This window comes from Prinia subflava, chromosome 1 (assembly GCF_021018805.1).
Source record: "Prinia subflava isolate CZ2003 ecotype Zambia chromosome 1, Cam_Psub_1.2, whole genome shotgun sequence".
NCBI lineage: Eukaryota > Metazoa > Chordata > Aves > Passeriformes > Cisticolidae > Prinia > Prinia subflava.
This window is the reverse complement of record NC_086247.1, coordinates 44,611,034-44,864,238: the sequence shown is the minus strand read 5'-3', so window position 1 is coordinate 44,864,238 and position 253,205 is coordinate 44,611,034. Positions and strand designations below refer to the sequence as shown.

Genomic DNA, 253,205 nt, shown 5'->3' with positions numbered 1-253,205 from the left:
TTTGGTGCTAAATTTGGAATAAATTGTTTTGCAGCATCTCAGACCTGTTTTAAACTGGTGCTAAGTGAATCACTATCTGATGGAGAGATACTGCACTAAGGCTATAAGAATTTCAAATGCATCCTTAAGCATGTTACAAACTTGTTATAATATTTGAAATTCAAAATATTACTTTCTAAATTTAGAGTCATTCTGTCTAAGAGCCAAGGGAGTTGTTTTGTTTATAATAAGCCATAGCAACTCTTTTAGAGTAATTGCATTGAATGTTGTAAATGTACATAAGGAACATTAGGCTTTATGCAGCATAGTAAAAATCCTTATAAATGTTGAGAGAAATTACCACAGGAGATTAGTGGATATTGCAAACTAATCACTTCACATTTAGGTTTTAAAAAAATTAAATCTGCCTTTGAACTATACTCTTATAAAAAGCCACTTCAAGTATGAAAATATTCTGGTATTTTTTTAAGTTAAGTTTTAATACATCTGAAATACTCCAAATTAAAGGCCTTATTCTTAGCAGCAGTAAGGCCACTTTTAAGTTTTCTGGCATCAATTACAGTTATGTGCATTTCAAAGTCCTTATGCACTTGTGAAGAGGTTTAAAGAGGACTTAATGTAAATGAGAATTCAGTCATAATCTTTTGGGAAGAATTGAACTGTTCACTTATAAGCCAGAATAATTAACAGAAACACACCTTTGCCTTATTCATGTCAATCCTTTCATTATAAAATATGGATCAGCTCCTGTTAATTTTACTTATTTAAATAAGTATTTCCATGTGAGTATCCCCTTCAAATTTGGATTTTTGTGTAATTATTTTCTGAAGTGATAAGGAGTAATTTCCATTTTGCCATTTAATTCTATCAACAATTTGTGAGCAGAATGATGTCTCTGTTTTCAGTGAGCACTTGTCTTTGAAATCCAAAAGAAAAAAGAGCTCCTCTGCAGTCAGAACTACAATGTTTGCCTAAAGCCTTTCAAGCAGTTTGGAACTCCTCCAGAAATTCTCAAGGCCTTCCTAGACTACCACTTGGGTATGAGGAAACAGTTTTCTTTTCACTTCTTGCACTGAATTTGATTAAATAATTTTCACTGATTTTAAGGAGAGAAAGTATTTTAAGTCCTGTGCCAGTCTTCTTTTCCTCAGGTTGCTTTACAGTCAATGCAGAAAGACAGGTAAGGTGACTCTTATTTCAAAGGACTTTATTTTGCAAGTGCATTTCTGTGTTCATTGATTATTGAACCCTTTAAATACAAGAGAACCATCACTTCCTCCGATATCTGAGCCTTCTTCTGAATGCCAGCGTCAAACATCTGTAATTATTCATCAAAGTATATTCAAGGTAAAAAGTCATCTGAAATACAAGTACGTTCTTAATATGTTAATTAAAAAGTAGTGACATACATAAATTAGGTGGCAAATAGAAAAAAATATAGCTCATATTAGTATGGCTAAAGAGTCAACAGAATGGAAAATTGGCATTAGAGATTGAAATATTAGTTATGTCATACCATAAAATATACTTTTTCCTATTAAGGGATGACCATGAAGTAGAAAATATTTTATTGTTATGGGTATACTAGGTGTCCAGTGAACAAGATTGGAAATACCCTAATGAAGCAGCCCTATCAGAAGTTTAGTAGAATAGGGACAGTCTTAAAAAGAGAAAAAACAAGTCCTGTGAGAAGACTGAATTTTGACAAATTTTGACTCAGAAGCAAACTCTTTGTGGCACAAGCTATTGTAAGACTCTTACTATCATTCAAACAACTATATTATCATGAAGGCCTGGTAAAAAAAAGCAACAGCCAGAGTCATAAAGCTGGTGAAGTTAAAGAGGTTGGGTGGATATCTTATGTATATTCTATCTCTCCCAAATGGATTGTCAGATACCGTGAAAACAACAACAACAGCAACACCAAAACAAAACAACAAACCCACACAACTTTATACAGTCTTCTTAACCAATGCTTTGTCATAATAATTTTTGGAGAAAACAAGGATAAAAGGCTTTTTTTTTTTTTTTTTTTTTTTTTTTTTTTTTTTTTTTTTTTGTATGACCCTCTGTCTGGTATAATCTGATTATAGTAGACTGGAATTTGCTAAATCAAATAGCTCCATTGCTCAAAAGAAACTCAGCAGGATATATGTATTCAAGTAAACAAAATGGCATAGCTCTAGCAAAAAAAAAAAAAAAAAATTAAAAGGCAGAATTAGTGAAAATTCATGTCATGCCACTTCTGAAGCCAGTATTGGTTGATTCTATTTTTCTTGGAATGCAGAGAAGAACTAATATATCTGTAAATGTCATGTTTTATATCTCCAGTATAAGCCTTTGTAAAACTTCAGTTGGGTGGACTTTTCCCCCAAAGGCAATGCACGAGACTTCTGCACGTACATCAATCAATTTTTTTTCTTTCTGTTACTAAACATAAAAAATTCACAGAATACTTAATTACCATGCACAGAACTCAGTGTAATGCCTCCAAGATGGGTAGGATGTGAAACATTAGTCATGGGAGGAGAAACTGAAGAACTGGGGCTTGTTCAGCAGGGTGTCTTTAAGTGTGCCCTTACAGCAGCCTTCCCAGTACCTGTGAGGAGGAGACAGTCTCTTCACAGAGCTACATTGTTGGAAGACAAAAAGGAAAAGCTCATAAACTGTAAGAAGAGAGTTTCAGATCTGGTACCAGGAGCAACTTTTCCCCAATGAACAGTAATGTGTCACAGGAAGCCCAGAGATGCTGTGGAATCTCCATCTTTGGAGATTTTCACATTGTGCAAAGCCCTGGTTTCAACCCCAGATTAGCCTCACTTGATGCTATCCTGACCCTGTTTTGAAACAGGAGTAGAGATCCTGGTGTCTCTTCCAAGTTGAATTATCATATAAAACAGAAGCAAGCTGCATGTATTATAAATCAACATTAAAATCTATGATAGAACCTAACTGTAGAACACTGAACAGTAAAATCCTTCATCCCCGTACAGCATATAGCATTTGTATTTCATGGAATATAGCATTACCAACTTAACAAAATATTATCTCACTATCTTTCTACTGTATAAACTTAGAGCTTTGTTTCTACTGTTCATGTGTCTACTGTGCCAGCAGAAGAAATTTGGAGGTTTGTGTTCTGATCTACCTTTACTAATTGACATGAACTCTACCACCTGTACCTCATGAAGGGCTTTGCAATGCCCAGTTGCAGTATGAATGCTTGCCTGTGTTTACTGACACTGAAAAAAATTACATTCTGATGGAAACCTGGCTCAGACAATTCTTCAAACTACTGAAGAATGAATAGCTACAGTGAACAAAGCATTGGTCCCATTGGTCCTTTTACGTTTTTTGCCCTTTTTTTATGTTCAAGCCACCAACTGTGTCTTTAAGAAAAATTTCAGACAGTGAATTCATTTGGAACTCAAAATAGCTCCAGAGAAAACTGTAATATTTATCTGGAAATTACCAACTAAACTCAAATATTTGTGTACATATAAGACTTAATGTGTAATCATATACAAATATTTGTGTACATATAAGACTTAATGTGTAATCATATACCTAATACTTAGTGCTTGTATACATAGATATCTGTTAAACAGAAAGTTCCTATTATTGCCACATTAAATAGTTTGACACATGATTTTTGACAATGTATCCTCATTTCCTTGAAACAGAAAGCAGAACTTCTGTACTTTTACTATTTATTAATGTTCAGTTAAATCTGTGAGAAAATCTGTCATTTGTAATTCCAGCATTCAACTTCACCAAAACTAAATCCTTCTTCAGAATCATTACAGTTTACCATATAAGTAGTGATATTATCAAAAGGTAAAATTGATTCATGAGGCCAAAATTAAGCTATCTATATCTTGGTTTTCATAACTTCTCCTTTATGCAGCTCAACAATTTGTTTATTTCAAAGGCAATATCTTCAAGCAAACTATGATAGTTGTTATATTTAAAACAGGAAATCTCCCAAATATTTGTTTTTCTCTTCTCTAAAATAGGAAAAATCCCATCTCATTAATGTGTCTGCAACTGACCAAGTGGAAACTATTTAGTTCTAAATCTAACTTTAGATCTAACAAGTACTTTAAACTAGTAAACTTTAAAGATCCCAAGAATCCCTGCTGTGCTTGGGAAGATTTATGCATTTCAGAAATTGAGTTTCATTGCTCATTTGTTATCTCTTTTGTATCTCATGAAGATGGACTTTAGGACTATGACATAATTAAGAACAGAAAAATATGTTTTCTTTTTCTGAGTTTTGTGCAGGGGTCTCAAGTTTACTAAAATTCCTGGCTTTACAAATAGATGTAAATTGAAGAAAACTGTCAATTGAAAAAAAATGAAAAACTCTATCTAGAATTTCTATTTTTTTTTTTTTTTGTATTATAGGTTGTATATTTAGACACATAATGATGCTTTGCAATTGCAAACTTCTCTTGCCACTTCCTTAATGACCTGCATAAGTAATTTGAAGCTTTCCTACTCAAGAACAAAACAATATTCCTGGTTTACCATTTTAGAAATTTCCTCTGAAATTAGGTAGACTTCTTTGATATTTAGTTTGGGCACACTACGGTGTTAGAAATATCAGATCATTCAATACTTTTGCTGTCTGCAAGTGTAACTCTAGGATTTCTTTGGAGTCATTTTTGATTGACAGCAGGATGGAATAGACAACCATGTCCAGATGCAGTTTCTGAGGTTGAAACACGTCATTTTTTCATAGGCTGCATCCAGAGAGAAATTTAAGGGTGAGTGAATGTCATAGCTTCAAAACAAATACTGTAAATACTGTGATTACAGTCCCTGAATGTGTCATTTTGGAATTCCTTTTTCATTCTACAAAAAACTGTTAACAACCAACATTTAAATCAATTAAAATGGAAGGTTATATCATGAAAATACTTTCATGACAGTGGAGTTAGTATGCACAGCCATGAAAAAAAAAAAGTGTTTACTCTGATGTTATGAAGAATATTCCTGCTCTTCCCCTGCTCCACTATAAAAAAGAACAAACAACAACTTGAAAAAAGAAGGCAGAGTATAAAAATTTAGGTGAATAACAATCAAGAAACAGTTTGGATTGCATCTTAGAAACTTTTGCCTCTGCTGTCTTACCTATGCATGCTGAAAGAGCAAGCTGCTGAAGTCTGCTGCAGAACCCTTATCATCTGTTCATTTTATTTCCATTACCAATTATCCTTAATTATTGGAAATTTTTTCCAATGTATAATGACTGCTGAAATGCATGCTAATTAAATTGACTCTAGCTCAAGAAATAGACTCTGATAAGCTATGTTATGTAACATTATATTATAGACCTGATTTTCAAATACTCCATTTTCAGTTAACTTCAACTCCATCCTTGCACAACATTTTCCAAGTTCTATTTATGAATTTATTTAGTTTTACAGGAGAAAGAAACAAAAGGCTAGATTTCTTTGTTGAAAACTGGCGTAATTTGTATAAAAAGACAGCTGTGATGTGAATTTCTACTAAGAAATAAATATGGGCAAACATTGTTTCTGAGGGATGGGTGATGTCACTTGAGCAAAGGCAATAAAAGGTTGTAATTCACTTTGGATCCCATGGAAAAAAAAATGAAAGAAATTTCCCAGAATCTGCTCATTTATAAGACTCATTACAGTCCACTGTACATCGTGGTTGTTATTCCAGGGACACTTTTGAAACTTGTTTGCAAAAGCTGTAGAAAGAATGAGGACACACGTTTTCTTTTGGTCATATCCACAGGGTACAATCTTGCCTGGTTCCTGATTTCATATTTCCACTGCTGCACATTCTAAAAAAAAAAAACCAAAAAAACCCCCCAAAACAAACAAACAAACAAACCCTAGGGAAATTTTGTCTCAGAGTGTATTCATTTTAGGCACAGAAAAGCCTTTAAAAATTAGGGAGCTTGAATGAATTCCAGAAAAAAAGAAAGCCTGTGTAAAGAAACAGGGAGTGGGGTACTTCTTTGTGTTATTTCATGTGGGTCACCCTGCTGACACCACTATCAGGCCCAGGAATGTGCTTTTTTCCCCTTACCTTGCTGACTTCTTCCTAAAGGCCCCTCATCCTGCCTTCCACATCAGAAATGCCTCTTACTGCCCTGTGTTTGCCCTGGCCTTCCTTTCTTGGCTTCCCTCTTGTCTTCTGACAACACACGATTGCTTCTGATGACAGAATGTTTTACAAAAAAATTAAATTAAAATAAAAGCAAATAACTGTCAGTTAACAGTGCATGTCAAGGGTCTTAAGCAGATAGCTCTTTTTCTTTCCCTATGAATCTCTTCTTTGTCATATTTTCTTTTTCATAAGATCATAGAAAGAAAAAATAACCTGGTTGGGTTTTGTTGTTGTTGTTGATGTTGTTGTTGGGGTTTTTGTTGTTTTTGTTGCTTTTGTTGTTTTTTGCTTGTTTGTTTGTTTACTTTTTATTTTGCATGTAACTTCTTTCAAACAATCTCTTTGCACTTACTGCACACAAACACACATATATAATATCATAAAATCAAGATCAAATGTTAAGGTGACAAATCTAATTTCTTTTAGATACTGTAGCTGTGTTGTCAGCTCTTTATTTCCTTCTTACACATTACAAGTCTCATGGCCAATACAGGTTTGAAGTGCATTCTGATCTTTAAGGTTGATTTTTAAGGTACTCTTCCTGTTCCAGACATTCTGTTGCACTATCTAGTAGCAACATAAAAAAGCAAGAAGTACAAATTTCAAAATGAGACAGAGAAACTAACTGCCTATATAATTTATTGTTCTTAATTTTTGATCTGGATTGAAATCTTTGTTGATAAAATTGCGTCAATACTATTTTTTCTTGTCACGCCTTAATGAAGGGTATATGTGTAAATGCTTTGATGTTTAACACATTCAGACAAACTTGCTCAAAGTGTTTTTTGTTTTGGGTTTTTTTTTTTTTTAATTTTTTTGTTTTGTTTTGTTTTCAGCAACATGTAAGATACCAGCTTAGAGATAAGTTGTCATCCTAGTGCTATTTCCACAGAGCAGTGTTGGTAGAAGAAATTCAGTTACTGCTTTAGTACTGAACACCCAGAAAACCACCTTTACGGATTAGAAGGATGAGATAGAGGTAAAAGACTTTTTATAAAGTAAAAAAAAAAAAAAAAATCTAATGAGGACTGCAAGGATGCCCTTCTAGTTATCCCACAGAATTGCTACTTCTTTTTAGTAGGGAAGACTTACAGAGAGATGTTATTAGGTCCTTTTGCATTAGCACCCCCACCCTTCCCATGAACTGAGTATGTTCCTTCTGCTTCTGAGGAATCTTTCTATGGCTTTTCTAAGGGTTGTACTTGTATTAAAGTTTACATGAAGTTCATTCTTCATTAATAAGTATACATGTTTTAATATGTAGCCCATGCTTGTGAACCTTGTCAAATCTTCGTTAAAAATAACACTGACAGTAGAGTCAGAATGATAAAAGTAGGCTCTGATATCTGACTCTGATAAAGGTAATTTTCACAGTGTTTCCAAATGACCTGCAGCATGAAGTGCTAGTGAACTTGCAATGTATCTGGGAGCGCAGTGCTCCTAAGAGCACCAGCTCAGTTTTACTGAAACATGGGATTTGGAAAAGGTTCAGAGAACCTTTTGAACTTTTGGGGCCTCATCCAGAATAAACTAATCTGCCTGTCCACTTAGCTGTGCACAACAGTAATCATCACTAGCAGTAAAATCTCTGGAATCAAAATCTGGCTGACAATTTTGTTGACAATATGCAAGGCAAAGTGCAATTCAGTTTGCTCTTCAACAGTTACATTGGCTGTGCTGAACTGACAGTAATAACAACTTGGTTTCTGTCAGTAAACCAAGCAGATAGAATTAGGATTTTTATAGAAATGCACAGGTTTTTTAGCTATGCTTTTGTCATTAAAGTCAATAGAAACTGAGCAGCTGAAACCCTGGGTAACTCTTCAACAATTTCTACCACAGGGAGAAGATAAGTGAAGTAATAAAATGCTATGTTTTCCTTTGAAATTTAGCTCTAAGTAAAGTGGTTAGACTGGCAGCTTTGCAAAACAGAAGTCCTTTGCTGTATTTATCCACGCAACAGGTACAGCATAAGTGGCAGCCATACGGTTTTCTTTCTCTTGCTTTACTAATGTATTGCATATTTTTTCCAATGGTAGTCAGTATTACCACCATGATCTGGGGTACTATTTGTAAAGTCTATGAGTTCAGTCTTCCTTCCTGCTCCTCAGCAGCACTCATTCCTATACCTAGGTCTCCTAGCAATAAACAGGGTTTCTGCTTTTATAGGCAGTCATGTCAGCCCTTGTGCAAACCATTGATCTGTTATCATATAAATTGACTCACTAAAGCATCAGTTGTTTATTTTCATGGTGTGAATATGTTTCTTTCTCATGATACACTAGATGTTCCTTGCTCTGCATAACTGAGGATGCAAAGGGCTAAAGAAAATATTAAGCTCTTCTTCTAGCAAGAGTCATCTCCAGGTTATGTCTTTTCCTATCCTTTTCCTTAGAGTTCCTTATAATTCCTCTTCAAATACACAACAAAGCAGAAGACATAAGCCTGGCTTTTAAGAAAAATAAAGAACGTGTTTTGTACATTGAATTTCCTTTGTCTTTAACATAACATTTTTCCACCCAACAACATTCCTCTGTCTGTTTGTCCATCTGCAAGGATTGTTAGCTTACATTTTAAGTGGTACTTTTCCAAATTTAAAACTCATTTGTAGCTTTAAAGTGAGCTCTGAGCCGGGAGAAAGTCTTGATTAGAAAAAAATATGTCCCAGACCTTCTGAACTGGAGTTTTGTTCAGATTGTTTAGTCTCGTGTAATGTTAGAAGAAAGTAGCTTAATACATCAATTACCTAGAAAATTGCAAAAGACCTCCACAGGAAACAGCCTTCCCTGTATTCTAATTAAGGTAGGTCATCATCTAGAGATTCATAGGATTAAAAGCTGGAGAGATGTTGCTGCTCCTACAACAATGTTTAGCTTAATGAAATAGTTAGATATCAACTTTAGATTTTCAGCCTGGAAAATTTGTAACAGTGAAAATGGGGAAATAAAGGAAAATAAAATGTATCCACATATAAGGTATTACCTATTTAAAAGACTTTAAAATGTACATTTTACATTTACAAAAGATTAAATTTCAGCAATTCTCATCTGTGTTTGGACCACCTCTTTGATGCATAATTGAGCTTGAACATCCTGAAAAAACCTCAAGGCCTGTGGTTGACCCAGTCACTGGGATCATCATAGTTTGCCCCTTTGTTGCAGGGTGAGAGTCACCAAGAATCGCCCAAGTTGCAGAGAGGTTATGGAGGCTTCCTCCTTGAAGACATTCTTAAGCCATCTAGATGTGATCCTGAGCAATTGTCTGGAGCTGACTCTGCTTAGGCAGGAGGGTTGGGCCACATGATCTCAAGAGGTCCCTTCTGGCCTCAGCCACTCTGAGTCTATGAGACTAAAACTAATTCTCTCAAAGGGTTTGCAAGTACTGATGCTTGGTGGGAAAAGAAGGATCCAGAACATATAACACTGGTTTGTGAAACCTCCATTTGCCATTCTAGTGATGTGTTTTTTACATCACTCGTCCTATTGCACTGTGGAGACATTGTAAGGGCCGCTAAGAATTCATCTTCTATTTTATCAGGTGTTGATGTTGATCTTAAACTTCTTCTTTCCATTTGACCAGAAACATTTCTCAAAGTTGAGGGGTTGTCAATTAAATTAAAAAGTTGTTCGTTATCTGTGTCAATGTAAATGACATAGAGGTAAAATAATTATTACTTTGTTATTTAGGATGCTTTCTCTGCCTCTCATTTCTCACTGAATTTGCCAATTCCATATGTCATAGGAATGTTTTCCTTAACCTAAGAATATAACTTGAAAATTTCAATTAGCAGTCCCAATGCAGGTAGAATTTGGCTCTTATGAAATAGAGATATGTGCACATATATTTATACAAATACACAACTAAACCATATTTTCCATAATTATTTCCAAAATCTCTACGTTTCATCACTGAGATGGAGTGAAATGCAGGAAACTCCTTACAAAACTCAGTTACTCAAAATATGCCAGAGCATTAAATAGAAGCCTATGTCCATTCTGAAGGTATCTGATTTTTAACAGCTACCTATGTAGTAAGATAACACAGAAAGACGATGTAAATAGCAAGGACATTTAATGAGAAATTTTGTTTCTGTACAGCAGATGGATATGGGGTATACAGATAGATGGATATGGGGTAGAACAATGTTTTTTAAGTGTGAAATATAAAATGAGTTATTAATAGTCTTAATTGGGATAGGACGAAGAGGGAGACAAAGCTCCTCAAGGTTCCTTTGTGTTACCATGATGATGCCAAGGAATATACATGGTATTTTTTAGTCTCTGGAGGAAATTTTGGTCATGCAGAAGTTTTCACTAGTTCCCAACCTCCTCCCAAGTGCCACACTTTCAAAATCTTGGAAATACATTTTGCGATGCTGGAAATACATCTTGCTTGGACTGCAAGAATACTGAGCTTTAGTCTGAAAGGTCATTATCTCCATTGAGAGGGCACTAACATCTCTGCTCAAACATTTGCTCGGGGTTTGTTAAAGTCTATTCAAATTCAAGTAATCCCCTTCAGTGCTACTTCTTTGCCATGAAAGTATGAGGAAATAGTGCTGATATTTTGACAATCCTCAGCTCTTTGGAGACATGTTAAGCACATTCAGATATTTCATATGCCTGGTGAAATAATTGACAAATCGGTAGACCAGTGAGAAAACTTTCTGCTCCTGAGGCACCACACAAGGATGAGTAGGATACTCTTACACATGCTGAAAAACAAGGATATTAATAATCTTGGGTATTGAACTCAACCATGAATATATTATTTATTAATATATTAATATATATGACTCATCACTAAGATCATTCAGAAAAGTACACCAAACATAGTGTAACAAGAAGATATTTTAGATTGGTTGATCCTGCTCATATCTCTGAAAATGACAAGAAATTGATATAAAATGTATCAAGTTAAAGAAAAGGAAAAGATTTGTGTGGGGTTGTTTTGTTTTGTTTTGTTTTTTTGGGGGGGTTGTTTTGGGTTTGTTTGTTTGTTTGTTTTTTGTTTTGTTTTGTTTTTTTCTGGCTTGCATTCATTCCACAGTTTGATTCAGGGTGCTGGCATTCACTCTGGAGCAGTAAAAGACCTGGAATTTTCTGGATATTTTAAAGATCACTTGTTTGATTTCCTTTTCATATCTACAAGAGGATAGGAGGGGTTTTTTTTCCTTTTTTCCCCCTCTGAATCCACCTATGAAAACAACTGTCATCCTCACACATTTAAAATTAAAATGAAAGGAGATTCACTTCCTTCCTTAGCCTTCTGGAGCTTCTATGGATTGATATACATTTCATGCAGCAAAAACTATCTACCCTCAGCAGCTTTTCCTAAGGGGAATAGTATTAAAAAAGTGTATGGATAAGTAAAAAATGTAATGATTGGCATGTTAGTGGGCGTGGTGTATAGTGCAGAATTAAATGTTTGCAGTAAATATTACATTTAAAATATTTTTTGTATTAAAAATATGAAAGTAATGATGACCTATATATGTGTTGGTGGTTATGTATATCTTGAGACTTTTTGGTTAAAATTGAGAATGAAAGTATAAAATATAGTGTCAAGAGAAACAAGTTGCATTAAATCTACTAGTAATTAAAATGAAAAGGACACCAGGATGGTGTTCTTATTGTGACCTTGAGTAGAAGTCTTCTCTGTAGTTAAATATGTTACATATACTTACAAAATATTACATGTAATTGTAGATTTCTTCTCTCAATGGAAGGTTTCCCAACATTTTTTTGGAGAAAAGCATTGTAAACTGCAGGCCAAATTTGGCTGGCCCTTGTTTTTATTTTCTTGAAGGGGAAAGGTTTGTTTTTCATACATATTTAAAATGTGAAATTTATGGCTGAGAAGACAAGGTTTGTCTGCCTGGCTGCTAAGAAGGCACATACATTTGCAATCAACACAGTATAATCTATAGCATAAATACATGGACAGGACAGCAAAGAAACCAGTTGTGGGGTTTCTTTAGCAAACAGAGGAGGCACTTGTCAGGAATCCAGATGAGAGTTTGCCAAGATTTCCTTCTTGTGCCCTGGGAGGGCACTTGGCTGACAATGTGAAGAATGGAGGCTGTCTGAAGAAATCAAATTGGTCTGCTTTATCCACCTCAGCCAATTACTCCCTTGAGCATAATCATACTCTGCTGAGGAAGAAAAAAGGATAATGTCTTAATGTCCTAATAATCCTCTAACCTGAGACCTCTGCTGTAGAATTGGGTTATTTCATGCCATCGGAGAACATATTAAAATGCCTTCTAAATATTTAAGACCCAAGCTATCTAATCAGAAACAAATTTCAAAAGAAAGTTTTTCAGTTCATCATAGATTTTTTTTCTTCCCCTCATACATTGAGTCAAGATGCATTAATCACATCACAAAGCTTTGAGATTACGTGACAGGAAAATTCAGCATTCCAAATCAGCACATCTCAGGTAAATCACAGAACTGCACTTAGATACCATGTCTGATATTTTCCTCTGCCTGTACCCACAAGCAGAGCAAAGGTTTTACAGGTTAAGAATGAAGCTGCACAAGAAGCTACTGTATGCATAGTGCTCATCTTGTCTTTTCAGGTCTCTCTGAACAGAGGATCTCGAGACATATGCCAGTGCACACTCATGCTGGTGAGTTCCATAGTATACATTGGTTATAGATGTCCAGTATGAGCTTAGAATAGCTGTGATGTCTTCTTGCCTTTAAATGAATACATTTTAGGACAGAAATGGTGAATTTGAGAATAATTCAACACTTTTAATGGAATTTTTAGAAAGATACTATTGCACCAAGAAAATTATTCCATTGCTTATTCTATTTTAAATTGTCTGGTTTGGTCAGTCTTTATTAAATATCACATTGCAATATTAAGAATTAATATCAGACAATATTCCAGATTACTTAAATTCTTCTGTCAGTTATTTTCATTATTTTAATCTGTAATTGTAGTGTATTATGCAATGTTATTAAATAACCCCGTAGTTATCCTTGAGTTCATGAAAATACATAGTGTATCTCACTCTTAAAACAACTTATATATATGAAACATATTTAACTTCATTCCATGACCTGTACCTCTGTCTAGTATTTGTACTAAATAAGTGTAATGCATTCAATGTTGTTGATCAGAACATGTTGGTATTTTCTCTTGCAGAAAACATTTTGCTTAAATAGAACCGTCAAATATATAAAAATGCTCTAAGACTCACCTAGTTTATCCTTTTTGTGTAATTCATGGTCCTAAATTGCTCAGGCAGAGCAACCACAATATAGTGTACCACAGTGAGTTTAAATTAAAGAAATCAGTGTAGGGAATTCTGCAATCAAATACTTCCAGAAGTGCACAATTTTCTTCTCTCAAATTAATCACTGAATTACTGTGTATTTTCATTCGCACAGAACTATCTCAGGGCTTGCATTTCATTGTTCCAAGAATAAGCTGTAAGAGTTCATTTGCCTAGCCCCCCCACTGGACAAAATACTCTTGGGAATGGTTCATATGAGTGAAGGAAATTATGCTGGGAAGAAATTTCAGCAGAGGTGGTTTTGATGTTCCTTATTTATATTAATGCAGCAGCTGGGGCCATCTTAAGCAGGGTCTGTGTCCCGTGTCTGTCTTCAGAAGCAGCAGAAGTGGCAGTCAACCCAATGTTTAGTGTGTCAGCCAGAGTAGTGAAATGATAGCTGCATTTGGCTCCCATGGGCAAGGACATATTTCACCTATGATTAGAGGCAGGCATTTGTGCACAGGCACACACACAGGGAATGCTAGCAGGGCAAAATGCATCTGAGCATTTGGCTCAAAGTGTTTTACACGAAGGTGTAAGGATAGGATTTCTTCATAGTAAGGAATGTCCTAATCAAGAAGCCTGAATCTCTTGTTATCTACATGGCAGAGCAGAAGAAACTTTTAAAAGAAATTTAATTCCCTTGTCAGCCTTAAAAAAAAAAAAAATCCCTACTTCTCACTTGTGAAACTGTGAAGCTTAAGATTGATTTTCTTACAGCCAGAATCACAAGAGTAGAAGGTATTGTGGTGCAGAATGGAAAGGAAAAATATAAATCAGCAATTGATCCTCTTCAAATGACAGCAGGATAAATGTAAACTACCTAAGAGGTAAATGTGGCATGATTAAGACTATTTTATGTACAGAAAAGTGGAACCTGAAAAAACAGAATCATAGGAAAATTTGAGACTATTGAAATTTCCTCCTGGTATTCAAAAGACATGAATCATAAATAATATTTTCTGGTTTTTTTCCTAAATATTTTGGAGAAAAGAATCTGATTGAAGCTGTCACCAAATGAAAACGAACCAAATCAAATTTAAACCTGAAGACTGTAAAATACATCAAATATACATCAAATTCTGTAAAGACTGATAAATGTGAAAATTAACTAACGATTCTTAAAAGCATCTATTGTAACTAACACAGTAACTTCATTAAATATCTTTATTCAATCAAGTAGAAACTGGTATTGGAAAAGCAATGCACCTATACTGGGAATAAGAGACCTTTCCCTTTATAAATGATACAGGCTACATTTTCTATTTAATTTGAAAATCTATAATGCAGGTAGGACTGCAGCTCTATTTCTTTGAGCAAATTCACCTGTTTTAAGGATGTAGGGACTACTGGGTTTTTTTTGGGGCTTTTTTGGTTTTTGGTTTTTTTTTTTTTTTATATTAGAATTTGTGTTCTTTTAAACAGACATTTAAAGGACAATGTATATCCTCTGCTTTGACTCAGCACAGCAGTGTGAAACTTTATATTTGCTAAGTCAGTTTTAAAAGAAGAGAGAATAGAACAAATTTTACTCTATAAAGCTATCAAAGACATTAAAGAACAGCACAATATTTAACTGTGTTTAAATACAAAAATCGTCAGGTTGCTTTTCAAAAGAATATATTGAAAAATCTATTTCAAATTTTGATGTCATAGATGTTTCAACAGATGGTGATTGGTGCTGCAGGTCTTTCTAGAAAATTTTTTTAAAGAACTTGATGAAATGTCATATATTTTTGACATTTGGATTTCATTAGAAAAGCACTTCTCACCTGGTGCTGTTTGTCTTTTCAGATGCCTTTGATGATTTGATGACAATATTGACTGCAGCTTGCATTTTATTTCTTCCACCAACTTGAATTCTCTTCCATTTTATTCTCATGTTTCAAGTTAGTCTGTGTTTTAACCCCTTCTCCTCAAGTGAATATCATAGAACTTTTATTTGTCATTCTACAGTTAAAGATGCATTGAGATAGAAAGTGTGTAAGTATAGACAGGGTATTAAATTTATCCTAGAAGATCCAGAAATGACCAAAATAGTGCATAACATGCAGAAATCCTTAATTTGGTAAGACTGATAGGATCCTTATTTACAAGGGTCTTGGTAAACACTTGGCAATCTTAGTGTGATGGATTGCCCCCAGCCAGCAGCGAGGCACCCACACAACTGCTGACTTCTCCACCTGCAGTGGAATGAGGGAGAAAACCAGAGGAACAGGAGAGAGAAAATTTGTGGGGTAAAACACAGACAGGGAGATCACTTGGTAGCTGTTGTTATGGGCAAAGTGACCTGAACTTGGGAAAGTTAATTTGCCAGTTAACATAAATAGGAAATTATTGATTCATATACTGGGAAACAAAAAACAAAACAAAACAAAAAAACAAACCAGAAGAAAAAAAAACCAAAAAACCCAAAAAACAAAAACAAAACCAAAAACAAACAAAAAAAACCCAACACAAAAACCCCAGACAAACAAACAAAACCATAAACAAACCATACCACATTTAGGCACTTTCCTCCCACTTGCCAGACTCAACATCAGACATCTCTTTTTCCCAACTATTACTGCTACAGGTTGCACTTGGTTTCTTAGCTGAACAACTATCTGTGATTAGTGGTTTCCCTGTGCTCCCTTTCCTTTATCACCCTTTTCCTGTGTTCCAGTATGACCTCTCTATGGACATCAGTCACTTCAGGTGTGTGCCTGCTCTGCCATGGAGCCCTTCTCCTCCTCCTCTGACACCTCTGTTCCTTCTGATGTTTCTCACCATTTTTCGCCTTCCTTCCTCACTGAGAATTTCTTAAATATGCTAACAGAGGTGCCACCAGGTTTCCTGGTGGGATTGGCTGTGTCCTGTGGTGGATCTGTTTTGGAGCCATCTGGAACCATCTGTGCCAGGCACTCCCTGGCCTCCTAGAGAGGCCACCCGTGAAGAGCACCCTTAAGTACCAAAATCTTGCAATTTATACCTAATACTCTCATTTCCAATCTGACAGGAAAAAATATATCAACTGGTACATATTAGTTATAATTATAATAAGTGGCAGTGGCAGTGATTCTTCTTTGGACCCCTGCAGCAACTGTCCAAGAAAATAACATGAAAGTCACAGATCATAGAATCATAGAGTAATTTAGGATGGAAAAGACTTGGGAGATTATCAGGTCCAGCCCTTCAGCCAGCACTGCCAAGTCCACCAATGAACCTGCAAAAAGAGTGAAAATAGCTAGCTAGTCTGTTAGAAGACTTCTCACATGGAAAAAACAGGTCGATAAAGTAATTAGTTGCAGACCTCATAAACTTTGTACCTCACATATTTATCACAAGGACAGAGACAGCATTTTCTGGTAATTCACAGAATGTTATTTTTCTTCATTTGGAATTCTTTATTCTGCCACTTAAAAGAAAATGGAAGTCAGATAAGCAGGCTTCTTTCCCCCTCCTGGCTCATCAGTTTAATTTATCACATACATGCTCATTGCTACTGACTGATGAAATGGAGAGATATACAGTACTAAACCCACTGGGAGCAGAGATGGAGATGATAGTTATGTAGCACTGAAATATGAGATGAGTCAGAAAAAAAGCAAAATTCAAACCAAGACTCTTTTCTTCAGGGTGAGAGGGCAATTATGGTGCAAGGAGCACTTTGAAAATATGGATACTGAATTTGAATGGTCATTTTGGATATGGAGTGACTTCTTTGGGGCATCTGAGCATGTAGGCATGAGCAGGGGACATGAACAAGAAAAGTATATCATCCAAGACGATGATCCCAAGAGTCCAGTTGTTGTCAAAGTTCCAGGAAATCATCTCACCATAAATTAACAGATAATCTGTCAGTACTTGATCTCACATGCATGGTTTCTGCATGGGAATTGTTCTATCGCTGAACAAAGTCCGATCAGAGTGTTCTTATTTTTCTGATTTAAAGGAAAAAAATAAATGCAGATTTTGATACATTCTGTCTGAAACAACTTTTATTTTCCAGAACATATACAAAACCATTAAAAAATACTAGCAGTAGCCATATGCTTTGACAATATGTTGCAAACACCTACACAACATCACTACCAAAACTAGAGTATTTGATACTTTGTTTTCTTTCTGAGAAGTGGAGAAACATGATTTTGAAACATTTAAGAATTATAGAGTTGTTCAGTAAAGAAATCAACAGTGATGATTCTTAAGGCATAGAGTCAGTGTAATTAAGCAGCAATTTATATTAAAGCATGGAATATATGAAATACAGAAATACAGAAACATGTAAAAATCTACAGAAACTTCAGAGCTAATCAAGATTGTATTACTCATACACAGCAGAAGAGATGACAAAGAGGAATGCCTACGCATGTTCATTGATCTATAGTTTTATCTACTTGATAGATGATGAGACTCTTTCCATCTATTTTCTTAATCTGTATTTAACTAGTTTCAAAGGAAAAGTTTTAAATTATAGATTGTAATGCTACATTGGCATGATACAGTACTCTGCATCAATTCTCTTTATGGAGCTGTTATGAAGTTAACCTACATACCACCCTGACTGTGTGAATATTAAAATTCTGATTAAAAAATGTTGACCTGATTCTTTCTTTCTAGCTCATATTCTACCAGTCTTACACTAACGTAAATCAACTTAAATTAATGGATTTCAACTAGCATTAGACTGAGATAAGAATTTAGAACTGGCTCTGATGAATATGCAAGGGGTGACTTTTTTAATGTGGCTTACTTTTGAAAATATTACCAGAGCATAATTCATGTAATACAGAACACAGCAACTTTTTGATTATATATATGTGCAAAAAGTACATATGTATTTAAACTATATATAAACTTTGACTTGCTTTGTAAACCAACATGAAAGATTTCCATTAATATATTGCTTTGATTTAATTATTGAAAAAGTATATATATTTGCATTTTTAAGTTTTAAATAGCTATAAAGAGGGAAGTGTATTTCTATACAGTTTTTAAACACAGAATGGGATTTGCTGTTCTTGAAAGAAAGCTACTCTATGAACCTTTTAGATATTCATAAATCTCCAGCTTACAATCTCACTGCCAACAGCAAGGTGTCTGCACAACCACAGCTTCTCTACTCAGCCTTATATGAGTCATTTCAGGGGATAAAAAGCTCCAGGTGATTCCACAACAGCAGGTCTGAATATCACCCTTCTGTGCAACCTCAGCTGCAGCTGACTTCAATTTCCACCAGCCCCTGGGGCAGATGGCTTCAGAGCTCTTCCAGCAATGACCCTGGGCTGCCTTTTCTGTTCAGAATTCCCATTATGATGTCATATTATGGACAGATGGAAATAGTTTGGGTAGTCTGACTATGCTGATAAATGTTCTGTCCAAGGCTTCAGGCATTATATAGTCCAACAGTTTCCTATGCAGTCTGCTCCAAACTGCAAATGTTTGTTACATTTAACCACAAATCCAGTCTTGATGTCATTCAATGAATGTAGGCTGTATTAGAATGCTACTTCAGATTAGAATCAACAGATTATTATTTCATTCCCCTTACAAGACTGACACAAAATGGTAAGACAAAAAATAGAGTTAAACTATGATCTTGGCAAGCAATGACCATAAATTGAATATCTGTCAAAACTCTATTTACTTCCTTCCATCATTGAAACTTTAGAAAATTTATAATATCAAAAGAAATGCAGACCAGTGATATTACTCTTCATTAAACTAAAACGCTGTTGTACAGTGATAGATAACTTTTCATTCATGATTATCATTCTAAATTTGTAAAAATGAAAAAAATACAGATAGCAGAATTGCCCTGTCAGTACATGCAAATTATATTTACGCATACAAATATACATATTTATATTTGTGTGTGTTTATTTATATAATTTTATGTGAACACTAAAATATATGAATATTTATGAATTGCTGATATTGCACCTTGAAAAGACTTAAAGAATGTTTTAAAATATTTGCATATTCTTTTTTATGCACTATATATAGTATGTCTGTGTACTTTTGAAATCATTCATTTATACACTTTAGAAATGCAGTGACTACATGACTGGAAACTACTGCTTTGTTGAATCTTGGCACTGCAGGGGTATTTGGAACTACATTAATCAAAGAGAACTATGGGTTTTGTCATTCCTAGTTACCTTTGAAACAGAAATTCATTAAAGTGCAGATCTAGAAAATTGAAAGTTCTGTCTAGAGACTAATACGTTAGGGTTGAAAATTAAAAAGAAAATAAAAATATTTTTCTGGATTACTTTCACTATAAATTTATAATTCTCTACTTTTAATTTGTTCTTGATCAAGAATTATATTATTTTTACAAAATAAACCTCCCATCCATCTACAAACCACAAGAAAAATTTACTGCATCTGAGATTGAAATGCATGTGAATCTACATCTCTGAAGACCTTAAGACCTTGATCTTGTTTGCCTACTGCAATCAAATATTTATATTTTGTATGGTCAAATTCTTCAGAACTGTCTTTCCCTTTTTCATTGAAAACACAGGGGAATTTGTTTGGTAGTTTTACATTGATATATTCTTTCCATAGGTAGGAAAAGTGTAAGGGAGGAGATAGAATGTAGGAGACTGCTTGTCATCGTCAGTCCAACATTGTCACTAAATCTGAATTTCAAAGAATTTAAGGGGGTAGTATGAGCTGAGGCAAGGAGGAGAAAGAGGCACATTTACCCCTTTTAATTATGATTCCCTTGATCTTTATTAGAATTCTAACTTCTGTTGCTGAACTTTTTTTCCACCAAAGTTGGGATTTTGATACTCTGCTGTATTTTAACAGTCCTCCCTTGTGGCCGTCTTTCTACCTCTGACTGACATTTGTACAATACACAGTGCAAAGTGCTTGGCATGTATTTTGAAAATCAATGCCAAAAAGAATGACCATACTGATGTGGATATTCTTATACCCTGTGGCTCTAGGAGATGTTTAGAAAAAGTGCTAAGCAGTATCCAAAAACCAATCTGATTGTTCTTAGCTTTGATATAATTTGCATGTTTCATTTCTGCTTCTTCTACTGATGTTAACTTACTCAACCTGATTTGGATTTGAATGGCATATATGTAAATAACCTATCCATACAAGGTGGTAGAAGGCTAAGAGAAATAAAAACATGAGAAAGCCTCACAATTTATTTACAGTCTGTAGATTTTCTGCTGTGTATACTAAACAGGCATCTCAATAGGGAAATATGTTATTTTGGAAAAAAAGGAGGATGTAAACATTCATGTATTGTTGAAATGTGGCTATTTTGCTCTAATGTTTAGGATTCTGATTAGCTATTGTGATAAAAATAGAACAAACCACAGTCTATTGTTTTTGTTAGTCATTCAGCAGACCTTACTTTCAATTTTTGATCATGAGGATCTAACTTCCTCAATTTTCTTTGTGATCTTTCCCAAGTTTCATTTTTTTAATTGTGTTGCAAAAGAGAAGTTCATTTTAAAAAAGAAGAACATTTTAAAAAAGCATAAGTGACAATTTTAATAAAGGCAATCTCTGTGCCAGTCTTCCACATCTCAGGCAGTATTTTCAAAAACTGGAGATGAAACTTAAGGTTTTGGAACCACATCTCAACACTTGCTTACTTTCTAAGTAGTGCTTGGGGGGTGGGAGGGGGTCAGCTTTTCTGATCAACTTGTCAGACTTGATCTGTGTAACGTGGTAAACAATTTTTAAAAAGAGTATTGGAAGAATCTTATAAATTGGGATAATTTTTATTTGGCAATCTGTTCTCTAATGGCTAAATTGGGAAGTACTGTGAGGAATTTTATCTCACTTTTAGAGTTGTGGATAGTTACGAATACAGAAAAAAATATTTTCTTTTATCTAGTCACACTAAATTTTGTGATCTTAAACTGTTGTACAGTAGTGGAAAATTCCAGGTGCCAATTCCTATATTGGTTGATGCTGAAGAATTTTCTTACGTCCCTACAGTCTCATGATCTATTAAGGCAGTGAAGCCACCTAAAAATTTTGATGTAGAGTCTCACAGTTATTGCTGTAGAGAGCTAATGGTAGTATTTGTAACAAGTTAAACTTTGTAGAGTCATTTCTGTATGTTTTCATTTTTTGTCTCTTGAGATCCCTCAGAGGGAATATGTGAATACTTCCTTGTTGGTTTGTTTGTTTGTTTGTTTGTTTTGATAATAATTTTATCTCAGAAAGCTTTTTTTTTTTTTTTAGCCATTAGTACATGAGTTTACTACATTTACTTCCAATTTGAAATTCTTGATAAAATATATATACCAAGTTATCACAGAATCCTTTCTTATGAACACTCTGTGTTATCTTAGTATTAGCACACCTATATTTGGAATTCCAAAAGCCTTAAGCTTATGACTTGTTGTATACTAAGAATTTTATAAAATATAAGTTTTTTGACAAGCTGGGTTTTTTTATCCATTAGTACCAGCACAACCAAGTAGAATTACTTCATTAAGCCCAAAAGATTATTTTTTCCCTTTGACAGTTACACACCTTGGTTTATAAGAATCAGTGAGAAATCATCCCCCAGAGGAATATACTTTTTTGTAAAGAGACCTAAATCATATTTATAAAACAAAACACACCACATTCCTAACTTCAACATTTGATATAACTTAATTTACAATACCAGGAGACACTGAGGTTTTTTAAAAAATTATTTACCTAAAGAGAGCATAAGAATATAGAATTCTTTGCAGCAACTGCAGTCAGCAGTAGCACTCTGAGCACTGATTACCTTTAAGTGTATGGAGTTGATCCCAGGAGAAAAAGGTTTGGTCTCTGCAATATTCCTGTACTATTATATATCTGTCACTTTATTATCATGCATTACTTTGTCATTAAGAGTATATAGAGTTCTGTAGGATATAGAACATGAAAATGAGTTCATTTAGTTTGAAAAAAAATTGCAAATAAAATCAGATTTCTTGGTCTGTTAGACTGGAAAAGATCTGTACAAGTCAGCTCTTCTACAAGATACATATACACTGTCATTTGAGAGTGAAAACAATACATTTCATTGGAAATGCAGAAAAACAGGAAGTTATTGTCCCGTTATTTGAAAAAAGAGGAAGCTACACAAATAAAAATAATTAAATTCCTCCAAGAGCAAAGATATTTTTTCAGATGTGTGAAAAAAAATAAGAATTTTTTTTTACAGTTAGAGCATCTTGACTGCAAGTAAAATTAATAGCTTAAAATTAATTAATTACAAATAAAAATGATAACTTGGGTAACATTACTGAGGCAGAAGGAGATCAAATTTATTTGAATAGCAAGAAAATAGAAAACTAATAAAGCATTAAAACCAGTGAAAAAATCATATCAAATCTCTCATTAAAAGCATACCAGTACTGTTAAGATAAACATTGGTATCACCAGTATTAGCCTCATTAACTTCAAATGTTGTGGGGTACAGTGGACTGTAGAAAGCTCTTTGGATGTTTTAGTCCCAGTCTGAAATTGTGGAGCTGATTAATTTCTTGAAGAGAGCTACAAAATGAGCTGAAGACCTGAAATTGATTTTTATATATAAGCTTTTGTGTTAGCCCACTCCATGGGAAACAACCTGACACATTCAGTGCAATTCCAAATCAATTGTGGATTTTGGATTTTGAAGCTTAAATTCTCTGTTCTGGCCTGCTGTGAAAAACCTTGTCACAATTAAAAGGTTCCAGTTCTCAATTCTTCTACACAGATTATAGAAATATTGTTAGAAAACAGCTTTATGAATTTAAAGGGAGAAAACATGAACCACTCCTACCATGCGAAATGAAGTAATGGATATTTGCAAGCACAGTGATAAAGATCGTCAAAGATATAGTGCATTCATAAATCACAAAGCCTCTCATACCCATGCTGTATGGTTCTAATAATGTAATTGTATGAAAATATTTAATGATCTAAAGTCTCTATGTATGTAACAGATATGTAACAGAAAAATTGATTAGAAGAGTAGGTCAATTTAAAGCATTCCTGTTATTATCTTTTCTGTAGCACATTTTTCAAGCTCACCTGCCCAGGACACGTGGTTGATGGACACTTTAATAAGGGCCATTAAGTTCTTCCTCAGATATCTCAAGAGAGACTGAATAGAGGGTGTTGCTAATGCTCATAAACTAGACTTTCAGGTTGTTGCAGGCACACCAGAGTGCATAGTCTGGAAAGCATCTCCAAGAACATGCATTATCTTCTACATACATGACAAAGTTAAGAAATCTGTTCTCTAAAGGGATAGAAGTCTAAATTGGGGAGATTTTAAATGGAAGATCAGCATCAATCATGCTTGACCAAAATGACCTCTATGATGGATGGGTTGAAGAGGGGAGAGCAGTGGATGTTGTCTACCTTGACTTTGGCAAGATTTTTGGCACTGTCACTGATAAAATCCTCCCAGATAAGCTCAGGAAATAAACTCAGAGAAGACTGAGAGGGGATATCAATGATTAGGAGTATCTCAAAGACAGGTATGAAGAGGATGGTGCCCAGTGCCAGGATGAGGAGCAATGGTCATAAACCAAAACACAACAAATCTCACCTAAACATGAGGCAAAACCTCTTTCTATTGAGGGTGGCAGAGCACCCTCAATAGAACAGGCAGCTCAGGGAGGTCATGGACTCCTCCCCTCTGGAGACACTAAAAACCCACCTGCACGTGTTCTTGTGTACTCTCCTTTATTCGAAATGTCCTTTGGACCAAAAGATTGGCAGAAGTCACTTCTAATCTTAACTATTTTGCGGTTCTGCCATTCTGTGATCTGCATTAATGCACTCATTAGACCTGGATAAAAACTCTCAAAGTTTTCCATAGCAGAAGGGTCCAAATTAGCAGCAGCAGCAGCAGCCGTAGCAGTAGTAGTAGTAGTAGTAGTAGTAGTAGTCGTAGTAGTAATAGTAGTAGTAACAGTAGCAGCAGCAGCAGCAGAGAACCTCCAAACTATTTTCAGAGAATCACAGAATATGCTGAGTTGGAAGGGACCCACAAGGATTTTAGGGTTTTGTTTTTATTTTAATCCAAATCTACAACAGATCTACTTTGAAATATATCTGTCAAGCCTGTTGGTGTCCCTTCAATTTTTTTTTTTTTAAAGGACAAGTTTTATAAATACACATTTGGATAACAGCAGTATGGACAGTGATGCTCTATCCAAAATAATGGATTTTTGTTCCCTACAATGGGTTTATTGATTTCTAAATTAGGATGTCAAGCCGAGTGCTAGGAAGAAGAATGCACAATTGGAATTATATACATATATACATATATATGAATCTCTGTGTGTGGCTGTTTACATTAACCTATACATATACATTTACTTGTTCACAATGGTTAAATGTTCTTATTCTTCATTTACATAAATCACCTCCATTTTTCCTAGAACACAGAAAAATAGACTGTCCTAATTTTTGTAGAACTCAGCATTTGAAAGGTCACTCAGAAAACTGAAAACAAGTGTATATAATTAATTAGAAAGTTTTGTGAACTTTTGATTAATGTTAGAAGTTAAAAACATTTGGAGTCTGCTCCTTTCAGTTCTGAGATGCCAGGAAGGGACCAGATGTTGATGGTCCACTGAACTATATTCTTCCTAAATCTCACATGGAGAATAATTGCTTTCTGCAGGTCACACTTTTATGTCACTCCCAAGTCATGACCTTTCATCTGAAAGAGAATTAGGAAAAAAGAAGACAGAAGAAAATGGATTTTGCAAAAGGAAAAACTTCAGATTTTTGTAAGTTAGCCATTGGAAGACAGAACTTGGAACAGGCACTGATCAAAAAATCTGAGAATTTGCTCCTGGCAAAATCTGAAACATGAGTTGATGCTCAGTGGATGCAACCTGAGGAGACAATTTGCACTGACATATGTAAATGACCATAGAGGTAACTGAGAATTCCAGAAGGCTTTTGAAGTCTAGAAACTCCCCAGGGTTTTTAAAAACAAATCTAATTCTGCTTAGAGGAAGTTATTGTTAGCAATCTATTGTTAGCCCTTTCCATAATGTAATTTCTTTTTCTGTAAAGAATTATTAGTTACAAGTACCAGCTCTGGTTTCTTATAACTACTAAAGAAAAGAGCATATATCACAAAATATTATTTCCAATTCTAAAAGCATGTATTTCTCATAGCCACAGGTTCTTCAGTTAAGACAAAAAAAAAAAAGAAAAAAAAAAAGAATGAAAATCAAAATACATCAGTGGGTGGAAAACAGAGAAAATGTCTGCAAAGAGGATTTCAAACAAACTGTTGGTGGCTTTACCATGAAGTTGAAATATAGTATGTGGGAGGAGATACATGGTGCAGCTTATTCTATTTTATTTATTATATGCAACAGTGTGCCTATCTGATAATTCCCTGCAGAAAGCCTGTAATAATATGTAATTACGTACAAAGTTATTCACTAATTTTTTCTCATAGGGGCATATGATATTACTTATTGGTCCTCAAAGGTGTATAAGAATAAGCAAGTTCTGAAAAGGCTATACCAGACAAATACTAAATTGTCTGATTGCTTCCTTGACCATCTTGTTTCATTACTGATTCCTGAGGAAGGTGGCAAGTGCTTCTCACTGATCAAACTTTCTGTGAGAGGGCAAAAAAGGATTAGAGTTTTCTTTTCATCAGATTAAGTATAATTTTTCCTTACATGGACTCCTGTAAAACAAAAAAATTTTCATAAAAAAGTGCTATCAGTGAAAATAACAGACCTGCAAATGCTCCATTTTTTTTCTTTTTTTTTAAGCATAGGTAAGTTTATCTGCAAGACATATGTATGCAAAGTCAGTTTTAATTATAACTACATAACATATTGTGTAACCATTTCTGTCAATGATTAGAAGCACTCCTACTACATTGATGGACTAATAGAGGAGTAAAAGCTATCTGGGTTCTCTGTTAAATCTAAGGAATTCTTGGCTTCCATAATCCAAAGTAGCAAGGCAGTTCAGTTTGCACTATACAAATAGTTTTGACACTGAAATATTTCATTTTTCATTTTTGGGTTTTTTACAGCCCATAAAAAATGAGTATAGGATATATTGTAATAATGCTTCAAGAACTAGATGGAAAAAAACCCAATCAAACCTCACAAAAACAGACAAAACTAAAACAAAACAAACAAACAAAAAAGAAGAGAACAAACAAAAAGAAAGGAAAAAGAGTGAATAAGAATAAAGAAAATTGAAAGACAATATTCTGTGATACTAAGTTCTTCTACCCAAGAGAATACTGTAGAATTGTGCCAAGGCAGTACTTTCTCTTGAATTGAGGAACGTGGGGGCAAAAACTGGCTGACATTCTTGCACTACTACCAAGGTGCTGTGATTTCTTTTGCCTCTTTACTGCAGGAAGAAACAGAGGCCATTTTAAAAATGAAGATGAAAAATAGGTGAAGATAATGTATACCAGTTTTCTAAGATCTGATTCACAAAAGGCCTTTCATGGGAAGGTACTTCTGATGTTTGCTGAAAATAGACAGGATAAATGGAAGAAAGAAGGAAAATCTGACCTGATGCCAACACGACCCCAAGTAAACCATAACTTTTGAAAGAGCTCAGGTGATTTCGTCTTTTTTAGTTGAAACAGAGACACTTCAAAGACCATGGTTCCCACTCTCTATACATTGGGGATTGAAAGCAATGCTGAATCAAAGTCAGGGATTTCCAAGTGTACAGAATTTTTCCTGCAAGCTCAGTATTTCCTTGCAGATTACATTTTGACATGCCAGTTCCTGTTTGGCTGAGAACACTGGACAAGACAGTAACCCAGATGTTATTGAATCTGTGAAGATACTGATAGCTGTTATTAGAAAATTCATTCTTCTGATGGTGTAAGAGCAGAAACTTCACTTGTAACAGGACAGAAGTGTACAAAATTAAAGAGATATTGTAACTTTAGTACAGTATGTCTTGAAACATTCCACAGAGAATTTTAAAATGTCTACTATTGAAAGCAATGGATTTTATTTGCTTTTAAGTTCCGTTCTAGAGGACAGGAATCAGTAATGATCCTCTCCATTAAATCAAGACTCTTTCTACTTTCTGGTTTTCCTTGTTGTATGTCCCATAATTTTATTACTTCATGTATTTCTCACAGGCTGCAGTAACTGACGGGCAAAACTACAGCATTTAGGCAATTTTTTTTGCACTTGGTACCAAGAGACAAGGAGTTCCTAAGCTTGTTTCATTTGTGGCTCTTGAAAGCTTGCAGACAAGTCATGTATCTCCAGTGTGAAACTCTAAGGAATTACACAAACAAAAAAGCAGAGGAAAACTAAAAGAGAAATTGAAAAAGAAAAGAGGACTTTAGGTAATGCACAAGAAGTAGACACCATAACCTTCGAAAGGAAAGACAGACTCTTGTGATAAATGGAAAAAAAAACAATAAAAAAGAGAAAAGAAACGTAACATTTTGGTGCTCACTTCACCTTCAAAGAGCAGCCTAGAGAGCCACTGAAGAGAGAGCTTATAGCTATGACTGCCTCTGAGATTTCATCTTGTGTGAAAAGTGAAGATTGAGATGAATAAAAAGACTGGTCTTTCAGGACCAAGAATCTACCCATCAGTCAATGAGAAAAGAACCCAAATACTACAAAGGAAAACAAAACATAAACAACAGTAAAGAAGTCTCAGCAATCATTGATTCAGTTAAACATGTAATTAGCTTTCTTTTCTTTAATGTTTCAGGCAGTTTTGCACATCTGACTGCTCCTGCTTTGCTGTCAGACATTCAACTCTGTTTAACACAAAGTGTTCCCAGGACACCTATCCTTTACTCAGAGCATACCCAAGATGCTTGTCCTTTTGAACATTTAGCCTTTGCAGTGTATCTTCCTTTCTGTTGTGGAAAATGAAACTTGCTCCTTTCTGCATGTTGCCATAATATGTTCTGATCAGTAGAATTCATATGTCATTTTCATTTTCAACAGAAGCAGGGCACAGTAAGGTACACAGCTGGTGCCTGGGAACCAGTTTCCCACTGCTGTTCTCTGAAGGGAGCTTATTAGTGACACCGTGCACTCTTCAACTGAGCCACTGAATTCCAATGAGCACGTAGAACCCATTCTTCTCCCAGTGTCATCAATGACAAAATGCTCACAGACCCTACTGAAACCTGTGTAAAACAATTTGGCAGCATCAGGACCTTGCCTTTTTAGATTTCATTTTTCTATTTCTGAATCACCCATATAATGTAAAAGAAAAATAATAGATAAAACCTGGACAAGATGAATGTGAAGGAAGTAGTGGAATGATTTTTATGGGACAAGAATGGATAATTGAAACTTCAGATGAGGTTATGGTCAAGGGCTAGAACCACTAGGGCTGCCATTAGAGATCTCTTCAAATGTGCTTGGAGCCAGACTGTCCCTCTGAAATCATGAGTCAAAAACTGCCCTGTTAATAAATATGTGCTTTCAGACCATTTTGAATCCAAATAGGAAAGAAATTAAAGGGGAGAAAAAAGGAAGAAAGGCATTAAAGGCACCAGGGAACTGGAGTTATAGGGACAAATTCTAAGAAATCTCATAAATGGTATATTAACATTGATTTCTTGTTATAGTCCCTTTAAATAGAACTGAACTATAAAAAAACCTTTGAACCCTGTTCTTTACCTTGCCTTCTTCTTAATACTGTGAAAGTCTTTCCAGTACATGTTATAGCTCAGCAGTGTTAAAATGTTTCAAACAATGTGACTAGCCCTAAGTTTAAATAGAAATCCATTTCAAACATGTAGACAGACACTCATTCTGTTGTAAGGAGACATAACAACCTGTACTGGCAGAAAACAATTGTTATCCCTGGATGATCAAGTCTCTACTTTCAAGTACATCATATGAGTTTACAGATTCTCTCAATACCAGGTCTTGCTCTAAAATACAAGATTGTTAATATTAAGAAGTTATGGGAAATAAAATTTATAACTAAACAGGCAATTAAAGTAGCTCAATGGCAGAAAAAAAATCTAAAAGGGAATGGCCAAAGATTACTTATACTGCACAGAAATAAGTACATGCATCAAAAGCCAGTTGAAACTACCAAAAAGGTCAAATTAAAGAACAGTGATGGTGGGCTTGGGGGGAAAGAGGTGGTTAAAGAGGTGTTTTTTACTTCTAGACTATTATACTCACTTCCTTGAGGTAGTCTTATTTGAAAACATTTTACTGAAAAAGAAGTTAGCATCTACTAAACTATCATGCCAAAATCTTAGGAAAAAACAACAATCCAACTTAGTTGTGTACTAAAAATTTGTACACAACTCACTGTTTTCTAAACACATTAATTCCTATAATTTCAGGAGAAATAGGAGTTTAAAAACATCACATATCACACCTGGTCTGGCAGGTATTTGGAAACCTCAGAGTTTTCTAACAAGTCTGTGGACCAAAGCTCTGATTAGTTTTTAACAGATTAAGAAACAGAATTGCTGAAGTAAGAACAGTTAGTCATCAACACATTTTCAACAGAGCTAAAAATACGAGTGGTTTCAGTGCTAGAAATCTGATGTTAGCACAATTTGGGACTTGTAGGTATTAACATAATGTAAGACAAAACATTATTTTTATATTGAAGGCTCTTCCACCAGTCTATGCAAATAATGTCATTGTGACTACAAACAGAAGAAAAATTACACAGAACAGTCCTGCAGTCAAATAAGAATTTCATCAAAAAAAAGAGCACTGTTTATGGGGTTATAGAATGCCCTTTCCCAAGAGATAATTAGAGATGAAGAGGTAGATAGATAATTTCATTGAGCAGTCTTGGCAATCTGGCATACCTCAAGCCCACAAAATATGCAAAAGGAGAATTTTCATACATCCTAAAGCTTTACAACAGTACCAAGGTCTCACGAATGAACTGTGGACTTTAGAACTGGAGAACTATTCTGGTTAAAAGGGGCCTCAGTGGGTCACTGGTTCAGCCTCCCACTCCAAGCAGGTCAACAGTAACTAGATGAATTTGGTTCCATTTATCAAAATACTTACTGCCCTGTAGTCCCAAAAGTATATTTAAGCTGAACTAGTCAATGCTTTTGATAAGAGAATATTCACGTGTCTCAATATACAGGCTGCAGTTTTCTGCTGACACCATCCCTTTGCTACAGCTTAAGTCCTTCTGGATGGCCCTTGTGTACCTTCCAGTTTGGAATTACCCCAGGTTTGATTAGGCTGCGCCTCCTCTCCTCTTCTGGGTTAAAAGTATTGAGAAGAATAAAAGATATTGAATGGTGCCTGCATTGACCCCCGAGGAACTCTTTAATTGGCAATTTAAAACCCATTTCCCACCATACTATGTGTCAGAAGACTCACCCAGACTTTCACCCACCTAGTAATCCTCATATATCAGATCTTAATATCCTAACTGGGACACAGGGATGCTGTGGTAGATCATGAGGAAATAACTATTACAGGAGAGATAAGCAACATTCACCGCTCTTCTCTTATCCAGAGTTATTTCATCATAAATAGTTTGACCAGGTTTGTCTGGCAAGATTTGCCTTTGATCAGCCTATATTTGCTATTCCCAAGCACCTTTTTCTCCTTCATATACTCAGAACAGCTTTCTAAATGCAAAATATTCCTCCATATACAAAATCTATATGTAGATACACTATAATATCTTATAGTGATAAATTAGAGCACATCATGCTTTTAAAATCTAGCTGAAATTAGGAATAGAAGAGCTGGAAACACAAAGAATATTTTAATGTGCATGAAATGAATCAATAATCTTTCTGTTAAAATAAGGCATTTTGCAGTGGTTTAATGTGGTTGTGCAGCTCTCAAGAGAGTAAGAAATGGGGAGAAATTATGAAAGTTACTAAAAAATCCCCATCCATCTTTTTTCCCTTTGCATTTCTCACTTATTTTACTTTTTCTGAGTATTTTATCTGTCTGAAGAAGACCAACATGTCCTTTAGACACAGAAAGGGACAGGAGAGACAAGTCCAAAGCAAGATGTCAAGCCTGAGGGCAGAATGAGAAATGTTAAGGTTAGAAGAACCATAATTTCGCAAGGTAATTGTCTGTTCACTTGAAGTTGTCTCCAGGACTGAAGAAAGTCGTTGGCACACCGTGTACAGGCACAGATGGGATTTCGTACCAAGGCTCCATAGAGCTATCTAGGCACAGGAAATCAGGGAGAGAGTTTTGGCACTACGTTTAATTTGGTCAGAGTCAAGGTCACTTTTCCAAAGCTTACTGAAGGGAGACAGGTGGAAATGTAAGTATGGGAATTTTTTGTTGGTGGCAGATAGTGGGTCTACACAAGTGGGTGTATGTGTGCATGTAAGCATGGGTGAAGCAAACAGCTATAAAAAGGTGAAAGCTCTGTATAGGAAATCAACACTCATTTGAGAGCCATGCATATATTATTTAATGTTTGAATTTACAAATGTAAAACTGAAAGAATTTTCACTATTTGTTAGCTAAAATCTTACAACCACTTTTATCTGGGAATATCTGCACTAAAATTTTGATTCTTTGCCATCCCTTTAGCAGCTGAGATGGTCAGGTCATTTTCCACAAAAATCTTAATAAGTTATACTTTTAAGCAATTCACAGACACAATTTATTGTGTCAAAAAATAATTTTCTGTCAACCTTTTACTGACAGACCCTATTCCATGGGGCACAGGCAGTCACAGAGGAGCTATCACAGACTTTGCTATGAGAGTTTAGGGAGATGGTGACACCCTTAGATGGGTCAGAATGGTCTTGAGGCTCCCTATACACTGTCCTTACATCTTTCCTGATAACCTTGAGAGGCAGTGATGAGTGACACCAGCCCAATCTGGCTTCCCCTGTGCTGAAACAGACTGTGTTTTTCAGTCTGACTTTAACATGCTCCATTGAATTTCAGTAAACAAGTCTGTTTATGAACCTGGTAAGCCTAGAGAAGAGTTTGAAACTACACTCAAATAAATTTATTCCCAGTCAACCTATCATATGTCAGGGAGTCCCATATATTGCTCCCATTCATGGCTCCCAAGCCACCATTTAATTCTTGTCTCTTGAGGCTATATATCTCAGAAGTACTCTCCTCTGTACTCTGGACTATTTTGAAGAGAAAATGATTTTTATAAAAGAGGTTTATTGATGCCTTTTATCCTCCCAGTGCTCCTTTCAGTTATGAATTACTCTTTTCCTCTTTTTATGTTACTGTTATCCAGACATGTAGCTGATAGTCCAGTTTCTCTCTGTAATGTCTCCTGTGCTGCCTATATCTTTTTCCCTCAAGGCCCTTCTATTTCTTTCACGTGTTGCTCTCCTGCATAATTCTTGCACCCACAGCACCATCTGTTTGCAGCAGGTTTGGCCTTACTCTACATATGCTCATGTACACCAAACTTGTATGATTGCAGGACTGAGAAGCTCAAATGTGCCCAGTGCTTCAGACTGAATCCTTATCAAATATGCTGTTTCCACACACGCTGTCTACAGAAAAGGAAAGTCAGCACAGCAGCAGGAGCAATGCCCAAGAAATATTTTTCCAATTGAATTAATTCTGACCACATCCTAAAAAAAATCTGAATTTGTGTTTGGGATATTTTCAATAGTCATGGGAATATTGTTGCCACAGCTCCGCTGCAGATCCCTTGAATTCATGACTCTATTGCTAAAATATTGCAACATAAGAAAGTGCAAAATCTAACTGCATAGATCAATAGACCAACAGATATTTGCACTTCCCCATATTTGGGTTTTCTGAAAATGATTTTTCGGAAATTTCTCATTTTCTATTATTGATTTTTACCTGGAGAGTGACTCAGATTAGACATGACAATGCTACAGATATGCACTGAATAAAGTCAAAGTGAGTTCTAAATATCCCTTTGTTGCTTAGAAACTACTGTGCTTAATGTCAAGGGGAACACCTTGGTTATACCTGGATTCAAAGATGTGTGGCATTTTTAAATTTGTCCTCAAAAATTCCATTGTGGAACAGACTCCTACATTTACCTTCAGCTTTTGCTTCTTTCGTATGTTTTCCATTGTCAAGAACAGTCCATCATTTTCAATAATGTAAATACACACAAAAATATAATTAGTTGATAAAGGGAAGTTATAGCTTATGTCTGGCTATACAGTTGTTGGTTTGCTTTTTTTTTTTCTTCCTCTAAGACATAAAAAAAAGCATCTCAATAACATTTGAACAGCATAAGAAAAATAATATGGACAGGCATATTGATGGCACTGAGGAGATAGACTAACTGAAATGTAGGAAGTATTTATCTTTAGTGTGAAAAGAAGCAAGCACCCTGGCTAGCTGTATACATGTCTAAGCAGACAGGATGTTTGACCCATCTGTCGACTGGCAAATGTATCTTCTGAAATCAGTGAATACTAATTTAAATTACGAGACAAAAATATGACATCATTCTAGCAGAATCAGTCATGTCTCCAAGAAAAGAAAATATTTTATCAACATACTCTAATGCACAATATCAGAGATAGCACAGGCAGTAGCTGACTAAAGTGACCCCAATCCCCTTTTAGGGCAAAGGGGGACAAGACATAAAGTAAGTTTCTGAAGAATTTCTAAATGCAGTCATTTGCAGCTGGAGCACAAAAGGGACTGAAATATACTAGGTAGAAAAGTACTTATGGATTTAAATAATTTTTGAGCTATATTTTTCATGTAATTTATAATTTTAAAAAACAATAGAATTTATTGGATGCATTGTCAATTGAGAAAAATACTGAAAGTTATTGTGAGGAATAGACTTGACCTTGCAAAGATTGAACCTGTCAGAGTGAGGAAAGGGAGTTGTATCTGCCACTCAGAAGTATCTGCCATTCAGAAGTAGCCATATATCAAAATCAAGTATCATGTATAACCTTAATAACTATAATAGAAATGTAACTTTATTTTTAATGTTCACACATGTTAAAAACTAAAGAAAAAAAACCACACAAGAATAAAAAATAATCAACAACAGAAGCACGTTCCAACCAATTCTAGACCAGTCTCTTCTAGCTTTTTAAAACATGAAATGAAAACTGTGAGAGAGATCAAGCAGAATTCTTTTTTCCTGTAGCAGCAGAAAAAAATCAATAGGGTAATATGAGAGATGAGCAACACAAAACCAAGGTGAAGAGGTGTACACAAAAGCTGAGTTGGTTCCAAAATCCTGTTGTTTTAATTTGGGTAAAGCAATTTGAAAATTAGGTTCAGGTAGGGCTTTCTAGCAATATGTGAATATGTAAAGGCCTTAAATTAGAAACTAGGACAGTCAGGGAAAGGTAAATATCTCATATGGCAGAAAGAGTGATGTGCAATTTGCCTTATTAATTTTTTCCTTTTCTGAAATATTTGTCAGAATATTCTGATTTTTATATTCAGCTAGTTTGTCATCTAAGAAGGATAAATTGTTTATTGACACAGTACTGCATCTGACAGATTTTTTTCCATTGATGTATGTCTTTTTTGGAGCAGGGGCGGAATTACAAAATGTCCATGGTATTTAAAATGATCAGAGCCCTAGGGCTACAAAGGCATCTACAAAAAATACAAGGCATCTTTTTTTGTGCAGTGCCACAAAATATGTCCTTCCTGTAAAAAGAAAACTAAAGGCATGCAAGATCTTCATATCTTGTTACTGTAAAGTAAATATAGAAACTGATAAACACATGTATGCATGTAGGTGATTTTGAAAGACAGGACTTTCAGTGCACTACTATTGAAAAGCAATATTATTCCAGATTATAAAATAGAGAATACAGGCTATATATATTCACAATGTAAAAGATAGTTCTGAAGAATTAGAGGTATTAAAAAAATGCAGATTTTATGTGCTACTAAAATATAAACATCTAATGTTTTGATAAGTGAAAAGTGAAGGAAAAGAGCCCAAGAAATTCTGGTGTGATTCTTGTGGCTATCTTGTTAGGGCAAGGAGTTGGACTTAGTAATCCTGATGTGTTCCTTCCATCTCCACCTATTCTATAACTCCATGATTATGAAAAGGAAAGAATTGCGACAGTGCATACAGGTTCCTCTTAAAGTATCTGATGCTGCTCTTAGTTGAAAAAGATGATGCTTCTTGAAACTGATAAAGTGTTTCAGTCATATCTTAAAATAATAATATTAATACTAACACTAACACTAATAGTAATAATTTTATCTTGCATGGCTAGATACTGGAATTTTTAATCTCTTTGAAGAGTCATTAAAGGCCATCAGGTTTTGTACATCCAGATACCCATGAAGAGTGACTCCACAGAACAGAATCTGTATTTTCTCCAGGTTGCAATTTAGATTTTTTCCTCTCTTACAGAGTGTCAGGTACATGATTTCATAAAGAATGTCAACAATATATTTTCATTTGGGTAAATGCTGCAGTAGGTAAGCTGTACATACCTTGGTTGCTGAGTTTGCACAATTCATAAAGGTTTAAATAAAAAGGCAACAGAGCAGCAAGAATATGTATTTAAAATAATAAGAAAGGGAGGAAAATTATTAATATTTTTTATCACTGTTTTATTCTGGTGTGTCAAAATATTGAAGGATCTTGAGAAAATCTGATATGATGTAGAAAATTTCCTATTTTATAAAGTTATTTAAATATATTCACCAAATATAAATATAGCAGCATGTTAGGAATTAATACTTTAGAATGTAGAGAAAAATGGTGATACAGTACTTTACAGAAAATAAAAATATTTTTCAAATGTCATGGTATAAAAATGCAAATCTATGGGGTTTTTTAAATTTTTGAAATACAGAAATTTCAGCAGATTGAAAAAACAACAAAGTATGAAACAATGACTTTTCATGTGACTGTAAAATGAGTTAATATTTTAATGCAGAGATGTCATGACAAGTTCAAGTATCTCCCAACAGAATAATTTGATTAAATAAATCAAATCCTGCAAACTCAGGATATGAAAGACTAAACTAGGGAGTATTAAAATGTGATGGCTTGTTCAATTTTTTTTGTATATGAAAATATGTGTGTGTGCGCACGTGCACGTGTGTGTATGTGTGTGTGTAATTTCTACCAATTTTCAGGTTTAAAAAAGTTAAGGCCCAAATAATAATTATTTCTTTTCTAAATATTTGGCTTGAAGTTCCTTTTGGAAGAGAAAAGACAATTAGATGAGAGTTCAAACAATTCTTTCTTCTATAGAGATGTTTACTTCATCTGATTCAACTGTGCTTTCACTCTAGCAGAAAAACTGGGAGTAGAAATTTATGGCCTTTGCCATACAGATCTGCTCATGTTCTGAATAGAAGCTATGATATGGATAAAGGAGGGCACTAAACCCTGGAGGATGGGACAAGCTGCATCTCAGTGATGATATCTGCAAGGAAACAGAGCATTTCATCAGAGTATTCCATCAAAGGACCTTTGCATATTAGTGATGGCACGCTGGTCTGCCACAAGCCAAGCTTCTTGTTATTCATATGTCTGACAGATGAAACAAGTAATTTACCATGCTTGTATTAATAGTATCAACATGAAGAGCTGATATTTTAGATAGCATTAGATACTTGGCTAAAAACTAGCTCCTACACTTGTGAGTAGTTTATGCTGTCTTTTAGACTTAGCAAGGTTGATTAAGTGTGCCTTTGTAAAGTAGAAAAAATTCCTTTTTATTGTCCTCAGTTCATGAATCAGCAAAGTTTAATTCTGCAGTAGCTTCAGGGCAGGTAAAAAACAAGTGAATTCCTTGGCTGAAATACTAGATGCCTTTGATCCCATTAGCTATACACACAACACCAGTCTGTCTCACTCTGCCTCTGCCACTAATGCTGCCAACCAGGAAAAAACCCAGCCACGCTCTCTCTCTCTCTGTTTCCTGCATTACTGTCCAGTAGAGGTTCTTAAATGCACACCCAGAATATGTTCAAAAAAGGCATATAGTGGAGTATACCTGTCAACCTCTAATGCACTCACATGCTTTCAGACATTTTGAGTGCATGTGAAATGAAATAAGGCTGTTTCTAAGTGGCCACACAAATAAATACAAAAACCTAGCTCACAAATACTGACCCACCCTGCTTGTGGCTGGTGTGAGCTGCTATGTCACACAACATTGTTTTTATCTCTGAGTCCTGTGGACCTAACACACAAAAATTAATTCTTTGTATTCTTTCTCACTTCAAGGTGCCTGCAAGAATATGCCAGACTAAGGTTTTATAGAACTTGTTTGAGGATGTGGCATCATTCCAGATGTAAACAGTGACAAAGACTGCTGGAATAGTGCTAAGAAACCCTTGGAGTAGCCCATTACAGTGCTACATCACTACATTGCCTCTTGAAAGAATTTCTTACAAGGAGCTACAATCACGACAAGAGTCATGCTTGAGTCTTTTTTACAAAGACACACCATTGAGGTGATATAAACAAGATCCATGGAGCAAAATATAAGTGGTTTGGATGAGCTAGCATCGAGTGCCCAAGCTTGCCCCACTGTCCTTTCAAACTTTTTTTTTTTCCTTTTTTTATTTAGACAGATAAATGTATATGTAGGATCCATTTTCTGCACTTAGGAATGCAGTTCTTCTTCTGCCACTGATTTTCTGCCCAGAGCATCTACCTGTTTTACCCGTGCTTGATGAGGGTTGTGGCTTCCAGGAACTGCGTACAAGTGTAGGAATCTCTGGATAGGTTAGTTGTAACATTTCAAATTCCACAAAGAATTAATTTAATTGTTGCACAGCAAATCTACATTATTGCACTATCCAAAGAGCTGATACCTCACCATGGGGCACACAAAGAATCAAGGAGTTAATGTTCATTTTTGTTTTAAACTTAAATTATGAATTTATCTTTAAACTCAGAAAATAACCTCCCAGAGCTACAGTGAACTGAAAAGTTGAGTGGATATTTTTGAGTGAGTTACATAGCATTTTGTGACAGTAGTTTCCTAAAAATCTTGAAGGCTAAAACTAGACCAGCAGGAAACTTAAGTTCATTTTCTGGTTTGAAAATCTGCTTTTCAGTCTCTAGTATATCCTAACTTACCCTTCAAACATTCAACACTTTACCCTCTTTCACATTTTCCTCACTCCTCTCACTCTCACAGCTGCTGCACAGCATTTTTTTACCCTTTCTTAAATATGTTATTCCAGTGGCACCACCGGTGTTGCTCAGGGGCTCAGTTTTGGGCAGGAGCAGGTCCTATTTGGATCCAGCTGGAAAAATCACTGCCAGACACAGGGACACTCTTGGTCTTTTCTCACAGAGCCACTTCTCCAGCACACCTGCTACCAAACCATGCCATGCAAACCAAACATACACTTATGAGAAAAAGAATGGAAAAGTATTAATATTAATATAGAATTTTCAGTACAGGTTGATGCTATTCACAAATAAGTTTAATTCAGTTCTATTTTTTTTGCCAGTTTTAACACTGTAAAATGATTTCTTTCCTGTCAGTCTTGCTCTCATAACTTATTATTACACTTGGATGTGCTGCATTACAAATTGTTCCCACTGCTGTAAAAGTAAGTTATTTCATTCACTTTGACTCCATTTTTTTTATTAAACTTGAATAACTTACTTTTATTGTTGAAGGACTGCAAAATTAAACTGCATTATGAAAATGCAATAACATACTCTGTGTGTTATTTGTTCATATTGGTCTCATTTTTAGCCACTGCTGGATGACAATTGCATAATACAAAATTTCATTGCCAGCAGTCTTTATTAACCTTTGAGAAATAGTTTTTTCCACTGAGATTCCAAATGTTTGACAGCAACACTTGCTCTGGTTTTAATTTAGCTTATTTGTAAAAAGACCAAGTTAGTGGCAATGGTCAAATGTAGTAAACTCTAGACTCATTTACTGGTTTGTTTTTACTTCCACTTTCAGTTTTAATATGTTGGTTTAGCACAGAGAAAGATGAAATCTTGTGTGACAGCCTGATAATTTAAGTTTCAGTAGGTGTCTGATCCTTTTCACACCAGTATCAGTTGAAACACTACAGCCCACATTAGTGCAAAAGCAGAAAGGCAGCTATGCATACACATCTTTGAATTAAATTGAAAATCAAATGTCCTCAACATTGATTTCACATATATAGTTTAGACACTGTTTATATCTGAGAATCTACTTCTAATGTGTGTTCATTACACTGTGCCCATAAGTTAGACAAATGAATAAACCAAGTTAGCTGCCAACTCCAACAGAAGTCACAAAATTACCATAAATCCCCACAGGTGTTACACTTTTGCAGTTAAAGAGATGAGAAGTGTAAAATGCTTTGACCAAATATAAATATAATCTTACAACAATTATAGTATTGTGCTTGCCAAAAGTCGCTCAATTTTCATAAATGGTTTAATTGGAAATTCAATTAGCTTAATGATGCTTTATCACTATAAGCATCTTTAGGCTACAGCAGAGTTGAGCAAAGGTGCAGAGAGATAATTTACATCCTAATATTATTAATTATTACAACTTACTTTATGTACTGTGCTCCTTTTCTTAAATATTAGACATCATGAATCTCTCTGTAGTCTGGCAAAAGACTTAGAAAAAGCTTGTCATTCCCTTTCCTATTTTCAGATGCTTTAGAACACTTAAATTTCAATATGTTTTGACTTCTGTAGCATAATCTGAGATTCTTAATCAGCATATGAAGACACCATTTTGTGAAAATCAAATTACATTCTAGTTTTAGTCCATAAGCCTCAGGAATCATTCACATACGTGTGAGGAGAACCTCTGTAAATTTGACTGTCTGAATTAAAGTATCAGGGATCAACTTCAGTGAAACATCACGAAAAGCTCAGAGCAAGGAAAGGATGTGGGCAATTATCATTCTTTACTTTCTCTGACAAACTGGGCAAGGCAACATTAATAGCTGCTCATGGTCTAGTATAGCATAAAAGGTTCTCTTGAGCAATAGGGTGTGAGTGGACCAGAGATGGAAAACCTTCTAGTAGTTCATGAAGATAACTTGAAATAAAAAAATCTCAAATTACTCATTCCTCTCAAGACATCTCAAAAACAACAGAAAGGGGAAATATCTCATGCTCTTTTCCCAGTGTCTTTCTATGTCTGGGCAAAACTAGCTTACAAGTAAACCTTCCAGTTAAATTAAACAGAAGGAAATATACACTTGACAAGACCACATAGCACTCCTGTGGCAGGTCATTCACTCATTTGACATATATACATCTTGGTCCTGTTCCTCTACTACCAAAGAAAGGTGGCTGTGCTACTCACATATTACAGGAAGAGTACTGTCCAAAAAGGAAAAGAAAAAATTCTCTTAGGAGGAAATTTCTTTGCCCTTCTTGAAAATTTCCTGCTGCAGATATATCTGTGTATATATATATATGTATATATATATATATATATATATATATATATATATGCATATTTCTCCTTATACTAGAGAGTGTTAATAGTAATAAATTTATTTTATCCATTTTGAGAAATTAAGGTATTTTTTCCAGACTTCATATAACACAATTAAAAAAAAACACCAATAAAATCAAAAGGGAAAAGAAAAGAGTGATTTTTTTTATTCTGTTTTAAGCACCAAATATATATTTTTTTAAAATAATGGTTGAAATATCTGTGATTTGATGAAATCTGAACAATCACCTTTTTCTAGTTTGAATGTCTAGACAAGAGAACTTTTCTCATATAACCATAACTTTATAGGCTGGAGGTTTAGCAGAGCAGAGCAAGGGAGGAGGAAATTGGGGAATACAATAAGAAGAATTTGTCATAAGGGGGTTGTGGAACTGAAAAATTAATGAAAGAATTATAGCCTTTTGAAAAACCCATCTGACACCTTGCAGGAGAGCACATTGTAGAAACAAAATGAAAAGAAGGAAATGAAAACCAAGGCTGAGAGCTGTGTGGCTAAAGAAATGATTAATTAGTGAACTAAATGACAAAGTAACATTCATTCTCAGGTATTGATAAATTAGTCAGTTTTCCAGTTGCTACCACCAATTCTAGAGTCTTTCTAGCAATCCCAATTTGATTTAATTTTATTCCTGAAGTTGTTAATTTTTTTTTTTTTTTTTGCAGTCACTATGGCCATATCTTGTTTTAAGGAGTATTATATGAAACAGGAATGGATGTGATTTGACAAGAAAATGAAGAATCTTTTTGTATTTTATTTGGACAAAGGAAGCAAAATAAAACTTGAGGATAATAGGAGCAGCTGTTCTTTTTAAGCATTTTAAGTTAAAATATATGTGCTATAAATGATATAATATTTTCAATTAACAGAGAGAAGCTCAGTTGAAAATATTCTAATTTTACTAATAAAGCTAAATATAGGTTTACATTCCTAAACTAGTGAAAATGCAGCATGATATTATCTGTATGTGCTTAACTACTTTTAAAAGTTGCTCTGAACTGCTGTATGCCACCTAGTTTCAGTACATAAGAAAGCAGAAAACAATAGATACAAATATATTACATTTGTCCATTGGTTCTTTTTTTCCCTCACCCCAACACTCCTAGAGGCTTTCAAGAGGACAAATTAAGTTATAAAGCAACAGTAGAAAGCAAAAAACTAATAAATAATTATCTAATGACTCTGTGGGATTTTTATTAAAAAGAATGTTTTTCTAGATATAGGGTTAACTCCTCTCATAATGAAAGAAATCATCACCTGACACAGCTAAAATTTATCCTGTGGGTCATGTTAATATACAGAAAAAAAAGCCTTGAGCACTGATTGATTAATTAAAGTAATGATAAATTATAACAATAGATGTTATTTTACTATATCCACTCCTGGTATGATCTACCACAATAATGACTAATTAATTATAGTGAAATATTTTAAAAGTTAGAATTCATAATGGGATCTTCATAATCACTGTTTTGCTGGTTGTGACGAGTCAGCTGTTTTCAATCCTAATAAAAGAAATACTACTAGAAATTTCCTATAAAATTTCTTATAAAATAAGGTAGGTAGGGTGATTTTCATGCTGTCAAACAACTTTTTTTGATTTTTTTTTTTCATGTAGGTATCAAGCAGCTCTTAGAACTTGTTGAGAACCTCTACAGGCTACTCTCCACAGGAGCTGATGCATGAAACCACAGTTCACTTCAGCACATCACACTGACCTATCAGTTCTGTGCTGATGGGCCATGTTTCATGGAAAAGTGAGCTGCACTCAGCTACCTGCCCTTCCATTCTAAATATCTTCAGTCACACTAGTCATCCTGAATTAAAAAAATAACACACAGAAAAAATTGTATTGAGAAATCACAGAACAAACTGCAGTTAGTTTATTATTGAGGACATGCCCTGAAATGAACTTTCTTACAGCAAATCTCATCTTTTAATGAAAAATTTCATCTGTGCTTATTCATTGAGTGGAAAGCTAAAAGTTATTATCTACTGATTATTACAGCAGTAGCTGGCACATCTATAGCCACAAGAGCATAAGTATTTCCATTATAAGTGCTGTTATTCTAGGTTCTAAAAACTTGCAGACTACTGAAACTTGGCTCAAAAAGTTAGAAGGTTAGGAGGAATCTCTCTAAAAGGAATTTTGGTGTCCAGCCATTTGCTGGACATTTGCCACAGCTGAAGTAGAGGAGTAGTTTGTTATTTGCACAGGCTTTTCAGACTTCACTAAAATTATGATATTTATCTTACACTCAAGACACTATTCAAAACATATCAATATGACTTTATTTAAGATATTTATTATATATATATATATATAAGGACTATATAAACATCACACAGTAGTTCCAGTAACACACTGGATGACATCATGGGGAATTAATTTTTTCTTCCTCTGTAAGAGTTGTGCTTTTTGATTGCTGCTAGTCATGACTCCTGTTCTGTACTGTTAGCTTTCAGTTGGAGAAGTACTTCTTTTGTGAAGAATGGGTTTCTGAAGCTTCGGGTTTTAGATATTCTGAAGCCAACTGGATAAATATCTGCAGATGTGTGTCATGTATCACCAAACTTGTCAAACATGACAGGTATGAATCTTTCAGATACAGCCTCTCTGATTTATTTCATCCTGAATCTACGAAGACATTCTCCTAAACCAATGGAGATATCTCACTTGATAAAATCAACCAGTCTGGTTCCTTAGATGGACAGACACGTATCATACACCTTCTAAAAACCTAAAATAACAGATAAAAAACCAGTTAAAATCTACATCAATTTTAAACTTCTTTTCTTTTTTTTTTTTTTTTTTACAAAGTCATCAAGTTTGGAAAGCTCTTTCTGCCTGTTTCAGCTCATGCTTATAATAAAAATGTTTGGAGAGAAAGGACAAACAGACTTGGTGTCAGGGGCACACTAAGTAAAGACAAGAGTTATGCATGAACTGCAGAGGGGGTAGAAATGACACAAGCATCATAACTTCAGCCAAACATATTGAAATTGCCATATTGTTCATTGAAGTAATTCCTTCCTGAAAGTTAATCCGTGGGGGAAAAACATGAAAACAAAAACCACATTCAAAGCACTTAAAAGTTGACAAGGAACAAAGCCATTTGAAGGCTATTGTGTCTTGGAGCCATAACACCCAATTACGCCCCAAGCAGTTATAAACTTATATTTCTTGCATGCCAGGAAGCATAGGGATTTTTCACATTCCATTTTTTTCCTCCTAGATTATTTGAAAATACTGAGATTACAGTCAAACAAGTTTCAGGCATATCATCCACAAGAAGTAGGAAATTTCTGGGGGAAAAATTAAGTATTTTTCATTCTTTTTAGATTCAGTGTTTCTGTTTTGAAGATGTGAATATACTATTTAAACAGACTAGGTAAGTAACAGTCTATCAAAATACTATATCTGAAATGAAACTAAAATGAACACTGTGAAGAAACAAAATTTGGAAGCAGTGAGACAGAACAATCCTGCACTTCTGAAAGAAATTTCTGGTTCATGAACTGAAAGTTAAGTTTGAATTCCTCTGTTAGTAATTAACTTTTCTTCTCAATTTGTCTTTGAGATCTGTGGAACATTTTTCTTCTTAATATTATCAAGTTTGAAGAATTCTGTAGGATGGGGTCTGTATACATGAGATGTAGTATGGAGTCATTTTCAAAGTAGAAACAAGAGCTGAATGGTTACTAAGAACAAATAAATATATATTTAGGAATTTGTATCCTGTAATCTTTTTTTTCCCCCATTGAATTAAATTGCCACAAGATGAAAACCACTTACTGTTTGACAGATTAACTGAAAATGAAAGAGTAATGCAGCATTTCATTCTTGTTTTTCCAGTGACATTTTTTCTACTTACATTCAATTCCAACAGACATTTTTGGAACAATTCAGATAAAACCTAGCAATCTTGCTAGCATTGTGTGCAACATGCTAAATCTTGTTGCAGAGAAAGGCAATGTTAGGATGCTATATTACATCTACTGCTGATTGGAATCTGTGGTCACTCAGCTCCCTGCAGGCATAACAAATACTCCACAAAACATCTGTCTCGTGCACAAATTGACCATACCACATAGTTTTGCTTATTGGTTTTGGCAGACACAGCTGATGGAGGTTGCAATGTATTTTCAGTAAGCGCTGACAAACACATGTTCAGAGGATTCATTTTAACTCCTTTGCTTATCTGTTTTTGGTAAAGCCTAAGTGCTTATGCAGTAGCAGGGATTTTTATTATGGCAGAAATTCTTAACAGGGTAGCATTATATCATCCCATATAATCTCAATTAACTTGTTGTCACCATATTAGTGCACATTTCTTATATTGCAAATTTCATGATCAGTTGTTTCTGTTCTTCTTTTGAGTCTTCATAGACCCTGTGTGACCAAACTTATTGAAAGTTTTTGATCATTCAGGAGGTGGCTGGAAAAACATCAGCCAAAATTTTGGAAATCATCAAGAGAATAAAGGGTTGATATGTACTGCTGATTTTATGGTTCAAATGCAATCTTATGCCTTAAAATCGAACTTTTACTGATCCCACAACAGTATAATAATCACAACTTGTTTCCAAATCAGACAAATTTAACTATGCTTTTACATAAGTGCTGGCCTAGTTTTTCAGGAAAAAAATCAGATCTAGGGACATGTTCAGTCTTTTTACACCTTCACCCTAAAGTTACATAGGAGTAAATGTGTAGTTATTGAGGAACAATGAAATTACTGTAGTAGGACATCCTTTGGAAATAGAGAACAATTTTTTTCCTTGTAATATTGTCAACTCAGATACGTTTTGCATTTTCATAAGGTAAATAGAAGCTATACAGCTATATAGCTGTTATTGAAAAACATCACTGGGAATTACAAATTGACTATCTATATACCAGCAAATCCAAAGAGAGAATCTTCTTTTCACATTGAAGTTAACTACCTCAAATTTCCACTCTAGGGATCAGCAGACTGTGACTTATTTATTTGGTTTTGGCAAACATGAGAGAGACACACACACAAATCAACAGTTGTCTAAGTATTGCAAACAAAATTTAACAGGACAGTACTCAGTTGGAATCATATAATAATAGCTGATAATGGATGTAGAGTGATGAGTCTTGGAAAAATTTATAAAATGTGAACCCACATTTTTCCTTCTAAATTGCATCTTCATTTTCAGCAGGAAGGCTTGGATGGCATTTGAGCTAGAAAATTTCTTCTACTCATATTGATGGTGCAAAAGAGTAAAACTTTAAATGTTCTGAAAGTAGTCCCTGAGGTATTATTAAGTCATCAAATAGGTCAATAATACAGAATATTCGAGAGACACCAGTCAGAGAGAATAGGTGGGTAGTGTTGCCAGATTGCTCTTTATTGTGGTTTAGGTGGTTTGGGATTTTGCTTCAAGAAAGGATATGACTTATCTCTGACCTGTTTTCTCCCTTTCCTCTTCCCTGCACTCCTCTTGCTTTGTCTACAATGGGGAAATTATCCAACTTTAGCCTCAATGCAGTTTTCACAATTAGAAAGTTTAAGGGGCCTTCATGAGTGTCTGTACTTGACTGATTGTCCTCCTCCATGACATCACAAAATTAAACTTCTGCACTAAGAAAGCATAACCAGAGTCTGATGAAAATGTTAACATGAAACCTGAAGGGGAAGATCCGTAAGCTGAATCCCCTAAAAAGTGAAGAGATAAAGATTGTTGATGAAGAACAGGGAAAATAATTTGGATATATATATAGATAAGCACTGTTAGTTAAGGATAGAAGGCAAATGTATTTGGATTGATATTTTGAGATAAGTGATGTGCACAAACAAACAAGCAAACAAACAAACAAAATCTCCAACCAACCAACTAACTAGAACCCTCTTGATTTATCAAATACAAAATTAACTTTGAAATTCATTGCCAAATTTGATCTTTAAGGATAAACTATATAAAATATAACAGATAGAATAAAACTATCAGCTATAAAATGTAAAGAACATAAACTTCCTTTGAAGTTTTCTGCTCTAGAGTAGTAACCCATATTTGTCTAGTAAGAGAATTGTTGTAGAATCCTTGAGGAGTATTCACTACAAAATTTAAAAGAGGTGCACATTTGATCTGTTTGACAAATTCTGTGCTAATTTTTCTAAACAGAATTTTATTTTTTTATTGAACAACATTTTTTATATAAAGAGTTTCTTTAAGGCACTTAGGAATATGTTAAAGTACAGTTGAAATCCCTGGGAATTAAGCCCTTAATAATTTTAGTATTTGCTAATGCATTCCTTAATTAGATGAGCAATAGATAAGGTTACCCAGTTGCTACACTTATCAAGAAAAAGAAAACAAACAAACAAACAAACAAAACACCCCAAAACCCAACAAAATACACCAAAAACCCAAACAAACAAACAAACCCCAGTGCAGATGGTGATGTTGCAATCATCACAGCCACTACAGTCAGAGTTTATTCATTTGACATGTGTTGGCTGATAAAGCACATGTACCTGAGAGTGAACATTTCAGAGGGTCCTTTCAAGGATATAGACAAGTGTAAATCTAATAACAAGGAGAGGCTATTAGTACATATATTTGATCTACTTACTCCAGTAGCTTCAGTTCTAATACTGGGAATTGCTTTTTGATGAATGGTTATATTTTTATTAAAAATAATACATAATTGAATGAAAAAATTCTATAAAAATCTACTCATAATAATTACAATTACTCATTTAATCTATCTTTATCTTTGTAAGTGGCCATTTTACTTACTGTGATTGCTGAAGATTGATCAAACTCATGCAATAGCATCAAAATCTCTGTGGATTGCATTAGAACCTCTTGCAGTAACTATTCTTTATGAAACTTATATTTTTATAATTTGCTTTTTGTTTTGTATGAATCTCATACAATCCAGAAAACAGATTTTTTTCTCCAAAATAGAAAAATTTCTGAAGCAATAAAAGAATCAGAAAGGCTATCTTAATATTTTGACAGAATTCTAAAACTATGTTTGTTTCCATATTAACAATGTTATTTATCAGGTCATATTTTTGCTCATCTTATTGCTTGTTCTCTTTCAACAACAATTTTAGGAAAACTGGAAAATACCATAGAATCAGTTGGACAGATTTTCTTCAGACAAATGTTTACAGACATTATTTCCCTGTTACATATCTACTTGAAATAGAAAAATACAGAATTAAAAAGTCAAATCTCTGTCTCTCTGTCTCATAATTTCATTTTAAAATCATATTTTTTTAAATATAGTTTCAGTTTGCTGCCATAACCAAAGAGGATGTATTTCTCAGCTTTTTGAATTTCCACTGAAATTACAGGCTGTACAGTTGCAGATATTATTTGATCAAGAATATATTTAGTGATCACAGTTGTATATTGTTTCAGAGCGTCCGAAAATACATATATAAATATATGTTTACAATTCCTGTTGTGTAAGTTACAAAAGTAAGATAATAGTTTGTTGCTCCTTCTCCCACCTATATTATGAACCTATGGAAAACGTTGCTATGGTGTGTGAAATATAGATAACATAAAAAGATAGAAATTCCAAATAAGACACAGAACATAAAGTAATGAAAAATGTAAATCTTATACCATGAATGCTAAAAACTATTTTAAGAACATATATAATCTAGCTCTTTTTTTCTTGCTTTTTTTTTAGAATAGCTGTATATAATAACTTTTAACATCACAATTAGATGTTTCTCATTTTTTATTTTTAATTTAGATCATGTTGTCTTTGCTCCACAGGTAGCTTTTTTTTATGTGCCTAATTTTTTCATAGATATTAAAATTATCTTTTGAGACTGTAGGAGATAATTTTAATAGCTACTTTTTATCAATGTCCTCCAACAATTATGTTAGGCAGTGCCACCTTTGTTGATTACATAGCAGATGCAAAGCATAATGAGAAAAAGATTAGGTCAAAGCAAATTTTCTTCTAAAAGATTTCAGAATTTTTCATTCGTTAGTATCCATCACAATAATTCAGTAAAGTTTATAAAAACACATTTTATTTAGAATATATTGATTCAGTTGTGGGGGGATTTGTTTGGGTTTTGGTTTTTTTGTTGGGGGGGTTGGGGTTTTTTGGTTTGGTTTGGTTTAGATTTGTTTTGGGTTTTTTTAATTGTTTTTCTTTTCTTTAGGTAGGGCAATGATTTTATCTGGGAGAAAAAGAATGGGGCAAAAAATGAAAACCTTAAATAAATAATTATTTTTTTAAAATGTATAAAATCTTGGATCTTTTGGACCAGCTGATAAAAACACCAGCAATCACAGGCTTTTCCAAGCATAGACAAGTGTGAATACGTAGGACCAGAAGGTATTGGAAGCAGATTTGAAAACAGACTTATTGCTGTCATGAAGCTTCCAGAATAGCCTTTTTATACATTTCAAAGGAGTTTTTGAAGTACACACGTACCTTCATCCCCATTTACACTGCTGATGCTTGGCCGTCATTTCACACCTTTGGTGTTTTGTACCCTGAATAGAAACTCCCACTCCATCACATGTGACAGTATGCAGCAAGGGATTAGGATCACCACCACCCATAACTCTCTCCCTCTAAATCATTCAAAAGGGCATAGGAGACATCTTTTTTCCATTCCTTCAGCAAATACACCTGAAAAACTGACAGGACTAAAGGACAGAAATAACAGACAGGCACTGAAGAAACAGCTTGTGAACAAATCTGAGCAGAAGCTTTGTTCTTCATTCCCATTTGTTCTAGACAGATCCAAAGATCTTTGGTATGGAGTTATGTCTAAAAGCAAAAAGGCGATCAGAAAGTTAGTCTGAATTATTATTTAAAGCCTAGAGCTGAAATGATTTTATGGTCTCCAATTCCAGTCTAAGGTCTTAACCTTTAGTCTGGAGGGTTAGTTCCAGCTGTATTTTATCCACAGGAGGAACTGCTCTGCAGCGAAATGTATAAATTATTAAAAAACTCCTTGAACCCATTGCATAGATTTTTTTTTTTTTTTTAACAAAAGAAGTCAGGAACAGAGACCAAAATTGAGACACACTCCAGCCCAGCTACACTGTCTGCACAATCTGAAAATCAGGATCCAAATCCCTTCAGACACCTACTATTTTACTTTTTCGGGAATACAAATGAAGTTATGACCCTAGTGGTGTAGCATTGGCCAAAGAAAACTAGCAGAAAGACCATTAAATTTATTATTGCATGTGTCTGCATTCCCAAAATGTTGGCTACATAAGTAAACTAAACTGTCACTCATTGTAATGTTGTTTGTCTGTTTGGTTGTTTGGTTTTTTTTTTGTGGTTTTTTTTTTTTTTTTTTTTTTTTTTTTTTTTGTGGAATATGATTGGTATGAAATACATTGGAAAGTAATAAATCCTTAATATATTCAGCTGTCAAGATGACAATGTAAAACTTATGCCTTAATTTACTGGAGAACTGTGAGGATACTTGTTAGCACTAAATAAAAGAACTCTCAAGGACACAAGAAAAATCAAACAGCCTTCTCCATCTCACTCACTAATCTACAGCTGTGCAGATACACAATATTTTCTGGAGCAAATGAAAATTGTTAAAATATCCACATAAATTATCCCAACATTTTTGTAAATACAAAAGAAAGCTAGCTCTTAGAACACTCTGCTACATCATATCTTATTAAACTGTACAATAATATTCTAAAAGAAAAAGATCTAATCATAATATTCAACAGTAGTTTCATTGGTTCATAAGATTAGACTGATTTGTGAATACAGAGCAGTTAATATTTCATCTTGGAAATACCCTTTAGGTATCTGATTTATAACAGTTACTATGAATCAATATTCTTAAAATCCTAATTGCAAAGACTTTTTAAATGCCAAAAAAACCTTCTGTATTTTGAACTACTGCTCCTCTCTTTCCTATGTTTAACTGTAATTTAATGGGTGTTCCTATGATTAAAAATGGTGTTAGGAACTGTTTTGGTGAAACTACTATTTGTTTACTCTCCAGTGAATATCCCTGGAGAAACTGGAAAGTAATATCTTATTTTGTCTAGACATATATTTCAAGCTGATATTTGGGACTTTCAAAGCCTACAATTTCCAGGACCCCCTTATTTTTGAGGCTGTTTTAAGCAGCAAGACATTAATTTTCTATAAAAAGGGGTTCCCAGATTTTTATGTAGATAGATTTATTTGATATTCTTTAAAAAAATATTGTAAGTTTTCAGAGCACAACATTGACAACTCTACCAGAACAGCAGTGCAAAGAACCATTATGAAAGCATACCACTTATCAGCTTTAAAAATGGAGAAAGGGAGATAATGGAAGTATTATATGTTTTAAGAAAAAGAAATGTCCACCTTCATCCCACACACAAGACATTATGAATCAGTGCAGAACACAAAAGTATTGTAATACATTATTTCTGATCCACATCCTCTTCTACCAAAATATAAATATTCAGCTAAATTCATGCTTTCAAGTAGTTTAACTTCTTTAAAACAGCACCTGAAATTCAGACCAGTCTCTGAAGGATGGCAAATTCTTTGCCAGTAGTATTCTGCTTCTTTGCTTCTGCTTCTGAGTACAGGTAAAAATATTATATCTCTCTGCAAGATAATATTTACATTACTCTGAAAAAGAGGTTTCTTTAGAGCAGATGGGTAAAGGCAGGATGTAGCACAAGAGGCTTAAACTAAACTGTTCTTCACTGGATTTAGTACTGTTCGTATTATTATGAAAATAAATTGTTACATTATTTAAGATTTGCTCCCTCTGCCCAGCAGTGATTCACACCTTAGTAAGCTGTTAAGCTTTAGCTCTCTGCACATATTTTTGCCAGAGAGAGAACAACAGTCTTGTCATCTGCATCCTTGCAACAACAACCTCCTTCTAAGGTTAGGAACTTGCAAAGGACACCACATTTTAAATTAGGATTCAAAACTTGGCAGCAGATTGATACCTGTTTTTCCATAATCCATGGAAAGGTTAGTTTATCTTACTATTTTTTTCTTAAGAGCTGAATAATTTCCCTCCCTTATTTTTTTTTAACATGTAGCAGCAAATCAATTTTATCTTTTTTTATGATTCTTTTAAAACTAAGGTCAACATAAATTGCTTTTCACAAGCTTAAGTTTATATAATAAGTGCTGACATTAGTTTTACTAGCAGAGAATAGAACTGTGATAGTTTGTATTCCCTCAGTGGATATAAATGTATGTGATAGATCTCTTGGTGCAAAGGCAGCAGAAGGCAAAATCTTTAGATAGAAATATGCTTAAAAATGTCATGAGAAACAGGTAGATTCTTTGTGGGATTGCATTTTATGGAAATGGTTTGCTCTAGCTCAACCCTGGAAAATGTATGGTTTATCCCAAGTCTGTAACCTCCCTGCAATATCAAGTTATCTGTAACCTCATTGGCTGGAGAATGTTACCACGCCCCTTTGAACCTCTGTGAAAAGAATGCTAAGGCAAGGGTCTCGCCCTCTTTGCCCCCCTTCCCCTGGAGGCCTCCAGACGCTCCCCTCTCCTCTCCCCCCTTCCCCCTCTCCCCTTCCCTTCCCCCCTCCCTCAGTGAATAAACCCTCATCTCATCAGCACCCCACCGGCGTCTGAAGTCTCTTTGCCTGCCAGCACGGGAACACCCTCGACCTCAAGGACCCTGGGGGTCTCCCGGGGGACCACCCCCGGGAGCCCCCCATAAATTTAAGCAACAACAGATGATGCAGCAACGTGGGGCAACAGCACCAACGACCCTGAGACAAGATGGACCATGGTAACTCCGTTTCGGTGCCGTCTCCGGTGGAGCGGCCGTTCCGGGCCATCGCGGCCCAGGGTGGCCCCTCCCCCACCACGCAGAGACCTCGTGAGCCACCACGCGGCCGTCCCACCACCGCCGACCAGCCTGGCGTGGCCCCTGCCCGCCTCGGCTCGGCGGCGCGGGCTGCGCGGCAGCGGAGCAGCACCCTCCAGCCCGCGGCGGCCGCGGCGCGGGCGGCAAAGCGGCAGCGCAGCCCCGGCCCGGCGCGGGCCCGGGTGCCGGCGTGGCGCGGCTCCGGCGGCGGAGCGGCCCCGGCGGCGGAGCGGCCCCGGCCCAGCGGGACCCCGCTGCGGCGTGGGCCAGTCCCGGCGCGAGCAGACACGTGGCCCCAGCGTCGCCGCAGCGCGGCGCGCAGGCCCCATCACCGGGAGAAGCCGCGCGGAGAACAGGCGCCCCTCCCCCCACCCGGCAACAGCGGCGAAAAGAGCCCCGCACACCGTCGATCGAGCCCGAGCAGCCAACGCCCCTGGACAGCAGCGAAAAAAACTCAGCCAGACGGCCATCAGAGAAGGAAAAAGCAGTCTTCAGTTGTGCCCAAGCCCCGCACCTTCCAAAACTCGGTTTTGTAAATTGTGAACCTCCTTCCTTACCCTTACCCCCTCCTCCCCTCGCTGCTCCTTCTCCCTAACCCTATTTCCCTTAACAAACCCCCGAGAGTTAACCCCTTCCTGCTAAACCCGGCATGGCATGGCTAGTGCCATGTGTGCTGTGACCGCATGGCCACCATGGCCACGTGCCCTCAGTCCCATCTTCTGCTTTCCAAGTCCCACAAGGTAAACGCTAAGAAACCAAACCCCAAAGCTAAAGTGAATTTGTAATACCAGTTTTACAGCCTTGTGTAATTGTTAATGCTACTTTGATTCCCTTTCCCTGTTTTTCTGCCCCTGTCCCTTGCTGTTCTGGCCAAACAGCAGGGTGTCCCAAACCCCTCCATTTCCTTCCCATCCCCATGAAGTAGTTTTTACAATTATGCCTTTCTAGCTTTTGTGTGTGTTCATATTGCAGATTCCCCTGTTTTCTGATTTAGAAAGCAGAGGCCTTTTCAGGTCACAAGTGTAGATCCAAGGGAAGCAGTTTTTGGATTGTCTTCTTGTAAAGTGCGATTCAGTGATAGACTACAGAATCAATAACGCTTTTGGGTTTATACTGTCCTCAGTTAGTTCTGATGGTGATTGATAACCTAAATTGGTGTCTGAGAAAGTATTTGACGGTTTTTTGTAGTTTTTTTATTTTGTTTTTCTTATGATGACCTAAAACTGGGGGTCTTTTGTTAGGTCTCTGACACTTCTGGTGCAAGTATGGAGAAAAAATCCCCAGTGGGTACATATAGATGAATATAAACAATTGCATGCAGAGTGTAGGTCCTTTCGTTTGAACCAGTTGGAAAGTGAAAGGAGTGATTTGGCTCAGATCCATGGCTGAGAATCTGAGGCTGTGTGTGGAGCCCGGGGAACTCCACGTGTTTTCCTGTCCCTAGAGTGGGAGCAGAGCTCAGCACCTCAGCCTAAGCTGGGGGCTGTGGTGGTCTGAAAAGCCAGTTGGAAAAGGCTAGACACTATTAGGCCAGTCGCGCTGAAAAGGCTCAAACAAATTTGTTAACTTGTTTCAAATCTTGCAATATAAACCCACATAACCCGTTAACTGCAATTACAAGGTCAGATAAACTGTTCACAATATAACATAATCCTTACTGCAATTGTATTTGGTTTCATGCTGCAAAACTGTGTAATTACTGTTTAATTTTTAAATTGTTAATTGTCATATATCATATTTCTCTTCTCACATTTTAAAGAAAAAAAGGGTGACTTGTGGGATTGCATTTTATGGAAATGGTTTGCTCTAGCTCACCCCTGGAAAATGTATGGTTTATCTCAAGTCTGTATCCTCCCTGCAGTATCCTGTATCTGTAACCTCATTAGCTGCAGAATGTTACCACGCCCCTTTGAACCTCTGTGATAAGAATGCTAAGGCAGAAGGCTCTGCCCCTCTTGCCCCTCTTCCCCTGGAGGCGTCCGGACACTCCCCTCTCCTCTCCCCCCTTCCCCTTCCCCCCTTCCCTTCCCCTCTCCCTCAGTGAATAAACCCTCACCTCATCAGCACCCACCGGCATCTGAAGTCTCTTTGCCTGCCAGCACGGGAACACCCTCGACCTCAAGGACCCCAGGGGTCTCCCGGGGGACCATCCCCTGGAGCCCCCCACAAATTTAAACAACAACAATTCTTAAATTAGCAGGCAGTTATAACTGGCAATTATTTTAAAATGATTGATACTGGACTTCTTCTAAAAAGTTCCTTTAACAAAGAAATGGATATGAATGCCCAGTTTTGCCCCTACTTAAAGAGACTGATTCTGTATATAAATTAGTAGTAGTAAAACAGTCTATTAGAGCAGAAATCTTCTTACATTCTAAATCAAAAATTGGTGCTGAGAAAATAAATACGTTTTATAACCTTTGTCAAGTCTGAAAATATATTGAAAATCTATTAACTTCTTCCTGAATCCTCTTACTAAATGCCTGGAACAACAAGCCTGAACAGGTTCTGCATCTACTGTTTTGGAAATGTGAAAATATCATTCAGGGATGTTATGGATGTATGCCTATGAACCAGAAGTAGAATTAGAAGGGCAGAGAAATCTGAGTAGAAGAACAAACAAAATAAAAATTAAAAATGTTTTTATGCAAGCTTGGAAATCAGCTTTATGGTATGGAAAGCTAAGTTCCATTGCGTGTAATGGTGCCTAGCTCAGTGTGAGCTAGGGGAAAAAAAACATAGAAAACCCATCATCACTCTAAGTTGGGTGTGCACCTTAAGTGCATGGCAAGCCTCCACATGAACAGCTAGTGGGGTTTCTCAAACTACAGCATGAAGCTGTAAGAGAGCTGTAAGCTGTAAGAGAGTTTTTCAAAAATACATTTTAAACATATTTTAAAAGGAAATGAACTGATCGTAGAAATCACCATGCTCATTTTCTCCCCTGCTCATTTTTCACTTTCTAAAAGTAGCAGGGGTGCCTTCATCCATGGCTAAACAATGGATACAATTTTCCTTCTGCTCTGTCTCGATTGTAGTCTCAAGAGGTGGTGGTTGTTACAAAACCTTAGTGGTTGTGTGAACAAAGAACTCGATTTTATATTGAGTCTGACTGAGATGTTCTTAAGTTTTTCCATAGTTGCTTTCATAACGCTGCTTTGTAGTTAGAAGGATGTTGGTAACACACCAGTGTAAAGCTGAGCAGTGCTCAAACAGCATCAAGGCTGCCTCTCCAATCCCACCACCAAAGGCCAGTGGGCTGGGGCTGGGCAAGGGTTTGTGAGGGGACACAGCTGACCCAAAATGATCAAAGGGATATTCCATCCTCTATGACATGGTGCTCAGCAATAAAAAGCCAAGAGAAAGGAGTAGGGGCCATTTGATATTAACACATTTATCTTACAAAACAACTACCAAGCATGCTGAGGCCCTACTTCCCTGGAGTGACTGGACATTGCCTCCTGATGTTCAGGAAAAATAAAGGGGTTTTTGTTCCCTTTACTTCAGTACACGGCTGTTGCCTTCATTAAGGGCTGCCTGCAGACTTTATTAAACTGTCTTCATTTTAACCCATGAGTTTTCATCTAATTTTCTCCCCCAGTTTTTTTAAGGACAGGGAGGTTTTGTTAACCTACCATACTAGTGCAATCCATGTTATTCAAAACTGCTTTGCACACTGAAGTAATTAAGTGATAGTTCAGCATGGGGAAGAGGATTAAGAAAACAAAGCAAATCATACAGTTAAGAAGAAAATGTTCCTTCAAATTTCCTCTAAAGCGGTAGATCCGAAGACACACACACAAAAAAACAACCAATGAAAAAGAAAAAAACCCACAAACAAACAAACAAAACAACACAAAATTGCACCAATAATGGAACAAACAAAAACCCTAGGAAAGCCCCAAGCATAAACCAGTAAAAAAACCCTGAAGATTTGATGAAAGAGAAGACAGTGATAGATGAGATGGAAAATGGAAAAGAATATCTTTGGACTTTATTACGAAATTCAATTTAAGCAGAAAATGCCAGTGAGGATGATGAGGTAGCAGAGGTATAGAAATGTGCACTGGTGTTCTGTTTTTCTACCTATACTTTTTGCATCTCCTGTAGTCTATGAAGTGCAATTTTTTTATGAGCAGATGTTCAAACACTTTATCCATCAGCTTCCATGAGAATTTGATCAATAAATAGGGAAAATGAGCTTGAGTTGCTAAAACCAATGTTTGGGGTTTTTTGAGGATATTCATTGATTTTAGACAGGACTGAAATAACTGAATAGTGGCTTGTCCCAATTTTTTAAAGTCTTTAAAGCAGTCCTTTTAATTTCCCCTTTTTTACATAGCTTTTTGTATTCTGAACCTGTGGGTTCTCACACCTTTTCAGTTTCCCCTTCTAAAAATCAGTTGCTGCTTCTCAGACTCTTTTACAACACACTTTTTTCAGTAGCCTTAAAATGGCATCAATACAGCACAGTTATTAATCTTCACTTAAATCCACACTTAACTATACAGAACTACTTTTCAGTTCAGTCCTGAAAAGTAGAGATGTCCACTTCCTTTGTAAATTTTTAAGCAAATTTAAGTGCCATGCTGAGCTTTGGGAAGTTTATCTGGATGTGCATGAGGAGGCTTCACTGCAATATGTCCATGATTCTTAGATTCTACTCAGTTTAAAGTAGCTTTGGGAAATCTTGTAGCCACATTGGGCTGCCCAAATATGGAACCTTTGTGGAATGAGAAACTTTATGAAGTTTAGAAGAAATTTTTTCTTTTCAATTTTTCCATTTTCTGGAAGTCTATCAAAGAATATTTTCTCCTAGTCAGTGGATGTACATTTGATTTTCTTTAAATCAGTATTTTTTTGTAATTTTGGCAAGCGACAACTGCTTGACTGAAATGATCCTTTTGCATATTCTTATTTGGATGGATCATTTTATCTCTAAATGACAATGAACTTTGCATTTATTTAGTTATTTATGAGCTTTCTTATGGTTTTTGTAGCAAACAGTAGAAACACTATCCTGCTAGTGGTAGATATGACCCCCTGAAGCTTCAAAATTCTTCTTTTTTTTTAATCAAATATTTCTAATTGATGCATGAATTTCTGTAAGAAAAGCAAGCTTGCTTCTTACTAGTCCTTTTATTGTGAATTTATTTTCTCTGCTTTTTATGTAGAAAGCATTCATTCTACGTTTATTCTACTTTTATTCTACATTCTACATTTATTTTCTATGTTTTTTAATTTGACATCTATATCTCTTATATGTCTATCCTATCTAGTGTATGGGCTATGTCTGATGTCAGTCAAGCTCAGTTAAGAATATTTTCAGGAGCTTCAATGATGATAAATGTTGCATATTTTTTTCATCTTTGTCTGACAATGAAGGCAGTCAGCTGTCTGGTGATTTCAGATCTCGTGTTCTAAATTAAGTGTTGGTCTGTTTATTTCCATGGGATAGTGGCAACCAATGCTTTATGCAATGAACACCACCTCTTTGGAAAACAGTGGTTTATCTTAATTTCAAAATATTACATCTTGATTTAAGTTTTCTTTCAAGGTAAAGTCATAAAATATTTGGGCTTCTCAAACAGATCTACTTTCTTCAGTTTATTTTTCCATTCTTACTAACACTTTCATCTTTCACATGAAACTTTTTCAAGGTTTCATCTTTTACATGCAACCTTTTCAAGAACTTTTTTTCTGGTTTCGTTCATATCTCTTCAATAAGTGGTTGACATTGAAATTTTCAAAATGTACTTTTAAAACATAGTTCAGCAGATGTTTAGTTACATTTTGTCTTACACTTGAGGTAATTCCTTTCCATTTACCAGGCACTGACTGCAAACCAGAATTGTTTTAGGTGCCCTGAAGGAGCTTTGCATGTGTAAAATTTTTAGACGAAAGGTAGATTAGAAACCCAAGAGAACTCATGCTTGTCAGTAAAAGATAAAAAGCAATAGATACACTTGGGAACAAATTTTAATGTAGGAATGACTAAATCTTCCAACAAAATGCAAATGTATCAATTCAGCTTTACCATAATTTGTCATTTTCCAAAGATAATATTATTTTTAGAAATCTAATATTTAACCATACCTCAGTCCTTTTTAGTTGATGTGAGGAATTTCAGTCATGATGGAAATGGGAAAAGTTGTCAGTGCATAATTAAGAAGTTTATTTCCACTGGAGTGTTACATCCTGCTCACCACATTTCTCTCTTGCTCTTTTTCACTCTCTTTATTCAACCTTCGCTTTTATTTGTCATCTTTTTACTTTTAAAAGAAATTATGTGTAACTAAAGATAGCCTGAAGGATTGGATAAAATAATTTGTCTATGTCCCCAAGTGGTAATTTCAGCTTTTTCTGTTATTATAAGACTGCATCCAAAATGTTACCTAATAGATTTATTTTGACCCTTATTGCATAGAGAGTACAGAACATGATATGTGACTCTTCTAAAGAGAATTATGAGGAAATATTTGCATTCTCAGTACTTAAAAATATAACCACAGAAATAGCTGAAGAGTAAATATAGGTTCAACAGGGTGGCATATTTTAATCACCTATTCACGGGACTAAACTTTCACGTAATGGTTGATGATATTTCAAAATCTCTATTGAGGTGTTGATCAAATTCAGCATGGAGGGCAGGGGCTATGACAAGGCACATCACTGAACTAGTGAATTAACTGATTTAGGAAGGATTCTGAATGGAAATTCTCCCCAGATCCCGAGATTGTTAACGTTGTCCAGCGAATACCAAAGACTACTTATGATTCTACCTACTGCCACAGTAGGTACAAATTGATGATTGATTGATACAAATTGATGCTTAATTAGGCCTTGCTTCTATCCACTGGCCAGAAGCCACTCAAGCAGGGAGGAGGACCAACATTTTATGTACTGCTTTATTCTATGGCTAAGCAGTTATTTTCAGGAATATTTCAACTCCCTCCACTTTCACCCTGCACTGCACTGCTGCCCCTTTTCCACTTAGTTGACTAGAATTAGCTTAAAGCAGATCCAAATTACTGTAAAAATGGTATTGTAGCAGTATATGTACATTTATTGGTGCATTTTCTTGATATGCTTTTAGAATAGTGCATAAATAATTGTGGTGAAAATGAGCAGGAAAGAAACTGGGAAAATAAATAAATAAATGAAAAATTTTATTTCTGAAAAGGTCAGTAGAATGGGCACTGATGACAATAACCACTGGTGTAGTTTAAGGGAGAGATGGCATTTTCAGTTTTGTAGTTTATATGTAAAGGTGACACTGCTTTTCAGGTCAGCTACAATTTTCGTTGTGGAAAACTGATTATAGTAAAAGGTTTTACCTACTTACAGGCTTGAAACCATTTTTGAGGTTCACATAAAACCCAGCACATATTTAATATATCATGTTTTCAATGTCTTTGGGTACAGACTACTTTTTGCACACTGATTCTTGCTTCCAACGTTTTGTCTAGGAGAAACATTAGCTGTGCACAGTGTGTTTGAGTTTAGAGACTAAAAACCTGACAATCCAGTTCCCCGAATTTCATGTGTGTTTTATGTGAAGATGACTGAAAAATGAATGGTGCACATCTTGATATGCAAAATTTGATTCTGAGATTTAATATAGCATAGAAATGCCTTTTTTCTTAGTGTGTTCCTGCACACCCACTGATGTCTGAACTCTGTAATCTTTGACCCTTATCTTCTCAATTTCTCTTCTTTAAGGAAATCCTTCAGCAAGGCACGCTAAAGTCAGGCAGGGAAAAGCCTTCTCCTCATGGTTATATATATAAGGAGGTTCTGAAAGATTTATCAGCCAGTTAATGCCATCATTTGTTAATCATTAATCCAGGAAATCTCTTTTCCCTTAAACCTGAATGACACTTCGTTCAATATGTGTCAGCTGTTTCTATTATCTGTTAAGCAGATGGTCTGGAAAGAATGCAGAATTTGTGAAGGCATATAAAAATGAGTTTCTGTGACACTGAGATATGTGCTTCTAGAAAGTGTATTCTGGTGTTTTTTAATGAAGAGCCAATGTCTGGTATTTCTTCCAGAGGGATCAGCAGAAGGAGGAGGCTCTTGCTATATCTAAAAAATAGGATAGTGAAAAGAAACCCATCAAACACAAGAGAACTTACTGTATTTGACATATGCAGTCCAGATTGTTTACCACAGTTTTAGAAACAGCCTGGTATGTACCAGCATCACCAAGACAAAAGGCTAACTCTAAACCTAACGTGGGCATTTAAAGATACTTGAAATTATACACATGTAAACTGAAAATCCCAAATGATCTGTCACATTGTCCCAATTGTGGGATTATGTTCTAAGTTTCAGTTTGCAGCATGTGATTTGAAATTTTTTTTAGCATTGTGAATTGACATTAGTGTTAAAGAAGGTGAAGGCAAGCAGAGAAGAAAAACCTCTAGCTCAGTTATGTCATGAGCTATTGCTCATTAGCTGACTATGTGTGGAATTAGTTTGCAGAATAAAGGAGTAAGTTCTTTGGAACTGATGTCACATGTACAATGTGTTTGTCTGTCTGTGATAATCTTTATTCTCTGCAAGTCTTTATCTGAAGCTGCTCTTCAGCAGGCTCCTTAATTTTAATGACTATCAGGGACTTAATCATTACATGATGAATCTTTGCCTCTTAAATGTGGATAGCTTTTCACAAAGTGTTCCCAATTTGAACAAGTAGTCTACTGCAGAATGACATTTATAAATTGAATACTTTTCAATTCTCCAGCTGCATTATATGAGACTTAATATATTTTTGCCACTAGAAATATCTTTAGAAATGGATATTTTTGATCTTTTCGAATAGAGAGTAAATTAGGTGAGAGACAGGGATAAATTCAAGAAAGATATCTCTCAAAAAAAGATATCACTGTTTGTAAAATATTGGAAACTTGTATACTTTAGGATTTTGCTTTTTTTTTTTAATAAATTTTATCATCAAAAGAATTACTTTGCTTTTTTTTACTTTTGCAAGATAGATGTACATCAAAGGTTTGGATCAGAGAAATACATCAACTTTTGCTGCTAGTCATAATGATTTTAATGATATTCCCTTCAGAAATAACTCTTTTGAAGGGCTGAAATAGACATTTATAATGAATAACAGTAGTTTATATCAACACAGATTTGATTTCTTACCTATTCTGAATCTTATTTGCTTCAACATTTGCCATTTTAAAATGATCATTGAAATTTCATCGAAATAATTTGCAATCTACAGTTTGTACAAAGTTAATTCCAATTGGTTTGTATTCTCTGTTAAATGGAAGTTTAAGACCACTCTGCAGAAGTCTATTTCTGGTCCCAGAAAAGTTAATTAAAGCTTTACAGTTTGAAAATTCCAGAGCAAAATCCTCTGTAATTGGATGCCTGGCTCACATGACAGATTTTCCTTCGTTATTTGCTGACTGTAATTTTTTTAGTGTTCATGATGAATAGTATTTTTAGACACTTGTACTGAGTAAATGCACACTATGAATTTTTTCATGAATGTTGACTGCTGTGACTCTCAGAAGTTCAGTGACTCAGTTATCATTGTTCTGGCAGCAAAATGGTCTTTAAAGTCAGCATAAATTACTTTTGCAAGTACTTCCAAACCTCTCTGAGGTAGCAGAGTAACATAAAACTGCTTAGTATAAAATAAAATTAGACTATTGTATTTTACTTATTTCAGTTTGGCCTTGATGTTTTTGTGGATTTTTTTTTTCCTTAACTATGAAAATTTTGTTCATAATCTAAATTTCCTTTAAAAATTTAGCTATAAGAATTTAATTTAAAAGTTAAAATATAGTTTACAATCATTCGTCAGAGCATATAGCTTTTCATTCCACATTTCTATGCTTTAGCCCCGATGGAGTCCAAAGTTAATAAGCCAGAACTGTAAGATTTATTTCTCCTATTGAGGTGCATCCTCATCTTTTCCTTTAAAGTTAATTGAACTGCAAAGTGGGCTCAATGGGTTCAAACAACCACGCTTTGATTCCCTTTACATGCAGGTTCCTCCCTAGGTTGTAGATCTGGGAAATACTGTTGTGCATCACATCTGCTCCCCAGTCCCTGAGTATCAGCCATCCCTTGTTCTGGTGCCAGATTGGTCCCTTTGGGTTGTCTGCTGCAGCAAACAAAGCACAGCTTCAATTGTGAACAGGCATAATTCGGTTCCACAAGGTGAGAAGATGTAAGGACAGTTGAGAGTTGTCATATCCCACCTCCCCCAGTATCCCTTTATCTCAGCAGAGTGTCCCTGATAAACCTGAGTCTTTTCCCTTAAAGAACCACTGCTTTTGCATTGCTGTTAAAATGTGGCCTAGACAAATTTGTGTCCCAAAGGTATGAAATTCAGGATGCAATTTGAAACACTTTATATGTTAAAGCCTTAACAGTAGCTATTTCTTGCCTGAGGTTATAGAGTAACTGTAGCTTCATAAATTAACTCTTAAACCCAAAATACAATTGTTGTGTGATTGGTATTATAGACTGAATTTTTTTTTTAATTGATTACATTTGCCCATGGTGTTGCCAACAGATTCATCTTTTGATGACAGCTGAAAAAAACCCCCACCAAAATAACAGCAAGAGAAAATTGGTGCACTGACATGAAAGAAATTGCTCTATATGAACAAGAATAACTACATATTTTAATAATTTCATATGATGTAGTAAAGACATGTCAAATCTCAATCAAAAGAAGATACACAAGAAAGAAGAATGTTAGGCCATTAGAGATCTTTTGTGGGGGAGAAGCAGTACAACAGATCAGAAAGTTATTTTACAAAGAGGTGGGTTTTTTTCCTGCTTGTCCACAAAGCTTTTTAATGCACCATTTCATCTTTTATTACTATTTGGAAATATATAGATACGTATAATGAAAAAGATTATCAGTCTAAATGGGCTCATCTTTACCCTCCCCTGTGAGTATATGGCTAACACGTGAAGTACATTCAGGGTTAAATTCATGTTACTGCCTAATAGGTATCATTCCTCAAACCCCTCCTCTCTTTCTTAATCTTTTTGCCAAAACATCCTTTTCTGTAGATCTAGGATTTCTTTGGTTTTACTTGCATCAAATCCTTTCTTAATTGTTCTTGGCATGACGTGATACCCCTCAAAATTACTTGTTTGTATGGACAATGCCTCAAGAAAGGATTGAACAGGAATATTTTAAATCAAGGGATTATGCCAAAGCAAAAGGGAAAAAAATATTTCATGTTTTTTTAAGTATCTGTAGCCAAGACCTGGATTACTGTTTCATAGTATCTGTAGCTCTAATCAGACTACTGAAGTGAATCAATTGTTGATTATTTGAAATGGAAGGATGGGATATTGAAGCTTTCTCAGAAGAATCTAAATTTCAAATTAAACTTGAAGACCACTGCTTTGGCTTTAGCTGTAAAAAACCATGAGGATTTATATATTTACACAAATTCCTCAAGATTTGCTTGTTTACTGCTCCTAATGACTATCTTCATTCCCCAAGTTGTGCTCAAAGTCTTACTGTGCAATAAGCTCATCCTCACTTGTTAAAGCAAATTAAATTACATTCTTTAAATTCTTCAACATCTTACCCACCACTTTTTCTTTAGTATGCCAACAAATACATGAAAAATATCAATCAATAGCACTTCTGAGTATTTTCGTATATATTAAGTACTAGTTTAGATTGTATTTTTATTTTTACACTGAAAAGACTGATTTACTCTTCCATGTCCCCCTTTTCTTCTAGCTTCTAGGTCAAAATAGGACAAGTTTTCTGTAGATCCAATACCAGGTTTTTCAACATTGTGCTGGAGCAACACAGAATCACATATTCACAGAATTTTCAGGTTTGGAAGGGACATCTGAAGATCTAGACCATCCTTCATCTAGTCCTTGAAAAATCTTAAATATGGTAGACTATCTCGTAATGTGTTCATGCATCTGACTCTATACCTGCCTGCCTAATTGGAGAGATAAATTACTCTCCAGATTACATTAACCATTTTTGATTCACTTCCTTCTGCATTTCTTGGAAGCCTAGACATCCATCTCATACACTGCCACCTACACTGTAGAAATTTAAAGAGGAGAGTTCAAACCTATCTTAGGGTGATGGAGACAAGCTGGAGACTCGCTTTTTTCACTGTCTGACAGAGTGGAACTTGTATGCCAAGTTAATTACACTGTTAAATCAGAAGTTATCACTGATATGGTGCATTACATGCAGGATGTCTCTGACACTGGATGAGCTAGACAAGAAAGATGATTTCACTTAGTGCTGAAAGTACATAAATTATTAGTTTCTGGGACTTTGAACTCATGTCATTAATGATTCAAGAGACTTGCTGTTGATTGTGAGAAAGTACTGCAGTTGCTATTAATCGACTTGGATCTTTATTTTGCACAAAGATGATACAATGAATTTCATTTTTTTTTAAAGAAATATATCTCTTTCCTTTCTGAGCATAGGAACGTTTCTTGGTTTAAGTGATCAGATTACTAAAGACAGAGTATTTCTGGACATGTCTGTTTGATGTACAGGTCTTTAATCCATATATCTCTTCAGTGCCTAGAGCATGTTCTGTGAAGTCATATCCTGAGCTGGTAGTTCTTTTCTAGAGGTCATGACCCAAGTGGAGTCGTGTTGGTTTTAAATTGGATTTCTCATCTAGCAGAAACTTACTTACTCATGCCAGCATTTAATGTAATAATACTGATGAAAATAGAACCCATTTTGCAAAAGTGGCTCCATAATAAAAAGTCTGTAAACCATTACTAGTGGTTACTGTAAACAACTGCAAACAATGAGCTACACAAGTAAATATATATCTTACCAATTATAAGTAAATAAACTCTGTATTCTAAAACTGAGGCATTAAAAGTAAGCAAGGGGTTTTTGGAGGTAGTAGTACACATGCAGGTCTTCCTCATTTTTTGCAGGCTTTAGTTGCTCAGCTTTTTTCTTTTTCTCTTTTTTGTTTGTTTGTTTGTTTGTTTGTTTGTTTGTGGTTTTTTGTTTGTTTTTTGTTTGTTTTGTTTTGTTTTGTTTATGCTGTCAGGAGAGACTACAAACTTTCACAGTGGGGAACTTTTATTCCTTCAGGTTTTCAGCACATGCACAAAATACAGTCAATACTGCAGAGATCAGTATGATTTCTGTTAGTAGATCTGTCCACACGTATGGTTAGCAGCAATGTTAAATCTAACAGTCATAAACCATAAACCTTTCATATGATCTGCATGTTATGAATAATATTCCTCTCCTCGGAATTGCTTTTTTAAGAATTCGGTCCTGGTTAACCAGCTCATGAGTGAAGGCCAAAGTTCTTAAAGGTTAGTGGGAACACAGAAGAGATCAGTGCATTGAGCATCAGTTCTCTCATACTAGATTCTCTTAATTTTTTGAGAATTTATACTACTGAATGAATATATTTAACCTCCAACACTGCACAAATAAAAACTATAGTTTCTTAAATTTGTGGTTAGTTCAGTTGCTCTTTGTATTTTTGGAAAACCATCTTAAAAAACTCACAATGCCAAAAAAACCTACTACCTAAAAAAAAAACCCAAAACATTGTTTTGTGGCAATCAACAGTATATCTTTTTGATATTTTGGTATATCTCTTCCGTAAACTTAACTTAGCTGTTTTCTTGTTGCCCTTTGACAAATTGCTGACAAAGTTGGTAAAGATTTTCAGAATGGAGTAAAAAAAGCTGCATAGTTTTAAAACAGTGGATAATAACACAATATTACTTTCTTCTGTGTAATTTCATTTGAATTATTTGCAGAAAAAATATAGAGAGATGTCTACAGTATAGATGTCTGTCTACATCTGGACTAGCTACCCTGCTGTCAATTTGTAGTTAGCCGAGAGAAACGGGAATTCAGAGTAAAGTAAAGTAGATATTTAATAGATAGATAGACAGACAGACAGACAGATAGATAGATAATCTAAGAATGGAGAAAAATTGTGCCCTTTGTCACAAACGAAACCTGCATGGAAGATGTCATCTTTATTAACAGTTTTCCTGTAGTTCTAAAATAATTGCAAGTAGATCTGTTTGAAAATTAGATAAGATCTTCACTTCAATATTTGGAAACAGCCATAAAATCATAAAACATCACAAAACATCACATAAGAAGCGAGATAAGTTTGATCTCAAACGCATATAAGCACTACATGCCCAGAGGTTTTTTTGTTGTCATTGTGAAAACGTCCTTTGTAACATCATTGTGAAGACCTCAGCCTTACCCTTACCTGCAGCATAAACTGACCTGGCCTGATGTTAGTCTGCATCTCACCTAACCTGCTGGCAATGATACAGAGTCTATATATATGGTAACAGACAATTGCTTACATCTTACCAAAAAACAACCCCTTGATCTTTAAGTAATCTGACTTTTGACTGGTATTCAGTGAAATGTGGAAGGCAGATCTTCTGCCCTTACCTACATGTCAAGGAAGCACAAATGCAGATCTGAGAAAGTGTGAAATATTAGACTACTTCCTGAACCAAGACAGTGTAGGTATAATCACTAGGTACAACCCCTACAGAATGGTCCTTGCTGGTGTATTCTTATAAAATCCAGTGAAAATCTAGAAGAAAGATCTGGAACCAGGTCTGCAATCTAGAGAACTGCAAAGATTTTCAGCATGTACATATCTCCTGGGGAAGGGTCCATCCTGGTTTCAATAACGAAAAACAGTCCTTGTTGCTGTCTAAATCCTGCTAAAGGCAATGTCTGACAAGAGCAAGGTAAATCAAATACCTCTTTCTCCTGAGTTGTGAATTTTCTGCTATGTGATAAAGAAGTGCAATACAGAAACCACAGACCTGTTAGTCCAACCTCAGTAACTAGAAAAAATTAGAGAAGGTCACACTGGGTGCTATTGAAAGGCATTTAAAGGGCAATGCACTCATCAGGCAGAGTCAACACAAATTCATGAAGGGAAATTCCTGTCGAACTGATTTGATATCCTCCTGTGATAAGGTCACTTGGCTAGTGGATGAGCGGAAGGCAATGAATGAAGTTTTTCTGGATTTTAGTCAGGTCTTGGATGCTCTCCCTCACAGCATCCTTGTGGACAAGCTGTCCAGCTGTCAGATGAGCAGGTACACAGCATGCTTGGTGGAGAACTGGCTGAAGGGCAGGGCTCAAAATATTTTGATGAATAGGCCTACATCTAGCTTAAAACTGGTCACCAGCAGAACTCCTCAGGGTTCAATTCTAAGTTCTGTTCAGCATATCTATCAACAACCTGGATGCAAATTTGTTGATGATCTCAAACTGGGAGGTGTTCTCTCAAGGGACAAGTATAGCTTCAAGGTTGCAATGGTTTGGATTTGTTATGAATACAGTGTTAATAATGCCCATGTTTTAGTTATTGCTGAACAGTTCTTGTGCATCATCAATGGCATGAACTTTAACAACAAATGCTGGATTCTGAACCTGGGATGGAATAATGCCAGACATGAGTGGGAGAGGGGTGACTTGAAATCGTCTTGAAGTGCCTTCTTGACTTTCATATTTAATGTACTCATCGCTAGAAAAAACATTTCTATGAGATAAAGTGTTCCTCTTTTTATTTTCCCCTTGAAGAAAACATTTGCACCAAGTAACACTAATATAAATAGACAGCAAAGTACAAAAATGACGTTAAGACATTTTGAACACAGAAATTTAACACAAAGTGAAATACAACATTTCATTCTTACAAATGTAGGATGAAATCCTATTCTTTGTTGGATTCTGCACTTAGAATGGAGAAATGCAGGGCACAAGGAGACCAGCCCTGTGGAAAGTGATCCGGGTATGTTGGTCGGCAGGAGGCTCAGTGGGAGTCAGCATTGCCCTGGCAGCCCAGAGGGCAAATTTCAGCCTGGGGCACATCAAACACTACATGATCAGCCAGTCAAAAGAGGCAATTATAATGCTGTGTTCAGTGCTGCTGTGGCCTCACCTGGGACACTGTGTGCAGTTCTGAGCTCCACGAGTCAGGAAGGATCTGAAGGTCCTTGGATGAGTCCAGAGGAGAGAAACAAATCTTAAAGATTTTTCTGCTTCTGTGTATTCACCCTAATGACATTCATGTCTATTTTTCCATACAGTAATATAATTATTCTACCCTTCATATGAATCCATGTCAAATATGTACCCTGTCTCCCAAGACTTTTGTTCAATGATTAAAAATATACATTCTATAGTTTCCTAAAATTATACAAAGTTATCTATATTTAAAAGAGGTTAAAACATTATTTTCATCAAATGTTCTTTTTAAAAATTTTCTCATTCTTCTTGCTCTTCAGCCTCCCTTTCCTGACATGTCTTTCATTTTTCCAAATTAAAATAACTGTCAGAGAAGATAAGGAAAGGGAGAGAAATAAAAAATTCTTTCTTCAACTTTCTTCAGAACATTTTTAAAAGCAAGCCTTTAACATGTACAGTAAGCTTCTCAGCTTTTGAAAAAAGATCATTTGTTGATCAGCTTCAGTAATAATTCCTACTCTATGATCTATCTATGTACATCTTCAAGTTAAAATTAAACAAAACATAAAATTCTACTCATGTCTACTACTATGTCTTCCTTTGTTTCACAATGTTTCCAAAAATAGTATCACAAACTGACCTTCAAAATAATCTTGTTCACAACAATTTGTTTATATGCACATGCAAAATTCTCTGATTCTATTGTTGCCATGGGATATAGCAGAGAGGTATCATAATATTATTTGCCTGTTCTTACAGTGTTTTAATGAAGAAAAACTATATGTAAACTTCCATATTTATTTTCTTGTCTCTTTTTTTTCCCCCCAGAAGCTGAATCTGAGATGGGTACCATGTTATCCTCCCTATCTGTTTGTAATGTAGTGCACAAGGTCTCTTCTAAATTCATTGCAAAAAAGGAAATCATCACTTATTGTTCATAATTTACTCTTTTCTGAAGTATTTTTTCAAATTTATTTTTTCCCTTCTCAAAGGTGAAAGAAAATCTTAATCTATTAAGCTGGCTCAAATCCTGACAACAGGAAAATAGTCACATTATGCTGGAGAGTAACTCACATTTGTCTAAAAAAAAAAAAAGAAGTCTGAATGGGAATGTGTATTAAGCTGAAAAAAATTAAGTAATACACAATACACACCAGTGTCTGTCAAGCAGGGTTGAATGCTAAAATTTCTCACTTAGAGTCACATTTCATGTATTTTACTTTCTTTTCTTTTTATACTGCAGCAGGTATAATTTAAATTTGAATTATGGTAACCTAAAAAGCCATTTTACTGGAAATGAGCAATTGATCAACATCAAGTACGAGAAAAACAAATGTAGAGAGCATAGATCTTTTTAATTTTTTTTTCCTTTTTCCTCATCTTGGTATTAGTCAGAGTGATTTAATACTAGTGTTTTTTTATATTTTTCATCTAATCTCACATTTCTTCCTTATCCCCTGGTGATATGACCAAATTTTAATCAAATTGCACTAGATGTACTTATGTCAGTATTGAGCATCGCTTCTGCTTTCTTAATTAGTTACAAGACTGCAAAGATTTATACCTATTTTAGGAATTTGGTTTCTTTTATATTTTTAATTGTAACAAGGACCAGAACTCATTAAAAATACGTATGATTAATGTATTTTCCTCAGGTATTTTATTTCTGTCAATTCTGCCCTTCTGTAAATTCTTTTTGTAGATTCAATCAGGGAGCTTTAGAAAGAACACTCTTCCAGATCAATACTTGTAGCTTTGATTCTGTAAAGACTACCTTGTAAATGGACTTATTTTAGTTACAATAACTAATACCAAATACTTCCAATGGTGATGCTGACATGATCAATTTATGGCAAAAATAAAGCAAGCTTGAGCACACCTAGGAGTACGAGCAGTGCATTCCAAGAGAGCAGAGGTTCAAACAAAGCAAGGAAGTAAGTCCTAGGGTTACAGGACATTTACAAGAAAGAAATCAAATACTTGAAACATATCCTTTCCCTTTATTAGGTCACAGAAGAAATAAAGAATATTAATCACTGATATCATCTGTTCATTTCTAAGGAAGTTTGCAGTGATAATAATAGTTCATTTTGGTTTCACTCTAACCATGATGAATATTAGTGTAGAATGTGTTCTCACAGATTAAGCTTAAAGTAATGGAATCTCCAAATTCAGCCATTCATATTTATCTATATGACCTAATTAAATTAAGAAATTCCTTGAATCAGTAGTGGCAGAATATTACATCTACTTCAAGGCTATTTGATGGTGACTCCTCTGAAATAAATCAGTCATATTTTTATACCTGCTATAATGTAAATGTAATGACATTTGTCCTAGCTCTTTCTTCTATGAGCTGAATCCTGAGGATAGGTTCATAGCTTGTAACACAGCACAAAATGAGCAGCCCTGAATAAGGTTCTAAGAAATAGTTGGTTCGGGGAATATGTTTCAAAGTTGTGGATAAACACTGAAGTAAATCCCAGAAAACATAAATTGCTGTGATGGGCACTATCTTCTGAGCCTTGCCTTTGAAAATCTATTTACCTGAGGTGTGCTGTACTGACTCATGAATATCCCATTTTGAGACTTATTTTAACTATACCTGTGTCATGAAATCTTCCTTCTGCACTGAAGACACTGAAGCCACAACTTATTGGTTTAAGTTCTTTGTTGAACAAAAATGTATTCCTTGAGAGGTGGATGTTGGAGAAATTTAAACCATCTCTTAAACCGACCCTATTTTACACAGTACATATAAAATTGGAGAGGTCTATCGTTTCCCAAGTTATCCATTAGGAATATGTGCTAGTGAAGGAATTAACAAAAAATTAAATTAGATGCTTAAAAATAGAATTTTGTACTCTAGAACAAAAAGTGTTTTCAAAAGAAAAATCACTGTATTCACAAAGTGAATGCATGCTAGAACTACTGCCTTGCAAGATGCATGGTGGCACACATACTTCATTCTGGCATAAAATTTGTTTACTCAAAATATTTTTTAGCTTATGGGGTTTCAGAATTTTAATGAAAAATTTCTTGATGTACTTTCTACTATTTAAAAGGAGGATGCTGTTCAAAACATCACAAGCATCGTAAATTATTGTTTATGTGTCAGGATGCAAGTGCCACTGTCAAATCTTTGTAGAAACTTCAGTGTTTCTTATTAGAACTAAAAATATTTGGATGATCAGAATACATTACTGAACATTGTATTAAACATGCACTACATTAGATACTACAGAAGCACCTCTCTGGATAGGTAGAACATAAGCTAAAATTGGGGCTTAAGATAAAGGACTACTTGGAATCTCAGTTGTTTTAAATGCTTAAGGGCATGACAGAATACTTCTGTTTGTATTTAAAGAAATTTTGTACCTAAAAGAAGTAACAAATTATATATGATATAACTTTAGTCCCTGGGCACCATCTATCCTATGGAAATCAATGGCAGAAAGGAAAGGACCGTCTCTGCAGAGTGATACTGTTCATTTCTGTGACTGAATCTTCTGTATCCTCTTAAAGGCATCGTTATATCACTGAAGAAAATGACCACTGTGAAACAGATATTTCAGCAGGTGAGCAATGAACAAAGTTAAAAATGTTGTGGCAGGCAAAGGACTTGCCAGTATATTTATCACTGGTTCAAAAGCTCTCTCATAAGACCTAGACAAAACCACTGATGGCAAACTCTGTTGTGCTCTCATACAGCAGTTTGGGAACATAACAGTGATGGCCAGAAGGTGTTTTCACTAGAGATGGCACAGCTATCCTGGGAAAAGCTTTCCCTTTTAAGACTGTGCCTAAAGATAACCACGGGTTTAGTCAGCTTATTTTCAGCTTTTTAGACTGATAGATGGAGCAATAAAAGGCACACAAACAATCACAAAAAGGGTAAGATCATATTTTAAGGAGGTTTATAATATGTATGGAAAAATCTCACTAAAAATAGGAGCAGTTACTGGCTAATGGTGGTAATGCAAATATTAAGTAATAGATTCCTCATCCTCCTTTAGGCCTTCTGAATAAAACAAAAAATTAAGTTTAGTAGTCATTAGGACAAGCTAAAAAAATGAGGTGCGAAATATATTATCTCCATTATACATAAAATGTGCTTTGAATTAAAAATTATCCAATATTTTGAATATATATCCAGGAATATATATCTATCAAATTCTTATCTTTGAATTAATGAGTGTTGTCATTAAATCACACAAAATAACTCTTTATCCAGGGTTGGATTTTTTTCATTTTTACCATTCAGCATAAAAGAATTAGTTCTTGCATTAGAAATTTATTATTTAAAGGGACGTTGCTGTTATTCTAGAACTACATATAGAAGCAATCAGAACTAAAAGGAAAGGTAAAATTTAAGTTCACTGTTAAGAATTATCTTTCACAGATTCCTTTCCCGCTTTGAAGTATTAACCTAAGTGTTTATAGAAGAAGACACAGTCTTAAACTCTGGTTATTAAACAGAATAAAGACCAGATGTTATAACTCCAGGTTTGGGTGCAAATGACATTTCTCTTTAAGAAGTAATGCATTTTGTCATAGCAATTTGTGTTAAGATAAGAAGTCATGAGGTAGGCTGCCAAGTTCTCTCTGGTTCATTTGTTATGATTTTTGCACCTGACACAATGTCATGGGTTCAAGTCTCAAAGTGGCACTCTCTAGTGCTCTACTGATAGAAGAGCTATCTTTACTTTAGGTGACATTTTAAAACAAGCTCTCTGGAATTTAGCCAAATGTATGCTAAAATTCATAAGAGACATTTCCAGATAAGAGCTGGAGATAATAACACTCTCATGGGCAGCATCTCCTCTCTCTATAAAACTCGCTCTGATACCTAAGATTGCCTGTGAGCTATTGCTGAGCACATCTGTAATGGCTGCTTCACTTTTTTCAATGTCATTTTATAAAAAATAACTCAGTATCCTTCAGAGATATTCAGTATCTGGGATTGGAGGACCATTTAAAAATAAAATTCTATTCAGAAGGCAACAGGGGGTTTGTCACCTACTATTAAATTCCTTGATTCTGGCAACCCTTTCACTATTTGTGTACATAGGTAACATAATCAGATGCTCTGAAGAACATCCTGTTCAGTGATGAATTAGTAGGTAGTAGAAAAGGACAATACCTGGATATATGTAGGTGGGATTTAGATGTTACAAAGAGAGTAAGTGTTCCCCTAGGAGTCTGTCAGGCACCAGGTTTTTCTTACAGGTCTGGTTAGTTCTGTCAAGAAGAGAAGTTTGTTCACCCAAAGTAACAAAGATAAATAAGATCAGTGGTGTAGACTGTTTGATATTGATCTTTCTGTAAAATGTTCTTTTTCAAGATTTGGTCATGGTCGTTTTTCCTTTCAAAGGAATTTTTTTTCTTGGTTTTCAACGTATGTTGCTATGACATCTGAATATTAATGTAATTATTGATTACATTTTTGTAGTGAGAATTATAGAGCATATGTTGCAGAAGAAGTAAGAACAATTCAGAATGTTTCTATCTTTTTTTTTTTTTTTTGTATTTTGGAGATTATTAAGGGTTCAAAAACTTCATGAAATCTTCAGAAATATAATTAGGAAGGCATACTTAACCTACCTTAATGTGTACAATAAATGTATGAAGATATTCTTAATGCTGATAAAATATTCATTAAGCTTTCTGCTGTTCTGTGCAAAAAGAAGAGACCAGAAAAACAAAATCTCTGTGTTCTGACCCTAAAATATCTTATATGTGAGCATGTCCTTGTCTCTCTTGTGATAAGAAAATAAATTATTCTGACTGATGAGATCTAATGACCTATCCAACTTCAAATATATGTTGTATCCTCTGTTAACACTTTCTGATTTTATAGATAATTCCCTGATAAAATATCTTTGAGTAGCTGTGTTTTGATATCTGATGGAATGGTATTTTTGATCTTGCACCAAGACATTTGTGTATTTTTCTTTTCAGTGTCTGGGATAATAGTGTGTTAAGTACTGTCCAGTAAAGAAATAGAATGCAAGTCGAAAAATATGATTAAAATCAGTAACTTTTGTGTCTAATTCAACTAAACCTGGATTAGGGGTTCTGATGCCACAGAGTTAATAGGTATTCCTGTGAATTGCCTAATGCACACACAATAAGTAATCTGAAGTTTGAGGAAAGAGGGGTAATTTATCTTTATCAAACTACAGTTACAGCTGTGTTTGAGAGAGTCTATGAGATTGGAGTGCTCTAAATGGATTTGCTGTTCTATTGACCAAATTCTTCAAAAAAACTTTTTTTAATTTTTTACAAAAACCAAAGCTCCAAGAAAGGGAAAAAAAAAAAAAAAAAAAAAAAAAAAAAAAAAAAAAAAAAAAAAAGGGTATGTGATGGTGCTATATAGGAAACACTAAATAAACTGAACTCCTTAACTCCTTAACTTGAATTAACATCAAGAGCAGATTTCCATATGTTTGTAATTTACTATTAAATGTAAGGTTTGCAAAGAAATTAAGAAATTTACCCTTTTAGATTCAGGTTAGCAACACTTTTTTTTTAAGTATTGCTAATTTTTAAAAATTAAGCACCACCTGAAAGAGAAATTATCATGAGTCTCATGCCATACAATCTTCCACTCAAAGCCTAAAGATTTGACAGCTATGAGAAATAATTGAAAATTTCTTCACTTCATATGCTTTCAAATTGTGATATTGAAACTAAGATGCCTTAGTGAGGGTGTGTGTTCATACTGTACAATACCTGACATAGGAAGAAGCTGTGCCTTCACTCAGCATCTCATGGTTGCTGGTGTTCAGCAGTGCAGATAAAAAGGTGCAGTCCAGTTTTTAACCTCCATCCTTTATCCCTTCCTGCCACTAACATAAATAGTTTATTTGAGTTAGGCTGGGAATGAGAGCTATGAGCTGAATGAGGTGGTCTTGAAGAGGGCTTTGAATGAAAATGAGTGTGGGGAGATAACCACGTGTCAAGGACAACTGATTGGGCATGACATAGTGGCAGCTGCTTGATAGGTAGCTTTTGTGATATACAGGAGTTCAGCCTGACTTATTAAGAAACAGATATGAAAAGGAGTAAAAGAATGCTCCGAAGGCAGGTGTTAATGGGGTGTTAATGAAAAAAAAAAAATATAGCGACAAAAATGCATTACAAAAATGATGAATTTTCCTAGTGGAATAGCTACATAGTATTTTTTAAGGTGGAGACAATAAACTTGATTTTTTTTACTGAAAAAAGTGAAGAATCACTAAGTGATGGATATTGATTAATAGATTTTGTAAAGAATAAAAAGATCTGCTTTAGCACAGGCTTATTGCAAAGGATAGTCACCCAGCAAACAGTACTGTGACCTCTAATATTTATCTGAAACTTGTCAAAACATTTCTTCTGTATCATATTTATATATCTTTCATCCTTTATTTCTTTAAATTTTAGGATAAGTTAAATAAATTAGGAGACCTTTATGTTTTTGTGTGCATTTCATTAATTCATACAAGGGGTCTATAATTTAGGTGACAAGTCATTTTGTTACACATCAGGACTTTCTCTACTGTGTGTTTATATAATATATACAGAGTAGTTTCAGTTCTACTTTTGTAATATCATGAAGATCAATGGATATGGGTGAGGCAACTATTTAGAATTAATCAACAATGACAAGGATTCAAATCAGCAGAATGTTATACAAAACCCTTGTATTTTGAACATTTATGGTTCTTTTTCTGATACTTACATACATGACATATGTGATCTATTTTTTATCTTACAGAAGAACTATTTGAAGAAAAGTGAAGCAGTTTTAGAGAACTGGTGCCACTTTCTGAAGACTTTGTTGATTTTGGCTTTGGTTTTTGTTTTTGTTTATTTTTTTTTCTTACGATGTGATATTTATAACTGAATGAATAAATTAACAAATATTCATAACATAGTATGATGCTAACAAACCTGCTTTGCCGAGACCACATGTAAATCCACTGAATGAATGGACCTGCACAGGTTTATAATTTCTAATTTCATTATATAATACTTTAAAATGAAGTTCAGCACTACTGACTATATTTTGATTATACCGCATTTCAGACAAACAAGTACATTCAGTACAGAATATTACTCAGAAGAGTTTTCCAGCATTAAAGGACTTGCATTAGATGTCCTGATGGCAAGGAAAAGGTGTTGGCTGAGCAACTTTCTAGATTCAGCAAGCAAAGATTTTTTGTGGTGTCATTGTTCTAACAATGTTGGAATAAACAAAGTTTTATGGTGGAATGGGTCTTCACAGAAACATTTATATCTCACTGATTATATGAAATAGGAACACCAAATGTAAATTGTAGGAAAGCAAAAATTATGAAGCCAAATGGTTTTAAGCTGTTTCTCTACATCTTGGCTGCAGCTAATATTTGATTGTATCACATGCAATAGCATAAGAATTATCTACAGACATACATTTTGATGACAAGGTTGCTAGTCATAGATAATTAACATGATTAAAATATATTACTCAATAACAGTGGAAATAATCTCTGATTCTAACTTGAATGACAGGCATGATAGGCCATGGTACAAATGACATCTAAGAAGTTTCTGACAAAACTGAACTGGCAGACTTAACAGTTCTAGGCAACATGCTGTAAAATTTCAGTGACTCAGGCCTGTGGTATAATTAAGGACACATTTATGTCTCTTCCTATTCTTCTAAACTCTGAAGTTTTGAAAGCTTACTAGACATCCAAACAGCCTAAGAAAGCTAAGGACAGATTGATAGTGGGAGCAGAGGTCATTGTGGCAGATGACAGACTTTGAAGAAGCTTTTTTAATTTCTTTTTTTTTTTTTAATATGTATATACATTTTTTAAAGCCAAACTATCGTACTTCATCTGATTTCTATTTTTGCTGTAAATATGCAGGAAAACCAGGGGAAGGTCCCAGTTAGACCCCAGTTACCTTTTGTCATTTTTGTCAGACAGCTCAAGTTTGTTGTTTTTGTGGTCCAAGGAAATGTGTCAGCCTCCAGCAGCGTGTTGCTTAGAATGGACTCTGCTCTGCTAAACTTCATGTATAGAGTCAACATTTACTTTCATTTTTCCTTTTATCAAGCTTTTCTCTGTGTTTAGGGAATGGAAAGGATGCGTAGGTTGTTGCTTAATTTATTTTGTCAGCATGACTTTTGCATTTAGATTTCCAAAGCTGATTAGGGGATTAAGCTGCTCAACTGCCATTAAAGTCAACTTCCATTTAGTTAGTTTGAGAATTAAAACTTGTATCTGTGGGGTTTACAATTTAATGATAGTACAAAATTTATACACAAATCACAGGATTCTCTAACAAGGAAAACTTAAAACCAACATTTTTCTCAGCTAGTTCTAGAAGAAACTTTAGCAGGGCAACTCATGGAAAAAAAAAAAAAAAGAAGCAAAATATGCTCTCAAATAATAAATGAATTAATTACATTTTCTTCATTTTATCAAAATATACATAAAAATCTGAAGTAAAATTTTATTAACATATCAGTAACAATCAAAAACTGAGGACTCATATGAGAAAAACTTTTATTAAGGAAAGCTTTGAAATAATGGTGACCAGAAAGAAAGACTTTATTAATAAAATATTTAAAAATTTTGAATCTAATTTTACAGATTTTAGTGCAAATGAAAGAGAAAAAATGGTTGTGTCATTTGTCATGAATCAATACTTGTTTAATTCCTTTTTTTTTTGATTTTTTTTCATTGATCAAGATTACAAATGTCAGACTTGAATCTATATTTCCAGCTTCCATAAGAAAGGAGCATCAAACATGCACTGCATGATCTGACAGCACAGTATTCTTTTGTTCCTAAAGAACAAAAGAATAATTAACTACACTGATGCCTGGGATGTCTGACTTCTCATTAGAGATGTTGTTCCTATTATTTCAATAGCATTTCTTATTATTTATCCTCCAGACTGCCATTGGGCTTGAATGCAAAGACTGAATATTCCGTTTTGTTTTCCTGGATATCATTGATCCAAATTATTTGAATTCTTGTCATCATATATTTTCAAATTATATTAATTTCCTTTAAGCCTGCTTAGCAAAATAGAGACCTTAATTGTATTGAACTGTACATTAAATTCCTTTCAACTTCCCACTCCTCATAAAAAGTTACTACCAATAATGATGAAATAATGAATGGGGCAATGTTTCGACCTAATAACTGCCGTTTAGGAAAGGCAATTTATCATTGACAGTTTTTAGATTATCACATTCGTATATTGATATGAATCAAGCCCTAGGCTGATCTTTCTATGAAATGTCAAAAATACTTCAAAAAGTTCTTCTAAGGAAACAAAACAATGAGAATCTTTTGAGAATCTTCAGTTGTGGTTGAATCAAATGTATATGAGGGAAAGCCTGGTTTTTGAAAGGTGACATCCACTGTAGCCTTTAGGAGGGATGTGTATAATGCACAGATATGCAAAACTGAACAGTTTAAATTTTGAAATCAGGCTTTGGGAGTGGAAATAGGGTGTAACAAATCTCTGTGTCAGGGTGTTCTTCCTAAGTGGTGAAAGCATTTTTGATTTTATTAGTATTTGTTTTGCACTCAAAAAAATAATCTGGAAGTTGGTTTTAGTGTGAATGGGGTTTTTTTAACTTGCCTTTGTTGAGGTTTCAGATCTATATGCTAGGAGCATATTTGGACTCATTTTATGATGTTTCATTTTTACTTTATACTTTATTTCTATGCTATTGATCTACAGCGAGCTCCTTAAGACTATTGTAATATAAATTATACTTTTTAATAGAATAAAATTTCTAATATGGCAACCTGACCATCAAATGTACTAAGATTCAGACCAGTGAAATTATGAACACAGCTGTTTTGACTGCTAATACAAAAAGATATCTGATTTCAATCCCTGGAATTCTTGCGTTAATACTGTGAAATATGTTTTCACCAACAATTATATTTTCAGTTTCACAAGTAGAAATTGAAAAATTGTTTTAAATTAGGAAATTGAATTTTTCATTAAACTAGAGGAACTTGAATTAGCAAACCCACTCTCCCCAATTTTATGCATTACCTTAACCTTAATGCATTATCTTCATCTTAATTTTGTCTCTGATGTCAAAAACCACATTTTTGTACACTCTGATGTGGAAAGTCTTTTCTGTAATAAGTATCACTAATAGAATAATGGATTTTGTAGTGTATTAGAATAAATTATTATAGATTACTCATGGCAAGCTAAACCAAGTTGCAAATCTAATTCTATAGCTAAAAATCTTTGAATATATTTTTGTACCAAGATATTGTTTTCTCAGAGCATTGTTGTTCATATAAATTAAAACATTCTTTCAAATATTTTAAAGAGTAATATAAAATAAGAGGTAAGAATAAAAACAAGGGATCAAGAATGAAGATCTTTTATGGTACATTATTTACTTTGAGGTAAATAATATCACAATTATATGAGCACAAAAATACCATTTGTAATTTCTTGATTCTAAACCTGACCCGAGGCCTTGGATTTGCTATAAATCACTCAGGATGACAATGGCCCCAAGGAGACTATTCCTTTCCCCAGTGTCATGGAACTCTAGGAAACCATTGCCACTCTAAGGGAGGCAGAAATAACTCTGGAACCAGAAGCAGAGCAGCATGGTCTGAGTGCTGAAGCTCCCTAATCTGCGAAGACCTGCAGGCCACTGGACATATATCATTAGACTTTCAGGCCTTGTACCTGAGCACTCGTGTCAAATCCCCCCTGGCAGCCCGTGTCACCCACTGCTTTCCACCACTCCTGACCTCATGCCTGCTCTGCCTGACACTTACAGGGTTGGTTTCGTGGAGGAGAGTTTCCCCCATCCTTTTTATTCTCCTGCTGTCTTGGTTGTGTAGGAAAATTAAACAAGTGGTAAACCTCTTTGTCATACTCAACTGTTTTTTAGTCTGTGTTTGAAGCTATGCATGGTGATACTGGCAAACATGACACAAACTTGCTTTTGCTAGGTTGTGGCCATTATTGTATAAACATTTCTAATGTATTTTTATTTAAAATATGTGAAAATGAAAAATAACATTCTAGTTTGCAATGTAAAAGTTGATATTATAGAGACAGAAAGTTTTGCAAGATTTATTCATATTTAGAAATAAGTTGAATCTCAGCCATAAGTTAAAATCAGCATTTTTCCACAGGATTTTTTTCTTTTTGTACAAAAGGTGTATTTTTGTTACACGAATTATCCAAATCAAATGCAAAAAAAAATTGTACTAAGTAAATACTTTTTGTGTTTTCTTGTAGCCTAAAATTTTTATCTTGGGTGAAAAAAGAAGATAGGTGAGCAGCATTTTCTGTGCATAGAAACCAACAGAATTTATGCCTTCCTGGAAGTCCAAGACATATAGTTTCTCTTCAAAACAAAAGTCTCCTCATCTGTTGCAGAATTAGGCTCAATCTTTCATTATGTTACTTTAAAAAAGAGAACATGGGATGTCATAATTACTGGTAGAACAGAGATAAAAAGCACCATAGCCACTTGTAACATGACATATAAAGCTATCCTTCAGGACCTTTTTGTTTTGCATGTTTTCTCTTAACATAATAATCTAAAAATATTTTACAAATAAATATTAATCTTATATATTTAAGACCACTTTAAAAAGTCTGTGTTTCAAAAAAAATAAAATGGGTACTGCCGAAGCAATACAGTTTTTAAAGAAAAATAAAGGCAAATCAAATTATGGGGTTTTGTTTATAGACCCACCACTCTTTTAAGATTTTTATTTTTCACTTTTATCATTTTGGAAAAAAAAAAACCCAACCAATAATAGTTGTTTAGGTATTTCTCTACATTTCTTCCTCTTGCACCAAGTGATTGCTCATATAGAAAAGTCCTGACAGATTTTCATGGTGCTGTTACACCCTGATACAGGGTACTAAGCTGACATATAATTCTTTTGAAACTGCATTGTGGTTTCTCAGAGTACATGAATATTATGCTTTGTGTAAATCATTCACAGAAAGAATAAAATTCAGGGGTTTGGTACAGACAGTTCCAAGTTACGCAGCTGCAAATCCAATTGTGCCTCCATTATGTGATCTCTTTTTCTTTAAAAGGCCATCTGTGGTAACTGACTTGCTCTGGACCTACAAACAAGTTTTGCACCACGGAACAAACAGTAACTACTGCAAGTACTATGTGAATTAGTACTTTGTGACCTTTGTCGGATTTAAGTTTCTGTAAGTCACAGCTGTACATCAGACTTCCCAGGTAGTCTTTTAAATTCTCTTTATTCCATGCATCCCATGACAGCACCTGCCCTTCTGAGGAATAAAAAACAATACAAAATCTTTTTTTTCCCTCTCAGGAGTCCCAGCTGGCACATCAATCTGCATCAAGACTGGCACAGAAAAAGTGCCTAAGTTGCTTCTTTGTCTAAGGACTATGTCACAGTGCCAGCATATGCCTCAGTCCCTGTTTTCTCTCCCCACTTTCATCCAGGCAGGTTGGAATCACCCATTCTACACCCTGAGAATTGTGTTTGTTCCTTGTTGCTCCTTGAGTAATGCTTTGTTTGTGAGCATGCTAACCTGCCCAGGCTAAAGTGTGGTGGGGATATTCAAGTAATTAAATAGGATAAACCAGTAGACCATATCTTAGACACATTGTTCACCACTCCATAAATAGTTTATCTTTGCAGAATTCTTCCTGGGTGGCTTAAAGCTTTGCCCTACTTTACACCAGTGTAGTCCTAATTCTCCTGAAATCCTGAGAAAAATAGCCTAACCTCCTTGTTGCTGTCCCTTGATCTTTCTTTCATTCCTCCTCCAATCTTGTCAGAGTGTTTTGTCACCCTGTGGATATACAGAATCTCTGAGAGAAAAAGTACCTGCATTGTCAAGCAGCTTCCCAAAACTAGACTGGATTATAATAGGCAACAGATTGTGGAGTCATACAAGAAAGTAATTTAGAATGACTGTTTTCTTTACTTCCACATAACATGATAAAGACCTACGATCGGTGACTCATTTGAATTGCCCTGAGGGAAGAGAGCATTATGCTCAAAATCTTGTTTACAGGCAAAGTAGAGGCATACCTTATAGATAAGTAAAGCCAAGAATTTGCTGTTAGTATAAGTGAAACCTGAAGAGTTTGATCCTTATCAGTGGAGATTTCATTGCTGAAGAAAAAGAAAAGTAACAATGCAGTCTGCATGCTTAGTTTCCTCCACTTTTCCTGGTTCTATGCCCATTCTCATCCTGCTCCCTGTAGGATCCACTTGTAATTATTTTAAAACATTTGCTAATATGTTTTCACACCTTTACTCGTACTTCATTGATCAACACATCTAAATTTCATATATACAATGCCTCCTAAGTGTGGGAGATATTATTCCTTTTATCCCTAAAACTAGCTTTGCCCAGCTCCAGGCTGTATTTATTTGACTAATTATTGAGCTGTTCATAGCTGTGGAGTGTCCAGTGCCAATCTTGTGTCCCATTCAATGCCTACACTTGTCTACTTTGTACCCTGTGTCTCTTCTTATCTAGTGACAGCCCTATATTTCTCCACACTGCATTGTAATATAGAGTAAAAAATATTTCATTCTATATAGAATAACTACTTTTACTGCAATCCATACAAAACTTTGCTGCGACCACACAAAGGTAAACAAAAGGAAAACAAATTACCATAGGTCAGTTAGAGAAATTGCTTTCACAACTAAGCTGAGCAAAATAAAATTACAGGCAGCATAGGAGAAGTTCAAGTAGAGCAAGTATGACTAACTTCAGTCCCAAAGACTTGCAAATTCAGAACAAAACTATGGCCTGTAAATAGCAGTTGGAATACTGTATTATGGAACAATATGGTTGCAACAGTTCTATCAAACCAGTATTCCTATTTACAAAAAGTAAACAAATTAATTTGGGGGAGTAATAAAAAATATCAGAATAAATTTATATATTTCTTTACAAAGTAGTTACAAAAGTATAAGATCCAGGGCTAGAATTTCAACTTATAGCTGTAGTAAATGAGCAAGGAACATGACAGTGCATAAGCTAGAATAATGAAGGTAATTCAACTGAAATCTTGTTTGTTGATGAGTGGGACAAGCTGGCAGATGGTAGATTTTCAGCAGGGACTTTGCAGTTATGAAGCACTAAATTATAGTTCAATTGCTTTTGATTTCATCACTTATTTTTTCTTTCTTTTTTTTTTTTTCTTTTTTTTTTTTTTTTTTTTTTTTTTTTTTTTTTTTTTTTTTTTTTTTTTTTTTTTTCCCCACAGCAGCCTAGTAGAAAACTAAGGAAATAGGGTTCTTCCAGGGGGGCAAAACAGACTTCAGTGATTTGGATATGTCTCAAGGTTGCTGTTTCCTTGAGATTCTCCTTGGGGTTGCTGACCCCCAAGGTACTAAGGGTTCTCCCAAGGTTGCTGTTCCCTGGGAGTTCCTTCTGGGTTGCTGTTCCCAGGGGTAATAAGGTTTTCAGTCTTCTCTTTGCCCTAAGTGTTTCACACCAGAGGTAGAGACGACAAACGGAGTCTGCCGGTGCACATTTCCAAGGTTGTTTATTCTTCATTATCTCAGTCCTTTCTCAGCTCTGCCAGGCCTCCCTGGCAGGGTACCTTATCTTAGTTCTTTCTCAGCTCTGTGAGGCATCCCCAGCAGAGCAGGACACGTGGCAGACTGGGCGGATCAGAGAGCCCCACACCTTATGTACAGTACCCCTGACCCAACCACTGTCCGAGACGTATTTTTTATTTACAAAATTTCACCAGTACCTATTACCTGTACTAACATGTCAGTTCTACTCTAAACCAATCTCTAAAACCCAACTCAGCACAGGATGGGGGACGAGAGCAAGAACAAGGAGGACAGGGGCCACTCCCCAATTCCTCCATCTTGTCTCTTCAGCCCCATATGCTAAGAATCCTAATTTCTATATTTATATTCTATAATAAACCATCCACTACTTATTTTAAATTCTTAGGATTTGTGATTCTTCCTGCATGTGAGTGTTCACTCCCATGGACAGGAATCAGAGTCAGTGTCCTCCTGGGATCTGTGTGGGTCTAACTGACCCCCCTGTACAGATCCCAGACCCCCCTGTCTGGTCTCCAAACCCTCCAGGGTGGCCAGAGGGATGTTCTAGACTCCAACAGATATAGATATTGGGTCTCATGGTATAACAGAGTTCTCCCTCTTGTTATCTCATAACAATCTTGCCACTGGCCAGAAATATATAAATGAAAATAAAAATAAAAATAAAAATAAAAATAAAAATAAAAATAAAAATAAAAATAAAAATAAAAATAAAAATAAAAATAAAAATAAAAATAAAAATAAAAATTACAATTACAATTACAATTACCTTTTTTTTCAGATTATACTGAATTTACCTACTCACCATTCCTCTGAACTGAAAGTAGTTTTACACTGTCTGTTATTTTTGATTTCTTAAAAAACAACAAAAAATCTACAATTAAAGAAAATAAAACATGAAAGGAGACTATAGAACTTTACAGCAAGAAAATCATAACTGTCAAGAAGGAAACGTTTTGAATTGCAAACATGAAGTGATACGGAATCTTTCATTCTTTTTTCAAAATTAAAAGTTTGCTTGAGTCAGTAAATACTGCCACTTCTTATTTCTCCCTTCACATACCTCAAAGAAGTGTTCTTGGATCAGGTTCCTTCCCCAGCTGAGCATGTAGTTTTTAAATATGCCTGGACTTTTTCCTCTGTGCAGAAACAATAGAAAGTGCTGGAAAGGATCTCCTGAAAAGGTGCTATTTACCCAATTAACTAGAACCAATCAGTTTCTCTCTGTTTTGGAATACAACATTCCAAACCCCTGAAGTATGTTAAGCTTTTCTTTAGGTTAAGGAGTTTTGATCATCCTTAAGAGCTGCAATAAATGTATTTACAGGTATTAATAGTATGACTGACAAGCTAAAGCTTGATATGGTGAATTTTTGGATGTTCACTCATGTGGAAAGTGTCCTCACCTGCTGGGTTCAGAACCATCTCTTGATCTCTTGTCTTGTAGTGCAGATATATATATCTAGTATAAAACAACAGTAAAATTTAAAACATTACAGTCTGATTTTCACATGAAAAGATTTTTACATACTCGCTTCCAGTTAATACAGAGAAGCCCAATGACTTTTCTAGGCTTTAGGCTTCTGAGAAGTGTTTATTTTACATTGATGTAAAAAGGTTGAACTTGTTCTGAATTTATGTCAATAGTTTTGCTCGTAATTTTCTTGTAACAAAACATTACCTTCCTGGAGAAAAATACTGAAAGAAGAGCAAAATAACATATATTAGAAAACCCTTAAACACTGTCTTATTAAAATGAAAATTACATCCAAATGTATTTTTGAAACAAATGTGCAGTATTTGGGATGGAAATTGAACACTTATAAGAAGTAGCAAAAATATGGTAATTTTTATTTTTTGGATATATATTGGAAGGCATAACAATATATATGTAACAAGAGCACAAGCCAAGAAAACACAACAGCAGGAATATTTTGTTGTCATGTTCAGTGGGTGAAGGTGTTATACAAACTCGTCTCTGTATCTCTATTTTTTTCAGTATAAATCCATGCACAAAACCTGAAAATAAAATGTGATACTTGCCTGTGGGAAACACTAAAAGTAAAAAGGATTTTTAGGAGCTGAAAAAGCAGGCCTCAGACAGAAAAAGCTGAGAAATTTGCAGAATTTGCTGCAACTGAAGAATTTGAAACTAGAGAAGATACAGTAATATAACAAATAAAGACATGGGAAAAAAAAAAGCTGAGTTTCTAGGTTTGGCTTGAATAAATCTTAACACTGCAGAAATACATGCCTGAAAAGATAGTAGTAGAAGGTCTTAAGCTAAATAAGGGTATTGTGTATTGTTACTAGAAAAGCATACAAGTGGGCATGGTTTGAAGCAGGTGTACGTGTGCTACAATTGATTGGCTAAAACCCCTGTCTGTAAGCTTTAGCATTTTACTATTGGCTGAAATGTTTTTAAGATGCTCTGTAACAAAAAAATTGGTGGCTGCTGCTGAAGGGCTGTGAGCTGTTGCTTTCTCCCAATTGTCTCAACCCCTGTGATGAGACTGATGTTTCATTAAAGATTGCGAACAGCTACCCTGGCAGTCCCTGTTCCTACCTTCACCAACACACCTGCCTTTGTCTCATCAAAATTAACTTTGATCTCTTAACATATACTTATTAAACATTGAGATAAAAAGAAATCTACACACAATCCATATTCTAAAGTGTCTCTGGTTCTGCTACACAGAAAATGAGTTTATCCTTTGCTTATATAAGTGTTTCACTAGTCCTCCACCTTTCCAACAGCAGTAATAGCTACTTCATCAAAACTTGCAAGCAGCTGGGTAATATCTTTATAGTTTTTATCCATACAGCTTCATCTTTCAGCCTGTAAATTTTATCATCACTCATAAGTTACAAGTGATAGTTGTATCACATTAAAGAGCTGCTGGAGTGTTCAACCCCTTACTCCCTGTCAGTTATTGCATTGCTTCAAGTGCTGGGGAGCTTTTGTGTATACACCCTGTTATCTTCTCTAAGCCTCTCATTTTCTCAAGAACATGCCATGGTTTACCATTCTCGATCACTGCACAACATCACCAACTTTCTCCTTTCACCGCGGTGGTCCGTTCATGGTGCCAGGTGCAGTCTGCAGGTAAATCCATGGCTGGCTCAAAAGCTTCCACAAAAAGTGTGCTATAAACGGCACAGGCACAAGCAGACCCACCCCCGAATCCAGAGGGGAACCTGTGATGCTGCCCCCAAACTGAAAAACACACAACAGGTTGGAAAACTTAGAATATCTGCTCCTTCCTAATATTATATCAATACTCATCTCTGTTTCTGACTTGAGTGTTGAGGGAACAGCAAAATTCCTCTGGGATATATCAGCATATAAGAAATTTAGAATCTTTATTTGAAATGCCTCTAATTCTTGTGGAAAACCTAGAATTATTTAATAACTTTTTATTTTCCCCTGTATAACTTATGCAAGCACAATATTTGTCTCTTAAATGGAAGAAATCTGAATAAGAGATTAAAAAAAATGATTTATTCTAATATTGAAACTGAAAATAAAATATGAATATGAGGCGCCGATTTGAAAATTTCCTTATCTACAGTAATTCTTAGATTTTTCCAGTGACATTCCAGTTGACTGTGATAGTCATAGAAATAAAAATGTAGAGACAGACTTATCAAGTTGTATGGTCAGCCTTTCTTCCTGATACTGTATTTTTGTGAAATTTATAGTGGATTTTTCAGGCTAGTATATAATTATTCAGACATTAAGAATCCACTTTGCTGGAAATTTATAAGTGCATAGGCAAGCAATCCACTCCCTAATAGCTCCTTTTCTGAGTTCCCTCCAATCTGCTGCTTCTTCTTTATTAATCACTGGTGTGCATATATGTGTGTGTGTGTGTGTGTGTGTGTATATATATATATATATATATATATTTGTTTGGGTTTTTTTCCTCATTTATACTTTCAATATAGTTGTAGACTTCAGGGTGTTTATTAGGTAATCTTTATAATTTCATTTGTTGTCTTATCTTTATAAACAGGACTATGCAGTTTCTGTTGGCTGTGTTACACTAATACTCTTAAAAGAATTCAACACTTTTGCAGCTAAAGCTTGCTTCAAAATTATGGAATGCTGAGAGATAATGTGTGTGTGCTCAGCTACCATAAGTCAGATAGTGAGAGAGGATTAAAAAAAATGATGCTTCTGATTGTTTCTTTACTCCTTTTTTGTAGAGACGTCTCAATACAAATCCATGATCACTGACGAAAAGCATCAAGCCAGATATGAGCTTGAAATTTTTACTGGAAATATACATGAAAAAATTATGAATTTTCTCTATTCTTATTTGTAACATATTTATAATATTTAATGGACAAGGTTGTTATAATGTGTATAATTAATGGCACCTTTAAAAACTATGAAGTTTGATTATACTCTAGTTATACTTTTACCCCTGAACAGTTACAGAGATATTAGAATAATGGTGACTTTGACAGGCTTGAAAAAGAAATTGTTAAAATCCAGATTCATTTTGCTGTAATAAATATGAGATCACATTAAATGAAACAAAGATTTTATTTTTGTATATAGCCAGGTACTGACTCTGGAAGTCAGGAACAACTGGTTTCTCATTTTCTTTTATGAGCTGAGCAAAATTTGTCTAGAAAATTTATGCATCTTTATAGAGTTAAAAACCCAACATGTTTCCTCTGGAAATTCAGTGATTTCCCTGTAGTGAAGGTTGTGTTGCTCTTACATGGAGGTGGCCAGTATGAAAAGGAATAATAATTAAATGAGAGATCATGTTCAATACAGAATGATGATGGAAACAGCATTAAGCATTCCACAAGAAATATGTTTTCTGTTTATAAAAACTTGCTGCTCTCTACTGTGCAATAAAATTTATACTAAACACAGCCATTGCACTGAAAGGCTGTTATTTCTTTGTAAGTATGTAGGGATGGGGTGAGTGATAAGATATTTTCACACTGGCCAAAGGAAGAATAACTGAAAAAAGTTTAATTACTTATTATTAAAATGATTTAAATATCCTCTCCCAAATTTATATATGAAGTTTCAAGAAGAAATGTCCCCCTGGTACCATGTTTACAGAGGACTGTAGTGACATCCAGCTTATCTTCTATGATTCTTAGGCATGACTTAAACTGACTTTTCTCATCACCTCCACTTTATTTCTCTCATCAGTTATTCTTCACAAGTACCTATGAATCCAACAAACTTCCAGAAGATTTCACAGGTTATATAAAGGGGTGGGGGTTTTTGTTTTGTTTTGTTTTTGTTTTTTGTTTTTGGTGGTTTGTTTTGTTTTGTTTGTTTGTGTTGTGTTTTGTTTTGTTTTATTTTGTTTAGTTTTGTTTTGTTTTTACTTGAAACAGGTACAGAAGCCCAAAGCAACCGTGGTTCCAGGTTTACAGATAAGAAAGGAGGGGATAGCTAAGATAGCTCACTCTAGTTAAATATTTTGAAAACTTATTTGTATATTTTCCAAGTGACAGATAATCTGTCAGCATAAGTTTTATCCCTCCACAATAAGGAAATGTAGGGTGATGTTGGTGTATACTTTTGGGTAGGAGGCAAATTTCAGGACAAAACACAAGAATTCACAAAGAGCCTAGAAGAACACAAAGTTTATCTGCTCAAGCAGCCCCTGGCCAGATGTGGGCTTTTTAAAGCATATCAGGGCAAAAAAAAAAGTACAGCATTTCCCCAGATTTCCCTATCATCTGCCAATCTTCAGTTGAAGGAAGATGGCCATATGAAAGCCTCTGGGTGTGAGTTACACGACACAGCAGCATCTTTAATTTAGGAACTAGAAATGAATGCAGCAGAATGGATGGAGGGAAACATTATGTGTCAGTATCTTGGGAAAAGAAAACAAGAGGAAAAATTGCAGTAGGAAAAGGAACACGCAATAAGAGTTCAACCTCTGTGTGCTCTATCAATTTGTTTGTTAATATTCTATTGTTATTTTGGTGTTGTTAATCTGTAGCTTTTATTAAGATTTGATGTTCCTGTACCTCTTTATTTCCCAAAAGTCAAAGATTGTCCAGCAAGGGATTAAAAAGTAGAAAAAAGACTCCTAAAAATAACACAGTCACACTGTCTACCAAAAGAAAACCTGAAGTAGCGTGGAAAAAAAATTAAAGTGTAAAAATGAAGGATAGGGAAGACAATAAGCCTCCAAGAGTTCAATATGTCATCTAATCAAAATGAAATACACCAGTTTTTTTCTCCTTCACAGAGCTGAGGAATCAGACTGGCACATTTATATGAAATTTCACCATAGGTTACAATGAATGGTTTAATTTTAAGTTTTAATTACCTGGGTGCTACAGAAAAGCTGATGTGGAGACAAAAGGCTTAAAACAATCCAAAGTGGGGCTGAGGAAGGGTATGTCTTCTTGCTGGAGTCAACAAATAGATTTTTCTGCACTGAATGGCCTCGGTACCTCTACTCATCTCCCTGAAGTTAAATTTTATGTCTCTGCCTGTCACAGCATGATCTGTACTACAGCTCTTTCCAGTGACTATAGTTTTAGGATTCATCATACTCTACTAATTTCATCTCTAATTTGTCTACATGTCCTTGTAAAGGCAACGAGCAGCATTTTAGCAAACTACAGAGTAAAAATCTGTACAATGTAAAAGATACACAGTCTGTAATACCAAGTTATGATGATTTTAGGGTTGTGCTTCGTCATTCTGTTCTTTTCTGTTTTAATGAAGGTGAAGCATTTAGTTTTAGGCATATGGCTACAAGATGTTTAATGTCTTTCTTCTGGGACAAAATCCAAGAGAAATCTGAGGTAGGGAAATTCCCCACCTGTACCAAAATGTTTTGTGTTTTTACACTAAACAAATTATTTGTCAACGTAATTATTTATTTCTCAAGTATAAGAGATGTCAAAGACATGATGTGATCTTGGAGTAAACATTGACTTAAATATATTTTTTTTCTTTCAGTCATAAATGGTTTGAATGTTTCAAAGCCTTTCCCTAAAAGAAAAGATTTTAGCAGACAGAAAATGAAGACGAAAGGCTACATCAACACAAAATACTAGATGTCTACAGATTTTATAGACATACCAGATCAATTTGTGTGCCTACAAAACCTCCTGGCATGCACTGAGATGCATACAAGTAGGCCAGGAATGTGTCTTGCTTATGTAGTTTGCTTTTCCAATGTAAGATACAAATAAAAATTCAAACCAAAGAAGTTTAGAATTTGTACTTCTGTTCTTATTCTGCCAATACAGAATTTGCATTTGCTCATAAGAAGTAATTTTATGAATAGGTGCTTTTTGCCTAGCAAAATACATTGTTAAGATATTTTAGGGTTGCTTTTATTTCCCAGTCTGGAGAGTACTTGAAAAATAATTCCAGCTTTTTCTTTCTCTAAACATTGAACTATATTTTCCTTATTTTTCATCTAAAACAGTTTTGCATAGTTCAATATGATGGAAATTTTGAACCATGAAAAAGAATCATAAACTCTTAACAGAAATGAGATTTCAAATTCATAAGTTATATCTTTACAGAAATTTTATTTGAATTAGCTTAATTTAATTAAAAATATAAGCATACCACAAGCCATGTGCTAAAATATAAACATTATAAATGCATCTAATGAACCATAAATTGTAATAAATAGAATTCATAAATAAATTTATAAGTATAATTTATACTAGTATAATAACATTAATAAATTTAAATCTATTATTTATAATTTATAAATCCATGATATAATTTATAATTTAATTAAATATAATTTATAAATTCATTAATGTAGTAGCTATTGATCAGGAATTTTAAAATATTATTTTTTCTTGTTTTCATATTTTATTTTATTATATTTTATTTGGAAGGATATGTCCATTTAGGGAAGACATAGCATTGGGTAAAGTAGCATAAATGAGCAGAATAGACAGCAAAGGTTTGTAATATTGATGGCAGTAGCATCTACTAGGGCAATATAATTAGTGAAAATCTCTTTCCAACTGGCAAGACATTTAAGAAAGTCAAAGAGAAACAAATGACGCATTTGTATTCTAATTCAAGGATCTTTAGCATTGAAGTGATACAAAACCTAACAGCATCACTGGGAAAATGATACATTATAGGAAGGAGAGAGCATAATAAGTTAAGGCAGTGATCATGGCTTGTACTATCTACAAGTTTGACAAGAATATTGTTTAAAAAGTTTGGTAAGTTAACTATTCAGTAGAATTGAGAACTAAAAACCAATAAGAAGATAAGAGATTTAACATTTAAGATTTAGAAGAGTGAAAACAGACCTGAATATGGAATTCAAAACTATTTTATGAAAGGTGTGCTAAAGACTTCCTGATAGCCCCTGAATTCTGATAAAGGCAAATCAAATGTGATGGCAGTCAGACTCTTAGATTCATTGAACTATCTTGGCTGCTGGTATTTTTCACTTGATTTTGGCAACAGCAAAAGTAATTTTGAGACTTTCATCATATAAGAATGCATAAGATTAAAGAGAGCATAAATTGATTTATTTTAAAAGCAATAGAAGGATGGGTAACAGTGCAACTGACATTTTCCTGTTCAAATGGGAAATATTGAAAAGTGCTCTAATACTAATAAAGTCCACTGGACAAAGCTGACCAAACCATGAGAAGGTTTGGAGTCTTTTTTCAGTCTATACAAGTGGCACTAGGGATAAACTTACATTTCAAAGAACTGAGGAGGATGGAGTCCACATCTGATTTAAAGTTATCTGGATTAAGCAGTCAAATGAGGTCTACTGGTGAAAAAAAAAGTAATTAATTACACTTTTAGAGAATATGTAAATTTATGTACTACTTTCTTTTATATATGTCCTAGGTTACAATGTAAGACGTGCCCAAAGTGTGTATTCTATCAGCATTTTCAGGAGCTGCTGAAACGAGGTGGGGCAGTGTTTCCCTTGCCCCCTCCCTCTGGACTATCTTCTGTTAATGGGCCATCAAGGCCTTGCCCATGACTCACAGGTAACTCCCTCTGGGAGCTCTCTCTGTTTAATGAGCAATCAAGGACCCACTGCAGGGCTCATGGAATGGTATCAGCCCATTGTGAGATGCTCCACCCAGGGGGAGAAGCCAAGCAATCCCACCGGATACAATCTGGGATTTGGACAGCACACCGGGCCTTACCCACTGGATTCCTAGAGGACGAGAGCTACCAGACCTTTCTACAGGATCACTGCTTCAACAAGACTGCTTCATCTGGACTGCTACCACCACCCTAACAGGATGTCAGGTTGTATTCTGACTCTGTCAGTGGTCTTTTGTACTATTGCTTTTATTTTATTTTATTTTACTTTTTTTTTTCTCTCTCCTATTAAATTGTATTTCTGACTTGGAGTCTCTCACTGGTTTTGCTTTCAAACTAGCACAGTATATTTTAATTGGCTTATTATTTTTAGAAGTACCACAGTAGACTTATACTCCTTGAGCCATTGTAGACTTCTGTTAATAACCACAATCATAGGAGAAAGGGGCTACTTTGTGACAACAGAAAAGGATATATAAAGATACTGTATGTTTAAGATTATTTATTTAGATTGTCTTTCCAAAAGATGGATGTAAAGCTAAATTTAAACTTCTGTGTCCACCATTAAAACACTGGGGAGAACAACACAAGAGAATTCAAGCTTTTTTTCCAGGCAGGCAATCTGTCATCACTGTAAGCACTGCTGTCTGCTCTGTGGTATTTTACTGCCAGTCCTGTGCTCAGCTGCCATCTGCCAGTCCTCTCTAATTGCTATCCAGCTTATACCACTAGTCACTCACTCCTCTTTCAGGTAGCTATCAGTTGAACTTGCTGATGTTTGTGAAATTATCATGTTTGAAAACCCCTCATACACGGAAACTGCAATTAAATCTATTAAATTTAGCCTTCTGGAATAATGGTCAGGGGGTTTTTGTGTTTCATAGTATGAGAAAAAAACTCTTAGATCTGCTATAACTTCAAGGCACTTTAATATATTAGATGCTTATAGTGTAAAGAACAGATCTGAGGTCTTGCCTCTTGCTGTGCATGTGTGTTATATTTGCTTCCCAGAAGAGAAATCTAGGTACTCCAAATATATGAGGAAACCCTCACAGGCCAGCAATGCAGACCTGACAACTTGCCTTAGCCAGTAAGAACAGGCTTAGTATGAGTTTTTGTAAGGAGTCGATTTGTGTGTTTAAGAATTCCTGTGTTGCTGAAATTCCAGTCTGAGAGAACATCTCTTAAGGAGCTATTTTTACTTGGCAAAACATGAGGAAGACCATAGGTTTGTTTAATTTATCCCAAAAGCCAGATACAGACTTGGCTCACCTGCCAGGTACTCTGAAAGTGTTCAGATAGTGTTCCTTGATTACAGAGCAGGATTTTCTATTTCAGTTTTGTTTATGATTTTGACAACTTGAGGTCAACTGAAATAATTTTGTGGTCACTTGTCTCTACTTTTTATACCCAGCAATTGCAAAAGAGAGTATGTTTTATTTCCTGTGTAATATTTGAATTAGGTTTTGAATAGTTTATAGCAAAAATCACTCATTTTATATTTCTCCTGTGTAAGAGGTATATCAATACATTTTTACATGCTTAATCGGGACTGTGCTGCATGTAATAAACAGAATTTAAGTTATACAGTCCAAGAGCTCTAAAATAGAAACTGAACTTTCTGCATAACTACTTCTGTAAATTTTATGCATGGATGGTATAATACTATGAGCTTATATACAATTATTTTGCTTTAAACTAGAATAAAATTAAACTTATACTTCCCAGTACAAATTGCCTTTGCTAATGTGCCCTTCAATCTATCCAAGCAGAAGTTGAAGACCTAGTTGCAGAGCCCAGCACCACAGCCTCCAGTGAGACTGCCCTTTACCATCTCTATCGTGTTAAAGCCAACAGTCCATGATAAATAATGGCCCTTACCTGCTCTCTGTTGTGGGAGTTGAATATTTTCTTGTCTTTTAAACCCAAATTATTGATATATTATTAGGTTAACTTAGACTGAAACGGTAAAGTTAAATACTTAAGAGATATTTTTACTTGTGTAGCAAAAGAAATTTTTCTCCTAACTTGATAGATGTTTTGGCAGAATTAAAAAAAAAAAAAAATCTGTAGTTTTTTTTGCAAGGCAGCATCACAAAAAATGTTGGCATTCACTTTTCCTGTGCCTGTTAAGTAAGATGGAGTCAGATATCTTTGATATTCTGTGGTACCAGGAGATGAACACTCAACTAAACTCTCAGAAAAGCTCGACTCAATTTCACTCTTACCACCTTAGTTCAACAAATATTTGCAACTAACTTCGTGGTTGAGACCTAGCTCTTTCCTCTTTCCAGAGATCACTAGGCTGAAAACTTCAGCCTTGCTTTCTATCACTAAATTAAGAAAAGTAAATTCATCTTCAGTTCATATAACCATTACTTGACATGTTCCATCAGTAGCTCTTAATCTCTGCTATATTGTGAGTACATTAATTAATTACAAAATGTATAAAACAAGGGAATTGTAAGCTGTAAAGGAATTGTAAATAAGCTTTTGTAAGATGAAGGGCAGTAATAATGTCCATCTATAAGACAGGACTCCACAATCTAATTCAAAACCTTTAATATTTAACAGAAATTGAAAGTCTAGTAGCACTTTTACAATGTCATTCCTCAGACGGTATAGAAACTGAGCCCAGCTACTTGTATGAGGCAAAAAAGGTAAAGAATTTGAAATTTGCCTTGGCAGATGTTCCAACAATTACCAGCCTGCATGATCAAAAATATGTAACTTGTCATAAAATTTGAATGTCTTGTTTTAATTTCTATCAACTCAGTTTTATTTTCTCCAACTAGCACCTCTTAAATTTCTTTAGCCATTGCAGAGATATCTATGAAATTACTAATTTAAACCATTTGAGACTTTATTTTACTTTCTCCTTGATAATGTTAACATATCAAGCATTTTGTGGCTTTTACTGTAAAGATTTTCTTTAAGCCAGTATACTATCTATCAGTGCATTTTCACCACTGACTTTAATCTTTCATCATGCTTCTAAAGTATGGATGCTAAGCGACTACTTCACTACTTCCAACAACACTTTGAACCATTCAGAATATTTTATTGAATCTTTCTTCCTATTCATTGCCCTTTTCCTGCCAGTCTGCAGGATCCTACTTTGAGAAGCCATCCAGTACTCTACTTATAATCACCTCTCAGAAGGATATCCCATAATCTTCTGCATCAAACGGTTTGTCCTTTTGCAAGATATTACTCTAGGGCTTGAAGTAAAAAAAGTATAAAGCAGATAACAATGAATTAAGTAAATACTTCTTATTGGATTTGAAAATTAATAGCTTTAAATAGGAAAGGAAGCTTTGAAAATATATATAGCCCCTGCTTGTCTGAGAGATGCATTCAGTTTGCTTAAAGCTATCTGTAAAAGATTACTCAGACAGAACCTTTGAAATACATTGGCAGAATTTAACAGAAAAAACAATGAATTATTTTGGTTTTCTAGACTCATGTGCTTCAAAAATTGTACTTAATAAGTTCTTTCTGAGATTTTTTAATGTCTTTTTCATCTTGTAGTTAATTTTTTTCCCATGCAAGATGCTAGAATGGAAACAATAACACACCACGAATTTAAACAAAACCCTTGCTATCTTGTAAAAAATTGCAATTACCTGGAACAATAGGACACTGACGCATTTAAACACACCCTGAATTAGTTCCTTCCCACACCTACTGAACTGTTTGGAATGGCCAAACTTTTAAATTTGTGGGTATTAGGGTAGCTGTATATTTCAAGGTGTCATGGAGACAGACTCTGCTTTTCCTAAGATGTCAGTCTATTTCAGTATGCTGTGAAAAAGCACAGGAGAAAGTTTTTTGGTTTTGTTATCTTCTTCTTGTTATTTTGAAAGTTTTTGTTATCTTCTAAATTCAACTACTTATAAAACATAACTAATTTAACAGCTGAATGATACTAGTATGTTTAATACACTCTTTTCAAAATTAAAAAATAAATTAAGTGGAATAAGGGCAGTGTTACTAAAAATCCTTTGCAAACAGAAGTAAAAGAGCAAAATTTATTTAATGAATTTAAAAAAAGAAAAAGACCTACAAGTTTCTTCAGAGAAAAAAAGCACAAACATGCTCTCACATGTGTTTCACATGTCTGTAAAAAAATTTAAAAATTCTGTATATAATAATTAAAAAAAATTGCAGAAATGCGTTTTCGACAATTGGTCACAGTTTAGCTGAAAAATATTTCCTTTATTAGTTAAAAAGACAATGAGTTTTGGACTCTTGAGCGTGAATATATTCCTTTCAGGAAAGGCAATGAAATCTTGTGAATTCAATAAGCATTAAATGGATAAGCTTTGGCGCATTTCCCTGCACTTTCGGTCATCCCATTCACTTTCATGGTTTTCAAATGATTTTAAAATTTTACCACCCTATTTTTTCCAATTGCTTTCTTCAAAGACTTCTGCTCTTTCTGTATTTGCATTTCTTCTCTGATTTCAGAGGTTGAATTTTCATGACTTTTGAAAGCTTAGCTCCTTTTCACTGCCCCTCATTTCACCTTAGGTAGTTTGGTGCTAAGCCCTCCATTTTCAAATTTTCTCCTTTTTTCCTTGGCTCTGTTTTTCCTCATATCTCCTTTCCAGAGCCTTTGTTCCACTTGCTTCTCTGATTTCAAGACTTCATTGCCTTTACTGAAAGGAAGACTTTCCCTTCAGGGAAGGCAATGAAATCTTGCAAATTCAATGAGCAATAAATGGGCAAGCTTTGGTGCATTTCCCTGCACTTTTTGGCATCCCATTCACTTTTATGCTTTTCAAATGTGTTTAAAATTTTACCTTCCTTTTTTTTCCTTTCCATTTCTTCAAAGTCTTTTCCTCTCTCTTTATGTCAATTTCTTCTCTGATTTTCGGAGCTGAGTTGGAGTAATTTTGTCAAGTCCAGCTCCTTTTCAGTGCCATTGGTTTCCTATAAGGCAGTTTGGTGCTTAGGCCTCCATTTCCCAAATTTTCTCATTTTTTCCTTGGCACTGTTTTTCCTCATATCTCCTTTCCAGAGCCTTTTTTGTACTTGGTTCTCTCGTTTCAGGATTACTTTGTTGGTTTTCAATTGCTTTTCAATTTTTCCTTTCTATTTTTTTCTTTTTTTTTTTTTAAGTCATCCCTTTTTTTTAATTTACATTTCTTCTCTGATTTCAGTACTTGAATTTGAGTCATTTTGCCTGTTTTACTCCTTTTCACTGCCTTACATTTCATTTCAGGCCATTTTCTCCTAAGCACATATAGATATAATTAAAAGAAACATATCCCTTCAATTGCTTCTAATGTCTCTCCTTAGGTTTTTTACTGAAAGTATTCTCTTATTCCATTTTTTTTTTTTACATCCACTTTCAGAATCACAAGGCTTATACCCAGAAGCTTTTATCAGCAAATTTTTTGGGCTGACATTTTTCATACTAAATACACCTCTGAACACTGGCACTAATTATTTTGACATAACTTTTTCAGAGCTGCTTTGAGGAATGCTTTTTTTTTTTTTTTTTACATATTTTGCCCTTCATTTTAGAATTAGTAGCATAGAAATTTTGATTGTACAAATAAAATTTCCTGCTTTTTTTTTCCTTGAACTTCATTTGAAACCATTCGTCTCCCTCCTTTTTCTTCAAGGATTCTTTTTCTTCTCTTTAATTTTCTTTGAAAATTCAGATTGCTTTTTTTTGGTTTTTTTTTCTATGGCTCCCTGGTATAACTTTAAATACTCTTTTAGGACTTGTTTTTGCAGCTTCAATTCCCCTGTCAATCCCCTTTTTTTCTTACATTTACTTCAGGCCACAAGCGTGATCTTTTTACCCTTCCCCCAGACTCATTAGCACACTCCTAATATTCTGGAAGCTTCGTGTTTTAGATTAGGTTTAGGTTGTTTAATTAGCAGCAGAAATAACTTGTGAAATAAAATTTTCCCGATGTTGACTTAAACTAGGATTGTTGTGTGTTCTGACTTTGTGTTTCCGTCTCTCTGCCAAAGAGAACGTGGAATATTTTTGGTAGTAAGGTGCTACAACAATTAATGTAATGTAAAAAACTGAAGTCAATTTACATTTCCTGCAGAAGGAAGAGGAAAAAAGAAGAAAGGCAATGTCTCTATGAGCCTTTGAGTTATTATTTTTAAAATTATAATTTAAATTCTTTAAAATTGCTTACTTTATGCATTGTTTTTTGGCTTCCTGAATATATAAAATTCTGAATGCTGATTCACTTGGGGACTAGGCTCTTTTTGCCACAGAGACTTTTTGGTGTTTATGAAAAAATCAAACCATAAATAGATAGTTTCACAAAAACGGCACAATAAAATGAAAAAATAGACTCAAAAAGCTGTGAAAATTTTCTTTCTCGGTATACAAAACCATAAATTCAAAAAGACATTGTCAGATACATTTATGTAAGGTTTCTAGAAAGGAACATTAAGCTGAGGAATAGTTAGCTTTTCTTCTGGGTTGATCATCAGATAAACAAATCTGCAAGTAAAAAACCAGCAGCAATAGGGCATAAAAAGAAAATATCTTGTGAAAAACAAGAATTTTTTACCTTCTTCTTGAAGAAGTTTTTCATCTTTTATAAGGACAGAAAATAACATCAAGCACAGCAGGGGTCTATTCAGAAATCAATTTTAACTACATTATCTGAGAGCTGATGACCTTGATACAATTATAAAATGTGCAGAAACTCAAAAGCTGGGAAAAAAATCCACATTAACTCCAAGTTGTGTTCCTTTTTGTATTTTATTAATATTAATATGTTTCTTAAAAAGCAATAATATTGTTAATGTAAAAGGTACTGTATTTCAATAATTTATTGTTCATAATAATATGATATGGTCTTAATTTAGTTTAATTAACAGGGAACGACTCCTTAATCATTTTACCAGTCAAATCTGGTAGTTTTCAATAACTACCAGGAGCCTGGTTTTTTGGGTTTTTTTCTATAAGCTACATGAACTAATTGTGATCATGAAACTAAGTTGCCTATAAACCTTTTGGCATTCTAATTTCTGAGATAGAGCTAATTTGAGTACCTAGAATGTGGATCTTTTTCAGTGGCTCTAATACCACTGAAATGCAAGTGTTATGAACTCTAAGTTTAAGTAAAGGTGAACACTGATCTATTTTTTATATTTGGACATATTTTTTTCTTTCTACTTAAGCTGGAAAGCCTGAACAGTTTATTTCAGATGTTGCCACAATTCTTTACAAAATACAAAAATATGTATATTTGTACTAAATTGTCCTTCTATCAGTTGTTAAAAAGACTTTAAAAGAGTTTGGTTTATTTGTTCCTTTATTAATCCACTGAGAATCAATACTTATCAATTTATATTGATTCTGGAAACCAGGGAAAAAATCCAAGTGTCCTGATGCTTTAAACACAGGACCATTGAATTCTCTGACATTACTATTTTAAGACCATTAAATAAATAGACATTTATATGTCAGCAATTTATATGTCAGCAAAAACATAGGAACCATTGCTTGAACTGAAACTATTCCCAAAGTAGGAGAGAGACAAGATAGTGACCTCAGTTATCCAAGATGTTATCAGAGATGAAGACATCTAGAAAATGATCCTGGAACAACCCTTTGAAGATCACATCTTTCTTTTGAAGGTACAGAGATCTCTTGAAGGTAATGAAATATGGTATTAGATGACACGATATTAGATTATTACATACGTTTCTCCCCTTAAGATTTACTCTACCTGGTTTTCTCCTGAAACAAAAGAGGACGAAGGCTGTAGTTTTTTAGAAAAAATAATGCTGGAGCCAGCTGTGGTCTCATTTTATGTGGAATAGCCAGGATGGAGAAGATACAGAGCAAAAGGAAATTCTACACCTCATTCTGGAGGAGTCAGAGAAGGAAAAGGAAGTTGAACAGAGGAGGGGCAAAAGGGCAGCCTCCCTCTGCTTATCCAATTAATTCAGTACAGTTTCTTACCAGAGCAAAAAGAATGATGACAATAACAGGAACAGAAACTCCTTTCTAAGATAACACAGTAGACATATCAGTTAAGTAACAGTCTCCAAATGGTTCTTCAACTCAAATCTCCCTTTCCATTAATAAGCCTCCTCACCATCAAATTATGCAGAAGTCCATTGATACCAACCACTGTATGGTTGATAGCCATAAAAAAAGCCCCACTCCCCCTTGACCATTTCTCATATCCGATATCATTATACCACAACAACTTTATAACCTAATTTAAAAATAAATCTTAACTTTAGTGTCAGTGGCCAAGGCTAATGTAGAAATTTTCTTAATTTAACATTTTTTACAGCTTCTACACTAAAGTTGCACTTGTTTTCAGATTTTCTTATTGTCTATTTGAAGCTTGAATTCTAGGTAGGAATAATAAGTTTTGTTTTGAGGAGAATGGTCATGCCTAGTCAAAATGAAAAAATAAGTTCAGAATTCTACTGCTTTAATATGTAGGGGTTGTCATGGGAAAGACTATTTGAATGTGGTTTGTTTTAGTTAGGAGAAATTTTACCTTGCTTCAAGGATCTGGTGCTTGTACCGTGAATAATTCTCTGCTTTCCATCACTACTATTTTTTTAAATTTTACTGATTGATACCTATCAAGAATCAAGGAATAATGTGTGAAAGTGCCATGGTTTTTACAGTAGAAATTCTCACAAACAGCCAGATTCAGGGTTTTGACAAAAGTATTTGCTATGACTGCAGATGCATGTCATGCTCTGTACAAATTGGAATGCCAGAAATTATAAAGTAAATTATATCATGGTCCTAGTGAGTAAGAGTGAATTCTTTGCTCACTCTAAAGCCTAAAAATTAACTTTTAATGGGTAAGTCAAGGGACAGAAAGTATTGCAGAGTGAGGTAGGAGAGGAGAGAAAATTATAATTTTTCACCCATTCATGTTCTATTTCTGATTAATTTCTCAATTCAACAAGTTCAACTTCCCATTTTTCTGATTTCCCACGTGTTGCTGAGCATTACTTGATTGTGATATTACCACTGCTTGCACTCTGTTTACACTGCTATTACTTTAAATTCAGCCATAAAAACAGTGATAAAGATTATAATACCGATAAATAGCTTTATGTTGCAATGACTTGGTCAATCAGTATCTGTATTGGAATGACATGGAGTGAACAGATTCATCTCAACATGTAATTATTCATATAAGTCCCAAACCAAGAAATTTTCTTTTGCTTTTGGTTGCACTAGTAATACAAAGAAAATAATTGGTTTCAAAAATATCTTATTTTTTGTGCACTGTAGCAAAATTTCGTTTGAGAATTAAAAAAAAAAAAAAGAGAGAGAGAAAGATTATTGTATTTTTTTCAATAATAACGACCACACACAATTGTTTTCTCTGAGTTGAAGAGGTAAAGAGATTTGGGATAATTTGTCCAGGCTGTGAAAGTTTGCTCTATATTCCGTTCCTTCTTCTCCCTCAAAACACTTACTTTGAGAAGCCAGTTCTACGTAACAGGGAATACAAAAAGAAATAGTGTGTTAAAAAATGCCCTCTCTTAGAATGGCTTCAAGGGCTTAAGATCACTTTTTAAAAGTCTGGAAAGTAGACAACAGAGGAGAAGAATTTCAAGCAGAGGAGCTATAGTGTGTGCCAGGAGGCTTCAGAAAAAAACAGCTAGGAAGAAGTGGGACAGAGAATGAGGCAGAAGAAATCAGTGGCATGGTAGGAGTGATGAGAAAATGGGCAACCACAGAGTATGAGGAGCAGCAGGAGAAGGAAAATAAATAAGAGATAAAGTAGGGGAAAATAACAGCAGGAAAGGAAGAAGAAACCAAAATGAGAAAAAGAAGAGAGAAAAGAGTTTAGGAAAAAATCAATTGCACAGAGATGGAAGAAAGAAGTTCTGGAGATACTACAGTGATATAGAAGCTGTAGAACTGATTGTATATGTTATATAAGAGATCAAATGAAGGAAAGTGAGACAATCTCAAGAGAAAAGAATGAAATACCAGAAGGAAAAGGAGAAAGAAGCAATTAGGACAACAGAAATTACACTGAGTTACAAAGACCAAGAGGATGGACTAAGGTACAGTGTCAGAGTCAGTCAAGTCTGAACTACCTTATTTTGTGTTAAAGATTCCCAACTAATTCTCTGTGAGTTACCAGTTTGTGTTTGAGCTATGAACTTGAAAATTAGAGAAGAAAGAATTAGTTTAAACTAAAAAAATAAAATTTTCAAGAGAAGATAAAACCCGAATCTGTATGCGAACAAGATGTTCTGTTTTTTCCCATATGATTTTTATTTTATTGAGCGACTGCTTTCTATGTCTACACTATGTCTACATAAGATATACCTCAGAGTGAAGCACCTCAGGATTTATATCATCTCAGATATAGCCTGCAGCATCCTAATCACAGTTGTTCTGTCTGACTCAGCAAGTCCTTACATGAGGCAAAAAGCATCCCCACCTCAGTGCGTCCAGATTGTTTCAATCTGCGTAATGTTGTAGCCCATATCAATTTTGTAAGTTCTTTCACCTTCCAATTTTTTCTCAGAGATATTTAGGAAAATCAACCTGTGTTTGCAAATCATCTCCAGGCAAAGTTTTTGAAACAATAGGGAGACAGGTAAATATATATCAAAATTCAAGGATCATACCACAAAAAACATGAGCAAATGCTGTTATTTACAAGAATGACATCACAAAGTACATGAATTATACGGGAGTCAATTAATTAGTAGAAATTGTAAGAACCTACAGTCATGAATTTCTTTCTTCTAGAAGCAGTCTTAGCTGAAAGATAGTGAAAATCAGGTAAGGGGTTTTTTTAATCAGTTGACTTTTACCTATAAGAATATATTATTGGCTGTCAAAATGTCAAGCTATTTGATTCCATGACAAATGAAGAGCAAGAGAACAGAGATAAACCAAAAAAAGAACACTCATTTGCATGTATTTGCCCTGTCCTCTAGTCAAACAGAAGAAAATGCAAATGCAAATGTGCTGTATCTTGGCTGTTACTGGAACCATGAATTATGTAAGACAAAAAGTAGATAAGCATCTTGAAAATAATGTGCAGTTCATGCCTTCTCTAGAACCCCCAAATGGAAATACTGTCCCACAATTCATGATTACCTGCTTGGCATTCCGCACATCGAGACTCATACTCCAATTGCATTGTTGTGGATAATTCAAACTTTAATTGTTCACTCTTCTTTATCCTACAGGAAAGTCTGGACCAGCTGATGCAGGGATTATTCTGTGATGTCCTTTGTGGTGCCCTCTAGCACTCTTCCATGTCTTTTTTCCTAGATATGAGTTAGGCAAATTGAATTTTCTGTTTGAGCTCTATAGTGCAAGATTATCTCCTTAGCATTCACCTTGCAAATAAGATACTGAATTTTATTTTCTGATACAACTTTTTTTTCTAAATAACATATTGGAATCATAGGGAATTTTCTTGGCAATGGTCAAGATATGGTTGACTGCAGTAGGATTCTTGTGCACTACATAATGTAACAAACAGGTTTGATTAAAATATTTTGAAGATGAAGATTTTGAAAAATAGTCATGGTCAGTGCCATCGAGTTTGTAAAGAAACAATTGAAAACTGGTATGTACATATTTATGTAAAGCCTAATCATTTCTTTCTCATGGGACACAAGGCTGAAAAAAGGAATTTTAAAATAGAAAGTCATACAAAAAAATGGAAATTCAAAGGCATATGCTCAGTGAAGTATAACACAGAAATAAAGTAAATAAGATGGAATAAGTAAAAGATAAAAGAGAGCAGGTGATGTCTTGGAAAAAGTGCACTGAGTGTAGGAGAGGAAAATGTAATATACTCTTAAGATTTAAGGGTAAAGTCCAATCTCCATTACACTGATGGAAATGGTGACTAGCATCATTGCCAATTTCATAAAAAACTTGGAATGATTGATGAACATAAAGAGGGGAGTTAGCAGCAGGAGCAGTTATTTCACTCAAAACAAATTAGAAGCAATTTTGTTCCAATAACCAGTTCATTTCTACAGCAGGACTCTAACTGAAGTAACTGTTTTTCATCAGAGAACAAAGGAGGGCTAGAAAGTAGATGGCCTAGATGGTCTAGTGGAAACTCACTGGATATGCTTGGAGGAAATACAAATATAATTTCTATGACTATCATACTAGAGAGGCAATAAGATGAGAAGTACTAATAATGAAAGTCAGTTGTCCAGAAAAAAATGTTATATATATATATATATATATATATGTGTGTGTGTGTGTGTGTGTTAAAATTACCTCAAAATAATAATAAAAAAGTAAATACAAGTAAATCAAAAATAAGCAAAATATAAAAAGCTTGTAAAGATTTGCATGGGTGTACACTGGCATAGCAATAAATATGGTAAACATCTGCAGATAAAATGAAAGGAAAATTAAGAAAAACAAGTTGATATTGCTAGGAAATAATTGGTGTCTTTTCCTGGGAATGCAGATGCACAGCAAAGAAGAAAAAAGTCAGAAACTGATGGATTGTCTGAAGAAGAAAGTAAAAAAATATTATATTTAAGATGATGCCAAGTATTGCAGGTATATAAATAAGTTTAAAAAATGAAAGGAACTAACACATAAAAAAAAATTTAGAACAATGGTCTTCTAGGAAACAAATTTGTCAACTATGCTGAAAGAAGGCAGAAACCACACTGTGGCTGAACATTTCCTATGAATACAAAAGTGCTCTGTAAGAGAAAATGAGGTAGTATGTAAACAGGAAGTGTTATAAAAAAGTAGAGAAAACCTGTATCATAAATATAATTTCAAGTTCCCTTCTCTGTCTAGAGTCCTTGGTATCAAGATAAGGTTTCATACATCCTCACATGTTAAATCAAACCTAAAATAGATGTCTGGAAAGCATAAGAATAAATGTAAAATTTGGGATAAATTGCTAGGCAAAATAGCTATTTGTTTTCAATGTAATGGTAGCTCTGCGTGTAAGAATTAACCTATGAAAAGTGAGCATTTCCAAAGCACAGCATTTGATGCAAAATCACTGCACTACTGCATGAATTGGGAAAACAGCCTCACACCCAGACTCTTGTTCTGTAGTTCTCATCTGCCATGAATACACTTCACTTGGAGTAAAACCCCGCCTGTAGACAGATTTTCCACGTAAACAATTCTTGAATGTTTTCTGCAGTTTCAACCCCCAAAGAGGGGGAGAGAAGCATAAAGTGCAGCAATAAATCTAGATTTAGCTGGCATTTCTTTTCCATTTTTTTAAAGTTATTGTATTTTTTCCATTGAATTTAATTCTTGGGAAAATAGTCAGTTTGACAGCTTTGAAGACTTAAGTGTGTGTCTTAGTACAGAAACATACTGTCTGTAATTAGAACTGAGGAACTCATTCACAAACAGTTTGGAAATTGTTGAATTAGGAAAATTTGCTGTCATCATCTAAGTTTACTGCAGAGGGTACAAACATCAGAGACAACACTGAACAATTCCATTGATTGAGGATCTTCCATACCTATATATTAATTCTATTAAAAATTTTCCAGGCATGTGATAATGCTAAGAAGTTTTAGTTATCAAAATAAGTCTATCCTGTTTCCTAAGTCTTACTCCAGTACTCTGTATTATAGGGGTTTGGATTTACTATATTATTATGTAGCATAGGGGGTTGGAATTACTGTAATTTGGAAAATTCTTGGGGAATAAATTGTTTTCTCAGAAAGTTTTATGCATCATAGTGTCTCCTTCAAAGGACTGGTTAAATAAAAATGATTCCCTGACATTCAATACATAAAGAAGTCTTAATTTCTAATATATTTTTCAGTGTTTGTGAAAGTGTGATGAAAGAGAGGATGCCTTTGCATTCTAGTGCACATGAAACCAATTTTTTTCCAGTAAGTTATAGCCAGTTATATACAGTTTGAATTTTCAATGCCATTTATCTAAGACCAATATCCTGATCAGGAGTTTACATGTTTTAATGTTAATACTTTCCAACTAATTTAAAATGAACTTCTGTTCTTGGATGTGCCAACTGTACCTAAAATCTGCATTTCACTTAACTACCCAGAAAATTAGGCACAACATTGAAAAACAGTAAACTTTGCCAATATTTAGACATATAAGGGAGGAGAAGGGGGAAGAGTTTGGGTGGCTTGAGGTGGTTTCTTCCTATAAAATAAAATGTGAGGACCATTTTTGTTGTTGTTTAAATTTATGGGGGGTCCCCGGGGAGTGCCCCCCGGAGACCCCCGGGGTCTTTTGGGGTCGTGGTGTTCCCGTGCTTGCAGGCAAGGAGACTCAGATGCCGGTGGGGTGCTGATGAGGTGAGGGTTTATTCACTGAGGGAGAGGGGAAGGGGGGAGGGGGAAAGGGGGAGGGGGAAAGGGAGCGTCCGGACGCCTCCAGGAGGAGAGGGGCAAGAAGGGCAGAGCCTTCTGCCTTAGCATTCTTATCACAGAGGTTCAAAGGGGCGCGGTAACATTCTCCAGCCAATGAGGTTACAGATACACGATACTGCAGGGAGGGTACAGACTTGGGATAAACCGTACATTTGCCAAGGGTGAGCCAGAGCAAACCATTTCCATAAAATGCAATCCCACAAGTCACCCTTTTTTTCTTTAAAATGTGAGAAGAGAAATATGACATATGACAATTAACAATTTAAAAAATGAAACAGTAATTACAGTTTTGCAGCATGAAACCAAATACAATTGCAGTAAGGATTATGTTATACTGTGAACAATTGATCTGACCTTGTAATTGCAGTAGACAGGTTATGTGAGTTTATATTGCAAGATTTGAAACAAGTTAACAAATTTGTTTGAGCCTTTCCAGCGTGACTGGCCTAATAGTGTCTAGTCTTTTCCAACTGGCTTTTCAGACCACCACAGCCCCCAGCTTAGGCTGAGGCGCTGACCTCTGCTCCCATTCCAGGGACAGGAAAACACGTGGAGTTCCCCGGGCTCCACACACGGCCTCAGATTCTCACCCACGGATCTGAGCCAAATCACTCCTTTCACTTTCCAACTGGTTCAACCGAAAGGACCCACACTCTGCATGCAATTGTTTACATTCGTCCCTATGTACCCATTGGGGATTTTTTTTGTCCATACTTGCACCAGAAATGTCAGAGACCTAACAAAAGACCCCCAGTTTTAGGTCATCAAAAGAAAAACAAAAGAAAAAAACTACAAAAACCGTCAAATACTTTCTCAGACACTCTATCAGGTTATCAATCACCCTCAGAACTAACTGAGGACAGTATAAACCCAAAAAGCATTACCGATTCAGTAGTCTACTACTGATTCGCGCTTTACAAGAAGACAATCTAAAAACTGCTTCCCTTGGATCCACACTTGTGACCTGAAAAGGCCTCTGCTTTCTAAAACAGAAAACAGGGGAATCTGCAATATGAACACACACAAAACTAGAAAGGCATAATTGTAAAAACTACTTCATGGGGATGGGAAGGAAATGGAGGGGTTTGGGACACCCTGCTGTTTGGCCAGAACAGCAAGGCACAGGGGCAGAAAAACAGGGAAAGGGAATCAAAGTAGCATTAACAATTATACAAGGCTGCAAAACTGGTATTACAAATTCACTTTAGCTTTGGGGTTTGGTTTCTTAGCGTTTACCTTGTGGGACTTGGAAAGCGGAAGATGGGACTGAGAGCACGTGGCCATGGTGGCCATGCGGTCACAGCACACATGACACTAGCCATGCCGTGCCGGGTTTAGCAGGAAGGGGTTAACTCTCGGGGGTTTGTTAAGGGAAAGGGGGTTAGGGAGAAGGAGCAGCGAGGGGAGGAGGAGGTAGGGGTAAGGAAGGAGGTTACACAATTTACAAAACCGAGTTTTGGAAGGTGCGGGGCTCGGGCACAGTTGAAGACTGCTTTTTCCTTCTCTGATGGCCGTCTGGCTGAGTTCCTTTCGCTGCTGTCCAGGGCTGCTTCGCCGCTGTTGCCGGGTGGGGGGAGGGGCACCTGTTCGCGCGGCTTCTCCCGGTGCTGGGGCCCACGCGCGCTGCGGCGGGGCCGGGACCACGTGTCGGCTCCGCCGGGACTGCCCCACGCCGCGGCCGCGCCGGGGCCGCTCCGCCGCCGGGGCCGGAGGGTGCCGCGCCGCTGCCGCGCGGCCCGCGCCGCCTAGCCGAGGCGGGCCGGGGCCGCGCCGCAGCCACGCGCCGCAGCCACATGCCGCAGCAGCGGTCCCGCCGCGCCGGGGCTCACGCCGGAGCCTCGCCGTGGCGGAGCCGCGCCGCCCGGGCCGCGCCGCCCGGCGGGGCTGCGCAGCCCGCGCAGCGCCGAGGCGGGCCGGGGCCCCAAGGGGCCGGGACCCGGGCCCGCGCCGGGCTGGTCGGCGGTGGTGGGACGGCCGCGTGGTGGCTCACGAGGTCTCTGCGCGGTGGGGGAGGGGCCGCCCTGGGCCACGATGGCCCAGAACGGCCGCTCCACCGGAGACGGCACCGAAACGGAGTTACCATGGTCCATCCTGCCCCAGGGTCGCCGATGTCGTTGCCCGACGTTTGTGCGTCATCTGTTGTTGTTTAAATTTATGGGGGGTCCCCGGGGAGTGCCCCCCGGAGACCCCCGGGGTCTTTTGGGGTCGTGGTGTTCCCGTGCTGGCAGGCAAAGAGACTCAGATGCCGGTGGGGTGCTGATGAGGTGAGGGTTTATTCACTGAGGGAGAGGGGAAGGGGAGAGGGGGAAAGGGAGAGGGGGAAAGGGGGAGGGGGAAAGGGAGCGTCCGGACGCCTCCAGGAGGAGAGGGGCAAGAAGGGCAGAGCCTTCTGCCTTAGCATTCTTATCACAGAGGTTCAAAGGGGCGCGGTAACATTCTCCAGCCAATGAGGTTACAGATACACGATACTGCAGGGAGGGTACAGACTTGGGATAAACCGTACATTTGCCAAGGGTGAGCCAGAGCAAACCATTTCCATAAAATGCAATCCCACACATTTTCATAGTGTTCTATTTATCTCTGCAGCCCTAATGCTGCAGAAAGCTGAGCGAATTTATGTATTCCTGTGGTCAAGCACTTGTCCTACAGGAGGCACTGAACAAAATGCATGAGCAACTACCGTCAACAGCAGCTACCGTCAGCACCAGCTATAGCCTGCAATAACACAGCCCAGGACTGAAGCTATCTGCATACATGAAAATTTGACAGAGTTCTTGATTCCAAGAAGCCTTTGGACAATTCTCTCAAGCACATGGTGTGATGCTCAGGGTTGTTCTGTAGAGAGACCAGAAACTGGACTTCTGTGATCCTTGTGGAGTCCATCCAACACTGAATATTCTGATTCTGTCATTGATTGTATGATCCTCGTGTCTTCAGTCTGCCACTGATTCCAAGTATTTGCTGAAGTGAGCACGTGTGTTTATCTGTCTGGCTTTTAACAAATAGGCAGGGGTTTTTTTTCCTCTCCTTTCTGATTGAATTTGTCTATTGCAAAGAGGGCCCAGAAACTGAAGTTGTTCATGGTGCTTGAACGGAATTGGTAAATTTCCAGGCTGTTGACAAGAAATTCTGCAGACTAATGCTGCTATCTTACTTTCTCCTTTTGATTTTTCTATTATCTGTGGGATATTCTGAAGGTTTCATTTCAGTCAGGACCTTAAATATTTTTGTCTATTTCCTTCTCTTTAAGAACGATGTGTCTTCAGCTGCTTGAACTAAAGACAAGGCAGTTAATAACCCAAATGCAAGTAAGGTTACATGAGTTGCTACAATTGATTTAAATTCAGCTCTACTAAGCAGTATATTTGGGTTTTTCTCCTTAGATTCAACTTCCTCTTAGTTTCTTCCTTATGTGTTTTATTTTGTTTTGTGTTTTTTGTTTGTTAGCTTGTTTTTTAAATAAAATGTCATAAAATGCCCTTAGGGCACTGATTTGAAGCTCAATATCTGAGGCTGCAAACAACCATAGACACAACTGGTGCAACTCAGCAGTTCAGAGGAATGCCAAAAGAGCATCGGTTGCACACACAGTGGCACCACCAACTCAAGAGAGAGGAAAGAGTTATTTGAGGCTCCAGTAAAGTTTGGAGTCTCTTGTATATTAAATTCTAAAGTTATTCTTAAAAAAAAAGAGCCTTATGTCTCTCACCTGTAACATTCCTTCTACCATTACTTAGCTTACATTATCCATCAGCTTCTTGTTCTTACAGACATAAAATGTTTTTTCATATTCAGGGAGTGGCATTTTTATTTGTTTCAGATTTAAACAACAACAAAAAACCAATACAAATTTACTATTGTCTCCAAATGCTTTCAGGGAGCTAACTATACCAAAATTAAGTGGAAAATACTCTGCTGCTGCAGAACTGGAGTGGGGGGGAATCTTATGAGTCAGATATTTACTCTTTCTGTTTTGTTCTTGTAGTGAAGGTCAAACACTTCAAATGAAGGAGTTCAAGTAGCTGAAACTGAGTGAGGAACAAACTGTGCATAATTAGAATGCTCTGTTTTGAACAGCTCCTATATTTTTGACACAAGTGAATATTTATGCTATAAAGCCATATTTTGTGTTGTGCAGCCCTACTGCTTGTCATACAGCTTTTCAGTATTTCACTTTACAGAATATATTTGCATTCAGAATTCATTATGCACACATCACAAACACTACACAATGGCTGAGTTTAAACAAGTCTATTTCTGTACTTTTGGATCAGATACAACTGGCAGACTAAACTATAAGGAAAGCAGCAAACTTTAATAATAAGTGAGTAGCATATTCTGAAACCTACAAGCACTTCCAATTACAGGCTTTCCAAACTTACAGACCTGTTTTAAGGTGCCCATGTTTTTACAACAGAGCCTTGTAAAAAAAAAGTCAATCAGGAAGTAATGAGGGAAGTTTTTCTTTCCTCTTCTTTAGAGGCCCTCCTTTTTAAAACATCAAAAATTAAAGGAAATTAGATGAACTACCAACATTTCTGCTTTTAGTCTGTGAAAATCTTCCTGCCTTTAAAAAGATTTTTGTCATAAAAAAAATAATTTTTAAAAGGGGGAAAATTACCTGACCTGGGTTTTAAAAAGCAGTTATTGAGTAGATTTAATTTGAATTTCTGTATGAGAGGAGATGACACTGAGCAGTCCTAAACCTTTTTTCAGAGCTTCAAAGGAGCAACCAAAATCATTTGCCATTTTGGGGTGAGTGAAAAGAATAAAATTGTTATTTCTTACTTTAACAGATGGCACCATTCTTCTCTGGATGGTTCTTCCACTAAGAAATTATAATATGAATACTTCTGTTGAATGAGTTGAAACCAAAGTTGAAACCTAAATTTACCTTGATTTAATTTATCCTTGTTTTATCAAGCCATCTCATTTTGCACATTTCCCTCCTTCCTGCTCTTGCAATCAGCAATACTTCAAGTCACAAAGCAGAGCCACTCCAAAGACCACAGCTACAAGCAGCAACTGTCATCAAAGAAAAATAAAACCAACATTAAATGAAACAGAATTCATTAGAATCATAAAAGTAATCCTACATGTTTTTTTAAAATCTTAAGTGTTTGAGTAGTCATTTGAGGAAAGCAGGTGAGCAGTCCTCATGAAAATGTTATTCAGTGGTTACCAGACTGAAAATCAATACATGCTTAACTTCTTATCTACATCAAGGCCTGTACTGTGGTCAGGCAGAAAAAGTCAAAACAATTAGCTAGTCATGTTTAAGAAGAAGCTTTTTATTCTTATGGCCACTTTGGCTGCAGCACACAAGGATATATACTCAAAAATAAGTGCTTTTGGATGATAAGGTGGGGTTTCTTCTTTTTTATGGACATTTTGTGTTCGGACTTTATGGAGTTGTCATTTGAGCTATGAACCCCCAACCCCCAGTTACTGAGCTATACAAGCAGTCTCAGATTGTAATCTTTCCCAGAAATCCATTAAGAATTAATAAAAAAGTTGAAGCTTATGAGTTTCTTTAACACAGCAGATACTGTTATGCTGCCATAGCTGAATGTCCTCTACATGGCACAGCTCACTGTAGGAGGAAAACACAACAGAATAGGATGACAGAAAGAAAACTGGAAGCCACAACCAAGAACATTCTTTCAGCTCAGCTCTTCTGGCAAACTCTATGACCTGACTGAAAATTACACAGTTAGTCCAGTCTTTAAAATATCACGCTCTTCTGTGAAGGCCAAAATGAAGAGGTTGTTGTTTCATTTTGGTTAGCAAAGTCTGTTTGGAGGACTCAGTCCTCAGAGGAGAAACTTTTGTTCTCCATACTGAACCAGAGGTACCAGATATCAAAGACACATGCAGGCTTCAAAAATACCATTTCATGGTGATTTTGCTGGGAAAAAAAAACCAAAACAAGAGCAACCAAATCCACATGTAAATAATCATCCAGATTTTTCATTGTCTCTACCACTTCCAAATAGCCACACCTAAGTCAATAAAATGTGTCGATGAAAGTGGGCAATTAAAATGTTGGGTTTTTTCTTTCAGAATTTAGTGAACCAAGTAAAAGGATAGCATAAAGAAATCCAGCAGCTGTCTTCTGACTTTCTTCCTCTCGGAGCAAGTGCAGGAAAGTATTTCAGGCAGAACGACGACAAAGGAATGTTCTGCCTACACTAATGTAGCACATGTATTTAACCAAATTATTACCTCTAAAAAGATTCTTAAGAAACATTATTTTTGCACTGGTTTATTGTTGCACAAAGAAAAGCCATTTTGAAATATGAAAAATGAAACATTTCTGGCTACTTAAATGAGGGGAATGATGTGATTTAATTGTGAATGACAGTTAAAAGCATCCATATCTGGGTTTTCATCCTGTAAATTACATTTCCCTACCTGGCTTGGGAAACATAAGATAAATAATGCATTTTTGCTTTATTTGCATATTGACTTGTTATGAAGCTAGTGACTGTGATTCACAAATAAGTCTTGTGTATGCTTGGGAGGGGAGACATGCATTATGTGCTGTGTGCAGCATTTTAATTGTAGTGGACATTAACATTCAAGACTGTGAAATAACCCCAGCATCTATCCCTATATAGCAATAGATTTATATCTCAGAACATGTCCTGAAGTTATTTTCAAGGGCTGTATAAAGTGGTGTTGCTGGAGGGCTTTTACTAATAGCTGGAAAATAGCCAGTTTATTCCAGTGATTTCAGCTGTAAAACAGTGATGAGCAAGAAAATTGGAAACATATTCAAATTTCATTCTAGTGCCCTATATAGAGTCACTGTTATTTTATTCATTCAAGTACAGTTAAAAAGTGCAGCAAAAAAAGATTGACTATAACCACACATAAAGCCCCTCACATGATTCATGAGTTGCTCTTGAAGATTTTAGATGCTTTTTTCCTAGCTGAAGGAAAAGTGAAATCCTTTTTCTTCTCAAAAGCAACACATAACCTGGATCATTTTTATTATACATTTTGCAGGCAAATATTGAAAGTATGGTATTGAAAGACCTTTATCAGAGATACATAAGGACTAAGCCATAATGAAACCTGTGATAAAATACTTTGTTCATTCTGGATTTATGTTTATACTTTTGCATTTTTACTAACTTTAGTTTGGAAAAGGACCATTATAAAATATCCCACAGATTAATTTCTGTTATTAGACTTCTTGCAAAATTTAATTTCCTAATTATGCCCATGGAAGTGATAGGAAAACTTTCCCCAGGGTCCTCTGACTCCCCTGAATCTGAGACTCAGCTTTTCAGAGAAATTACACTTTATGAAACTATGTAATAGTGGTTTTTCTTCTGAATCCTGAGAAACTCTGGCAAGATTATGGATACATGGAGAGACATAAAGTGATTCAAATGTGGAGATTTAAAAGAGCCTTACTTTTGTGTATGGGTGTGGCTGTGACTTTCAGTACAAAATGTAAAATGGCATTCTAAAACATATGTATTATAAAATTAGTTACATTTGAAGAAATTGAAAAAAAATGGATGTCTGGTTTTGTTTTCACCAAATCATTAGTTCAGTTGTTGAACCAAAAGTTTTGCTGGTTTGGTTTTACTGCTTTACTTATTCAATTTTTGTTATTGCTGTTGTTGTCTATGGTGAACATGGTAGTGTTTACTTGCATTTCTCTGAACTTGCTTGGAGGTGAGAAAGAGTTGGTTTTCGTATATTACATATTTGGCAGAAACCATTGTGACAAGAAAGATCCTGCTCCAATGGAAATTTGTGCCTTGGAGAACCAGAGGTGAAGGACTGGGTTTCTTGAGCTCCCCAGGCCCTTATTCACAGCCCACACCAAGCAGCAACCAGTCCTGTGTTCAGACTGAAACAAAAAAAAATGATGTGTCTTCTTCCTGCAAAATGATAAAAAATTCTACAGCTCCCAAAATTGGGTTAATGGTAGGATTTATTTCACAGCTAACAGAAAGCCTGTAACATTCTCATGAGGAGTCCACTGTGCCAGTTTTGTCCTTTAAGTTTCAAAAGCCTTCCTTTTTAAAAAGTCAGTGTGTTTTTTATGATTTAGAAGGTGGCACAGCAATTTATAATCATTCTCAAATGCAACAAAAGTCCAAGGGAATGGCATTTCTGCTGTGACACTGAACTTTGCTATAAAGTTAAATTGTTTAATTGTATGGACTCTAGTAGTGGTTACTTTACAGTTTAAATATTGAAATCAGGAAATCAAGGCTATCTTTTTTTATATTAAGTAGTTACAATAATGACTAGTCTATCATTAAATGGGGTTAACAGTCATTAGAACTGTTAATAAACTGTTTTCAACACTTTTTAGAAATTGTGGTATGATTATTTTTTATTCTTAGGCAATACGAGGCATTTTTGGTTAAAGCTAAGCTGAAACGCTGAAATGCTCATTCTGGGCAGAACACTGAGGTAACTTCTCTGATGACCTGTACGGTACCTGGCGTTTTCAATAGACTTTTGTAGCCAATCTACCTTGACTAGGGAGTCCATGAAATTCCCAGGACAAACAGACTTATTGAGCAGAGGCCAGATTTTCTTAATGGATTAAATATCCATTCCACTTCCGCAGGCCCCTCTGAGTTTCTGTTCCTCTCTTACATATATATGCATACAAATCAACCCTTAAGCATATCAGATAAATTTTTGTGCTTATGACTGAATAATCTAAGCCAGTTCATGTTACTTTTTGTTCTATAAAATAATTTACTTTATAAACAGTTTTTTGAATCAAGTAAGTATGGTTTGGGCAGTCTATGCATTAAAGAATCTGGTCATTCCCATAAGAATGACTGTAAAATTTTCTTCCTTATTTTAGAAGATACAGTATAGGCTACTGAATTGCTTATGTCATATTCAAAAAGGATGATCCTAATCAAAAGGTTGGAATTTTCCTCTCAGATCTGCAAGGCAGATCTCCACTCCAGTATTATTCTTTTCCCATATGCATGGAACTTCAAAGGATTATGTTTGTAAAAAGAGAAGAATATCTTAATCAAGATCAGCCATGCACATCTTGAGAGCAGAGTTTGCATCCAAATGAGGACTGACTGAAAAGTGAAATGTTCATTACTGTGACTAGAATTGTGTGCAAAATTGAGAAAGTAATTTATGCTGTCAAGTTCAAAAAGGAAATGGACAAAGCATTTCAGAATACATGAAAGGGAGCCCTCTCCTGTTGGCGTAGGAGAGGAAGAGACAACTCAGCAGGCAACTCAAATACCTGTGAGCTGAACTGTGCCTGTGAGCACAGCCCTGAGGGAGAAACAGTGTGTATGATGAACCACCCTGAGAGATACATGCCTCCAGGTGCAAGTCTCTGAGATGTACTTGCCCCCTTGTTGCTAGTTTGGAATAGAGGAAATTCATACCAGCACTGATTGGCAGACATGTTGGAAGACAGGCTGAAGCTGATGAAATAAAAAATCTCTCAGCCCTCTCCTCCAGCTCTAAATTCCTTTCCTGAATGCAAATATGTCCCTTATTTATGTTACTTCAAGGAAGAAAACCAGACTCTGTCTACCTTTAATAGGCAGCTATCATGGACAATTGGTAAACTGGAAACGTAAATTTCTGTAGACCTCAAAAAGATGCTGTCACTGTTGCAGAAGTTATGGGAACAATCTGACCAAATTAATTCAGGAATGTTCCAGACTAGTGATGGAGGCAGAGCCACTGAGGCCATCTAACCATCTATGGCAGGAGCAGCATATGGGCACAGCCTGCTGTCTTCCCTCTGAGACTGTTTAAGGAAGCAGGCCAGGAATGCAACTTATGCTTCAGGAAGGGTAGACAGGATTCACTTAAACCTGATGGTCGGGTTCTAAATAGCTAGTTTAATATATTCAGAGTGAAAAGGACATGCAATTAGTGTCCAATTTGGTATTGGACAACATAGCTATATGCATGAAATATATTTCTGCATTAGATAGTTAGACCACAGTCAGATTAAAAAAAAAAAAAAAAAAATGAAGAGATAAGCTTCGTTCTTTAAACTACTAAACTATTTATGTCCCTTAGCTCTGTGTTCAATTGCATACAGTTCAACAGGTAGTTCCATACCAAGAGACCATCTGCTAAGCAAAATGTAATCAATCCCCTTTTTTAAAAAAGGATAACAAAAGTCCTCTTTTTTTTATAACTGGCACTCATAGCACAAACAAGGACATTCTTTGTCCTTTCTGCTCAGCCACAAGGAAGGAGAAGAAATTATCTCTTCCTAAAATGATTTGCCCAGTAGAGGTTGAAGGCACGTGGGCATACCCTATGATGTCCAGAGACTTTTGGAAGACAGAGGTCTCTCTTCAGAGCCAAGAAGCAGTGAGGTGTCACCCTTGGTGCCACGGCTGTGCATGAAGAGAAGGCATACATACAGTGCAAATTTTGGTTACATAAAGCTTTTGTGACAACCCATACTCAACGATGAAATAGAAGGTGACATCTTAAGGTAAAAATCATAAAAGAAAAGTACTCGGAAGAAGCAGCTGTTCTCCCACTGCTGCCTCATCCTTCTTCTGTCAGTCATAAACTTTCTTCCTCTTTTATTTCAGAAATACATTTGGTTTATGTTAAACACATCAAATTATGGTTTGATAAACTAAACAAGAGATTAGGCAAAAAACTCACAAACATCTGCATGTGCTCAGAATTCAAAACGCAATTTCTTTTTTTCAATCAATTTCTCTTTTCACAGAAGCTTAAAATTTGAAAACACAAGCCCACTTCCAGACTCATGAGATGCAATAAATATCTCCTGGTCATACAAAATTTTTCCATTTTTTTAAAAGTTATCCGTTTTATTTTATTTGATGTTGCAAGGACAATAAATTACTTCAAAATCATTTAAATAAGCAGTATACTCTTACAGAAGATTTTCACAAATGAAATGAAGTCTTCTCTTGAAACATGAAACTACCAATAGAAATATTTTCCAAACCTGACTACAAAACTATCTCCTCGGACCCATAGAGAGGCTTAGAGGGCACTTCTCTGCTCTGAAAACACCTAAGATGAACTGAAAAATATTATTTACAATCTAGCCTTCTACGTCTAAGTGACAGCAAAACACATAAGTTTTGGGATTAAAACTTCACAGGCTGGTACACTTTTATCCCATAAGGTTTTTATTATGATTTCTAATAATTTGTGGATATACAATTGAAATATGGTGCTCTATTATATGACATTCCCTAAAGATGGGAAAACTGATGTCTGGGCATGCTACGGTGTGTGCTCCTTTGCAAAGAGCAGGCTTTATGTTACAAAAAACAAAAGGAAAAAAAAAACTTATCTGTCCCTGCTTAGGTGCTCCAGATTGTATTTTCTGAGATACAATGCAGGTTTGAAGTGGAGCATCCTGGTCCCTTTGGCTGTCCACTGGCCCAGGGAAGGCCAAACTTGCAAGGCCTTTGTACTTCTGTGGTGTAAGTTTCCCCTCATTTTGTGCTCAGGTTCTCTGTTACATCACTGTCCTGAAAATAGTCAAATAGTCATTTAAGTATATAAATATTTCCTTTGTTTATAGCTTCTTGTTACACCCCAGGGTTGATGCTAAGTGTTATACAGTGGTGGATACAGATCAGATATCACATTTTTAATTTTAGTCCAAGGGAATCAATATCATGGTCTCTTCCTCCTTCTAGAAGGAAGACAGAAAACTCTAGAAGGGTGGGGAGAAGAACAGCTTTTTCTTGCTTAAAAATGGATATCCTGCTTTGTACTCAAATGTATCTGCTCTGTAGATGAAAACCAATGAAATCTAGGAGAAACTTGTAGTACGTATGTGCTCTAGGCTACCTGCTGTAGTTTAGCTAATGAATATTAACATTGCGCTCAATGAATGCTACACAGCAATGTAAAACAAGGCCAAGTTTATGTCTTCAACTCCATCAAAGGTTGTAGATTTTTATTGTGGTCACAGAATCATAACATAATTTAGGTTAGAAAAGACCTTTAAGGTGATCAAGTCCAACTGCTATTATGTATTTCAAAATTAAGGATTCTAGAGGTTTACAGAGGGAGATAAGTGCTGAAGGATAAGGAATTGCTTCTGCCTAAGAGTAACATAGTGACTATTTCCCAAATATTCATGGAAGATTTGGAGCTGTACTGCATTGCTAATATTCCTGTGTGAAGGAGTTGTTTGCTTGAGGCATTATCAGACTTGAAGCCATCAACATCTTTTGTCCTTTCTGCTGTGACTGTGAATTGTGGTGTTATATTTTCACTGAATACATGGGGGAAGGAGTTTCCCATAACTATTTTTTCCTCATAAGAAGTGAAGCTGCAACATCATATCAAAGGTGACAGGGAATATGGGCACACATTAACATGTCCATCATATCCATCCATGTATATCTCACATATATTTCCATTTCTGTAACTCTTTAAATGTCACTGCAGTAGAGTCAAGAGCACAAATACTCTATTAGAAGTTTTTTGCTATAAACTTGACCATACTTCTCCCAATTAAGAATGTGTGTTTCTGTTGGGGAGCTGGACAACCATTTCCCTGCATATTGCAATGAAATCTAGGTCAGAAACATCTTCTCAAGACCCAATTTAAAATGAAATAAAACCATGTGTAGGCAGCAATGCAGCTGTGGTCTGCTCCAATACCTCTGGACAGGGAATTAAACTTCAGGGGCCACTGAGAACCATAAATATTGCACATTTAGAAGAACATTTTCTATAACTAGTAAGTATGTAATCCAACAGACCCTGTGCAGTGGGAAAGATTGATTCCATGCTAGTTTACATGTTGGAATTCTTAGTGGCTACATTGTTTGATGCTTTTCTTACATCATACCTTCTTGGCCTACTTAAAAAAGAGACACAAGGTCTTTTTCAACCTGTTGGAGGTGTCCAAGCACTTCTTAAAGAATGGCCCTCACTTGCTGTGTTTATCTAGTTTGTTCTTCATTGATTTTTTTCATCTAAAAATAAAACATTTCCTACAGAATGAAATTGCAGTTTGACATGACACAGTATAGTGTGTTTCTTGGTTTTCTTTTATTTTATTTCTTCTCCCAGTACAGAAAAACTAGAAAATAAATTAAATTCAATTTGAACAGATATTAGGGTTCATCTCAGCAACCAAACTGGGGAACAAAAAAATCAATTATTCATTCAGCTTCTACAGGAGCTGTTTTTAAGTAGAAACCTCTGATTTCTAGTGGATGTGTACTCTATCTAGACTGCCTAATGGTTTTGGATTAAAAGCAATCCCTAATTCAATACATGTTCAGGAGAAAATGAAATCATCCTCCAGTTTTTGTCCCCTGGAAACTAATAAGTAAGAAATACCAAGACCATATATTTTCTTTCAGTTTTAGAACTTTTGGAAAAGCTCACAGACAATGAAGGATGAAGCTTTGGTATACATACTATGAGATGCTTGCTTCAAGCACCAGCAATTAGGCAAGCATAAGGAAAATTCTACAAAAAAAACCCCAGTTTTGACCAAGTCCAATAAAACCGCATATTAATGTTTATGTGATGACCTGTAAAGGATAAAACGTGCAGGTGAAAATGAAATTAGGCTGATCAAATAAATATTGCATCCCAAAAGACAACAGAACCTTGGGGCTAGCTAAAAAAAATAAATCAGGTGTGCCTCTGTTGAAAGAAAACCACCAGCTGAATAATTTTCATCTTTTGTCTTCCAGAAAATCAAATCCCCATTTCAGTACCCAGAAACATGAATTCACTATGAAAAACAGACATGGAAAAGAAATGTAATTCATATTCAGACCAGCTATATCTGTAGAAGTAGTAACCAGTAAAATCATGTTCACAGAAGCAAAGAACTTGCAGGAAAAGTTGGTGGTTAGTGTCAAAATTTGTTTTTTTCAGTTGCCATTTGTATATTAATTGTTAATGCAAATATTTTTAATAATAATATACTGTATTAGAAAAGAAATCCATTTCTCTGGGTTAAAACCAAGCTGATTTTTTTCTGAATCCTGAGTCATACTCCTGTTGAGAGAATGACAGAGTTATTCACTGAAGCTGTTCAATTAATGAACATATATTAAAGAAAATTGCAATCTACTCAATTTGAGGAAGAGGTGAAATCACTGAATAAATGATTTGTTATGAATTATTCATGTACATCTAGCAAATATGCAATTCTCTCTATTTTTTGGTAAACATTACAACATTTGGTTTTCAAAAGACATTAAATAATCAGTCAACACATCAGCTGCTGTCATTTCTCAGTTGAGGGCTATGAAAAGGTCTATGGGCCAAATTCAGAGCTCTTTCCTTTCAAAGAAGGTTTATATTTATCTCAAAGTCATTAGTCTCCCTGAATTTGTACTTTCTAAATGAAAATAAAATGTTGCCTTTTCTCTAATAAGTTTAATAATTTTAGATAATTAAACACTTTTTTTTACTTCGTTGCAAGCACAACTTATATGATTAACATATTTTTAAAACTTTTGCTAGTCGCTTCCTTTTTAATATAAAAATGTCTGTAAATAATACAAGTCAAGGTAAAATAGAAAATGAGAAAATGAGTTGTCTACTTCAAAAGTTTGCTGGCTGCTTTCAGCAGTGCTGTAAGACCCTATCAAGAGTGTATGGAAATTACAAAACAGCCACACTTTTGTCCAGTTATAAAGAGATTCAGACAACTACAACAAGGAATTCTAAGCCTTTGAAAACCAAACAATCCATAGGCACTACTTATGACTGGTCTAAGAAGATTCCTCATTGAAACTTTACTGCGAAGAGAATAGTAACTTCTGGTAAAAAGAACTCCATTTTAAAAAATTCTATGTTCAAACCTGAGATCGCAGAGCAAGCCAAATATTCTGCATCTATCAAGATGGAAGAACCTCTCTGAAAGGACACAGTATTCTGGAAAATTTCCATGCTCAGAACTTCAGTGGAAAAAAAAAAAGACTTCTACAAGACAGACTTAGTGAAATAGACCTATAATTTCATTTAATCTTGTGTACAAAAATGCATCAGTAGGAAAATTTCATTTCTCTGGTGACATTCCTTGCTCAGTTACGCATTAATTATCATTATAAATTCTTACCTTGTAGCTATTAAATCTGCTCAACATTACAATGCCCTGCACTTACCACTTTTTTTTTTTTTTTTCTCCACCAGTTTCATCTGTTAGCTGGTTTATCCTGGGATGTTCTTGAAGGGAAATGGGAAATCTGCCAACTGCTTGATTTCCTGGTGGAACATGGTGAAATTGAAATTACATGTTTTGCTAAGCGGCAACAATGTTTTCACTTTAAAACAACAGAATATAATTTGTTCATTTCTTAGAACTATATAAGCCATCTTTTACTTTTTAACATGTATCATGTCACTTCAATTCACTGGGAAGCAAAACAGTGGCATGGTATTAACTGTAGAAATATGTCATATACATTAGTCTTTTCTGGACACAAGATGCTCATATGACCTCCCAGCACCAGATAACTAATTAGCTTTGCCTGTTTGGGATTACTGACTCCAGCTCAGCACTTATCTTGATTAATTACATGTTTTCTCTCTTCCATGGCAGCATCAATTGTGTAATCCGAGATCCTTCATAATGATGCTGCATACTGTCAAGGAACAGATCAATTCCAAGAAACCTAGAGGATGTATTTTTAAAAAAAATTAAAGCAATATAGTGATTTTAAATATAGCACATAGTAGATATTAAACTGGGTCATCATGTGCCAAATATGTCACATATTAGACTCCAGCTATTTCTTTGTCTGTATCTCTGCTTTCCAAACTTACCTGGAGAACAGAAATACGGCCATAGTCTATCTCAAGTCTGTGCCCCACAGACCTCTTTTACCATACATCTGTGAATAGCCTACATTCTCTTCATCTCAAAAAGTCCATCAGAACTTCTTTCTTCTGCCTTTTCCCGTACAGCCAATCCCATATGATTAATACTATCCAGCCTCTCAAGTTATTTCTGTCAAAATCTGTGTGGGATGGGAAAGCATTTGGAAAAGGATGGTCAACTGTTGTTGATGAGCTACAAACCAGCATTAAGGCTTTCTGCTCTTGATGCTGTGGCGCATTAAAAAGAGATCAGAGGAGCCACTTGTTGCTAGAAATGTTTATTGTTGCCCCTCATTTCCAAAGAGAATAACTGTATTCTTCTTCCCACTCAATTTGCTCTCTGGGACAGGAGGCAAGGGCTCACTGTTTGGATCTGACAAGATCCAAGAATAAATGGCAGTTGTAAAGATAAAACTCACTTTGAAAAAATCCTTTTACTGCTATGATGGGATATTATTATATGTTTTTATATTCTGTCGCCAACTGAATTGTGAGTGACTTTTAACATAATTAGACAGGGTCTGTCTGTCCCCTAAACTAGAGCCCTTCTTTATATTTGCTTTGTCAGTTAAGCACATTTCATGTATTTCCTGAACTCAGACATGTCATTTTTCCTGTATATTCAGTCCATAATAAATGTATTGTGAGTGATAGACAGAAAATGCACTTATCTATTAATAAATCAAGTTAAAAATTCCTTGTCCACCCAATTAGATTTCATGAAAACCTTTGCCATTTTTTCAGATAAACATTTTTCTGCTAGAACTTGCTTTCACTTCTGACATTTTAGTCAGCATTTTTGTTTTAAAACTCATGATCAGTGACCCAGACGTTCAGACACACAATAACCAAGATGGGAGTGGCCTTACTTACAGATTTGCTGGTTTTACTCTTTAACTAAAAGGCTGAATCATCTTCAAAGACATATTTAGAAGTATTTCAGTAACATGCTCTTGAAGGGTTTTACTTGTTTGGCCCTCATCCCCTTTACACGGATTTGCAGATATTCTGAGTCACTACTAGGTAATTCTGTAAAGATTCTGGGATCTCCATACCCTAAGTGACATTAATTTGAAGGAAATATCACCATAAGAAAGAATAATGCCAAAAAGGTTACTCATTCTCATAAAAGATATGAGGAAAACGTTTGACTATTTCTACACAAAACTGTTTATGTTTGTTTGTTTGTGTTGTTTGTTTATTTGTTTGTTTTTTAATGTAGACTTTGTCTGCCATGGGACTGAAGTTCAATACCTTAGCATAATTCAGCCCAGACTAAGCAATGTTTTACTGTGTCAGCAACATGTGAGTCAATTATAATTTTAAGGCTATGTTCTCAGTGTTTGAAGAATGATGATAGCAACCCCTGTAATATCAATGACGTTTATATTTAGGAGAGATGCCAGGAGATAAGGGAGCATCAACAGAAATGGAAACAGCTATGTTACAATGAATGAAAGTTACTTGCAATTTCTATAAAATACTAATACTCCCACATTCACAAATGCCATGGTGAGATAGGCTCACATTGCACTTTCATTTACCTACTTCTACTTTTCCTAACTGAAATCCAGATGAGCACAAATTAAGTTGAGCATGCTGCATAATCAATTTTCTTCATAGCAGGAATTAATGGGGATGATCACATGTTATTAAAATATGATAAACAAGGAGTTAATAAGCACAGAATTTTTCATAGGAAGAAATAATAGCTGTTGTTGCTGTTGATTTATAGCTGCCACCAGTGAAACAAAAAAGTATATCTTTGGACAGTGTTATTGTGTATACATTTAGACCTGACTACAAAATAAAAACATCACAAAGTTCCTGCATTACTTAGCACCTACACAATATCTTTCGATGTGACCAGGAATTTTTCACCTACAAGTAAAACAGTTGATTTTTTTTATGTTCATAAAATAAGATAAGGTCAAGAAGACTTGAGAAATTTTGGTTTATTTAGGAATATTAAACTGGAGCTGAGCTTTCATTCCTTTTAATGCAATATGTAGTTTAGTGCAATAAAGAGAATTTTAGAGTGAAATCAGTGGTATTAATTTCATTCATCTGTATAAATAAAACAGCTAAACCAAATTTGTTCATCAACAGGTTTTTATAGCATTGAATTTAGGATTAACACATGGTTAGACATCAGATGCATGAATATACGCCTCTGTGGTGGGAGCTGAAAAACAAATGCAATGCTATCCCAACATCAAAAACATGACACGAGATGCCCAGGTCTTAGGCATCTGGATCCCATTCCATGAGTGAAAAAGAGAGAAAGAGGTAAGTAAGTTGTCATCACTTCGATCTCCAGTATGATTTCAGATGCTCAGGAACACCCATCCTAGCCTCCTGATACAGTGTTGGATTTCAATCATGAACGAACTGTTATGGCCAGTGGAGTCTGTGGCTGTTAAAGAGCTGCTCAACTCAAAGAAAACACCACTCTGGGACTAGTTAAATAACTCTAGAGCCCCCTAGCTTTTGTGACCAAAGACTTGTCATTTGATTGCACTTAGGCATCCAGTGCCTGAGAAGTGGGCCTCTGTCTGGTAGATAAAATGGCACATTCAATGCATTACTCTCTGGAATGCCAGCTGGATCATAAGTACATCTAATGCATCTCAAATGGCAGGAGATGTCTGTGTGTAAATAATCAAGAAAAAAAATTATTGAGCTGTAACTCTCCAAGAAAGCTAATAAGACAATAAAACCATATTGCTCACAATTCTGGACTTATCATTTCTCTTTTAGTCACTCTTTCTATCCAACACCATGTAAATATTTGGCTTGGTATCTACCTCATGCTGCTATAAAACAATTTCTTGGTCAAGTTCCTTTGAATAATTAAACTTAATCAGTCTTCCTTTGGCAGCAAAATGGAAGACAGGAACTTTAAAGTATGGAAATATATGCACTAATCTTATGGCCATCTCTTATTTTTAGTTTCTCAGTCTTCAGAATAGCTCTGATACATTTTGCTTTATCTTTTGCTGAACAGCCTGAGCATAATGTTGTAGGTATACAAAAGAAAATTGTAAGCATTGGATTGCAAAGGACAACCTGATCTTGCATTAATGAGACTTCAGTTATTAGTTACCAAATTAACCTTCAGTAGGAGCAATAAGGGCAGGGCCAGAAAGATATCAAACAACTAATTTCAAGTTTTTAGTGTGGAGATTCACCAAAAAACCCAAGATGTTTTTAATACATTTAGGCTACCCATCTTTTTATAACTTAACAGCCCAGAGAGAAATGCAACAATTTATAATGCATTAAGAACTGTCATGTGAAAATGATGTTTCTGTAAAGTGCTGTTATAGGTTCACTTAGGAGGAGAAAATATGAAAAATCCAGAATCTGTGTCTACGTTTTAGATGTTTTAGGGTGGTACTTTGTAGCTGCAATGCTGTTATGACTCAAGGTGCTTTCTTCCTGCACTTTAAAGCTACTTTAAATTTGCTTTAGTACACCAAAACTAGCTTAGAAATTCAGTATCCAATCATAAACAATTATGTTCATATTTCTACACTCAAGAAAGTGATTCTCTTTATCAGTTCAGAACCTTGTCATAAAGTCTAACACTTGAAATGTAAAAAACAGTATACTTGATAGACATAAATGAGTCCCATCCATCAATCACTTTAGGAGAATTTGTTTCTTTGGCCTCATCAGATCATCTTACAGATCTTGGCTTTCACAGAAGTTGTATGCAGGGGAAGAAAAAAAAAAAAAAAAAAAAAAAAAAAAAAAAAAAAAAAAAAAAAAAAAGTAAGAAAGATAACACCAGTATTCTAAAAACACCTGATGGTTCCCTCTTTCTGTTGCAGGAAGATGTTTTGAAGCTACTACCATATCCATGGTTCTGTCTTTGCAAGATACCACTGATCAAGTGGAAGAACGGAAACTGAATAGAGTAAATTAGCATTAAGTGAATCCAAGAATTCTCAAACTGAAAAGTAGTTGACATTCTGAAAATTCAGATATGGCTTCATTCTTATAAGCAGGGAAGAATTGGTCAGGAATATGAAAGCTGATGTTGTCCTTGGCTACCATTGCTAAGGAGATGTTAAAGTTCAGAAAAATGACAACAAGGAACAAAAAGCAGAATAATAACTCTGGATCTCAGGAGAACAGACTGTTCAAGGATCTGCCTGGAAGAATCCCACAGCAAACACACCTGCAGAGAACCACAGAATGAAAATGGCCTCTAAAATCATCTAGTGCCAACTCTCCTGCCTTTGGCAGGGACAATTCCAATGATAACCCACCAATCCGAGTTAGCTGATTCTGAGGATTTCCCCAAACCAGGTGCAGGACCTTGCTCTATTTGGCCTTATTGAATGAAAGTCACATGGACCCACTCCTCAGGCCTGTCAAAGTCTCTCTGCATGACATCCCCCTCCTTAAGCAAATCAACAGGTTTTCTGCAGACTTGCTGAAGTTGTACTCAATCACAGTATGTCACTAATTAAGATACTGAACAACATTTGTGCCACTACAGATCCTTAAGAGCCACCATGAGTTACTGGTTTCCATTTAGACATTGTGTGATTGTCTGCAACATTTTGGACATAGACATGCAGCCAATTCCTCATCCATCTAACAGTGCATCCACCAAACCCATATCTCATCAATTTAATAGCAAGGACTGTATCAAAAACCTTACAGGAGTAAGGCAGATGACATCCATAGCTCCCCCCTCTCCACTGGTAGAGTGACTCCACTGTAGAAGGCAAATAGATGAGTCAGGTGGATCTGCCCCAAGTGAAGCCATGTTGTCTGTCTCTAAAAACGGCCCTGTCTTCCAGACGTTTTGACATATCTTTCATGAGGATCTGTTCCATGATCTTAGCAGGCATGAGGGAGAGACTGACTGGTAGATAATTTCCAGGGAGTTTTTTATTAACATTTTCTCTGGGGACTGGGGACTTTGCCTGACTGGCATGTCTTTTCAAATATGATGGAGAGTTGCTTAGCAACTGCATCTGATAAGTCCCTCAAGTCTCTGGAAGGCATCTCATCAGGTCCCACGATAAGGTCTCATGAATGAGATCAGGTTCCCCTACAAGAAAGACATTGATGTGCTGGAATGTGTCCAGAGAAGGCAATGAACCTGGGGGAGGGTCTGGAGCACAGGTCCTATGAGGAGTGGCTGAGGGAGCTGGGGATCTTTAGCCTGTGTAAAAGAAGACTTAGGGCAGACATCTCTAAAGAGTGATCTTTAGAGATCACTCTCTAAAACCTACCTGAAAGGAAGGTTTAGCCAGGCAGGGGTCAATCTTTTCTCCTAAACAGCAAATGATAAGACAAGAGGAATTTGCCTCCAGGTGCAACAAGAGATTTATATTTCTTCACTACAGGGTGGTCAGAAATTGGAATAATCTGCCCAGGGAAGAGGTGGAGATACCATACCAAAGAGTACGTAAAAGATGTGTAGGTGTGGTGTGTAGGACATGGTTTAGTGGTGGAGTTGGTAGTGCTGGGTTGGACTTGATGATCTTCCAGTTCTTTTCCAGTCAAAATGATTCTGTGATTTTATGATTGTTCCTTTAAATCCTTTTTCTTTCCCTAAACTTTGTGCCTAGGCTTAATCTTATTTTTAGCTTCTTTGAAAGAAGTTTACGTTTTTTAAAGCAATTTAGTTATAGCAGAACCTAACAGTAACCTTACTTGGAATAGAATAAAACCAAGAAAATTGGAAAAGTATCGATTCAATATAAATATTAACATGATTAAATCATTAGTGGGCAGAGGGGTGGAATAAACTCTGACTGACTATATGTTATTATCTTGAGATTGTTTAACCATAGAGAAATATAGACTATAAAATGGGAGTCAAGTCCATAGGTGTAGAATACATTTTGGCTTTTCAATTCTAATTAGCCCATTTGGACTAGAGGAACAGCAAAATTTATCTTTTTTATTTTCTGAGCTAAATATAGCTTGACTATTTTTCAAGAATACTGTATATAGGCACTGATGTACAAATTAAGCTATGCAATTAGACATCTATTTTGGTATAATAGAAACACCAAAAAATTATTTATATACCTGGCATGTTTTTAAACTGGAATGGAAGAGCTCCTGCCCACACAGGTCTTATTCAGACCTTCATTTCTCAGAAAGGATGAACTGCAATTGAAGAAGAATATAAAAAAGTGATATGTAAACTAACTCTTGGTTTTACTATCACAAAATATCTACCAGTAGAGGCATAGAACCATAAAAAGTAAGAAACTATTTTCCCTTGACCCAGCAGGATATCATCAGTGGTGGAAAATATTCTGAGAAAAAAAAAATAACATATAAAAAATTGTCTGCAGAGAAGAAACTTTATCCAGCACAAGAAATCTCACCTCAGAACCTCTTTCCATCGAGGCTGGCAGAACACTGGAACAGGCTGCCCAGGGAAGCTGTGGGAGCTGCCTCTCTGCAGACATTCAAAACCCATCTGAAGCATCCCTGTGTCACCTGCTATAGGTGACCCTGCATTGCCAGGGGGGTTGGACTGGATGATGCCCAGAGGACCCTTCTTACCCTAACAGTTCTCAGAGTCTGTGATTCTTTAATATTTTTTGTTCCCCTGCACCTTTACATTTTCAAATACGCCAGTCCCAAATGACCATGGCCATGGAAAAGAATGCTTAACTTTGATTTCATAATTAATTAAAAGATCAATGACTGTTCCACACAGCTAGGTATTAAGCTGTCCTAGAATCTAATTTCAGGCTTCTGATACACATTTTGGGTCCTTTTGTTTTTTTTCAAATGTCACATAAAACTGACCGAGTAAGTTTACAGAATACCTAATGAGAAAACACTACATCATTCTTAACACAGAGCACAAGCAAACAGTTTTATTCCTGTTTGTGCAGCTTAACCTTCTGCAAAAGTAATTAGGTCTATAATTAAAAAGCTATTTGGAATGATTAAAACCCTGTTATCTAGTGGCATTTAAAGACAAATGCAAATGTCAGAAAGGATGAATTAATTAAAATTACTATTTAAAAGGAAAAAAGTATATTAGTGTAAGAACTAGAGGATGTTATTTACTGAAATGCTACAATATGAGGTGAAGTTGCACGTTCAGAGGATAAAGAGAAGGTTGAAACAATTTTAACTGGCATTTTGTAATGTGCTCTGATGCCATTCATGAATATATATTGTTATGTACATGCATAGCTATATGCCTCAGTCACTATCTATGGTTCAGGAACTATGGGGTTGCTCACAGAAATCCTGTGTTTTGTCTCTGCTTTCCAGCCCATATCCATGTTGAAGTCCCAAGGGAGAATCTTTCAGGGAAAGTGCAGACATGCTGTGAGAATGTCCTCCTTTCTTGCTTGCTTGCTTCCTTCCTTCCTGCCTTCCACCCAGCTTGCCTTCCTGCCTTCCTGTCTTCCTGCCTGCCTTCCATTCTGCTTTCCTTCCTGCCTTCCTGCCTGCCTGCTTTCTTCCCTCCCTTCCTCTCTTCCCTTCCTTCTCACCTCTCATTCCTCTCTTCCCTCTTCTCATTCCTCCCATGCAATTAATACAAAGGAAGAGTGAAGGAGCATCAAGAATCCTCTGTCATAATGTTGATGTTCCACAGCTACCCATACAGAATAAATTTAGTGCAGTAATTTACCAAATCCACGAAACAGACACAGTGAGGGAGGCATGTTGGCAGTGTGTGCTGTGTGACTCAGGTGACTTTTTCAAAAATCCCTGAAGAGTTAATCTGTATAAAGATATGTCACTGTATGAAAGGGGAAGCATTTCAGCATGCACACCTACAGCAGATGTTCAGCATCAGCCCCTGGGAGGAAGCCGTCTCTGTTCTCTCATAACAGAAAATGAACCTAAGGAGATAGGTTAAATCTTTGATTACTATGAATGTCCTTTCTTGTGCCAAGAGGACTTGTGATTTTCTTTACCAGACTCAATATAGATTTATAACATCATTTTTCTTGATGAAGATTCTTTTTTCAGAGCATGAAGCTTTCTTCTTTTTATCTTTTCCAATTAGCTACAATGTAAGAGTGTAATAGAGACAATACTTTTTTGCCCTCCCATCTATGACAAACTTCATATTTTAAGGCAATGGGCTTGGTCTCAAATGTTTGTATGCTTGAACAATTGCTGTAATTTTCTTCTGGATTTATCATTATCACCTTGAATCTTCAGATTATGCTAAATATGTGGCTAAAATGTCTTTTTTTTTTTTTTCAAACTGTTTTTTAAAGGCACTGATTGCAAGGTAAATTCTCTTCCCACTGCATAGTTAACACACTATGGCCAGCAAAGATTAATTTTCAGTGCACACTCCTACACATTAACAAAAAAAAAATCATGCAAGTTTCTATTACTCACTCAAAGACAGCAACCTCTATTAATTCATATTACTTAATTTGACAAATCTCTGTTTATAAGGCTTGTGTCTTTTCAACTTCATTATAAGGAGTTCAAGAGACACTTTGGAAATTGCTCTGTGTGGAAAAAAATCCCTGTGAGTGATAAATTAGCTACAGCACAGCATATCTCCATGTCTTCAAGAAACATTGTAGCTATGACTCATTATTTCTTAACAAAATAGGATTAATTAAAAAGGAACTCTAAGTTTTAAATAATTTGACTAAAATTACAAATTTCAGATGTAAAAAGATAATTATCTTTTGACTGAAAATTTCAGGATGTTTCCTCTTCACTTTAAAGGGCACAGGAAAGCTCTGGCAAAATCATTAACATAAAAAGATATTTTCAGTTATCCATAGTTCCAAAACATACATTTTGCTATTGATTAAAGTGTATAACCTCTGAAAAGCATGGAAAAAGAGAATTGATGAAGGATTTGCTTCTTTTTTTAATGTGTTTAAGGCAAATACTGTTAAAGTAGAAGGAAAATGGATTACTAACTCACTAATTTCTAATATTGCTATTCTGATATAAGTTTTTGAATGTGTCTTCATTTACCCCTTGTTTATGTTTTCAGTTTACCCTGTAAGTCCTTTGGGACCGAGGCTGGAACTATAAAGTACAATGCGTTTTCACATTTCATTCTGACTTGGGTTAGGGCATTTAGATAATACTGTAACATAAACCAAACCATTTTAATGTAATAAATTTTTAAACTAATTTCAGATCTCTCAGCAAAAAAGATCAGTGAAAGTTTGTTTCTTTATTTTTCTTTGCTATGCTATCAAATAATTTGATTAAATTATTTGCATGTTAAATGTATTACAGTTTATGTGTACCAAAGCCTTTTTTCTGCAGCTCTTTGTACAGTGCACAGCAGGGAACACAATGTCATTAAATTTCAACCCCAATGTGAGTTACTGCTTTATCTGAACATAAGAAAGGTTATGCTCTAGGCATAATCCTTTGCAGTGAGGTCTTGATTCATAAACTCACTGCACAGTTCACAGTAAACAGAGAAAACATCAGAGTTGGTTAGCTTAGTCTTCATGTGGGAGTAAGAGGTTAGACAGAAAGCACTTGTAAATCTCAAGGTACTTGTGCTTTTGCTCCTTCATCGTGAAAAAACAAGGTTAGAAGAGACAACAGGGAGTGATTGAAATGTGAATGGAAAATCTTTGAAAGTCATTCTCCACATGTGCAGATGCTAGAGAAAATTTCCTTTGTTTGGCTTTATTACTTTGTGTAGAAAGGAGTAGTTCTGTGGGTTTTTTCCTCTAATCCCACTTGAGATCATCACCTCTTTTCTCCCATTTTAGGCAAGTAGTTGTTCTTTCTGTGCATTGTATACCGGTGCTTATGTCCTCTTTATCTGGGGAGAAAATGAAATAAAGAAATGAACAGAAACGAGGGCCTGTTTTGACAAAGTGTGTTTTGTCTGTTCAAAAATTTATTTTTAAAATTTTCCTTCACATTACAGGTGTTGAATAATCTAATGTGAACATTTTTTATATGTTTTTTCATATTACTATCCTTATAGACTTCTGAAGAGCAGAGAATTGAGGAAATTACAAGTTGTATTTGTTCCCTGGTTTTTAACATAATAGACATAATATACCCTCCTATAGATGTGTCATGGTTTGATACATTTGCTTACCTTCTTCTGCTATAGCTGGGCAGAGGTGGGCAGAAATGAAGGAAAAAAATTAATATAGGGCTTATGAGTTGAGATATGGACAGTGAGAAAAACACTCGAAGGGCAAAACAGGTTTAAATTTAAAGGTATAATGTAAATTTATTATTAATAGTGTCAGAGGGGGATAATGAGAAGTAAAATAATCCCTTAAAACACATTTTTTTACCTCCAGCATCTCCTCCCTGCCCACCGACAGCACAGGGGGACAGGGTGTGGATGTTTTGGTCAGTTCATCACTCAGGATCTGTTTCTGTTCCCTCAGAGAGAGGTCTTTTTTCTGCTGGGTCATTGGGTCCCTCCCATGGGCAAACATTCTTCCCAAAACTGTTGTTGGAGTGGGTGACTCGTCCACAGGGTGCAGTCCTTGAAAGATAGGCTGCTCTAGTATGGAAGCTAGGGCCCTCTCTCTTTCTCTCTCTGTCTCTCTCTATTTGGGTTTCCCAATAGACCACAGCTTTTCTAGCATCCACCTGCTCCAGCTTGAGCACTTTTCCCACAGGTTACACGTTGCTGCATCCCCTGTGGACTTCATGCATTACAAGGGAACTTGTAATTGTTTTATCATGTCTTCACCACAGCTTGCAGAGGAATCTCGGCTCCCACACTTGAAGCACCTCCTGCCCCTCCTTTTTATTTCACTGACCTTGGTGCTGCCATGTTTCTTTCCCTCATGTGTCCTCACTTCTTCCTCTTCTCTGACTAGAAGCAAAAATTGATGCTTGTAGGTACCATGGTCAACTAGTTCCACTAATTCAAAGACTCTTGCAAGATCCCACAGTGCCAAGAAGTTGATCTCATCTAGGTTCCACATCGGGGAATTGCTTGTCATGTTTCTGCTGTGTAAGACACAGTCCGAAGATCCCTCATCTGCCTCATGACTGTCAAACGAGGACAGAGGCTGAAGCTCTCAGGGACCCTAAAACCACAACAGGAGTTCTGGCCTGGCTGAGGTGAGATGTCTGCCAGGTTTTACCCACAGGTGAGTTCACTGGACCAAGAACTGGTATGCGTCCCCATGGAAACCTGTACAAGGACAATGGATGGTTGGGCAGCCTGTGCTTATGGCTTGGACCAGCGACCAGGCCCAAACCTGCTGAACCGGCCTGTCCTGTACCTGTCCTGTACCTGTTCCTACCTTTTGGCCAACTGCCTGTTGCTTTGAAAAAGACTGTAAGAGGCTCTATAAGTTTACCAAGACTCTGAGATCTCCTCACTGAAGAAGATGGATCTATTGGCAGTGACCACGAGGACCTCATCTCTACGATGGTAGATATTTCCCCCCCCACCCCTTTCTTTTTCTCTCTATCCTTTGTTTCTTTTTTCCTCTCCATCTATCACGTACGGATGTTGTTGCCACTCAATAAAAGTGCACTGCTGATGTGATTAATTTAAAGTCCCCTTGTGTGTCTTTTGCACTCTGAGATTAAAAACAAACCATCACGATAGCCTATATTGGCAGATCGTGACACGCTGCGGGCCAGGCAGCCCCCCTGCCATCACGGAGGCAATGGCTGGAGCAGTTGAATATCTCTCTTCATGTAGGAAGGGGGAGATGTCACCACTGCCCCTGTCCTCTTTGCCTGCAGTGCAGCTGGCTAGGGGCAGCCAGGCAGGCAAGGCTCGCCACAGGCCACACCAAGATGGATCCAAGCAGTGGCGCTTTGCCACCCCTGGAAAAAGATTGCGAGCATGTTGTTTTGCTTTTCTTCTTAAATGTGTCATCACAGACGTGTTACCAACCTCTCTAATTGGGCCAGCAGTGTGTCCATCTTCAGAGCCATCAGAGATTGGCTCTGTCAGATATGGTGGAAGCTTCTAGCAGGTTCTCACAGAAGCTATACCTCTGCCTCCCTTCCCGCTACCAAAAAAATATGCTGTGCCAAAACAACTTAAGATGTTAATTTTTTTTTTTTTTTGGTAACTGGCTTTGCTGCAGTTAATAGACCTCTTTGCCTCCCAAAATATGCAAGTTATACATCAGACTTGATGTGTCTAATTTGGTTATTTCTGTTGAATATGCATATACTGACATGTGATAGCATAATTAGTAATTAAACAAAACTGACAGACCTCTACATTACATGAAGGTCTCAATGTGGTGTTCAGTTCTGGCCATTTAGTGCTACACCTATATGAAATCTTCAGAGCTGAGTGTTGTATTAAGGCTATTGCTCTTCATTTTCATTTCTAGGGTTTCTTTCTGAAAAATTTCAATGTAACCAATCATCTCCCCTCTGACTCTTTTTTGAGGAAAATAAGACATACGAGTAATTGCAGCAGAAATTCTTTCAGTGAAGGAAACAGGTACTGTAAATAACAATCAGTGAAGTTCTTCGGCTGGTCACTGTTGTTTTAGCAGTTGTATTTCCTGTGTTGCACCCTCCTCTGCTACAAATCACGTACAACTCCTACCCTTACATGGGTCCCTTCTCTAAACATCTTCAATATGGAGACTGAGTCAGTGCCTAGCAGCCCTTGAAACACATCTTAATCTTTTCTTTTTTTTTTTTTTTCCTGTAGGTGAAGAGCCAATGAATAAACAAATCACTGCCTTATACGGAGGGAAGAAAAGGAATTTGGAAAAATGCTTATTCCGGCAGGTGAGATTTTAAAAGAAATGTATCTCATCTGCGTTCTAGAGCCCTATGTAAACCCATGTCAGAAAGATACAAGGTAAGATAATGAGAAATGTGATCTACACCTATTTCAGGAAATGTCTGTACTCAAAATCTGATGTTTAGAATCCTAATCTCTTCAGTACATTCTTGATGACTTTCATTATGGTGTCCGGGGGAACAGCATAATAATAATGCAAATGACCATCAACAACAGATGATGTCTAAATCATCTACTTTCACCAACCACCCAAATTCAGCCTAAATATAGTACTACTCTAATATGGTACCTTCTTAATGATCTGAGCTACATTCCAAATTTTCACTCAGTCAGACAGTCACAAAATGATGCTGTTAACTGTAAGGCAGCAGACTGGAGATAAATGTTGAAGAATTATGAACATTTATAAAAATGAAGGAAGTAACAATTTGAAAAGAAAGAAATGTGATGATTTATTCAAATTCAAAAAAGAAGGTGGCTTAAAAATCTAAATAAATTATAAATAGGCACGGTCTGTGAATCTAAAGTCATCAACAAAATCAACTAATTTATCAAGGAACCCCAGTTCCATATGAGGCGCAGGTAATGTTTTAATTCCCTATGTGCCTTCTGCACAAGTACCCGATTTTGAATACAGATGACTTCAGTGAGGCTCACCAAAGTAGGCACTTGAAACACTGGTATTCAGGAGTATACCCAAAACTCTGCAGAAAGACCTTTCATTTTAATTAAGATCACTTCTGGAGATGGAAAAGAGGAACCCGCCTTCCTTCTTGTCTTCTCCCCTTTTTACATATTAAAGTAACTCACCACTGTGGCCTAGTAAGCAAAGCCTCATGAACAGGAGCTGCATTTACTGTGTGACTGAATCCCAAAATATTGAAAGTAACACTTCTCAGGAGGGTGTTTAACTTAGTGGGAATATGGGAGCACTCCCTACTTTTCTCGTTCCTTACTGTGCCATTAAGGCATCAGTCAAAATATCCTGTGCATATGAGGTGACCTGAGGATGCAGGGGGCTTAGGCAAATAAGGTAGTGTTGCTGCAGCTGATCCAGTTGATTCTCTTCATCCTGGAGGAATCCCAGAATCAGATTGCTTGAAGCTGGAAAAATCTTCTGGAGGTCATCTGGTCCACCAACCTTGCCCAATCAGTGCCACATAGAATGCAGGACCACGTCCAAAAGGTTTTGAATCTCTCCACAACCTCTCTTGGCAGCCTGTGAAATTGCTCTAACATCAATCTGAATCATTTATCCACAGGGATAAACGTTCTCCTGATGTTTACAGGGAAGAGCCTTTATTTCAGTTCATGCCCCTTTCTTCTCACCCTGTCATTGGATACCACTGAAAAGAGCTTGGGTCTGTTCTCTTTGCGTTCTTCCTTCTGGTATTTAGATACTTATTATTATTTGTTTGCTCTATGTGATATACAATATATTTTATATCTATCTATCTATCATATCTATACTCATCATTTAATAATTAGTTCTCCCCTGAGCCTTCTCTTCCCCTGGCTAACAGTCCCACAAGCCTAAGCCTATCCTCAATAACTACTTCAGTATCTCATCATCTTTGTGGCTCTTCACTGGACTTTCCAGTGTGTCTGTGTCTCTCCTGTAGAGGAGCCCAGAACTGGAAATAATGCTCCCTGTGACATCTCCAGTGCTGAGCAGAAGGGAAGGACCACTTACTTCCCTTGACCCCATGATGAGCAATACTTTGTCTAATCTGGGCCAATGTACAGATACATTGGCCCAGTTTGTGACAAGGGCACATTCTTGGCTCAAGTTCAACTTCTCACTTTGCCAGCTGTCCTCCTGTTATTGCAAAGCTCCTTATTTTCTTATGAGCTGTACCCAAACCACACATGCCCAGATGTTCCAGGTTGTGCCAGGTGCTGATGGCACCAGCAGGTTCTGCAGCCTCACCACTTCCCCAGGGGCTGGCAGCTGGTGTGCAAAGTCAGCTCTGCTACTGTGCAGCTGTGACCCTGGATCAGACTACTGTGAAAACAGCTGCATTGTGAGAAGGAGCTGTCAGAAGCTCTTCCGGCACCTCCCCAACTGTCTTGGGAGCTGGTCAGGTCCTTGCCCTTGTTCTCTGCCTGAATTCTCCTTGCTGACCTGTACTGAGTTTGTATGGACATCTGGGCTGTGCCTGATACTGACATAGCCCAAGTTCCTGTGCTCACCTTGCTGAGATACCTTGGGACTGCAGCTCACGTGGGTGAGGGCTCTGCTCTGTCGGGGATTCTCCCAGCTCCCCAAACCCTGTACTAAGAAGTTCCCTGATTCTAGGTTAGCTTTCTCAGAGTCAGAGAGCTGATGTGCCACACTCAGAGGGCCTCTATGCTTCCTGCTTTCTCTCCTCAAACCTAAATTGAAAAAAGACAAGGACTGCATCATGTTTAACATACAAAGACTTCTGAATGGTTTTGTCATGGACTGCTCATATGTTATAACACTGGAAGAGCTTCAAGTGAACCAGGTTCTTTTCGGAAGCAAAATTACGAAATTGAAGAATATTTTTTTTCATATATATTTGATCACTACTGCGATAATGGCTACTGGTCTTTGTGAGAAATGTTGTATCTTTAAAAATAACTTTTTCAGAAGAGAATGTGCCAAGATGTGCCTGAAACACTACTAAATGTAGCAGATTGCTTACAAGAATAAATTTGACCTGCCAATTTTATTGAAGTCAAACTGGTGTTCAGCAATCTTGAGTAGATTTCACTTTTCCAGTTGGATTTACTATATGCTTACACATCTATAATATTAATCTGGAATACTCTGGCTACAAACAGAGTCCTTTGTCATGTCAGCATTCAAACTACCTCTACACTGAAGATATTTTTATGAGCAAAGGAATCAGAGTTTATTGACAGAAATACATATATTTTTCCTAGTAAAGCAGATGGCAAATCTAGACACAATCAGTAAGTGTCTCTAAGGCAGTCAGACAAAATCAGCTCTTGTCATTTTGGCATAACACTAAACTTTCTTTGGCTGAGTACCTAATGCTGTTGTATGGTCATAACAACTTGTTTGACAAGACATAGCCATTCCTACCCTTACTTTGATTTGGAGAAAAAAGATCACATTTCTCTTTTCTACTTAGTGAAAGCAAACATTTTTCTCATCAGATTTTAATAAATTTTATTAGGTCATTGAAACCAGTGTTATATGACATTATTCAATTCTGTATAAGAACTTCTAAAATGACAATTTCATCAATGCAATATATATGATCCTGGCCCAGCATCAGTTATTCCCTTAAAATGAAGACATCTTTTGCACTAGCAGATCTAAGATTCACTAGACAAGTCCTGAAACACCAGTCAAGAGACTGTTTCAGTGGTTGCAGAGGGGCTAGTAATTTTACCACATTTTTAAGAGGGTGCTCTGTAATACAAAGACCTTCCTATCTTATGAGCAGACAAACATCTTCTGATTACCTTTAGCATAGTTTTATTTATTCAAATTCTCTCTGTGTGACTGGGAATCCTACCAGAGTTGTGACAGGGCTAATGTACCTTTTACATTGAAACAAACACAGGCATATGCAGTAGATGAAAGAAGAACAAACATTTGCACTGCGGGGTTTTTTTTCTACAGAGCTTCTTAAGTGTTATTCCATGACTACTGCCCTGATTTCTGTGATTATCATGCTGCTAATGTCCAAATGTAAAAAAAAATAAAAAATTACTGGTGTCACTCCCCCAGTGAATATGACAGAAATCTTAGCTGTGAAAATCTAAATGGTTTCGTACTTGCATTTAGGGAATCTTTGTAAAATTGTATAAAATACAGATTTAAACTTAGGTTTTAGGGTATAAAATAAAAGACAAATTTATATTTCATCTTTGGTTATTTTCTCTTCCAAATGAATATTTAGCAAAGGTTTTTGGAGTTTTATCCTGCAGTTTATATCAAACAAAAATCAGCATCTTGATAGGTTTTAGACAGAGCCTAGACATGTTCACATATTGGTTCAAGCTGTTCCTTACCTAAAATAAAAGACAGTTTGGATATATGAGGATTCTTATTGATCTATTAATGTCTTATTAAATCAGTACTCCCTTTTTATAACACTTCTGAAGTTTCTGAGGCTGTCACTAAAATAATTGGCAAATCTCCCAAGTTGTGACTAGGCTATGAAATATTGGAACTGTTTTTTCAAGAATGTAGGGATTATATCAGAATTTCTAGAGTTAGAAAGGTGTATTGGGTTTGCACAGACAGATTTTCATAGTGGGGGGCTACAAGGGTGGCTTCTGTGAGGAGCTGGTAGAAGTTCCCCCTATGTCTGACAGAACCAATGCTGGCTGGATCCAAAATGGACTCACTGCTGGCCAAGGCTGAGACCATCCGCAACAGCGGGAGCACCCCAGGGCTTAACAAAGTTAAGGACAGAAGAAAAACAAAAATACAACAACCCTGCACAAAGTCAAATTGAAGATGGAGAAAGGAGTGAGAATACGTAAAAGAAACAACCCTGTAGATTGACCAAGGTCAATGAAGGAGTGGGAGGAGGTGCTCCGTGTGCTGGAGCAGAGGCAACCCACACTGAAGCATCCTATTCTGAAAGGACTGCACTCTGTGGGGAAGGACTCATGTTGGAGAAGTTCACAGAGAACTGTCTCCATGGGAGGGGCTCCATGTTGGAACAGGAGAGGGGTGTGAGAAATCCTACCCCTGTCTTCTCATGCTGCTGGAGGGAAGGGGGAGATAAAATCTACAATGAAATTGAGGAAGATGGGAGGGGTTGAGGAAAAATTTCTGAAGACTTAGTTTTGTTTCCTGTCTTGGGTTATGTAACCAAAAAAAAAAAAAGTGTATTCTATTTCATCTGTAGAAAGAAGCTGGGGTATGGTTTATTTTTTTCTTTATATCTTGTAAATCCAGGGAGAGGAGGATGGAGGCCTTCTGACAATAGACTGTCTGTTAAAACCAAGTGGGGCAGTATTTCTTATCTCTTTAATCATCTTTGTCCATCCTTGGGGGGTATCTTCTGTTAATGGGCCATTAAGGCTCACCAATTACATGACACATTACACCATCCCATTGTGAGATGCTCCACACAATGGGGAGAAGCCAAACATTCCCTACCCAGATAAAAATGGGGACACAGGGACCCCAGGCATCCTCTTTTCCACTGGATTCTCAGAGGAAGACCAGACTCATCTCATTGCCACTGAATCCTGACTACAGGATCATCTCTACTGCAAGAGAACCACATCTGTCATCATCTCTACTCCAACAGAACCACATCTGTCACTCCAGGAGGACTTATTTGGACTGTGTCCAACACCCTGACCAAGTGGGTGTCAGGTCGTATTCCTGACTCTGTCAGGGTTTTCTAGGACTTTTGCTTGCTTGCTTGCTTGTTTGGTTGGTTTTTGTTGGTTTGGTTTTGTTTGTTTGTTTTTTATTACTGAATTTGCATTTTTAATATTCCTAGTAAAGAAGTTATTCCTATTACCTTTTTTTTTTTGCCTGAGAGCTCCTAATTGCAAAATTATAATAATTTGGAGTGAGGGGTTTTTACATTCTCCATTCCAAGGGGAAATCCAGTTTTCCCTGACACATACCTGTCTTTCCAAACCAAGACATTTCTTATTATCCTATTCTGCTGTGATTGTTTTTCCTTCGTTTCTTTGGCCCATGACAGTAATTGGTGAGAGATCTCTCTCTGTCCTTATCTTGATGCATTAGCCTTTTGTTAAGTTCTCTCTCCCAGTCCCAGCTGAGGAGGGGAGTGATAGATAGACTTTGGTGGGCACCTGTTGTCCAGCCAGGGTCAACACACCATGGAAAGACATATTCCCATTTCAGTTTAGGCTACATAATTATGTTCAGATCTTGTATGGAAATACGTATGAGAATTGCAGCTCTAGATCTTCACAGAAATCTAAGTATTCTTCAAAAGAGTAGAAGCATCTGCAGCAATGAAGGGCCTCACCACAGCATTAAAAGCAGTAGCAGCTCATTCATAAAATGTTATTGGCAGTTCTGGAGTGTGGATGGATGAAGTGATCAGTTACATAGATTCAGTATAAGAATATGGCCCTCCTAATTTTTCAGTAAAAAAATAGAGGAATGGACGTCATAGGCACCATTTTAATTTTAAAAAAAGTAAAAAACCCACCCTAAAGCTCTGCTAAAAATTGCCAACAAAAAAGTCTTAGCTTGCTATATCTTTAAAAAAATTATTTATAGTATACTTTCTAACATAAATCAATTTCATATCGGGGATCATTTAAATTAGACACATTGTTCAATGATTACTAACGCCTATTTCCAAAGGTCACAGTCGAAATCAAAAACTGAGGGCAAAAGGTCCATGCCTACAAAATAATGTATTTCTTTAGGTATATTTCCAATAACATCTAACAGAAATCAATGTCCATGGTGATTGTTTAGAGACTGACAAAAACCCCACATTGTTCATACTTTAGTAATCAAAATTATTCTCCTAAAGATCAAAAGAATTCTGGATTATTTTCTTTTTTACTCATAACATAGTTTTATTCTTAGTTGTATGATGAAAAGAAAATTAAAATGTAAGGTATATATATACTGCTGCCAGAAGATTTCTGAGTCTGATGAAATGAAGTGCTTATGCTAACAGTCAGTTAAAAGGAACATAAATCTAAATTTACAGTGGCTGACACCTGAGCCTTGGTGAGGGATTCAATTTATATATACTCACTATGCATTTCATTACTATATGCTCTCTTTACAAAAGACCTCAACAAACAAAAGGCAATAATTTCTCTCTGACTTAGTAAACAGCCACACCTAACTCCTCCTTTCAAAAGCACTGGCCAAGCCCATGGAAATTGCTGTTCTCTGTATAATCACTGGCTCATGCTACAAATCCATGCTTCTTTGTGATAATGCTTCTTGCATTGTCAAACCATGTGATATGACAGGATGTGTGTCATCTTGCCTCGGGTGGCCTATTAGGTTTAAAGCTGAAGGCCAAGCGACACCTCCATCTGTGCATTGGTGTTGCTTGTCTGATACTTTCCCCCATGCCTTTAATCTGATTTACCTTGGTTACCAAGTGTCCTTGAATAATATATGTATAATTAAAAACAAAATGGAAACTGATGTGTTAAACATATCACAGCAACTCTCAAGGTTGAACAGACTTGATGTCTATACACAGACTCGAAGTTTTCTTGTATTGTGCATAGCCTCAAGGCCTTCAGGCCTTAAACACAAACTGTAACATTTAATACATATATAACAGAAACTCTAACATCTAATTAGTTATCTTTTCCTTATAGAGTTTATGTACTTATGTAAGTATAATTTTGGGGTTTTGATAACTGAAGAGAAAAAAAGAGATTAGATGGATGAGACAGAAGAAATTTATTTTATTTATTCCTTTGTTTCTTTTTTTTAACTCATAATTATCCATCCTTTACCCCTTACCAAAATACACCACAAGCATGGAATCAAATGCAGATTAATCAAATTCAGGTGAATCAAATGCAGGTAACAATAACCAAACTCCTTAGGAGCAAGCACAAACCTCCAATGACTGAATCCCACCCATCATTTTGCTCTTGATGGAAATATACTAATCATGCATGCAAGATGATATCTACTGTTACTCTAGGCAAAAATGAAAACATACCATAAGCATTATTCATACACCCATCCCAGTCCACCTTCCATCCAGCCGGATGGCTAAAACAGTCAAATAAATGTTTTGGGTTTTTTTCACAGGGACTCAGATGTCTCCAGGAGAACCAGTAAACTGAATGTAAATCTCACACAGCTCAGAGTATATTGGCCACAGGGCTACTGTAAAAAGAATAAATTCTGAAAAATGAGACTGCCTCTTGGTCTTTCTCAAGTACAGGTTTTGGCAAGTAGAATTTCCCAACATCCAGACATTGGCAAAATGCCAAAATGTTTGTTTGGTATGTGCATATTGAGCAGTGTCAACCCTTGAGGTAAAACTAAATTTCTGTTCAGCACACCAGGATCTCATTCATGTGCCTACTTACCCTATGAAAAATGTATACATTTATCCACTCATTGTGAAAGGGAAAACATAGTATTACTTTACTGCATGGGTGAGCACTTTAAAAGCATTTTGCCAGCTTTCCGTGGTATTCAAGTTATTCTTAGGTAAGTGAGAAGACCTGATCTTTAGCCAGCCAGGGTTTCGACAAATAAAATAGGAAGCACAAACCTTTTATTTCTTTAGTCCTTGTGATTCAAGGGGAGTTGCAAAATCTGGTCTAGCTCATTGTTAGCAATCTTTTGTGTTGTCTCTCTTTTACTTTTTACCTTGATTATTTACTCCCTTGTTCATCAAAATTCATTTATCAGGCATTTTTATCAAATTTGTGCTTCTTACTATGAGAAAATACATTTCTTTGCAAGAGCAGATGTCTTTCTATGTCACAGTACTTTAATACTATAATACTTACAGTTTAATACTTTTTTTAGTCTTCCGTTATCTTCATTCATAGAATGTTTTATCTAAGGAATTTAGAATTAGACAGAAAAAAAACTTCCAACAGAGTATGCTATGCAATGCTTATTTTAAAAATTATAGTAATCTCTATAGTCTATTGTGATACTGTGGGTTTCAGTCTTCAACACTGACAAAAACAACATTTAAACAGCCCTTAGAAGAGAGAGCTGCTCTCACATATGCTTCTCTGACATATTTCTCTCCTTTTTTTTTCCTGGTAGAAATAACACCCAATCTCAAGTCAAATTTAATGACAAAATGTCATACATGAAGCCATAAAAAACTTAGCCAAAGGGACTTTTTTCCTTGCAAAATGTCAGAAATGAAAGTCTGTAACCTCAAATCTGATTTCCTGTTCATACCACCTGTCTTGTTCTACTGACATAAAGTTCCCCAGCTAACAGAAACACGACAAAACTTTTTCTGTGTGTGCTTTGAGAATAAAAGACTAATAAAGACAGATAGAAAGAGATAATATCATCAATATTTTATTGAGGACACCAAGGAAGAGTTTGTGAAGTACCTTTTTGTTTTGTTTTTTGGGGAGAGCTGTAGTATGGTACAAAATGTTACCTGTTACAGTTCCTTTTTCAGCTGCAGATCTCCCCAGGCACCTGAAAGCTTGTGCTGAAAAGAGAAAATCTGAACCTTTGCTGATTGCCATTGGACAGCACCATGCTGTAAATCACAGTTTAAATGTTTCCTTTCTCTGCCTTGACCACATAACCTCAAAGAAACAATTTGAAAAAGAGCTGAAGGATTTTTTTTTCAAGAGATATGCTTTAAGAAGTAGTTTGTAAAAAGAATTAGGCTCTCAAAAGTAAGAATCACATACAAGAAGTAAGGGGATGTTTGTAATCGACACATAATAGGCTCATTAAGCTGCAGCTCTGCAGCTGGAAGACAGGTGAGACACTTTTCCCCCAGGCCATCACTAATAGAGAAGAGACAGGAGGCCACAGAGAACTTCAGGAATTGCAGAAGAACAACAGTTTAGGGAGGAAAGAAAATAAGGACAAGATGGTTTCATAAAAGGGTAACAATGGTACATGGTGCAGGTTGCAGGAAGGCAATGACTCATGTAGACAGATAATTTGATTTGAGAAGGATATATATACATCTTGCAGCCAAAGTGAGATAAATCCTGGAATATTTGTTGTTGTCCTATCCATTCACTATGTTTATATTGTAACTGCAGTTTGTACACTTTGGATTTTTTTGTTCAGACCTCTCATATCATAGCAAAGTCATACTCAGTTCCTGTTGCTATATTGCTAGGACATCATGGCTACATCTGCAGACATAGAACGAAGCCTTGTTTTCACAGAATCAGAATCTTTAAGGCTGGAACAGACCTCCAAGGTCATCAAGTTCAACCTTTCACTGGCCACCACCTTGTCAACTAGAACACAGCACTAAGTGCCACATCCAGTCATTTCTTGAACATCTCCAGAGATTGTAATTCTACCATCTCCCTGGGCAGTCCATTCCAATGCTTGATGACCCTTTCAGTGAAGAAATTCTTTCTGATGTCCACTAAACCTTTCCCAGTGCAGGTTGAGGCCATGTCCTCATGCCCTGTCACTCGTTGCCTGGGAGAAGAAACCCTGCCTGGCTACATCCTCCTTTCAGGGAGTTGTAGAGTGATAAGGTTCCTCCTGAGCCTCCTTTTATCCAGGCTAACAATTCTAGTTCCCTCAACTGCATCTCTCAGGACTTACTCTTTAGGTCCTTCACCAGTTCCATTGCCCTTCCCTGGACACACTCCAGCCCCTCAATGTCCTTTTGAAGTGAGGGGTCTAGAACTGAACCAGTGCCGAGTACAGGGGGAGGAGGATAACTGCCCTGGTCCTGCTGGCCACAGCCCTCCTGACACAGGCCAGGATGCCATTGGCCCTCTTGGCCAGCTGGGAACACGTCTGAGTCACGTTCAGCCAGCCATCCACCCAGGTCCTTTTCCTCTGGGCGTTTTTCCAGCCACTCTTCCCCCAGCCTGTAGCACTGCACGGAGTTGCTGTGACCCAAGTGCAGGATCCGGCACTGGGCCTTGTTGAACCTCATTGCTCTTGTCTTGTCAATCCATATTTCTTTGTCTCTTTCCCAATACTCTTTCTTTTTCAATACACTTTAGGAAGGCATTCCTCTCACTTACATTTGGCTATCTTAAGTTAATTGTTTAGGCACTTATGCAGCCAAGAAGGGAAAGGGAAGAGTGAGGAAAGAAAGAGGCTTACAACTATTCTCATCCTAAAAATCTGAATAAAATGGGTATCGTAAGTCATTTTCTAAGAGGTCTTTTCTATGTTAAGTGTTCTATGTCTTATGAATTATATATGGATTATTTGCATCTCCTTTTGATACTTTGATACTTTCAGCCAGACAAAGAAAAAAATGCCCACAAAAATTGTTTTATTATCTGTCCAGTGTTGAAATATCTCCTGAGAGCCATAAGCAAGTGATTTGCAGGTGTTAACTGCAAAGAATTGCAGTGAAAATACACTCAATCTGTGTTACCATTATTTTCCCTTTCTACATGAATAAGAAGAATGGAAAATGGGAAAATAGGGTACATTAACAATCTTGGGTTTGATGATAAGATGTTTAAAGTTTTATAGTGCAATAACAAAAAAGATCACTAACATCTTACCATTATAGCACATCTGTATCTTGATTCACTAAGAAACTTTATCAGATCTCAATTTTGGTAACAAAACAATATTTTTGCACCTTCTTATTCTGGTGCAGCTCTTTGCCTCTTGTGCTACTTACAACTCAAGCAGTAAAGCTAAAAATTATGTATTTGGAAAAATTGAATCTCTGAGTCACTTCAAGGTACTAAAGCAAATTAAATGAAAATTGGAAGAGCTAGAATTTTTTGCACATGAGTGAATAGTTTCTTACAGAATAAATACAAAGCTGTTTGAGTGGAAAAAACCCTGATTGCCAAAAGACAGGAGAAAAGCTGTTTTATTTTACATATAAATGAAACAGTAAATGAAAAAAATTGTATTTAAGTCACAGAAACAAATTGAAACCTGGTTTAAAAATGCAAACAAACAAAAACCAACAAAATCCTCAAAAGCAAATTTTTGATCTACATAACCTGTGTCCTGTTCAGTTGTTACAGTGAAGGATTCTGTATAAAGACAATCTAATATACATCCAATCAAACTTCCTCTGAAATCAATAGAAAGATTCCTAGTATCATTTGTTTTTGTTTAAGACTAAAGTTTTAGGGTTTTACCTAAGGCCTTATTCAAACTCTTTTAAAGAGGGTTAAGAATCTGCTTTACCTTTCTGATCTTTAGATTCTAAAATAAGAAGTGTAAAAATTACATTTCTAAATGTCATAAGTGTTTTATCTGTGATACAAATTTACTCTTACCAACAGTTTTTTCTCCCTTGAAATTGATTGAGATCTTATTTCTACACTATCTTATAAGTTTTTATTCAAAAGCTGCAGCAAATCAGTTACAACATGCTGCCATTTTTCTTGGACCAGTGCATTTGTCTCAGAGCATCTTTGTGACAGTTACATGTTTCTTTTGATCCATGACAGTAATGTTAGGAACACTGAAGTGTTTGATTGTATTTGTGCAGAGCCGAGTTGTGAGACTGATGCAGAGCTATGTGCTCCTCTTTTATGTTCTTTGCTTTTTTTGTGTTGAGGGTGATGTCCATCTGAGTTTTTGTGATTATGATAATGTTATTAGTATGCTGTAGTTCTGCAGCGATTTGAAAAGTTAGCAACATAGTGAGTGTTTTAGAATGGTGAAGAAAGAGGTGGTCCATTTTCTCCCAGGCAGAGTAGTTCCTCTGAAGTAATTATTTCTCTTTTTTTCCAAATTTCCAACATGCCAATAACTTTTTACTTCATGTTTTGCTGAATTATGCTAATGTAGATGAAGTCATTTGACGCAAAATACAAGATATCAAGTCATATGACACAAAATACAAGATAATGTGACAATTCATGATGTAGCAAAATGAACTTTTCCATGGTTTTGAATTACATTTTTTTTACTTTTAATCCACTGTTCCAAAATAAAGGCTGGTCAAAATTACCTTGTCATAGTCTAGATCTGATGCACATACAAATTTTTAGCAAAAATTGTGAAGATTCTCTCGTCAGCTCTTGCACATTTTTTCATTGAAACTTTATCCTCCTCTCATACTGTAAGATACTTGCCTTTAATTAAGAAGTAAAAATGGAAGATTTAATCTTCCAGTTTTAAAATTGTACTGCAGAAATATTTTTTTTATTCTGCCTCTTAAACCTTTCTGCCCGAATTTGCATTTAGATTCAACAGTCAGTGAAATGAATCCAGAACCTCAACATCTCCAAATAGCATTTCCTATTACTATTAAGGCTCTTATTGTTTGCAGGGCAATTTTTTTATTTCATCTGCACTTTTGAAAGCATCTTCAGTTTCTATCAGGTAACATTTTGAAATAGATTTTTCAATAATTAATTTAATTATGTCTTAACTGATATTGAAATGGTAGAGGCCAAACTGTGACCAACCTGTGAATACATTTTATTCCAGTTTCACAGACAGTCCAAGATGCTTGCCATCTCCCATATTCCTATGTTTTTTCTAGGAAGCAACTGCAAATTTGTCTTTCTTCTGAGGCAGAAGGCAGTATTAATCCCTTTTCAGTGATACTCTGTATACTTCCCTATGTCAGAAGATACCACTTCCTCCTGAAGTAACTTCAATTAAAATTGTCTAGAAGATGTCAGCAAAAGTAAACTAAGGAGACTTGAGTTAAACAAATGCATATTTATAAACTGATAATGATGGGAAGAAGTTTATGAGAAAACAGAGGCTTAAGTCTTTTTTAAGGCATCCTGAATGAGAACATGCTGAAATGTAGTTACTCAGACTTGTTCAGGTCAGGCATCTGAAATTTCTTTTTCAACCTTCTCAACCAGGGAAGGTCTAGATTAAATATTACCAAAAAATCTTCATTGGAAGAGTAGTCAGGCACTGGAACAGACTGCCCAGGGAAGTGGTAATCACCACCCCTGGAAGGATTCAAAAAACATGTGGATGTGGCAAGTGGTGGGACTCATTGGTTTCTGAACTCCCTTCAGCCAGTCAGAACACTAAATATCAAGGTATTTTCCCCATAGATCTGAATTTTCAACACAATTAAAATATTGGAAAATCACTAAAAATAAGCCAAAAATAGCCCCCAAAATCTTCCCTTCCATTCTCCCCCAACAAATCTGGATGCTTCTGTGAACTAATTATTATTATGTTTAAAATAGAAGGCCAGAATTTCCAGTTTTATGAACTATCTTCTTGTTGCTACTCAGGTTGTATAATCTTCAAAGCTCTTTGCCTGTGAGATCAAAATGACTACTTTTTACTCCTCAAAGATTATAGAGCCTGCATCTTGTTGGGATTTGACAGAAAAATATCACTGTCTAACAAAGCGTTTTGACCATCTGCAGCAATGGATATAAAAAAGAGAGGCTGGTGGGGAGATAAATATGGTGACTTAGGTTTGGGTTGAGCACTTAGGCCATGAAGCTTGAAGGAATCCAATTTTTCAGTTCACCTCTTCCCATTATTCAAAGGTCTCCCAGCTCTGAAATCTCTTTGGTTCATACTCCAGTGAAACCATGTTAAACTAGAAAATGCAAAGACCAGAACCCAAATCAGGAGTTTGAGAAAAGGTTTATGAAATCAGTCCTGTTCTCAGGCATTGGCTTGGGCTGCACTCCTCTCCAGTAGTTTTACCCTGTAATCTGCAGTGTCACATTGGGTGTTTCCACAGAAGTGACACTGTGAAATTGCCCTGCTGAAATACTTTGTGTACATTTGTATGCTCCTGAGGCCTACCCAATGGAAACACATAAATTAAGTTTCTTCTCCGTGTTTGTCAAGCATTAATGTAGGAAAAGGCAATAAAGGAATATAAAGAAAAACTCAGAGGTGGTTATGTTAATCATGATAGTTTAATAGGTGCCACAAGTTTAGACATCAGTATTGCCCCCTGCATAGCTGTGTTTTTCCAACTTTGCAGCCTATGATATCAAGACCAAACCTTCTTAAAACATTCCCACCAGCAAGGGAAAAGAGCAGAGGGAAAGAAGACCTCCACAATTTCAGGCTGGAGTGTAAGTCCCTTTTGGGGTACTACTGGATAGTCTCTGCACTTATACAACTCTTCAGAGTGTACAACTGTTTCTATAATTGTCCTGATTAGGTTTTTTTGTGTGTCATAAGTCCTGATTGTTCTCCAATGAAATCAGCAAAAATACTGATATTGATTCCACTGGAGAGATGTCAAGCTCATACACAGTTTCTCCTTCAAGTCCTAGAGAAATTTAATTAAAGGGCAAGGGAACTTGAGAAGACAAGCAGACATGAAGAGCTTAAAGAAGGAAATTAAATGGGTTTGCACCAATAGCACAATAATTTCTACAAGTAAATTACGATATACTTCCTACTTTCAGCCCTGGGGCAGATGATGGCACCTTTTTTGCCTTCCTGGATGCAAACTTCGCAACTGATACTCTCTTTTCTTTTAAGAGTAAAAATATTTCATTGTAATACCTCAATTTAATATTAAAATTTACTGATTTGCTTTGTTTTGGTGAGAATTTAAAGTCTTACTGTAAAGTTGTCAGAAACTTTTAATGGTTTTAAAGGACCTAATAAATACCTTGACTTTTATATTTTTAATCTGAAAGGAGATTTTTTGCACTTCTCTTTCTTGCCAGACTTGTACGTGACTTGCCTGTTAGCAGGTGTGTGTGTGTGTGTTTTTGTGTGTGTGTGTAGCTTTACTTGTACAGGGGTAATTTAAATTTAGCAGGCAAAAAATTTTAAAATGTAAGTGCTTATCAACTGGGTTGGCAGACCTGTTCCATTAGCACATCTGGTAGAGCTGCTGCTTTGAGATGTGATGTGGAGATGGATGAGCTCCAGAGTAACCCCACTTCCCACAGGCTGCACAAGCCAGCAGGACTGCCTGCCAAGCCCACTAGGTTCATTAAGCTCAGTAGAACCCTGCAGGAAAAAGAGCAATTTTAAAAATAGCTTTCAAAGGCTCCCTGGGTTTAAAAGTTCTGGATTGTTTTCTGTTGTACCATGTAGAGAAATCGTTGCTTCTAAAGCAAAATTTACATCTCCTGAATAAAGAGAAAGAAAATATCTTTTTGGTCTGTTTGACCTGGCACTTCTGTTGGAAGTAATTCACCCTGTTTTTCAGCTTTGGTCACCTAATCCTTGACAGGAGACTTATGAGTGACCAAAAGGTGGTCACTTTTTAAAAAAATCTCTTTCCCTCTGCTGTTCCAGAAATGCTTCATTTCCACATCTTAAAACGCCATGCTGGATTTCCAGCGGTATACTTTCTCACCACTCTATTTTTGGAGATGCTGAGAGCTCAGGATTTCACTGTTTTTGATACTGTGGTGTTGAGAATGGGAAAGAGGTTATCAGCCTGGTGCCAGGAAAAAACAGTCTCTCTTCAAATTCACAAAATGTGTCATCTATGTGTCATGCATATCTTTTCTTTTTTCTTACTCTGTTATCCACATTGACTACTAAATTCTTCCTGTTCTTCCCCTGTAATGAGGTAAATATTTAGACTTTCTTAGACTAAGTATTGATGTGATCTTGTTGTGCCAAGCAGCCTGTTATTTTTACTTCCAGGAGAATACAATTCTATTACTTGCCCAACTTCTTCATCGCAAAGCAAAATGTCATTGAACACCGCAGGTAATGAAAGATTAAAATCTTATTAATGGTTCTAGACCTCACTCTCAGTGCAACCTTGACAGTCTGTGCTATAAGAATTGTTCATGCATATCAGATGGCTGAAATTTTTAAAATACACAGGTTCTGCTAAAAATCAGTCAATTATGTTCCAGTAAGTAAATTCAATATTTTAACACTGGGGTGTTGCTGTATGCTGGTATGCTGTTGCTAACCACCCCCACTAATTTATTTTTAAAAAACTATCTTTTATGATGTCTTTTAAAAGACAGTTTCATTTTCTTCTTAGTATTTGAGTTTGCTAAATAGGGAAAAGTTGATTTTAAAAACCTTACTCCTTTTAAATAAAATTTTCTTCTAACACATTGCACACTCATAAAAGCTACTTGATGCAAGTTTTTTATCAACTTCAGTGAAAAGGTATATGTCTGACCAATGAAATACCAAGTAAGTAATGGAAATAAAAAATTGACATGACCCATGACACACTTGTCATATAAAATCATAAAACCCGATAATTGGAGGGGTTTAAAGAATTTTTAAAAAAGTTATGTATGGCAATACTGACCCTTGTCATGCAACAGAGATCCTTGGGTTTATTGACCTCAAGAGCAACAAAAAGATTTGCTGACCAGAAGTACCAGACACAGGATTTAGAAAATTTGCACAGCTGTAAATTTCATTCCTTTACTCCAAGTTTCTGTGAACAACTGTGAGTAAAAAGTTTGGTTTTTTCAAAGTTAAATTGATTTTAAGAGGGAGGGAGGAAGGAAGGGAGGGAGGAAGGGAGGGAGGGAATGAGCTACTTTCAGGCAAGTATAGCTGCATTAAAACCCTTAATTTATAAACAAAATATTAAAAATTAGGATCATATGTAAAAGAAGAAATCACTCATGAAAAATATGACTCAGAGTTTGCAGCACTACTGAAAGGTGCTGAGATGTTGTAATGATGAATCTGGCAGAAGAAAATGTATAGGACTGAACAGAATGAATGTTCAAAGCTGTGTGTGGGAAATAAATCATGTGATGCCCATTAGTGTCACTGAAAATTTTGCTGTGAATGCCCCATGTATTTTTGAAAGTGTACTCTTAAATGTTTAATACAACACTTATAAGAAAAATTTAGCACAGGCACAGTGAATCCATGCTAATTCTCTGTACCTTCTCTGTCCTTACACTTTTTTTAGTAGGATTTAAAACTTCATTACCAGGCCAGATCTTTTGTTTAAGGCTGATGGATTTTTCATAACCTTGGATAATTTAAAATAGGATTGAATGACAGAACAAGTGTGTGTTAACAAAGGTATTGTTTCATCCCTGGAAGGTTCTGCTTGAATATCAAATTTTCAAAGTGTTCCTGTCTTATGAAAGAGTTTGACAGCTGTCAGGTCAGACACTGAGAGCGCAAGGAGTGAAATCAAAGCTACTTTCCTGTTCTTTCTCCATAGGCTCTGTCTGATTAAATGACCCTACCCAGATATGCAGGTAGTGCATAGAAGAATCTCTTCTTGTAGCACATATTTTTAGTCAAAAAGAAAGAAAAAAAAATGATTGGACTTTCAGATTTCTCAGTTTTGTGCTATAAACCAAATCCCACTTCTTAGCCCAGCATGATGTGAAGGACAATGTCATCTTAGGTTAGCACAAGTCTTCACCAAGCCCCATGAAATCTGATGCTTGCGTTTCTGAAATGTAAAACCCTCTGGAATCAGCTGGGCTTGTTAAGGATGACACGATTTACTGACATGCTGCACCTTGCAGGATGAAAGTCAGTTTATAGGTAAAAAATATTGGATGAGATACATTCCTCTTTATTGACAGGAAAGAACGTGCTGGAGCAGAATGGAAGGGTTAGGAGATATGTGGCTGACAAAGCTTGAGTTAATTAACTTTTCCTACCTGGAAAGAAAAAGAGAGGGAGGGGGCAAGAACCATGAGAGAAAGGTTCATCCTCTTGATTTGGAGCATGGAAGTTATCCACAAAGAAAAAAGGTATCAGCAAGGGTCTATCACTAAATAGAATAAATATTAAATTATTTGTAAGGGCCAAGGAAGGTAAAAGACTGAAGTTAAAGTGTCCTGTTAAAAAGAAGTAACATTTTGATTTCTCAGGCATTATTCCTTGGTACTGCCAGTATTATGCTCTGTACCTGGAATTGTTCAAGGCAAGACTAGATGGGGTTTTGAGAAATCTGCTCTAGGGGAAGGTATCCCTGCCCATGACAGTGGGGCTGGAACTGGATGGTCTGTAAAGATCCTGTTCAACCCAAACCATTCCATGATTCTTTGCCTGGGAGAGGACACTGATGACAAGTTTTTTTCCTGTGTTTCAAGATAAAGCCAGGCCATATGAAAGTACTTCTACTAGTCAAACTGAAGAGCAATTTTTTTTTTTACTTATGGCCCACGGTGAATTAGCTCAGATGAGAACTAATGATGAGCAGATTGATAATTGGCACAGAAAGAAGACTCAGAAAACCAATTTATTTAATTTATTTTCGACCAGCAGGAAAGGCATACCAAAAAAAAAAAAAAAAAAAAAAAAAAAGAAAGAAAAAAAAAAGAAAAAAAAAAAAAGATGGGAGCTGTTCATGTTTTATTTATACAAGATATTTTATTCTGAAGTGCATGGTGGGTTTTATAATTTTCATTCAACTGTGGAAGAAAGAGAAAATATAAAAAGATTGCAAATAAGTATGAAAGAAATTAATACTGTATACTGATGATATATAAATATAGTTAAAAAGTGAATGCAATGGTGATCATAAGCAGAAAAAACTGCCATTACAGTGAGTAGAAAGTTTATTGTTGAACAGAAAATTAGTTCAATCTTTAAAGTTATAAAAATCAAATTAGTTTAATCTTTAAAGTTATAAAAATCAGTCCTAGAATTTTGAAAGATCAAGGATACCACACAAAGACACCCTATAATCTTTGACAACCTAGGCTACATCTCATAGATTGTTGGAAAGACACAGAATTAAAAATTAATAGATTATCTTCAGTTTCTTGAGAAAAAAAAAATAAATGGAAAGGGAACTAAAACAGCCAGAGTTTGGGGTTCTGAATGTGAACCAATGTGGCACCACAGTTGTTTGTCTGCTGTGGCCATTCCCAAAAGGCAAATGGGTGTCTAACATCTGGGAAAATTAAAAGAAAAGGGAAAGGCTGCAAGAAGATCCATCAAAAGTAAAACACGAGCAGAAGTTGTCATGTGCCAGAAAACTGTGCACAGTATGAAGAGAGGATTGATAACAGCGTGATTAGCACAGAGAAATTTTTCATGGAACAAGTGGAAAGCACTGCAGCTGAAGATGAATGGGCTACTACTCAGAAACAAATGGAGCATTTATTAATTAAGCTAGAAACAGGTGCAGTGGAAAGTATGGCAGACAAAACCACGATTTGCACTGGCAGAGCAGCCAGACACACTATTTAAGATACTCTGGATAGAAGAATGTCCTCTGCCCCAAAGCCAAACAAAGCCAATATCAGGCAAAAATGAGTGGTATTTAATAATTTGGGAAGGGGAGAGGAGAAGAATGACTTTCAAATGTATTAGAAGGATAAAGAAAGCAAAAATTAATCAAAATGCATCAGATCTTCAGACTCTGCACTGAAATGGTTAAGAAAATGTTAGGAGATCTCTTCCAGGGAAAAGAAAGTTTCCTAAAAAAGCAGAACATTGAGCTGGAAAAAAAAAATCCTAGTTATCCCAAATTATTTCTATACTTAGGATTATAGGAAGTAGGAAAGTACTCCATACTTATGAGTAGGAAAGAGAGAGCACAGAAAAATGAAAGCAAGTAATGCCTGACAGTAGGAAGACATGTTTGGCCAACAAACCCTTAATATCCCTTTCTTTAGGAAAAAAAGGAAGCAGGCTTAATTTATTTATGTCATGAAAAAAAAATAAAAAAAAACTTCACCCAATAAAAAATGACCAGAAAATCCAAGCAGTTCTGAGAATTGTTACAACTCAAATTCAAGGCTATAACATTCACTGGAATTGTGTCCTACATTATCTGAGGAAGATGGTCAAGCAGACCACAGGCTGCCTGCACATGGAATAAGCAAAAAAAGTTATCATGTCCATAGAGGGTAGGCTGACCTACCCTGATGGTTGACCAAGTGTAGAGGATATAAGATGATTTTCTTCACAAACACATCCAGCAAACATGTGATTCAATTGTTATTACAGAATTGAAAGAACTTCTTCCTTTAATCCCAAGAAATACAGCAAGACTCCAGGATATCTTGCCATTAACATTTTATTTCTGAAATCTTTAACAATATTCCTCTAGCTGTTCTTTGCAGAAACTCTTTCCCTCTGTTTTTATTCTATTTCAATTATCACAGTATTTTTTAATATAACAACAGCTTCCATTCAACACATCTGTCATCAAATCCAGATAATCCAGTTTAAAATTGATATTTTTGTTCTGCAATTGATTTTTTATCAATATTGACTCAAGATGACCATTAAAATTTTTCAGTAAGCATATTTTTCAAAGTCAAAGCAGAAGTGGTTGCTTTAAAAAATGTGTGGGTGTATTTGTATATATGTATAATTGCTAAAGTTGTAAGGAAAAATACTTTATGTGCAGTCAGCTCAGAAGATAAAATAGGTAGATTGTGTCATGTTGACAATATAAGTGGCAAAATTTGAAGAAGCACATCACAAATGTCTTAAGGCATGATTTAAAAACATCATATTAAAACTATTTTATTTTACTAAGAATATTCTTAAGATTGTATCTATTTTACTCCTTTTTTTCCAGCGCTTGGATGGAGGCCTTATAAAAGGTTTTTCCAGAAACTCTATGAATAGAAAGGTATCAAAATGATAATATCATATTAAATGTTGATATGAAATATATTTCCAGAGTCAAAAGCATCCAACCTGCTTCTTCAGGCTAGGGTCAATAATATTTTCTGACAATTTTCAAGGCTTTCATTTAATGAAAAGAAGGAATAACAATAAATGTCTGTGTTAACATCTAATACAACTCTAAGGATGTCTATTTGTGAGGAGAGGTGCTTCCATAGGCTTCAGCAAACTCAAACAGTTGACTTTATCTGTTTATGTAGTAAAGAGTAAGCTCTATTCCCTTCCCTCCTGCCAAACTTGACTACTAATTGCTTTCTGAACATTTACACATTGTCAGAAGTTGTATGAGACCAAAGATGAAGCAATTATTTTCTACAGGTTATTTTCGAGGAAATGTTACAGAGAAAGGTCACCCATTGAAGCAGCATGGAAAATATTTTCAGAACCACAGATACTGCTTAAAAAACACCTGAAATGCAAACAGTTATGTCAAGCCCAGAAGCTCAAAAGCTTTGGATAATATTTAAAAATGAGAAAGAAGCAAATAAAAAACTTTTGGGTCTCTTTGAATGCACATCTGAGAGACACAATGACCACATAAAATGCTATTTATAAAAGTAGATTTATCTCATGAATGAGCTGGTCAAACTGAAGTTATGCTAAAAAGCCATTTGCTGTTTTAAATCCATAATTTATTTTGAGCCCATAATCCATTCTGAGACACAAAAAAATGAGTAACAGAACCTGAACAAAAATGCACCAGTAGGGATTTATGAGTCAAGTGTCTTCAGCCCACAGAACCCACTGCAGTCCTGCAAGGGGTTATTGTGGTCCCCAGAACATACTCGGGGCACCCAGAGGAAGAGATTAGAGCAGATGCTGGCTGATGTAATCCAGAAGAAAAGACAAGCCCACAAGATTAAGTGGAAATACAGTTTCATAACTGCTTTGGAAGAAAAAAATGTTCTCTATCCAAATAAAAATTATGTATCCAAATAGCTTCCCTGTTCTAGGGAAGACAAAAAAACCTCTCTGTCAAGAGACACCCTTACACAGTCAAAGAACAGAAGTGGTTACTTTGAACCAATTCTAATCTCTTGTATCTTATTTAATTATTACAAAAATATTATTATTTTAATTTATTTTAAACTATTTAATTATCACATAAAAATAAAATTGTTATTGATATTTAAAAACAAGACCAAGGACTTGTTTATATTATTTTCTAAGAATTTATATGACATCCCTTCTACTGCAAAATAAAAGGCACATTGTGCACGTTTTCAAAGGTAATTTCAGTGCATTATGTGAAAAAGTACTCCTGCAGTTCCACGGGTTTCTTATGTTGCCAACAGAGCAAAATGTATTGAAAAGAGTTGTGAATCATGGCTCCCCCGTGAATGACATTCAAACAGTGGCACCATTTATGAAATGATGACTGTAAGCTTCAATACTTTTTTAACCACAGGAACCTGGCCTTTATCACTTACATAAATGTGTACTATGTCCTTACCATTAATATTTCACAAAGAGAGATTTTTCACTCAAACATACTCGTTCTGATTTTGAAGGAAGATGAGGGTTCAAAATTTCAGACAGTGACAGAGAGCTTAAAATATTCAATCAATTGACCTCAAACCTTTATTTTGCTATAGTTTAAAAAATCATCAGGGCAATTCATCAGGTAGAAAACTAATAACTTTGTGATAGCATTTCCCATAGCTGAAAACATCCTCTATCTTCTCTTGCATCTTAGTTGAAAAAATGGAGGGTTCAAATGCAGACAGAATGAGAAAAGGGATGGGTTAAGTAAATAATGAAGAGTATTTATTTATGGAATTACTATGAATGGAAAACAACAGAATGAGAATTTATGTTTTGTGTTTCGTGTCAGTTTTCACACTACACACCTAAAGGTAAGAGGTGAGGGAAAATGCTTTGTGTCTAGTAATGCCTTTCTCAATCAAACAATTTCCAGACTAATTTAGAAATCAGGCTTCAAGTTTCATAGGTATAGATAAAAGGTAGGTCTAATTATCTTATGAAATGCAACTTTAAAAAAAAAAAAAAAAAAGCACAAGTGGCTGAAATTGGGGTTACTGTAATTGTGATGAAATCTTTTTTTCTTCTGAAGTGATCTGGCAGTGTGCATAAACTTGACCAGGAGTTCCACCTCCTTCCTTTGGGGACCACCTGCAGGCTGCATAAAAAGCACTAACAAATTAGTACTGCTCTGGAAAGTCTCAGCCCACAACAGAGGAGTTTTTAAAAATTGTTAGGGTTGAAGCATCATAGCATAGCTTTGGAAGAAAATCAGGGGGGTTGGTGGTAATTCTGGCAATTGAACTGGTGCTATGTGTTTTACTTCTTGCTGTTCAAGAGATGTGGAAACCTTTCATTCACCCCAAACCGACCAAGAAGGCCAGTGGTATCCTGACATGTTTTAAGAACTGCATTGCCAGAAGGCTGAGGAGGTGAACCTTTCTTTCTGCACCTGGAGCATGGTGTCCAGGCCTGTGTTTCTCACTACCAGAGACATGGACACTCTTGATTCTCTAACACATGTATACGAAGATGATTGGAGACTGAAGGACTTAATTTATGAGGAAAATCTGAGGGAACTTGTCCTGTTTAGCCTGGAAAATACTGGGAGAAGAGGATGGAGGTAGACTCTTCTCAGTGGTGTCAAGCAATAGGACAGAGGCAACAGGCAGAAAATGATGCTCAGGAAGTTCCACCAGAATATGAGGAAGAACTTCTTTACTGTGCAGGTGAGAGTGCACTGGAACAGATTGTCCAGAGAGGTTGTGAAGTCTCCCTCACTGAAGATATTCAAAAGCTGCCTGGACAAAATCCTGAGCACTTTCTATGGGACTTTGTTTGCCCAGGACCAGATGACTTCCAGAGATCCCTTCCAACCTTACCTGTACTGTGGTTCTGTGTATTCCATTCACATACATAAATCCCTTTAAAATCAAATGTCAGCTAAAAGGCTGATAGCATACTCAAAGCACTTTGACCTGGGATGGGAATTAGGTAACTGTCTACCAATGTTTTTTTTAAAGCCTGTCACTACTCTTCACTCAAATTGTTCTCTTTCCCAAGGTACTAATGGAGCTGCAGAGGGGTAAGTAAACATAAAAGAGACAAGAGCTGATTTGCTTCATTATAAAATATGGCACAGCTTGGCAGAATAATGAATATGTTATTGTTTCATAGAGAACAACCAAGTGTACCTGATTTAAAAGGGATGGAAGGGAAGAGTGGAAGAAGCAGCTTTTTATAATATTAAGCCCATGAGAGTTTTCCCTTGTAAAAGTCATTTCTTCATTAAAACAGTAATTGAAATGGGACGAGCTGTTCAACAAGTTCAGTGTTTTATATATGCCATCAAAATCCCACGACGTGTCTAAAAATGAAATTCGTATTAATCACTGACGTCCTAATCCTCCTGATATAAGATCTATATTCAGGGATATGTTCTCTTCTGAAACACCAGAATCAATTCTGAAAATGAGATTTTAGATTAGCTCTTTAGATAGTCTACTCATAGGCTCATCCATATGAAATTTGTTATGTGCTTTCACAGCATCTGGGGATAAAGAGCTTCTCACAGTGCCAGCATTTGTCATACATGGTTAGAAACCTAAGGTACCATTCATATACTTCACTTTGTAGTTCTTCTAAAAACATCAATCACAATCTGCCATCCTTTCCTACAGCGATTGGACAAGTCACTGTTCTGAACACAGCATAAACCTCAAGGTCATTTTTCCCTAATTATTTTGGTCTGCTCCAGAAATTTCATAAAAAGTTCATAAAAAGGCTTGTGAAAAAGACAGGCTTTTAAAAAGAGACATTTTACTATCTGACATCTTTACTTTCTATGCATTGCTCTTTATTTGTTCTTTAGGCTGCATTTTACAGCCAAGTGCAGATTCCAGTAATAAATCTGCATTAGAATTCTATCAAAACTACCATGTATATGTGTTTCACTATAAGCAGTGAAAAGAACCAGAGCCTACCTTATTTTCTAATTCCTTTCTCTTTCAGTCCACATTCTTTTGAAACGAATTTTTAATACAGTTTCTCCTCACAATTCACAGTGACAATACAAGTAATAAGAATGTGTAATGTGTGAAAGGGTCTTTCACGAGGTAATCTACAATGCTGGGGAATATTTCAAATACATGCAAGAGATAGTCAAACCAATGAACATGGTTTCTTTTCAAAGGAACAAGCTAGGCCAGTAAAATATAAATCTTTCAATCCATAAAAACCCATGAGGTATAGTTTATTGGACAGAAAATCCATAGCATTTGAAACTTTTTAGTCATGCTTTAAGGTCAAAATAAGTTGCATCCAAGTTTTACAAAGCACAAATAGGAATAATGGCAGTTCTGTTGTTTTCATATTTCTTTTGAAAGTAAATTCTTTTGCACTCTTTGCAGACAAAGCTGAAATGTGAATAACAAGACGCAAATGTACTTCCAAGATGTTTTAGCACCTTCAGTATGGCATTTGCAAAGTCTCTATTGTCTTAATCACTTTCTTTACAGGCTTGCAAAAAATACAAAGTTCCATGCTTTCCACAAACGTGGAAAACTAATCAAATACAAAATCACACTGTGCACTGTATGCTTCCCATCTTGTTTGTAGTTTAAAGGATCAACTTGAACAAATATCAGCCCCATTTTGGCAGGATTTAGAAGCTAACTCTCTCATGCATCTTTTTGGAAACCTAATAGCATGTGAATTTACAGATATTCCAGGTAAACTGCCAATATTTGGGGATAAAGAGATTTTTCTTTGTTAAACACAATAGACACTCTGTACAAATACAGTCTTTACATCCCTCCAGAGCCACAAATTAGAGAAAATATACTTATTCCATAAAACTGAGGTTTTTCTAATATATAGCTAATACTTTTTATACTTTTTATTTTTCGACTGCCTTCAGTTTATTATAAAAAAAGAATTTATTATTATGAGGTCTTCTCCTGAATACAATGAATCCTTGAATTGAATATAGAACTGGAAATTTGGATGCTAAAAAAAAACAGGAAAAAAAAAAACCCCACAAAAAAACCCAACAACACAACACCAAAAGCAAAGAAACAAAAAACTCAAATCAAAACAACAACAAAAACCTAAACAAAATTCCACTAGCCAAATTACTTTAATTTCTTTTTCTTTTCCTTTTCTGAAAATTATTGCATTCCTTCTTTTTAAATGATTTCTCAGAAACAGTGGCTAGAACTTTTCAGGAGATCTATTTGTTTGTATGACAGTAGTATGTGCTAAACAGAGTGTCTCATTCATATTCCTACCATGAAAAAATCTTTTCTTTTGTGCTCACACAGTTCTGTACTATTATTTGTGAGTGGCCTCTCTAAAATGAGAACCAAAAGATACACAGGACAAAAAAAAAAATCTCCTGATATCCAGAGTGATTTCAGAGAAGCATGGTGGACATTTAAAGTCAAGAAATTTATACCAGCAAAAAGCCATCTTTTGCCCCATGCTGTCAATTTAAAGGACAATGCAGCAATGACAGTTGATTGTAGGCCACAAAATCCAAGAGAACAGTCCATTAAACTGTGAATTTCCTTCTCCCCACATACCTATGCTAATTTATCCTGAATTTCTGAGACTTTATACTCTTTCTACCTTCTTTTTCCATTTATATCACCATGAATACTTAGCACCTCCACTGCAGGGTGTCACGGGGTACAAGAGCAGAAGATAAGCACAGCAAAGAAGGGAACTGAGTTAAAGAGAACGCCAGAGCTTTATTGAAGGACTAGCAATCCATCTTGCTTCACAAACCAAAGCCAGGGGTAGATATTTTTCTCTTGGAATTACATGTGTATGTGTCTGAAATAACTCATTCAAAACCTGCTCCCCCTGAACTAATCTTAATTGGAAAAGGGCATTGCTCAGTCTGCTGCCACACAAACACACCAACAGAATCCCTCTTGATTCAGGCTACCTTCAGTTCTGTCTGTGGAAGAGTCTCCCTAAAAGAAACTCATTCAAGCACATACTTAAGTTTTCACACCCTCTTAAACCATAATGGGAAAGCTTAAAATTAAGCTCTAAAGGTCAGATTTTCAAAGGAATCAATACAAGTTAGGCATCTCACCTTATTAAGCATTATTTGAAAATTCCATTTGTGCATTTTGGCAGCTAATTTTTTATCTGCGAGGATCTAGACCTAATTACTTTGCTGCTCATGGATGACCTCAAAAAGTCTAGTGGTTAATTGTTTTCCTGATTTAGAGCATGAACATTGTGACCCCTACATGATACTGAAACATTCTAGCAGAGTTAAGGACACTTTTGTGGATTTATGATGCTTAAAACGTAAATGTCAAATCTATTACAGAGATTTAGGGGCTGAAAAGAGGGTAAACAGTCATAGTTCCTTCAGTTGTGGTAGAAATGCATTGATTTTCATGAGTTGAAGGTCTGACTCAAATCCTTTAAAGCTGAATTAGTTATTATTGTACTTGCAAGCTGTGAGAATGTCACACAACTGGCTATACAACTGCAGCACATCTCGACATTTAGCTTTTGCCAGAAGTGCTGCTATTAAAAAATATGCATGCATGGTAGACCTGCTTCCCTGATGACTGGCTCATGTGAAATAAGAAATTCTGAAGGCAGGAGAAGGAACATGAAGGACATCAACAATCGTAGTTTCACAAGGAAGAGAAACAACTGAGTTAAAATAACCTCCAATCAAATATTTAAAAAGTATTAATTATTGTTAGTTGCAGAGAGGGAATACTAATTCAACTCACTACAATTTAGCTATTACACCTTTTGCACAAGAAATGTTTTGTGATGGCTTTGCACAGATATGCAAATGCAAAAATGGCCCCAGGCTTTTTGTATGCAGCTCTGAATTTGTTGAAAGTGGTTGGTTTGTTTGTAAGCTGTGACAATGCCCTCTCCTCACTCTCCTCACTCTCTCCCACCTTGGGAAGAAGCAGCCTGGGTTTTCACAGTGCTGATGCATCTGCACAGCTTGAGTGGAACCTGATTCTTCATGAGTGTGCGAGAAGCTGGGAGGATCCAGTAAACTATGCAGTAGGCAGATGAGCACCATGTGAATTCAGGAGACCTTTTAAAAAAAGATATATATGACCGTACATGTTATAAATAATTGTGTATAAATGTTCATTCCTGGGAACCCAGGAAGTACATGTTACCATCAAAAACCTTTGCACTGGTGAACATGGGGAAAAAAAATAAAATAAAAAAAGAGAGGGCATTTCCCAACTGAAGCTGAAACTTCCCAACTGAAATCTAATATAAGGTTATTTAATCCCTAAAGGATGTACAGCTGTTAGTTTTATACCACCTTATCCACACCCTCAGAAGATTAAGAGGTCATGGAAACAGAGGGAGACCCTCAGTCATACAGCCTGTCCTGGCAGACACCTGGCCCAGTGGTATAGAGCCAGCCTTTAGAAATCACCTCCATCCCTAGGCTGTCTCTGAGGAACACCCACAGTAAGCTGTTCATCACTGAATGCTTAGCCAATGCTTCATTTGCTCCACTTGGTTCAAAGGCAGTCTTTGCCATGCTTAGAGGGGCAGTGAGTGCACAGGTGAGACCTTTAGCACTCTGCCCCTCCCCTACTTCAAAAAGTCATACAGAACCACTCAGGGTAGTTACGTTGAGAAGAACAGATAAGTTTTCTTAACAATCCACTCTCTAATAAGTCTTTTACATCAAAAGTCTATAAAAATTTAATCAAGAATACACCTTTTTTCTCTTCTTGCTAAGAAAACTGTCTGCACAACTGAACACTTCTCTAGTGGGTTACAATTTTAATTTTGATAAACTGTGTGACAATTAATTACAATAAAAAGAGAAGAAAAAAAAAAGCCACTAGCACATTAATATAATTATGAACAAATAATAACAGAGAAGCTTTAAAGAATCAGTAATGAAGCTGAATAGGCTGAAGAAAATATTTACATATCAAAAGGAATTATCTAAGTTTTCAAGATACTCTTCAGACCCAGTATAAAAGAAACAAATGTAAATTCCCCTCTAACATACTCTGGTTAAGATAATAGAAAAATAATCAAGTACATGAACCTTGTGGCTGAACTGGTATGTTTTGAAATAGAAAATTAACCACATGAAATAATGAGGTAGAGCATGTGAAAATTCTCAGCAGCTTTTGCCTTCTGTTTACAAACTTCTTATAGCTTGGTCACTTCCCCAGCTCCTTAAAAATGATTTTTTTTTTTAAATCTCAGCTTTTCCTTTGGAAAGATGTTGCCACAAAAAGCTTCAAACCATGACTTACAAACCAGAAGGCAAATTATGCTTCTCCAAATACATTGTTAAATATGAAAACCAGAGACTTCTATAAGCTCCTTTTTGCAGGAAGAGGAAAGAAGAGATCATTTTTTTTTCGTATGATTCGTACTGTGTTTGCAATTAGAAGGGCTGCCTAAAGTTGGAAAAGTAGTGAAGGAAATATGGCCAGTATTGCAGGACTTTAATGAAAGTATTTATACCTCTTGCTGTTCTTTCCCTAGAAAATCATATGAATGAGAGCAGAAGAAAGAAGATTTGGGCTGCTGAGTCACTCTCCATGCTATACAGATCACTCTCAGCCTTTATGTTCTCTCTTTTTTTAAAGATTGTTCAACAAGTCCATTAAAACTCTTTGTTTCAAGGGAATGTTTTTATTGGCTTGCAAGAAGCCAGGGATTCACATGAAAAAATATTCACAAAAGCATTCTGATCTGAATGCTGAACATGCCTATAGTTATTCCAGGTATTAATATTTTAGGTTACTTTTCCTAGTAAAGCATTAACTAATTAGTTCCTTGACAAGGCTTTTGATGATCAGATAATGGTGATATGTCTGGTTCCAACTGATGCAGCAAGACATTTTTAGTCTCCAGTATAAGGGTCCAGGGTTTGTGAGGGTTTTTTTCCCTGTTTCTCTTTCTCAGTGTGCAGCCAGGTGATTGATAGAATACACTGAGCTGCTAAAAGAATGCATTTTCCTGGGTCATCTAAGCAGCATCACTGTTAGCATAATGGGGCCAGCTCAGTGCTTTGGCATAAAAATGAGTCACGTTTCATTTTGGGAAACACGCAACAAAAGTACTAATAATGCCCTGCAGAAACACATAATGTGATTTTTATGAATCACACCTAGCAGCTTATTGTGAGTTTGTACCAGATGGATTTCTGATTAAGTTTCAGCTAATTCAGGAACCTCTCTACACTGAGATGTCCATTTAAAGCCTGATGAAATATACATGGGATGATCAAGTGCCAGGTGATACCAACAGCACTTGTAATTTGTCAAGGATTTCAGATGACCCAGAAGCAAGACCTTTACAGCAAGTGCCTCCTTGCTGCTTAAGAAATTTTACACTACTTTTCTGTTTTACCTGCTTCCCTGCTGGTTGCACTGTTAATCAGAGATAAATTCCTAAAATGTTACCCTAGACATGTCTGCTGTCCTCCCCACAGAAGGATAAAATCTTTTCAATAAAGGGACTCAGTACAGATTGCAGATGGATAGATAAGCAACACCATTTTATTCCAAGAAAAAATTGATGCAGCATGAAAAAATCAAGTAACTCATCAATTTCAAGTTGGCGGTGTCCTTTCAAAGCACAGGAACAAATCAGTTTAACAGCATTTAAAAATTACTGCATGTTCCCAGGGTTTCCACATGGCATTTGCAAGAACATTTACTGGTTTTCTAACTGTAGAAAATTTAGTGACTTTCTTTTTACCTTCTTGCCTCACACTATAAAAAAACTTTTTATTTTTAACTCTGGATAATTTCTCTTCTAGTCTGTTTTTTCATTTGTACTTCTATTTTAATCTATTTTTCTTATACTTTCTAAATTACTATTAAATCCCAATATTCAATTCACATACTTCTAAGTAAATTACTTGCCTTAAAAATACAGATTTCCCTTGGTGCTCCAACACAGGAGCATCTCAAATATATAAAGATGACAAAGAACTCCAGTGCCCAAATTACCAGACTACAGGTGATATGCACAGCATTAAAAGCCTCGAATTTATAGTTATATTTTATTCTGAATAGAGGAATAAAAACTGGCTGGCATCATCAAGCCTGAGAGTTATTGCGAGCATGAAGTAAGTTTTGAAACCTTGAGATAGAGGATTTCCACAATTCCATTAAACTACAGAATTGAGTCAAAGATGTTCCCATTACTACTGCACTGATACAACAAAATGAAATATGGAGCTATTTCCACATATCTCTGCCATGATGAATGACAATATAAACGCAGATGTACCTAGAAAAACATGAAGTGTTGGAGTTATATGCCGGATAGAAGTTATGGGAAAACTCTGATTCTTTTAGATAAGAAGTTTAAAAAATAAAAAAGGGGAAAATAATTATTCACCAGAATGTTCTTAATAAATTCCAAGGGATAGCAGATTGAAGCTGAAGATGTGTATTGCTCTACAAAGACTCAAGGTACAGATAAAGAAGTCTGGATGAAATTGCAATAAGTCATTGACTTAACCATTTCACTTCCCAACTGGAATTGTTTAAGCATTCTCAATATACAAAAGAATGCCCTATTAAAAATTGGATATTACATTTATTCAGGGGACTGGTTATGCAGATTAATGTTGATTGGTTTAAGAAGAGAAAAAATGGCACAAAAGCTCAAGTTAATTTAATGTTAAACATGAAAAATTGAGCTCTCTAAGGGAAATGAGCTTTTAAAGAAAGAGATTTCTCCTCAGGCATTAGCTTGGCCATATTGCAAGCAATATCGTATTAAGATTGCATTTATGATATTAAAAAAAAATCTAAAGTAATTTGATTTTAATTTGAAACATAAGAAATAAAGCCCGTCACATTACTATTCATTGATTCATTGATTTTAATGCCTGAAGAAAAATTTCCAATCGCTTGTACTAACATCACAGGACACAGAACTGTGCACAATAACTTGCGCATCAAGTTTGCAATTTATAATAGAGCATTATAGGTATTATTTTGTATAAATCTGTTTTATTCTATGTCTTCAAAAAGGACCTCTAAAACTCTCAAATGATGAAGCTATATCCCAAATTATAAATGTGATCCTATTATTATCATTCCACCAGTGCTCAGAGGCCTGGGCTGAATTCATATCTTGACTGTGGTCAGCACAGTGCAAACATACTACATAAAACCAATTTCTTTTTCAAAGAGAAGATTGGTATCCAGTGACAGACAAAGTAGAGGCATGATTTAGCTGAAGGTCAGAGGCAGAACTGGAGACCTGCTCCTGTGTCCTAGCTACAGAACTACACTGCCATGAAGCAGAGCCATCTTCTCTCATATGTTATCCATGTTTTTTCAATTTATTAACTCTTCAGGGTTTTTTTCCATGTACTGAATGTTTACTGCTGTTATTTTTTATCTCTACCAAAATTGCTGTTGTGGTTCTGGTTTTTTAATGAATAATGAAAATATCAAAAATCTGCAGATTATGGGCAGTCTGAAAAGGCAGGCTGGACAAATGCTGACCTCAGAAGTACACTTATGAGAGGCCCAGCCTCTTCTGTTAACACTGCTTGGTGGGCTCTGTTCCAATGCTGACAGAGAAGTGTGTTGGGACACTTTTTGTGCCATCATCAGATTTGCGGTTGCATTAATTACAATTGCAGAAGTAGATGACAAATTAGCTGTACTGGTTTTCTTCTTGTCCTCAGTGTTATTGCTCTGCTTATTTCACACTTTCAACAAGATGTTAAAAATCTTGAATATCGCACATCTACTTCATGAATTAGCCACCCTGAACCAGCCTACAACAATTGTCTCAACAAGAAATAGTTCAGCCTAAATTGTATTTTTATAACAAAAAAAAAAATCATTAATAAGTCATTATATACACTGAGCAAGAAATAAAGGGAGAAGAAGAAGAAGAATCACATTTGTTTCAATTATTCATCTTTGTATGACATGAAAAGGATATTCACTGCTGAAACATAATAAGGCCTGTCAAAAGGCAGCCTAGTGCACAGGCAGCAGCTCTCCAATCAGGAGAGTACATCCAGGTACTCCTCCCTGTTGGCTACAGACACAAATTGTGTCAGTTTTGTCTCTGTACATCTGTGACAGCTGCCACTGTGTACAGCGTGGTTCCCCCTAGAGCCACGTCTTTGGGGACAAACAAGTGACTGGACAAGGGATAATGGCTTAAAACTGAAAGAGAGCAGATCTAGGTTAGGTGTTAGGAGGGAATTCTTTATTGTGAGTGTGCTGAGGTGCTGAAATAGGTTGTCCAGGGCAGCTGTAGATGCCCCACCCCTGAAAGAGTTCCAGGCCTGCCTGGCTGGAGCCCTGAGCAGCTGGAATGTGTTCCTGCCCATGGTGGTGAGTTGGAATTAGATGACTTAAAAGGTTCCTTCCAACCTAAACCATTCTATCATTCCATGAAGGGAGAGCAAAAGAATGTTAAAATTGCAGCAGAAATCTGTTTTGACATTTCTAAGGAAAAGCACATAAAAGACTATTGTAGTAGGGAGAAATAATTATTTTAATGATGACTTAAATTAATAATCACAGCAAAATACAGAATGAACTTTTTATATTTCAAACTATTAGATATGTGGCCATGGCAGAATAAAACCAGGTAATAGGTCTCACTGAATTATTTTGTTATTATTATATCATAAGAAAAGAGAACATAAGGTAAAAATATTATTACCAAATACGGACTCAAAGAATGTTTAAAGCATATAAAATTAATTTTAAGAGCCTAGAGGTTAGTAAGTAAGTAAAAGAATTTGCAGAAATTGTGTGTTTTGTCAAAATTAGTCTGCAGGAAAAAAAATGAAAAATTCAACTCAGGTAATGTGGTTTTAAATTTAGGAAATTGGGGAGTTGAGGGCACTTCATGTAATACATTCGTGCATGTCTGTCTATGCTCACAAGCTCTGTGCATGTATCTGTGTGTTTGTGTGTGGGCACTCTACAGATGAGTGATTTAGGTTTTCCTCTTAGTATACAACCCATATTTGCAAAGAGGGATCAATTTAGATATAAGAAGGTTCATTTATCTATTATAATTACACAAAAGTTGCTAATTTCTTTAATTTCTAACATGATGAAATTCTGAGCCTGCAACTTCCGTAGTATCTCAGTTCTGATGGAAAATGGATGTTCAATTTTGGGGTAAAGTTAAGGCTCTGAAATCAGTAGGCCTAAGACTTCATTACTTGTATTCAGTTTCTACCTCAGGCTGGTATTTTACAGCAGCTAATGTCTGAGATGATTGAATTGAAAACCAATTCTCTTTTAACACATAATTCATGTGAGATTTTATACACGTCCATTTTTAACAAATGGAAACCAATTACTGAGTGCATTATTATTTTGTAAAGTATAGCATGTATTGGGAGAAAAACTAAACAGATTTACAATGCTTCAGATGGGAAAAAATGTGACTACTGGTGAGGGATTTCAAAACTTTCCCATTACTTTCCTTTATAGTCCAGTTATACTCAGTGGAAAGAAATTATTTTTATGGTAACTGACTATGTTCATTAACTCTTTAGGTTATTGGCAGTTTTTAATTTCTTTCTTCAAAGTAAATATAAAAAAATTATATCCTCTCCCTCTCATTTTCTGTCCCACTATGACACAGTGAATATAACAAAAACGGAGTTTGTGTGGTCTCTTGCTTTCCTCATCTGTGGAGAGTGGATGCATATTGATCAATGACAGCAGTGGAAGTGGGCTGGGTTTTGAGGAAAGGTAAATCAGGCGCAAATCAATTTAAATCAATAAAGCTATGCCAATTTATACCAGCTGAAAAACACTACTGTATTTTTAAATTGTTACAAAGATTTCAAAAGTAATTTCTGAAAAATGGATAAATAATAATTACACTATGCTCAGATTTCAATTAATGTAAAAATCTGGCTTGCAGATTAATTTAATTAATGCTTTTCTTTGACATTGTAGTGTTTTGGGATATATTAGCTGCTTTCATGACAATTCTTATGCAGGCAGGCTACAAGAGAACCTCAGAACGTAATGATTGAAAAGTACATATATATATGCAGGACATTTTTTCACTAATTTTTATTGTATAGTGAAAATGTAATTTCCTGACATTTAGTGTAATTCATAAAATCATAGAACTGCTAAGACTGGAAAAGACCTCCAAGATCATTGACTCTGATTACTTAAATTGCTCTCTAGAGTACAGAAGTTTGCTGATATGACAAAGGAGGAAAGAATATGAAAACAATGATACAGAAAGGTTTGAGGACATAATCCCCATAATCTACATGATAATTGTGTTGACATCTGATTCCCCATTAATAAAAACTAGAATAACTTATTTTATTGAAATACTATCTCTAAAACTGAGATTTGTAAATGTATTACCAAAGAAAATGGATCTTAGTTTTTGAGACTGAATTTTCTTCCAGGTAGCCACAACTACTTTAATAACAGTGACCTTCTTTCTGTAGCACAATAAGGCAATAACACTTTTCATAATGAACAGATCACTTTGGATAAGTGGTTCATTATAAAACTGAGGAAAACATATTACTAAGAAAGTGAGACTATAAAATGTATGTCAAATGTAAAACCTTACAAATTTTCTTTTGGGAAAGTGTATAAAGGATTGTCAGAATGTTGGATTCTTAGCTGTAGGCAAAAGAAGTAGCTCATTCTGTTTTAAGGATAGTAGCATATACTGCATAGACAATCAATTATAATTGGCATTTGGTTAGGAGTTTCCACTGAGTAGAAGATGAGCACTTTCCATTGTCAGTTGCTGATCAATTCTTTCTGTGAACCTAACTCAAAGATTGTATTTTTGTTCTAACTTCTTTCTGGATGCAAGCAGCTTACTATAATTAAAATGAAGCAGCAATCCTAGTTATTGTCCCCTATTATTAATTCAGTGGAGTTCTTTGGTTTACTTCCATGTTAGTGGCTGTGTTCTCAATGGTGTGACAAAAGTGTAGACTTTTGCACTTTCTGAAAGTATATAAAAACTTTCAGAATTTGACTGTGTAATGACACAACACAGCCTATGAAATGACAAAAAATCAAGATTTTTCAGCTATGTTTCAGATCAGTGGTGTCAGTATGAACAAGCCACATAGAGGAAAATACTCAAACTTAAATGTCAACGAAGTAATGCTGGCCACTGCTGTAACTTTCTGTTAGGTACTTTGGTGCCTGCATTTAGACATTCTGCTTTGAAAAGGTTGTCTTTAACCTCCAGCTATTGTAAATTCACCTTTCATCTGAGTTTGCCTTCACAGAAGTAAATAAAAATGTTTCTGTTGATAGAAAGACATTGAGAGCAGTCCATGTATAAGATAGATTTCACAACAGCCTTCTATTTTTGCCTGAATTTTTTCCAATTAAAAATAATAATATAATAGGAAAAGTAATATTTTCTTGCCCTTCATTACAAGATATGAACAGAGAAATCCAAAAGAAGCATTACAGATCTATTAATAATAAATCTTTGGTGTTTTGAACTCTGATTGTGGTCTTAATGAACTTCATCAACCTGTGTCTTAAAACAAATGACAAGGTTTATCCACATTGTTTTTGTGTGTCTCCTGATGAAATACAGCTCCAGCTGCTTTCTTCAAACTTGCAGAAACTTGTTTGTTTGTTTGTTTTTACCACAGAATAGTCCCTTTTCCTTATCTGGTATTAATCTCCTGTGTGACTGCTCAAGATTCATTTTGCTCCTTTTTCTACCATAAGATTAGCTTTCCTTCTTGTTATATCCCCAAATCATGCACAAAACTGCTGAGGAAGTCTTAGCACATCTTTGCACAGGGCAGAATGTTTGTTGTGTTGGAAACATTAACAGGTTACATCACAGATTTCCATTTGTCTGTTTCACCTTTGGAACATATGGACTGCTTTGCTTCAACATATTGTAACGAAGAACTTCAACCCTAGAACACCAAAATTTTAGCATAAAAAGTATTTGTTGATACAGAACTAGTATAATAAATTATTTTGACTGAAAAATTATTTCTTGAAGAACATAAAGGTCAATATTTTTAGTCTGTTTTATACAGAAAGTTCACATATGCTCCACCATTACCCCCTCCAATTACAGAATAGTATTTTTCACTAAGCTTATTCTAAAGATTGCAATCCTTTTTCAAGCACTGGTTTCCCATAATAACCAGCCAACAAAATGGATTTTTAAAGGAAAACAGAACAAATTACTCTTTTCTAGAAATCACAGGTTTTTGTCATCAAAAGACAGCAGTAGTTGTAGCCCACAAGTGGGTGCTATAGCAGGACTGGAATGTGAATGTGCTCCAGTGAACAACATAAAAGAAGGGAACTTTTCCTCAGACCAGCTTGTTATCTGCCATTCCTTTCCATACAAATGCAGACCTAGGCTGGAAAGCAACACAGCTGCATTAGAAAGGACTTTTGTGTGTTATTGAGAGCAGAGTAGAAGACGAAAATCACCTCTCTTGACCTGCTGGCCACACTTTGTGTGCAGTCCAGAACTCAGTCGGCTTTCTGGGCCACCAGCACACATTTCTGGCTCATGTTAAGCTTCTTAACCAACAGCTTCAAGTGTTTTGCCTCAGGGCTGCTCTCACCAGCACACTGAACTCCTTTCTACTCAGGGGCAATAACATTCTCAGCTGCTTTATATACCTTCCTGAACAGAGCCCTAATGAAGTAGATTCTCAGCATCAGCAACACCTGTGAGGATGAAAGCTGTTTGATACTGCCTTCTGCCTCTTGTACAAAATGGTGAGCCTGAGTTTGAGATAGAAGTTTTTGTGGCATGAAGGTAATTGGAGGTAGTAAGTAAAGATTGCTGCGTGATTAAATATTCAGTGAATGCATTTATTTTTAGTCCAAGATTCAGGCTGTGACTAGAGTGGTAAATTAAACATATTTGGGATAATTTCCTGGCACTGGAGACAGATGGGCATAGAGTGGTCTCTGTCTATACTATTAAATTATCTTTTCCATACCATTTTCCAGCCAGGATCAGGATTTGCATGTAGTGTTAGCTGGTCCAAGACAGAGCCATAAAAGGGATTGCTCCAACAGTTAAGCAGTATAAACAATCAAGTTCCAATGTCAAAGAACTATTCCATTTCTTAGCACTTTAACATATTAATTTTGTTTTATTGTATATATTTACTATAAAGGATTAAATTCCTTTTCTAGTCCTGCTTTGCACAGGAGCTGAGAACAAGAGCTAACTATTACAGGGGGTTCATTTAGGTCAGGAAGCCAACTGGGTTTGTTTTTCCAGTTTTTTTTTCAAAGGTGGCAAAAAATGGCAACAGAAAGAAAGGGATTTAGCCTCTTTCTTTCAGGCACAAAAGAAAATAATGACATACAAAACTTAAGCCAGACCAAAAGTTGATACAGCTCAGTATCCTTCCTGCGACAGTGACTAACACCTGACATTTGTGAAATGGGATGAGAAAATAATGATGGGTATTTTTGACATATGTTTTCATATTCTGTTACCAAAAAACAAAACAAAAAAACAAACAAAAAACAAACAAACAAACAAAAAAAACCACCAAAAACACCCACCAAAAAAAACCCCACACAAAACCAAAACAAAACGAAAGGCTAACAAACAAACAAAAATAAAAAAAAAAACCCAAACAAACAAATAAAAAACCAGAAAAAAAGTTAGATGCAGCATGAGAAGTAAAAAGGTTGTTACTTGAATAGATAAATAAAGGAATTTTTTTTTTTCTTAATTAATGTTGTACATTATGCCCACATTTGAAATATCCCACGGTATGGAAGGGCTAAGACCATGTCATATAGAAATTATATATCTTTGCCAGATTCTCCAGAGTGTTCTCCTGTGATGTGCTTTGTCTCTTTGTAAGCTTTGTGCTTACCTACTGATTGGTGCATGGTGAGCCAGCCTTACAGGGACGGATGTTTTGTTCTCTGCCGATCAGGATACTTATTTCTTCTTTTCAATACCAATTTTTACTGATCTTGCAATTGGCTTGACACCTCTGTTAAATTACATTGGGATTTAACCCCAAAAACAAAAGGTCTTTGGAAAAGATTGACTGGCAGAGGAACAGATGGACTGCAACTCAGGCAAAAAGTATCATCTTCAAAAAAATTAATTAACATTACCAGCTAGATATAGTCATTATCCCTTTCCTTTATGTAAACATATCCAGAAATAATTTTTATAGGTGCTTCTATTTGCATACAATCCATTAGATTGGTATGTTAATTAAGGATTCTTCATAGCTTTAAAAGTAACATATGTGACTCCAAGCTAATAAATAATCCATTTAACAAAAAACTAAAATAGAGAAACAGCCATTAATTTCTCTTTGTATGACAGGTTGAAAACAGAGTTAATAGGCTGCCATGTTTGGTATTTTGGGAGACAGCAATAGGGTCACATATGTCCTGTCAAGCAAGTTTTGATATGCCTAGGAGTCTTGTGAAAAGAAAGGAACTGTCATCCCCCAATACCTGCTTCAATATTGCCAAAGTGAATGGGAAGACTCCTACTGCCTTCAAAATTATTTGAATTTTGGCACATTTTCAAAGCTGTTGTTTCCCATCAAATAATAAAATTTGAGGATCATGGTAGTCTTGCTTCTGCTCAGGAGTTACCCCTCCAAGTCCTGCTTGCTCTTTAATTAAGTGTGTTTCCTGGTCACAGCCTTCCCAGTGTGGCAATGAGACCTCAGTGGAAATTCTCCTTCCACATACTTCCTTGGAAAGGAATGCAGGGGCTGGGAGGTTGCTGGGGTGTGCTCTAGGATGTCTGCATGACCAGAGAATAAGGACTGGCACAACTGGCACACTGCAGAAAGCAGAGAATTGCTGCCAGCTGCTATAGATGCAGTATGGGGATGCACTTACACCTTGCTTAGAGGCACAGTCTGGACCTTTGCACCGAGAAGCACTTCAAATGATCTACTTATTAAAGATACCATTCATATTACCTCTTTATTGATTTTCCAACCAATTTTACATCCATATGCAGCTAATATAAGAGTATTGAGTTCTTATTGACCACAAACCTAACTTAAATGTATATCCAATTGACAGCTGCACTTACTGCTTAATTTTTAAAACCAAAATATCCAGAATACATAATTTAAAAGCTGCATATGCAAAACTAATAAACTATCATATTTTTCCCAGCTAATAAAACAGTGCTCTAGTTTCTATAGGTTTACCATTCAAAAATGGAGAAGCTTTGACTCAAATATTGACTTAGTCACAGTTCATTCATTAGGCAGCTTTCTCAGGCCTAATTTTTTCCTGCTTGCAGTTCTGGAGAGCTGAACACCTTAATTTAGTCAACACTATGATTGGAGAAGGAGGATTACACTTAAGAGAAGAAACCGTTCATACTTACATGGGAAAGCACTGTAAGAGACCATTAATGTATTCCTTCAAAGAAATAAATTCTAAACATAAACACAAGATATTAAAAGACAAGGCATTGCAAACACGAATACATGAGACTGAAAAACTTTTCAGGGATGTTTTGTGCACTTTGAACATTTTACATTAGCTGCACAATGATTTTTCCATCCTGATAAACTCTCTTCAATAAATTGTAAAGTTCCCACCTCATTTGCTTATCTTCTCAACTGAACTGAAGAAGAAAAATAATTTAAAGGCCAGTAAACTTTGAAAATATGCTTTATTGAATTTACTGCCATTTTAAATATAAAGACATTAAGCAGTATGTGTTCTGGCTAGATTGCTAATCACCATGAGATCACGCATATAGGTGCAGGCAGAACTTTTCCTGTCAGAGGTGTTATCACAAGGACACTAGATTACCTCTCTTTCAGCCCTCTTGGAAATAAATTATCAGAACTAGGTACCACTACTTTATTGCTCAGTGTGTCCAGAGAATCAGATGCAGTAAATTCTACTTCTGTGACCTTTTCAGTATTCTGTGTTTTGACTGAGTGTCCATTCTAGTCACAGGTTGCTGAGGTCACAATCAGAAGAAGATAGGAATGGCAAGCGAATCAAATTACAGAATACTAAAAAGGTCAGAGTAGTACCATTTATATTACCCTTCACAGAACAGATGAGGCAGAAAAAGTTGTACCTCTGTCTCACAACAAAAATTATAATGATTCAGGAAATAATACCAGTGACAAATTCTCATTTGTGCCAAGAAGCTGCACTGTGAAGAAATAGCTATAATACCCACTGTTCACATTTGGTAGTATGATCCTGTTGTATTTAAAAACTGAGTTTTTTGGAAGTTCTGTTTTGCAATAACATCTTTCATTTCAGAAATAAACACGAATAAAAGTCTTCTGAAAAAAAATTTAGCATTACATTCAACTGAACCAAATAAATTGGTGTTGCTATATCCATGTCATGACTTTCCTACTGTATTTTATACACATTGCAGCTGGATGCACTAAGTTTTATAAAATGTTGTGGATTTTAATTGAAAACCTCAGGTAGTGAATAGTCCTCTTAGAAATTAAAAAAAAATAATAATCACTACTAATTTTTTCTAGTGTATTCTTGGATTTATATTGACCAGTACATGTAATTAAGACTTGTACACAGCTGGCAAATCTCTCCTCCATTTGTTTAAAACCATTCCTCCTTGTCCTACCACTAGTCACCCATGTTAAAAGTTGTTCTTCCTCTTTTGTATGTCTCATCTAAGTACTGGAAGGCCATAATCTCTTCTGCAGGCTGAACAGCCCCAACTCCCTCAGCTTGTCATTGTAGGAGAAGGGTACAGTCCCTCTCTTCATCTTCATGGCCCCATTCTGGACCTGCTCCAAGATGTCCACGCCTCTTTTGTGATGAGGACCCCAGATTTGGACACTATATTCTATGTGGGGTCTCACAAGGGCAGAGTAGAGCAGGAGAATCATTTCCCTTGACCTGCTGGTCACTCCTCTTTTGTAGAGCATGCAGCCCAGGATGTGGCTGGCCCTTGGGGCTGCAACCATACACCATTATTATATTTCCTGTTGACCACCTTGTCTCTTGAAAGTAGCTTATAAGTTAGATGTGGGAAACAAAACAACCAATAAGACACCAAACTTGCCTTCAGCATGGAGCAGTGAGCATCAGCTGTGAAGGGTTAACAGACTTAATGTCCAGGCAGTCTTACTTAAAAGATTGCACTTTAAATTGCAATAGTGATTAGTATCGAAATAATGATAATGAAAAAGAAAATTCTCTTACCAGAATAGTAAACTTTTCTTAAATATTCTCAAGAATTTACTCAGCCACTTATATCTAGTCAGCATAATTCAATATCCACTTAAATTATCAACAAAGTTAATTTAAAATGTATTTTTCTACATTAAGCAGTTGACTGCTTGACATAATGAATATACATAAATCAATTTTTTAAAAAAAAATACTCTTGTTTTTTTCGTTATTATTGTTTGACATTTATATCCACCACTGCTTTTCGATCAGTCAGTCTTGGAACCCAGGGGATTTAGAAAAAAAAAAAAAAAAAAGCAGTCAGTCAGATCCCAAGAGGTTGAGAATGTATTATAATCCATGACAAAGACAAACTCGTACCAAAATCCCCACATAGCCCCATTCTTCAAGGTCAAATATTCTCTGCCATAAATAAATTATAAAGGCTTCTCGGATATTCTGGTTTTGTCCATGATTTTCTTGTAAAAATAGGAATGTCAGGAACTTGTTATTTATTTCTTTTTCATTTTAAACTCAGAAGATATTAGTTTACATAAGCATCAGTTTAGTTACAGTTCTACACTGTCACAATATTACTCTGGGAATATCCACAGAGTAAGATGATTCTGGAAGAAGTTTCAGTCCTCTAAAAGTTAAACTTATATGAAAATCTTGCCCACTCTCTCCCAGTAATGCCTGTCAATGATTTCTCTAACTCTATCTATGCTGGTTTTTATTTTCCCTTGTTTCATTATTCTTATGAAGTCTCCAGTTATGGTTGGAACACCTCAAATGTAATAAAAGTACTTCATTTTTTCATGAGGGTTATTAAACTTTTTTTTCTTCATGCAAAGCAACCATCTCTTTCATTGTTTTTTTGGCTCATATTACTTCTAATAAAAGAATATCATTAATTTGTTTCAAAACCATGTTTCTCATTTTGTTTTATAATTATTATGAACATATATTTTTCAATCTATATTGCTCTACAGCTGTATATAGGGAAAGTTTCTTTCAGAGGGGAAACAAAAAGCAATTTTCCTCCACAGGAGTTTCCATGTTATGTGATTCATAAACCTATCCCTCAGCAGCTGACATCAAGATTTATCACAGCCAAATGAAACATGGCTAGATGTACCAAAACTCTTTTTATGTTATTCAGAATTTTCAAATAAATAAGCAAAATAATGTACTTATATTGGAGACTTCCTGACATATATACACATAACCAAACTAAATTCCTGGGTAGTTGCAAGAGCAGTTCATGAAGTAGCCCATGAAAACACATAGATAGTTTGCTTGCACCTTTGGAAATCTAGTCACGTACCTTGACAAGTACTGATTAAATATCACAAAGTTTTTGGATTCTGAAGATGCTATAGATCAATTTAATCAGCTTTAGTTGGTTTAACAATGACTAGACAAAAAAACTTAAAAAAATAAAAGTCGTCCAGACTATTTACCCTGTGTTTGTAAGTGGTTGTATTTGACATCTGTGCACCACAATACAGATCCTGAAGAACAATTTATAGCACAGCAATTCCAATTTCCCACTACCCAGGAGATATATCACTACTATAAAAACATATTAACCTGAAAATCTGAAGTTCATTAGCTTTACAAATATAAACTAGAAGCAAACCAGTTAATTTTACCAGTTTTGCTTTGCACCCTGATCACTCAGCAATGTCTGAAACCATGTAGAAGTTCAGGGTGAATACACAAAACACGATATCTAAATGTTGACTCTTCCTGGCTTTTCAAATGCCACAGTCCAGCAGTTTCAGCATTCATAAAACAAAGCTAATCTGGGGAGATGATATTTTCTCTTGATTATCCTCCAATCCTCTTAAAGTCAAATCCCCTCTCAGGTAAAATGTCACTGAAAGTAATATCATTATAACATGATTTGTAATTTCGTGGAAAATCTCTGATTTCAGACTGAATAAGTCTGATAAAACTAAACTGATGTTGAGAACACAGTAAGTAAATACCTGTGCTGGCATGGAGGCAAGGGGAAACAGAACATGATCCCAAAACACTGATGTGACAATTGAACTGTGCAAGAAATCTAAGGTCACAAATCAGCACCTGGTGCTTCTGGTCAACATGTCAGGTATATTTGAAATGTCCACTGAATTGAGCTGGATTGGAATATTGTAGATTTCTCTGGTTTCCCCACTCTGCACCAAGTTGCCTGAACCACTGATCTATATTTCTAGAGCCCCTTTTCAATCAGCAGATAGGACAACTAGTACTCACCCTGACAGAATTAGCATCCCTAGATATATGACCATGATTTTACATTGCCAGCTTCCCAAAGTACCAATAAAGATCTTTGAGAGCAGCTGCCACCGTGGCCCTATGTTGCTTCCAGTGGTGACAGCTCTTAGTAGTGTGTGGTGTTCACAAACAAATGTCAGTCTTCTAACTCTGGAGTAGCAGAAATATAGAAATTTGGGAATTATAGGCTGGGGATCAGAAGTTGCCAGTGAAACACCTGCAGGAATGCAAAGCAGTGGACATGTGTTCACTGCTTAGAAAATGGAGCATGCTTTTCTCCATTCATCCAGTGTCAAATATTTTTGCCCCATATTAGGGGTAATTTTCCATCCCTCCAGTATTTTCGGGAACAACATAAGACTGGTTCTTATTGAAGAATATATATGAAAAGCCAAGGTATTATTTTGACAAAGGAATACAAAGCAGTATTTTATCTAGTTGAAGGATTTAATTGAAGTGAGGTGTTTTTTAAGATTACATTGTTCGTATGGGAGGAATGCCTGAGATTTAGAGACTGAAAACCACGTTGTCCTGTTATAGTGTGCTGATATTTAAATCTCTTGTTAAAATCCAGCAAAACTGGAAAATGAGAGAAATAAAAGAAAATTACAACATAGTGTAAAATTCCTTGCTGATTTCAGAGACTATTTGAAGTTATGTTTTGCAACTTATATGTATATTTAAAAGCCCCACAGTCATTTCTTACAATAAAATAGGCAGTAAAAATAGAGGAAAAGAAGATTCAGCTTTTCAAGGCTTCTATTTTATGTATTCAGATGAGTTTATTCTGTAAGGAAAACACAAAAAGTAATTCTCCTGACTGACATTTTATTATTCTAAGGTTCATGTAAATTTCTGTAAATGACAGGTAGTAGTGTTCCTACTACTTTTCTTAACTGTTTCTCCTTTACTTGTGACTTTTGGTATTTAAATCCCTTTAGTGTTCTCTTCAGTCTTGTTTGTGACAATTGTCCAGGTTCACTGGACACACATTTGTTCACTGATGTAGTCACTTTATCATGGTCTTCTACAATGCAGTGGCTACATCAGTGGACAAAGGACGTCCTTTATCTGGACTTTCTGGACTTCTGTAAAGCTTTTTACATGGTTCTCCACATCATCCTTCTCTCTAAATTAGAGAGAGATGGATTTGATGGGTGGACTGTTAGGCGGATAATAAAATGGACAATGGCATCCAGGGGAGAGTGATCAATGGCTCAGAGTCCCAGTGAGCATCGATGACAGGTGGCGTCCCTCAGGGACAGTATTGGGATCAGTGCTATTTAATAACTTCATTAATGACATACAAGATTAAGTGCACTCTCAATAAATTTGGAGATGGCACCAAGTTAAGTTGTCCAGCTGGCACACCTGAAGGGCGGAAAGCCATCCAGAGGGATCTGGACAAGCTTGAGAAGTGGGCCCATGGGAATATCTTGAGGTTTAAATAAGACCAAGTGTACTGTCATGTGCCTGGGTCAAGGCAATCCTCAGTATCAGTAAAGGCTGGAGTCTGAGCACACTGAGAGCAACCTGGCTGAGAAGGACTTGAGAAGGTGGATGGGAAGCTGGATATGACCAGGCAACATGGGCTTGCAGCCAAAAAGGCCAAACATCTCCTGGGCTGCATCAAAAGCAACATGGCCAGCAGGGTGAAGGAGGGATTCTGCCCCTCTGCTCTGGTGAGATCCCATCTGGAGTGCTACATTAAGCTCTGGAGTCCCCAGCACATGAAAAACATGGACTTATTAGAGTCTTTGTAGCCCACTTCAATACCTTTTGTACCTAATCCTCTTTTTACCTTGCACTGTATAGCTTTCATACACCAATTTTAGCCATGCTGGCCAGTTTTGTGGGAAGAGTGAGATGTAAAAAGCCATTCCCTCATTCCTGATTTCTCACTGGTAGGTATTTGGAAATATAAAAAAAACAGCTTGTCTCTCTGCGGCAATTTTCCTGCATACTGTACAAAGAAGAGTGAAAGAAAACCTCACTAGCTTCTTGTACCTTCTCTTTGGTTGAATCCCAATTTTGATTGTTCTCCCTTTCATTTTTGTTCTTGGTTTTACACTCTACAAATACTTTTATTTTTGTCCCTTTTCTCTTCATTTTACACTTGAGATTTTACTTCTTCTTTCCCCACTTATTTTCTGCCACTTTTCTTACATATTTTGTTCTTTCTACCTATCAGCTTTTCCTTTTTAAATCTTTTATTTAGAAGGTTCATTTAAAGCACTATTTTTACATGTTGATAAGAATTTATTTTCATGGTGTTATGTGATAATAAGAGTGTCATAAAAGAATGTTGTGAATTTTCATGTTATTTATTCCGGGCTTCTGGGTTCAAGTCTAAAATTGTTCCTCCTACAACCTTAAAAAAAAAATTGAAAATAATTTAAAACTGACAAGTACTTTGTTTTCTTACTGTTATAAGCAATTCTGACTTAAAAGACGAGGATGAAATGTAAAAAAAATCCTCTCAGATTTTTTTTCCACAAGGATTGAACTCTCAACACTTTAATTCTTAATAAGGCATTAGAATGCTAGTCTAACCGAGACCTTGATCTCTCTGCAGCTGTATTTAAATTAACCTAAAGGGTTTTTACTCCAAAAACCCTAGGACTCAGTAATTTGTTTGCAGTTATATAAATATAAATAATAATTTTATAAAGTAAGTGATATTCTCCTCTACACTTTTGTATTAGACTCTGTAAGTGAATGCTTTAGTCCTTTAGCTTTGGCAGCAAAATCTTACCTCGAAATTGGCCTTGTAAAATGTTTGCAGATACATTCTGATCTGGGGGAAATTCATAACTAACAGTTATTTTTCATACAGCTCCACTATAATGTAGATAGCTTTAACAAAGTAAACCATAACATGCATAAAAGGAGATAAGAATACAGTAATGATTAAAAAAGTGACTGGAGCGTGGACTGTACAGAAACTCTACATCCATCTTGAATGTCAACACTGTGCTGTAGTCATGCTTAGTACCACAATAATATTACAGCACTCCCCAAAAGATATTACCTTTACCTAACAATGTAAAATGTCATAGTGCATGAGAGATCAGGAAAAGTTACAGACAGTCTAGGTGCAGCCTGTAATGGTTGTGAAGATAACTTTGGGCAGATTTTTAAACAGGAAAAGAAAAGCAGCCTGTTCCCTGCTTTCCCATTAAAAATAATGTGGTGTCATTTGCAGGAACATATCAAGTACACTACAGGTAATCTGTGATTCTATAGGTATAGAAAGTGAAAAAAAAAATAAAACAAAGAAACAAAGAACCTCAGAAACAACAACAAAAAATCAACCAAGTAAACAAACAAAAAAACACACAAAACCAGAAAAATAAACAAACAAAATTAAAAAAATCCCAAACTCCAGCCCAAAGAAAAACATGAGAAACCCCCTTTGCCTAGAATCATGAGAGCAGGTCATGAGTACTGACTGTTCTTTCTCTTTTGTGTTAATTTAATTGGATTTTTCCTCAATTAGTTTCTAGCTATATGGAGATCACAAACCAGTTCAAGTACTGGTTATATCATACAATATAATTTAATTTAGTTAGCATACAATAACTTAAAAAGTAAAACCTGTGCTTTAAAATATGGCATCCTGAAATAGAGAGATTCTAATTCTTCCCTCCTTTTCCACCAATATATACTGTGAGCAGGGATTGTGTAAATTTATCACGTTGGCACCATTTTGTTTCCTTAAACGCTGACAGAAAAAGCTTAGTCAGAAGGAGCAAAGAGCCCTGTTTCAGTTCTATTGACTACAGGCAGCTTGCATCGAGGAAGAATTTGAAGTTAATAAGAGCTACATGCACATATCAAAGACAGACCCCCTTAAGCATACTGTTAAGGCAGAAGTGTGCTCAACTATAATGGCATTATAAAGCTAAGCCATAAAAGCAGTCACCCCACTGACTAACATGAAATATTAGGTTGGTGGGATAAATCACATCTTATGCTTAATTCACTGGTAAATTGCATTAGAGGTGTACAGTGTGGGAGCAGAGAATGCACACTGAGTATAAAGCCTTGTTCTATCACTTAATTTCCTGGAATACTGAAAACAATTCTTTGAAATTTGCTGGTGTGTGAAATCCTCATACCTACACAATACTATGGCCTATTACAAAAAGAGCACCTCATTATCACATCACAAAGTGTGCTAGCAGAAGAAAACCATCGTCCTCTCGCCTTTCACGCAGCCACCCCATTTGTTTAGACATATTCAGTGCCAACATTTCTGAGTCAATGTCTGGAAATGTTTCTAATTGAATGATCACCAATTTTGTACAAAGGGCTCTGAGAGGGCAGTCATGCTGGGATAAAACCAAGTGTTTAGGACAGTGTTCAGAAATCTGTCAAGCCAACGCGTTCAGCTTAGCCAAGGTCAGTTGTATTTATTTGCCTCCACCCACCCCTCTTTTTTTCCCCCTTCCATCTCTCACTGATAAGGTCTGAGAACCGTGGCAATGGTTCAGAAACCAAAACTGAGGGCCCCAGCATGTCTGCTCTGGAGTAAAATCAGAATCTATTCCAACTCTGCATGGCTTTTAATTGCAGCAGTACTTAAAGTCCATGTTATCTATAACTTTATCATCTAATGGGTATTGTATCTGAAGTTGTTCTAGGAACAGCAAAAAGTGAGTAATACTCAGGGCAGAGAAGGTCCTAAAATGTAGAGCTGTAAACCCCACACCTTAGGAATGCAAGTAGAAGACAAGACTGATAACACTGTGACCCTGAGATCATCAGCATTCACATCAAAAAGTGAATGGGGCCATTAAAATTTCACTCTCAGCTTCCGTGTGGTTTAAAACCTTGTATGTCTTCCTTTTTATTTCTTTGTTTGCTTTTGCTCCAAATCTTTGCTTTTTTTGTTTCTTGCAGTTAATACCAGGACCAGAATCAACAGAGTGGGATACTTCAAATTCTGCTCTGTAAATATCATGCTTTGTACAGGACAATGACTAAAGATGACAAATGTTTTCTAAGTTGTCACATACAATCACCCATCTCCATAGGCCGGCTTTATATTTTTCTAAGGACTGTGGCGACAGATGTTAATGTGGTATAAATGAACACATCAATTTTCTCACACCTGTGATGACAAGCATTAGGGAAGTTTACTTGCATTTGGCTTGATACCTGACCTCTACCTGTCGTTCTCTATTACATCAAGTTACTGTACTTCCATATCAGTGTTTCTAGATTTTATTATTTTCTAAAGTACAGCATATTTCTTGAGAAAGATTAAAAGCTTCTCTTTTATGTTTAACTTTATTTTACAATGATGCTACAAATTTGATCTTTCACTAGCACTTAATATTATTTTCTTTTAAGAGCAGGAAGATGAAAACAGTCAAGTGGTTTTACCTTAAAAAACATTTACATATCATCTGTTTTAAAGCAAAGACACTATTAATGACGTTGAAACATCAGCTTTACAACTGGAATAGTAGCAAGCCCACAAACAGTGTTTGTTTTGACTACTGTGGATTTAATACAGTGGCTTCTAAACATATTAGTATAATGTTAGCACTGATTTATAATAAACCTCCCTGATGCTTGCTATGTCACCATTGCAAGCTCAGCTGATCAGAACAATGATGTTTAGTGAAAAAAAAGTCATATTTTGTTAGTGAGTTCATTGGGTTCTTCCTCCACTCACCTCCCCAATTTTTTTTCTTCATTGACCTGTTCCTGACAGTTGAAATCTCTTCACAGTGGTCCATTCCTTGATAAACATAACATGGACAACTCACCTTTGGAGATAGTTCACAACTCCATCTTGTTTGGCTTGATGGGAAAATGGCTTAGAACCTCTTCATATTTCCTAAAAGTTAGAACACAGCAGCACGAAGAGGTTCAGCAGCAGCAGCAGTTTGGCCAATCAATATTTGTGTATGGGCCACCTAATCTGCTCAGGTGTAGCTCCAAGCCAGTCTCAGCGTTTCACATCTCTTTACTGATATAAGCCATGTGGAAGGAGAAAAACCTGGTTACTTCATGATCTGCTTCAGTTAGATGCAAAATTTCACTAAATACACTGATAGAAAGTAGTTGCTTTTTAAGAACGAGATAGCAAACTATAGGCATCTGAACAACATAATTCAATAACTCTTTTAGGGATAAATAATGAAGATACACTCAAGAATAAATAACAGCCAGTAAAATATTGTTGGATTTTTGAAAGATATCATTTTCAGCATGTGTTCCATGTATGTCACAACCTTGTTGATCCAGTCCAACACAAATGTACTACTTTATCCAGTGAAAATTTTTGAAAGCACGTCTTAGTGTGTACTCCACTCTATACAGTGGTAATATCATTTTGAGTCTGGACTGACTGGCAAGCTTTCCTAAGTTTAAAAAACAGAATGGGTTTTTTTGCTCAGATCCCATGGTTTGGAGCCCCCTCTGTACAATCAAAGGTAGTTCCTACACAGAGCTAAATACAGTGGTCATTTCTACCTCTAGAAACCTCCACACTGCTGTTAGAGTCATCAAGGAGTGCAGGACACACTGGGCAATCAGCAGCTCTCTTTCTCCACAGTAGGGTAATTTTCATATCAATTAATAAAATCTTGCCAAAGACTCTGCAGTAAAAATAAAATTACCTGGGAAAAGTTTGTTCCCAGATTCTGGATGAAAGTCTCAGTATCCCAAAAGATTGTCATAACTTTTTTTCAGTTCCATTTTCTCTTACACTAAAACTGGTGTTCTGTTTGGAAGGGAAGAAAAAGGAATAATAATAGAAAATGGAATCTCCCACTGAGCTTTTCACCTTGGTCTCCCAACATCTCTTTGAAATACATCAAGTAATAGCACTGACTTATGTCTGTCCTTTGAGATTCTTTTAAATGTTTGCTGGTTTACATTTCCTCTGCTGAAATACGCTGTTTGCAGTCAACTTCTTCTGTCTTCTGTTTGGAGCTTTCTGCTTAGTTTTGCATCTAAGTTTCACTTCTAATTTATTTCTATACAGCTCCAACTCCCCAGTGCTGCCTGAGGACATGAAAAGATGATACAGTACCATTAGTGTATTAATGTACAATAATACTGAGCTTACGGTATCAAAGTAATCCTCATTGATTGGTGTCTCCAAAGACATGAAAAAGAGAATAACAACATTAAGCATCACAGTTTGCCTCCAGCAGGAGTTTTAGCTGCAATTACACTGCCAGGGACCACCTCAATAGCGGCATTTTGTAGGGCAAGGGACATCAGGGTAGCCTTCTTGTTCAGGGAAAAGTAGCTACTTTTTTTCTGTGTCTACATAAGTGTAGGCACGGCAGCTCATGGAATTTATTCAGTACATGAACGCAGCTTACTGACCATGGCTAGGGGGAGTTTTTTGTTTGTTTTTGGATTTTTCTCCCATGTTTATTAATTTATATTTTTCATCTTTTTTCATCTATTTTCTATTTATATATTCTCTTTTCCCTCCCTTCTCTCAGCCCATAAGAAACACTTTAATTACAGATGCTGTAAAAGACAGCAGTATCAACCATGTCTTCAATCTCTCAGTCATCTATAGATTTTGATCACTCAAAATTAGCCAGAAAGATAATCCCAAAGAAGTCCCATTCTTTTTACTCCTGGGTAAGATCTAGAACTGAAAGAAATAGTTACAAGATATGCAACATTTTTATAGACAAAGGAGACACCTTTAGAACCTGTACAGTTTTAGAGAGACTTTAGTTTCCAGAGCAGCACCATGTCAGGAGATATTTTTTTTCCCTAGAAAATGTGGTTGACAACAATTTGTACATCACAAAAGGGAGCAGCAGGACTGGCTGTGTCACAGGTTTCAGGAAGCTGGGAATCCAGGGTGACAAAACATCTAGCATGGAAGTACCTTCATCCTCACAGGAGGCAGCCTTATTATATACTTCAGCAAGAAGAGCAGAGCAGATCCAGTGGGGGTAGCAGGGTCACCAACAACCCAGCGATTTCTCGGTTAGTCCACAGGGATGAGGCAGGCCTAAGGTCAAGCTGGAAAGTCAAGTCAGAAGGTAGGGATGAGCAAGGCACTTGGCAAGCACAACTGCAGCATGAGTCTTTTAGGACCAAGGGAAGGACCTGCACATTAATGAAGCTCCTAAGCAAAGCGGGAGTGATGGGCAAGGCTCACTGAGCTCACCCTGCAGAGATGCCTTGCAACTACCTGATCCCACAACAGCACAAGTTTCTATGGCACACTGATATCTCCCCATTTTTTAAACCACTCCTATTTGGGAACACCTGAATATAGACTGTGTATAGACTGTATTATTTCATATGGTTAAAGATGGAAATCAAAATGGAATGTCAAATGTGTTTATCAACATGACTGTCTATAACAGACTTATAGTCTTGTCAATAGGAAAGAGAGTTGTATGAAAACCTTACAGTTCTTGAAACCATGATGACTGGCATTAAAATAACATTTTCAATTTCCAGTTATTTTGGGTCAGAGCCCTTAATTTAGACTTCCACTATTTTGCACAATTTTCATTATTATTCCATTACTGATGTCAATATACAAAGCTCTAGGTCACCCCTTTTCCCTATCTTATGTTAGAATTAAGTTAACCATCCTCTAATACCCTTAAATTCTTACAGATTTCCAGGATTTTCAAAGGTAACAGTAGGAAGAGCTCTTGTGCAAAAATCATTTAGTTTTCTGGAAATGATAAACGAGCTCTTAAACCAGTTAATTTTCCCCACACAGGGCATACAGGCATATGCTCCCACATCGCATGCTGCATCATGTGCTACAGCTGGTCAGCTTAAATCTTTCAAACATTCCTTCTGTTCATGCACAGTTATTTCCACTGATAAGTGAAAACTTAACAGTTTCTTCTATATAGAGAAGTTCTGATGATGGCTTCAATTTCCTGCCTTTCAGTCTGCACTCTGGAAAGTTATTACTTGTTGATTAGATATTCAGTCTATTGCAGATCCCAATGGGTCCTTTCCACAGGATCCCAAAAAGGATGATCATGATTAGCAGTGTTCTTCTATGCTGGGATGCTATATTTGAGAAGTTTTCTTTGCCACCTTTCTCTTCAAGCCTATTTACTTGCTTATCTGTATGAGTGCCAGGACTTCATAATTCACATGACAAAATCAGTGAACTACAGCCTCTGCACACAACCAATACTCTGTCCAATGCTTAAATCTCTTATCATACTTGCTCTAGACATTCTTTTAAGAATTAGCAGATGTTTTGTTTCCTTTCTTTCTCACAGCCTATCTTGAAGCATGTTTTGTGCTTCACTAGCCTGCAATCCTCATTCCTTTTTCAGATCTACTGGAAAGAGACTAGCATGCTTCTCTTCCAAAGGTCTTAGTTATTTCAGTCTTTCAGAAATTCATCTGGATTCTAGAACTTCACACAGGTAGCATTAGGTGTATGAGGCCAGATCATAGTTACCTTTGTCTGTCATCTCACTCTCTGAAGACAACTGTCTGCTCCATCCTAAGTACTTGCCATCTGAAGAGCCCTCTCTAGGTTTTTATGCACAAGTGACCAGACCTTCACAAACTTGAGAAAAGCCCTGCAGTGATAAAGGAGGAAGGAATGGAGTTTACTACATTTTTCCTTTGTGCAGCCTTGTTAAACAGTGCTCTAAAAGCAGACATCTGTTACCTCAGGTAATTGCATAACCTTGATGTCCTGATTATTTCTGGAACAGACCTTTCATCCTGTTATTCTTCTCACAACACTGTCATGAACTGTACTCATCTGCCTCGTGCCTGAATTAGCGCTGGATGATTCATTTTTTATCTTCTGTGAGGTTCATCTTTTATCTCAGTCCATTTATGACTCATCTTCATGACTTCATGAAGTGCTGAGAGCTGATTCAGAACCGAGAGGTCTGGGTTTCCGAAGGAAGGAGATGTTCTTACTTCAGTGTCTGATTCTATCTTTAATACTATAGGCTTGAGATGTAACTAGCCAAGAGACAAATGTATTTGTTGATTAGGTAACAGTAGCAAGAAGCAAATAAACCAACTCTAAAAATCAATATCTTAAATAAATAATAAATGCATTACTATTTCAAAACTACAGTTAGCAATTTTTCATACATAAGAAAATTTTAAATGTATGAATTATTATTATGAATCATAATTACTACTGAGTTACAAACTCATCAGCCTTCCATTCTACACCTCTTAGAACTGGGGTTCAAGTTTATCCATCTTCACTCCATCCTACTCCAAGTTTCATTGGCATGAGCTTAATGGAGTGGATGGTTCAAGGAGTTTTGCCTTTGGTGTTCCAAAGGTCTTGGGTGCACAGCTCCATTCCCAGCTACAGGTGTCCACAATCATACTTGTTAGAGATTCAGCCTCCTTTGTTCTTTACATGGCTTTTTATCTTGTTTACAATTTCATCAATTTCTGGGATGACTTTTTTCCCTGTTCTCATGTCAAGTAGTATTTCCGAACTCCTTCCCAACAGACACCTCAAAAAATTGCTTTTTTCCTCCTTAGTGGAGCACCTGTTCAAATCAGTGCACAGGTTAAGCCTAACATGTGCCCCTCAATGACTCCAAAGATTCTCATCTTTGGGTTTCAGCAGGTGTTCTTCGCTGCTGCTCAACAACTTTGATCTGATCCTGTGACAGAAGTCTGAACTTCTCAGCCATGTTTAAGATATGGAGGGGAAGTGGCTAAAGGGATTAAATTGCTTTCCTTTTTTTATCAAGATGAAGTGTCAGTCAGTTTATGTCAGCTGTCTCAAGAGCAGTCATATCTGAAAGCTTTCATGTTCCCACCATGAATCTCAGACTTTGTTTGCTGCTGTAGGAAAGGTGCCAGCTTAAAACACTCCATCTGTGTGTTGCCTCAGACAATCCCTATCAGCATCTCCTGAAACAATTTGCAAATACATTTTCCTTCTCATTTGTATTATCTGGAAAGAATTCTTCCTTACCACTTTCCTCTATGCACTTTTGTCCTCAGGAGGCAGGTCCCTCTACAGCTACTCCCTAACTGAGCCATGCAGCTTTGTTTGTCCATGGAGCTTAAAACCACGAGACAATTCAGTTATGGCATTTGCTTCCAGGGAACCTTACTTCGTCCAAGTAATCTGAAATGGGAGACCTAAAATCAGCATTGACAAGTTGATTGATAATTTGTATGGACAATAAAATATTCACTTTTCAGGTATCTCTAACAGCTTTTTGATAGCACTTGATAGAAATAAAATGTAAGCACACTTATATGAGTACTGGAAAACAAATAAGCAAAAGAGATTTTTTTAAAGTCCAAGCCCAGGAGACAGAAGATGTCAGTACAGAATCTGTGAAATAATGTCCCCTCTAAATTGCACTGAAGCATGAACAGCTTTAATAATCTAAAATGCTCCCATTTTATGGCATGGACTGGAGCTATCAGCTTACTTCACTAAAAATAATGTGGAGTCTTCTCAGGTCACTAAAGTACTCTGCAGACACAGGCAGGAGAGTACTGTCCATATATTTCCTGTGTGCATATTGATTTATCTATCTTTAGTACCTGATTACCAAACCATTAGCTGAAATCTATTCAGGAAGAAACTAAGATGTTTGATAACATATTATGTTATCGTAACTTTATGATAACAAAAGAATGAGATAAAAAAAGAAAGAGATAACAGGAATTATATCAATTCCCTTGTCTGAATTACCTCAGGCAACAAACTATATTATGCTCTGGTAGTACCTGTGGTCACAACCACCCTTCAAATGCATCTTTCAATGTACTAGGTTAAAGACTAAGGAGAAACTCTTTGGGGAGCTCATTGATTCTTCCCAGTTTACTCAGTTCCTATTTTAGTGACACACTAGGATCACATAAAGATTTTTTATCTTATTAAAAAAAACGTTTCTTGACCTTGCCCATTCTGTGGAGAGCTTAATTTGGACATTACTGTTGTGGCACTGGTGGTCTTGTGATTTTTCATTCCTTATTGACTCAGCTGAGAATGCTACCATGTACAAAACTGTATTCTGTCAACATGGCAAGGAGATGCTCGTGTGTGAGCTGAATCATTTTTGGTAAGCAGTACCTTTGGTCTTTCATAAAAGGAGTGGTATTAACAAACAGCTCTGGCAGTCCTAATATAAACAAGGTTTATATTAGGATATAGCTCTCAGGCTGCTGCCAGCAGAATTTTGAGTCCATAAATATGTAAAATAATAAACAAATCTTATTGGAATTAGGCCACCATAGCATTAATCAAATTTTAAAAGGTATGTTAAGAATGAGTGATGTTAACTTTAGTGAGATTACAGAAGAGACAACCATAGGCTGTTACATAAAGAAATAGTCTGAAACCACAAAAGAAAATGCCTAAATGAAATAATATATTACTGTATAATGTAATGTATATGTGCTTACACTTCTCCATAAATTTGTGTTCACAAACCTGAACAATGAACATTAATTATCTTAATAAGGCATGCTATATGTGAATCAATAACTTATGTGAAATCTTTTCTGCCCTGTAATAATACTGCTGTCCATGAACATCTTGCTGAAATTGCCATGCCACTTCTCACCAGATAATTCAGGCAGGGATGCATCTAGAACTGTATCCAACAGGTCTACCACTACAGAAAAACAACCAACATGTCTTTGGAATTCACTTATTAAAGTTCATTCAGAGCTAGATACAGGGACTAAAGTGAATTTTTTGGCAAAAATTGCCCAAGTAAAAAGAAAAAAATATGTAGAAACTGCAATAATTTTATATTCTTACTTCATCATAAGAAAGAGAAACATGAGAGGGTTGAAAAATCAGATTTTTTCTACTATGTTTTACTTCCAAATGTTTACACAAATCCGAGTAAAAGCAATTTTTTCCTAGAGGGATGATTTTCTGTGTGATCACTAATTCTCTGTGCTGATTTACAGGACAGGACATGTCAATCCAATCAGCAAGTCACTTTGGTATATGTGCACTGTACAAGCTGTCTGTGAAGTGCTGCCTGTGCCACTGGATTTAAAAAGCAGAGCAGCTTCAGGAGTTTTTATCTCTGCGTGACTGCTGGCTAGGGATTTGAAAAGAAAAGAAAACTGCAAGAGGAAATTGGTTTGGACAAGAAGAGCTTCTGTACATAATTCTTATTTATTTGAAGAAGAAATGCAGTCTCTTAGAAACAAAAAAAAAAAAATAGATAGTATGATGGCTTACTTAATATGGTTATTGCTATGGGATTCAGCCCCATTTTCACAGGAGTAGAACTGACTTCCCAGCATTGCCTATTTACTGGGAACAGAATTACTGGAATTCTTCCTTTTAGAGACAATGCACTTAAAGAACAAAAGGAATCTCAGAAGAGTGAAGCTCTCTGTTTCCCAGCACACAGAAGACATGCATGAGAGCTCCAAGGGGGGAAGAGTGGCTCCATTTCAATGTTGTTGAACCTTTACTTTGCATTTGAATGGGGTTTTGGTCAGGAAATTTAACCTTTATATTGAATAAAAGAGAATACAAAGTATTGACATTTACATTTAGTACAGGACATATGATTTTACTTTAGTAAAAATTACTGCTAAAAAACACCAAAATAAAATTTGTATTCTGGGATGGTATTCAAAGTTTTTGCCTCTTTCTCTTCTTAGTTAATAAATCACAGTATGTGTTTGTCTCCATATTTCATGGTTTCTAAATACAGGGTGCAGAAAGGCTTCATTGCCAATTTCTGTGTCAGAGGAAAGCAATAAATCTTTATATGTTATAGACTTTGGGACAACATTTCTATACCATTTACGTATATTTACTCTTGACTTCTTTGGCTCTGCTTGTCAGTAGCTTTTGCAGGTGGCTGGATGAGAACAGCTTCCAAAACTTTGATTATAAGTCTATATTTTAATACTGCAAGGAGTTTTCTTTTAAAAAGTGAAAATTCCCACTCTCCTTCTTTTATTTTGCATTCCCTTCCTCAGTATTTTTAAATATTTTTATGAATAGCAAGGCTTAGCACAATATTTAAATATGTTTCCTTTGTCTGGTCAAAAAGATATTAGTTTTGGATTAAAGTGCTTCCTTTTAACTGTATATAACTTATGGGTTATTCACTCTCTTCAAGTGCAATTAGCTACTACTCAAATGCAAATTTCATAAAAGAATGGAAGCATAACTGTAGCAGACAATACAGGAAAGCAATAAGTATCCCATTTTGTTTAATTTTAAATGTACATGGCTTCACAACCAAAAAAGCCACAAAGTCTGGTCTTATTTAATACAAAAATTAATTACTTTCATAGTATTTTCTGAAGCTTTGTAACAGAAAGAGCTTCTGGAACAGTAATTTAGATGAAATTACTTAGAAAATGAATGAACAAAAGAGATAAACCAGAAAGGTGCAGAAATCACTAAATAGTCTGATTCATATGACAAGCATCATATAGATTACATGAAATTTAGGGCATAGTTGGGTGCAGCGCCTCAGGATTATATGGGTTCTTTTAATTATACTAAGCTTACTGTGTTGTCTACAGATTTACATTTCCACTAATACAGTTCCATTCACTTAAAGAAAACTGCTTAAGAAAATTATTAAATATATACTGAATACAGACCTACCGATTGTGAACACAAGCAAGTAAGTTATGTGATCTGGTAAGAATGCAACTTGATAACTCCAGAGAATAAAAGAAGTTATTGAAAAAGATACAAATTTAAATTGCCTTTTTTTAAATTTCAGTTATAAATTATTTTATCTAGTGTAATTAAAGAGAATACATGAGTCATCTAAGATTACTATATTAGCAATATTCTAAATATTACATGTTTAATGTTTTGAATTTTTTCACAGTTACTATGTTTGGTATTGACCTAAATTCCCATGATTGACAGTAGGCAAATTTTTTGATGACCAAAAAAAAGATTCAGAAGGAAAAATAATCTATAGCTTCTGTAAAGAAACACAACATAAACTGACACAAATTGTTTGACAAAGAAAATAATGTAAAACTACCATGAAAATAAGCAATTCTTCCAATCACATTGTCAACCATGTTTGGTACCGTTTTTCTTAGTCCTCTTCTAACTCAGTCTTTTCCAAGTGCCTGCCTGCTGCTTAGTCTGGCCTTTATTGTATGTGGAGAAAACGTTTGACATTTAGGAGAAAAGAATTCTGGAATCTGTAAAAAATTAAACTTCCCTAAATGATGGGAAACCCTTCCTGAATTAGCAGCTCCAACAGAACAAAAGTGCTGTTAAACTGTCACCTTTCTCTTCAAATCTTATAATTAGCCAGTGAGATTTTTTAATACAAGAAATGACAAGGGACTCCACCAAAATCTGCTCTCAGATGGTAGATTATTTTGTCCTACAGCACAATATCTTCATTATGAAGTACATGGAATCGCCTACTACAATCAATACTTGACCAACTGTGCTAGAGAATGCTACTCTACTTCTACCTTCCAATTTAATTTGAAAATATTTTGAACATCATGAATGTCTGGGGCATATATGCTTTCTGCCTGACATTACTTAGTTATCACTGAATCAAATGAATTTTCACATTCATTGTCTGAGAAAGAATGTCTCAGCTGTTATCTTGGACCATCAAAAACCCAGTGTTGAGAGAGGGCAACATCACACAAGTGGCTTTCAAATAGGTTATTGGCAAGGATGCAATTGAAATATGCCTAACGTGAGAATTCAGATATCACAGTTTTGACAATTTAGAAATTGTCACCTCAGAGCTTCTGTTTTCTTCACAGCATAATTGTCGGCATGTAGAAGCAGGGATGTCTCCATTTTTATTTGAAAAGTCATAGTGAAGTTCTATACTGCTTTGATATGAAAGCTATTGGGAGAAAAATAAGGTTAATTTTAAAGCTATGTGGAGGACCATAGGCAGCCACTTCTCTGTGGATGTTATCTGTCTTTCTCAGTGTTTTCACAGAGGGGATCAATGCTTTTGAGCTTTTCTTCCATTTCTCTGAAAAATTACAGATGTTTTCCAGCTGAAAAATGTGGTGATTTGCTGAAAAATGTAGTGATGAAGATGAGTTAACCAGGAAGATATGAAGAAGCAGGCTCAGAGGTTTCTTGAACAGTAAAGTGTGGTTCAAGACCCAGTTTTGACTTTCCAGCTTTGCTTCCAGTGAGCTCATAAGTCTCAGTATATATAGGAGCTATTGAATATCTATCAGGTTCACTGCTCTTACCTACACCTTCCAGGATTACCACCCAGGGGAATTACATCTAATTTGGAAACATCTGCTGTAAAGGTTTGTACAGAAAAACTTGACACAAGCTTATCCTCAAAATCCATATATTAAAAAAATCTCTAACTGAAAAGTACTTGTCAGTATTTTGTCTGGGCACTACAGTAATCCTTAGTTTAACAAGTCTCCATTTATTTTGGAGAAGGTGTTGCATGTATAAAAATTAGGAAAAAACACTAATGAATAAGCAGAGGAATATTCCTACTTCTCACAATTAATCATGTTAATAGACTAGAGAATAAGGTTGCTACTATAAACATTAGCAAAGCACTGTGACAATGGTATGTTAATAGACAAACATAATTTTTTCTTCCTATGAAAATGAAGGTCTTAAACTGTGGAAGAAAACTTTGTAGATTGTTTAATTTTTCATTATTTTTACCAGATATTGTATTTTATATCCAAAGAAAAAGTTGGAGAAAAAACCTCTTTCTGAAGCAATTAATATAAGAAATAATCCAGTTGCATCCTGTTGTTTTATGTTGTTGAAAAAATAAATTCTTAATATTAATATTTTACCAAAAAAATAAAAAATTAAAAGCTCTGTTCCAAAAATGTCAAATATTCAATCAGTCACAAAACACTTTCTATATTTTTAAATGTAGCTTTCATCAACCAATACATTTTCACAAATACCTTTCTGTGAGCTCCATATTCTTTGTCAAAAAGTGATGGATTGAAAAAGATCTGACCATAACCAGAAAGACAGATTTGTAATGAAAGCAAACAATATTTTGCAACAACTTCAAAAATATCCCTTTAAAATTTATTTAAATTGTATTAAATTATGAACTCTACTCCCAATGAATTGTACAGATTAAAAAACTACAAACAAAAGGAAAACAAGTCATTTGTTCCATCAAAATCATGTTTTATTCATCTTTTATTAATTATCTAGGAAACAGAACAGACATTAAATTTGTAGATGAAACAACCACATAGAAATGTGTTCCTTAATCAATCAGTTTCCTTACATATAGAACTTTTCCACATCCATTATTTATATTAGTTACCAGGGGTTTGGTACTTTAACACCTACAAGGCTGCAAATACATAAACTCTGGGAAACTCCAGTGAAATGGTAAAGTTTTCTCATTGTCTTTCAAATTATATCTTTCTCTGGGCAATATTTTTACTTGTTGATGTTTCTGAATATATGTACGCAAGTGTATCTGAATAGAGTAAACATAGGTTAGAGCTCTTCCATATCCAACAGCACCAAAAGCAAAATCAGCTAATACCAGTAATAATAATAAAGATTTCAAGGAGTTCAGTTCTGGAAAAGCACTCATCATTGCCCTCATATAAATGAAATTACTTGGTTTTTAAAATATTTCTTTTTCTAAAGAAGACGGATCTGAAAGTTCAACCTTCCAGCTGCTAGCCGGTGTGCACAAAGACTTTCAAAATGGAATTTTCTACCTGCTGGTATTCTCAGAGTAGGTGTTCAGTGGAGGCACTTCAGATCAAGCAAGCACACCCAAGCTAGTTTCAGAGTGAGTAGTAAGTGCTCTGGCTGCTAACACGTCTCTGCTGTGGATCAGAGATGAGCTAAGCAATGTGTTGCTATGGCTACACTGATAGCAATACCCAACCTGGTAAGTGTAAATCTAACATGTGTCTCCTGCTATGAGACAGAGCCTCGGTGACTGCCCTGAAGCCATGCCTGAATACCTGCTCTGCAGGAATTCAATTCTGCAGAGCCATTGCCATGCGATTCAGAACCAGTGGTCCCACATGTACTCCTAGGAGTATTATTCCCTGATTTCATCAAGGCAGTGCGCGGGTACACAGTGGGCCGAATATACCTGGGTTGTTTTCTCAACAGTTTAATAAGAGAAAACGAGATTCTTCAAGACTACTCTTTTTAGCTGTCTTGAGCCTCAGAGTATAGCTGATTAATGGCTATGCCATCCAGTCTCCGTATTTTGGATATAATAACAAAACTACACAGTGCTCTCCATGGCTCTACACACCTGCAGGGAAAATTGAGGCTGTTGTCTGCCATTTTCCAGACAAACAAGTAAAAAGTTACTTTAGTGGGAGTGAAAGAGCCCAGGGAAAATCCTGGTTTTCTCTTCCCTTCTTAAAGGAAAAAAATAAGTAAAGTACATCATCTGCCTCTGCTACACCATTGAAATTGCTTAGAAACCCATTTCATCCACAGCTTTAAACTGCTATTTTTAAACATCTTAACAGGTGTGAACTGTCCACTTAAAAAGACGCACACTGATTTCTGCATAGAAAATTAAAATCCCCTTAGGGGAGTAAATATGGAAATCTTTGGGACAAGCCCTAAATATGCCAAGCCTTATGCTAGAATCACTATATATGACTAATGAACTATTAAGATGGTTTGAGCACACTAAAATATATATATATATATAATCCTTTCTCTTATATTAGTCCACAAAAGTATGGTTGGTAAACTGGAAAACTCAGTAATCAAGTACTAGCTGGCAACTAGTAACAGTTTAAATCTTTCTACTTCCTTCTTCTTCTTTTTTTTTTTAATTAGATGTGGGGGTTTTTTGTTAAATTTTTTGTGGAAAAAAAAAAAGTCACAATGGGGTTTTTTTCCATTTAGTATATTCAATGAAGACATCAGTTTGCAAGCATTAATTTAAATGGGTAACAATTACTTTAGCTAGAATCCCCTCTACTTTTCCAATGAAGGTGAAAAACAATTTACAGTGTAAAATATTAAGACATGTATTTCACTTATTTCTTTTCAAATTATCTCTATAACCACTTACAGGAAAGAAGCATCAATTTAATAGTCTTTTTTAAACTGTTAAATAGGCTAATGGCTGTCCTTCCAAAAGAAAAGAACAGAAATTAGTTGGAGTTTTCTGAAGGAGTAATTTCTTTTTCAGTTCCAGTTCCGTGAAAAGAGAAAAGGACAAAAAATACCCATAAGGAAGAAGAAATATGCTTTTCATGGTGCTGATTTCACTTGCAGTTTATCTATTGAAAAGAAACCAAAAATACCCAAAACCAAAACAACAGCATTTTTAGGTTTTCAAAAATATGCAAATTTGAACCAGCATAATGTTGTGGTTGATTTGGAGTTTGGCTTTTTTTTTTTGTTCTGCGTTCTGTTTTAAAATTTCTTTTGTCTATCATTATGGTCACAGATTCACACCAATGTTATCACAGTTTAAATCTTGCCTTATTAACACAAGTTTAAAAAATCCAGCAAGATGGGAGAGACAAAATACAAAGGGGAAGGAAATAGATACAAAGAGTGTCAGCAAGAATCAGTGTCTTATATTAACATTATATTCAAGATTTAGTTTTAAATTGTAGGTAGCAATTAAAACATAGACATAGTTGTTTTCCCTTTATTAAAAAAATTAATCTCAAAAACAATCAAGCCTTTTATTTGAGGGATCCAACTCTTAAATTAAACACATCCTTCCCCTGTAATAAGAAACTTCTGCTTTACCTGATCCTGGCAAAAGCCTTCATTTTATCAGCCCTGCATCATAGATAAGTCCTTCATATTTGACAACTGATGCAAATTTTCTTTGAGTGTCTCCTGTCTCCTGTCTCCTTTTTTTCTATTTTAATAAATGAACACTCACTGATATAGAGAATCTTGAACTCTCACACCCTAATTAAGTGGCTCACATTATCTGTCGGCTGCCTGTCCACCAAGATACACTGTCTGTCTCTTTTTTCTGGCTCAAGAGATACTTAACACAAATGACAGAAGTCTGTAAAGTGTAAGATCCTGATCCTGCAGACCTATGATGAGATTACACTCCAGGAATGTAAAATACCTGTTTTCAAAGGGACACTGGACTATTACACTTGGTCCAGTATTTCCAAGGTTTGTATAATTCATAACAGTGAACATTTCACACCTTACAAAGCATTGTCTCTGTCATCTTAATAAAATAAGCCTTACAAATCTTTATTTCTGAACTCACATGAGTGTCTTCATTAAATGTTCTGATTTCAGTAAATCATCCCTTTCAAACCAGAAGTCAGAGCAAGTTTTGGGACTCTTTTTAGTGGCATCTGATTTACAGATCTGGTCGAGAAATATTTTAGGATCAGTTATGCAATCTCACAGCTGCAGCAGTATATTCCTGTAAATATATGATAGAAGTAATGATGTGCATTACTGATTATCTGTATCCACCACCTCCAGCTAAAACTTCAAAATCTTACTCTTTGTTAATCAAACTACATTTCTGTAGATTCAGGAATATGCCACTTCAATTTCTAGGAAGGACAAGCTTGTTTTCTTATCATGTGGTATTTTGAAACAACATAAAAAACTGCAACCTAAAAATAAAAAAATTAAATCCTGTTTATTTCAAACTTCACAGATTTGAAACAATATTTAGCAACAGGATGAGCTGAATTCTGATAACCTTGAGTGACTTAAAACAAAATCAACTTGCATTAGGGAACTTGCTTGTGGGATTTCTTAGGCAGCTCTGAAAAGATAAATTTATTATGAAAGATTGGAATAATAGAGAGCTTTAGGAGCAGAAGAACATGCAGATTATTTGGAGGGAACAAAGACCAGTTGTAAGTGTTGGAGAAAGAAGAGGTGAGAGAGCAGAATGAATGGATGGATAACTGACAGGCATGAGTGAACAGCATTTCTGATTATAAAAGAAAACTTTATATGAAAGAAAAATCTCACCTTGCTTCATTCCCATGTTAAATGTATCATTCATTGCTTTACTATAAACAATATAGAAGAGCAAGTGGTGTTAAGTATCAAATATTCCAAATCACTTTTATTTTTGAAATATAAATTGATGATTCAGAGATGCTTTCTATAATGTATCTCTAAAGTGCTGGTGCTATGAGGAAGGTCCTGCAAAACTGAAGATACAAGTAGTAATCTCTGGGGTTTTCTTCTTTTTGCATGAATATTGACTTTTTGTTTTCATACTACAAGTTAAAGGTATTTTGGGAAATGTGGTATAGGAAGGATGGACATTAGAAATCTTGTTTCTATAGGGCTGTAAAAGACTTGTGTCTGTGTGGAGTCATAAACTTTGAGTTGAATTGAGAGAAAGGGATTAGACTGAGATGAGTTGTAAAGAATTTTGTCAGGGAATGTGAGAAGCTTTTAAGTGATTTGCTCAGAATATGCATCCAGAATGACCTTGGTGAATAAAGTGCAAAGGTAAGATTTTTCTTCTGGGAAAGAATTTTTTTTGCTTTTCCCAGAAAAGGTAGCAGAGCACCTCTGTTGGTACTTTTACCCCAAGCAAAAAGAAAAATTGACCTCAGGAAATCCAAGTACATTTGAATTATTTCAAAATAACGTCTGAATGAATATGTCCTAAAGCTTCCAAATTAAGAAAATTAATGATTAGATTAAGCAGAGAATGTTGAAAGATGTTCACAGATCTAACAGCAATAATAAGGACTGCCATGATCTGAGGGAACCACTCCTTACCTTGGGGGAGATAAACAGGGTGCTTCAGGTGGACACAGGCAGGTTTTAGCGATCTGAAAGAGGGGTGAAGTATTTTTATATGAATTACATTGGAGCCTTTGTTTCCTTTTTTAATCCTAGAGGGGAGCTGATTGTATGTTCTGACTAAAAAGCCCATCAAAAGATGAGACTTTTTCAGAAGGAAAATTGAAACAAGGATTAAAAAAATCCACATCAAAAAAGCTAAGTCATCTGAAGCTGGAAAACAGTGGGGAATTAATGAACATGTAAAGCAGCAATTCCAGAATATTTCTGTAAGAACCTGGTGCTCACCCACTGAGAGCATTAGCACAATTATTTGCACTCCCAAGACAGACCTTGAAAAACTTTAAGGCATCTCTGAAATCTGCCTCATTATGTGTTATTTCCAGACATAGGACTGGATTTGCAAATTATATAGAAAATAACAGTTTTAGTGAAGCCGGGGAAGAACAGCTTTGACTAGGTGCATGCAGCATGAGCAAAAGCCAAGAGGAGCTGGAAGCCACTCTGCAGCAGGAAAACAATGAGAGAGTTGCCATCATGAGAACTTTAGCTGACTTACACAGTTGCTGCAAGGGATGGCTATAAACTCTCCAGAAAGGGTAGGCAAGGAAGGGGGGTCTTGATTGTCTGGATCTGAGTGAAGATGATAATATGGTTGAGTGTTCACGGATAAGAATGAGGGGAAAGGCCAACAAGGCAGGTATGACGGTGGAAATCGGTTGACTCAATGGCTCAATCAGGATGAAGAGGCAGACAAAATATTCTAGAAGGGGCTGAGAGAAGTATCACATTCACTAGCTCTTGTTCTTGTGGGGTACTTCAATTTACCAGATGCCAGATGCAAATGCAATATAGTAGAGTAGAAAGAGTCTAGGAGGTTTCAGAAAGAGACTTTTCTGGTGCAGCTGTTGATGTTTCCCACTGAATCTGTGCTTTTCAAACAGAAAAGGACTCACGGGTTGGAGGCCAGCTTGGGCACAGCATGATAGATTTTGATGTCAGAGAAGTAAGGAGCAAGGATCAGCAGAACTTCCAGAGGGCAGCCTTTGACCTTTTTAGGAGACTGACAGGGCCCTTGAGAGACACTTCTGAAGGCCAAAGGAGTCCCAGAAAGCTGGACATTCTTCAAAAAAGGAACTCTTAAAAGTGCATCCAGGCCATCCCCATGTACCAAAAGTCAAACGAGTGGGCAGAACCACTGGCCAAGCTGAACAAAGAATTTGGCTGGAATTCAAGAAAGCAGAGAGAATTTATGGCCTTTGGAAGAAGCAGTAGACAATTCAGGAGGACTACAAGGATATTCTGCTGTTGTGCAAAAAGAAAATTGGAAGGGCCAAAGCCCAACTATAACTTAATCTAGCTGCTGCCTTAAAAGAAAATAAAAAATGTTTCTATGGATGAATTGGCAACAAAAAGAGGGCTAAGGAATAACTTCATCTTTTATTGGATGTGAGGGAAAAGGATGGGAAAAAGACTACATACTTCATGCCATCTTTGATCAGTTTTTATTGGACAGACCAGCTATTCTCAGGATACCCAGTCCCTGAGCTGGAAGATAGTGACAGGGAGCAGAGTGAAGTCTTGATAATCCAAGTGGAAATGATAATTTACCTGCTACACCATGGAGAGACACACAAGTATATGAGGCTGAATGGGATTCACTCAAAGGAACTGAGGGAGCTGGAAGTATTCAGTGAGCCACTCTCCATCCTTTTTCAGTAGTCCTGAATGACCAAGGAGGTGCCACTTGACTGGAGATTAGCAAAAGTGACAACTAGTTGGTGGCTGGTCACAGGTGGTGTTTCCCTGGGCTTATTACTGGGCAAGTTCTGTTTAATATCTTTATTAGTGATCTAGATGAGGGGATTGAGTGTACATGCAGTCAGTTTGCAGACAACTCCGTGTTTGGTAGGAGAGTTGATCTGATGAGAGCTCTGCAGAGAGTTCTGGATGGTTCTAGATTGGTGATCCAAGGCCAATTTTATGACATTGGAAAAGGGAAGGTACTGGATCTTGCACAGGACTCACAACAGCCCCAGGGAGCTCCACGGGCTGGGGCAGAGTGTCTGGAAAGCTGCCAGATGGAAAAGGATCTGGGGGTGCAGCATCTGATCAGGAGCCAACACGTACCCAAGGGGCCAAGAAATCCAGTGGCATCCTGGCCTGCATCAGAAATAGTGTGGCCAGCAGGTTCTGGAAAAGGATAATCTTCCTCTATCTGGCACTGGTGAGGCCACACCATAAATCCTGTGTTCAGTTCTGGGCCCCTCACTGCCAGAAAGACATTGGTGTACTGGAGTGTGTCCAGAGAACAGCAGTGGAGATGGTGAAGCTGGGGTTGTTTAGACAGGAGAATAGGGTGCTTAGACAAAATCTATGGGAAATTGATAGCCAAGCCAACTTGCTGCAGAAAGTCTATTTGTCAGTGATGAAGGTTAAAAAAAAATAAACAGGGATGAGAAGCTAACTGAGCAGTGAGGGTATAAAACAAAATTAGTATAATTAACATGTTTTTGCTAATTTTTGCTTCTGCAGGTTTATGACCTACAAATTTGCAGGTGATTATGTGTTTCCAGTGATGCATCTCCTGGGCAGGGGCAGAGTCAAGTTATCATTCTTCAAATTACTCTCTAGGATCTGTATTTCAGTGCAGTTGTCAAATAACACCTTCATACACATATAGGGGTAAATAGCTGTGATGTTTTTTTTTAAATTTAATAATCCTTAAAACAACTGATATGGATTAACCTGATCTGTACCACCTCCAGAAACATAAACAAGGGCTGCTTGCAAGAGCAGCAGGAATATATCTGTAATTATCTCATGTGAACAATAAATCTGAAAGGTAATGTTTGCAAAAAGAGCCCTGCATAGGAGGTTATGGTCTATGAGTAGTGTTGCTTCTGGAATTAGAGAGATGTCAGGGATTTCTGGGAATTTTAAATTAGGGAAAAAGTGGTGAATGATTTTGAACCTCAGGGATTACTTTTCTCTCATTAAACTCACAGGTACACCAATTTATTTTTGTCTCAATAAACACAAAGTTATAAAAAGAAGTAGTAAAATAATCTGAATTATATCAATAAGCGATTGATATGACAGTTCTATAAGGAACTGACAAAGTTTTGGAGGGACATTTTGTCCCTTGGATGAATGTTTCTTAAACTTTCTTGATCAAAACAACCTATTTTACAACTAAAATAAAAATCTATGTTGAAGTGCTGAAGTCCCTACACCCTGTTGCCTGACCGTGTAATGCACAACTGTATCATCACAAACAAGTACTTATTTTCCAGAAAAAAAATAGCTCCATTGAAGGTAGAAATGACCCAGCACTCAGAATGAAAATCTGGGATAGCTCCAACTCTGTGGCTTCAGAAAGTGATTTGACAAACTAGCTGTTCTAATAAGAAAAGTACTCTGACCTTTTGAGTCAGATAGTACATTCAGATTGCAGAGAACAACAAGATAGCTAAATAAGACTGTCAAAGCATTGTCCTCTGAAATTTGATCTATATTTTTTTTTTACATTACATGATGCTTGTTTCTGTAACTCTAAGAGGCAAGCATAGGGAAATCTCCAGGTGAATGGTTTCCACAATCTAAAGCCATGGCTTATCTTGAAAGGAATATATGGTGTGGAGGTTTCTGGGGGCTTTTTTGTTGTTGTTGTTTTGGTTGGTTGTTTAAGTTTTTTGGTTTTTTTTTTTTTGGGGGGGGGGGATTGTGGGGTTTTGTTTGTTTGTTTGGGTTGAGGGTGGGTTTGTTTGTTTGTTTTTGGTTGGGGTTTTTTGTGGGTGTGTTGTTTTGTTTTGTTTTGTTTTTTGGTTGGTTGGTTGGTTGGTTGGTTGTGGGTTTTTTCTCATGAGGCACTCATGAGAAAAAACCCACATGTTTATGCCTGAATTCCAGCAAACACAAATGTCCAGAATCCTTATTCTCTTTGTCTGGAATCATGATTCTTGATTACACATGAATATTTTAAATGAGTCTGCTAAGTAAGAGGCAGAGTAAACATTAACTTTAGATTTATCTAAAAGGTGACATTTTTTCCCCCAGATTCTCATAATTATCCAGATTTTTTTTCCAGTATAAGGGAGGTAGAGTCCAGAGTATTAATGTGGGCAAATTCATGTCAATTACTGTTGACTTTTCTTCTCTGTTATTTCTCATTAAGGATTGGTATTTCACTTGAGACTGGAATGATTCACTTGAATTGTCTTGGGTTTAAAATTTCCCTCCAAACCCATGTATTTATTCCTGTAACCTTAAGATTTCCTGACCTAGTATCCTAAGGTACCTCTTTAATGGCTGAAAAGTGGCATCCTAGAAGCAAAGTTTTGAAAAAAGTGGCATTCTTCATTAATACATTAAATGACACAACTGAGGTATATTGGTTTTTTTGAAGAGGGAAACTGCAAAGGAATTGAATTGATTTATTCTAAGTTGTATTGAAAGACACCTGAAAAAAGAAATTAAAGAAAAAAATGCAAAAAATTTTGCCAGATGGAGTGTCACTCCTCATGGAAAATTACAAATATAAACAGGGTTCCATTCCAAAACCTCTAAATAAATCAGAGAAAAGAGATTACTGTAGATTTAAATAAGTTAAGAATCTGTTTTCTCATCATGTTAGATCCATTGTTATTGAAGACAACAATGTAATAGGGTATGAACTATTATTAAATAGAATGGTGTTACCTTCTATAGTATTCTGTGTAATATGAGGTTCATTTTGTTGAAATAGATGCATACAAGATTTTATTCTTTTATACCTTCTCTGAAGTCAATGAATGTGCTTCAGCTAAGAACTAGCTTTCTTTTTTCTGACCTGGGTTCTGTTCAGATAAACTTGTTTTCTCTTTTAAAATTCAGTAGCAGACTGGATTTATTACTTCTGCATATCTGATACTCATTTTCACTTTGTATTTATGCATCTTTCTCAGTGCTAAAATGTATCTTTATTTCCTCTCAACAAATGTCAATTTTCAGATGACCTGGTACTGATCTAAAATCTTCGCTTAGAAATGTGGATGTATCTCACCCTTAGGGCAAACCACCCAAATGTACTTGAAAGCAAAATCAGCTGAGAATCCTTTCTAACTGTTTTAGCATCTTAGTTATATATATATATATATACATATATGTGTATCTCATATGTTTATACTTCTGTTAATGCATAATGTTTTTCTATATTTATGTATTTCCTTCTCAAGAATTGAAACATGAATTCCAATCTTCATTTTTATCATGGTCCAATACCTGCTGTCCCAGTACTGAATTTCTTAAAATCTTATATATATTGTATCTTATACATGGCCACTGTTTTCACTTAGTTCATCCATCAGAGTTCTTTACTCTCTTTTGAATATCTTTTAATGCATATTCCATCTCAGTTGAGCAGAGTATATGCTATATATGAATTGTAAAAATTTTCACCAGTGTTGAAATGAGTAAACACTAACTCATTTCTTTGTCTTGTATTCTTATATCCAACTTTTAACTATTTTTGTTTTTTCTTTAGCTAAAATGCAACTGTATTTTCCCACCTTTTCTGGAATATAAAGCTTTTTCATGCAATATGTAAAGCATGTGATGCTCTAGAAGAATACAAATATGAATATATGTGGAGTTACAGTGACAATTAATATCACATATTAATAAATGTTGCATTCACTTGAGAAAGTTATGGGGAAAAAATAAGGAAAAATGTACTCTTCCAGAACACAAATTATTTTAAATGAGATGACATTGCATCTGCTTACCTGACCAGGCTCCTGCTCTACCATGAGTCTAATCTTATTTCAACACTTCATGTCAGTGTGATATTGTGATTTCTCACCTGCTTTCTAGTTCATACAACATCTAAATACATTATTATGAGTGTATGCCCTGTTCTAAAATTTATTGTTACAGCCTTGGCCAGGAGTAAATTACTGTACTTAAGTTTATTGAATTCTCTCAAACATTAAAAAATATTATTTGTATTAAAAAATTCTACCTCCTCAGCAGGAGTACACTACTGCTAAAGTCCGTTACATGAACATTTTTAGATAAATAATAAATAGATTGGGAAACTAATTCAACTCTCACATGTGGGGGTTTTTTTCACTCAAAAATACATTAGTAGCATTTATAAACTATATGAAAAATAATCCCTGCATTTGAAAATGTAGGAAAATCCCTAGACTTGTTTGAAGACTGAAAAGGAATAAAAAATACAGTAAAGAAATATTTAAATAATGATTACTAGCATTTAGCAATTAACTTGCTATTTAATGACCAAATTGAAAAGACTGCTTTTTTAAAAATTTATGCACTTTGATAAATCTGTGATTTATTTACGGTTACTGACCAATTTCAGGCAATTTTGAATGCAGAAAATATTCCAGTAAGTTATATATTCATTAAAGTCCCTGTACATAAGATGTCATAATATAAGAAATGTTTGAAACACTCCATAATTAAAGCTTCTAACATGTAATAACCTGGTTGTGTGTTTGACAGGTTTTTACATACATTAAAGTTTAGAGCACTGCAAAATGTTGTATAAATAACAAATTCATTTCTAATGCCTTGGATTTAGAGTCATTCAGATAGAAAGGATCATGACTGCAATAAATTTATATTTTAATTCTTGACTTCGGCACCTTCCTGTTATTTTGAAGGGCAAGGGTCATAACGCATTTTTGGTGTCTATTCAATCATCAGGAATTTACTGAATTAACTATTTGCAGACATTATTAGTAGTGTTACAGGAGTGTTATACATACTGGCACAGTACGGAAAAATGGCTCCCTTTGGTGTAACTTCTTTTGGGATTCTCTTTTCTGCAATGCTCTTGGGCCTAGGTGCTCAAAAGCTTTTTCTGCTTTGTACATTTAAACAGTTCTGGGAAGTACAGCTCACCCTGCAAATCGATCAGCTCATCTGACTGGGATAGACCACAGGAGCCATGGCAGGGTGATGTCTATTCTCTGTTTCTGGGTGTCAGCTTTAAGAGAAGCTTTGGTGGAGACCAAAGGCACCAAGCCTCTCTGTTGAAACACACAGGAAAACCTCACTGCATTCTTCCCATTCATTGCCTCTTTGGCAGCTAGGCAAAAGAAAGTTGAAGAACTGATTTGTATTCTTCTTGTTTTTTTTTTTTTCTCGAGAAAAAATGGCTGCAAAATAATCACTTTGCAATTTAATGCATTAATTCTTGGAAATTAAGAGTTGAAAAACCTACTACTTCCTCCAGCAGGCTTTCTCTGAGATGGGTTTGCACTTGCAGTGTTAACTCAAGCTTTCCTCCTGACTGTAGTTTTTGGAAGATTTCATTATTTGGTCACCAATGCCTCATGATAATTGCAGACAAATATGCAACCTTTCTAATACGGCTGAATCTTCATTACTCCATTCCAACGTTTTAGGCCATTTTGTTGGAAGAGCTGAACAGATGAAAGTGACAAAAACACCAGAACTATAACAGTGAAGTTATAGGGTGAAATAAGTGACTTGAAGAGTGACATCAGTATTTAGCTCCATTGTACCAACAGATGCTGGTTAAAAAAATCCTGCATCAGCCTACTTGGTCACTGGATATTCCTGGACCATGGGAGTTTTTTAAGTCATAGGTAAGTCAAGGAAAATGATTAGCCTGGAATTGAGATATACAATGTAATACATATTCTTCCCTCTATTTCTCTCTCTGAAGCAATGAGACATGAGCAAGACCATGAGACAAAACACTGTAATATAAAAAGTGATTTTTAGGTTCAATTAGTTTAGCATCTGGACAATAACAGGGGGACATAATACAGATAAAAAGTTCAGATAAAATTCCTATTTGATAAGTCTTGTCATACATTTCTTCTTCTCATCATTTTTTTTTCTTTATACATTTTGATAGAAAGTTTCCACGACATTTTTCCTTTATAAACAACTCTTTATACTGACAAGTGATGGAAAGAAAACTACTTGAAAAAAATGTTATGTAGGTTTTTTTAATATAATGTTTAAATTTGACTTTTTAATTACTCTGCACTGTTTATATAAATACAGTCATTAAAAATACATGAGAACTCTAAAGTGGTATTTTGAAATCAATTTCAATATATCTATCTATATAAAATTTATTCTAAAATATAGTGATTTGTTTATTCTAAAAGTTAATACACAATTCACCTGTTTTCTAAATCTTCAGTATACATAGGCATTTATTTGTATGGTACAATCTTTCCTTTTATTGTTCTTATTAAATCAAAGCCGGCACTGGGAAGAATGAAAGTAGGGAATGGTCATTATTCAAACATATAATCCATTTTTCTTTTCTTTAAAATCTAAGTCTATTTGATCTCAGTAATAATATTCTGAACTATTATGGAATAGAGGCTACTCAATAAGGTATCAGATTGATTTTGAAAATCAGGAAATTTTAAGATCATTAACTTTAACCAAGAAGGTGCTTTTTATTTAAGTCTTTCCAAAGTGTTTGAAGGCTCCTTTACATGCAGGAAGAAGGCTTCCAAAGTTTTAGTGCATCTTACTGAAGCTGACATTGGAGTCTGGTTGTCCTTATTAAACCTGCTCTCTTTTACACCTGGTTGAGAAGGCTTAGTTTGTGAATTCTGAGGCAGAAGCCAACTGCTGCTTTATCCTTTATCCTTTGAGGTTTTATCTGTTCGTTCATAACTATGTACTTTCTTAAGCAAATATTTTGTAAGATCTTAAGTTAAAGATTTCTACCCCAGTTAAATTTTGTAGTCATAGAACAAAAAAAAAATATAAACACAATTAAAAACTATGTTTACATGATACATATAAAGATCAAAAATTTATAAAATTAATATCATTAGACATAAAATATGTATTAATGTTGCTTTATAGTGATTTTCTTGTATGATAAATACCAAGGGAAAATTTTAAAAGGATTATAGCTAATTGTAAATTACTTAATCTTTTCTTAATATATATGTTCTCTATAGATATACTTAATACATATATTTTTATACATATACACAATATATATAAATTATATAATGATAAGTTACTTAATCGTAATTTAAACTATTTGAATATATTGTAAGTATGTAAGCCAGAAGTTTGATAATGTTTTGAGAAGATAATTCCTTATCAATTGAAATAGAAATGAAGTACTAATACCCTCAAACTTAAAAGCCAGTAAATAAAGATTAGAAATAAATATTGATTATTAATTACTAGAGAAAATTTAAAACTCAAGAGTTTAACAATTCATGATTATGTCTTAACTTTTATGGATAATTCATTCTTATTATGACAAATAAGAACACCCTAAAAATAAACCATAATAATTTTGATAATATTATGTTTTGAAAATATCTTAAGCTACCTAGTTCTCTTACAATGTTGAAGAGTAACATATCATAAAACTTTAGAAAAAATATTTTCCATTCCAATGAAGTTACTCTACAGTTACTTCTACAAAACACTGCACAGACCAGAGACATAGCAATTTTTGTTTAGAAATTATATTCAACATTAACTATGATACTGAAAGAAATGTAAATAGTCTTCTTTCAGGAAATAAGCTAACACTTAGGTACAAGCTTGAGGGCAAAATGATCAAGTGGGGAAAGGATTGTCCCGTGCCCCTATCACTTACTAATCTCTTCATTGGAAGCATTTGGCACAGGACCAGTGAGATCTGCTGAGAACCACATCGAACTCCAGAGCAAAGAATATGTTTAAGCTTTTAAAGTCATTTTACGATGTCATTTTCACTCTTCTACCCTCAAATAAAATATTTGTGTATTGGGATATATCAAAATCACTCCTGTCTTCTGCCTTGTTCAGTGCTATCTGTCTTTTGCCTTTTAAAGCCAAAAAGATGTCATTGTCATTGTGAGTCATAGATCCAGGCAGATGTTTATAGTGTAGTGGTTTCTAGTGCATGAGCATGCAACCCCATGTACACTAGAAAGATTTTCAAGGTTGTTGAACAATATCAGAATTGCAGAGATTATTAGCTTTCATATACCTCTTCAAGAAATAGTGAAGCTGAGAAGCTCAGTTTAAGGAAAAATAGCTCTATATTTGTCTAAATCTGTTCCTAACATGCTATTGAATTGAGATTTAGAGCCTCAAGTCACAAATTTCTTTCTGATACATTTACTTCTTACAGGAGGCTACAGATGAAGAATGTTTACACAGATTCAAAAATTGTTTAAGAAATAATGGTGAAAAAATCCACTGGCATTACTAAATACAAGGGTGGCACATCTGACTGCGATCCCTGACTATCAGTTTGCCATGGCTTGGGAAAGAAGACTACATCCCTTTTTCTCTTTCTTTTCTTTTGCTACAAAGCAACTTGCGTTTTTTTTGATATTGCTTTGATATAAACTTGCCAGTTCTTCTGGCACAGTATTTCTGTTTTCTGAAAGAAAAATGTAAAGAAAACTATATTTACTTCATTATGGAAAGCTGACCTGCAAAGATTTTAAGTTGAATAAATGAAGCTAAATTAACTGGAAATTTGCTGATTTTTAACAAAGGTTTCATGAAAAATGTGTGTCATCAAAAAGGTTAAAGGAGATAAAACACAGGAAACATAAATCAAGTAGTAAAACCAGGAAAGGAAAATGGATGCTAATGAAATTTTGAAATTACAAGTTGAGGTTGACTTCTGATCTATGTTCAGTTTATTCTCTCAATGCAAATTTTTAATTCTGCTCTAAGGAAATAAGACTTAGGATTTTTGCATTTATAACTTTCAAGAAGAGCACTGATCATTCTCAGCTGCCTTTTAAAAATCCATTATTTTGATTGGCACATAAAGAATGACATTTAGCCAGAATATCCCTTTCTGTGACTGTTTGGAATATTCTTCCTCCTGTCTTTGAAATCCTGTAGAATGAGATTAGTGTGATAACAAGTTGTCCATATGGCAATTCAGCCGTTCAAGGATTGTCTCTTCCTCTGTCAGAGTCTATATATCAAAGATAAGGAGATAAATTTTTGTACCAGCAGCAAGGAGCATTCTGTCTCACTGGTCACAAAATCCTTCCTTGGTTGGGGTTGAATATCAGCAAGCAGACATGGTATTCAGCACTTCTGCAGATCAGAAACTTTAGTGAAGTGTGGGTGTCCATAGAAAATTAATTTAAAAATAAACTTGCTTCCATAAAGAAGAAAGGAAAGTGTGATCTTTTGTTGAAAAATCTTTAAAAACTTAACTGGGTTCTTAGCTGGACAGCTACAAATTGTTCTCAGAGGTTCAAAGCCTTGCTTTTTTTGTGTTCTTGTTAAAAGGGAAAGGGGTCTCAATTAAGTGCTGAAAAGATTTAGATATGGATCATTAGGGGTCAGATCAGGCCTTTAAAACTATCATTAGAAAGTGTAGACAGTAATCTAAAATATTCTGCCTCTTCTCTTTGTTAAGGTAGCATTCATTCCAAAAAGTCTTTCTTTCACTTTTTGCAAAACAAGTTTTGCTATGTTTCTCATTAAATTTATGCATTGGCTCAAATTGTGGAAAGCTCATAACTCTGTAGTTAGACTTCTGTTAAGAGAGATACTAAAAAAGACAAATAATTGTTTTTTAAAATATTGTTAGTATATATAGAAGCATGTTCCTTCAACTGACATTATTAACCAAATGAAATTTTTCCACATGATGAATTTTCCTTAAGAAAAAATTGTTGTATGGAAGGCTTGTTAAAACTGATAGTAGTTTTCTGTTGCTGACTTTTAATAGCCAATGGATACTTAAAATGAATAAAATAAATGTGACAGAAAGTGAAAACTGTAAAAGGGTATGTGAACTTGTTTTAAGCACTTACTTAGGTATTAGTTTCCTGGCTTATTTTAGGGTGATAACTGTTGCCCCTTCTGATATGAGTTAGAAATAGCCCTCATTTTCTCAGCATATAGTAGCTCTCAAACCTTTAAGAAAATGTGTTCTTGCTTCTCCCTTTCTATCTGCACATGTAAAGATGGAATAGCTTTTTGACTTTCATCAAAAGTTAGACCATTGTACATTCAGAAGCGTTCCACTGGAAATGCGGGCTTTCACTTCCACAGATATCTTTATTCCCTTTATAATATCTTAGAAAAAATGCACCATGCTTTTTTGGGCTGCCTGTATTTTCATTTTCTATCTAGCAAGAAAATGCAATCTTTTCATTAGGTTGTAATTAGCAAGAGATCATGTGCAAGAAGAAGCATATAAGTATCACTTAAATATTTAGGGAAAGCATAAATAAAGCTCCTTCTTATATTGCAACAGAACAAATTCTTTTTCCCTAGGTCTGATAAAGTACTTTTTAGCCTGATTATTTTTAGCCTGATATTAACTTGGAGAGCCAACAGATCAGTGCTCAAAGCTGTGAAAATACCTGCAGAAACTTGTACCCTCCTTACAGGCAGCAAGCTTCAGTTGCATCTCATCACATTCCAACTTTGGACTGTTTTGAGGCACTTGCAATGGCAAGTGGAGGACAGGGTGGCAGGCAACTTGTGCAGATCTGGTTCCTGTTCTCTGGAAGCAGAAATATGAGTATAGCTGCAGTTTGAGTAAAGCTGTGGTCAAAGAGAGAGAGGACCGATTTAATTCGACTGAGGTTTAAGTAAATATCAAAGATATAATAGTGTTAGGAACACTTATCAAAGATGGCAGGCTGTGAGAGGTGCATTTAATATTGTCCTTAAATTAGAACTTGATTTATTGATTCAGTGTGTAGAAGTCAGGAATTTCCCCACTCCAGAACTCAAATCTGTGGTTTTGGCATTATCTCACCATGTGTAACTTATCCAAGCAACAGAAGGAAGGATTTGTGTCACTCCTGGTCCTGTTTCCACTCTGCAAGAATTGTAAAGCAAGTAGGGAGTTCTGGTCATGTACTGCCTCAGTAGAGAGCAACATGTGCAACTCCCATGCCTACTGTTCAGCTGTCAGTTCCCACAGCTTTTGATCAACCCCTGTGTCAAGGCCCAGAACATCTGGTATAATTTGAACAAATGATGAAGTTAAAAATGGAATAGCAGGTTAGTCTTTTCAGTTCCTCCTTCTTAGATGTGTCTTTGTTTCTGTCACTCCATCACTTTCAGTTTTCTTGCCATCACGGCAAGATGACAGCTCTCTGTGATGGCATTGGCATGTTCATACTCTTTATGACAGTTGTTAGGAAAATATGGCCTATTAGAAAAAGACAGCTTAATTTTGCAGACTTTTGGCTTTTTGTCCTGCTTTTCATTCCACTCACCTAATCTCACACAGAACTTCCTCTGAAGTTTTGAGCAATGTTAAGGTCACTAGAATGTCCATTAGCCCATCACAGCTGCCAGTAATAGATATTGGCTATGTTAATTACATTTCAGGCACACAGAGCCATCCCAGCTCAATCAATTTATTAGGATATTGTGGCACAGTGTGCTCAGTTGCCATGCAGTGCTGTAAGAGAGTGGTTTGCAAACCCTGGAGGTGAGTCTGCAAGCAAGATGAGGGCAAGGGTCCCAGAGGCTTTGTTCAAGAAATGTCCCTTCAATCAGTGTCATGGAGAGCAGCAGCAGGTGAGTCAATATGCCAGGAGGCTGCCTGGAGAACCCTGTGACACCATGGCCACATCTCTGACTGGAAGTCTTTACAAATGCTTTACACAGCTTCCTTTATCTGTGCATGGTGAACATTTGCAGGCTTCTGCACAAAATTTAACAGAATTTCTTTCCTGAGAACAGACTCTCACTAGGTATCAAATCCCATTACATTAAAATAAACCCAGTCTAAAATACCTTTCCTCCTCACTTGACCATCCTAAATTTTTAATTTTATGTAGATCTACCTTTTGTATTTTACTCTGAAGATCACTGGTAGAAACTGGGCTTACTAGGATTGTCAATGACATAAGAGTATGGTTTTGTTTATCCTTTAATTATTCTTAGTTTGGTCTATTCAGGGCAGGGACTTGGAGGCATTGCAGCATGATGGGTATAAATTAATTGTTTAATCTTAATCAAATTATAAGACTATCATTAAGTATCAAAACAGTATTACAGATAGGGTCAATGTGAAAGGTAACATTAAATTTGAAGTTTTTCTTATTCTGTTGTATTTGAGCCAGGAGAAAGCAGATTAAGTTTCTATAGTTATTATGTGGCTGTGGTTTTTATCTTGGTTTGAGGTTTGGGGTTTCTTTTTTGGGGGAGGGGGTGGTGGTTTATTTGGTTGGTTGAGTATTTTTATTCTTGTTTGTTTCCCTTAAATGAATAAGATAAATTATGGTTATACCCACAGATGGCTTCAAGAAGATTTGTTAAACTATAACCTGTCATTTCAGAACTCCCATGACTCTGCTGTTAGGTTTTTTTTCTCCTTTTTTTTTTCAAATGAATTAAATAACCATGAAGAAAAACAAACTAATTGAAATTATTCCCCACAACATTACCTAAATTTAGAGAATGCAATTAACTACAGCATACAGATCAACACAATTCTGTAAAACACTTATCTTAGGCAGAAATATTGCCATTACTGATTATAAAAACATAATCTGCAAGAAATAACTAATAAGAATAAAATGAACAAGCAAATTGTATTAAAATGTTGAAGAAATGCTGCAGAACAGAATTAGAGGTAGGAAAAAAGGGGATTCTAACCTTAAGAAACATGCTCAATGAGTCTTCTGTTTTATTTTGCATAGCATGAGTTGGTCAGCAGTTGATTCAATAAAATCTGCTTATCAGAAAATATTAGAAACTTGCAATTCTTCTTCCTCTGCTAGAAAGAAATTATGTTTAAGAATTTCACATCATGGAATATATTCATTTAATGTTCAAGTAAACTCTAAATCTCTGTTACCGTATGTGTAATATGCTGCTGCTCAGATCCATCAGCAGGATCTCAACTTCTGCTCACACATTTGGTCTTTTGTTCATATAGACTAGAGCATTCAGCTGCAGTGCAAGTAACACCAGTTCCAAGCCTGTCTTTGCCATTTACCTGCAGTGAAAGACAGAGATGGCCACCTCTCCTCTCTCTATTGCTAGTTTCATTTAAAAGCTCTAGCAAATCACCAGACATTCCCAATGAAGGTACAGAGAACTGTTTTTGCAGAGTACATCACTCTTGCCATATATTCATGGACTTGTTCTGACCATGCCTTCAGACTGGATTTTCTTTTCCATGTAAAATTTCCTCTGCAGCCTTGCTTCCACACAAACTTCATCTTAACATTTTAACTTATGAACTCTTTGGAATAAATGGGCATATACTTTTACAAAACTTGATAAAATGGACAATTAGCAAGTTCTAAGAAAAGCTTGTTTGCTCCCATTCACCTACATTTCTTACCAAATTGCTGATGCAATGGTTTTGTTGAAGTGGTTACATTCTTAGACACTAATAAATTTGTTGCACTTTACATACATGGTATTATATTCAGAAAATTTTAGAGGAAAGGGAAGTTCATTTATTTTGAAAACACTGACACTCTGTTGTGCTACCAGTATCAACATATTGTACTGCCAATTTAATTATTAATATTAATATTATATTTTTATTCTTTTCTAATTTTTACATACAAATTTTTTATCTCCAGCCTTTTGTAGAACCCTGGGTTCTCCACCTTCTGTATATACAAATATTCTGTATCTTGTTAAGCTCTATCTACTACTTTGATTTTTGTTATTTTTATCAGTGTAGAATATCCTGTAACACTTTCCCTTCCAAATGAATTTTAGAAATAAGTATATAATTCTACATAATTCCTTTAATAGTTTAAATGGTTTTTTGGTTTTATTTTTCCCTTATATCTCTGACTTGTGAAACTTACTTTACAGGTACAGAATGGGAGAACCTGGCATCAGATTTTTCTAACATTGGCAACTGGAAATCATGGATAAAAGCAAGATTCTTTGCCAGTATCCTCTGTCAACCTGCTGTGTTAGGATAAATATTGTGCGAAAGTTTTATGCTCTATGTTTAGGCAATAAGTACAGTGTCTTAGCAGCTATGTAAAGAGAGGCATTATGATTGGATCTTGATCCTGGTTCTATGTTTTGAGTGATCAAAGCTTATGTTCTGTAATAAACAACACTAAAATATTTGAAGTACTTTGGGTAGTGTTAATTGCAGTATTTTAGGGTGCTGACATTTAATGTATTTTTAATTAGTTTCATAGTTGTCATTATGTGAAGGAGACAAACTGTTCTTTCTAGCAATCATGACTTGAGTGTCTTAAATTTTATGTTTGCCCAAAAAGGAGGAAAAAAAAGAAAAAACAACCTCTTTCTGATATCTTGCTGCTATAAGTCTGGGGACAATCAAGGCCAAGTGTAAAAACTTTTATTTTATAAATTTATTTAAATAAAATACCTTTAATACCAAGAATTCTTTCGAGGCATCAGACATTACCAAAAGAAATAGGAGTTGAGGGAGATGCTTCTACTTGTTTAGATATCAGCTGCACTGCAAAGTTTCCCCTTCCTCTTTTAAGTGAAGTACTGGGTTTTGCTGCTACTTTGATCATAACAAGAGGCAGGTATGATATTAAATGTTCTTGTCTGGATATTTATATCTGCTTATAAATTTAGAACAGTTTTTTATAACTGCTGGGCCAGGATGCCTGCTAAATTTTGTGATGCTGAGATGCATTGGTCTGTTCTGTTATGGCAAGAACCATGAAACGTTGCTGCAAACTATTTTTACTGACAAAGCACAAGTTGCAGCACTCACACTGTAAAAGTGAATTCTTTCAGCCTGTGAATGTCAGTGGCTATTTTCAAGGATACACATTATATTCTGGGAAATCTGCGTAATTTATACGACATATTAAATTGCGATGTGGGTTCAGTTAAGTGCTGCTTATTCAAGAAAAAATCTGAACAAATATTAGCATATCTATGAGACTTAGAATAGTAAGCTACATAGTTACCATAGTTCAAGAAATATTGTAATACAGTTGGTGGTCAAGACTAAAATCAGACAACACTGTGAAAGGCACTGTAATCTAATTTGAAACTGTGCCCTAATTTGACATTTCAGCATTACCTTCCCAGTATACTGGGAAACCCTACAGGTTGTTTACATGTCAATTGGGAACTCCTAGCCTCAGTAAAGAGGCTTTAATCCCTCCATGCCTGTGCATCCCGTGTTTGCCTTCTTTCCACATCTGAAAAGGTACGCAGAACTGTTTTACTACTAACTCAAAACAAAATTAAAATATAAACTACATTTTCCACTTGTTGTTGTTGAAAACTTCTTTTATTCTCCATTTCTATTTTTTTCTTTTCTCATTTTCTCATATCATCTTCATTTCTGGTACATTCATTGTCTTTATCTTAGGATCTTGTATGTTTTGATGTTTTGTCATTTGATTTTTTTGGTGGGGAGAGGGGGTGACTTTGTCTTATTTCTTTCTTCCAAATAAATTTCACTGCAATTCCTTGCTGCACAGTAGAAAAATAAGGAGGGTACTGTCAAGTGGCCACCGGTGACAGAATACCAGTCTTTGACTTAGCTTGATATGGAACTGCTTGCTATGGGAATAGGAAACATCATTAGTTTTCTCTAATAAAGTCTTTAAATGAAAAACTTGCTAATGAATACTACGTTTTTCAGAATCTGAACTTTCCTACAACAGAGCTCAAGTTGAATGTATTCCAAGATTCCTGATCATTAGTTTAAGGTCTGAGCCACGGATCTTTGGAACACACTTTATTTTCTTTATCTCATTATAGTTTTCCACTTAGGAGATGTGGGTGCCTCTTCACTGAATCTGCATTACAAGGATTCTTTCCTTTTCCTGATGTGTAACATAATATTACCATTTCAAGATCTCAGCCCACTCCTCTGATGTTGCTTTGTAGACTCTGTGTGTGCAGACTCAAGGTAAGATATATAATCTTCTCCTTGAGTTTGCTGGGCAAAAGAAAACAGTAATTGATGTAAACAGCCTCTGTTTACCCTTAGCTCTTTGTTGCTTGCAGTCCTGAAAGAGAAGAGCAAGGCATGGAGGTGAAGCACTGCAGTACAGAGGAACAGTCAATCTGCCCCTTTAAATAAACTTACTTCTGCCAATACATAAACTCAGAGAGCTAGAAGGGGCCTTGAGGTCATTCACTGGTTCACAGCTGCATCTCCCACTGCAAGGAGTTACTCTGAAGAGATGCCTCATTTATCTTGTTCCTAAATATGTCCTGGTGACAGAATGCACATAGACCTCTAACACTGCTCCTAACCTGTACAGTTTTTCACTAATTTCTAACCTGAAGATCCCAAGTGGAAATTAAGGTCCTTGCAAATTCTCCCATTCACACGGATTGCAGGCAACAGTTTGTTCTTACAAATTTTTCCTTTTCTGGAACAAAAATATTTAAAATTGTATTAACTTTGAGTGTCTAGGTCAAAAAGTACAGCGAATTCCCAATAAGTAAAGCTGCTCACAAAAGTTTACTTTAAAAGGGAAACTCCTTTCACAATTCCTTTTGTATGATATTTCATCTAATAAAGTCCTGCAAAACAACCCAAAAGGGGAATGTGCAAGCAATTAGTTTTGTAATTGTAATTCTAATACAAATTTATTTGTCCCATGTCCCAAAACAGTGTGTCACAGTGTCACACGTTTAATAAGCAGTTTGAGAGAGATTCCTCCAAGATGTATAACTGAAAATTGGCTTGATTTTTCTTGTGCTAATGTACTTGCTGCAGATAACATTAAGAAAGTTAGAAAGTTGTCTATGACTAACATTGAACAAGAAATCAACAACTAATGGAAAATTTATTATATTCAACTAAACAGATGTCTTCCTGGAGCCAGTAGTGACATAAATGTCTTTGTCATGTTATGTCTTTAAATGTTGCATGTCCTAGAGTCTCTTAATTCCTCACAGTAATTAATGAGATCCTGATGACACATAATGACTAGTAAAATGAATATGGATAATATTACTTTAACCATGTCTATATCTAGGGAGCCTCTATTTTCTTGCTATACTTAGTGTTTGGGTTTTTTTTTTTTTCACTGTGGAACATTTGGACAGACTTTCAGAGGATATTGTAAAAGATTAGACTGTAAGATACTAACTTCTGAAGATATGCCAAATACATTAACATTTTGGACAATATTAAGTATATTAAATAGCTGTGCTCATTACAAATTACAGAACCGTGTTTCCAAGAAAGAAGAGCAAAGTAAAGAGGAAAAGACCCAACTAAATTCCTTTCTGCTGAGCACCAGATGTAGCTAGCCAGAGAAGGAGCTGGTATGTTTTTCAGCTGCAAGATGAAATACCTTTTCCTGTAGAGCTAGCTCATGATACAATTCAATTGTGATTGCACATTGCATCCCAAACTTAAAAAGCACAAAATAATCTTTGATTATTTGACAGATTTAAGGTTGCTGGGACCCTAAAGGAGGCAGTCCCACAGCTACATTTATAAGGTTTTTTTTCCCCCCCTCAGGTAATTTGAACTGTAAATCAGACCATGCTCAAACTACAGACTATTTAATGAAAGCTCCAAATTGAATTCATCTTTTAGGATTAGCCCAGGTTTTAGTATGTTGTATGATACATTCAGAGGTGGTTCTCAGCTCTTGCAACATCAACCTTTTTAATATTTCAATAAAATCAATATGCTTATAGAAGCAAAACCAATTTGAGCATCTTCCAAGGTGGCAGAACCCTCATATGGCAGTTAAACAATATTTCTCAGAGCAGGAGTAGATTATTATCAGTTAATCAAGACCAGCAAAGGAAAACTCTAATGGTCGAGTAGCAGTAGGCTACTCTGCTAAAATGTACATGCAAGCATGTTAGCTTCCCGTGGAGTTTCTACTCCATTCTCTTTGTTTCCTCATGTAATATCTTTTTACTTGCCTGATAGTCTGTCTTCTATTATATTTTATTCAAGTAAAACTTTCATTGCCTTCAGTGACTTCACAGGGCAAAGACAGCAGATTTTACATTCAAATGTTAGACCTCAAAATTGCAAAGTAATTGCAGGTTAGGGCTGATTCTTATGTATGCTTTCTGAACAAATCCTGTTCAAATTTTAGGACATTGATATATATTAATTTTTTAATATGAAAACTAATTTTTACTTCTGGCAGAGAAGGAAGGGATTTTTTTCCATGGTATGCCATTTAAGTCTATTTAAGATTCATCAAATTTCTGTTATTACTCATTTAATTTTAAAAAACCCAAGGAATTTCAGGCACAAAGTACTATTTTTATTCTTCACTAAAAAACTGGCGACAGTCCTCGTCAGTAATAATGCCATTGAAAAATGTTGTATAAACCTGGCAACAACCTGTTCTCACCACAGATCTACTTAATTGCTTCTGCATTTATAATAGACACAACAGATGATTAATGCTTGGTGCATGAGCGGCAGTCTTTGGGAATTACTTAAATAACTTTTGTATAATACCTTAGGCCATAATTATAAAGGTTTATGTAACTTGCAAATGATGCAAATCATGTTTTCTGCAAATATTTAACAAAACACCAGTAGAACAAACTGTGTTTCTGAACAACTGTAAACTACTCTTCATTTATTTGGGGCATTCCATAACTTAAGCTAATTACGGTTGTTAGCTGTAGATAAACACATTACTAAAATACCCTTTAGTGCCTTCAAAAGAAGAAATATGAAAGTTCTACAGTTATTAAATTGCTCATGAAAAAAAGATTGAGAAAATATGTTTCTTTCAAAACTTGGAACAGAAGAGATGCCCCCAGCACCTGTAAATTGTCATTTCCAAATTTCTATTTTTAACAAGACAATTATTTGTTTATAACCATAGAAATTATTATGAATCCATATTGACATCTTGCGGATAACTTGGTCAAATGCAGTGAGCAATTTCTGTATTTATTCATCTTGGAATATATTAGTCTTATTGGCTAACTCATAATTAAGCACTGGGCACTGTTTATATTTGAAACTCTTTTAGTAGTTCTGTATTTCATGAAGAGGTCGTGTCTAACTACATAGTTTGTAGATGTTAAAAAAAACATCAAAAATAGATGGGAGTTGACACCTATAAAATATTGGTCTTGCCAAAACTGTTTCACATCACATTTGTTTCTAATTAGTTAACTTCAGATGGAAAAAAATGGTACTACAGCAGTCTACTCTAACCAGTGGACTCTTTAGCTTAAGTATAAGGATTTCAAACTTAAAGAGGGAAAATTTAGGTTAGATATGCAGAAGAAATTATTTATGAAGGTGGAAGAGCTTGCCCAGAGAAGCTGTGGATATCCCATCCCTGGCGGTGTTCAAGGCCAGGTTAGATGTGTTATTGAACAGCCTGGTCTGGCAAGAGGTGAATGTGGATAAGATAATATTACAATTTTTATTTTTCATATGAGATTGTGAAATTCCTTTGCCCAGAAAATTTTTGGTTTATAGAACTGCAGAATCCATTGCAACATGTGGAGATGTGCCGTGCGTCTAAACGGCTTAGGGATCATTCACAGAGTTCAAGGAATTAGCTGTCAAGAGCTCATTCAAAAGGAATGTTTTCTGTAGGTAATGAAAAGAAAAAGGCAACCGTTTTGCTTCTGATAATGACAAGAAACATGGAGCAGTCCACTTAAGAGCAATAGGAGCCAAGACCAAGATCCCCACTACACTTTTTCTCACTCTCTTTTTTTCTTTCTCTATCTTTGTCTTTTTCTCTTTTTCTCTTTCTTTTTGCTTTCCATTTTATTTACATTTTCTTTTGTTTACCACCCTCCAGTTTTCATTTCCTCTTTTTTTTTGTTCAAATAATGTGTTTAGCTGTCAAAACTTTGAAAACCTCAAGACTTCTGTATCAAATAACATAGGGTATGAGCCATTCACTTGAGAGTTGGACTTGATTATCCTTGCGAGTCCCTTTCAAATAAGAATATTCTGTTATTCTATGGTAATTTTAGCCATATTACTTAATCTAATCTGTAGAAAAAAGAATTCCTTACATAAACTACGTAAAATCATGAGATTAATATTAGGGTTATTTTTGTTGAACAAAGAGTTAGAAACAAAGAGTAGTCTGCCACTTATGGCCTGTCTGAGAAATACAGCTTACTTGCATTCTTCAGAAATTTTTAAAAATCATTGCTACAGCCAGAAATACTCTCAAATTTTAATCTCAAGTGTCAATGTTTCTTTGAGCAGAATTGTTCTCTGGTTATTGTTGATTAGGATCTGCTTCTCGTTTGCTTGACAATGAAACTGGATAGTATCACTGAAGCTTTGAGTGGGGACAGAGGGGCTGAGCTAACACTCACTGGAGTTCATATCCAGTTTAACTCCATACTGCATGGATTCTGTACTGGTGCCCTAAGGAGGGCAGGGGGAGGGATAGTGGTCTGTTGTGCAGTACTAAGAGCATCCTCACTGTGAAATAAACTGGATCTGAAGTGTCTCATTTATTTGTTTTGTAACAAAATAAACATATTGATTTATTAAGTAGCTTATTCATTTATTCAAATGTTAGATAAAAATTTGATCTGGTTATCTGAATATTTTTATGCCTTGTGAAATAGATTTCATATATATGTTTCATACACAAACATCAAATTATGGCTTCAGTTTAAGCTGGAGCAAAACTTTGGCCATGGACTTTTCCTTAGGCAATATACAATCAGCTATATATCAGCTTAAACACTGAAACCGATATCTTCATGCTAATGCAGGTTTTGACCTTTTTTAATGATCTCCAACAAATTAAAATACATGTTATCTTAGGTCTATCAAGTGTTAAGCAGAAGACACAGACCAGCATTTTCTTAAGCAACTGATATATTTGTCTGAATTCCTTCAACAGATTACAAGAAATTCTGGTGCTGTGAAGCTATGAAAATTGCCTATACAAGATGCCCTGTTCAAAAAAACACCAGAAATAACCCACAAAAAATAAATTTAAATATTTCCAAATGTTTTCCAGCAAGGATTTCTGAATTAGAATCCTTCACGATAGGCAAGATTCATATTTGTGAAACTAAATAAATCAATACCATTTTTCTCTATACCATCACATAAGTAACCAAGAGCAAAGCATCTGCCTCTCTAGGGATGCCATATGTTGAAGACTAGAGAAACCTATGCAGCAGATAGACTGAGAAAGAGAAGGCAGGTGAGTGGTTACTGTTCTTGTTCTACTCTCCATTCAACCCCCTTTCAAACAATTTATTTAGGATATCCAACTCCTTCTCCCTGTAGCTGAACTGGTTTATTTCAGTGAGTCAAGATATATGAGCTTGCTACACAGAATATGAGCTATTTACCATGACCAATATCAGCAAATAACAATAGCCAGCAGTTAACTTCTCCTCTTAAGTCATTGAAGAAAAACCACAAACCAAAACAAACAAACAAATAAAAACAAGAACAAAGAAACAAACATTCTATATTAATGTGAAAGTAATTTTTAAGTGGTAATTTTTTTTTACATTTTCCTTGGATCTGTTGAGTTTAGAGTTTCTGAAACACTTTAGTGCACTTTTCTTGCTTTGACTTTCAAGGGTCAATGCTGTGCACTAATACTAGAGTGCACAGAGTTGTCAGAGTACTGTGTTGTTCATCTACTTGGCTAATAATGACCACATATTGTTGGATAAGATGCTCCTTGGAACACACCTGTGTCAGTCTGACTCCACTCCAGTCCATTTGGGAGACTACATTAATTTTTTGAATGGAGCCAAACCCATTGGCTGTCCTTGTGGACATTTGGAAAGGTGGCACAGAATGAGCAATGGTATTTGTGTGCATGTCCAGGATCAGTGTAAGGTGGCTCCTGACAATGTCTGGCCCCAGATGCTATTTAAGTATTGCTAAGAAGGAATCTTGGGAATGAGAGCTAGACAGATGGAAAGGAAAATGAAAGGTATGGAACAGAAGGATCAGATCTTGAAACCAGTGTGGTTTTGGTAAATATTTTGGAAGATTTGAGTACAGTACAGAAATGAAACTATGTTAATAAGACATCAAAACATACATAAATATATCATTTAATGTGAGACCTAAGACCTAAGAGTAAGAAAAATTCCATGAAACATGGGGTGGAAACTGTCTTAGTCTGGTTGTATTGGAGTTAACTTTCTCCCTAGCAGTCCATATGGTGCTTTGTCTCATATCTGTGGCTAAAATAGCTCTGATAAGACAGCAGTGTTATGGCTATTGTAAAACAATGTTTGCACAATGTCAAGATTTCCTCTTTTTCACATTCTGCTGTATTTCCCTCCTCCCAAATGAGTTGGCTGGCACAAGAGACTTGAAGATAGCATAACAAGGATAGATGACCCAAACTGACCACAAGGATATTCCGTACTAGAATACATCATGGTTAGCAAAAAATCTCAGAAAAAGGAGGACAAGAAAAAAATTGAAAAACAACAGAGAGATCTCCAAGGACAGAGAAGGAGGAGGAAGATGACAAAGTAGATATTCACAGTAGTCTAAGAGAAACCCACAATGGAGCAGACTTTAACATGGAAAACTCTTACTCAAGGAGAGGAAAAGCATCGGAATGAAGAAGCAACAATGAGAAGCTGTTATGTACTGTCCATGAGCCCCAATCTCACCATTATGCTTCTTGGAACAGTGGGACAGGGCATCTATACATGGATATCTGGATGTGCAACATAAAAAACGGGCTCCTGAACAATGGGAGACTTGACTGCTTGTGCAGGTTATCTATGAAAGATGCACCATAATTCAACAAAAAAAGTATATCTGGATGGTGGATGGAATCCGTATGAGTAGGTCTGGCAGATCAATTGCACTGAACCACTGCTACAATCCACTAATTCAGTTACTGTATGCTTGCTTACTGTGATGAAGGCAAATGCCACGTGGCTGAAAATCCATGCCAGTGCCCAAAACATCATTCTGCTTAAGTCCTGTGATGACATGATACCCCAGAAAGAATTGAGTTTTGATGGACTCATCTCTGAAATAACCCCTGGGATACCTGGGCCAGGAAATACAGCACTGAGTACCCTTTCTCCCACCAGCCCCAGAAAGACTGACAGTGAATGATGGAAATTGGGGAATTGAAAACTTAGGGTGCATATTTAGCAGAGCCTCTTGTCTGATGAGAATAAGAGGGTAAGAGAAACCTGGCCCTGACCAAACAAAGCCTCTATTCTCCTACTCATGTGCCTTTCATCATTAACAGGTCATAATATATACTTATATTGTTGGAAATCAGTAGTGAAGATCATCTTTTGGTAGTGGTTATTTTATGATAAGAGGATTTCAATTGCTGTGGCAACAGTACTGTGGTCAAACCTGTCCCTGTATCATGTCTTACCATAGTTCATCTTCAGTAAGTGACCCTTCAACACTGCTAGGGGACACAGTCATTAAAGATTTTAAACCCTTTTTTCCTGAGTTCCCTTGTTTGTCTTAATTCCCACCTGGTTTTGGATTTTACTTTCCTTATTTCTCTTTTCTGTATAAAGAACAAAATTAGAATGAAAAGCAGAATCTTCATTTAGTGTAAAATTTATGAAAAATATTCTACTAAGTGATCATTTAGGCCAATGCTGTCTTATATGTAGAATAGGAATGAAGAGTACCTCTAAAAGGAGATATAAAAGAAACTGTTTTTTCTCCTAAAAATCATCTACAAAACAAGCATGGGGGCACTACACTTTAACAGTTTAATGAGCTTTTAATGAGAATTCAAATATACTACTCTCAACTTTGAATGTAAAATTTTATTATACATCTACATTAAACAGCTCTGCCTCCTCTGAAATTGTATCTGACACATATAAATACATTTCAATATTATTGAATTCTAAAACAAAATAATGGTTCCATAGGTAGAAAATGTTTATAGAAAAATATAAATTCACTTTTTGTTTGTTATACCATAGCAGAATATTCTCACAAGATCTATGCATATATGTATACTATATATATGTACACACATATACATTAATGATAAGACACTTTTTTTTTACTGGGTTGCTTGTTACTAAGCAAAATAGTATATGCTTATGATAATATATGTAAATCTATAAAGTGGAAATAATTTTTGCAAGTTAAATGTGTTCTTTGATTCTTGTAATTGTTTCTGCAAATATTTCCATGGCTCCATCAGGACTGGAGTTCATATAGTTTTGCCTAGTATTCTTCAAACATCGGACTTATGGAAATCAATGATCATAAAAAGGTACATGGCTACATAGCGGTTAAGTATGTTTCCTTAGATCAGTCTTTTATGGGTTTTGTCCATAGCTATTTTAATATCTAGATAAGGCAGTGACAAACCTTAATGTTTGTTATATCAGGTCCAATTTACATAAAGAAAAAGCAACCCAGGCACAGATCAGCCTCACCCCTGATCAGCCTTACTCAGTGCTTATAAGCACTTACCTCCTTAGCAAAAAGGCAGTGATCAAAAGGCAGATCACTCTATAAATTTTTTGATGTATATTTAATTAGCTATTTGATCTGAGTAATGGTTATGGAAATGTCTTCTTTGCTTGTTTATTTCAAATTGTTTCAACTGCCTTATGGGGAACTTCCACTTGCCAGATGATAATTGGGAGCACCACACAGCTGGCACAAACAGGTCCAGGAGAATCCTAAAACACCTGGATGATAATTTCACGATATAGGTACTAGGGGTACTAGGAAAGATGCCCTTCTTGATTTGTTGCTTGTTCAAAGAGGACGTCTCAGGAGTGGAGTAGTGATTGATGGCCACCTTGGCCACAGTGACCACAGAACAACTGAGTTTAAATCAAGTCTGACTGGACAAAGAGGGCAAGCAAACCTTCAGCCCTGGATGTGAGAAGAGCTGATTTCAGGCTGCTCAGGGATCTAGGTATGCAAGGTCTCCTGGGGAAATGTTTCTGAAGTTGCTGGAGTCCATCAGTTCTGGCCACTTTTTGAGCATCAACATCTAAGAGAACAGGAGCAGGAAATTCCAAAAGTCAGAAGTCAAGCAGATGAGGCACAGGGGCAGCCATGGAGCTGTCCTGTGCAGGGATAGGAATGGAACTTCAATGATCCCTCTGTGTCCATTCCAACTCAGGATATCTGTTCTGGCTTTACAGGCAATGAGGTTTATCAGGTCAAGGTCTTGCCAGCTCAAGCTACCTTGTGTATTTTGATGTCTTTAGTCATATATTCATGTTAAATTTCCAAGTAAAAATGGGACTATTGAGACATAAATAGCACTAAAATATAATTTAGACAAGTAAGAATGGTCAATTCTAAAGCTTTTCCATTTCAACAGAATTCTCACTTGTTCAGTCTATTCAACAAATCTATTTGTCTTAGATGGTACATAAGAATAGATTGTGTCATTTATAACAGTCACTGCCTGCAGTTTCTGAGGAGAAATTAAATTATTTAACTGTTTCTCTGAGTTTCTAGTATGTACTGAATAAATTGCAAGGATAAAATAGCATATATATTCTGATATATATCAGAAAATCAAAGAGCTTTATGTAAGCTAGGAAATGGTCTCATATTTTCATGCCTCATGGGGAGTTTTTAATTAACAGATTTTTGATATATTGTCAAATCTCAAACAAGTAAATGTAAATGTAATATTTTCTGGTTTTAAAATTAATTGTAATGAAATTTATCTCTAATCATAAATTCAAAATTCAACTTTATAAGCTGAAGATGGATTTTGATCAAGGAAAGTGTCATAATCCTGGAATTCTCAATACAATATCTCTACATCTACTTATATGCAAGTTGCACTGACCTCTGCTCTCAGAATACACAGTGATTTAGGGTATGAGGAATTTTATCAGTAATTCTTAAGATCTGATTCTTAGTAACAGTGCAGTTTTCATTTCAAGATCTTCCATTCCAGAATTGTTACTCTTAAACATTAAATGTAATCAAGCTCTTGCAAAACTCAGTTCTGGCTGAACAGCTGAAACGTATTGTTTATCTTATATTGGTCAAATCTTTTTGAAACCACAGGATTCACATGAATGAAAATGCTATGAGCCATCTCATATAACTAATGCAAAGATTAATTACAGTGGAAGGAGTAAAAGTGAACTGATTTACATACTTCCAAATGCAGCAAGTGTAAAACACTCTTCAAAGTAAATTATCTCTGACTTGATGAGCTGAGAGACAGAACCGTATTTGCCATGAATCGCCTTTATCTTCACGACTGAATATAAGAATGGCACATTTACATAAAAATCTAAACTATGGATCTCAACATTAACTGCTAATTGAATATTCCTGATTAAAATTTTAATCCTTGAAAGCAATTACTTTTTTTTTTTCTGAAGACATTTTTGATTGATTCCTTTGGTAAAGATGCTGGGAACTCTTTGGAAATAATTTTAACAGTGTTAAACTGGTGTCTCTTCACACATTAGCCCCCTGGGAATGGCTAATTATGAGCCCTATCTGCAGTCAGGACTTCAGACTGGTTATACATTTATGTGAAACTATTTCTTCCCAGCACTGAGAACACAGCTGGCAATTGAACAAAATATGCTAATGCAGCAGGCCAGAACAAGTCAAAAATCATGAACTTTCTGAGAGAAACACTATTAATTGTAGAAACAAGTTATTTTTATTTTAGCTGCTGCAGAAAGATAGGCTCCCACTTTCCGCTCACTTTAAAGTGCAAACGAACATATGCTGCAGATCATTATTTGAGATAAAGCTAAGGGAAAATTTTAGTCACATTCTATCATGAAACTCCAAAAGAGATTACTATAAACTAAGTAAGGGACTTGAAGAGTGCCACAGATTCTTGGGAGGTGGGGGTGGATGATGTTTTTGGCAACTGATGTTTATCAAATCTTTTTATCTTTTTTGTTGTTGTTTAAGGTGCAGGTTTTTTGTTGCCTTGTTTGTTTTAACTAGAAAATGGATTAGTTAAAACAGCAACTACTGGCTCCTCTACTTTACTCTGTACCTTACTCTATTTATCTTTTGTGCTTGTGTAATGCTGATAGTAGGGATTTGCTGGATTTTAAACCCAAAGTCTGATTTGGGTAAAATGAAGAATCTTAGATGCTTGTAAGGATGGTCTTGGCACATTACTTCCAGCATTATCAAAAAGGATTTTCTTCCAAGCATTCAATTTTTAATGAAATTTAGTTTATTCTTTTAATGATTAGTCTTTGAACTGATATCTCATTGTTTTTTATTGAGAATTCTGTATAAGAATTGCAGGAAAAATAGTTTTGTTTGGTGGAATTTCCTTTTCTTTCTAGAATATCAGGGAGATTTTACTGCCTCTTAAGCTAGTAGTGCCTTTTTGAAGGGTTACTGCCATTTGAACTGTAATCTAAGAAATCTCACTTAAAGTGACAATATTGGCACTCAGATTTTTCTAATAAAATCGGAAAATTTGCCCTTGTTTTTCTCTCCAACAATATACTTAACTTCCTGTGCTCATTTATATCCTCCAGATCAAGTGCAGCAAATGAAAGGATGGGTCTTTGATACTCGTTGGATGAATTTAGAAGTGGCTTTACGGCAGTGATTTTGGCATTCCCCTCTTTATTATTTAAAAACATAAATGCTTCTGTGATTCCTCAGTGCCCATGAAGTAACTTATTTTCATCTTTTTCTTGCAAGCAAAAGATTCAATGTGAATCTGTCCCTTCTTACTACTATATATTTTCAAATATTTTTAAGAATTTTAATGTTAGATGTTTTGTGGTTTGATCTTGTTCCAAAGCATTCAGAGACAGAGTAACAGACTGTCATACTGAGGGGTTTTCTTCTCCCTTCCTTAATTTTCTCTTTGCGATACAGAACAAAGTAAATCTTACTTTGAGTTCAACAATAGTTATACAGGACAGCCCATAGTGCCACCAAGAGAAGGTCAGACCATGCCAAACAAGCCTGATCTTGTATTAAGATTACTCTTACTCTAATAAAAAGTTTGAAGTGTTGCAAAGCCTAGGAAATTGTGAACAATACAGCATTTTGTGCCTCTAGCTAGGAACATTGCCTGAGTTAAAGTTGATAGAGTAGCAAAGATACATAACACAAAGAAATGGTTTCATGAACATCCAAGGGTATCTATTTTAGTCTTACTTGCCAATCTTCCTTTAGAAGTCAGTTTCTTCAATGAATGTAAATCAAGGGAATGGATAATTTTAGTTTCTGATATCTTACTTCCCACTTCCTGATTTTCAGTGATTTTCTAATTTTGTTGGGGCTCTTTGGTTTGTTTTGGTTTGGTTTTGGTTTTGTTTTTTGATAGTAGGTCTTCTGAAACATAACAATCCTTCCTCTCTTAAGTTTGTGATGATAATTGTATTGTTAATTTTTTAATTTGATCATTATAGAATAAAACTTCCTTTGCAACACAGAGAGAGTGGTAATAAAAAGCTCCTCTCTTTTCTCTGATTGATTATTCCCTTGAGACCTCAATGCTAACAGCATTGTTGTAATAGTTGAAATGGAGTATCCAGTCAAAGGGATACAGTCTGAATATGTGCTTGCATAGGATCTCAGTCTTCAGAGAGTTTAGGTAAAAGGAAGTCAGTAAAAGGAAGGTCAGGAAGTTATTTGTTTTGTTCCACTTTCTACCACCATCTGTTTTGAAACACTGGAAATTCTGACTTGGGTGGCCAGGTCTTACTGGTTATTATGTGAGACAGTAACAGCAGCTGATATTACTACTTGCAGTGATGAATAATGTGAACTTATTAAGTATGTTGTTGCCATAGAAATTCCAGGGTTCTTTAATAATTAATGTATTGTGTAAAAGAGGAAAGTATTTAAGGCATATGTTTATTGTGAGGAATTTATTTCAAGACAATTTTAAAAGCTTTTATAACAACTCAGTCAAAAATAAATATATTATCAAAATTTATCCACTCCCAAGAGCAGATCTTACCAAAAAATATATCCCACCAAAACAAATACTAATTAGAAAACATTTTTGCCTTGATTTACAGTAAGCACAGAGATTGAGCTCTTTTCTCTCTGTACCAAGGTACATGGTAGTAGTCAATAGAACACAGAATGGAAACTTTTTTCTTAACGTTGCTCTATAAAATGTGGTTATAACTTGCTATTTGAGCTATCATTCTCTAGATATTTTTATATACTATGTCTCTTCTTATATAAGCATCCACTGGAGGCAGCTGTAGTATTCTTTTTAAGACCTTCAATATTTTTTTCAGAGTTGTGCTACTCAAAAGGTCTATATGCATTAAAAAATGATGCCAGATACAGACTGTTCTGAATCAGCTCACAGTATTATACACGGAGGAAGAGAAGAGAAGAGCCTTGTGCTGTTATATGACATTCAGTAAATGTGCATGATTTGTGGTGTGGATGAGAACATCCCCTGACTGTTCTGTTCAATTTGAGAAGTATATTAAAGGCAACTGTTGTGGCTGGAATGAGAGCTGCTCAGTCATAATACCAGAGCAGAGAAACAAGATTGCATATTGCACCAGGGTATAAAATAGCTTTTGTTCTGCAGGCAACAGAGAACAAGGCAAACACCTATTTTGGATTATCCAGGACATGAGACTGCAACTGGATTAAAATCCTGCCTTTTTAACTTTATCTGTCCACCTCCTTTGCTATAACAGGTTATATATTCCAAGAGTGAGCAACAAACCTGGTGTGTATTTTTCAGCCTTCGCTGCAGTGCAGCAGTTTTTGTTCAGGCAGCTCCTGGAGCAGCGTGGCCTCACCAGCCCCATCACCCTCCCTACATGGCCACCTTCAATCCCTTGGGCAAACCCAAGCTGCCTTCAGCCAGCTGCCAGATTCACACAGAATATTCTGCCACATTCACCCCCACAGTTCCTAAAACACAAGTGGATGTAGGTTGAAGAAACATTTTGTGAAAGTGCATTAGAGGTTTGCTCAGATCACATCAGCTTCCCTAATGGTCTGCTCCAGGTGGCTTGCAGAGATTCAACAAGAGAAGATTGAAGCCTTTCATCCATTGTGAGGTAGCATTCTGGCACAGATGCGAGAGACATGAACTCATTTCTGTTTCATTTGTTTGGTTTATTTTTTGCTTAAAAGACTACTAATACTTTGAAAATAGCAATAATGTTGAGAACAGAATTTATAGAAACTTTTGGAGATTCTGGTTGCTTACTCTTGATATGACCTTTGCTCATCTCTCAAGATTGCAGGTGGCAAACCCTGGCATGTTTGATTTAACCTCACAATCCCTCCCCTTCTCCCCAAGAAATCCTCTGAATTCATCCCTCTTTTTCATAAAGTATTGAGAATATCTCAACAGTTAATTTAGGTGTTTTGCTGTATGGTGCTCAGCACTACTTTTTTTGAGAAGGGAGATTGAAAGGGGTACAGTTTTCAGATCATTGCAGTACCACCAGATTGGGTTATTATATTTTGATCAAAAGGAGAAAACAGTGTTTGATTATTCTGAATAATTTTTTGTGCACTGTAGGGATGGTATGATAAAGATCTGATCAATTTTTTTTTAGAAGTTCAGTCTATGAAATTCCACAGCATCGACTGTAAACATTTTTAATTAAGCACTTCTGCTATTTTGCCATGCATTGAAATTGTTATTTTCATTAAGCTTTATGAACGGCACTCTGGAAACAAGACACATTAATCATAGTGTTTGTTATAATAACAGATCATCTATTCACTAATTATTTACAACATGCCTAAGTCTGATCTCTGAACTTTCTGCATGGGAAAAGCCCATTCAACTGCTCTGGCTTAACCCTTGAGAATTGCTTGTGCCTCAGTGGTGAAGCAGCAAGTGAAGGAAAAGGTAGGAAAGAAGAAAACGATGGAGGACTTGATTGGACAAAGATTTGTAGTATAAAACATAGAGAAACAAGATTTTTTTTCTCTCTTTCAATAACCTCACTTTGTTTTCATCTACAGAGAGGACAGTGGTCAACTCTATAAGCCAGTAGAACAGCTGTACTTATAAACTGATCCTAACTAAAAATAAATTAAATCCTAAATCACAGGTGTTTATTTTTATACGATGACATTTTTTTCCGGGAGGGTTCTGCAGAAGTCATTCATTAATTGCTTCTGATCTCAAAAGCTGGTTATCAACACAATTAAAAAAATATGTATTATTCTTCTATTAGTGAATTCACATTGATAAAGCAGTCAGTTCTGTGACCCACAGATAATGGCCTGAATCTCTTGACTACTCTGACTTGCAGATTTAGAAACACTGCTTTAAACAAATATGAAATGATGCTGTATAAAAACTACTGAATGAAGATTTAAAATTCTACTCAATCTGTGTCAGATATGCCACCATATTTTCAGTGTGTGGTTTTACTCTTCTAGCAGCATTCATCCTACAAGTGACCACGTAGCAACTGCTGATAGAGAGCTGCCTCCTGTTTTGAGCTGAGCAGGATTATTCCCATTTCAACCTGCTATTTCTGTACTCTGTAGGCACTGCTACTGACAGGTCTGTGATGAAGGGCTCACTGCCTATGTTTCAAAATTCTTTCCTGAAATTAAACTATTAATCCACAGGGAAACTTCCAAGCAATATTGTGTTGCCTGTTTATTGTCATATTATGCTGCAATACAGAAGGGAAACTCCCGTAAAAATAAATTCTTTGCTTTGATCAAAACCTGTAATTTTCACTGGGGAGCAGCTGTTTAGTGGAAATATTTGCTGCAAACAGTCATTCTGCAGAATTTTTTTTACATTCAAGTTGGACATGTTGAAATAAAAGAAGTAGTAAGAGATTTTCACTTTCTGATGAATATCCAGTGAAGCTGTGTCTTAATGTAATTACTCCTTCCACGAGGACATTAAGGATCATCTAGTCCAACCATTCTGCCATAGGCAGGGACAGTTTCCACTAGACCAGGTTGCTCAAAGGCACGACATAGTCTTGCTTTGAACACTTCCAAGGGCAGGGCATCCATAACTTCTTTGTGCAACCTATCCCAGCGCTTCAAACAAAATCCTCCTTGTATGTAGTCTGAATCTACTTGTCTGATCACTACCTTGTAAAAAGTCCCTCTTCATCTCTCTTGAGGCCCCTTTCAGGTACTGGAAAGTGTTTTAAGTCTTCTCCAGTCTGGACAACGACAACTGTCTCAGCCTCTCTTCATAGGAGATCTGCTTCAGCCTCCTGATTCTTTTCCTGGATCTTCTCTGGACCCACTCCAGCAGGTGTCCTTTTGTTGGGAGCCCCAGAACTGAACGTATCAGACTTTCCTGCAATAACAATTAGGGAAGTAGTTTATTTATTTCAATTGATCTGTTACTTTCAAGTTAAGTTAAAATTTGTAAAAGGAAATACATGAAAATGCATGAAACAGGTTAAACAATTCTATTTTCATTAGAAAAATTGTGTTATGATGATCAGATTAGTTATTCCCCCAGACCCACTGTGACTTTTTTAGAGCAATATGTTGAAATCTTTTCACGGAATCCTAAGATTAGAAAGAGAATGTATATGTTTGAATTAGAGTTGGTTACTGACACGCAGTGAAAAAGCTGAAAAAAGGTGGTTAGCCTAACTTCAGTATTGGAAAGATATGCATATGGTAGGAGATGGGGATGGTAGTTGAAACCCAAGGAAAATTTAATTTTCAATACAATTTGAGCACGTGCTGTTTCTATTTAGCTCTTCCACAGATAAAAAAATTTATAAAAGTAATAAATTATATTTAGGCTCTGTCTTCTAAATATGTTTAAGCTGGAAACTCACATTTAACAATTCAGTATTTGTGGGCTGAGTAATAAGAATAGGCAGTGATTAATTTCTGAAATATATATTCAAAACTTTCTAAAACTACTGTAATAATGGAAGAAGTGATAAATACACTGCAGATTTGACACAATTCCAAAATAGTTTGGAATATACATTTTAGATTTGAGATGACTGAATTATCTTAAACTTCTCCTGTCCTGGCACCTGGGAAAGGGTTTTATCTTCGAGAATATTGTTCTTCAGTGGAAGTTCATTCCAATCAGATAGAGATGGCCACTAGATCATGTCACCTCTAAAACTATCATGGAAAACATTTTTGTCCCTAAATACCAGTTTATCATATTTTTTGCTCCTTTATTAGGAGATTCTGCTCCATATGGCAAATCTTATGGGTATTTTAATATCAAATGAACAGAAGATACTCTGTTTATGAAGATAGATTTAAAAAATCAGTATCAGAGAATTCTACTTAGTTCTTAGGTTTGCAAATAGAATAATGTGAATAATAAATGTCAAGTTCATCTAACTCCAGAAGGATGAGAAAAATGGACGCAATCTCTTGCTGCTCACTTGAGAAGATATTACTGAAAGATAAACAATGTCTCACATCCATGAAATGAAGTGCTCCTGAAAATATTTTTTTAGATTGAGAAAGAAACACTTCATTTTGGAGAAATTTGACATCTGACTGTCTAACAGGTAAATAGTTCTCAAAAGGGAATCTCTGGCTGTTCTGATTTTTTGATTTGTGAAAAACTGAGAATTGAAATGGTCAGACATCACAGCAACTCTGTACAAATATCTTCTTTCTTCAAAGTCTCCAGTCTCTGAAGAAGAGATAGTGAGCTGCCAAATAACAGTTCCCCCTTGAGAGAAACCCTAAACCAAAACATAATAGTCAGTATCAAACTTCTATTAAGATTAAATAACTTTTTACAGTGCTTGCCAAACAAAGCTGTGACTCCCAAATATGTATGCAAAGATATTGCACAAGCAGATGAAAATAATGCATTCTCCATACTTCTTTTTCCTGCTACAAAAAAATCCTTTTTCAGCATGAAAGGACCAAATTTCAGGCTGAGCTCAGCCATCTTCCACATGCTCAGATGTACAGAGTTGACCCTGGGAGTTGCACTGGCCCAGTGGTGAGGTAAGAGCAAAACCAGATTTAACAGAGAGCTGGGCACATTCATTATTCCTTCTACAAAGGAAACAAGATACTAAAGGCAGAAGTCAGCCAAATTTGGTCGGTCACGTAAGTCTGATGTTATCACTTCTCAGGCTGACCTCTGCAAAGAAGGGACAGCAAATTTGGAGGGGTTTTTTGGTTTGTTGTTGTTCTGTTGTTTGTTTCTTTTTTTTTGGGGGGGGGGGATTTGTTTGTTTGGTTTGTTTGTTTTGTTGGGGTTTTTTCATGAGAGATAAGAGAGTTTGTGACTAGATTATTTGAATCAATAGCAGGGTGCAGAATGCTATAGCTCTCCAGTTTTGGAGAAACTTTACTTTTTTCATCATTCTCACTCCTGGTCCTGAGAGACTGAGGGCATAATAAGGACACCCTTCTCCTATGGTTAGATGTGTAGTCTAGTCACAAATCTAAGATGACTTTGAAGGAGGATACTGGAGATCATGATATAGCAGGATGATCATTAGTAGATAACCAGGGCTTACATCATGGAAATTCACTTGGTTAGATTCCCTCCCTTAAACCATTCTGGACTCAGGGCTGAAATTTTTCTTCTCTGTGTATATCAGTCTGTATTTCATGAAATCAAAATGTTTTCCCATGGCCAGGCTTTTTAACCAAATGCACTCCATCATTTTGTCTTCCTCATTTATCATACCGCCAATGTTTGTGTCATTTGCAAATTAACTCAGCAATATTTACTTCTAAATAATTTTGGTTTTCCTTATTGTTTGCACACAACTTGCCTTAGATTGTGGGGAGAAGGGGGCAGGGAGGAGTGTTTGGTTTTTTTGTTTGTTTGGGTTTTTTTGGTTTTGTTTTGGTTTGGGGTTTTGTTTTGTTTTGTTTTAGTTCTAGTTTAGATTTTGGCTATATGTAAACAGAAAAACCCAGAAAAAAAAATTTGGATTTATCCTGTGTGAGCAATGTGACCATCCCTGTGTAGTAGCTGTTGTATTATAAAGTAGTAATAGGCAAGATTCTTTGCTGTGAATGATACATGCTGGAAGTCTATTTTGTTCAATAGAAGATTACAGTTCATGGAACAGTTTGCTCCCTATAGAAACATTTATTCAATAATTGTGTTTTCTTCAGTAGTGGTATCTGTGGTGTTCAGTATATCATCTTTTATGTTTTTCTAAATCATATTTCCTATTGTGAAAATATTTATTTTGTTTGTGTAAATATTTATTTGGTGTAAATATTTATTTGGTGTAAATATTTTATTTTTAAGCTGTGTCTGCCAAAGTGCATTTAACATTCTAGTTAAGTAATTTTTAAAAAGAGAGAGAAGATTTTCAAAATTAAATGTTAATTAAATGGGTTATTTTTTTCAGTTTCTAAATGAAGGCATTGTGTTTGATTTCTGGTTATAAAGAACCCAACCTGAACTTCTAAACACAGTAAATTTATTCATAAATGTGGTAAAATATAACTTCAGCATCTGTTGAATAGCTGATGTGTGTCATCTATTAGAAAAAAAATCACAGGATCAGTGACCTTTTATAGTTTAATAGGTAGAAAGAGATTATGCCTAATTACTCATAATATTCAATGAAGATACAAGCTTTGTGCTCCCAACTGGACCAAAAATGAAGGACTAAATACCAGCGATTTCTTTTAAAAAGAGAACTCTGTTTTTAGGGAAGAAATTCTATCATCACTGTAAGCTCATATTTGGCTTATCAATTTCTGCCAACTCTTTTTCTATAAAGAGAAAGTTTAACTTGTTTGTTTCAAGTCCCTTTGAATCTTCACTTGTGAAATTTCTTTGTGTTGTCTTTGGTTCACAGAAAAGTCCTTTTTTCTTCTTCTTCTTCTTTTCTTTTTCTTATCCTTTTTTTAAAATTATTTTTTAAATTTCTTTCCCTTGTAGATTGGCACTCCCACAGTTTATTTCTTATCATCCAAGACTCAAGCTGACCAAACTCTGTCATTTAACAGCTCTGTAGCTTTTTAGTGCACATAGAGAGAGCTTGTTGAAGAAGCTGTGGTTTTGTTCATCACACTTTTTTGGAAAGTATCTTGTCTGGCTTTGAAGCCTGCCTCTCCCTGGGTATTTTTTTAAAAAACTTCATTTTTAAGCATGTCAACACCAAAAGAAAAGTTTGGTTTTTTTTTTTTTTTAATCTATTTTCAGTTTTGTGCCTCCAGAAATCAATAAGGGCTTAACTGAGCCTTTAAGGTACTGGGCCATGCTGGGGATGGTGTGAACTCACGTTCCTCCAGCAGGCACTCTGGGAGGCATTCTGCCTCCGGTAAGCACAATACTCTGTACAACCATGGAGCACTGCCTGCTGCTCCCTTCCCTAATTGCTGCTTCCTCCCACAGCCAGCAGCTTCTGATGATTACTGAGTGGAGACTGTGACCCCATTTCATCCGCACCTCTTTTAGAGTTGCTGCTGTTAGCAGCACTAAACAGAAGCTTTTTATAGTTTATTTTTATTGTACATATGGTACATGTCAGAGATTTACAGTGTTGTGCTTCCCTAAAAGGCAGCTCCTAAGAGCTTAGCTGATTCATTAGGGCATATATGTATTATTAGAGATTTAACTCTAGTACTAAAGTAATTAGAGCTTAGAAAACAGGAATGCAAAAGAGCCAAAAGATTTAATATTTTCCTTTCACCTTCTCAATGCCACGTAAAATTTTAACAGTATGGAAAAATCTATGATTTGAAAGTTTTTAGGTTCTTTCTGGATAGAAAGGTTCTTTCTTTCTGATGAAATTTTCTAGGTGATGATGCAAAAATTTTTGGTTTGATGTTTTGGGGGGGGTTTGTTTGTTTGTTTTGTGGTTTTGTTGTTGTTGTTGTTCAACAATAATGAATAGGGGTGTCTGTTTTAGGTACTTTAGTCACCAGCTGTTAAACGGGAAAACAAGTAAGACTCAAACTGAAAGACTGTTTCTCTTTAAAGGCATCAGAATTTAATCATCTTTGAATTCAGAAAATAAATAGAGAATAAATAGAGCATTTTTTCTCACTTAGAGAAAAAAAGCTCTATGAAAACTGATCAGAAAATAGCTGAAAATAAATAAAACCTGCCAGATTTGGGGGTTTTGTTTTCTTGTGATGGTTTCTGGGTTTTTGGGGGGGGGGGGGGGGTTCTGGAGGGGGGAGGGTTGTGTTTGTTTGTTTGTTTGTTTTTGCTTGGTTTGTTTGAGTTTTTTTAAAGAGATTTGGGAATGTTCATTAGCCTTACTAGTGCTTGATGTTTATTCATATTCTTTATCTCTTCCCACAAAGGTCTATTACATAGTTCAATTATAAACAAGAAAGAAAGGACTGAGGTACAAGAAAACATAGCAGAGGCAAAATGCGCTTTAAGGCCCTATTTTGTTACACAGAAGAAAGGTCTTAACACACAGCAGTACTGTGACTATTTCAAAGGGTATAAGAATTTTATGATCAACTTTAGCATGAAAAAGAGCTGGATAAAAAATAGGTTTTACCACAGGAAATACTGGAACAAATCACTATAATATTATGCCCCTACCAGAAAATCAAAAAATAGTGAAATCACTTTTCCTTGCAAGGCACTGTTTTTGATGAAGGTACTTGTTTCCTCTGGGAGATCATTTTTATGTTAAAAATAAAAAAAAAAGTGGAATATCTCCATATCAACGGGCATCTGCAGAGTTGTGATGGAGGAGGTTGGTGATCCAGCATTTGTGGAAATGGGGCCAAGGCTCAGTGCTTTGCCCTTCCACAGGTCTTTCTCAAGGGCTGGCTGTTGCTGCTGCTGCAAGCCAACGGCGTGCCTTACACCGAGTTTGTGCAAACAAGCACTTTGTGAATTGCAATGACCCAGGGTGAGAAGTGCTCTTATGGAGATTTGTATCAATTCTCTGTCTTGTGGCTGAAAACTGGCTTTGAACTGTGAAGGGGTGTTTGCTTGTATAGGAATGATGTCCTCAGAGGAACTGTTCTCTTTGAGAGTAAATGATTGTTTTAATAATAGATTCGAGTTCTGCTCAGAAAAGATATTTTAGAACAAGTTAACTAGCTTTGAAGTCACGAATAGATACATTTTTGGATCCAGGTGTTTAATCTGGAATGTACACTTAGCATGATAGAGGTACAGACAATTGAAAAAAAAATTCTACCTTAAATCTTAAGTTTATGAGCAAAGCTGGTCAAACAGTTTTTCAGCATAATACATCACTTCTAATTTAGTGAGTTGCTCTGCAATAGTTTATTACTGTTCAGTTAACAGTAGAAATGATAACTTTCTTCTCTCTTGTGACTACTTTACTGCAATAATCACTTTTTCTAGAAACAGACTGGTTTCAAGCAGAAGCTATCAGATCTAGAATAGATCCTTTAGGTGGAACGGGGAGGGGGAAAGGATGAACAGAAAAGCAGATTTATGAGTGGCACAGAATAAAGCAATTTCAAGTTCAATTTTCTTGTTCCACCTCTTTCCCAAGTTGTTTCTTGAATGAGTAAATATTTATTTATGAATAAATAGTAGTAAGAAGGAAAGAAGAAAGAGAACTAGATCTCATCTATTACCACAGGAGGATACCAGAGTATGTGTCCAGATTGAAGCTCTTTCTTTGCCTTAGAAGAACTTTGGACATTGGCTATGAAGAAATGAAACTCTCTCAGCCAAATTTCCCAGTCTTATGTTCTCACTGAAATTTAAAAACTTTTGTAGTTTCTCATCTACTTGATTTCTAACATATCTATTGGTATTCTTTTCTAGCATTACAGGACATTTTTTGTGGGTTTTTAACATCCAGTCACTGCAATGTCAAACAATCTATCAAGTACATTTGAGGTTCTTATTGAAAATCACCACTGGAATTTCTTTGTTACAAAGAATTAAAAAACCCCAAAAAACTCAAAATAATTGGTCATTCATCAACATCTATAGAGTTAATGAAAATGACAAAAAACCTTTTTTTCCAAATACACATGTGTCATGAACATGTTTTACTCTTTCAAAATAAAATTTAAGGAATGGACTAGAATATGAATAGAACTAATTCTAGATTTTGAGTTATTTGCAGTGTTAAGAAAACTAATTTTTTTTTTCTGGCTGTTGTATGCGTAAAGTACCTGCAAAAATACCCGGCTTTGCTTCATTCTCAGAAAACTAACAGTATCTGTAGAGTAGTGAATGAAGATATGAAAAAGTAGAAGTTCTAGAAACACATCACTCTTTTAAGTATTGTTGGGGGTTAGATTTTTTTTTTCTTCTCACAGAATTTTTTCCCATAAGTTTCCAAGAGGCCTTGATGACTACTTAGTCAGAACAAAAGGGAGTACTTGAGGGACACGGCAGCACAAGGCTACACCCATTGTTTTTGAGTCCCTGGGAGTGTCCCTCAGAGGGGAGAGATGATGAGCTTTGGGAAAGGCAAAAAGACAGAGTTGGAGGAGGGGAGCTCACTCCTGCTCTCAGCACCAAGGAGGACGGTCAGGCTGCCCCTCGCTGCAGGAAGAGTTCACGGCCACCACTCTGCCTCTGTCTTGTCCTGGGAAATCTATCGTCATCTGCTCCTGTACCCGGGAATCCTGAACTCGCTTTCTCCAGCCTCCCCCCACCGCCGCTGCTTCTTCGGAGCTTTGAGGCTCTCCTGCTACTCTGTAGCCCTGCACTGCCCAGCCCTGCCGGGACACCCCTGCTGCTCCAGCTGCCAGCGCAGAGCTCCTCATCTCATCCACCAGCCCGGGACTTTTCCTTCCTTCCAGTTCGGCCTCTCGGAGCCCTGCAGGGGCACCGAGATCAAACTGCCCCGGGTTTTCTGTGAAAGCCTTCAAGGTTCTTGGTTCTGTTTATTATTGATGCTGTACTTGTTGTTTGTTTGTTGTTTTGTCGTATATACTAGTAAAGAACTGTTATTCCTATCCCCATACATCTGTCTGAAAGCTCCTTTAATTTTTTTTTTTTAATTAGAATAGTTTGGAGGGAGGGAATTTGCTCCACCTCTAGAGAGGTCCTGCCCCCTTCCTAGCAGATATCTGTCTTTCAAACCAAGACAAGTATTATTAAAAATTATTAACAATTTTTAAAAAAATAAAACCACACTTGAATATATAGGAATATATATGCATTATATATATATTACATATACATATGTGTGGGGTTTTTTTCCTATATGGAGATTGTGTAAAAGTAAAAAGATATTGAGGGACTAACTGAATGAAACAGTCCTTTCGTACGGGGATGCAAAACAATGGCCATAACAGAGTGCGGCATTGTCCTGAATGTTTCGATCCCAATTTTAAATACATGTAAATGTAGTCTGTGATTAAAGCTCATATTAAAAAAACTATGGCAAAATTAAACAGGAGTAAATTTGTGTTTTAAATGAGTCTCAAGAGCAGAAGGCCTTGTGTGTGGTAGGTGCCTGGTTCAAATTAAGATTTGCCACACACAGGTAAGGTGGATTTAGGTGCATACACCATTATCTATCAACATCTCAGTCCTTAGCACCCTGTGTCTGCACACTGGAAGCCTCTATGTGGAAATCAACTAACAAAAAGATATTTTAAGGTTAATTTCAATATTGCTGGAAGGAAATGATAAGGAGTTTATGCTGCTATTAAACTGCTTTAAATTTTATTTTGGAATAAATTCCAGAGCTGAGACCTGTCTCCTCGTTTCCTCTGGGATAATACAGTAATTTTCTGCACAGCTTAAATTAATGTGACTTTGGAATAGAAACCCCAGTAAATCATCAGAGAAATATTATCTTCAACTGAGGTGAGCCAAATTACCTCAAGCAAGAATCTTCTGCAGGGTGGATGAAGTTACAATTTAAATGCAATATCCTACCAGTGTTCCCAAACTAAGTGGATAGAAATTATAGAAATAACAGCTGACATTTAGATCCTTATTTAGGAATGCACTGGAGGCAGGTTGTTCTAATTCCAGTTGTTGTAATTGCTGTAATTGGCAGTCGTGTGGTTTGTGGGTAAGGTTTGTCCTGTGAGAAGTAATGTTTAGTTGTGGTAAACAACAATATATCTGTCTGAGTGCATGGAAACCTGCACCACCTCCTAGAGCTAGATTTACTATATTAAGGGGGCTTGTATAGACACTGGATGCAACAGTTCCAGGTCATGTTTTGAAGTCATGGAAGTAGCTGCTGCCTGTAAGGAACAGGATGAGCTTTACAAATACCAAGGAGAGAGAGGATGCTGAAACTTAAATTTAAAACAAACAAACAAACAAAAAAGCCCTACAAAAAAAAGTGAAGTAAAACTAACATTCAACAAGCTCCTTCAAACTTACTTAGCAGTATTGGATGTTTTATTTGCATAGCCATCTGCTTTCTGCAGGGGCCATCTCTGCCCTTAATAGTCCATACAGAAGACAAAATAGTTAACTGCTGTTACCCCTAGTAGATGAAAAGTGCTGGATTTTAAATGACAAGGCATTCTTCCTTGAGAGCTCCATATTTATATGTTGAGATTAAACTAAAGTAGCATCACCATCTGTTACTGTGCCATGTTGTGTTTCCACAGCACCAGCACAGTGTCCTAGGGAGTTTTAGATAGGAAAACAGGAGGAGACAGAGGACTGATGCAGTCAATAAAGCAAAAGTACAAGTTCAATAAATCCAAAGCGTGTTGTAATTTAAAGACAGTCTTTAAAACTGAACTTTTAGCATCATGCTTACTGTGCTCTAAACCTTTAATCCCAACCTTTGTTATACCTGCTTGTATGCATTAACATAAACATGTCTCTGCCTTGTTCCATGTTCTTAAAACTGATTTTTTTATAAGGTCAAGGACATGACAGGTGTCTAAGAAAGCCATGCCTATAAAATTTTCATTCTACTTATTTTAAGTGCCTCACCTAAAACTGCAATACATGTTACTTTAGAATGATGCTGAATTATGTAGAATACATTATGGTATTCTGAAATTTTGCATTAGTTTGCATAATTAGAAAGAAATCATGCAAATATCAAAGTCTAATGCTAAATAGACACTGTGGATAAAAAGAAAGTGAGCAAAATCACCTGGTTTAATACCATGACGTATATTGTGACCATAAGGGATGAATAGCATAATATTTTTTGTCTTTTACTCCAGAATGTATTTCATTTTTTAAAAATGTAATTTTATGCACATACATTGCATCTCTTTCCCTTTGCACTGATGGAGGTATAAGGCTTCTAGCAATCCTTAGGATAGAGCAGAGTGGCTGAAAATCTGCCCAGTGATAAAGGACCTTGGGGTGCTTGTCAACAGTAGTTAAACATGAGCCAGCTGTGCCCAGGTGGCCAAGAAGGCCAGTGGCATCCTGGCCTGTGTCAGAAATAGTGTGGCCAGCAGGACCAGGATAGGGATTGTCCCTGTGCTTAGCACTGGTGAGGCTGCACCTCAAATCCTATGCTCGGTTCTGGGCTTCTCACTCTAAGAAAGAAATGGAGGCGCTGGAGTGAGTCCAGAGAAGATCTGGGGAAGGGCCTGGACCACAAGCCTCATAAGAAATGTTTGAGAGAGCTGGGGTTGTTTGGCTTGGAGGAGAGGAGGCTCAGGGGAGGTCCTGTCACTCTCCACAACTATCAGAAAGGAGGATACAGGTGGGGGTCAAGATCTTCTTCCAGGCAACCAGCAACAGGAGAAGAGGACATGGCCATAAACAGCACTAAGGGAGGTTCATGTTGGAAGAATTTCTTCACTGAAAAGGTTCAGCATTGGAATGGACTGCCCAGGGAAGTGGTGAAGTCACCACCCCGGGAGGTGTTCGAGAAATGCCTGGACATGGCACTTAGTGCTGTGGTTTAATTGTCATGGTGGCATTTGGTCAAAGGTTGGGCTTGTGGTCTTGGACATTTTTTTTCAACCTTAATGATTCTGTGATTCTATAGTACTTAAGACAGATTGGAATGCTGTCTGACTTTAGGTAATATCCTCTGTGTAGAATCCCCAAGTGGTCCATAAAAACAATAGAAAGCTTGTCCAGTGCTGAAAATTGTTACAGTTAATCCTGAGTTATAATGTTCCTCATGCCACTCTTTAATGCATTTTATCCAGGGACAGTATACCACAATGAAATGAATGACAGATATGACAGGAGGACATGTGAGGGAGAAGAATCAGTCTCAGCTGGGAAAGAAAATCTCAAATTTAGTTAGTGCTTAAAATAGTACGGCAACATGATTTTGCTATTTTTTCATCTCTGTGCTTCAGCAGTAAGTGAAATTTTAAAAAGCATCCAGTGATTTATAAAGGAAATAGTGAAAGTTAGAAGCACATGAAAGGTATCAGGAAGCAAACATGAAGGAAATTATTACAGCAAGTTTTGCTAATAGCTTTGATGTTAATAGTATTTGAAAAGACGAAAGCTGCCAGTGTTCAAATTCTTGTGTTCACCCTGATTACACTTTTGTAACGGCCAAAAGGACTTACATAACAAGCTTTAACAAACTCTGTGAAGTTTACCTTGAAATAAACTACATCTAAATTACCATCAGCTTAGGAACCAGGAACAGAAATAACTTCTGAAGAGATTTGGATAACAAATCTGGAAGCATTTTCAGCTTTAAGCGTCTCAGTTGGCACCTGGGCAGGCAGACACAGGAGGAGAAAACACAAACAGAAGTTGAAACAGAATTACCTACCAGGGAAAAGCTGTTTGCACAGGTCACACTTTGCTTAAAGGTGAGGACCTGACAGGGACTCCCTGTCCTCAGATATTAAAACAAAATAGAAAAAATGTAGTTTGAAACATGCTTTACAATGGGTATCCTTCTGCTCATTTTAGATGGAAATTGGCAGGTTGCATGTCTGAATCAGCAGAATTTTTTGTCACAACCATCACCCTGAAATGAAGAGCATTTTCCTTTGGATTTCTACTACAGTGGATTCATCTGATAAAAAGCTTCAGAAGACTCAGTGCAGGCTGCCCTGACTCAAGGCCCAGCAGGGAGTATTGCATCTACTTTGACCACATCTTCTAACTTTTAGGCTTCTGTTGAATATCTGTAGCCATCTGTGAACTCCCCTACTAATCAGTCACAAACTGGAGGAGCATTAGCTTGGTTTTCATTGTCTAATTTTTTCTTTTTTTTTAATATATATATTAAACAATGTATCTTTTCTGTTTGATTTTTTTAAGTCTCCACTAGCAGTCTAGAGTTTGAAAGCAACCTTCAAATAAAAAATTCAAAATAGTATGCCAATTGCAAGGAAGAACTGTGATTGCTCTTCTACGCTTTGATTATGTTATTTTGTTACTTAAAACAGATATGGCGGAATAGCTGTGTTTTAAATGAAAATATCCTATTATTTTCTAGGACAAATATTTAGGTTACAGTGAACTAGCTTGTAGGAAATAAACCTTTCCATAGCTTTTCCAACCTGCCAGGAAAACTCAGCAGCCTGCTGCTCTCATTCCTCTGAGGTGTCCCTGAATTATTTTTTTTTGCCTTAGTTTTGCCAAAGAAACACATGCCAAATCACAATCAAAGAATTAAGAGGTCTTTCTGTTGTGCTCCAGGTGCACCTGAGCAAAAATATGGGGATTCTATTTCAAGTCCTGATTCTGAAATTCCAGAAAAATGTTTTCCAGAAACTGAGAGTCACTACAATACTTCATAACCCCATTGGAGAGATATGTATTGTGGATGCCTAAAAAAGGAAATAGTAAATATGTACTTGTTTGCCCAATATATCAGGTAGACACAGGAAACAGCTATCAGAGTTTTGCTGATGGATCATTTATTCTCTCTGTTCTTTGATGTCAGAGGTTTAAAATGAAACAGAAGGCACAGCTTCATGATGTTTTCCTAATGGACATAATATATCTCTCTCAATTGTAATGTCAGAAATTTAAGCAAGCTGGCAGCCAATGACCCAGTAAAAAAAAAGTGATGGGTTTGCCCTCCTGTCCACTACCAAAACAAAGCAAAAAAATCTCTCTTCTAAAATCTTACAGCTCTACTGCATTAGTTAATTTCTTCTCAGGTAAGTGTCTGATAAAAAAAAATCCTTAATACAAAGAATGTAGTGAAGTAGTCCACACACACATACAAAAAGTAAATCTAAGGATAATGGCTTTTAAAAGATCAAAATATTTGTGTACAGATATTGACTCAGGAACTATAAATCTGTCTCTGTAAGGAGCTGACTGTAGTCAGGAATAAAAAACCAAGTCAGAAATCATTTAGTAGATGTCTGGATTCCAGCAGTTTCTTCTGTACATTATGGAGAAATAAAGAGCTGCAGTAAGCCTTTAAAGGTTTTGCAGCAGGAGCTGAAGGAATACACTCAAGTTTTTAACATAAATGTATCTGACATTTTAATTTTTTAATCTTCCATATGATGTTAATGTGTTGTTATTTGCTCTAAATATAAACTTTATTCTTCCCTCTATTTGAGGTTTTTTTAATATCATGTTACCAATTTAAGGTGAGTAAAATTTTAGAAGTGTTTTGTTAAAGCATGAGGCCCATGTGGCACCACTAGCTTGATGTTAAGAGTAGATAATTAAAGCAGAACTTTTGTCAGCACAATTTGAACAACCAAGATATTCCTCATATGATTCAGCCATTATAAATGTCTTTATCTCAAGCATATCTTCATGGATACCTCAAGCTTGACTGGAGTCCAACCTGCTAATGGTTCAGTAGTGAATCCAAGAAAACCTTTACAAAAATATGCTTTGTCCTATCATCTCCTTCATAAATCAAATCATAAATCATAAATCAAAAGCAAAGAAAGTGTTTGTCAATTAAGACTTTGGTTTATCATGTGTGTTCTAGTTGAGCTAACACTACAATTACTTATTTCTGATATGCAGCCTCTTGGTTTAATTGCATAGTAAAAGCTATGTCAGTTAGTTCAAGTGCTTAACCACTTCTGCTATGTCTGAACAGAAACCAGATTTTCCTGTAAAAAAATCAACTCCTGAGAGAAGAAATTATCTGACTAAATCCTGTTCCACATTTAAATTGTAACCAGAAAAAAAAATACTATTTTTTTAGACTGCCTTTTGCACTTTTCTTTATTTCTTTTCTGTTTGCAATAATAAGAATATATTTTATTTATTGTGTCCTATCTGTCATAGCTTCTCTCTCCATCTCCCAAAACAAGAACTGCAATTCATCACTACCTCCTCTTACCATAGGGCTTACACTCAGATTAGCCAGTTCTGATCTTTCAACAATGCAAGGCAGTCTTGGCAAAGCAGGTGAGGCTTTGGCTGCAGGGAAAAATTTTATTTTTCAGTTTTGTTCCCTAACTGATGATTTTTTTCCTGAGCATCATAAGCCTAATCCTCTCTTCTGCCTTATTAATTTTGTATTGATATAACACATTCTTTTGATGGTGCAAGTCAGAAAGAATTCCAATTGGAAATTAATTTTTTTTCATATTTACATTTTTCTCATCTGATCATTTGCTTTCTTCTTCCATGAAAAGCTGTTACTTCATTGCCATACGTCTGACAATCTGTTTAATTGTTCAGCTGAACATGCAGAGGCAACACAAGTAGGGCAGTGGGAGTTGACTCATGCCCAGAACAACATATGGAACATATGGATCCTCAAGAGAGTTGCGAAGCTTTCATTATTTCCTGTTATCTGTCAGTTCTCACATTATAGGAACAGCATATATCTAAAGCCTGTTTGGGGGGCTTTCTTAGTTGTGGGATTAAATTCAGGTTGTAGCTCCCGTATTTGTAGCCACTCAGCAGAAGTGTTCATGTGAAGAGCCCTGTGTGGACTCATCCTGGTTTGACTAGATTGCTACTGGAAGCTATCAAAGAGCCATAAAATCCCCAGCACTGGCTTTACCTTTCCTGTGGGCATCGACCAACATGACAGTTGTTTCACTTCACAGCTGTAGCTACAGCTTTTCCCTTTCAGCTCCCCAAAGCTCTCAGCTCAGGTGAGGCAGAACCTGTCTGTTCCGACCCGCGGAGCCTCTCTCGTTTCTCTCTGTCTTTGTGCCCAGGAGAGGATCCAACACTGCTACAACTCTGATTAGACACAGGGCTCTGGAGAATGGCACAGCAGAAGTGCCCAAGCCAAAAAAACATTGATTTCTAACACGTGGATCTAAAATCTAATCAAATTTCAGTAATATCAGCCTGTGACCTTTTCTCTTATTAGTGAATTTATGCACAGCTTAGTCTCTCACTCCCTTAGCGCTCTGTGTGTGCCGGTGTTGCCTTCAGCATAATTATTGGAAAATTTTGAGTGCTAATTGAGCATGATTGAATTTTGATATAAATCATGTGTAGTGTATGTGAGAAGAAAAGCATGCCTGTGTTTTTCTCAGAGTGGTAAGGGATCCGGAAAGCAAGATTTACCACAAGACAGAATTCTGATTTTTCACGATCTAGTTATTTTTAATATAGTTCCATTACCAAGAGTCTGGTGACATAGTTCCATGTAGAACAGTACATGTTTCACTTAAAATCCATTAAATGCGTAACCATGAGACCCCTTGCAGGACTGAAGCAAAGCTCAGATAACACAGTCATTGATAAACCCCTCTATTTTTGGGTATTTAACACAGCAGTGAAATTCTGCTTCTGGCAGAAGCTTGAGTGTCGCTGTGTGTGTTTTCCTAAACCCCAGGGCACGCAGCGACATTCAGGGGTGCGACACCTTCCCCCGGGGAGCTCTCACTTCCCCACCGGGACCCTGGTTCAGCCAGTTTATGGGCGCAGAGACAAAGTGAAGACGAGACGGGTCTTGGGGTGAACTAAGGAGATTTATTACGGGTATAACTGAAGCATAACAACTAAAAAATGAACCCCAAAAGACCAGGGGCACGTGTCCTCCCGTGCGTTTTATAGACAGGGCAATACAAAGCAAGCAACCAATGAAAATGCACTCAGGGAGGGGTTTAGGGCGGGGAGTACAGAACAAAATCCAATGGGAATAGCAGAAGCAGTGTGATGATATGAAACAGCAAATGATATATCGATTTAAGAAAGACTGGCAGGGAAGGCTCTAGAAATAGAGGCAGGGGCACAGAGGATTGACACCTAACAGTATGTATAATTTAAATCATAACACACAAATGAAATAGAAAGCTAGCTTGAAAACTTAGAGTACAAAATCCACACCGCAACACTTGAGTAATATCAAACATCAAAAATACATTTTATAAAATTACTTTTTACACTTTCTGAAAAAATCTTGGTTTCCCTTTCAGAAATAATACAAAAATGATGTCCTAGAATACTTTGCTGAGTATTTTAATGCTTAATCTGTAATCAAAGATTGCATTCTTTCATCCTATTTTTTGAAAAAAATATTTTCTCTTAAAACTGATTAATTTTGCACCTATTGGTGAAGATGCTTTAGTTTCACCACTGAATGCATGTTTTGGTTAAGTAAATTAATGTGATTTAAAATAAAAAAAAAAATAGAATACTTTGTCTCAAACATTCTTGAACAAACAAGAATTAGAAATAGTAGTTTAATTCCCACAAAATAAAATACTGAAAATCACTTCTGAAAGTATTTGTAAATAATTTACTTGTCTAAAAATTTAAACAAAAATTTAGAAAAACAAATTGGTTCACAAGGTGATTCTTTGCCTAGTTTCTTTGAATTTTAGCTTTCTAGCTAAGCCCATGCTAGGTGCTCAAATAGCTCAGTTAATTTTTCCATATGAACATTCTATTGTGTTTTCATTTTGATTTCAGATATTTTGAAATTTGATAATGTTTTTTCCCTTGAAATAAAGTTATTTTTAATTTGGAATAAGGATGATTGTAGATGATAAATTGTGAAATGCACAGGCTTGATCAAGTTTTCTTAGTATGATCAAGCCTGAAGTTTAGATGAGAATCTAAACTTACATCTGTCTTTTCTGATATATAAGCTTAATAACCAAATTGATAGATTTTAAGTTACACCAATAAATATTATTTGTGATTCAAGATTCCATTTTATCCTTGCAAGTTAAAGATCCTATCTAAGAACATAGGATTTTTAGCAAACATAATTGCTAAACACTTTATTTTAAAAACTATTTTTCTACGCAGGCTACAT

The 253,205-nt window shown here is 35.9% G+C and overlaps 2 long non-coding RNA genes across 12 annotated transcripts; one reads left to right on the top strand and one right to left on the bottom strand.

The window, feature by feature from the left end:
- Positions 1 to 83,789: 83,789 nt before the first annotated feature.
- On the bottom strand, positions 83,790 to 134,525 carry LOC134549472 (uncharacterized). 2 transcript variants are annotated; one of them, XR_010080114.1, is made up of 8 exons: positions 134,184 to 134,316; positions 131,223 to 131,291; positions 129,502 to 129,582; positions 122,727 to 122,826; positions 112,499 to 112,629; positions 104,342 to 104,514; positions 85,595 to 85,650; positions 83,790 to 85,325 (listed from the first exon to the last, which is right to left on the bottom strand). It is a non-coding gene; the product is annotated as an uncharacterized LOC134549472 (long non-coding RNA). The 2 variants fall into 2 exon arrangements; XR_010080113.1 differs by lacking the exon at positions 131,223 to 131,291 and having other exon boundaries at positions 134,184 to 134,525.
- A 146-nt stretch (positions 134,526 to 134,671) lies between these two features.
- On the top strand, positions 134,672 to 227,778 carry LOC134549442 (uncharacterized). Of its 10 annotated transcripts, XR_010080110.1 has the most exons (7): positions 134,672 to 134,806; positions 136,061 to 136,140; positions 152,334 to 152,399; positions 209,305 to 209,378; positions 218,217 to 220,266; positions 225,194 to 225,502; positions 226,622 to 227,778. It is a non-coding gene; the product is annotated as an uncharacterized LOC134549442 (long non-coding RNA). The 10 variants fall into 10 exon arrangements; XR_010080105.1 differs by lacking the exon at positions 209,305 to 209,378; XR_010080106.1 differs by lacking the exons at positions 209,305 to 209,378; positions 218,217 to 220,266; positions 225,194 to 225,502; positions 226,622 to 227,778 and adding exons at positions 160,335 to 160,356; positions 165,795 to 179,357.
- Positions 227,779 to 253,205: the final 25,427 nt, after the last annotated feature.